The 235,055-nt window shown below is 41.7% G+C and overlaps 4 protein-coding genes across 7 annotated transcripts; 2 read left to right on the top strand and 2 right to left on the bottom strand.

Moving 5' to 3' along the window:
* Positions 1-6,422: 6,422 nt before the first annotated feature.
* On the bottom strand, positions 6,423-26,427 carry ciao2a (cytosolic iron-sulfur assembly component 2A). Of its 3 annotated transcripts, XR_005442903.1 has the most exons (6): positions 26,164-26,422; positions 22,469-22,633; positions 15,340-15,389; positions 12,803-12,848; positions 11,581-11,741; positions 6,423-6,464 (listed from the first exon to the last, which is right to left on the bottom strand). XR_005442903.1 is itself a non-coding variant. In XM_038707030.1 (5 exons), exons 1-5 carry the CDS (start codon positions 26,285-26,287, stop codon positions 11,641-11,643), a joined length of 486 nt encoding a protein of 161 aa, XP_038562958.1. In that variant the 5' UTR covers positions 26,288-26,422; the 3' UTR covers positions 11,149-11,640. The 3 variants fall into 3 exon arrangements, 2 of the variants coding, with proteins under 2 accessions (XP_038562958.1, XP_038562959.1); XM_038707030.1 differs by lacking the exon at positions 6,423-6,464 and having other exon boundaries at positions 11,149-11,741; XM_038707031.1 differs by lacking the exons at positions 6,423-6,464; positions 11,581-11,741; positions 12,803-12,848 and adding an exon at positions 12,874-13,803 and having other exon boundaries at positions 26,164-26,427.
* A 1,673-nt stretch (positions 26,428-28,100) lies between these two features.
* On the top strand, positions 28,101-70,807 carry LOC119893697 (spatacsin-like). Its single transcript, XM_038706018.1, has 40 exons — positions 28,101-28,315; positions 30,735-30,922; positions 32,144-32,371; positions 34,289-34,505; positions 34,936-35,061; positions 37,111-37,502; positions 38,315-38,460; positions 39,154-39,268; positions 39,451-39,606; positions 43,219-43,394; positions 43,502-43,678; positions 44,242-44,313; positions 44,855-44,982; positions 45,592-45,773; positions 45,864-46,059; positions 48,777-48,980; positions 49,080-49,186; positions 49,719-49,864; positions 51,077-51,241; positions 51,438-51,504; positions 52,091-52,253; positions 52,367-52,575; positions 52,866-52,965; positions 53,607-53,766; positions 54,494-54,772; positions 58,011-58,211; positions 58,970-59,077; positions 59,442-59,607; positions 59,814-60,028; positions 60,803-61,547; positions 63,204-63,349; positions 63,469-63,673; positions 64,230-64,367; positions 66,158-66,291; positions 66,452-66,571; positions 67,386-67,554; positions 67,651-67,727; positions 67,804-67,959; positions 69,744-69,895; positions 70,009-70,807. Exons 1-40 carry the CDS (start codon positions 28,101-28,103, stop codon positions 70,181-70,183), a joined length of 7,221 nt encoding a protein of 2,406 aa, XP_038561946.1. The 3' UTR covers positions 70,184-70,807.
* Positions 70,808-79,886: 9,079 nt separating this feature from the next.
* On the top strand, positions 79,887-153,247 carry LOC119894335 (neuronal acetylcholine receptor subunit alpha-7). The gene is made up of 10 exons (XM_038707028.1): positions 79,887-80,104; positions 83,962-84,101; positions 100,454-100,498; positions 117,283-117,392; positions 122,086-122,165; positions 127,124-127,291; positions 137,065-137,259; positions 143,634-143,720; positions 146,171-146,280; positions 152,193-153,247. Exons 1-10 carry the CDS (start codon positions 80,050-80,052, stop codon positions 152,769-152,771), a joined length of 1,569 nt encoding a protein of 522 aa, XP_038562956.1. The 5' UTR covers positions 79,887-80,049; the 3' UTR covers positions 152,772-153,247.
* A 14,473-nt stretch (positions 153,248-167,720) lies between these two features.
* Positions 167,721-185,979, bottom strand: LOC119894133 (zinc finger protein 277-like). Of its 2 annotated transcripts, XM_038706679.1 has the most exons (12): positions 185,907-185,979; positions 177,819-178,032; positions 175,908-175,996; positions 175,631-175,713; positions 175,207-175,298; positions 174,347-174,457; positions 173,439-173,571; positions 173,052-173,119; positions 172,709-172,805; positions 172,317-172,359; positions 171,613-171,787; positions 167,721-168,464 (listed from the first exon to the last, which is right to left on the bottom strand). In XM_038706679.1, the coding sequence occupies exons 1-12, from the start codon at positions 185,941-185,943 to the stop codon at positions 168,275-168,277; spliced, it is 1,332 nt and encodes a 443-aa protein (XP_038562607.1). In that variant the 5' UTR covers positions 185,944-185,979; the 3' UTR covers positions 167,721-168,274. The 2 variants fall into 2 exon arrangements, with proteins under 2 accessions (XP_038562607.1, XP_038562608.1); XM_038706680.1 differs by lacking the exon at positions 177,819-178,032 and having other exon boundaries at positions 185,907-185,925.
* Between the last annotated feature and the right edge of the window lie 49,076 nt (positions 185,980-235,055).

Below are 235,055 nucleotides of genomic sequence, written 5' to 3'. Positions count from 1 at the left end.
TCAGATGTATAATTAACCTACATCACAAAAGGATTAATCGTTCAGCCCTATAGCTGGCTTGCTCCTGCCTTGCATCACTATCAGCTAACAAACAAATCGCTGCACACTTTCTTTGTACTGTTACATAATTTCCTGCAGGCTAAAACCAACACTTTGACATAATACTAGTGACACACAGATGGTAACATGGATAGCGTTAGCTGGTTGAAGTAATGTGGAAAGCCTCACAACTGTAGTATTTTGCAACAGATAATGTTAACAATAGCTATCTAACTTGAGCCGACTAAAGCAAGAAATCACAATATATTCACATGCTTTTGTAATGTTGGTTTACCTGTCCAATAGAATGAACTGCCGGCCTGTGGCTAGGCGACTTAGGCACAAAATGTCAGGGAGCGCCGCAAGAGAAAGCGTCAAATGCACCTCGCGCTGTGAGTCCAGACAGTTGTGACAAGTCGTAAGTTTTGCACTATAAACCATCTAAAAACTGAGGCGCAACCTTGCTCTGAAGTTAACGTGTGGATTTGTGGTGAGATTTGTGCCTGATCACAAGTGTTTTCGGTTTGTTTTGGTTTCACATGTCCCAAAGTGTCGGTCAAACGGTCTAAACTACCAGCAGAGCAATAACGTAAAACACAGCAGAGGACGGGCCGGAAGACTTAAACATCATGAATTCTCATTTAATATGACTTTAGTCTTGTAATGCAGTGACTTCTTTCTCACATGTCAGAGAACACGATATGTGGGAGAGATCTGAATGTGCAGAAAGTTTTCAACATGAGCTGAAAACCTGCTGAAACACGAGCTATTAAAGTGCAGGAGTTTATAACTGAATTAAAAAGGAATTAATTTATCATTGAGGTGAAAACGGAGACTCAAAAGAGGGTGGCAACGTGTACTGACTCATCAGGATTTTATTAATTAGAAAATTTGATTTAAAGGTGAAAACATTTAAATGCAATGGCCAGGATGCCTGAGAGCCTGAATGCATTATATTCTTTACATTGTTTTGAATTGTCACCTGCCACCTGAACATTGTGTTTCCCTTTATATAACTAAAGACATTTGCACCATAAATTGGAGCACAAATTTCACCATGATGCAGAAAATTATGTCTTAATGCTTAAAATTGTCTGGGGGAGAACCCCCTGAGCTGCTCTTCATGTGTCCCCTCCATTGTCGAAACAAACCAATTTCAAATCTCGCCTAGGGCTCCAACACTGTCAGGCCGCCCTGGGATGAAAGACTGACTGGGTCCTTTTGTCGTTCCAAACAAAGCGGAAGTCTCTTCGTGACTTAAGCCTTTCCTTTGTTTTTTAGTCTTGTTGTGTTGGGAGCCGGTCGTTTTTTTGGTTTTATAGCGGACTCCAGTTCATTAGCTGCGGTGCTGTCCGCTGTGTGGACGGTTCAGAATCAGGAGGCCAGAGGCTCGGGAGCGACGATGCAGACAATCCAACCCCATTTTTTCCGCAGAATAGTAGCTGTTCCAAGGGACAGAGAAAGCAGGCGTGTGGTTAATTTTTATGTGAGGTTACAACCGATTCCCAAATAGGCAATAAAAAACATAAAGCCTGTTTAAATATGCAAGTTACTTTTAAAGCATATTCGCATCTCCTTCAGCACTGGACAGCGTGCACTTGCTCTTCAAGACTAATATGCGAAGAACATGTAGAGACAAGTGGAACACTTGAAAAGGGATTTTGGCAGCACATCCCAAACCAAAAGAATGGGCCTCTTTGTAAACACAGCTCACACTGTAATTTTAAGATAATTCCAATTCTCACGGACCAGTGCTCACACTGGATGCGTATCCTTGTCACGGCTCTTGGCTTTCGGTCTGGGACTGTTTGATAAAAAGAGCTGCTCAACAGAACCCCGAAATAAATTCATTTTTCTCACAGGAGACGGGCTGAAAACTTTACCGAACATGCATCACAGCTTTGTTCCTCCCGCTGGCCCAGAGGTGAGTGTCCATCACATCTGTTGGTGTCACTTCAAGCATATCCGTGTGTTGTGTGATGTATTTTGTTGAAAGAGCTTTTTTTCATGTTGTCTGACCAGCATTCAGTATTTGATTCACTCAACCTGACGTTACACACTGTCTTACATTTACATTTATTCATTTAGCCGACGCTTTATCCAAAGCGACTTACAATTGCTCTACATGTCAGAGGTCTCACGCTCTGGAGCACGAGGGGTTAAGTGTCTTGCTAAGGGACACAATGTGGATGGGTCACAGTGGGGGATTGAACCTGGGTCTCCTCACACCAAGGGATGTTTTTATCCACTGCTTTTTCAAACTCTGTGTTGATTATAATGGTGCCTCATAACTGTGCGTCCATCTCCTCGCCTCCATCTTTCATCACTGTTCAAAAGAAATGGAAACTGAAGGTTTGTGCAGAGATGGCTGAACTACAGATGCTGTTTTATTAATATTCAAGACGCGGATGTGTGCGTGTTGTTGTCCAGAGATGACATTTCACTTGACATTTGTTGATCTCAAGGTTAAAAGAACTGAACATCGTCTCATGCTGCTGCCTTCAGATGCTCTTTGCTCACTTCAGATAAACAGCTACATTATTAACGACTGGAGAGACTCAATAAGGCCCCGATTGCAGGCAGCCAAGGCATCACCTGTACTCGGCCTAACCCTGCTTGCTTTAAAGCAGGGGTCGGAACCTTTTTGACTGAGAGAGCCATACAATGTTTAACACTAAACAAGTAAATGTGTGCATTTTATGTAAGACCACACTTTAAAGTACATTAAGTCTCTGAATTCTTTTTAATAACGTTATGCTGTTTCTAACCAATGATGAATAAAGTACCATTAATACGACTTCTGGTGCTGCACGGTTTTGCTGACGGCTTTGTAGTCTGGTTGATACGTGGTGAGGTTAAGCTTCATGCAGGCGTTGAGACTTCCATCCGTTAAATTTTAGATCATAGTTGGTCTTAATGTTCTTTAGATGTGAGAAAGACTGCTCTCATGCATACATAGAGCCAAACATTGTCAGTACAGCATACTCAAACGCTGCAGTCTGTGGTTGTTTTCAAATGCAAACACTGCTTGTTGAAGGGATAAGACTGTATTTCCAACGCCTTGCATTTTCACATTGAGCTGGTTCAGATGTTCAGTCATGTCCACGAGATAGTAGAACTTCAGGAGCCGCTCAGTGTTAGCTAACTCAGGATGCTCGACGTTTTTCATTTCAAGAAAAGTCCGGATTTCGCTCAGACAAGCCGCCAAACAGCTGAGCACCTTCCCTCTTGACAACCACGCACCAGAAGCAGACCAGGATAATTATTCCAACTTCATCTAGCAGTGTTTTAAACTGCCGATCATTTAAAGCTCGGGCAACAAAAAGTTGACCACCCGAATGACTAGCGACATCCCTCACCAAGCTGCTCGCCGCACATCTGAGCACAAAGCGCCTCCTGATGTCGGATGCAGTGAAAACTTAGGATGGGTCTCTTTTCATGTTCACGAAGAAGCGCTAGGAATCCTCTGTTTTTCCCCACCATGCACGGAGCACCATCAGTACACACCGAAATAAGTTTATCCATCTGTAGATTTTTTTCTTTAGCAAACTCAGTGAAAGACTTGAATAAATCCTCCCCTCTTGTCCCTTTCATAGGCAAAACAGCACGACAGCATACCTTGAACTGGGATAAATGGCTTATGTCTGTTGACTCATTCAGGCGAGAGAAAAGAATGGTGCTGCATTTATGTCCTTCACTTGTGTTGCCTCAATTTGATTTGCCATCATGATGGTACAATCGTGAACAGTTCTTGGCGACAGAGGCGTGTCTTTTATTCGTTTGACTATCTGTCTTCATCCGAAAATCGTCAAAAAGTTCATTGCAACATCAAGCATGAATGTTTTGGCATACTCCCCATCTGTGAACGGCTTTCCATTTCTCACAATTGCTAAAGCGCCAGCAAAGCTAGCTGAATTCCAGTCACCTTGTTGTGTCCAAACACGGAGTTGCTGCTGACTAGCTTGCACTCTGCACAGTAGCTCTTGACATGCTTTCTTCCTGCTGTGCCCCGCAGGATATTTCAATGCAAATGTAGTATGGCGTGTGTCGAAGTGCCGCTTTATATTTGACCGTTTCATCAATGTAATTTTATCATTGCATACTAGACACACTACAGAACCCGCTCTCTCCACAAAGGTGAAAAGTACGATACTGCTCATCTTTTTTCTTTAGCCATCTTCTTTGTCAAAAGGGTTTCTGCAATTAGGTAGCTGACAACTTGATTAAAAGGCGGGAAGTTTACTTTCTGACCTCACAACGACCCGTGTACGTTACGCATTATCCAATAAAAATTTGGTGTTGTCCCGGAGTACAGCGGTGATTGGCTCCAGCCACCCGCAACCATGAACATGAGCGGTAGGAAATGAATGGATTGAAATACATGAGAATGTTTAATATTTTTAATGTTATTCTTTTTTTATTAAAGATTTGTCTGCGAGCCAGATGCAGCCATCAAAAGAGCCACAGGTTCCCGAACACTGCTTTAAAATAAAGTTTATATATATATACAAATGACCAAGTGGTGGGGGGCACTTGCTCTGGCTCTGACTGAGGGTGAGAGGCGGGAAAATCCATGCAGGACCCTCAGAAAGAGGAGAAATCACCAACTGGTCCAGGAGCTTTGAGGTCTATTTTCAGGATGAATCAGTGACTTTTAACAAAGTTAAACGTGAGGTAACATTAGCTGAACGCAAACCACAAACTATTAGTACAGTTAATGAACGATACAATTAATGAAAACAATTGAGTGACACTATGTTGCCTCCAGGCCTGCTGTTTCCTGTATAGTTCAAATCAAAGAGCCCATCAACAGCCACTACTAGTTTGTCCTCCATTGTTATTTCCGAGAAACTGTAAAGGTTTTCATCACCAGCACAGAAGGGCCTTTCTTTAACTCCAGGCGTTCAGAGCGCTCCTGCAAAACTGCAAGTTGCCCAGATGCATTAGCAGCGTGCACAATGCTTAATGGTTCTCATGCTGTTTCTGCTTTTTTACTTTCAACTTTTAATAGTTATCTTTGTTAGTTGAGTTTTTTATGCTGGTCTTGTTTTTTTACCTTGTAAAGCGCTATATAAATAAAATGTAATATTATTGCCTATAGAAAACAACTGCTCTCTGCCCTAACTCAGTATGACTCATGTGAATGCAACAGAATTCAAGCAATTCATGCAAAATATTATTTTGTTTTATTTTTTAAATTTTTTTTGGGTGGTTGATACACAATTTGATTCCTTTATCACCAGTGTGTAGCCCATCCCCATTCTGATCCAAACCCACTAGACCTTCTACATGTCCGGCCCGATATAAATCACCTTTCATGTTTTTGCTCTGTGTTCACCTGCCATGTCACTAACTCTCCTGACTGCAAGTCAAGTTTCCCCACTTGGGATAATAATAAATGAACTGAACTGCTTTCACCTCACCTGAGCTTCCCCACCTGCACCTCATTCCCTCATCAGCCACTCAATACTTAAAGTGAGTGGCTGATGAGGGAATATACTGGCCCAGTGTGTTTTGCCTAGCTTTCCAGCGTTTACCTGGCCATCTGAGTCTGCCTGATAACCAGAGCAGCTGCTGTTAAGCTCTCCATTTTGAGCAGCTGCCAGGAAACCAGTGGAAACTCCAGCAATGTTATGGTCCCAGCCAAAAAATAGTCCGACACATAACCCTCTGTAAACCCCTGAATTGTCGTTTTCACACTACTGTTTTTGTATGGATTAAAGAAAATACAAGATGGGCTAAATGCAGACCTTTAGAGGTGCTGGTAGACGCACGTTATTACCTTTTTAACAGAACCAGGCTTGCTGTTTCCCCTCGTTTCCAGTCTTTATGCTAAGATAAGTTATCCGGCTGCTGGCTGTAGCTTCATAGTTAACGTACAGACATGAGAGTGGTTTCAATCTGAAAATCTAACTCGACAAGAAAGCCAATTTCCTTTAAATAAAATCAAAACAGATAGCACGTTTCCCCCCTCAAAACAAAACGTCACTAAAACACCAACATATGGCAATTTGGAATGAAGATGCAATTTGTCAGTAAGAAAGACCCAGGGGTGGACAACACATCATTAATCAGTCATGTTCCTCTGCTGTCTGAAAAATGCATTCAAAAAAAATATGTTGATATTTCCTTTTCCTTGTAACTGAAAAGCCTTCAGGTAATAGAGCAGAATCCATTTACAGCGGCAGAATTACAACACAGCGTAGTCAGGACTGTGTGTGTGTGTGTGTGTGTGTCAGCTGAACATTTTCCAAAACAAAAACATCACGCTGAACAAAAAGCACGAGAAAATATTCGGGTTTTCCTCCCTGAATGCCTGCCAGACACCAACTTGTCATTTGCTGTTCAACCAACACACACCACACACACACACACACACACACACACACACACACACACACACACACACACACACACACACACACCTACCTCTAATTCCCTAATCAATCCCTGTGTGTATATACACCAGTCCATCTCCACCTACCTGTGGTCAGATAATCAATTGTGCATTCAGCAGCTGATCCGTTGCAGCACCAGTTGAGATAGATATGCAGAGCTTTTCAGTGTGAGAGGAGATCCCAGCGGAGCCCCTGCGGGAGGCGATTGAACACACAGTGGGGGTCCGGAGCAGGGTGGCAGAGGGTGGAGCAGCAAGAAGAACTACACTGAGAATGAGGAACATGGCTAATTAATGAAGAAGAAGATACGCATTCTTGACTGCATACATTTTTACTTTCCTTTTAATTATTTCAAATTAGAGGAACGCTGGTGATATTCTGCTTCTCTCATGTTTGTCAGACCAGCAGTGAACGTCACCTAACGAGCCCTGAGTGTCTCACAGCCTGATGATTCTTCTCTGAGCCATGGAGCTCCATTGTTATCTAGAAAATATTAAACCCGTCAGTGAGCCTCACTGCTGCACTGGGTCACATGTTCCTTCATCACCATGAACACACTCTGACTCAGCCCGACTACACCGTCCTGCTCACTAGAGCATGACATGTGGATTCATCCTGCTGAAAATCGTCCATTTCCTCCTGTTTGATTTAAACCACAGTGAGCAGCTTTTTAGGAAATGAAAAGCCATTTTGAACATGACATTATATTTGATTTCCAAATAGTAAAGATGTACTTTGTCTGTTTTTTATAAGATTGTGTTGAAGGTATTTAAAGCAACATTATGTAAGATGTGTGTGTGTGTGTGTGTGTGTGTGGGGGGGGTGCTATTTGTCACCCCTACTGTTTCAGAGTGTAATTCAATGCTCTCATAAATAATAATGCATTTATTATGATCATATTACGATCAAAAACTAGCAAGTCACCAAGCAAGGCTGAAAGAAGGCAGCTCAGCGTCTGTCTTGCCAATGTCCGGCAGCCTCTTGCTTGGTCTCTCTCTTTGCTCTTGATGGCTTCTTCTGTCAATGTCAATATCCCCTTCTGTCTTTTTGCCTCTGCCATTAGATAACAATAAATCAATCGAGGATGCTGCAGGCTCGCCCCCTGCGCCACTCTCTGCCAGCAGCAGCATAATGTTGCTTGAAACTTGGGTGGTGAACTAGCTAACAAAGCTAGACAGCAACCAGCGCAAGAGCACTTCCTGTTACATTACCCCAGTGTTACATAGTGCAGAAGCTGGCACAGCGAGCCTGGAGTGGTAATGACAGACTCAATTAACCCCATTAAATAGCCTTTTATTGTGGCCAGCCTGAGGCCTTTTATTGTGGCCAGCCTGAGGCCTTTTATTGTGGCCAGCCTAAGGCCCACCTGTGCAATCCCCATGCTGTCTGATCAGCATCTTGATATGCCACACCTGTGAGGTGGATGGATTATCTCGGCAAAGGAGAAGTGCTCACTGACACAGATTTTGACAGATTTGTGAATCAGCTCATGACGAATGGGGGAGAAAACAAAAGTGTTGCGTTTTGTAATTTTGCTCAGTGTATGTATGAAAAATGTTATTTGTAAGCACAGCTATCACAGTGGGCGGCAGGGTGGCTTCGAGGTTAAAGACACTGTTGAGAAATGTGGTAAATGACCAGAATTAAATGCAAATTGTAGCCTAAAATAACACATAATTATCACATTTATGTGTTTGAAACGTGGATCCAACAATGTCAAGGATCAAGGATATCTTTAGTATCCCAGAGAGGCAAGTCTTTATGCTGTCAGCACACGACTATCAAGCAGGATATTTATACATAGGCAATAAATAAATATGACTATTAAAATATTAAAAAACATACACTAAAGCTATATATGGCCAGATGGAAGCAACTTGAACTCCTTTGAATAGGGCATTCTTCAAAGTCCTAACCACAAAGAAAAGCAAAAGGTCGTTCATGGCTGTGATTTTCACGCACAACTAGCACACTCTGATGATGCCTTGCAATCGATTTTTGTTTTTAAGGTTAAGTGACCCGTACCAGCTGACAAATGAGAATGTAAGAACAGATTCAATAAGCCATTTCATGAAAGTGGTGTCAACATTAAAACTCCTGCTTCCCACCTAAGGCCCAAAGATCAGCTGTGTAGTATGGACTTGAAGGCGACACAGACAGACACTATTAAAACACACACACACTGCTGACAGAAAATACCAATTTACCTGATATCAGAGCCGACGCAGTAGTCTCTATGCTCTCCCGCCTCTCCTTACACTCCCATTTCATTACTAGAGCCCTGAAAATGTTTCTGACGCTGAATCCAAATCACCTCTTCTCCTCTGTAATCAAAGGCTTTCCCGCGGGGCTCCCAGCCTCCTGTCAGAGAGGCTAATAATTCAGCGCAGCAGAGTCAGAGATACTTGCTCTGTACCCCCCTGAACTGCTGGATGTGCCAGTGTTGAGGCTTTATTGTTGCTCGGCATTTGCACACTGGCTTTGATCACAGACGTGGGCTGTATGGGAGCTGTGAGGCTGTGGCACTGCATTACATTTAGCTTTCACTGCTTTCCAACACAGAGCAAGGCATTAGCAAGGACGTACACTGTGTGCATTCACATCATTTACTTAAAAAGTATCAATACTTTCATGTAAAAACACACAAATTCAGCAACAGACAGCTGGATTTAGAAAGTATCAAATCAAAAAGCTCTTTGAAGGGAGTCAGTTCTTTCAGTTCCCAACCTGCTCTTCATTTGGTGCCACTTCTGCTTAGATTAGATTCAACTTTCTCATTATGCAGAGTGCAGGTACAGAGCTATGGAGAAAAAAAATAGCTGAAGTGTGCTCTAGGTGGTCAGCTGTCTCTTAAAGTCCACTAAGCTTTGTAAGTGCGGTGTCTCGTTGACCCCTTTTTCTTTGCCGATTACTGCAAACTCACATGTTAAATGTCTAAATACATTCTACTCTGGCTGCATGAATTGACATTTTTAGGTAAAGGTATGTGAATGTGTTTGCACAATATTCACTGCAGCAAAAATGTGAGCGCATGAGTTCTTTAATTTGTGATTCACAGAAGAGGATTTGTGCACCAGCAATGAAGAATTTGAGAACTGTTGTGATTTTTGTGGTAGAGGGGGAAAGAAATCTACAAGGTTGCATTTTTTTCTCTGACTTTGAATTTACCAATGTGCATGTGGCTATTTTCTACAACTAGAAATTCCACTGTCACAGTGCTCAAGTTGTTTTGCACCAAAAAAAAGAAGAAGAAAAAAACCCTTTCATACTCTGCAGCTGTTTTCATCTGTTCAGCTGGAGAGCTCAGAGTCTGCAGGAATCCAACAGAACACAGCGTGGTTTCAGCAGACTCCAACTTCTGCCGGTAACTTTAGGTGGAACTTTGTGTTTATTTATGCAGTTTGTATCGGCTGAATTCAACTCTCTAATGAAGGCATGGATCTATTCGGATGTTTATCAGCTCTGTGGTCCTGACACAGCTCTAATTATCGTTTATTCCTCACAGGATCTTTGATGTAAGTCCAACAGCGCCCCCAACATGTGAATCCTGCCATTACAAATACTAAGCAGAGCTGAAACGTGTCCTCAAGTCCATCTCTCCTTAAAAAGCCGTTCAGTGTTGTTGAAATATCTGAGCCAGGTTCAGTTGGGAAGAAGATCCAAAGTGGATATTTCTGAAAAATGAAAAATGAAATCTTGTCTTTGGATAATTAGTTTAACTGAAGATTTGCTAACGAAGGAAGGGAGTCATGGTTTATTTATCACCATTTCAAAATCATCTTATTACATTAATCCCCTTACTTGATAACTTCTCTATACTTTATGTAATTAAGCTAAGCCTTGTACCATTTTCCTGTTCTAAGATCAGCTAAAAGTCTTAAATTAAAAACTTAAAATAAAAACTGTAGTATGCTGTGCTTAGCTGATGTAAAGACAGATCTACATCCATCCATCTATCTATCTATATTTGAGGCATTTCTGTTTTTTAGGCTACTCAGCCTTAATAAACTGAAGGACAAATTTTAGTTTTAGACCCTTTTTAGATTTTTTGCAGAGTGAGGATATTCAGAGTCTGTTCCCTCTTTGCACGGTTGTTTTGGTTAAAGCAGCAAGACTCAATTATCAACTAAATCTGCAGCTGCCCTCAGCTTTACAGAGCTTTTGAGTGACTTCCAGCTCATTATTTTCTGTCCAGTGCTCGCTCAGCGGCATTTTCAGAGATGAAGCCGTTGAACGCGACCTGCTTGGCAGCAAACCGCAGACAGACTCCGTCAGAGAGCAGCTGGTGAACACAGTGGATTGTTCTCCCTGAGGAGCAGGCGGCGACCAAACACAGAATACTAGACTCACCTTCATCAGGTGACACAAACACGACTCCACATGAAGCATCATGTTGCTCTGTAGCTGCTGGATGTGGAAATAAGTTCAACATTTCAACTTTTACAAGTCGTCTCTGCTGTAGGTTTAAAGTTAAGCTAGTGAAGTTTATACTTCAGGGCAAATCCAGTGATTTAGTTATTCTTCCATGGAGTTTGGCGACTTAAAAGAGAAAGACATGAGAGAAAAATCCCAGGTAAAAGTAAACTTATTTATGTAAGTGTGTGTATTTGCTTGAATAGTGGTATTTTAACAGGCACTCTGTAAAGCAGGAACCTTTCTAAATCTGCTAAATGATTCAGACTCATTATTCAGTCACACACAACTCAGCAGCTGCTTCTCTTTGATGTAGCTTTTAATATCAGATTCTTTTTTTACATTTATCTTTTTAAAAATCATTCCCTCTAAGATTCATATTTTCTACTCAGACATAAATCTGAACCAGCGGATGAGTGCATTTTAAAAAAAGGACAGACTTCTAAAAACAGTCAATACAGGAAAAGATGAAAACACTGGCCCACTTCTTCTGCAGCGTGTCCTTAAATAGAACTCTGCAGACGACGACAACAACAAAGACCTGCTGCTGCGCATCATGAGGCGGCCCGACAGGGAATGATGGGAAAGTCAACACACATCTGTGGCTTTATTCCAGCTTCCATTCTGGCTTTAAATCACCTCCTCAGTGTTCCTCAGCTTCTCACTGGAGACTCTCCAGAAAATCCTCCAGACACCTGCAAACTCCCCAGAGCAGAATCTGAGTAATAACACACACACACACACACACACACACACACGGGTTTGCTTCAGGTAGGTGGAGCTTCCTCCGTCAGTCATCCGGTTCGGTGACGCACTGCTCCACGATCTCCCTCAGGTTTGGGTTTTCCATGGCGGCCGCCACTCGCTCCTTGTCGTTGATCTGCTTGTTAACTGGAGACACAAACTTCAGTGAGTAACTCCCAGCGGAACAGCAGCTTCACTGTTTCAGTGCTGCATTATTGCACAAATGGGCCAAAACTAAGGTTTTATTTTTTGCTTTTTAAAGTGGATGTTCTGCCTACAGATGAACTTTAGTTTTATTTTTAGCCATGACTGCCTGTGCTGGAGGTCCATCATTAGTGTTAATGTGTGAAGAACCTGTCACAGGTAATAAAGGCAAATGAGTCACATGAGTGGCCTATAGGAAAGTGCAGTCGACTTTGAGATACTGCGTTTTAGAACAAAGTGATGCAAAATATGGTAAAAATCATATTGTGATGATTTATTGCAGTATGACTCACGATTAGTGGGAATGATCATTTTTGCATCACTGTCATTTTCACAGAAAATAACTACTAAATCATGACGATGTCTACATCAAAGAAACCGATTTCTTTCTCTGGAGAACAGGATGTGTAGGCGGGTGTCTCTGCGGCACCGTTTTCAAAAAAACTTCAGCTTCTGCAATTTGGATGTTGCTCTTGGCCACACTGCGATATCAATATTTCAATTAACTGTGCAGCTGTGCAGATCATGATGTCACCTAAATCATTAGGATTAATCCTCTGTGGACAATCTCACCAGAAACTACCATAATGTCTTGATGAGCAACTTTTAAATCTTGAACGTGTGTTCAGAATGAGGCCGAAGCAGACTTTGGACAGCCGTGTTTCTTTTTCACCGTGTATGCAATTGCCCCGCCTCTAAAACATGCTTTGCATTTAGTCTTAAGACACCTTTAGACTGCTAGCATGAAGAAAAACACAAGAATCAGCCTGTTAGATCATCGGTGGGGAACATGCCGTTACTTCAACCCTTTGTTTGTAAAACTGCATCAGACCGTTGGTTTAACCTCGCTGACCCTTAAACACTAATGTTGACTTTGTTGAATTTCTAGCTGCAGAACACAGCACATCCAACATGTCTGAGAGAATTGCCTCAGTGGGAGGTTGTTTAATCTAAGCAAACACATTTTGTTTTAAATTGAAAAAAAAAAATTTAAAGACACTTACTATCTTCCTCAGTAGAATGGGTTCCTTCTGAAATGTAAATTTCCAACTGAGAAAAGGAAAAAGAACTGATGTTAAAAGGCAGGTCGCACAGCGTTTTTCTTCTTTCTGGTGTTATTTATTCAGATATTTGCTACATGCTTACTTAAAAGAGAAGAAATGTTTAGAGGAAGGCAGTTTGGACTGAAAACTGCAGAGTAAGAGAGAGAAAAGCGACACGTGCAGCTCAGAGAACAAACGCAATTAAGTAAACGGGTGGTGACGGTTCAAACGCTGAGACAAGAAACTGTTCACAGCGACACCAAACAATATAAATGTTTCGTAACAAAGCGTAAAATATTTGTTCTGTGTGTCATCAGATTGTGTTTGTCCCGTTCCTGCTCAGCCGTAAAGAAATGGTTTTCTCAGTCTGATGTGAAAGAAGTCGACGTGCCTGCACAGAGCTCTCACCTCAAACCCATCCAACACCTTTCAAATGAACTTGAACAGCGACTGCGAGCCAGACCGGATCACCCAACATCAGTGGTCAACCTAAACACTGTCCTTCTTTTCTTATTCTGGCACCTTTTAGATCACTTTAATCTCTTGACTTTTCTTGATGTTTCGGTAGAGAAACTTTCTACCCCTCCATGAAGATCAAACTGTCTACATTACTTATAGCCCGCTGATGTGACAGTGTTTAATGTCCTACCCAACAAAAACTCTTTTAAAAGCTTGTATGACATCAAGGAAATAAAGATACCGCTTGATGTGACCTGTGTCTCTCTGCCTTTCTTAGCTCAGACTGCAGTGTGAAGCTGCGTCGTGTTGGCTGCGCTCTCTGCACCGAGCAGATGTTCAGCAGCTCCCCGATAGGAAACACTCCTCCAATCAAGAGGCTACTCATCTTTGTTTGTAGAGCCGCTTCAATGCTGCGGAGATGAAGCACGCAGCTCTCCACCTGCCTCCACACGCTCCGTTTGATGGTCGTCCAGGAAAACTCTTCTCTCTGTGACCCTTGACCTCTAAAAGTGGGACGAGAATTAACAGCTAATTAGCTGTTTTTAACGGGCTGACTGTGTTTCTGCCTCCCTCTGTTTCTCTGAGCTGTACTCTTTGAATTGTTAATGAAACAACAGCCCAGTTGCTCCAGAAGTCCCGTCTCTACCAACTCCCCCACCTTCTTCTGTTGCCCGTGGGAGCGCTCGATTTGTTTGGTCGAGTCTTTAAACTTCTGTTCTGTGGGGTAAAACATGCTTTGTGGAATTATGTAATCGCCACCAGCTAGTGACCATGTTTAACCTTAAACCAGTTCGTAACAACAGCTCAGTTCCAAAACATACATTTAATCATTAAAAGATATAAAACCACTGGATGAAACCAGTTCACAAAAAATACCTAAAGGGATTTTCAGACTGAGCCGCACCCCTCTCAGGAGGTGCAGGAAGGCGCAGAGGAAGAGGCTTCAGGCAAAGACACTGTGTGAGGTGAAAGGGTGAACGCTGCTGATTTATCTGCTCACCAGCACAGTCAGCAGGCGAAGCTGCAGCTGATGGAGGAGGTCCTTTAAATCCCTTAGCACAGGTTACTGGAAAAACACACTCCTCTGACTTATAACTCAGTCAAATCCGGACACACGGACACTACACATCCTTTTAGACTCAGTGTGTCCGTGTTCATTACACATAAATCTGCTTAGAAAACCGGTGCTGCTCGTAGATAAGGCTGGGCCCAGATGCTCTGACTCTGAGGAGGATTTGCAGACAGACAGCTGATACAGAGTTTATTTGAAAGTAGAACGAGTGAAATATACTATATGGACAAAAGTACTGGGACACCTACACATTACTTTTATGACATCCATAGGCATTCATATGGAGTTGGCCCCCCTTTGCAGCTGTAACAGCTTTCACTCTTCTGGCAAAGCTCTTCTACAAGATTTTGGAGTTTGTCTGAGGGAATTCTTGCCCGTTTATTAAGAAGAGAGACATTGTAGTTCGTCCCAAAGGTGTTCAATAGGGTTGAGGTCAAGTTCTTCTACACTAAAATGGGAAAGGCATTTCTTTATGGAGCTGGCTCCAGCCCCCCGCGACCCTGCACGGATAAGCGGGTATAGATAATGGATGGATGGCATTGTCATCTTAAGAGGCCAAACTGTTGTCTAAAAGTGTAAAACCGTACTATTAAGATTTGTCTTAACAAAAGACCACACCATGAAAAACCGGCCCCTAGCAAAAGTTTAAACTTCAGTGTGAAAGTAACCTACATACATGAGTAGAATCCAAACAGGAGCTGCTAACAGCTAATTCAGCTACTTTAACGGTGCTATTAAAATACAGGCTGAACACGTGGTGGGACAGCAGCCGACAGAGCGAGCTGTAGAAACACAGGGCTCAGCTGTTGCCCACAGCTCAGTGGACTCAGTGAATTCACTGCGAGCTTTTCGTCTGATACGGCTGCTGTTCAGCACACCGATGTACAGAAATGAGGACGGCGTCAAGTGAAAAGTAGATGATCTGCACGGCTAGCTGCCGACAGACGGTCACTGCTCTGCTACTCACCTTGTGTTTAAATGGCAAACATCGCTGCAGCTTCACTTGTAAGCACAGGCCTGCAGACACAAACACACACACCACATCACCGTCAGACACTGATCACAGATGATGAAAAGCAACATTTCAGAGCAGGAAAAATATCCAGCAGATGGAGGCGATTGTGTCAGACTGATGTCTGCTGGGGATTAGACAGAAAAAGAGAGAGAGCAGACATGGACGGCCAATATCAAGCATGCAAACTGAGTAATTAACACTCATTTGCAGGAGGACTTGGTGAAGGATAATAGATAATGTTTTTCCAAGAGAATGTGAATAACATTTTTATTAATCTTCTTGTCCTTCTGAATAATTCACAACACCCTGATTGTCATACAGTCAGTAAAGTACGCAGACACTGTGGCATGTTTCCCACGTGTAGACGTTACCTGCAGGTATTTTTGTGACCCATTTTTGCATTTTGCAGAGAAACACAAAGAGAGATGTTATCTGACATGGTGGATATTTTACAAGCACGGACAGGGTGAAGCGACAGTAAACACACCAGCGCAGATGTCATTCGTCAGATGCAACAAAATCCAGTTGTCATTTCACCCTTTGATATCATCAGTAACGGCGTGTTCACACTTAAAGCCAATCCAGCCTTTGCAACAATGCAAATTCATGCGAATTCGCTCCGGGCGTCGCAGAAGATGGGTTTGTTGCGACATTCGCCGGTTCGCTCAAGTTCAAATCTTTCAACTTTTAAGCGAGAAATTCGCTTGACGCTTTGTTGCGAAAGCCCATCAGCGGTGAGATTATCCGGACGTCACCGACCGCTTCACAGCGTTGTGTGGAGAGGACCAGGCGGAGGGGGGAAGTGTAGGACAAAGAGCCGGGAGCAGCGCTGCAGCTTTTGGACAAATAAACCCCCGTAGCTACACCGTTCACCTGCGGGAGCAGCTCCGAGTTAACCGCTTTTATTAAATGAGCTTTTTCCTTTAGTTTTTGGGATTACAACATTGATTTATCTTCACTGGAGCTTCTCAAAACTGGACATTATTTGGAGAAACGAATTTCGGCATCAGTTTGATCCGTTTATTGCAATTAAATCCCAGCAAAACTTTTACTTTGGGTTCATGTAGTAATCGCAGGTTGTGTTTATTCGAGTTATCGCCTTGTGTGCAGTTGTCCAGCGATAAAACCCCCGCGAGGAGAGCGTTGCGAGGATTAAATTTGCTTCATGTGAACACACCTTAAAACTAATTATCTTCCTTAATGGTAAATCTACTGATTCATTTTTCTAGTCTCTAGAGAAGCAGCACGTGCTGCCACCAGAGAGAGGACGTGTTTTCACTAAACAGATTCTCAGAATGATTGCTGATAACAGTCGTTCAGCTCGAACCACTGGACGAATCTTTTGTAAATGTTTAAGCTGCGTCATGCTTTAATTATGTTCCTCACAGGAATACTTTCTTTCATTCACGGTGATACAGAGAGACGGCGGGCTGCACACGTTCTCCTCGGAGTTGCATCCATGTGTGGTTTCTGAATAGAAGACTACTGCTGTGCATTCGCTCATTTATTCATTCAGAGTGAGGGTCGGCGTAAGAGCCTGGAAACACTGCCCCCCCCCCCCTTTCTATTAATTCAATCGATTGTGAATCATGTTGTATAAATCCAAAGATGATGTGCATCGATTTGCCTGTTTCAGATTGTATTTTTTTCAGTTCTTGTATTTGACATTTGAGAAGTTTGACACGTGTTTTTACATTTTAAAAAGGTACAATTATCGGGAGAGATCCAAGATAACAATTCATTTTTTTTAAGTTTGTAAGGCCCTTTGGAACTGCCTCAGTGCAGGTTTGTGCTACATAAATAAACTGAACTGCAGTCACAAACGCACAGGAAGGAAATATGTATGTTTATCTAAACTGACCACATCACCACCTAACCACATTTAAGAGATAATACTAGGCTAGATGCATTTTCTTCTGATCCCCATTAGGATCTATATGTACGCACTTCATGTAAAACAATCTGTAATATCATAAATATAATTTACATACTGTACTGATGGTTTTTGATAAGTTATAAAATCTTTTAAATGACTCTAGTTTCCCCATCTTGGTTGTTTCATATTTTATTGTGTCTTTCGATTTTGTGCCAGACTCCTTCTGAATTATACGTTTTTAAGTTTCCTTCAGTAACATTTCTTTTATTTATTTGGCATAGTCCTACTTGAACATTTTTGAGCTTTACTTTTTCTATCTTTATATATTTATGTTCATGTAAGCACCAAAATACCTCTCATGTGAAAATGTCCCTGGCAATCAACCTGATTCTGAATGTGATTAGATAATTATGATCATTTTCTGCAGAGTGCAGGTGGTTCTGTACAGGTTCCTGCATCGGTTCACTAACTCTTTGAACCTAAACGGGATCCTCATCATACCCTGACAAACACAGTATATCTGCTCTGTTTCCTGCTGCTGTATTTTTCCCTTTCCTCTGATAGATTTCTGTCTGTCTGATGTTTGAACGAGAACGAAGCCCTCCCCTCCACCAAATCCTGTCATTTACCGTTTGATGATTTCAAACCACTGGTTCTGCTTTCAAACTCTTGAGGCTGCTGAAAATGGGCAGCAAAACGTCCTAAAATGGACGCAGGGATGTGGGTCGATCTGCTGGCAGCCGTGTTAAAAAGCTTCTGCTGGCAGCTGCAGGGAGTGAAGAACAGTGCAGCGGAACGCCAGCAGCCCCCTCTGGTCAGGAAATCATCTGCCGCATAAAATTCTTCCCTCCGGCACACGTTCGGAGTTAGAAGAGGCCGAGATATCTTCAGGGGAGCCGTCAATTAATTCTCAAATATTCATCCTATTAAGACAATCCCCCAGAGGGAAGATCTGCCAGTTCATTCACACTCAAACTGAGAGTCTACCGGCTCCCAGCATGCACTGTGTGTGTATGGGCTCTACAATTAGGGCTGGACGTTACTTCTTCTTTTTCTATATTTCCATGTAACTGAACCATGACTGAAGTCCTATATCAACATATGGTAATTCACCTGTTCTCATGTTAATTGAAGTTAAATATTATTCAAACCTGTCGCAGCGTTAGGGCTTAAAATACATCAGAAGATAAAAACTATACGGCCAAAAGTATGTGGACAATCCTGTCCAGATGTTATGCTGCAAGCGTCCACACACACTTCTGTGTACCGTTTTCTTTTCCTGCTTCAGGCCCTTTAATCTTAATGCAGCAGCATACAGTGACAACGTTCTTCCACCTTTGTGTCAACAGTTCCTGTTTCAGCACGACAGACGCAACAGTAGAGGCAGCGTTTTCTCCACTAGACGGGGAACTTAGAGGGCAGTTATTCACAATTAAGACCATCCACCATCCAAGAGGACACTCTTCCTGTCACTAGGGCTGCACAATTAATCGAATAGTGATCGCAATTACGATTTTATCTCCCCACAATTAAATGAACATGATCGACGGCGATATCGCCTTTTAAAATGTGTGCTCCGCTCATGGAAATCTCTGCTGCAGATCAAATCAAGTGCTTCCTAAACTTACAGCCAAGGGCGGCAGTGGCTCAGGAGGTAGAGCGGGTTGGCCGTTAATCGGAAGGTTGGCGGTTCAATCCCTGGCTCCCCCTGGTTGTGGTCGAAGTGTCCTTGGGCAAGATCCTGAACCCCGAATGAATGTTAGTTTCTGTTTGAGCACTTAGGCTCAGTGTATGAATAGATGTAGTGTAAAAGCGCTTTGAGTGGTCGAAAACAACAAGCGACTAGAAAGGCGCTATACAAGAACGGAGCATTTACATTACAAGAATCAGTATAAGAAAAAAAAATATTTTTATCATCATACAAAGCGGCCATACAGGAGTCACAGAACTACAATATAGGACTGAAAAAATAAATAAAGGAGTTGATTATCTTCTTGATTAGTTATTTAATATGTAAAATGTCCCAAGATGATGTTCTCAATTGTCTTGTTTTGTCCACAACCCCACAGATATTCAGTTTACTGTCATAGGAGTAATGAAACCAAAATGTTCACATATAAGTTGGGATCAGAGAATTTGTCTAAAAAAACAAAAAAAAAACAAAGTAAAAACAAAGACTCAACCTTTATAATTATTAAAATAGTTGGTGATTAATTTTATAGGTATTTACTAAATCAGTTATTCGATTAATAATTGCAAAAAAATAAACAATGATTAAATTTAGCAGAAAAGTTAAATCATTCAAAGCTAGATGTCCCAAAAGGTCTCCACTAGACCTGAAAATCACCAAACTAAAAGCTTTTTGGGTCGTTACAAAGCATCAAAAGCAAATGTGCTTTGTGTAAACGATGCATAAAAATCATACAAAACACATCTTGAATCTTGTTTACTGCAACTGAAAACCGTGTTTGGAACAAGCAGGTTCAGACAACAGAAATTATAATGTGGAAAATAAGTTCTATGTGACTCTTAAACTACTTAAGGTGTCTTTGAAAAACTGCTCGCTCATTATAAAACTGTCTGGATGACTAAGATATACATGGCGAGTGAAAACTGCTGAGTGAAAAGACTAATGTGTGTTTTTCACCCTGCTGAGAGCCTGAACACAGGCGCAGAGTGCTGAGAGTAAAACTCGTGAAGTGGTCTGTTCCAGCGCTGGACTTGTGCCCACTTCATATCTTGTAGCTAATGGACTCCCGAATCCAATTAACTGTGTGCATATGTGCATGAATGGAAGCCAAGTTTTATATTTACCCTTCTGCCATCCAGTTAGCAGGGACATTATGTTTAAAAGAGCCAAAAATAACTGCACAGAAACTCAGACACAAGTCACACAGATTTCAATTTATGAAAAGCAAAGATGTGTTTCGTGTGTATAACATTTTCTTCACATGTTTCCATGATCCCACTTCTCGGACGGGATTACAGCTCGAGCGCAACGCTGTGATCCAGGAACGGATTCCTCTTATTCAGATTCACATTCTTGTCATTTCTCTGACTGAAACAGATTAGACTGGTCACCCACAGTAATGAGGTGAAGGGTCAAGCTTTCAGCTGCAGTACTGAACTGTACTCGCTTCTAGTAGCAGTGCAGTAAACAAAAGGCCATAACGGTCGCTCATGTAATAAGAAAATAAAGAGTAGTTATGAAAAACAAAAGAGGTACAATATTCCTTCTGAAGAAAAGTACCGTGATGATTCATATTCAGGTAATCTGACTTTCAACAAAAACACATAAATAAATTTTTTTTTTACAGTGTAAACATGAATAAATCCACTCAAACCTGGACCCTCGACCAAACTTAGCAATACATTTATTTGAACAGAAACAGTGCTGCCTTGAACACCCAGTTGTGTTCGCAAGCGCTCTTCACTTAACTTCCTTTTTAATATGCAGGGTTTACATACATGTTGCTGCTGATCCTGTAACACCTCAACACGCCCCCCAAACCAGAGAAAACCTACCTTAATATTTCTAGAAAACATCTTCAACCTGGAAACTGTAGCTAACGGGTGGAAAACGTTTCGAGATTGAACTAGTTTGGCATTTCTGTACGGCAATTTCTTGTTACTTTTCGAGTTTATCTGTCTAATATCAGCCGATTAATTAACCCTTTCATGCATGAATTGCATGTGTTTTTATTGCTCTTTAGGCATGCAAAATAAAAAAATTTTAAAGACACATTTTTCAAGGAGTTTTTTTACATGTCCACTAAGGTGGACAGCATGCGCGTAAGGTTTTAACTTAAGAAATATTTATTTAACAAACCAATGAATACAATTATATAGTATGTGAAAACTATATTTTTCAGGCTGTTAAACTAATGTGGTCACATATTTTAACATATTCTAATGCAGTTTAATGCAATGCAAAAACGCTGAAGCTCACTTCTGAGCTTATGCTTGCTGGCTATATTTTAAATACAATGAACTAGTATTTAAAATATAGCCAGCAAGCATAATGTCCAATTTAGTGGACAGATGATTAATTGCAACTTCCTCCCAGCATAAAAATCAATACTTGTTAAAAGTTGAACAATTGTATTACTCCTCAGTTTTTACTCAATGTTACCAAATTGTATTTACCTGCAGGGGTCTCCTATAATTGGAGGAATGTCAAGATTTACCTGAACTGCACAGGGTTTCCGATCATCCGTCGGCCATCTTGGTTTTGATGAATTTAAGTTGCAATTACAACGGCTTACCAGAGGGTGGCAGCGTATGGCATGACACACTAGCGTCCGCTGTAGTGGCTGATACACAACTAGACCATCAGGACCTCTGCACATTCAAGTGTCTTTTGAATAGCTGTCCACTGTAGTGAGCACTATGCGTGAAAGGGTTAATTGCACAGGACTTCGGTGGCGTTAATGTAAAGCTCTCTGTCAGGTCACAGCCTAGCGGCTGATGTTAGGTAACGTGCAGGTGATTTGAGCTGAAATGGTTGGACAGATGATTGATCAGCAGCCATTTTGATAATTAATCAAACCTCATGTGAGAAGTTGCTGGTTTTGTAATCTTCTGAGGGCAAACTAAACATCTTTAGGCTTTTCAGCTGGTCCTTTGGGAAACTGTGCATTTTTCACTGTTCTAGGATTTTATAAACCAAGCGATTGAGAAAATTAGTTTTAATTTAAGTTTTAACTGATGATAAAATAATCGTTAGCTGCAGCTCCGCAGGTGATGCTAGCACGTTAGAAAAGGTAATATTGAAGTTAGTTCAGGGCTATAAAAACTCATGTGATGGGTTATAACGTCTGGTTTTTTCAAACCTCTTGTGTTTTGTTTTTATTTCATTTTTAGTATTTTTTTTAACACCAAAGTTAAGTTTTCTTCTAATCCTCAAAGGAAATGTATAAAACTGTTGTTGTATTGTATGTACTACTGATTTTTGGGTGAATTATTCCTTTAAAAAGCATTATTGAGCAGTACTTTAATGTTAATATTGAATAAAGTGACTCCCTGTAATGTAAAAAGGGTGGCTGGTAGTGAAAACATCTCCACTCCAACAGGAGTGCATTTTAATTCTAGTGATCTGACTACACCCTGAATGAAGCCTACAAACCGGTACGACGAGTCTGCCGTCATCTCGGTGTGTGTCAAGACCATCCAGACTCGCGTTCTGTTATCAGCTGAGTGACTCACCGATCAGAGTGGCCAGAGAGCAGTGGGGGACGGTTGGAGAGAACTTGATAATGATGAGGTACTCGTCCTCTCCGAGCTCCCGGACCTCCACGCATTTCTCCGTCACCACGTCCAGCTCCTCCAGGGTGTTGGGCTTCTCCGGGTCCCGGATCGATCGAATCACATCTGACAAAAAGGCAGGAAAAAAGACGCGTCTTGGTTTAGTACAACTACTACAAAGTAGTTTAAAGTGAGTTTAGTTTTATATGAATCCAAAATAAACCCAAAACATCTGCAGGATTTGCATTGTGTGATGAAATTCCTTTTTTGGTTTCACCGAATGACAAGTGAATTTTGAAATACAGCAACTTAAAATGAATTCATTGCATCAAAACAAAACAAAACTACGATTTATGGATTGGATAGACAGTTCTAATGTTACAGTTTTTAGATTTAATAAAAAAATAACAGGATACATCAGTTGTAGTCGCTCTACATGTTACTCACAAACCAAACTCCATTCAGAAAATAATTACTTTATTTGGAGTTCCGTTCAAGTACTAATCCCAAAACCTGACATTCGTCCAAACACACCAAACTTCATGTCACTCCACTCAGAAAGAATAGATCATTTATTTATGTTTACGCCTGCAGTGAGGGCAACCTGCCATAACCCCCCTTATTGAAAAAGTACAAAATATACAAACAAGTTAGGGAATGGGTATACATCCAACAGAAAATGAAGAAATGATATTATAGCACACATGAACATAGCAGCAGACAATGTAAGTAATAAACTGAAAGACCGAGATCAGGATAATATAAGTAAACAGATAATAATAAAGTAGAGATAGTTTTTTGAATAAACTAAGTAAATAAAAACAGTCACAGTGGGGGAATAAGTATTTAACACGTCAACATTTTGTTCAGTAAGATATTTCCAGTGAGCCTGTACACATGTGGATTTCTTGAGTTAATACCAAACATTAAAGACCACAAATAAAGTTATGTGCAATAAAGTGGAATGACGCAGGAAAAGAATACTGGACTGGCAAGGAGAGTCCAGGAAGCAGCTGAGATCCATCAGTAGTTAGTAGAAAGTCATTTTACCTCCTGTCAGGCAAAGTGTTATCAGCTGGGTTAGTAGAGCGATGGTCTACAAAAAGGCTTTTTGTTATCAAGGTGTCACACAAGAAACATCTCATGATGGGTAAAAGCCAAGAGCATTGATGGAATCGGATACAGACGTATTTCAAAACTTCTGAATCTTCCAGTAAGCACCACTGGGGCCATCATCCGCAAGCGGAAGCTCCATCACTCAGTCATCAACCGGCCACGCACGAGAGCTCCTCGCAAGCCAATGAAATACTGGCAGGGTGTGGTCTGGTACCATGAGAGCAAGCCTGAACTTTTGATTCTGCACACCATGTTTGGAGAAGAAATGGCACTGCACTTCACCCTAAAAACACAACACCGACAGGGACGTTTGGAGGTGGAAGCGTCATGGTGTGGTGCTGTTTTTAATCGCATGGTACTGGCAGACTTCAGATAATTAAAGAATGGAGCCCTTTACCACCTGAATATTGCGGCAGAGTAATTTCTTCTTACAGGAGGCGTCTGGAAGCTGATTTCAAACAAAGGCTTCTCCACTAAGTATTAAATAAAATTAAGTTTATTTATCTTTTTTAAACATAACTTTCTTTATGGTCTTCAATGTTTTGATTTATGTATGTGTGGATTGCTTGAGTTAATACTGAAGCCTGGTGACAGTTTCATGTACAACCCCAGTTCCAATGAAGCCGGTACGTTGTGTAAAACGTAAATAAAACCAGAATACAATCATTTACAAATATATTATTATTAATATTCAGTTTAACACACTATAAAGACAAGATATTTAAGGTTCAAACTGATAAACTTTATTGTTTTTTGCAAATATTCACTCACTTTGAATTTGATGCCTGCACCACGTTCCAAATAAAGCTGAGACAGGGACTAGAGACTGAGGAATGCTCAAAAACAGCTGTTTGGAACTTTCCACAGGTGAACAGGTTAATTGGAAACAGGTGAGTCATGATTGGGTATAAAAGGTGCATCCCAGAAACAGTTTCAGAAGAACGTTTCTCAACGTGCAACTGCAAGGAATTTAGGGATTTCATCATCTAAGGTCCGTAACATCATCAAAAGATTCAGAGAATCTGGATAAATCTCTGCACATAAGCAGCAAGACCGAAAACCATCACTTAATGCCCGTGACCTTCGACCCCTCTGGGCACTGCATTAAAAACAGACATCAGTGTGTAAAGGATATTACCACACGGGCTCAGCAACACTTCAGGAAACCAGAGTCAGTTCACACAATCAACACGTGCGAGTTAAAACTCTACCAAAGCCACATATCAACAACACCCTGAAACGCCGCCGGCTTCTCTGAGATGGACTGACGCAAAGTGGAAAAGTGTGCTGTGGTCTGACGAGTCCACATTTTGGACGTTATGGACGTCGTGTCCTCCGGGCCAAAGAGGAAAAGGACCATCCGGCTTGTAATCAGCGCAAAGTTGGAAAGCCAGCATCTGTGATGGTATGGGGGGGTGTTAGTGCCCATGGCAGGGGAACTTGCACATTAATGCTGAAAAGTACATGCAGGTTTTGGAGCAACATATTCTGCCATCCTAACAACGTCTTTTTCAGGGACGTCCCTGTTTATTCCAGCGAGATGATGCCAAGCCACATCCTGCACGGGTCACAGCAGCGTGGCTTCGTAGTAAAAGAGTGCGGCACCCAGACCGGCCTGCCTGCAGTCCAGACCTGTCTCCTATTGAAAATGTGTGGCGCATTATGAACAACGGAGACCCCGGACCGTTGAGCAACTGAAGTTGGACATCAAGCATAAATGAGAAAGAATTCCAGCTACAAAGCTTCAACAGTTAGTGTCCTCAGTTCCCAAACATTTATAGTTAAAGGAAAGGTGATATAACACAGCGGTAAACATGCATCAGTTTGAACATTAAATGTCTTTGTGGTGCATTCAATTGAACATGGGTTGAAAAGGATTTGCAAATCATTGTATTGATGTTTTACACAACGTCCCAACTTCATTGGAAATATGTTCACTAAAGAAAATGTTGATGTGTTATTTACCTATTTCTCCTGCTGTAAGTGCAGAAGATGAGGACAAGAGAGGAAGATGAGACATTAACAAAGCGAGGACTGAACAAGTTTTGCTTTCAGCGACTGGAAGTAGTTGGTAAAAGAACTTATGAACACAGTAAAAGAGGGAGTACTGCCTTTCAACTTGCAAGTATTTGTGGTATTTACCCAAAAGAATTACAATTACAACGTGTGCGTCCAAATTATCCATAAAAAATAATATTGGATACAAAAGAAGGTATCTCTAATTTTTAAGGGCAACCAATCATGGACATCAGACCCAAAAAGAAGCCTTTAACTTTAATGTAACTTCTCTTACGGTCTAAAATAATAATAAAAACACCCCACACATCATTTTGATTACAATCTGGCGCCGTTTGTGAAACAAGTTCGTTATTTTAGCCGAGTGCTGTGTGACAGTCCGACGAGCGGCCAGCACACTTAAAAGCCCCCATTTTTGAATAGAGTCTGGTGTACAGTTTTCTCACTTGCACAAACCCAAATCTCTCTCTCACATAAGCTCGTTAATGACATTAAAGTTCCCTGCAGCTCCAGGGGTCACTCACCGTAAACTTCCAGCGCTTTCTCCTCCATCTTCTGAGTCTTCAGCGCATTCCTGTTGTCGCTAAGTCCCGAAAACTGTAAAACCTTGGTGACAGTTAACGACACAAGGCTGAACACTACTGCCATTCTGCAGAAGACGCCATAGCAGAAAGGACAGGCTGACTTTGGAGACGCTGACAGCAGCTTTAGCGGATCTTTATCTTCATGCGTAAAGAACAAACAGCTCCACACCAGACTTCACTGCAAATACACGGAGTTTACAGATCAGTTCCGCTTCCTCTATCTGCTCACAGGGAAAAGCAATCGATCACCCAGCTGTGATTTTTTTTTTTTAATCTTATTATTATTATTATTAGTAGTTTTGCAGACACCCTTTTCCAGGAAAAACCCAAAATGACTCAGGAATATCTCCTCAACCATTTGGCCTGGATGCATAATTCTGGTCTCCTTTTGAAAGGTCAGAAGCTAAATTAACACATTTATTTTACCATTACAGAGTAAATGGAGATGCAATAAAGAAGAAATGAGATATTTTCATCCTCGCCTCATAAAAAAAAAATAAACAAAAAAGCTGTGATTTAATGCAATAAACCATCATAAGATAGATTATAATGCAACTGATGATATTTTAATACACCTGGAATTCAATTGTAACCATAAATCTGATGAGAATAAACTAAAATACAACAGTTATCATAAAACATTTTCAAAATATACCAGGCAAATGGCCATATTTTGGCAATATTTACTGTTTAAGTGTTGACTTTTATTGGGAGTTATCTTTAAAACACTATTTCTGTCCAGACAACCAAGTTCCAAATACCATAACATTGAAATATTGATAAAAACTGAGTATTCATCAACATTCCTGTCACCAAAGGCACTCACACACTTTCCAGGCCTGTAGCAAAAGTAAGTCAGCGGGTTTGATGATCACATGCTGCCCCAAGTACCGGGGGCGTCTGTGTTCAACAGCATTTATCATTTTCAAGAGATTTTGAGAAAAGTACAGTAAATTAAAATTAGGAGTACAAATCAAGGGACGGTTGAATTTAGACAATTTATTGTTTGTACACTTTTGTAACGGCAAAAAAAGCAAGTTTTCTAATCTGTGAAATGAAATTTTGACCGGTGCAGTGGTTTGCACTGTCGCCTCGCAGCAAGAAGGTCGTGGGTTCAAACCCCGGTTGTCCCGGCCTTTGCATGTTCTCCCCGGGTGCTCCGGCTTCCTCCACCGTCCACAGACGGGGTTAATTGGTGTCTCTCAGATTGTCCTTAGTTGTGGATGTGAGTGGTTGTTTGTCTGTGTGTGGCCCTGCGATGGACTGGCGGCGTGTGTGTGATGCCAGCAGTTGAGGATGGATGGATATCAAATTTGGCCATTATGAAAAGAAGATTAATCAAGTACAAATAAGTGTTTCTCTGTGTGTTATTTTCTGGGAAACCAAACAATACATTTTTCCAAAGAAAAACAAAACTTTCATCAATATTTTCAGAAATAAAGCCACATACATTTTGCCAGAAATTCTTCACAACAGGGGAAATGCTGGGGGGAAAAAAGCAAAAATGACAAGAACAAAAACAACATGAGGAGAATAAAGCTGAAGTACCATTTCACTTTATTCTGGAAAATCTTATTTTCCCCATTTAATTCCTAATACTCTATCGTATCCACCACAGAAACTACAATTCTCGTTGCTAAAATCACTTGTGCACCAAGGTCGTCTTTCGATTAAGTCGACTTCTGTGCCGTTTGCCTATTGGTCAGATTTGGTCAGCTGACAGGGGAAGTGAGGGCATGTGACTCCGGGCCCAGCTGCTGTTTACATGACAAGAAGAAATGTCGGCGTAGTCGCAGTCTGTCGCCGTCAGATTGCTTTTCTTTTCAAACACCTGAACCCGCAGCCTCTTTCACACGTCGCTCGTCCAACGCGTGAAGATGTTGGAGGCGGATCAGCGGCCGGACAGAGACTCGCTGGAGGTGTGTGTGATCCCGGAGAACCAGCACTGTGGAGAAGTAGCAGACGTCCAGAAAGCTGAACTGGCTCCTGGAGGCTCCCTGCTCGGGTGTCTGGGGGCCCGGGGGCGGCTAGTGGTCTGGGACCCGGCGGACAGAGAGGCCCCTCCGGCTGCAGCGGACGGCTGCTACACGGAGTGAGTCCCGCAGCCCGAAGTCACTTCAGACATCTTATCATCCCAAAGAAATCTGCGTTTATAGGAAAAACTCAGAAATAAATCAGCTTTTAAATATATAAAATGCATTTGTCATGAGCAGCAGTGGAAGAAGTAATCAGGTGTTTTACTTTAGTATAAGTTGCTCTGACACAAGTACTGTAAAAGTCCTAGAAGTATTTAGGTCCTTTACTAAAAGTACTAATGGGCCAAATAATGTTTGAGCTTCACTTTTACAGCCAATCACAAATACTGATCTTGAATTGTTGCTACGACACTAGTTGACATGTAAAAATAGTTTTGATTGGTCTGAGACTTGTATAGTGGGCGGGGCAGAGTCTACATGAAGGACATCAGAGAAATCCTGTAGAAAATAAGCTGGACATGAGGCCCTTTTCCTCTGCGGGACCAGCTCCACTCGTTTTCCACTGTGGAAAAGTTGTACCTGCTTCCAGGTCACTATTCACTGCGTCATCATTGCGTGCGCCTGACAGAGGCCAGCAGCAGAAAGTTTTACATTTTACAGTTTTCACACGTTATTTCATCACTAAATCCACTTCTGAGGAGCTTTGAGGTGAGAAATCAGCTGTGTAGATGTTGAATATTGCCAGTTTTATGAAAAGAGTTGAGGAGCGGCGGAGGAAGCCTGCGCCAACCCGTGGGAGGAGCTGGCGAGGCCGGCCAGCCGCCTGCCCTGGTCCCACCGTCACACAGACCGCTGACGCAACAACTGAGAGACAGCATCAAGAGACAGCTGTGTGTGTGTGTGTGTGTGTGTCGCATTAAACATTACGTCGCAGCAGTTGTGTGTGGCGTCGCTATGACGACCAGCTACATTGAGGGATGCCATCTCTGGGTCTGCAATGGAAAACGGATCACGGCCAAACCGAGTGAGGAAATTTCACTCATCAGGGCGATAAAGCAATTATCCGTAACAACAAGTTAAAATGTTTCTGAAAGATGTCTTGCCAGGCGCTTTCAAAGTCAAATAGTTTTAGTAAAAATTGTCATTTGAGGTTCTTTTTTAGCTCGCCAACACGTGTACCAACAGGCTTACTGAAAAATTAGAAAGAAATTGAGGGAGCAAAACAGGTTATAGGTGTATCCGTACATATCCTTGTAAAACCTAAACTGTTTTAATTACACGACACACTGTGCAGAAACACTCACCCATACAACACAGTCAGTTCACTTTTAAATGAATTGTATTTTAGATGCTGTTAGTTTGTCTCAGCAAAGACAATAATCTCAGTTTCCTGCAAAGATTTTAATGATTTCAGCAAAAATGTGTTTTTCAAATAAACAAATGAACATTTAAGAGACCCTTGGCAATTTATAAAAATATCATTGGATCTCATGTATTGCTTATTAGATGGTGTTGTTAGTCATGTACCAAAACAAAGGACTGCGTGTACTTAAAGTATTAAAAGTAAATGTACTCAACATAGAAATAAAACTGTCCCCTGTGACTGTTGTACTATTATGTAGTATGTCATCAGATTATTATTCCTCGTGCATTCATGTAAAAGCAGGATTTAACTGATTTAACTATTTTGTATCAGACAGCAGTTAATTACTTTTTCCAATAGTGGGAAATGTCGTCACAGCTGCCCAGAGCCCAAAGGGACACCTCCAGAAATCTGTCTCTGTAAAGTAACTGATGCTCTCAGATAAATGTAGTGAAGTAAAAAGTACAATATCTCCCTCTGAGATGTGGTGAAAAGAAAACACTCAAGTAAAATACAAGAACCTCGAATTTGTACTTCAGTTCGTGACTTGAGGGAAAGTACTTACTTACGGTCCACCACTGAAAAGTCCTGCATTCAAAATGTTACTTAAGTACAAAAGTTCTACCATTAAAATGGACTTCAAGTACCAAAAGTGAAAGTACACATTGTGCAGAATGGGACATTTGAGAATAAAATATTGCTACATAATAATTTTTGATGCTTTAATGTGTTAATAATCACTTTAATGTTGTAGTAGCTCATAAAGGTGAAGCTAACGTGGATTACATTTTTATGAAGTACTGTTTTATTGTTTTGATCGGTGGACGCTTACGGACTAAAGGAATAGAAATAATCAAGGAATGGACACACATGCCGGTAAATCTGAATGAACCTTTTGGTGCTCATTGTTTTCATAAAATCAACTGAACGATTGAATTGTGGAGAATCTAACCGATGTACAAAGTGTAGCATGTCCATACTGGCTTAAAAATGAACATTCATATTTGTTGTACATCCAGAAAACCTTCGAAATGAAGCTTTACGGTAGTTCTGTGGTCTCAGGATCGATGCTAGTAATTCCCTAGCTAATGGCAAAATATCTTAATGTGCTCAGCTTTGTGTCCGCAGTCAGAGAAACAAATCAAACTCTTCAAATGTTCTTCCGCTTCTAGCTTTTTCTGGGAGGAGGCGTCCGTCCACAGTCGGGGCGTCAGCAGCTTCAGACTGCTGGCTGTTGGATCTCAGTGCGACCTGAAGCTGCTGGAGGTGGAAGCGGAACGATCAGCGTCCGTCTCTCTGCTCTGTGTGTCTGAATGTCCTGCAGATCGCCTGCTGCAGACCGTCAGAGAGCAGGACCCCGGTGAGTACCAGGCGCACCGTCGACCCTCGGACGGGGGTCCACTGACACTGCAGTATCAACCTGACAGAAGACTGAAGACACTGCCGGTGTGTTTTAGAACACCCTCAAGTTTCTAGTTTTTATTTAAATATAAGTAGATCAAGTCCAGGGAAGAACCTTAAATGGTATAAAAATGATCAGCAATGTTTACGTCACCAGAACTGACATTTTCAGAGATAAAATGGCCAATTAAATTATCTTACTGTAGCATCAACCGATGACCGGCTGCTCAGTCTGAGGGTGTTTGCTGTAGCAACTTTCACGGCTTCATTTCCTTCCCCTGCTAAAGACAAAGTTTAGGTCAGCAAAACTGAGAAATATTTGTCAGAGATGTATAGCTTTCAGAGATCAAGTAATAGGTTAACAACTTCAAGTTATTCTGCAGCAGTGGAAGTTTAAATTTCACATTTGACACAGTTTTTATTTTATTTTTTTAAATTATAATTTTTTTTGTCTATCAATATAAACACACACTTTATGGTTTTATCTATTTATTTTATTTTTAATTTTATTATTATAATAACACACACACGCTTACTGTTCCATTTATTTTTTTTACTTTTAATTATTATAATAACACACGTTACTCTTTCATTTATTTAAATTTTTAATATATATATATTTTTTTTTTAACGCACGCGCTTACTGTTTTATTTATTTACTTTTATTTTTACGGAATTTTTATGTTTTATATTTTTTTTATAATTTATTTAACACAACTTTTACAATTTTATTTACTTATTTAATGAAATGTATGAAATCAGTTGTTCTTATGTAATTTATATGTAGCTTTGGCAATACTGTTGTTAGACATTCATTCCAATAAAGCTGATTTGAATTGTGAGTAAATGAAACACATTTCTACAGTAAACACCTTGGAACAGCCTCTTAATACACCCTCAGAAACTGTATTTCCACTATATTGTGACTAAAAAGGCAATTAATAAAGAATAAAGTTGGTCATCGGTTGATCCTTGTGTGAAATAGTGAACAAAACTTCCTTCATTTGTCTCTTTCAGTCAGTTTGCTGCTTACTTTGGTACCATTTAAGGTTTTTCACTGGACTTAAACTACTTAGATTTACATAAGAACTACAAACATGGGGGAGTTCTAAAACTTGTGACCAGTAGTGTATATTGTTAATGAATGTTATAATATTACTGATTGAGCCTTTGTCTTTAGGTGTGTGTGAGCTGCAGTCGGTGCGCGTGTTGTCGTTTGCTGCCGGCCGCTGCTGCATGCTGCTGAACTGTGATTGGCTGCTGCAGCTGCAATGGCAGCAGACGGAGGAGGAGCCGCAGACGACATCCTGCTGCAGCATCCGGCGGACTGAAAGCGACAGACACACTGCTGTCCACCACTGTGTCTGCAGGGAAACCCTGTTCATCCTCAGCTCCACTGGACTCATATGTATCCTCATACTCATACAAATACACCTACTGTTAAATCTGCTGCTACTAATTAGACCAACATTAGTAATATTAATTATAACTGATCATCTAGCTAAGAATCAGAATCGGAACTTCCAGGTACATTTTCACATCCGAGGAATTTGTCTTGGTATAAATTGTCTTTTTCATAAATATATGAAAAGTAAGGAGATCAGAAAATGTACAAGTATACAAAAAATACAATAATACAATGCAGACAAGTATAACCTAAATTATCAACCATAATAAATAAGCTAACTAGGCTAAACACAACTAAGCTGACTAGAATAAGAGAAACTAATCTAAACTGAATGAAACTGAACTAAACCAAATGAAGAATTAAACTATCTGAACTAAATCAAAGTAAGCTAGCCTTGGAGAAGTCATTTAAGTTTTTTGACGTTAGCTTCAGTCATTGACAGAGAAAGTTACGACGTAATTATGTATTTTCAAAGTCTTATACCTGAACAGTTTTACATCAAACTGCGACTTTAAAATGTATTTTTTAAATTGACAAACATCATATGTGTAATTCAGGGCACAATTCAAACGGGATCAAAATATTTGTTGTCCCTCGCCGTTGACTACCGTACAATATTTTTCTGAAATAAGGTCCCATGGTGGTCCACATGAAGGGGAGGGACTTAGGCTCTCTATAGTCGGTCACAGGAGCGTCCAACACAGAAGTGGTTTTCTTGCTGACTTTGGCTCCTGGCTGACCCACGTCCTAAACCCGCCCCGTCTTCGTCGTCCCCAGAGTCAAGCCCCATCCACACTACTGCGTTCTGCTTTTAAAACGGAGACCTTTTTCTACGTTCGCACCTCCCGTCCAACACCTAAAACAGAAGTTTGACAACACTGCCGACGCTGTTTTTTGTTTTAAAACTCCGGAGAGTGTTTCAGTGCGGACGGGCAAAAACGGAGGACTTTAGAAACGAAGACGCAGACGCTCACGTTTGGCTTCCTGATTGGATTTTATAAGTCACGCAAAGCAGAATCACGATGCTGCTGTTTGACTTGGAAATATGAAAATATTTTGTACCGGGCAATCAGAAATACTTTATTGATCCATGAGGGGAAAGTCTTTAAGTAATAAATAACAAATAAAATACATAACACCTGATAACGTGGCCTTCACTTGTACTCTCTCTGTCGCCGCATTTACTTTGCGACGACTCCCCAGTGACTCTCCCAGCTCGTTATTGGTCCGTGCAAAATCAAATCTGGTGTGGTTCTTTGTCTGCATTACTTTAACAGATCCTTTAATAGGAACCGACCGTCTGCTTCATGTTTACACGCGCATGCTCAGTGTACGTGAACGGTGACAAGATGGGTTGTTTTAACACAGACGCAGATCAACTCTGATACACAGCTAAAATGCTGGTGTGGACGGAGATCGTATTCGTTTTTAAACTAAAACGGAGTAGTGTGGCTGGGGCCTCAGTGTCCTGGTCCAAGTCCGCTAGCTGCATGTCGAATTAAGCTAACTAGCTGGCAGCTAGCTGCAGTTAGCAGCAGTTAGCTCCTGTTTATTTGGAGAATGAATTTGACAGGTGGCCAGTTCTTACATATTGCCGCTTTAACCTCCAATAAGCTAAACAAAACAAAGCTATGGTGAAAACTCTGAAGCTAAGCTATGAAACGAAGATAGCCTCGATGAAACTAAAATAAACAAAACTAAGTATAAGCTAACAAACCGGAGATACACTAACATCAAAGTACACACACAACTAAATTGATGTAATTTAATCTCACAACACTAATCTCTGGTCTTTTCCTGAGCTTTTATCTACATCTCATGGTCTTCCTCAGTGGCTGGATGACAGCTGAGCTAATGAGTTAAGATTATCACTCTGTAAACTCCTCCCAGCAGCCTCTTCTTTAACGTGACCTCCAGCTGTTTATAATATCTCCGATGGCAGTCTGCTGGCCTGCGTTGACCTCCCAGCTTACCTGAGCTCTGACCTGGCAGAGGATGACCTCATCTCCCCTCCTTCCTCCTTATCCTCCTCTTCCTCCTTCTGCCTCCTCCAGGTGTCAGCTGATCTCAATACGGTCGTAGCCGTCACTCAGTCTCACGCTGCCGTCGCCGTCGACCTCAACCGCTACTTCAGGTACAGCAGCAGGGAAACGAGCCGAAAGCTCTACAGTTTTTGGACACTTTTCCCATTTTTAGTTCTTGTTTTTATCAAACACGTCATTTCATGTTAATCAAAATCCCCGAAGCAACAATAAAACACATAAATGCCGCACAAATGAGGTTATAAGCAGCACATTATAGAGGAAACATTGCACACGGGAACAATGTTGATTTGTCTGCCCACTGAACAGATCCTGACTGCACTACAGAGACATGGCCCACTGCCTGTATTTTTTTTTTTGCCAAATGTTCTGATGTGAATGTTCCTGAATATTAAAATGATTCACTACAAGAAGCTCATCGGATCAGCCCACCCATCTGCAAGTTAACCAAGCTTTGGTGCATTCAGAGGTAAAACAAAACAAACTTCAGATTGTTATTTCTGTCTTCCAGGATGTATCCAGACCACCTACTGTGTGCTGCTCCCCCTCTCGCCCCCCGCTCCAGCCCCATCACCCAAGAGACCAGGACAGCCTGTCGAGCTCCAGCTGCAGCCTTGCCGCCCTGGGATCAGCCTTCAGCGCTGACCGGTAAACGCCTTTTACTTTAGTTTATTTGACAGGATACAGACACGTGGATCATCAGATATTTGCGTGTGAAGAAATTGTCATGGAAAACACGAATATGTCCCGGACTTCATTCCATCGTGGTTCTTGAAGTTCCATCGGCCATACCGAGGTGATAACAGGCATACAATTACAATACCTACATTACAATGGCTGCTTGAACTGGCAGCCATAGTAACTCTTAATATTGTTCCGATTACACAGTCTGAAATACGTCATGAACTACTAATTAAAGACTTCCTCTTGGAAAGCTTATTGGTAGTTTTAAAGAAATATCTTCATCATTGTTATGCTGATGACATCCAATTTTATATATATATATCTTTTAGCCAAGACAAACTGTCCTTGTTGCACAATTGCTTTGCCTCCATTAACAAATGAATGGCAGACATTTTTTTTGCAACTTCAGATAAAACTGAGGTGCTGATTTTTGGCAGGCCTTTGGTGCTCTATCGTGCTCTGACTACACTGTTATGAGAAATCTGGGTGTGTGTTTTAACAGTCATGTTGAATCTGTGGTTCCTTCCTGTTTTTTCCATCTCAGGAACATTCTTAGATTGGTGTGGTTTCTAACGAAGAGATGGAGATGCTTGTTCATGCTTTTATTTCATAATGATTGGATTATTGCAACGTACTTGTTTAAACGTATCCCCTGTGGACCGACTGCAAGTTGTACAGAATGCAGCTTTAAGACTTTTGTCTAAGACCAGCAGGTGATCGCACATTACTGCTGTGCTTGATGCCCTTCATTGGCTTTTGATTGGCTTTAGAGTGCATTTTAAAATTTTAATCATTACTTACAGTGTCTTGCATGGTCAAGCTCCCTCTTACATGCAGGATCTATTGCACGCACACACTTCTGGTCGCTCTCTGAGGTCTTCAGGCCAAACCTATTATTATGCTTTTTCACATTTCTTGGCATTTCTATAATGTGACCATGTCCGATGTTCCTGTTAAACATGACCAAAGCTTCAAATAATGAGGTAAAAGTATTTAAAAGAGGTCCCTGTGAGACAAAATCTCAGATATCCCCCCTGTTCTGAACGCTCAATTTTAAACTTTAAACGGCTCGGTGTGTGATTTCCATATACATTTACATTTATTCATTTATCTGACGCTTTTATCCAAAGTGTCAGCTGCATTAATGCTCTAAAAGTTTTATTATGAAGTCTACAGCCGTGCTAGCTGCTCTGTGAGGCTGCTAGGCACGGTGATGCTCTGAGCTAACATGCTCACAATAGTATTCATTTATTTATTTTAAACTTTTATTTAACCAGGCAATGCTCATTGAGATTAAAAAGCATCCTAAGCAGTAGCAAGTCGTTATATAAAAACAACAACACAGCTGTCAAAAATAGAAAACAAAAACAACGCAGTTAACAATAACTGACGCAGCAAATTTACAATCAGAATGTCAAAACAATGAAAAGTAATGGAATCAGCCTCCAATTCCTTAATCAATGATTTTAAATGGCCAGTAGAGACAAGTTCTTTCAATTTATAATGATAGTAAAACTATGATAATATTAGCAGGTATTATGTTACGACAACTGAGTTTATCATATGAACATTTACTAATTGATGTGATTAACAGTCTGTTGTAGTACAGTAGTTTTACCATTACCTATTTTAATAAATAATTAATAGTTTCAATCATTTTTCAAGCAAAAATACCAGACATTGACTAGTTCCAGCTGTTTACATGTGAGGATTTGATGCTTTTCTTTGTCTTGTCTGACAGTAAGTGGGATATATTTTGGGTTTTAGACCGTTTAGACTGTGACACTGTGAAGATGTCACTGGAAATTATCAGGAGCTTTTGTCATCATTTAATTTGGCATTTTAAAGACTAAACGATTAATCAAGCAGATAAGAAACTATTTGCAGCCCGAAATTATTTAAATATTTCACACTAACACAATTAAAGGGTTGAATGGTCAACAAAACGTTTGGGTAAGTTTATCTGTTCTTAATTTTTATTAGTCTAGACCTCTAACTTTGACTCCTTTCTAGCTCCTGGAAAGCTCGTCTGGCCTCCATGTACAGCAGAGCTCTGCAGGATGCAGCTCCCACCTCCTCCTCCTCCTCCTCCCCCCAGCCTGCCGGGACCTCCTGGTCTTCCTCCCTCCGCCACCTGAAGTCGCAGCAGGCTTCGCCCTCAGCCCACAGCAGAGTGCCTTGCGGGGGGGCGACCGTTGCTTTCTCCATCCCCGAGTCGTCCACTCCGTCTCTGCTCACCGTGTCCGAGTTCTCCGCCCAGCTTACCTTTGTCTCCCCTGGCAACAGACAGACCGCAGTGGCCTTATGGGATTTAGAGTCAGGGAAGGTTAATTACCACCGTGCGGAGGGCGTGGCGGCTCCAGTTCAGCGCTGTGGAGAGAGACAGCACAGACTCCTGCTGAAGAGTAAGTCAGCCACTGACGCATCTAAAACCTCGGCGGCATCTACAGAGACTCCAACTTTGACATCTGAGCTGTTGTAGCTGCCCCACAAAGTATTTTATTCTGTAAAAAAGAACATTTGCTGCAAAGAAACTTGCAAAAAATATATTTACAAGCTGGCAACGTTTCGGAACTAGATCTTCATCTGGCTCAGCTCCTCCATGACATACTGAGAAACCATCTTTTGTAGGAGGTGACTCGTTTGTCTGCACAAATCACCCACGTCCAAATGAAATTGGGCAACGTTACAGAACATTCATTCACATTTCCAATACTATAGATTGAGCTTAAGCTTAAATACAACACTCTCTGTTGTAACAGTAAGATATCGTCCCAGAGAGATTCCATTATCAACAGATGTAGATTTCTGTATAGTGAATGTAAAGAGAGTAAAATGTCACAGACTGTAGTATCATAATAAACACAACATGTGACCTCACAAGATATATAAGAGACAAAAATGACATAATTTAAACTAGAAAAATAGAAAAAGTCATCACCATAAATATTACTTACAAACCTCCACATTATTATACAACAAACACATCAAGGCCACAAAGTTTTCATGCAGCGTCAGAACATACATATCAGAGAACAATCCACGAAAGGTAAATAATAACTGTTTTTAACGTTTTGTATTTTGTGTAGACGTTCGTGTGTTGGGTTGTAATTATCTGCGTTTGTGAGCGTTCCTCTTGGAAAGATCTCTTAGCTGTTTTTGAAAGGAGACTATTTTTAAGCCAATGCACCAAAAATCTCTGTCTGTCTGTCTGCAGAGGCTGGGCTGTTCCAGGTCTTGTTCTCAGTGTCCCAGCAGGACTTGCTCAGCAGGTTGATGTTATTTGGGAGCGCAGCAACAGTCGACGCAGTCTGTCACCTGAACAGCTGGGGGCGCTGCTCCATCCCCATCCACGCCCTGCAGGTAGGAGGCAACACGCACCCTTACTGACACGGCACAGACTCAGAGGAGATGGTTAGAATGAACTAGGGCTGTCCCCTAGAATCGTCAAGTCCTGCCTGTAGTCGACTGAATCATTTGAATCATAAGTTTTGCGTGCACGCCGCGGTTCCTCGCGGGTCTATTTCAAGTAGCCGGCTGTTTTAAAAATGATAAAATAATATAATAATAATCTTTGTGTGGTTCATCAATGGTGATAAATGATCTGAAAGTCCCGCGAGGTGCGAACAACTCAGCACAACATCTCTTCAGTGTTCCTCTGCTGCCATCACACATGCGCATGACGCCCCAGGGTTCGGGTTACAGTTTATTCATGCACTTTAAAAACATTTATAGAAAGTTTTATTCTTTTTACATGTTTGTTTACAGCATTAAATGTTTAAATGTGTGTTGTAACAGGCTGTATATTAACTTATTGGGAGAAAACTGGTAGTTCTGTGTAAAATCAGACGTTGAGCACCCCCATATCGCCAAAATGGCGTGATTCTTGTTTCGCTGCGAAGCTTCGACTGTGAGATTGACAGTCGAATCAGGCTCCGCCCATCGAAGCATCAAATCTTCGGCTATTCGGGGTCAGACCTTGATGACATCTGGATGACCTGTAGATAAAAGCCGTCTCTCTGCTGTTTCTTTTAAAGCTGTTTTTTTGTTCTGCAGGCTGGACTGAAGAATCGTCAGCTGGACACGGTGGATTTCTACCTGAAGAGTAAAGAGAACATCCTGAACCCTGCTGCCGATCAGCCTGCAGCATCCACACTGAGCCTGACAGACAGTACGGATACACACTTCATAAACTGTTTATAAAGAGACGATTTACTGCCTCGACTTTTCTAATCTTTCACTTTAAATGCCTGAATCCAAATTCTTTGTAACGAAAAGTTGCTTTAATCATCGACGTTTCATACATGCTGTTGTGCATAAAGCTGTGTGTCTGACCTGTGTTTGTGTGTGCAGGTGTCCAGGAGTTGTGTCCTGCGTTGGACCTTCTGTGTTCGGCTGTCAGAGAATCAAACAGCGAAGCTCAGAGCCGACAGTTCTCTGAACAGCTGCTCAACATCACCATGAGCTTTGTCAACACACAGATCCGTTCAGTCCTGTCCAGCGCACAGTGTAAGACAACACACACACCTCTGTCCTGTCCAACACACATCATGAGACAACACGCACACTTTTCTGTCCACGGCTGTAGATGTTTAGTTTTAAACAGGGTTTTCGCAGGGTCTTAAAAAGTCTTAAAAGGTCTTAAATTTAAAAAGCAAAATTTAAGGCCTTAAATTTGCGAGTTTCTGTTGTAGGTCTTAAATATTTTTAAACAGGTCTTAATCATCGATGTAACGCTACACCACATTGAAATGCTTCAAAACACGCTGACTCCGTGTTCAAAAAAGCACAACAGCGCCTCCACCTGCTGAGGAAATTAAGGACTTTTCATGTCTGCAAGGATATTTTAACTCTGGTTTACTCATTACTCATTGAATCCATTCTCACCTTCAACATCTCATCCTGGTACAACGTCCTCACTGTCAAACATAAAACCAAACTCTCACGCATAATAAACCACTGCAGCAAGATAATCGGCTCACCACAAAACCCCTTATTTGAACTGCACAACCGTGACCCCTCTCACCCTCTCCATCACTCCTTCCAGTTACTGCCATCAGGCAGACGATATAAAGTTCCACTTATCTCTCTATGTCTCTATCTATCTCTCTATCTATGTCTCTATCTATCTCTCTCTCTCTCTATCTCTCCATCTATCTTATCTAGCTATGTCTCTATCTATGTCTCTATCTCTCTATCTATCTATTTCTCTATGTCTCTATCTCTCTATCTATGTCTCTATATATCTCTCTATGTCTCTATCTCTCTATCTATGTCTCTATCTCTATCTATCTCTCTGTCTCTATCTATGTCTATCTCTATCTATGTCTCTATCAATCTCTCTGTCTCTATCTCTCTATCTATGTCTCTATCGATGTCTATCTCTATCTATGTCTCTATCTCTCTGTCTCTATCTCTCTATCTATGTCTATCTGTCTCTATCTCTATCTATCTCTCTATGTCTATCTCAATCTATGTCTCTATCTATCTGTGTCTCTATCTATGTCTCTATCTCTCTATCCTATCTATCTATCTCTCTATATATGTCTCTATCTATCTTATCTATCTCTCCATCTATCTTAAATTATCTATCTCTCTCTCTATATATCTCTCTATCTGTCTATCTCTCTGTCTCTATCTATCTATCTCTCTGTCTCTATCTCTCTATCTGTCTATTTCTCTATCTCTATCTGTCTATTTCTCTGTCTATTTCTCTATCTCTCTGTCTATTTCTCTATCTCCCTATCTCTCTACTTCTCTATGTATCTCTATCTGTCTATTTCTCTATCTCTCTATCTATGTCTCTATCTCTCTATCTATGTCTCTATGTCTCTATGTCTCTATCTCTCTATCTGTCTGTTTCTCTATCTCTCTATCTGTCTGTTTCTCTATCTCTCTGTCTATTTCTCTATGTCTCTATCTGTGTCTGTCTCTATCTCTCTATCTATGTCTCTATGTCTTTATCTCTCTATGTCTCTATCTATGTCTCTATCTATCTATCTATCTATCTGTGTCTCTATCTCTCTATCTTTGTCTCTATCTATGTCTCTATCTTTGTCTCTATCTATGTCTCTATCTCTCTATCTTTGTCTCTATCTATGTCTCTATCTTTGTCTCTATCTATGTCTCTATCTCTCTATCTATCTTATCTATCTATCTATCTCTCTATATATGTCTCTATCTATCTTATCTTATCTATCTCTCCATCTATCTTAAATTATCTATCTATATCTCTCTATCTGTCTATCTCTCTATCTGTCTATTTCTGTCTATCTGTCTATTTCTCTGTCTCTCTATCTGTCTATTTCTCTATGTCTCCCTATCTGTCTATTTCTCTATCTCTATCTATGTCTCTGTCTATGTCTCTATCTCTCTATGTCTCTATCTCTCTATCTGTCTATTTCTCTGTCTATTTCTCTATCTCTCTGTCTATTTCTCTGTCTATTTCTCTATCTCTCTATCTGTCTGTTTCTCTATCTCTCTGTCTATTTCTCTGTCTCTATGTCTCTATGTCTCTCTCTATCTCTCTGTCTCTATCTCTCTATCTATGTTTCTATGTCTTTATCTCTCTATCTCTCTGTCTCTATCTATGTCTCTATCTCTCTATCTGTCTATGTCTCTGTCTCTATCTCTCTATCTGTCTATTTCTCTATGTCTCTATCTCTCTATGTATCTATCTATCTCTCTATGTCTCTATCTCTCTATCTCCCCTATGTCTCTATCTATGTCTCTATCTATCTCTCTATCTCTGTCTCTATCTCTCTATCTATGCCTCTCTCTATCTCTATCTATCACTCTGTCTCTCTATCCCTCTCTCTATCTATGTCTCTATGTCTCTATCTCTCTATGTCTCTATGTATCTATCTCTCTCTATATATCTCTCTGTCTCTCTATCTATGTCTATCTATCTATCTATCTATCTATCTATCTCTCTCTGTCTCTCTATCTATGTCAATCTATCTATCTCTCTCACTATCTCTCTATGTCTCTCTCTATCGATCTATCGATCGCAGGCTGGTTGTAGTTCTTTCTTTCGCTAGTCCAAATATAATTCGCTATACGACTACAAAGACCAACATGCATCTGTCGTGTTATTGCAGCCAGTCTCTTTTGGATTGTACCACAGGTAGAAAACAGATATATATTCTTCAGCTGTGCGAAAGTGCAACCTTAGCGACTCTTGACTGAAAGAAACAGAGCTTAGGGCTTGGTTAAAAGCAGTCGCTAGCAACGTATTTGAAGCCTGCTTAATGTCGCTACTGAAATGTCACACGATCATTAATGATTTTCAGTAACCTACGGTAACACTCAACGCACGGCTGGAGGATAAGATCAGCATGAAGTTGTCAGGTTACAGCTCTGTCCTGTACTGCACATCTTGAAAGTTAAATTAAATTATAAAGAAAGGAAAGTGGTGAACTCGGAGGAGCTGAGGTTGGTAACGTTAAAGCAAATCAGGGATGCAAACCAGTCCTTTTAGGAGATTGTTCCTTTGGATTTTGATTTTCAAATGAAATGCTTATAATAATACAGAAGGGAGGTGGTTGTCATGCTGCCTATTTCTTAATTTCTACAAATGAATAAAGCAGTAAATTAAAACACAAAAGGCAAACATGAACAGTCCTGTCTGTAATAATTCTTGAGGTCATATTAACAGTGTTTTCCTGCCATTATCAAGTAGTGAGGCTCAAAACAGCTTGGTGCTGAGCATCAAAACTAACTAAATTACTTTTCCCAGCTCTGATGGTTAGAATTCAAACCCAGTAGACTTATTTAGCAAGTTTAGCTTTTGGGATGCAGCATGCCAGCATGTTAATTACGTAGCTTATCAATGTCATCATCCATCCTGATGTTTCATTGTTGACATCGTCCAATGCCAATTTTGTAGACATCACACAAACCGAAATATTATTGAATACATTTATTTACTCTGCAGGTAGTTTTGTGACTGCATTTCCTTTGTACGTTTCTTTTTTTGATGTCGCGATTTAGATCTTAAATTTCATTCATAGTGGTCTTAAAAAGGTCTTAAACAGTCTTAAATTTGACCAGGTGAAACCTGCAGAAACCCTGTTTAAACCACCTGTTAGTAGAGTTAAAGCTGGTCCGTTGTGTCTGCAGACGAGGACTCAGGCGTGCGGATTTGCGTGGATGTTCTTGATCGGTACGTCACCGAACTGAGGAGCTACATGAAGAGATACCCCTGGCCTGCAGGGGGCGACACCTCCAGCACCAATTCTGCTGATTCTGCTGAGGAGGCGGCTCAGAGAGACGAGTGGGAGCAGCTGCCGACAGAGGTGACATTTCTTTACAAAGTTTGGTTGCACAGTTAGGTAGCGAAAAGAGTTTTCATCTGTGTGTGAGTGCCCCTTCTTGTTTCACTCTGTATGTGCGTGTGTTGCAGGAAGTGGTCCGTCAGTCCGTCCTGACCAATCAGATCCCCAGAGCTCAGGCTGTCCTGAGGAGGCGGAGCCGGCCGGAACAGCGTCTGTCCTCCTTGAGGATGGAGGGTCTGCGTCAGGTTTTCTCCTGCCTGCAGCGGCGAGACCTGCAGACCGCCAACACGCTCCTCATTAACATGGTGAGAAGACCTCGCTCGTTAATTTATATTTGCTTTATGTTACATGTTAACATGCTAACGTTGGTATGCTAACATTTTCAAAGTCACATGCCAAATGTCAGTATCTTAAAAACCAGTAACAGTTAACATGAGCGTGAGATGTTATGTCTGTGTCCAGACCTGGAGTCAGGACGTGGTTAGCCTAGCTTAGCATAAAGACTGGAAGCAGGGGGAAACTGCTAGCCTGGCTTTTTCCAAAGTTCAAAAATACACATAACAACAAAGCTCAGTGATTAACACGTATCTCATTTGTTGATCTATTATAAACAGACATTCTTTGGGGGAGTAAAGTCCAGTAACTACTTTAACATCCAGCTCTGCCTTTAACTTACAGATCTGAGACTTGTATTGATCTCCTCAACACACTTTTAGAAAATAAGGGAAATAAGTATTTTCCCAAACGTCCCTTCAGCAAACAGTAGGCAGGATGTGACGCTAACATTAGCTGTCAGCTAAAAACACAAAGCTGAATTTCTTTTTTAAAGTCAAATTGACAGTTTAGTGCCGTTATTTTGTGTTTTCAGGGTTTCAGTGTGAAGAAGCAGCTGCACAGTATCTGCCTCTACACCGACGACAAAGAGCTCAGGGAGTTTGTGGTGAGTCTGGTGTGAACACTAAATACAACGACAGTCTCCTTTCTACCTGACAGCTAGTGTTGCGGAATTCTTTTTGATGGTCTTGTCTCGGTCTCGGACATTGAGGACTCTGGATTTTATTTCAAGACCAGTCAAGACCGTAACTTTGGGAACATCAATAAATCGCTTTTGTATTGTCTGATTTATTTGTTAACATCCAAACTTTGATTGGATGTAAGACGCATTGCTTCAAATGCAACCAATAACCCTAATTATAAATGTGTTGTTACCGTTAACGACCTTCCCAGCAACGGCGATGCTTACATTGATTTCAGCTCCAAGTATTTGTATGTGGGTGTTTTAATAGGAATGTGGATCTTTCAGATCATTCTGAGAAGCACCTCTGGTCTCGTTCTCGTGGTGAACTGGTCTTGGTCTCGACTTGGTCTCAGCCCCTAAAAGTCTTGGTCTTGTCTTCATCTCGATAACCTCTGGTCTTGACTTTGGGCTCACCGTCAGCAGCCGTATGTTTTTGATGTCTTCTCTATGTGCATCTTTACAGGTGGAGGAGCTGTTGAGGCGGAGTTGTTTTCCAGCGGAGGAGATGCAGAGCGTGGTGTTCATAAAGGAGATGGAGAGGTTGGGATCCCTGCCTGCATCCCGCTGCCCTTCAAACACCACATCACAGGGGTAAAGATACTGCATGTTTGTCTCAGAGTTAAATAAATTCTGTGTTATATCTGTATTTATATTTTCAATATTTATGTCAGGAAACTAGCTCAACATACATTGCGTGACTATTGCTGAATAAATACAGACCGTAAGCAGTGTGAAAAACGAAAAGCTTGAGGATAGTAACTGTATAGCTTGTTTGTAGTAGCAGCTAACTGGTACCGAACTAAAATGCAGCTTACTGGACAAAGAAAATCAAACTGTTGAGTGAAGAGTTTTGAGTCTGAGACTTGCTGGTTGGATTATATTGGGTCTTTTAGGATACAATAAAATTGCAGATCTGGTAAGATCAACAACAAAAGGCGCGCAAGAACAGTGTCAAGACATTGTCCTGTCAAACCATCTTCTCTGAATCTTTTGTGTTCCTCATCTCAATCTTCTTTGCACCTCCTTAGAAAACCACCCCTCTCTCCACAGTCTTACTCCTCTTCGACCCCTCTGAATCCTTTTTCATCTCTTTTCCACCTCCCCTTCCTCTCTTCTGAGCGCCCTCCTTTGAGTGAATTCCAGATTTCTCCTCTTTTTCTGTTCTTACCCGGCTCACCTCTCCTTGCTCCCCCTTGACAGGGTCGTCCAGATGGTCCGCAGGGAGACTGGTGGTGGTGGGGGGGTTCTGGAGGAGCTGGTGGGACAGAAGAGGTCTGAGGAGGATGGGGGGGGGCTCTGGAGGAACCTCCGACTGGACTGGGTGAGGAACTGGGACCAGAGCTGCCAGTCTGCCGTCCTCCTGTCCAGACTCCAGCACACAGGTAGACCCACACACTGGTTCCTGACCGTCTCCTTTAATTCTGCTTGTTTGGAAGATTCCATTCCCTCCTCTGCGTTTTTGTTTTTGTTAGAGTTGAGTTCCTGTGACTCTGCGGTGTTGTGGCGTTACCTGACTGCCCTGCATGACCAGCGCCGGGTGGTCGACTGGATCCGGAACAGGGAGACCTCTGATGCCTCCCAGTGGCCTGAGTTAACCCCAGAGCTGGTGAACAACAACACAGTGTGCAGCACCTCCATGAGGGAGAACATACTGGACCTGCTGGCCAGGTACAGCAGCCATTTTCACCTCTCTGATAGTTACCGACACACATGCCACATAATTTTACATATATTCTATCCACTTATTTTGCTTTTATCCATTTGGTTGGGTAATATATCAGGATGACAGAGCATCATCTCTACATTAACAACATAGTAATCTTCTTGAGTAATGTCACGTTGTGCCGTTTATGTTGTGCATAATCCTTAGTCGTTGTACATTTTTCCATGGCTACTGTATCGATACTCCAGCCCATCATATCGATACATAATATGTTAGCTCAATGCTAACTTATAATGGGAATCTCCATCGTGAAAATACAATCTTAACATAAATTACACATCTTGCTTCACAAGCTGAACATCCTCAGTGACGTGTCAGATACTTAAAGTACATGTTTCCAGAGCTCTGTGTGAAATAAAAAAAGAGCTGCTAACTTCACTGTCTTGATCTGCCACTCCAGCTACAGCAGCCCCAAAGGGTCAAAACTCAAACCCAACATTCCCAGTGGCCTAAAAATACAGCTACCAGTAGGAAGAGAAAGGGCAGCAAGACGCTGCGTCACTGAACAGTTTAATTAATATAATGTGATGGACAGATTAGACTCAGGTGGCACACTGTATTTGCAGTAAAATATTCAGTGAGTTTGCGTTTTATGTGCATTTTATAAACAAATGTTTTGATAATAATTTTTCATAGTTGCTCTGTAGTTTTATTTTACAGACTGAGCAGAATTGTGTTCTTTTCTAACAGTTTGGATTTGCAGCAAATAAATAGTAAATTTTTTCACGGGCGTTTTGTATTAATAGTTAGATATCGGGATGTATCACTTTAGGATTGTCGAGCGACACATCGATTATCGCAGAATTGCTGTATCGTGATATTATCGTTATCGTGAGCCGTGTATTATATTGTGAGCTACCCTGTGATTCCCACTCCTAGATACAATACTGTGCAAAAGTTTTAGGCAGGTGTAGGAATAATGCTGCGAAGTAAGAATTTATCATTTAACAAAATACAAAGTGAATGCACAGATGAAAAATCTAACCAGCCTTTGCCTTCAACAGAGAATCAATTCTTCGAGGTACACATGTATTTTGAAGGGATATTGCTTTAAATATATGCCATGCGGGATATGCTTTCAAAAAGCACAAAGAAACAGGCAGTGCTGAGGATTGTAGTCGCAGTGGTCAGCCTGAGAAACCTACTGCAGCACATGAGAGACACATAATGTTTACGTCTATTCACAATTCAGAAGATGCCCAGTTCCTTCAAAAAATATATGCCTAGAAGATTATACACATATATAATTTTTAATACTCCAGATACACACAAAATATGCAGTCTCAACTGTGCACAGCCACTGGTCTGTATCAATGCCCTGCTAAAAAGAAAGGATGTTATATAAGTTGTCTTAGATTATCCATATTTGTTTAATGTTGAAGTTAGAGTTCATTTGAAGTTTTGAAATCAGGCTGCAGTTCACATATTTTTATTTGAAGTGTTTTAGATTTAGCAATGTGCATATCACTCTCCATGGATCAACTGCTTGTAATTCAATTTTTACTCTCAGATGATGCTAGTTCATTTGTGCTATTTGATGTTTGAACACAGATTAAGCAGAACTGACACAGCTTCAGATGTAGATATTTATATTCACTGCAATGGACAGATTTGCTCTTTCTTCTTTCTGCTACAAAAGCCCCCAGAAGGGCAGAAGAAGCAAATATTTTGTTATACACTAAATACACACCAGACAATTATTGTGGTTGTGTTGGTAGCAAATCCTGTCAACACAGAAATGACAACAAATTAAAGCTGCATGCAGCGTTGGGCGGGCCCTCGCGCCGTATGTTCCTGAAGCTCTGAATTGTCACACACTTCAAACACTGCACGGAGGACTTAAACGTCACCTGCTGTGTCCCCCATGTTGCGCGACAGAACACCCGGTATCTATACGTTAGGTCTCACCACGTCTAGTGTGGAACACGTTGTGAAAATTGATTTACGTCGCACGATGGGTGTCAGACAGAGCTTACTTCCTGTCGCCAGTTGGTGGCGCTACGAGTATAAATGAATATTGGCATGTAGATGTGTTCGGGGGCGGGACTGTTATCAAGCATGTAAAGTTTGGTGCAGATTTGAAGTTACAACAACTTCCTGATTAAAAGTACAACTTTAGATTAGACGGCGAACATCTGAAGTCGATCGGACTGATTCCCTTCGTTAAAGTGTGTAAACGACCAAAAATTACCATTAAATCCAAAATGGACGACTTCCTGTTGGGTTTCAGGCTTTGCTCCAAGAGGCTTTTTTGTACATCTGGACATGATACACGTACAACAGAAATTTCGTACACGTAGGTGAAACTTTGGCTGGGGGCTGCTCTGTAGGGGGCGCTAGCGAGCCATTTTGACACACAAATACGCAAGAACCATAAAATAGGAAATTTTTCACCCCCCCCCCCCCCGCCGTGTGTGCAAAGTTTGGCGAGTTTTCGAGCATATTTAGGCCCCTAAAATTGAGGTAACTTTGCAGAAGGAAGGGAGAATAAATCCTTGAGTTCCAACAGGGACCTCGCGTGTTTCATGCTCGGGCCCTAAATATAAAGCATCACAGATCAGTTTGAATCCTCATGCAGGGTTTTGAAGTTGACTTCTTTGACTTATCCGTTTCCTGGCGTGCACACTTCTTGCTGGCTTCATGTCTGTGTCTTTTCCTGCAGGAGAGGCCTGTTCATCCCGGAGGAGCTGGCAGACCTGGAGCAGCTGCTGTGGAGGCTGGCTCAGGGTGGAGGGGTGATGGCTTCATCGCCTCCTGTCCCTCAGTACCGCTCCCCTCTGGGCCTGGACCTCCACAGCCTCTTCATCACCTTCTGCCTGGACCACAGCCTCCAGTACCTGCTCTACTCCTACCTGGAGCACTACAGGTGTGTGTTGACAAGACGGCATGTGCTTTTTATTGGATTTCAGTTTTACAGCTTACTGGGAGAATAGCTGCCAATGAACTCTGTGTCCCTCCTCCACAGGTTGACTCCAAGAAACTGTCCCCTGTTGACCAATCAGAGCCTGTCTGAGAGCCAGCCCTGGTTTGAGATGCTGGTGAAGATCCAGGAGATCACCAGAGATCTGTCAGGTACCGGGCTGCTACGATGATGGATATGGTGTTTCCTTATAATGAACAACATTTATTAAACAAATTTAATAATTTATGAAGCACAAATGCCAAAAATTCTCTGGTTCTAGCTTTTCAAATATGAGGATTTGCCGCTTTACTCTCTTGTAACCTTCTAAACTGAATATCTTTGGACTGTTTTGGCCAAAACAAAACATTTAAATACGTCACCCTGGACAGTTTTCATTCATTTCCAACATTTGATAATGATGTTTAAGCAAGTAAGCAACAATTTAAAGAAATTAGAATTTGAAAAAAGTATTGACAGATTAATTGCAGCTTCCTTCCTCTTCATTTATTTTATTTTATGGATCATATCAAAGACAAATATAAAATGTAAGATTTTCTTGTGTTATTTTGGAAGCAATCAATAAATCAAATGCTCTGGGGGGGGGGAGAAAATAAATCTGGTATCTGTGGCTGTCGCAGGCTTATAAGAAGCCCAGCCATTTAAACATTATATCATTATATATTGTCTGTCTGCCTGTTCCAGATCCAGCACTGGTCTTCCAGGCCAGTTTGACCAGTGCTCAGGTGCTGTTACCCGGCAGCCAGGCGTCTCTCAGCAGTCTGCTGTTAGAGGGACACAGTCTGCTGGCTCTGGCCGCCATCATGTTCGCCCCCGGAGGAATCGACCAGGTAAACATTCAATCTAATCCCACCTGGGAACCAGGAGCTGTGACTCAACAAGCACAGCAAACATTCATGTCAGATATCCATGCGTGTTTCTACCTCTGCAAAAATAGCTTTTAAATCGGTGACTGTTGGGATACAGAGCCTTAAACACAACTCATTTCAGTTCATTTTTATTCAGTCCAAATGTAATTATACACAGCATGTGAAATTTGTCCTTTGCATTTAATTTAACCCTATTAGGAGCAGTGGGCCGTTGTAGTTAGGGGTTCAGGGCCTTGCTCAGGGCCACCTTCGGCAGTGGTCCACGCTGGAATCGGCAACCCTCTGGCTCCCAAGCCAAGTCCCCCCGGGCTGAGCTCACGCCGCCTGAATGTTGTAGACTGAATGAAAGCCAATAACAATGTAATACAATAATAATACAACAGGCAGAAACCAAGTGCAGGGATTGTTCCACCATTCAGTTTCAGTATTTTCTTAGCTAAGACGGCATCTCAGTAAGAGTCAGCTTGAGACAAAAATGAAGGAAGAAGCTGTTCTTGCAGAGACACCACAAACTCTGCCTCCTGACTGACGCTCTGTCCTGCTTCAGTGGGCAGGAATTGAAATGTGCTCCCAGTAATGTGCTGTTCACGTTCACCGATCAGCTGTCATGGCCACTGACGGGTGACGTGATTAACACGGATTATCTTGTTACCATGTCACCTGTCAGTGGGTGAGATAAATCAGACAGAGTCGGGGCTTTTTTGGCGGCAAAGGGAAGATCTTCATTATGACCAGCAGCTGGTCGTAATGTTATGGCTGATTGGTGTACATTTACAGTGAAGTGCAGATGGGTGAAGAAGACTCACAGCAGAAACCTGAGTAATTAAATGGCTTCTGAGTGGTTCGGGTATGAAAATGTTGTCGATCATATGTGCCTAAGTCACTAGATCCTGACCCAACCCCTTTGGTTTTGCCACAGTTTTTGAATCCTACACACGTGTCAGACTTTCTATTGTGCAAGAACTTTACTGTAATTGTTACCTACTGAGTTTTTGCAAAATAAGTGCTGGATGCACGATCAGCTTCACCATGAAGACTCTCCCACTCTTTACAGACACTGTAATCTCAAGCAGATTTAATCCCTCTTAACATCGGTGTCTTCTGGGATGTGATGTGAAAGCTGATCCACCTGGTTGGGTCTGGAACAGTCCTATATGTGCTTCCTGTGTGCAGGTGGTGGTCCAGGGTGAAAGGTCAGGCAGGTCAGAGAGGACTGTCGACCCCCAGCTCCTGAAGATGGCGCTGGCACCACACCCTAAACTGAGGGCCGCCCTGTTCCCCGCTGGGCCCCGAGGAAACAACTCGTCTTCTGACATCTCGGTCTACCACCTCCTGCAGGTACACTCACACCTGTCAGCCTCTGTTAAAAAGTGTTAAAGCTACAGGAGCCCATTAATCCTGTTCATCCTGCTGCTCCCCTCTCTGTTAACAAACACTCTGGTTTTTGTTAAGTAGAACAGTCTTCTGGTGAAACGAACTCACTGCTTGTTTCTGTAAAGTTGAAAGCACATTATTGAGTTGTTGTGTTTTCCAGTCGCTCCATCCTCTGGACCCCTCCAGGCTGTTTGGCTGGCAGACGGCAAACACCCTCAACTCCACCGGTGAGCTCTGAAAACCAGCTTTAAGGGCGCTGCAATGTCGTGACCCCTGAAACTGCCCAGACATTTTTAGCCATGCCAGCAGTGTCCTTAGAGTGTGATATTTGTGGTTTTGAGTGAAACGGTTGTCATTAAATCTTTTTGGTTCAGGCATTAGAATTTCCCTCAGGATGGATTTATAATAACTTTGGTGACTTTTCATCTAACGCCACCATCAGGCCACTCTGGTTTATGACCAAATACCTGCTGAACTAATGACATTCCCAAAAGTGCCAGCTGTACTTTGCAGCTGTACTGTAGAGTTTATTGCTAATAAGAAAACGGCAGCACGCTAACACACTAAACTAAGATAGTGAACATGTTAAATATTACACCCGGTAACATCATCATGTTAGCATGCTGAAGTGCAGACTCAGTCCTGTTAATGTATTTAACCCTTTATCAGATGTGGATCCAGATTATGATGTGTTGTTTTATTATTTTTGGAGCGGTAGCACGTGAAGCTTAGTCGGCTTTCTTTACAAAGCTGAGGGCCCGTGGTGTTCAGGCTGCGTAAAAGTGCGTTAATCTTTGGGATTGTCCTCCACAGAAGCGTCGGAGTTTCCTCATTTCTCCAGCCCTCACCTGGTCAACAGGTTCGCTCTGGTGGAGAACCTGGACTTCCTGTACTACCTGCGTCACGGCCGACCATCCTTTGCTTACGCCACCCTCCTTGTTCAGCATCTGAGCGGCTGCAGTGACGTCGCGTTGCTGTGAGTATGACGCCCTCAAATGCAGCTCAGGAAAGTCTGGTCAGATCTAGCGAAACGAGTAAGGCAACAGGAAAGAAGGCGAAACATTATTCCAACTTGTGTGCGTGTTTCAGGCTGCAGAACACCTGGCAGCAGGTGTACAGGTTGGCCATGAAGTGCTTTAATGTGCCGTCTGTGGCGTCAGCGTGCGTTTGTTTCTGTGAGCTGCTGGGAGCCTGCAGCCTGAAGCTGAGGGTCGACATCCGAGCCGTGAACACCATCCTGCAGCACTGGAACACACGGGACACACACACCGCCCCGACACAGCATCTACACACACTGGGTAAACACACACACACACACACACACACACACACACACACACAGCATCTACACACACAGCATCTACACACACACACACACACAGCATCTACACACACAGCATCTACACACACACACACACACAGCATCTACACACACAGCATCTACACACACAGCATCTACACACACACACACACAGCATCTACACACACACACACACACACAGCATCTACACACACACACACACAGCATCTACACACACACACACACACACACACAGCTTTTGATTTATCTCTCTTTCGGTGTCTAAAGCTGTGAAGCTGGCGGAGGCGGAGCCTGGAGCAGCGGAGGAGCTGATTGGCTACCTGGAGGCTGCGGTGACAGACGGCCTGGAGCAGAAGGGCGTCAGCAGGTAAATCACAAAGCTGATGTCATTGCATGTTTTTACACTCGTCAGCACCAAAAAAGTGGAGTAAAATGTACGCGCACATAGTGACTGTGAGGGCGGCGTGTTAGCCTCACGTTAGCATGTCGACTGAATCTAAAGGGCTGCTGGGAGAATAAAATAATAGTCGTACATTCATTATATTTGTCCTTGTTTAACCTGTTTTTAGTTACTGTTGATGCTGAAATAGTTTTTGTTCAGATAAATTCAGTAAAATGTTCACCACATCACTGTTTTCATTCACTTAGCTTGGTAGCGTCGCATTTCCTCCTACACATTTCCGGCTTATCCTTCTTCTGCCTCCACCGGCTCAGGAGTTGTACAAACCATCTCCTCCGACAGCTTCTCTTGTTTCGGAAATAAACACGCAGCTGCTGTTCAACATCGATCAGCTCCAACTCGACTCGCTGCAGAAGTACAGAATAAATTGGTCAGCAACCAGTTAGCAGGCAAGCTAGTAGTTTGAATTAAGAAGCGCTGGTTGCAGATCAAAGCATGGGAAAAGTAGCCTCTGCTGACCAAACCCAAAGTGCTCAAACACGATATTAATAAGAATCTGCTCAGAAAAGGTTCTACATATTTCTATGAATGTGTGCATGTGTCGCCAGGTCGTCCTACGAGGCGGCTCAGGAGTGGGCGTTGCCTGTTCAGTTCTGTCAGCTCCACAGTCTGAAGCTCAGCTCTGTTTACCCCGCCCACTGCGCCGACGACGGGCACTTCATCCATTTCCTGTTGTTTGTCCAGCTGCACAACTTCCCGCCACAGCAGGTGAATACACGCCTCCACAACACCTGTACGCGTCTGTACACGGTGCATCGGACAGATGGTTAGAGTTTGTTACTGCGGTCTGTGGCACGTCTGCCGGTGTTAGACTCTACGCTTGTAGATCATTAAGAAAAAAAACAGAATGGTAACAACATAGTTTTTATGATTTTTGAATTGAAATCTTTATTTTGAACATGCAAGAGAAAGTATAAAATAATAAAACAATGTTTCAAAACAGGAGAAACACAGTAACCTTCTTTCCTGTGTTAACACTTCTATCACATGTGCGAAAAGGAGTAGGAAGAAGTAAAACTTGTGTACTCCCTTTAATTCTTACATTCCTTCAATTAACAATTTTTATATAATTATTATGTTTTTTATATATACATATATGTACTTTATGTACACAATATTAAAGTGACCACTAACGAGTATTTATTTATCTAACCTCAATGTACTTCATGTACATTCATGTACATTCAAAAAATACAACTAAAAAGACCAAAAAAACATAAACAAAGGAGCAGTCCTACTTTTACTACAGTGCTTTTTTACAGTGATTTAAGTTTATTATAAACTAAAACACTACTAAACACTAAATGCTTTGTTACACACCTACATCTCTGGTAAAAAAATCAAACATAAGATTTAAAAAGTCATCTTAAAGAGATTTCCTCATATCCTGTCATGCCAAACTTCTTCCTTTGACCGTATTTGGTTCTTTCTCCAGGTGAGGTCATTAGCAGCTCAGTTTGGTCCCGCCCTGAGGGCCCACCTGACTTTGGCGTTTCAGGACCTGCAGGTGTACAGTCAGAGGAGGAGTTGTGGCTCTAAGGAGCAGTCAGCGTCTCTGAACACCGAGGAGGCCCTTGGGAGCCCGGAGCGCCCCCAGGAGTTGTTCCAGGTCCTCCTGCAGAGCCAGGAGGAGGCGGTTCCCTGCAGGTACCTGCTGCAGGAGGCGCTGGTGCAACGCTGCGCAACGCTGGCTGTACTGGCTGCTTGTCAACAGGTAACCCAGCGATCCCTGCTGCGCAACAGTGTCAGAAATGCTAATCATCAATTTGATTACAGATATTTATCCATCCAACGTTGGCATGGCTGGATAAACCTGTTCTGTGGCCCCAAATTACAGAAGGTAACACACCTCAGAGCCATGATGTCGCGCTGCTAGCTACCCCCGAGCTAACTGTGCGGTTTTACATGATGGGAGGAGTTAGCGCATCGTCCCAAATCACATTAGATTGGACAAATTTATGTTTAAGCCCCTGAGAGCTGGAAGAGTCAGCAAAATACTGTTGTTGGTGTTTTTATTTTAAAAGGACAGAAAGGACGGGGATGAGTTTGACCCAAGACGAGACAGGGCCGCGTGTTAAAGGGTCACATCATTTCATGTCTGTCTTAAAACAATAGTCAAGTGCCCATGTGAACAGGAAAACAGGTTTCATACTGGCCATTAAGAGGTCAGTGGAAGTGATCGGGGGGCAAACTGCACAGAAAAGAAATACAAAAGAATAAAGTACTACAGATGAAGAACCGCAATATTTTTCTTGTTTTGCACGGACCAATAACGAGCTGGGAATCGTCGCAAAGTAAATACGGCAACAGACACGGTACAAGTGTAGGCTGTAAGTTTTATTTGCACAGTACAAAATATTTTAATAAAAATACCAAATCACAAACTCTGTCGGTAGCATCGTGTTTCTGATGTGCGTGACTTATGAGACCCAATCAGAGAGCCGAGCGTCTGCGTCATCGTTTCTAAAGTCCTCCGTTTTTGCCCGTCCGCACTAAAACGCTCTCCTGAGTTTTAAAACGAAGAATACGGGGTCTGCGGCGTTTCCAAACTTCTCCGTTTCAGGTCTTCGTTTTTGCCGTTTTAGTCTGGACGGGAGGAGCAAACGCAGGTCTCCCCAGAGTGGACGGGGCCTTAATATATCTAACCCATAAGTTAAACACTAAAACAATTAAAACCAAGACTATCTCCATGTAACATGTTTCACACGCGATCAAAGTGTCTTCTTACAGCAAATAAAACCGGAATGAAGTTATAAAAAAGATGTAATGCTGCCTAGAAAACACATTCCACTCATCTGTAGATGCAGCAGAGCTGTTAACCTCAGTCAGTGGAGCCGTGAAGGTTTCCGGCATCATAGCCGCATCTCGAAGTGTGAAATTGAATTAACTGTTATCGTTTGCAGATCCTAAATCAGATACTCTGATGTGAGAGAAGAGATCTCAAAGTCGATCTCCTATTGGCCATCTAACTGTTATAAAAAAGGATAAAACAATAAACTTTCAAGGCCGCTGCATTTAAAGCTGCCAGTAAAAATCTGCACAGAATAAACAACAAGAACAAACAGTGAGTCGGCGTTCAGTCCAAATTCTGATGAAGCAGAATATTTTATGAATTTACTCTGCAAGTGACCAAAACGGTAAACACGGCCAAACTCTAATGAGAGAAAAGACGGCGGGGCGCCAAAATGCCGCAGGGAAACGTGCTGCTCGCAGATTATATACTTTATATTCTCTGGAAGTACTGTGGAATATTTTACAGCAATGTCTAGACATGTGAGTCTCCACACGCATAAAGGGCAGATACGTGTGATTTGGTACGCACTGTATGAGGCTGTGAAGGGAAGTCATACAAGTGTGTCTACATGTAGAGCATATTAGGGTGTGTCGGAGAGGAAAAGGAAAACAGGTGACAGAACACCACTGATGTTTAAAATCCAATATATGAAATTCATGTTCCCCCTCAGGATGAACTGTAAGAGCTTTGGTGAGCGTCTGACTCATCTAGCGCCATCCTCAGGTCAACGTGTTAATAGGTGCGTTTGACTTCATGTGGCTCTGCGCAGCGCTGACCTGTCGTGATGCATGTTGGACTTAAAATAAGGCATGCTGGTTGGAAATTGTGTCCAACTTTCGTCACCATGTCACGTGACATTTAAACATGCTGTGGAGCGATGTCAGCGCTGCTCTAATCTCACAGCGTTAAATATATATAGTTACTCTGTAGAGAATAATGCAGCCGAACGGCGTCTGACAAACTCCAGACAGGCTTTGAAATCTAGAGCAGAATAAAGCTTCCATCTAAAACAACATGTCACTGGCTGAGATAAGATGGATATTAGATTGGACTTTGTTTTGATTATATATCCTGCTCTCTAATTATCAGCGTCGGCCACTGAACACTACTTCAGTCTTTTTCATCATTTTGATGTGTTATTATTATTATCGTGTATTCAGATTCTGTTCTTGATGTAATTATTATTATTTCCATTGACCTCTTACTTATTTAGAATAGTGCTGTCATTCTTATCTATACATCCGATGTAAAATTATGAGAAACACTGGATTACTTGTGACGTCTGCCAAGTTAGCTACGGTCACCAGCAGCCACCTTTCACTTAACTTCCGTAACTTATAAGTCTCATGGCTGCTCGACTGATAAATGTTTGGGGGGCAGCCACAGTAAAATGTAACTAATAGTGATGCACCGAAAAGAAAAGTCTTGGACGAAACAGAATATAATGAAAAACTTTCCCGAATACCGAACAAGGTTTTTCTAAAAAAACATTCCATTTTTCGTTTCCCACAGGATGTGCAGAGACTATGGTGGGGGGGTCCAGTAGAATTAAAGTAAAATTACATGAGTCCATTTACTTTTAATGGAATATGTTTTATACTTTCTGTGAATATAATCCAATTAATCTTATTTCCACACCTTATTTTGAAAACCGGACATTGTCACATGTGTTTCCTCCTCGCGTTAAATCCATCCGGTCCGACCCGGTTTGATAAATAATGTTGTAACATGAAAACTTCACAGCCTCTCTTCATACTAAAGAGACAAACTGACAGGATAAAGTCTCTAACCTGCCTGTCAGCTCGCTCTGGGCCGCTTCACTTACCGTAAAGGCTGGAATACGTGTGCACTCCGAATGTAGGCGCGGCTAGTTTAATCTCCTTCTCACAGAGGAGAGACAGAAACACTCACAGCTGTTCTTTTCACATGTGCTGGAGACAGTTCAGCAGAACAGCGTCTGCAAACAGCTCGGACACTTTAAAATGCTTCGACATGGAAACGTGATTGTTCGATAAAATCTATTCGGTCTTTTGACGTGTTAGGCCGAACACTGGGTGCATCCCTATTGACCAGAACTAATAATGTTTGAATCTAAAGACTAAAACACAATTAAAGTTCATTCGGTTTATCCAAACTGTCAAACCTGTTTGATTGACAGGAGGCGGAGCTGGTGCCGTGCCTGTGCGCGTGGGTGTTGACCTCCGTCGATGAGGTCACAGCTGGAGAAGCCACCTCCCACCTGGTCGAAGCCCCGCAGCACCACGAGTGGACACTGCACGACCTGTCAATCATCTGGAGGACGCTGCTGGGGCGGGGCCACATCAGGCCCCTCCTACGAGGCTTCGAGCTCTTCCAGAGGGTAAAAGATGAGAAAATGAATTATGTGATCAGAGAGAGAGATTTTAAAACATTAGCTGAGCGCACCGCAGTGTTTCTCCCTCCTGTCTGAAGCTGTGAAGTTTTTATCTTATTTAGGTCAGGAGCTGGATGGAGGAGTCATGAAAAGGATTATACAGACTGGATTAGAGCTCCCTCCTTACTCAACACAGTGTGACATTTCCACAGGCTGCTTTTCTCTCCGAAGATATTACATCTTTTCATTTGGGGAAAAGTCTTTTAATATGCGATATATTAAATTTGAGAGAGAAAAGTTTTTCTTATTTTCTCCTTGACTGGACCTTCAGGGATTTGTCTGGGCTTTTTTCCAGCCACTTCCCAAAAATGTAATATCTGGGTTGTTGCTTGATATTCTACTTTTGGATGGAATGTTTTCTGTCTAATTTGTGGTGATGGAGCAGTGGATACGACACACGCCGGACCCGGGTCTCCCACACCAAAGGCATGAGAGACCCGGGTTCGAATCCACTGTGAGACACCAATGTGTCCCTGAGGGAGAGACTTAACCCCTAGTTGCTCCAGAGGGGACGCTTTGGATGAATGAATAAATGTAATTAGCATGGATGCATGAAGTTGCAGTAAATGATTATTGCATAAAGATAAAGTTGTTGGGCACAATAAACACTAAGTATTCCCATAGTTAATGAAAAGCAGATAACGTTGCTTGACTGACTTAAAACCAATTCAAATCAGTAACTGAGGTTTGTGTCTTTCTCTCAGGACTGCCCCCTGGTGTTGGTGCTGAGGATGTTTGAGTTGTGTTGTGACTACAGGAATTTCTCTGAGGCCAAAGCGAAGCTGTTGGACTTTCAGAGGACACTCATCGCTGTAAGTCCGGCCCACAGACAGACCAGTATTCGATTTGTGCAAAAACATCTTGAAGAGACTAGATAATCCATCACAGTGAGCATTATTTGTGTGATAACTCAGTTCAGGTTTTTATGAGTTGCGTTAGAAGAGCTCTGTACAAGGAGCCTTCTGAATCATCCAGGACAGGAAAGACTCACCTCACTCAGGAACAGGGAGAACGTGGCAGGGTAGATATAAATAAATACCAACAACCAGACAACTGCTTTAGCAGCACAAACATCTCCCGAGTGCTATACAAGTTACACTAAGGTGCAGCTCCCAGAGATTCAGAAGGCAGTGCTCATTCCTCTAATGTGCCTTCTCTTCCTCATTGCTGATATAGCTGAGAAGCGGAGGCCCATCACCCTCCGGTGGACTCCCCCTGCAGTGGGTGGAGAGCCAGGCCTCCGTGCTGCTCCTCACGATGCTGCAGCGCTGCTCCTCCCAGTACGACCTCCACCGGCTGCTGCAGCTCCTGGCCGACGTCGACAAACTCCTGAAATCCAACGGTGAGGTCGGAGAGTAAATCACTGATCACAGAACCTGTCAGAATCTGCCGGATGCAGCTCAGCAGATGACTGAGGATTATTAACTGCTGGCGTCCTCTGAAAAAGAAGTCCGTTCTGACCTCCGATCTGTCCACAGGCTTATTTTTATTGTGTACACAGGTGAATTTAGTGTGAAGTTTTGAAAGTGTGTGGTTTTCTGTGTGTAGGTCCAGACTTCAGGAAGCTGAGTCAGCTGAGTCAGTTGCTGCAGGGGTCAGAGGTCAGCCTGTCTCCCAGGCTGCTGCAGTGCTGCTCTCCCTCCGTCCAGCAGGAGGAGTTCCAGGCTGCAGTGGACGCTCTGCAGGCCAGAGGCCTCTACAGCCAGGCCAGGCAGGCTGCCCAGCTGGCCGGCCTGCCCGTCCACCGCCTGCTTCTCAGCCAGGTCCGACCCACCACACATCAAGATTATATTTACATTTTAGAGTCATGCATATTTTACATTATCAATTATTGACTTAGCTAGAATGATGATGGCCATGTTAGTCAAACAGTCTCTGTACGGTACTAGTAAATAATTTTCTGATCACATTCTTGCTCTCCAGAGGACGAACTATCAACGTTTGAATGATCCATTAACCTTTCCCCTCAGCAGAGCAGAAGGATGCTGAGGTCACGTTCTCTTTGGGAAATTTAGGAGGTTTAGCGACCTGGGATGGAGAAAACATTTAAAATCAAACCCATGGTGGGGTTTTATAAGAGATTTCAACAAAATAGTTAAAAGAATTAACAAAGGAGTCAGTATTTCTCCAAAATTAGATTAAAAATGAGATAAATAGGAATTAGAAACAGCATTTAGACTTTCACGTGAAAGGAAATTCACAGGATCTACGATTTTGCCATTAGCCGAATTAAGGAAATATGACAAATCACAGTAATTCATAAAAAAGTCCAGGCTACTGCCCTCACCTTTTCACTTTTAGGAAACCTCAACTTACACATTGGTGCAGCAGTAAATAACAGATTTCGGTTTATCATAGATAATCGCAGTTATGTGGCTAGTAAATAAGAAATGTCTCCATTACAAAGTTTGTCCACCGGAGAGCACTGACGAGGTTATTTTTCAGCTTCTTCTTTAATATTCAAATGTAAGTCATTTTTATTAAATTGATTGTTTATGTGCTGAGTCTGATGTTTTATGAGACTGTCTTCCATGTAGCTTCTCCAGGAAGTAAACTCCCAGAGGTCCAAGCAGCAGTGGAGAAGATTAGAGACCCGGGTCAGCCTCTGGCGGAAATGTCACGAGCAGCTGAAGGCCGACAGCACAGATCCAGAATCAGCCTCCCAGTTCTTCCTGTCGCAGGCTGAAACTGGGGTCGGGGACTCCCCCGCGGCCACAGAGGCTCAGAGCGAGCTGCTGGATGTCCAGGAACGCTGCCTGCTGCTCTGCCTCGCTGCTCACTGGCTCTCCCTGCTCAGCCCGGCTCCCGTGGACAAACTGGAGAGCCTGGAGAAACAGCTGTGGATCAGCCGGGTCCGACGACGTGTCCTCACCGCCGCCATGGAGAAGGAGAGCGTTTTCAACCTGCCGCCGCCCGCCATCGCGCCTGAAATGAACACATACGAAGTGCTCATGAAGGAGTTCTCCTTCTCCAACATATCAGCCCTGAACACGGACAAGTGTCTCAGTCTGGAGGGACTCCCGGGTCCCTCTGAGGGCCAGGAGGAGCTGGAAACCGAATCAGCGCCGAGTCCAGAGGGGAGGAACATTCTGCCTGTGCTGATTGGTCAGACATTAGATGAAGGCAGTATCCATGAAGCCAGCCGGGTCTGCCGGTATTTCTCCCTGTATCACCCAGACATGTGGGTGGTGCTGCGCTGCCGCGGTCTGGCCTCCGGAGAACTGAACCCTGAAACACAACAAGACGCATCAGAAGCTCTGTCCACGAAGAGCCTGACTACCTGTAAGCTTCTGATCTTCAGTGTGTATATAAATATACTCTATCACAATATATTGTTATTGTTTTTACTCCCGGTGTGTTTCAGATGCATTTTGCAGTTGTCACATAAGCTTTTATTTCAACATATGTAACTGTTGGCAACGCTTTAGCTTTCATATCTTTTAATTTTTTTATTCATCCCTCATTTTTGTACAGAAAGATATGAGTTTATTTTTTACTGGGAACTCTGTCTGACCCCTTTAGTCCACAGTAGTACTGTGGCTGAACAGATCCAGTGTAAACCTTGAAGGTGGTCTGCAGCTGTTCGCCATAGACGGACGGGCACCTCCCAAAAAAAAGCGCCACTTTTCCTCCTACAAATTTCCGCACAAGTCAATGCTCACGGCGGCATGTAGACTTGGCACAGCAGTGGCTTCTCTTCTGATGTTTCTCTCCAGTAGTGGAAGAAGTAATCGGCTCTTTACTTAAGTAAAACTAGCAATACCACAGTGTAGAAATACTTAGAAGAAAAGTCCGGCCGGCATTGAAAGTTTTACTTGTGTCACAAGAAAAACTGAAAAAAGTACAGGACCTAAAATCGAACCCTGAGGAACACCTCCAACAGCTCTGGTTGACCAGAGAAGGTTTTATAATCAAGATATGACCTCTGCCGATGTAGAGCAGGGTCCTTAGTACCAGCTAGGGGAGTGCATCTTCACTGGTCTCACGATTCGATTCCAAATATCAGGTCAACGATTCGATTCAATTTGTTTCCTCGATGCATCTCCTCGAGGGTGGGACGTTCTAGGCACCTCGTTACGATTATGAGGCTACGATGTGAAAACAAACGGATTAAGATGTTTTTTTCTCACCGTGTGACTACTTGGTACTTTTAAAGCAAAGTATTTAAAACAATCCAAACAAGTAGGTAGTAATGAAATGCAGATATTTGTTACTTCATATAAATGTAGCTAACATTGCATAGCATCATTATTATCATTATTGTAATCTTGGATCGAGCACTGTGGGCCTTGAGAAACGGCATTGGGTTCATTGTGTACTCGATATGTGGATGAATGACAACAAACGACATTGAACTAGCAGCCGAAAGCGTCCTGCTCAGCTTCCAGGACGCAGTCTGAAGAAATGTTAGCTAGCGCTAACTGCCTTAACTTATCCAGCAGCTGGAAAACAACAGACAGACTTTAATAAACGGACACGCTGCGACCTGCACTGTACATTTACTGCCAGACTGAAGCCTAGCGCTCATGTTTTCTTCTGCTCCGCTTTCCCCTCTCACTTAGCTTTGAAGAATGAGCAGAGGACGCTAGCTAAGCGCTGCTGTGCGAGGTGAAAATCATTAACGTTAGTTGCGCATTGATTTTATTGATCATGTGTGAAGTTCAGCTAGCTGTTCACACTTCTCCGTTATGTGACCCGCAGACAGTTCGGAGCTGCATTCCCGCATGTCCGAATTCCACTTTTTCATTCCGTCAACATTGCGTAATCGATTAACCTCTAGATAATCGATTGTTGACATTTGTGAACCGATTAATAGTCGTCCAAGTCCGCATCGCGATGCATCTAAAAATCAATTATTTTCAGTGAACACTTTGTTTTAAATGCTGCCGCCTTATTTACAAACAACACGATATCTGTTTCCTTCCTTATCTCCTCTAGCTCCGTCTATCAGCAGCCTGTCGTCTTTCGTGATGCTCCCCCTCCCCGACGACGAGGTCGCGGTCCAGCTCCAGAAACTGGTGGACCAGTGTCGCCATGGCATCAACTACTGCAAACAAGTCCTCAGCCTCTACCAGCTCTCCAAGGTACTGATCAGTCCACCCTACCCTGCGCCGTCGTAGGAAATACTCGTTGATGCTATCGTTTTAAGTTTAAACGCTGAAACAGGTGCTTCTCGGTGACGTTGTCCTTCTGTCTCGCCCAGGAGCTGCAGTGCTCCTTCAGTCAGGTCTGCAGGGAGGAATCCTGCTCGGTGCTGGAGAAGCTGCTGCTGTCGGACCTGCCGGAGCGCTTCAGGAAGGCGAAGGCCTTCATCAAAGCTCAGGGTCTCTCTGCAGACACTGTGGCCGAGCTGGTCTCCTCTGCCGTGGTCCAGGGGCTGCTGGCCTCCACCCAGGAGCTGCAGCCTGGTGAGATCTGGGCCTGCAGTCGTCTTATGTCTCATTATAGAATCAAATTATAATTGAAATACACACTGGTTTCCATGTGCTGAACGGCTTTACTTTGAATCAACTCTAGGAATTATTTAGGTTGAAGGTTAAAGGTGCCTGCTCTCTAATCTGAATGAGTTTTGATTGTTTAGTCTATTAAATGTCAGAAAAAGGTCCAGAGCCCACGAGATCAACTTGAAAAGGCTCTCGTCCAACAAATAGTGTCAAATATATTGAGCTTTCTTCATTTGAATGCAAATTATACTGAATTGAAAATAAAAAGTCTATTTTCAGTATATAAAACAGCAAATCCTCAAACGTTTTGATTAGTTTTATGTAGATCAGAGTTGAGATTGGCAGCTACCATCAGTATTTCCGTTTTAATAATCATCCAAAGAGAGTGTACAAAGAGTTCATGTCAAGAAACACAGCAACAAGTTGTTCTGCTCCGTGCATGCCGAATGAGGGTGTGTTCTTAGGAGATTTTAGTATTGTGTTCCTTAAAATCAAACTTCTCCCTATCTGTGTGGCGCAGCAGAGAGGCAGGTTCTCAGGCCGTCGGAGGGCCGGGACTCGCTGGTCCAGCTCATCAAACTGTGTGATGACCCGAACCTGGTGGGAGTCAAACTGCTGGAAAACCTCAACGCTGTTCCACTGCGAGACCTGAGCTGCAGTATGACACACAAACACTCACACATGCAGCTTTTACTAGCACACATGTAACTGACACGTCCATGTATGGTTTGACGTATTTGCAGAGGACAAAGTGTAGAAAGTGAAGCATTTAAAGATGCATTGGTTGAGATGTTTTGTACAAACTTGACGTTGGCTGCCAGTTTAAATGAAATGTCCCTTTAAGGAGACACTTCCTGGTTATAATAGTGCTCAGTATAGTTCTTGAATAGCACTTCACATGCCGTGTTTCCATCAGCGTTTTTAATGCGCATTTTGAAGCATCGCGTTAGAAAAGGTTGATGGAAACAGCAAAATGCGCTAAACGGGAGATGGAAACACTTTTTACGAGTAAGTTCTGATGTCGCGAACTTGTAACTCACGTCTGATCAGCTGTTCTGCTGAATGATGCGTTCACCTCTTAAAGGTCCTTCTCAGATCCTTTGCTCTGCACGCTGATCAGACAGGTTCTCACCGCATGTTGCTGCTGAATCTCAGTGAACGCTGCTGATGGTGATATTACAGCGTTTAAAAGCATTTTATCTGAAACTCGGCACAACACCGGATATTCCCGTAACGCACGGAGACCTGGCTGGTAGCAACTTGAAACTTGAAACACATTCCTGAGGACCTCTCTCTGTTTCTCTCAGATCAGTGGCCCTCAGGTTCATGCGACTGGTTTTGTTTCTGGTTTGGAAGCCAACGTCTTGTTACTCGCCTTCGCCTGGTTTATTCGCTCCAAACCAGCTGATGGAAACACACAGATTTCACAATTTCTCTCTTTTTTCTTTTTTTCCACATTTCATAAGTACGCTTAAAATTTGCTTGACAATTAGATGGAAACATGGCTACAAAGAAAGAGGATACTAATGGAGTTTCTCCTTCTACGCCCTTCTGTACTCACACTTACTATGTTGAGTACATAAGTACGTTCACACTGAGCAAAAGTCAGTGCACTATGACCAAAATGGCGTGTTCATAATGGTCAAAAAGTAAAGTTTAACACTGGACACTTCTCTCAACGGTGAAAATGGCGGCCAAGCAAGCTGCAGCGGTTGCGATTGTAAAAGTAGAAGTATGTTCATTTTTATTCATTTTTATTCATTTTTATTCATTTTAATTGTGAGTGAGCAAACAAGCCGGCAGAGATTTTGGCGGGTGACAATTAAATGATGGCGATAATGATCCGTCTGGTTATAATGAAAAATGTTGTGATCGTCATTTCCTTTTAGTGCCATACAGCCATGTTGAATCAGAATCGTCTTTATTGCCAGGTGTGTGTACACATACGAGGAATTCGACTCAGGATTGTACATTGATCACAATGTGCTTACTTGTACAAAAATACCATAATACAATAATAAAATAATAATAAAAAAATCAGACACAACCTACAGAATAGACAACGCTAATAGACACACAGTGTATTTATTCGTTTAGCTAAGGCTTTGGAGCAACGAGGGGTTAAGTGTCTCGCTCAGGGACACATTGGTGCCTCAAAGTGGATTTGAACCCGGTTCTCTCACACCAAAGGCATGTTTCTTATCCACTGCTCCACCGCCACCACAAAACGGAAGTATCCGAATTGAGACACTGCTCGTGTGTCTTGTTATCTGCAAAGATCAAAGTTGCACCAATCCTATTTTTTATTAATAATACACTTGATGACTACACCCAGCACAGAATCTGTCACTGTCCACTACCTGACCAGCACCAGTTATATATTAACGTGACGTCATCCGATGGCACGAAATGACATTTTTGAAATCTTTTCTTCTCCTCCTGCTGTAGTTGTAGAGTTGCTGATCGTGGCTCACGACTGTTTCAGTCTCACCTGTAACATGGAGGGGATCGTCAGAGTGCTCCAAGCCGCCCGCCACCTCAGCCACACCTACCTCGCCCCGGGAGAGCACTACAGCCTGCTGGTAAGCCCCGCCCACTGACCCACACGCCATAAAGGTTGTTTTGTTTTGCCACAGACACTGAATCCACTTGACGTTTAGTAATTAGACAGATGAATGATGCTAAAAGGCCGCCCCATTCGCCATCTGAGTGACATCATCTGCGCTGCGTGTGTGTGCGCAGGTGCGTCTGCTGACGGGTATCGGCAGGTATAATGAGATGACGTACGTCTTCGACCTGCTGCATCAGAACCATCGCTTTGAGATGCTGCTGAGGAAGAAAATGGACACGGACAGAGGACAGGTGGACACACACAAACACACACAGACAGAAATCTTATGTTAATGTCCAACATTAGACGAAACAGTGGAGAGCGTCTGCACGCTGGACGCCAAAACTTCCCTGGATCGTCCGACTGTTCTCCTGCACCCAGCCAAAGCTGCAGCACCTGTCTCCAGCGCCAGATTATCCTCATATTTATGCAGTTTTGAGACAATAATCTCATGAGGTAATCCAGTTGTGACACCGTTTTAACTCAGCTGTTTGTTAAACTAGCGTCACACTAATGTCTTCACCTCATCATGACCGAGGGCGTCACTTTGTGTCAAACGATACATGATACTGGGGTCACGAGAACGAGAACAGAAGCTGAAATATATGATTGGGGCTTCTGGGTGTCCTCCCCCAGAAGATTTTGAGCATTAAACATTTAATTTCCTGCAATGTGGAGACATTTTCTGCTCCAATTTATGGTGAAAATGTCTTAATTTATGTAAAGCGAAACAGACTTCAGGAGACAGTTCAGGATGTAATAAAATATAATGCAGTAATCAGAAACTTGTGTTTTTAGCTTAAGTTACTTATTTGGGGACTTTTTGCACATTTGTGTCTTTTATATTTTAATTGCATGTTTTCTTAGTGTGCATAGGAATCTTTCTCAGAGCATTTTCATTTGTTAGTTAACATTTGTTGCTATTCTTCAGATTTGAAAACAAAACAAATTGAAGCTTTTAAAAACTGATGGGGACAAACTCAGCCACAGAAAGCGTCACCAGTGCTAATAGCACCTGTGGTCATGCTGACTTCACATTAACCCCATCGTCCCCTGCTGTTGCAGAGCTCCAGCCTGAAGACGGCTCTGCTGGATTACATAAAGCGCTGCCTCCCTGCAGACAGCGAGAAATACAACATGGTGGCGCTGTGTTTCAGCATGAGGAGAGAGATCGGAGAAAACCACGAGATGGCTGCCAGGACGCAGCTGAAGATCATCGAGTCTCAGCCCTGGGGTGAGCCAACACAAGAATAAACCCAAAACTGTGCTTCTTGGTCTGGTTCGATCCCAGTGTGAGCCGTGCTGTCGTGTCTGACTTGTCTCTACACAGTCGTCTCTCCTGATCTGAAGAGCTCGTTGGTCAAAGTCTTGGGTCTGCTGAAGGACGCTGCAGAGAGCTTCTCCAAGGTACCCGGCCTTCTCTACATGCTGGTTCGTTTGAACCTTTTAATAAGAAAGATATTAACCGTGTGCGTGTTTCCAGGACTCGTGTGTGCGTCAGGCGAGTCGCTGTGTTCGGACAGCCAAGCTGGTTGCTCTCCAGCTGCACTTCCTGAACCAGGGATCGGACCTGCGCGTCATCAACCTGCGACCTGCAGAGCTGCTGAGCACTGTAACAGCGCTGCCACGATGCTACCAGGTGTGTTTAGGTTACTACATACCTTACATTCCCCCATTCCTCATATTTACAGGATCTCTGCCTCTACAGAGAAATCGAGTACACGCTGAGGTCATAAACATCTGCTTTAAAAGAGTTCTTTACGGCTGCGCAAAGAGAGCTTCTCAAAAGGACGATAAGCTCTTTGTGTCCTGTAAATTCTGCACAGTACATCTAGAATTTTAGTTTCTAGTTTCCAAGTCATCAGTTCATTTATTTGCACGGGACATTTCCTTGTTTTGCAGTATGTTTGTGTGATGCTGTGTCAGGCATTAGCTTTATGCTACAAATGTCGTTGTACAGTAGAAACTCATTTCATTTATTATACAGGAAAGTTTAAGAGCAACAATTTAGTTACAGTTACAGCCTGACTCAGTTTAAAAACTGGTTTACAGCTGGTTCCTGTTCTGCAGCAACATGGAACAATAAACACAATTTCAACACATTTCTACATTATTATTGACTAGACAGATACAAACAAGTGAACATTAAATACAGGGAAACAAGACTAAAAACAATACATGAACAATCAGTGTGTGCAAGTATGACTGTTCAGAAGAAGCAGTTTATTTGACTTTTTGAAATATGTGATGGACGATAATGTTCGAATGTGATACAGCCCAAAGAAAACAATCGTCAGATTAATCAATGTTGAAAATACAGTTTGTTTGCAGCCCCGTTAGCATGCAAAGTGCTAACACACATAGTGACATATCATGTGTTACTGAAGCTAAGAAGCCAAAGCAAACTACTGCTGCATGCATCCGATCTGTGGGGATGCTACCATGCTAACATCAGCATATTAATATACAGTAGTTAACAGAACTGTAGGTATGCTCATTTCTTACTGTCGTGGCTATAGACATTTTAGCTGTGTCTCAATTCAGATACTTACGTTAGTACACCATCATGTAGTTAATAATGATGATAATAATAATACATTTTATTTCTATGGCGCATTTCAAGACCCTCAAAGACACTTTACATGAAAACCAGAAGTTATGTACATTTAAAGATAAAATACATAAATAGCAAAATATATGAATGATGTAAAAACATGGCGCAGAAGAGCGTCGAGGCGAGAATATAAATAACAAACAGCAGCAGGTGCATTATTAAAAGCTAGTCTAAAAAGGTGGGTTTTGAAAAGTGATTTGAAAGAGTTCATGTCGCTGCGTTCTCAGATGTGTATGGGAGGGAAGGAGTTCCGGCGGGTGTACACAGTGTACACAAGAAGTACACTGTGTACACAGTGTACTTCTTCTGTGGCGATTTTAACCGAGTCGATCTTTATCGGCAACATTTAACTGCGATTGTCACGCGCCAAATTATCTGCTGGCTTGTTTGCTCCCTTGACTTAAATTCAGTGTTGTTAAAAATGGACAAAATTTTTTTTTACAATCGCAGCGGCTGCAGCTTCCTCTGCCGCCAAATTCACAAGTTGGGTTTAACGGGTCGGTTGTCCCTCACCTACCGCTACGCAGCCAAGATGCCGACCGTTGTGGGGGAGAAGTGTCCAGCGTTCCACACTCAACTCTCTGATTGTTATTGTTGCGTTTTGCCGTACTTGTGAACGCACTCAAAATATCAAGCGTTTGGATAGAAGGGTGCGAATTGAGCCTCAAAATCTGAAATGAAACTTTGTAAAGTGAGTGTGAGTTTATTAAACAGCCAGGAAATAATGATCTAAACCTGCAGTCCTGATCCAGAACCTCAGACCTCTGCAGACAGACAGCACATCATGACCAGCTGTTCCTGTCTCTCAGGTGTTTGTGGTGTCGGAGGCGTACAGCTACAGTCCAGACTGGGCGGAGATTTTGTACCAGAAGGTGATCCTGAACGGAGACTTTGTTTACCTGGAGGAGCTCAAACGCCACCGTCCGCTGACCTCCAGCCTGTTTGAGGACATTTTCAAAAAGTAAGACGTCGGGGGCTGTGACACACATCGCTCTGTAAACCACCTGAAAGTGGATCTCCTCTCACAGGTGTGTGTGTGTGTGTGTGTGTGTGTGTGTGTGTGTGTGATTTCAGGCTGGACGGCGCTCCCAGCAACGTCACTCCGAACGTGAAGCGCCTGCTGACGCACTGTGATGATGTGTACAGTCGCTATAGGCTGGCCTACCAGCAGAATCTGTATGACGTCACCAAAACGCTGCTGCAGGACGCCAAGACCGCGAGCTACCTGAACGACAGGCTGGCCAGCTGATTGGTTTACTTAGTAAATGACGGACTAGCTGACCGGCCGGCGGGACCAATAACTGAAATATTGTTGCTGTAAAATATTCATTTATAGAAAAAGGACAGAAAGATGAACTTTGTCTTTTCTAACCTGTCTTCTGTGGAGATGACATCATCAGGTTGACTCATTTTCTTCTCACAAGATAACTGAATAGAATCAGTTTCTATCAGTCAAAGACAGATGAAAAATCTAGACTCACCAAATCCTCCCACCAGATATAATGACACTATAAAAAGTCCCATTAAAGATACTTTCTAAACTGTTTCAGTCTTTAAGATTTTAGCTTCTGCTTTCTGCTGCAGATCAACAGACTTCTGCTCTGTAAATTACTTTTGTTTTCCTGGATCGCTTTCACTGCTATCCTCATTTTGATTAAATTTCTTCCAGCTTTGAGCAGTTTCCTTTCGTGCATGGCATCGTGGCGTCAAAATCTGAGGGTTTTAAGATCCATACTGACTGTTGTAACCCGTGTGAACACACTATAGTTTAGGGCAGGGCGATGGGGCCCAAAAATGTAATCACGCTAAAAAAATAATTCATATCACTGGATATAAATAATTATCACAATAAATGTTAAATCGTTATTTCTTTCGAGGTTTAAAGGCTGATTGATTTTAGCTTCTGAGTAAAAGTTGATTATGGTTTTAAAAACTTTTCTTGATGGTCAGAACAAACACTTGATGCAAAACACTGGATCACTTCCCAAATCTGAGGCAGAACAAATATGCACCAATAAAATTAAGCCAGAATCTTTTTTCTGTCCCTTTTCCTCAACAAAATAAATATCTTAATTGAAAAATTAACTGCCAATTCGTTCGTGATTCAAATGAATGAAATCAAACATGTATTGAACATTTTGTTATATTGTAACTGAGGAAAATCCTACCTTCTACCTCACTGAACATTTCCCACAATGCAACTGAAATGTGTCAGAAGTTAGATTTTTCCCTCCCTGCCTGCCTGCTGAACACAAACACCTTCCTTTCTTCATTTACCTGCAGAAAGTACATTTAAATTAATTAAAACACACATCACCTCTGATGATAAATTCTCTGCTGTTGGACTGAAACTGATGGAAGATGCAGCTCCGTGTCCTCCCACTAGGTGGCAGTCCAGTATTCTCTCATCTCCCTCTGAACATCAGACTCCTGCTGTTCTCTAAGATTTGACTCTTAACTGTCTGAGATGTGACTTACTGCTTAGTGTTGAGGCGTTAATAACAGCTGCCTTTAAATGTTTCACTTGTGATTCCAGACGTTTTGACTTGTGATATTCCACCAGCTGTAGAATCTTGTTTTTACTTCATCAGCTTTTGTTGAATCTCCTTCAGCCATTAACGGGATTTTAACAGGCTGAAACTTGCAGACGCTCTGCTTTTATGTTTGGTTTGTGCTCATTACCGCCGCAGGCAGTGCTGGTAATAAGCTGCAGAGTGCTGAGCTGCTGAGACGAGGATGCAGGAGGAAGCATCCTGGAATTAAACCCATCTGTCTCTGGACGGCGTGCGCATGACAATATTACTGCTATCAGGTAAGCGCACAACGGCAAAGTGCTATTCTCTGTGACGACCATGCATTAGTACTTGGAACAGGTTTCAGATGATGAAACTCTGAAAAAGAAACTTTACCTGAGACAAACAAGCTCATTACAGTTTGCAGCAGCCATACATGTTTGACAGCACATTTCTCTCTCTCTCCTCTCTCTGTGGAGACGCCTGATTATTGGGGGTAACAGCTCTAATGGAGAGAGTCATTAAGAAAACCATCTAATTATTCAGCTCCAATTAGCAAATGAATCAGGAGTTTATATCATGCTCAGTGGAGCAGAGGACGCCTTCACACTGGGGACTCCGCTGTTTTTACCCAGTGATGATTGTCAGCTACATCCTGACCTTCTGACCTTTAAAATGATGTCTGAAAGTTTAATATTGAGGTTTGCCAACAGACCTGAATGTGAGAGAAACTTCATTTAATCAGCAATAAAGTAACGTGTTCGTGTATATTTAGTGGAGAATAACGGTCTTTTAAGTCGGAACCAGCAGCAGCTGGAAATATCGGGTTTGTTTTCCTCCTGCAGAAGTGAGAGAATTCATCACATGGAGGGTGAGGTAGGTTTTATCCTCATTTCTTTCCTCCATAGTCAAGAGAGTTTTCATGTGGCAGCTGCAGATTTATGAAAAACAAGTGAATGTCAACACATCTAAGTGCATACTGTGCAAACACCACACTCCCCTGTATTTTTAAGTCCAAGAACACACAGGGCCAGATCTGCTAAAGGCCTGCCTGAGTAAAAACGTGTGCAAACGTGATTTCACCAGCAAATTAACATGTAAGCTGATCTACTAACGGTGTGCAGCAGAATGACTCTTTCAAAGGTGCAAGATAGCACCTGTTGGTCATTTACTACTTTTGCCTTAATGAATCTGCAGTTTGGGACGTTTCAGTTTTATTGTGCAAAGTAACTGGAGGGTAACATGCAAATACATTTATTTACCACATGCAGCGTGATCTAACGTTAACGAGCCTAAAGGCAATTTCATGTGAGCGCAACAGCGTCTGGATTTAATACGTTTGAAAGGAACTATATGAATTGAATATTATTTGTATTTTCCTAGAAGCTTTGGCGACACTATTGTTTTAACATTCGTGCCAATAAAGCAAGTTTGGTTTGGACCTGACTTCTTTTCTCCGTGAGAGGGAAGAATTTAGAAAGTTGCGTGGCGCTGCGGAGCCTCCAGCTGCAGCAGTGTGTAAAATTCCTCCAGCCAGAGGGAACCATCGCCAACTGTTCACAGCGCGCCGGTCGTAGCAGTCACGCAACCCGTTGTAGGTCTCAGAGAGGGAACGGGGCGTCGGGGCGTCGGGGCCAGGAGATCTCGGAGGACCGGGCACGCTGCGGACGGTCGGTGGTCGTTCCCTCTGGCTGGATGAAGCGCGATCTGCCGGCATTCCAGCGATTTCTGCTGGGGTTTCAGGTGTCCCAAGTACTCAGTGCAGTCTCGGGCAGGACGGGCAGGTACAGACGATTTCCACTTACTGACGCACCAAACAAACCAAGGTTTTTACGCAGCGGCTGCTTTCCCTCCAGACTCTCCGTGGAGGAAACCATTAAAACCCTCATTTAAATACTGCCGCCTCCGTTGGGTTTGCTCCTGTTGTCATCTACATAATAACTCTTAGTAAATCACCCACAGCAGCTACTAAAATTACATGTGCAATATTTTAGAATGCGCACGCAGTTTAGTGCTCTTTATTCAGGATGTTAGTAAATCGGGTCCTAAGACACATACTGGTCCACCTTAAAGGCCACACACCCAAACAATAATATTGTATGTTGCTACAGGATGTGATTTTATTAGCAAAAGTCTGTGTAATTTCTGTGTAATGTGTATATTGTTGTAGCAGATCCTAATTTAGTTAATTTGATGTACATTTATGTTGGGAGTAATACTTGGATAATAATTTTTGCCACAAGGCTCCCGAGCGACACAGCTTGGTTTTGGATTTGTTAGCTTTATGTTATACATGTATTATTTCCTATCAGCCAGGTTAGCTGGAAGCCTCTATGCAACTACTAATTCAGTTATTATAGCTGTGAGCAGCAGACCAAAGATATTTGGTGAACAATGTATTTTATTTTATTTCTACATGAAGATTAGTGAAGTGAATTGTGGGAAATATTATCCTTCTAATAGAAAATGTCATTTTGTTAAATTGGCTTGTCATTATTTGACCTTGCAATTGAAGAAAAAGAGAAATGTGAAGTGGAGAATGTAGTTAAAACATACATGTGTATTAAAGTCTCATCATTTCTCTGTTATCTACAAAAACTATAATCCGAATACAGACCTCCCATCCGGGTCTGTTACACTGCCCGATGCAGTGAGGAACGCACAGACCTTTTTACTGGAGAAAGATTAAACGAACGCAAGGCTCAACACCGAATGGCCTCCTCGGGCCAAGACTCAGCAGTTTACTTACATCGGAAGGCTAAAGAGGATTTTTGAGGACAACAATTTACACATTTAAGACGGAGTCGTGAAGGCCACTTACACCAGAACGGAGAGACCGTCTCTTAACACGGGGAGGAGGTTTGCTACACCACCTATCCCCTACTTACAATGCTGTCCTTTCAATATTCCCAGGAAACTAAACAAACTCATATTTTGGCCTCACGTGACTCCGAACGACCATAACGACTGTCGTCACTAACGAACACAGAGGTTAAATAGCTGGGACTCCCTGCCAGTCAGCCAGAACATGAAGAAGCCTCGAAATGTCTTCAGGTATCTTCAAACAGTCCAGTTGGCCTTGATTTTAATCTCCACCTGGATGACTCAGAGCCTTCATAGACATATTGTACAGTGCTGCAGCAGTTTCCAAGGGTTAAGTGGGACACATTAAGAATCTTAAAGGGATCAAAGACAGTGCTGTGCCACTAACAGTCACTGACTGTATACTGTAGAAGGCCACTGAAAACGTGAGACGGGTTTCAAAAAGACAACTGCCGCTGCTCTGAGACGATCAAATCACTGTTTTATAATCACGTATGTAGTCATGTGACAAAAGCTAGACTGACTGACAAGACTTGACTGAAAGCCTTGTGTTAAAGCGGTAGCTTCCCACATGTGCATTGCTTGATGTAATACACCACTACACTACAGAAAAGTGGATATCTGCCAAAGTTGCAGTGTTTTTAGTAGAATATTCCCTCTTTGTGTTACTTTCTCTCCACTGAAACAATGTCCTGGGAAAGAAAAGGAAAGATTTACTTTGGAGGTTACCAAGCCGCATATTAACTTCAGATATAAATCATCTTTAGACAGCTATAAGAACAAACCTTATTTTCATGTAAGTATGAGGTAGTTTCTCGGGATGCACCTTTTTTTTGTGGACACTTTGAAACAAAAAACTTTCACTTAAACGTCCAGAAAACTATTTTGTCACAATCAGAGATGTGCTCCGACATCACCGCAAAGTTGGAGCAATGAAAGTTATTTCACATTCAAGATTTTTGATGTTTCTTTTTTTTGTCATTGCTTTTCCCAGTGCTTAGAAGTGGGCGAGTTAGTAATAACTATTTTATGTTAAAGAGAAATAGAGGGGCGTTAACAGAAAAAATGTTCTTACTCAATCTGATATGTTAATAAGTGTCTGTTAGTTACACCTTTTAGACCTGAAGCTCCATTAAAAAAGAAACAAATCAGCAAAACTACAATAAGTTATCAGTTTAAAGCATCTTTGTTAAGACGTGTTCATCAGAATTGAAAAGTCTGATCAAGTCGGCAACTTTAAAGGTCCAGTGCGTAATATTTAGGAGGATCTATTGCCAGAAATGCAATGTAATATCCATAACTATATTTTCAGTGGTGTATAAAGACCTTACATAATGACCCGTTATGTTTTTATTACGTTTCGACCGCAGGTCCTCTTACATGGGCGTCACCATGTTGCGCCGCCATGTTTACACAGTAGGCCAATCGGACAAACTACTCAACAGACTGCGTTTGATCACTACGATGAATACTTACAAAGAAGAAGAAGAAGTAACGGGTAGTTTGCTGCCCATGTAGAGTGAACTGGATGTCTGCGTGTTGTTTATGTGCTCTGATAATGTTAATCCAACTCATCTTTGCACACACAGAAATCAAGGTACAGCAATGGACCTAAAAGGGTAGAAAGGTTTTGTCGCTCCAGCTGTACCCTAGCAGGGTACGAGGCGTTGTGCATCATCTGCCTGTACCTTAAGCTTGTTAAAAATACAGTTATGTACCCTTTGCGGTCAGCAATGACTCTGTACCTTAAAAGTCAACAAAAGGCCACGGTTAACACATTAAGGATCATTTCTGTACCTTACAAATGTACCTTCAGGGAACAGACATGATACCCCTACTTCTCTGTGGGTGTAGTAGCGTCTATGTAGATTTCACATTCCGACTTAACAGCACATGAACACACACTGAAGTCAGAAGAACGACTTCCCAACTCAGGAAATGGGACCATCTGAGGAGCGCGTGAATGCAGCGTGAGCCACTGGTTGCAGTTCGCAACCCTCACCACTAGATGGCACTAAAACTTACACACTGAACCTTTATTCATTTCGGTTCTGACCAGCCTCTGCTCGGGAGCGTCCCTGTGATTGTCAGGAGGGCGAATTGGAGCCAGAATTGGCCCAGTTATCCTGTAGTGTGCGGCCTGCATTAGATGATAGAAACAGTTAATAACAAGCTTTAGAAGGTTTCTCTATTTAAATATGAAACAGTTTATGAAAATGTTGCTTTAACCTCTTTCTGTCTGAAGCAAGCAGCTTCCCTGCAGCAGAAAACATCGGGAGCTTCAGGTGTGACACTGTGACTGAGAATGTGTTTGGGTTATACTGTATGTGTGTGTGTGTGTGTGTGTACTGTGTCATCACCATGACAACGTGAACAAGTTGTGGTACCAGCGTGTCTCTTTGAGCTCCAGCATGCCTTGATGTCTTTTCCTCGTCCGACAGCGATGCGGTCAGCGGTGTAAATGGGGTCTGAAGGTGTTTTCACACTTGGATCCACTGGAGAGATTTTTCTTGACCCGAGGCTGTTTGTCCCTGAGAGTTTTGTCTGTTGAAGTGTGAAGTTGAATCTGGATGTGCAGCAACACAAGATAAAGTGATGACGTGTCCTGTTGCAAATCATAATGCAGAAAGGTAAGAACAAACCCGCAGCGAGATTTTTCCTCAATTACAGGAATAAAACTCGAAGGGGTCAAAAGAGTGTTTCTGTTTTTTTGCAGCTGTTTAAAAATGTTCACCTGCCAGTCAGTTTATTTCAGTTTTATCTCAGACATCTTTGGACTTGAAAATCATTTAAAAACGCCTTTTATCCAGACTAAGCTGGTGTTTTTGACACACCCTGTTTTATAGATCTGTACAGCCGATCACGCAGCACAGCTGTTGTCACTAACCTGTATTTAAAAATGTACAAGTCATTCGATTGACGTCTTAGTGCAGCAGTGCAGGTAACATTTCTTTTAGCTGTCTGACAGCAGAAACTGAACCAAATTGTGAGCCTTTGTCACTAAAGATGTGCGCAGAAATGTTCTTTCTTTGTGCACAAAATTAGTGTGAACGCAACATCACCATTGGATTCTTGACACGTGTGCACTGGCCAATTTTAGTTTTTACCACCGCACACATTAGTGAATCAGAATTATTCCGCAGTTTGCTGATAAATAAACACTCGGCAAAAAGAGAAACATCCTCTCACTTATGTGTTTCTATTTGTATGAACATGAAGTGTCAGAAATGTAAAAATGTGTCCCCAAACAAAGGGGGGTGGTCAAAATCAACAGTAACAATCAGTATCTGGTGTGTTTTTATACCTACCATCTGCACCCATTAATTGTTTAGGGTTGAACACGCATGAAAAACGTTCTTTACACCCTTTACAGTAAAGATCTGTAAAGTGATTTGGATTTTTAACAGAATTATCTTTAAAATGCAGTTTCCTGAAAAAGGGACGTGTCTGTTTATCAGCCCCCATTTCTCAAATTAAAGCTGCATGTCTTCAAAAATTTAACATCTAAAGTAAAACCTTCTGCATCTCTCTCTGCTGCTCATATCACTCCGCTAAGCCACTCCCACCAAACCCAGAAGTTCGTATCCCGGCAGAAGGAGCCGGCTGCCCTGGGTTCTGCCCTCAGGCTTTAGGGGCAGCTGTCTAAATGCCCATTTATAGTCCTGCGTAGGGTCTACGTGCGTACCTACGCCTTTATACTTGTGCGTAGGTGTGTCCGTCATTCTGCAATTACACCCTCAAACGCTAGTCGGCAGTAGCGCTACAGCGTCCGCTGTGTTGACTTTTTCCGGGCTGAGCAGGCTAACTTGCGGTTTAGCCCTCCGCTAATGTAAATGGGGGTAAAATTGTAAACGTGCGGCTGGTGTAGCCTTTTCGAATGTCACCGAGCGAGTGGATCACATTCTGATAGCAAAACAAGTCATTTCGCTCGGTTTGCGACGGTCAAATATATTGATCCACTATGTTACAGACGGCGTTTTGGCGGCTAGTAAATGTTATTTTAAAGCGCAGGTTACTTCCCGTCGGCTCGGAGGCAATCCGAGGCTACCCAGCCGCTTACTGTCCGCGTCGACTCGACATTTAGTTACATTTTTGAGGAGGTGCACATCAGGCAACGGCGTAGGCTACGCAGAGGCTACGCCATCGATTTAACGCAGAAGTATAAATTGCACTTAAGGCCCCGTCCACACTGCTCCATTTTAGTTTACAAACGGAGAATTAAAACCACCACGATCTCCGTCCACAGCAGGCACATCTAGTGGCAGTTCAGGTACTCTGGGCATGTGCGTGCTGGTGTAAACATGAAGCAGACGGTCTGTTCCATAGTTACAGAAGATTTGGCGAAAGAATAAAGAAATGCAGACGCCAATAACGAGCTATGAACGGGACTGTGGCGGCAGAAAACAGTCGTCACAAAGTAAACGGTGACGTGCACGGTACAAGTGTAGGCTGTAAGTGTTATTTGCACGGTACAGAATATTTTAATAAAAATACCAACTCAAAAACTGTCAGTAGCTTCGTGTTTCGCGTTTCTAAAGTCCTCCGTTTTGGCCCGTCTTCATTAAAACGCCCTCCGGAGTTTTGAAACGGAAAAACGGGGTCGGCAGCGTTTCCAAACTTCTCCGTTTCAGGTCTTCGTTTTTGGCCGTTTTAGTCTGGACGGGAGGAGCAGACGTAGCAAAAGTGTGGGCGGGGCCTAAAGCAGCCCAAAGCTCTGTGTGGAGCCGGGACGTGATTTGTTCTATATGCTGTTGGCAAAGGAGAGAAGAGCAGTTCTTTCATTGCTGCTGGTTGTTTCTCAGACATTGTGTTTGCAAAACCTCTGAAGCTGCACTGAAGATACTGAGCTTGACTTATTTGCAGATGATCTTTTCATATATTTAACTATAACTTGTTTTTAATTGTAGTGCAGCAGTGATTGACTCGGCGTTAGAGACTGCTCCTGGCTCTGATTGCCTGCTCCCAATGCCATTTTCAAGAATCCCAGAACATCATTTTCAACAGATTATCCATCTCCCGTACTGCTGTCAGGATATAGTTTCATTTTTAGAAAATATGGAAAGATGAATTTGCTGCTGCAGCTTTAAGGAAATCTGTTTCCCTGAAGATACATCATAGAGAAAGTGGCAAAGAATTTCACGATTAAAGAAAATGAAACAATTGTGTCTGAGGTGGAAACCAGAACAGGAACATTATAAATCACAGTGAGCCAATGAAAATGAGAACCAAAACATCAAGATTTACAATGTGATGTTGGACGATGCTGCTCAGTTTTAATAGTTTATATATATTTTGATTATAATCTAAATTGATGAGGGTTAAAAGGTGATTTAAACATTGGACCAACAGTATTGGTTGAATTCTGTTTCATGGGAAGCATCTGTTTTGTGAAAATATTCTAGTATGAAAATGTCCAGAGTAGAGCACCATGCAGCCTTGGCAGAGATGCAGTGAGTCATTTCTAGTTTGGTATAAACAAATGAGACACGTTGGCAGTGTCAGTACAAAGATGCTGGTAGCAGCTCATCCACACACAGCATCCCTCTCTCTCTTCTTGCCTCCTCTCAGTGTCTCCAGCTGCCGAATCTTCTCCTTTGCATGCTTTTAGGGGGAGGAGCGTCCCCCTCTCCCCCCTCCGAGCGAATCCTCTATTGATCCTTCCTCTCTCTCCCCCCCTCTCTCTGCGTGTCCACCTCTCAGTCTCTCTCTCCGGTGCTTTCTGTCGGTGCACGAGGAACTCCGGTCAGTTTCTCGTCTCTGTGACTCACGGCTGCCGAGGATGGACGCCCGGATCTTCACCCTGCATGTCCTGACGCTCTGCTGCCTCATTCACGGTAGGCTTAACAAACACACACACACCTCAGCGTGTTCGGTGGTCATGGATCAGTCTAGCTGTTCAGTTAGTTTGGTTTCACACATGTTTAAATAACTGGCTTGCAGATCAAACACAAAGGAAAACTAAAATAACAAGAAGTTCTCTTGTTATAAAAACAGCAACTCCAAAGTCAGTTCATGCAAAACTAAAGCCGACCATCAAAAGGTGGAAAATTGCTTAGGAAATGTTATTTTTCACAAGGTTTAAATGTCAAAGCTGAATTTCTGAAGATGTGTCTCTAATATATGCAGGAGGTGGACAAATATCACGGGACAAAATATTAACATAATGCAATCTAACAGAACAATAATTCAAACTGTGGCCTCAAAAATAAGAAACAGTCAAGTTCTGCAAGGTTAACAGTGTTTTAAAAACAGCTTATATCGTAAAAGAATCAAATCACTTCTTCTTGTAAAGCTTTATTTAAAAAGATAAAGCTTTTCTGATTGACTGAATCCACTGCAACAGACAAAACAACACCTCGAACATTAAAGCGATCGCAAACACTGAGTTTCTATCCCGCAGTAGAGCAAATGTTAACCCGCTGCTGCTGTGTGATCATGAGCTCATTGGCGTCGGACAACTTCGCGGAAAACACGATAGACATTTCTGTTAGTTTCATGTGTTGGAATGTGAGGAAGGTTACAGCCTCCTCATCGCTCCACACACATCGGATGCGTTCAGTCCCTGCTTCATGTTGGTCAGCATTTATTCACTCACAGTTTCTTGCTTTTTGTTTTTAGCGATACACCAACTGTTACACCTCAGCCAGGTGTTCGAACCTTTTTTAAATGTATATCCAGTGTTTCATGCCCAAATACTCATACAAACATAGAACATGAAACCAGGTGGATGGAAACATGCTAAACAGCAGACGCCATTTAAGAAGCTGAAGACATGTTTGAATATCTGTGAAGATTGTCAGTCATCCAGGTCACAGTTATCTGTTTAACCTCTGTGGGGTCGTTATCAAGGTGATGGAGTGCGCTTGGTTCGTTAGTGCTCCTGGCTGTTGTGACGGCTGGTGGGCATGTGAGGCCAAAATGTGAGCGTTTGTTTAGTTTTCTGAGAAGCAACGAAAGGACAGGACTCCCCTGTTAAGAGATGGTCCCTCCGGCCGGTTGTTAATTGCCTCCTTGACTTAAACCGCTAAGTCCTGACCTGAGGCGTTGGCCACATGTTTGAATGTTTCCCCTCAGTTCCTTGGCTCTTTTTTGGGAAATTCTGAACAGTTAGGGAGAGAAAAACTTGTGCATTACAAAATATACAAATAACTACATTGTTTGGGTCATAAAAGGAATGGAAAAAAATAAAACACAGGATCATTAATTCAGCACCTCTGCTGCAGTCTGGTCTTAAGGGCCTTTGACCCATTTAACCCACAGACTAACAAATATACTCTTCTTAAGACGAACGGAAAAGGTAATTGCTTCCTTTACATATATCTCATTTACAATATCTATCCATTCTGAGCCATTGGGGGGGTCGGGACGCGGCACTGGAAATGCTTTTTTGCAGGCAGATGTAAGAATGGCAATGGCTCTTCACTTGAACACGTGACTGGGGCCTGTGGAGTCTGAGTATAACTGCAGGAAGTTAAACGCAGCTCAACACAAAATAAAACAAGAATTAACACGTTCTTGGATGGCGAGCTGCTCTCCGGTGTGCAGCGTCCACACGGCAAGGCTTAAAGTTGACATACTCTGTATTATTATCTATCACGTGTCACAGCCCCTGATGTTACATCTGTCTGAGGTTGAACACCTTCCTGCCAGTTTCAGGCGTCCGATTATTCACTTCTTCAGCATGACACAATTTTGAACCCGAGACGTTTTTTTACAAATGCAATGTTTCAAAGTGATACTTTTTTTTTAGATCAAAAAGAAAACCTCTGAATTTTTAAAGCTTTAAGTCAGCTGTGTGATTATCTCTTCTGCTAAGACTCTAAAAAACAGTCTGAACTTCAGAGTCCAGCAACATTCAGAACATTATTTAGGATTAATTACACTCCCTTTGAATAAATAACATTTACAGACAACACAGATACAACACAATGTATTTAAAAAATGATTTCTCTTTTTTGGAATACTAGTCAATGCATTAGATGTTGAATTAGTAAATATTTTTGTTTAAATAAAATCTAAACATGTGGTGTTCCTGGGGCCCGAAGGTGCATACCATGTTCCTGGTTCATTTCCAGCTTGGGACCGTTGTATGTCATGTCCCTTGCTTTATCCGCTGGTTTCCCATTGCGTCTTTACTGCCAAAATATCAAATAAAAGCTAAAATGTCAACAGAAAAATAATCTTGGGCAATGGGAAGCCCCTCGGCGTCATAGTTCAACGGACTGTAGCCCTGTAGGACGGGATGTGGACGGGACTTTCATTCAGGAAACCCGTGTTTTATTTTAACCCAAATGATCTTTTCCTAAACCTGATGAAGCAGTTTTGGTGCCTAAACCAAACCAAATTGCGACGTTAAAGGGCACCCGGGGCGTTACAACGTGACGCCAAGGGCTCTTGACCAAGCGTCCATATGTGACGAGCTGGGAGTGAGAATGTGTTGTTATTGCACTTCCATGAAGTGAGGGGATTGTGAGTCAAACTCCAACACACTGGTTCCTACATTTCCCATGATGCAACTTCATAGTTTGTTTCCGTTAAGCCCTCCGTGCCCGATAAACAGCCACAGCTTTCAAACTTTCTCACCTCCAGTTTGTAACGCAGGCTCTCTGTTATAAATCCCTAGTCTCCGAAATCCAAGTTAGGATAACCCTGATGACATCACTATGACATCAGCTGAGTAGGATTAACCGTGGCCAATAAAATCATCAAGTTCCCCTTTAAACCTTTTTTCTTCTTAAAGCAAAGGATGCAGCTATAAAATGAGCGTTAGGAACTGAGTAAAACATACATGGCCAGGAAACAGACACTAAAAGGAAAAATGTCTCTGTTGGCCGGAGCTCCTGTCCTCTGGATTTCAAACGCCTTGACAGTGACCCTGAGCACGGGGACCTGACTGACAAGTGTGCCGTTAGTCTCCGCCACCTCCCCCCACAGCTAGTCAGGCTCTCACCCAGCACCTGTCAGTCATCTTGACGAGCTTTCATCTTTACTGAGGCTGATGTAACCAGCGGCCATAAAGCCTTTAAGGCCCTTTTACAGCGTACTGAGATTTTGGGCTGTCTGAGATGAAAGGTCACAATCGTGGAAGAAATGCGGTACAATCTTTGATCGTCAAACCAAAATCTGGAGCGTTGGAGACCAAAGACAGTCTGATGCGTCAGAGTCAGAAATGTGGGACTAAATAAGGACCCACTTTGAACACAGACCACGACCATCCATCAGCACAGCGTGACATTCAACGCACAGTCGCTGTTGTTGTCGCACAGTCTAAAATCAACCTCAGCCAGGAAACTGCGTATGTTCCATCCTTTAACACGGAGCCTTAGACCTCTGCTTTATGGCTTCACAAGTGCTGTAGTGAACTGTATGTTTCTCTGTTGCTTGATATAATCTGTGAACTGACAGCAGAATGTAAGAGAGTGTGAGAGAGAGTAACGGGATTAAACTGCTCTCCCTCAGCACCGAGACTCTCCTGGATCACTGACATTACAAACTGTGTTTTCACACTGTGAGGTGGATGAGAAGGTTCGGGAGAGAGCCGTGTCCATTGGAAACCAAGCAATCATTTTTATATTTGATGTAATTTCCAACAAATCTACAGCCAGTAACGCCTGAAATGTCACACTTGTAGTTCTTATAATCTGATTTGAATCCCTGGTGTTTGTTTTACGTGCTTTGTGTTTGTCTTCAGGCTCCCTGCAGGGTGTGTATCAGCGGCGTCTCTACAAGGAGCTGATGAGGAATTACAACCCGTTAGAGCGACCGGTCAGCAACGACTCCCACAGCCTGACCGTCCACTTCAGCTTCAGCCTGCTGCAGATCATGGACGTGGTAAGAACACACACACACAAATTATCCATGCAGGGGTCATAATCAACATTTAATCTGATTTGGCAAATCTGAAGTGCCTCCCTGCTGCGGGGTTGCCTCATCATGCATTCTGCCCAAAATAGTTTTGGTGACGTTGTTATAGTTTCCTAACTATTACGTATGGTCAGTGACGCAACACAACAGCCCTGTTTTCAAACCCAAACCCGACAGCAACCCATCCAAATTTTGGCATAAAAAGTATAAATCCACACAGCTACAATACAGACATTTGAAACACATAGCAAACACGCACGACATGTGACACGGTGACAGTTTAAGATCCGAGAGCGGCGGCAGAGCGTTATAGGCGGTATGGGACATTCGCAGTAGGCCAGTGCATGTTACATTACGAAAAGAGCACTGCAGCGACAGTATAATAAATAAATGTGTCTGACCAACATGTAGTTAACAAGCTGCGAAGGAGTCCAGGTGCATTTTATATCCTATTGCTCATGCTCAATTACTGGTATTATTAATAAATTTTGAAAAATTTCAAAGACAATATTAGTGTGAAAACTATATCATCAAGCTTTCGGGGGAGCTCATGTTTTTTTCCCCTGGGACGGGATGATTCTCACTGCTGAATCAGTAAGCAAGCATGTAGGCCTGAATGTGAAAGTATCAGCCATCGTTTGTCTTTAGGGCTGCAACGATTAGTCAGCGTAATCGATGACGTCGACTATAATAGTTGGTCGACGGGAAATTTCCTCTTCGACGCATCGTTACATAGATGCAGTTTAAGGAAGAGATAGAAATTATTTATATTAAGAGCATTTCTGGTTGTTTATTTCTAACTGCAGTGCACTACAGGAAGTGCCATGACTGCTCGACTGTGACACTACTCACGAGGAAGAAGCTTTCATGCGTGAAGCGGAAAGTAACGGAGAAAGAGGCGAACAGCAGAACGGCTTTTGTTTTTACAGGTTTATTTAATCACTAAATACACTTGTGAGCGGTTTTGAGTCTTAAAATCAACTGTGTAGAATTTGAATATTGGCAGTTTTACCAAAGTTGATGGCGAATCAAAAATGTGCTCAAACGTTTTTCGGGGGTTGAGAAGCTCCACGAGCTCCCGCGAGGTTAGTGGCCCCGCCCACAGAGCGCCCTGGTCCCAGTTACTCAGACCACTGCAGCAGCAACAACAGGGGAAAGGCAGCGTTTCCTAGTCGTTCATTTATTTGTGGCGGCCCTCCACATAGTGATTTTTGTTTGTTATTTTATTTTACTAGACCTATTTAAAATCGTATTTGATTGCAGATCAGGGCCATTGCTCGTCGCGCTCTCTCTCTCCGAAGCGCAAATCTGTCCAACACGACGCTGTCGGAGACCCAGCTTTAAAAAAGAAAATAATCGTGACTAGTCGACTAATCGAATAAATAATGAACAGATTAGTCGACTATGAAAATAGTCATTAGTTGCAGCCCTTTGTCTTCTTATTGTAACATATTTAGCCATTTTGCTACACAGCTGCAGCTGCGTTTCAACCTGACCTTTCTATTTTCTGTAAGAGGGAAGAATTTAGAAAGTTGCATGGCGCTGCGGGGAGCCCCCAGCTGCAGTAGTGCATGGTAAAATTCATCCAGGCAGCACGAACTGTTCAGAGCGCATGACTCGTACTAGCGACACAACCCATCGTAGGTACCGGAGAGGGAGCGAGGCGCCGGAGCGTACAGGGACAGCAGATCGCGATTTGCCCGAATTCCAGATGGCCTGTCCGTCACTGCATATGGCTGTAATATCTGTGTGTCCACATACTTTTGGCCAGGTGGTGTAGTTTTCATCAAGAAAAACGTCAGACTGCTCGGGTTCAGAGCAGGTTGTTATTTTAATCAGCCGCTGCAGGATCGACACTCGTTACTGACTTCAGTGATGAACTATACCCACTGTGCACACACACACACACACACACACACAGTGATGAACTACATGAACACAAGTCATTCATTTTGAACTCACATTTTACACCCACTTTAACAAACACTCACTCCGCCTCCTGCCAGGTGCTGACAGCCGAAGACGACTTTCATCTCTGCTATCACAGCATGACACACACTAAAACACACACACAGTACAAAAACACACACACAGTACAAAAACACACACACAGTACAAAAACACACACACAGTACAAAGCCATCTGCAGAGATTGCAATATCAGAGACCTGGCTGCAGCACTTTTCGCTCTGTGAGTTTCTTGTTTGTTTGTTGAAACTGGTGCTGCAGATAAGAAACCACACTCAAACCTCAGTGTGGGGCTGACTCACCGCAGGAGAGCAGGGCAGCCTGACTCCTCATCTCCACACACTCAGCGGTCGACCCAGCTGGTGGCTGTAACGACTCCACATGTAGAAGAATTCAGTGTGAAACTCTAAAACAAGAAGCACTGCAGCTGGATTTCACACCTTTAACACTTCGGACAGCACGTCCGCAGCTTCAAATGTAAACGGTGAAATGCTGAAAGGTCACAGCGAATGCAGGGTCAGGTTTTTTTTATCTCTAGTCGTGTCTTAAGAAATCCGTCCCTGAGATTTCTGTGTCCACCCTGATGCAATGGCAGTGTGTGGCATTGCTCACAGTCAGTGCTTGAAGTGGGCCGGAGCGCCCCGTCACGCAGTACCGACACCTCAACATTTTACTCTTTGGCGTCCCGGGACATTTTCTTGCGTACCGGGACTTCTCCCAAGCTGCCGGTCCTCTGCCCTCTCCATATCAGCTTCTCTGGGCGCCACGCGACGCTCACCTGTTCCTGTTCTGTGTGAATGTAGCCTGTCAGTGTCACTTGTTGTGAACCGACCAAGAGAAATATAGGGGCGGGACATTTAAAAGTGTTGACAGACGCTGGGGACAGGTCAGAATCCATCACTTTTTGAAAGCTTTTGTAAAAAATTCTGTAAAACAGCAACAACAAATGTTAAATCAGAATCAGAAGGAGCTTTATTGCCAAGTAGTGTTTTACACATACAAGGAATTTGCTTTGGTGTTAAGATGCTACACGCAGACAAACATACAGCTGACATAAATAGATGTAGAAATAAATAAATATGTAATAAACAAATGCAAGTTATATAAGAATAACAGAATAGAGAAAAATAATAAAACTGACAATATATAAAAATAAACAATGGAACAACAACAATTTACAATTAACAACAAATATGTTCAATGTGCCAGGTTCGTGCATGATATGACTTGAAGTGATATTTATTTATGTGCAAAGTCGATTGTATTATTTGAAGGGGGGGTCAGTGGGGGACCCGGGCCTTGTTGATGAGGCTGCAGACGGGTAGAAACTGTTTTTGTGGTGAGAGGTTTTGGTCCTGATGGACCTGAAACCGTTTGTGGTTTGAGTCATTCCTTGAGAACTGGCGTTGTAGTCTCTCTGCGTACAGCTGTTTAGCATCTCGCACCGCCTTGCTAAAGCTGTACTTTGACTCCTTAAACCCGGCCCGGTCTCCCCTCCTAAACGCCTCCTCCTTTTCCAACCTCAGCTGTCTGAGTTTAGCAGTGAACCAGGGTTCGTCATAGTTATAACTCACCCTGGTGCGTGTTGGAATGCAGCTGTCCGTACAGAAGCTGATGTAGGACGTTTCCTCCATAACTTGGTGCAGAAAATGTGTTCAGAATGCAGGAAATTAAGTGGTTAATGCGCAAAGTTGTTAATGTTATAACATTTACTAGTTTCATCTTGTGGTTGGGGGGGGGGGGGGTACTGGCACCTATTTTTCCCCACTTCAAGCACTGCTCACAGTGTTGAAAAATAAATATGACAGCAGCCTCTTTCCTGACACAATGCCAGTAACTCTGGATAATCCACCAAACTCACACTCGGTCCCAATTAAACCAGCTGGCTGACGGCGAGGCCTGTCAGTGTGTGAGTGAGACAGTTTTTACTTCTAGTCCAGAAAAATCCTCAAATCAGACTGAACCACCATTGTGTGTTTGACTTATTCAGTGTGGCGTGTTAATGTTAGCCAATTATTATTTGCAGATTTTTATTCTCATATAAGATGCACTGATGTGTTATTTTCATGTGTTTATTGTCTTGTGTCATTATTGTATCTCCTCAAATTTATGGTCTTATTCCATCATGTTTCTCACCTTAATCTTTCTCCTTATATCTCCTATCACCATCTATATTGTCTTATTTAATTTCATCTTACTGTGTCTTATTGTTTCTCAAAGGAAATACAGACTACATGAACATATGCTGACGTACATGAAGCAGTGACTTAAAGTGAAGCTAAAAACCTCAGATATGTGTGAAGCGATAAGTAACGTTCCTCACATTAAAGCAACATTATTTAGTCATTTTATCTAAAAATGTGTCTTAAAAATATCTTTACCTGTAAAACTGTGTAGCACTGGAAACCTTTCACGAGAACGCTTTACAGTACCATGTCACACAGCAGCAAAACTCTTCAGCAAGCAAAAATATCCAGGGCTCTCAAGTCTCACGCATTCACCATGAGACGCATTCATTTTAGCCAGCTCACACGCCACACCTTGTATTAGTTAAGTAAGTTAAGAGATAACGTCCTCGAAGTTGCCCCGCTTTATTCAATAAATGGACGATAATTGTTGTGCTGAATTCATAGCGTTCCCTGTTGCCTACTAAATGCCAGATAAGTATATATATAAACTATTATATATATATTATAACTATTATATATTATATCATAAGATTATTATTCCTCATGCTTTAATGTAGTTGGTTGAGGTACACTATTTTATATTAATGTATCAAACTGCAGTTAATGATTCATTTTATTATGTATTAATCAGCTGATTATTTTCTCCATTAATCGATTGTAATAAATTCTGAAAATAGTGAGAAATGTTGTCACAGTTCCCCGAGTGACACCTTCACAAGGCTTGTTTTGTTACTCCAAACTTCAAAATGATTAAAAATACATTAAATTCATCAAAAGTAAAAGCAGCAAATCTTCACGTTTGTGAACCATGAAATGCTTTTACATGAAAATGTTTTTTCCACAAACAGTTGACAATTTTATTTCTGTCAATTAGACTAACTGATGTAGTTCTACTGGTTGGACTCATATAAACTGTTAAGTAATTTAATTTATATCAAAACATCCTATTTTTTTATAGATTTTGTGTGTAAGAAGCTTATTTTTTAAAGTAGCCTAACTAGTAGCTGAAGCTGTCAGTTAAAGTGAAAAGTACAATATTTCCCTTTGAGATCTGATGGAGTAGTAGAAAGTGGCATGAAAAGAAAATACTCAAGTTTGTCCACCACTGGGCTTGGCTTTGGCTATCTGAAACTAAGGAAAGGACTATAGATATTTTTCTATAGACTGAAGAAGACGTCAGAGGAAGCAAGGGAGAGAAAAAGAGAGTGAAGAGCAAGAGACAGGGTTGCAAACTAGCCAACATTGTTAGACAGCAACTGACGCAAGAGCAGTAACGATACCGCTGTCGGAGTGTGTTATCTAGTAGGTTTGCTAACAACAACTCCAGATATATAGCTAGCAGCGAGTGACCGAGCAACATTATGTAACTTTTGTGTTAAGGTTAAAATCAAGAGCAACTGAAGTATCTTCAACAAAGTCCAGTTGTCTTTGTCCGTGTCAAGCCGGGCGAGCTGACAACATAACATGGCCAAGAGACCGAAGAGGAAGCAGACTCGACGAAAAATGGACTTTAGTGAAATTTACCCTTCGCTAAGCCCCGCCCCCCTTAGATACTAGTCCCGTGCAGACCGGGTAGCTAGTTCGTGATAAAGGTGTTGACAGCCCCCTGAAGCCCATACCCTTACCATAACCATCAGAAATGTTAGTACCTAAACCTCACGGCCGATGTGCTAACAGGTAGAGTTAGCCTACCGTGTGTTGCTGCAACGTAGCAACGGTACCTTTAGCGCTGAAGGGTACCTTTAGCGTAAAATCCTTACGCTTTGTCACACTGTCTGAAAGCGTCAGTTATGATGCATGGAGATGAGACAATCCACAGTCGACATTTTTCTGGATTTATTTTAGGTTTTGGAAAGAGAATAAATCTTACTTCTCCTTTCAGCCTCTCTGGGTAACTATTATGAGATTCCACCATGAACAGCATTTTAGAAAAATACAGCCAAAAAAAGCTAGAAAACAACTCTTTTTACATTAGAGTCAATGGAGCGCAGCCACGGGGAAGGAGATATAAGGAAAAGAGAAGTGGTCCAAGAATTGAGCCCTGTGGAACACCACAAAGAAGGGGGGCAGTAGATGAACCCAAGCTTTACTGAAAAACATCTCCCAGACAAATAGGACTTAAACCACTGCAAAGCAGTATCCCTGATACCAACACAGTGACGAGAGATGAGAGATAAGATCAGGGGATCCACAACTGCTTCTTTGAAATATGATGGAACGACACCTGCTGCCAAACTACTATTTATGATTTTTTGGTTTAATGGCAGTGACTGGAGAATCATCTCTGCTTCAAACTCGTTCATGAACTTCTTCATCTCGTTCTTCTCTCATCCCATCATGTATCATTTAAACTTCTAATTTCCCATGTCTCCTCGCTCAGTCTCTTATCTCATATTGTCTTTTCTACCTCTACGTTTGGGTCATGTAGTCCCCCTCCTCATCTCATTTCACCTTACTGCATCTCGTCTTATCTCTTCCAGCCTTTATCCTCCCGCTCTCTGCCCGGTGTTTTTGACTTTCTCTGCTGGAGGAAAAGTCCATCCATGTTTTCCCCCTGATATCAAGCGGACTCTATCTGTGCAGCCTGTATAGTTCAGGGCTTAGTCAGTAGATTTCATCATGCTTTTAGACTTCAAATTCCTTGAGCAGCTCTTACATTGTGTGCTTAGAAAATAAATCAGTCAGTCAACATGAGAAGTGCTCTGTCGAATATAAGATGCAGAACAAAAGGAAAACACACAGAGCAGCGTCCATCTAACAATAAACATACGCTAATTAGTTAAAGGGGTAATTAAAGACTCAGCGTTCCATAGCACAAAATAAACATACTATATTTTGCGGGGGCTTAATAGAGTTCTTGATCAATACCAGTGACTCAGCCTGAACTTGGCTGAGGGTTCAGCTTTTACAAACTTTACTTATTCAGGTTTCATTACCTCATTTCGTCATTATTTAAGCTCATTCTTGTTCTACTTTAAAGAAGACGTTAGTGTGTTGTAGCTTCTGAGATATCTGCTTTCTAAACTGTTACTGTTGCTACTCGTTTTTGTTATTTCTAAGTCCAGGAGGAGTGGTGGGGGGGCAGTTAATCTCCGGGCCGACACATGGTTCAGACTGCAGGCCAAATGACCCAAACCTGATTTTTCTTTGTTCATATGTGACTCAGATCTGAATTTTTTATGACAGTTTGAACAGTCACATGGAATCTGATCCTTTCCAGTTCAGATTTGGGCAACTCTCATATGTGGTGCAACTCAGATACAGGTCTGATTTTTTGAAATGTGACCTCAGTCTGGACGCTCAGATCGGAGTTCATGCGACTCTGATGTCAATCTAGAGCGACCATCATCACAGTTTCACAGTTCTGCTGTAGACAGAGCCGCGGTGAACACGTGGCTCTCTTTCTCCTCATCCTCATTATCATCTGCTCACAAATTCCCTTTCTTCCACCTGAAATCCACATGGTCTCGAGCTGTCTCACGTGCGGAAACAGCAGAGAGAGAGAGTTGTAGGGCTTATGTGCGCTGTACAGAGCCAGAACTGTTATGAATGTTATGAAAAGGACACGAAGATGTGAAAATTTGTCGTAAACCGGAGGAAATAAGGACAGGTCAATGAAAGATCGGAGGTTTGGCAACACTATTTAGCCGCGTTTCCACTCAAGGAACCCGGATCTCTTTTAAAGGAACTAAAAGGTTCCTTCAGCTCTTTGTTGTGTGTTTCCACCGTGGTCTAAAGACCTGCAAAGGTTAGGCAAATTAACCAGCTGACGAATAGACCGTACAAAGCGATGCACAGGCATCATTATTTGGAACCACTATCCAAGAGCAAAATTTATAGATGAACATCGGATTTGACTGGAATATAATGAAGAACTACAGGCTGTGCTTGACCATTAAAGCAGCTTTTTTTGTGTGGGAGAACAATGAAGAGACACACGATAAAGTCTGTTACAAATTTAATAACAAACTGGATAAAGCCATCAAGTTTTTAAAATAACTCCAGCACAGAGAAAGCAACACAAAAATAAAAACTGCGACAGTTTGGAAGGTTATTTAAACATTTCCAACGACAAGAGCTGCAGATCAGCTGCAGAGTCCACCTGAGCGTCGGAGGAACAGGATGTTTAACGAGCTTTATTACCTGCTGTAATCAGCTGTTCTGCTTGTTTTGGAGAGGAGGAGACTTCAGCTCTGTGGAAAAACCTCCTGACTGATGAAAACAACAACTCCAGACTCAGTATTTAGCGTAACTCCATCAGCTGTTCGCTGTAAACACACCGCTGCACGCTGGCTGCTGTTTCCCAGCAACACATTTAATGTTGACGTCGGCGAGACTCGTGTGGCTCTCTGACTGTTGGTTGTGATTTATTGATTTGCAAACAGTGGAAAAGAGAGGAGCAGTCTAGAAAAACAGGTGACAAGCTTGATGTAAAGCCTGTAGCCTCTACTCGCTCATTTGAATTTCGCTTTGCAAGGCAAGCCCCCCCCCCCAAAGTACCGGTACTTTCAGAAAGTACTACCCCGAGCAGGGACTTTTTGGGGGGTTAAAATAAAGACCCTGGAACTAAATTTGGACCCTGGTCCCTTCGGTGGAAACACAGTGAGTTCCTCCAAAGGTTCCTAGTTGGGGGATTTAGTTCCTTTGGTGGAAACGCTGCTGTTAATTCTGTACCACAGTGTGCTGCGAGCAATGTTGTATTATTCTTTCACACATGCAGGTCTCTTTCAGTCCGTGGCCAGTTCACACTGAAGTCGCTCACAATCACTCCTACTGGCAATTTAGACTCACCAATTAACCTAAACTGCAAGTGCTTGGGCTGCTGGGAGGAAGCTGAAAGAAAAACTCATGCAGGCACGCAGAGAACATCCAAGTAGATATGTTGTATTAATTAATGATCAAATAATGATCAGCAGATTCTGGCTCTGCTGTATCGCCAGCAGCCACGATTGCAGCCTTTGATGCAGTTCGACTTGTTTCGCACATGACAGGTCGATGCAGTGAAGGTGTTGTTTACCTTGATGACCTGCTGGATGTTTCCTGGTTCGCTGTCACCTGCAGCTTTTTATCTGAGGCGCTCACTGTGGCTTGTAACGTTCCTCTCTTGCAATATTATCTCTTGCAAATCCAGTATTACATTTCTAAGACTTACATATGTGTTACTCATTACCCACGCTCCCCACGTTGCTTTGTCCCTCCACGGATTTCCTTATTTCATCATCAAATCTTATTAGGACTTAATCTCACCACTTTTTTTTGTTTGATCACCCACTACGTCATCTGTTCATTGGGTAGACCTACATTTAATTTCATTGTTTCCTTCCTGTCTGCTCCAGTCAGTATTTATCCTCATCCATTTATAGTATCATTTGTTTTAGTCCCATCATGTGACGTATCCTCATCTTTTCCCAGCGTCATTTTATCTGGTCTCCACATTTTTATTGCTTATTTATCACATAGACATGATCTGATAAATGTGGATACATTTAGAAAGGACTTACTTGACTTCATCTTTCTAGGCTTCATCCATTTTTATTTTCATCATTCATCACAGATTTAGAATCCTTATTCATTACTCAGCCTTGTAATTCATTACTTATTAATATCTGATAATGACACAGATTCAGATTCAGTGCAGGAGCAGCCCTTTTTCTCTCCTGCAGATTTTCTCTGTCGTCTCTCAACTAACTGAGAATCTGGATCAGATTGCTGTCAGTGTTTTATCTTGTGATCTCAGGTGAATCTTCAGATACATACATCACACAGAATTCCCCCCTCCGAAGGTTTATTTAAAAGCAGCCTGACTTACATAAGTTTGTAAAGCAGCTGCATGGTTTTAAAGGGGCAGAATCTTTATGAGAGCTGTGGAAAGCTTTTACTCAGGGGAGTTCCCTCCAAACTCAATTTAATTCTCAACTGAAATAAGTTACTGCAATGAAGCATAGAATTGAGCAGGGACCAGGCACAGCAGGTTACATACACAATGACATGTAACATTAAGGGTATTTTATCTTGTCTTCCGAAAATATACTGAACAAAATTATAAAGGCAACACTTTTGTTTTTGCCCCCATTCATCATGAGCTGAACTCAAAGATCTAAAACTTTCTCTATGTACACAAAAGGCCTATTTCTCTCAAATATTGTTCGCAAATCTGTCAAAATCTGTTAGTGAGCACTTCTCCTTTGCCGAGATAATCCATCCACCTCACAGGTGTGGCATATCAAGATGCTGATCAGACAGCATGGGGATTGCACAGGTGTGCCTTAGGCTGGCCACAATAAAAGGCCTTAGGCTGGCCACAATAAAAGGCCTTAGGCTGGCCACAATAAAAGGCCTCTCCAAAATGTGCAGTTTCACTGTATTGGGGGGGTCCGCAAACCAGTCAGTATCTGGTGTGACCACCATTTGCCTCAAGCAGTGCAACACATCTCCTTCACATAGTAGATCAGGTTGCTGATTGTGGCCTGTGGAGTGTTGGTCCACTCCTCTTCAATGGCTGTGCAAAGTTGCGGTCAGGTCGAGACCCCGATGAGGACGACGAGCATGCAGATGAGCTTCCCTGAGACGGTTCCTGACAGTTTGTGCAGAAATTCTTTGGTAATGCAAACCGATTGTTGCAGCAGCTGTCCGGGTGGCTGGTCTCAGATGATCTTGGAGGTAAAAATGCTGGATGTGGAGGTCCTGGGCTGGTGTGGTTACACGTGGTCTGCGGTTATGAGGCCGGTTGGATGTACCGCCAGTTTCTCTGAAACGCCTTTGGAGACAGCTTATGGTGGAGAAATGAACATTCAATTCACGGGCAACAGCTCTGGTGGACATTCCTGCAGTCAGCATGCCGACTGCACGCTCCCTCAAAACTTGCGACATCTGTGGCATCGTGCTGTGTGGTGGAACTGCACATTTTGGAGTGGCCTTTTATTGTGGCCAGCCTAAGGCACACCTGTGCAAGATTATCTCGCAAAGGAGAAGTGCTCACAAACACAGATTTTGATAGTTTTGAGAGTCCTTTTGTGTACACAGAGAAAGTCTTAGATCTTTGAGTTCAGCTAAGGATGAATGGGGGCAAAAACAAAAGTGTTGCCTTTATATAGGCAAAAGTGTGATTTGCTGTTATGGTATAAAACTTGACTTGATACAATTCCATTTGTTGCCTTGAAATAGTAGTTTTCATGAAGGACATCAACTACATTTGTTTTGGATTTAAAACATTAATAGAAACTTCTCAATGCAGCATAATCTCTGTGCTAACTGACCCATTTTACACCTGGAATTAAAATGTGTTTTGGGTGATCAGATTGCAATCGGCTAAGGCTTGACCTGAAAGTACAGGTGTAAGTATGCCTATGATACAAACCACCTCCGGAGGTGGTCAGGGACACATTGTCATCGCATCGTCAGTCTGTAAACAACAAACAACTACTGTGTTTTTGGTGTACGGTGAACTGAACTCGTCCATCTGTAAACGTGAAGTTTGGCAGTTTTGAACAGTCATAAATACTTTTGCTTCCAAACGTGGTTGAACGTGGTGGGATAATCTGAGAAAATCATTAGTTGGGTTGAGTGCGGGTGGATGATTTATGCGTACATGATTATTCAGATATTGTCAGAGCCAATCCGCATCACACCAGTGTAGCTCCTATAATCGCGACAAAACAGCGCGAACAGCTGCTGACGTCAAATTAGTAGGCTGCAATATCGACCAGAGCATTCAGGACTTACCTGTTGTATTTTATGTTGTCGTTTAGTAACAACAGTGCCCATTGAAAAGTTTCAGTCTGGTTTTAGGAAGTACCACAGCACTGAGACTGCCCTGCTTAAAGTCACCAATGACCTTTTAATGTCTGCTGATGAAGGCATGTGCTCAGTCCTGGTACTCCTGGACCTTAGCGCTGCTTTTGACACCACTGATCACAACATCATGTTAGACAGACTGGGTGGGGATCTCTGGTACTGCCCTAGAATGGTTTTCATCCTACCTGTCAAATAGGAAGTTTTGCGTGTCTGTAAACAACTATGTCTCCTCATTCTGTCCAGTTAAATATGGTGTGCCTCAGGGGTCTGTCTTAGGACCCATTTTGTTTTCCTTGTATCTGCTTCCCCTTGGACATATTATCCATAAACATGGCATTTCTTTTCATATTTATGCTGATGACACACAAATATACTTGCCCGTCAGATCCACAGACCCTGGAATGCTGAGTTCACTTAACAACTGCCTTTGTGAAGTTAAAAAATGGATGTCAAATAATTTCCTCCAGCTGAACTCAGACAAAACAGAAATCCTGGTCATCGGGTCTCAGCAGATGGCAAATCAAATACTGCCATCTGCTGGTTCCCTAGTAAATCACATTAAGCCTGTGGCAAAGAACCTTGGTGTTTGGTTTGATAGTAATTTAAATTTCGAGCAGCACACCACAAAGCTTGTTCAATCGTGTTTTTATCAACTTAGAAATATTCGATGTATGTTAACTTTTAAGAACACCGAGACCATTTTACATGCCTTCATCTCATCACGCCTGGATTATTGCAACAGCCTTTTCACCTGCTTAACCCAAAAATCTATTGATGGACTCCAGACTGTCCAGAACTCAGCTGCCAGGCTTTTAACCAGAACAAAGAAATATGACCACATTACTCCTATTTTAGCTTCATTACACTGGCTCCCAGTATGTTTTAGAATTGACTTTAAAATTCTATTGATCACTTTTAAAGCTCTTCATGGCCTCTCGCCTCGTTATATTTCTGACCTTTTAGTCCCATACGCACCAGCACGTACCTTGAGATCCTCGGGCAGAGGTCTGTTGTCTGTTCCAGAGTCTCGACTGAAAACTAAAGGGGACAGAGCGTTTGCTGTCAGGGCCCCGAGGCTCTGGAACAGCCTGCCCGAGGAAATCAGGTCGGCTGAGTCAGTGAACTCTTTTAAGTCCCTTCTTAAAACATACTTTTATAGGAGAGCCTTTCCCGATCTTATTTGACTTTATTTTATCCCTTTTATTTAATTGTATTTTACTAATTTTATATTTATCTGTATTTTAGTCTTTTCAATGTTTTCATGCTTTTATCTTGTATTGTTTTTTGTATTATTGTCTCTTGGGTATTATTGTCTTTACACTTGTTAAAGCACTTTGTAACTTGTTTTTGAAAAGTGCTCTACAAATAAAGATTATTATTATGCTGTAGCCTACATGTCATGTGTCGTGTTCCTCCCTGTCAATAAGGGGCGCTGCAGCACCCTCCGCACGCCCCTTCCCGCTTGTAATTGAGTAATAGGCTATGTTTCCACCTTGCGATGGCCTGAATTAGAACAACACTGTAAGACTGCACAGGTCAAAGAAGCGCTTTTTGTAGTCCATCTTCGTAACATTAGATATGCAACTTCAAACTCCTGACTTCGGGGTTTGTGCCATAGGCCCACAACCGCTTACTTGGCTGCTTACCATAGCTTCCGGGTCACGGGGAAAAAAACAAAAAACGGTACTAATGGTAATTGGGAAACGAGCCGTTTTTCGTTTTTGTTTTTTTTGTTTCAAAACGAAAATCCTTTGGCTGCAAAGTACACCATGGGAGGTTTCATACTGTCTCTATTGGATTTTATTGTATCTGCTTCAACTGTTCTCCATGAAGGAACAAGTTTCAGGAGGAACAAGCACATCTCAAGCCCATGCAATCATTTGAAACTGAAAACATAGACTTCCAGTGGAGGGCTACTTTAAACAAGAGAAAGACAGGTGCAAACTTGTCATGTAGTTTTTATGTCCACCTACCTGCTGATAGAGGAGGAGGTCAACAGGGAAGATAAAGTCACAGGGTTTTATTAACAGAACCTGCAAGGTGTTTGGCATTTGCTATGAAGCAGCAGCTGCGCGTTAGGACATGGCACATTAGCTAGCAGCTCATAAAAAGTGGCGTCTCTTTTTATTGTGACCCAGATCATCCCGCTCAGTGTCAGTCAGGAGCCCCTCTGCTAACAGGGGCCTGTCAGGGGCCTTTGAGCTGTGAGCCGTGGCAGCTATCAGCTTGGATCATCTCGGCTGCTCAGCACTCTTCCACAGCTGCTGCTGATTTGCCTCGTTGCTTCTGAGTTTTATATCCAGACGAGTAAGTTTCCTTTCCGGCCGGCCGGTCTGGCGTGTGTCTCCCAGGTGAGGTTGAGGTCTGGTTTCCTCCCTCCGCTGATGCCGCTGCAGCTGTGGAGGACAATAAGCTTTAAAAACACCTTCAGGCTCCTGCTGCCTTTGTGACGTTGATAAAACATTCCTGCCTGCTGTCAATACCTCAGCTGGAAAATAATTTATGCATCCTTTCTGTACAGCGTGAGGGAATCTTATATCAGCGCTGGTTTCCACCAGGTAACTAAGCAACATCATGGCCCAATGACAGTGCTGCTCCTACAAAAACAAACATCATCAATCCAGTATGAGAAGGACACAAAGGAACAACAGTTTATACAAAATGAAATACTGTGTTTGTCCTCTTCTCAGCTCTGTCAGGATCTCAGTTTTTATTCTTCCTTGTTGCCATAAAGTCTCAGAGAAACAAGAAATTGTTCTTTTTCATGCCATCATAGTCACAGTACATACTTAAAGAATCAGTCTGGTTTAATACAACTTAGTATAGTTGAATTATTTGATCTTTTATTATTTTACATCTAATATAAGTAGATTTCTTTATTTTGATTTGGACACTGACCAAGAGAAAAGAGACCCTTTAATGTCAAAATCAATCCCTGTTAACAGAGGGACACCTCTTTTGGTCTTGCCCCAAGCTAAAAACATTCTGATCAGATATTTTAAGTGCGTCTCTGCATTATATCATTGTGAAATCCAGACCCATTGTTATCCTACTTTCTCACACTTACAAAAAAAGACAAAACAATATGGCAGCCCGTTCTCATTCTCAGGGCATCACTTATGGATGCTTTGTTACGTCTTTCGGCGTCTGGTACCAACGCACATGGCACCCTTTAGCGTCATAGCTCAGTACACTGGAAGAAGCCCTTTCGTGCCATTGGTCAACGCTAAAATTACAGAAACAAAAAAAACAGAAAAGTCAGAGTATGGCGGTGGTTCAGAAACCAGACTTTCACCCAAGAGACAAAAAGTCGACATTTATTATTTTTAGTAATGTTATTTAACTTATGTGAGTAGCGCAAGTTAACTTCCACCATTTAAGTCCCAAGTAATTATTTTAACAGAAACGTCACCAAGTAGTAACTGGACGTTGCATATTTATTCTTGCTAACTTGACCGTGGAGCCCTACACATCCAACTAATGTGATTAATTAATAACAGATATGAAATACAAATTCATGACTGCATGAAAACTCCTTTAACAGGACACACCCAAATAATCACTGGTGCAGCCAGTAGGCTTCAGAAGTTGTATAATTTGTTGAAAGGATATCGCCCATAGTGAAATTATTTCAATTAATTATACACATCTACAGTAAGCAGAATGTCAGTGTCGTGGTAAAACCTTCTATGACAACTCATGTGGAGTTACAAGCCTCAGAGGCAGAGATTGGAGAGACTGCAGATGTTCATGGTCCAATATTTCCTCTGACTTCATCTTCAAACAGCTGCTCACAGTAGTTTAAATCAAACAGGATACTCAATGCTGTATTGAGTATTTGGGGCAGCAGGACAGTGTGTGTGGGGCTGAGTCAGGATAAACTACAGTGTGTGTTCATGGTGACGAAGGAACATGTCACCCAGTGCAGCAGTGAGGCTCACTGATGCCTTTTAATAGTTTCTGGACAACGATGGAGCTCCATGGCTCAGAGGAAGAAGAGACAGCACTTGTTAGGAGATATATTCAGTGTTGAAGTAACTGAAGGTCAGTTTTCCATTAAAACGTTTACCTTTAATGTCCCTACCTTGGCTGAATCTCCCTCCTCCAGAGCGCCCACTTGCTTACAAACCCCCATTATTTAATTCTCCCGGTGTGCTCGGCCACCTGAAAATGTATTAACAGGCCGAACATTCATCAAACTGACGTTATTCATATTCATCCTCCCCTCTGCTGGCACGCTGCCATGTTTAAGATTAATTAAAAGGGATGAAAGAAACAGTGGAGAGTGGACAGACTTTTAACCATGACTGCAGTGTCTCAGAGTTGAACTTCAAGCAGACACTGATGTTTCTGTTTTTCTGTTTTAAGGATGAGAAGAACCAGGTGCTGACCACCAACATCTGGCTACAGCTGGTGAGTTTTCTTCTTGAGTCTGCTGTTTGAGATAAAACATGTAAAAACAAAAGGTGTATAAAAAAAAATGAGCAGCATGACTCTCCTTCCTTCCTTACCCCCCAAAACAGTTCTTCCATTCCCTCCCACAGTCAAAATAATAGAGAAGTTAACATTTTTGATTAAAAAAAAACAATATCAATGTCAACCAAAATAATTTATTAATAGTTTTTTATTTCATTTCAATTTACTTTGCTCGTTCTCTTAGGACCTACTCCTTTCTGTGTGGATCCCTTTTTATTTTCTCTATACCTCAGTGTCCTCTCTCTCCCTGCCATTTCTCTCCCTCATTTCTTCCTGGCTAAAAAAAGAAAAAAATTAAGTATCACATTTCATACTCATTTTCATGACACTTTATAACAGTACAGATTCTCTACAAAAAGAGCTGAAAATGTGTTTATTACTTTTGCATACAAAAAATCAAATACTTGACAAAAGAGAATACTAAGGAGTAAAACAAATGTTAATCAATAATTTAATATGCGTTTTAAAGAGACTTTGTCCTCTTGTGTAACATCTTTGTCCTCTGTGTGACAGTCAGGTGTCGCACCAGAGGACATTTCTGTCACACCAAAGGATGTTTCAGCCTTTTAGTGCCACTTAATGACCATGCTAAACATGTAATATCATATCAACATAATCATTAACCTGTCATTAGCAGTTAGCAGCACACATTAGCTACATTTTCTATAATTATGTACTTTAACATACAGTTTTTAATAAAAAAATATAATTTAGGGCTGTCACACCAAAGCACAAAAATATTTGAACAATTCTGAGACAAAAACTTACCATGTGCACATCATGGGCTTCAGAGGGGGCTTCAGTATCATTATCTTTAATGGGGTCTTTCAACTAAATAAGGTTGTTGGTTGAATTGCCCAATTAAAATTAAGATGTGATGTCACAGCAGAGGACATGGTTTTCAGTGACAAAATGTATAAAGCTCCTACGCTTTTAGAAATATATGGATGAAATAAATGATTCCCATTTACTAAAAGACACTTGTAACATCATGCCTGAGGTGTTTATCAACATTTTTAATGCATGTCATTTTATTTTATAAAAGTTGTAATTTATTGAACCATGCTTGAGGACAATTTTGAGCTCAAAACTCAACAACAGCTCCTTGTAAAACAAATAAAGGTTCAACCAATACTCAAAACAGAGGCGGACACATTTTTCTGGTTTGCTAGTCCTGTAGCGTTATCCCACCACTCGATGCCGGGCAGTTTCCCGCGGCGGCGCAGCCTACGTTGAGGGCCTCAATACAGCTCAATCAGCTCAATACAGCACCTCCGTATCAGTTTAATAGAAAGAGGAGTTTCTGTTTTGTTGATGGTATTGAAAGTCATACTGTGGAGATTTCTAAATACCCTGGAATACCATAATATCATGATACCGTCCACGCCTACTGAGACTAACTGACCAATCAAAACTTGGTCAAAAAGGTTTAGTCGACTTTTAGGACGCAGCTCTACAAAGAACTTAGGCTACACCCACACTTGCTACCATGGAGGCGGAGAGCAGGCTGGGAGTCTACGGCGACGTGCATAGTGCAAGTATTATTTATAAAATATTATAATAAAAATACCAAAAGTAAAACATTGTCAGTAGATTTGTGGTTTTGCTTTGCATGACTGATTGACTGATGAGACCCAATCAGGAAGCCAATGTCAGTGTCTGCGTCATTGTTTTTAAAGTTCTCCTCCCGGAGTTTTAAAATGATCAGCGTTTTCAAACTTCTTCGTTTTAGGTGTTTGGATTTGCTGTTTTAGTCTGGACGGCAGGCGCAAACATCTGGGTTTTAAAACGAAAATGTAGTGCTGATGTATCCTTAGCGAAACATCCTGAACTACCGGAAGGCAGCGAGGACACTCAAGAATGTCCTGAAGTGTATTTCCCATTTCCTGATAATATTGGCCGATATGAGCTAATTGCATTTAATCGGCATCGGCCGTTTATAACGGCAGATATATAACAATGAAAAAAGAAACAGAGCTGTGTGAGCACTGAGTCGGTCTGTCGGTGGAAACCTCCTATACTAGTAGTACGTACTGATTTGGCCCAAATGTAGTATGTAGTATGCATCTTGGTCGATCAAGATGGCGGTATGTGTGTCAGGTACTGGCAGGACAGGTGCGGCAGTAGCGCTTTTGTTTTATGGATTGATTTGAAATGTACTAAAGCCCACTGATATTAACATATCAGTGAAACCGGTTGAAAATGTTCTCCGAACAGCGCGGACATTAAACAAACAACCCAAGCCGCGACAAACTTCGGCTACGGGAAACATGCGCTGGCAGTAACGTTCATGTATCCACAGCTGTACCATCCTACAAAGAAACACAAGCCTTCAGCCAAGATACAACGAAGCAATGCTTTGCTAATCACAATCTGTTTACTACTATCTGGAGATATTCATCCGTGTCCTGGCCCACGAGGGGAAGCAAATAACGCCGCCATAAAACGCAACACTGCTGTTTCACAGGTACGCACTCTTTTTGTAACAAATCATCGATTGAACAGATCCAGCAAACTAACCTTGGTCGCCATCTCTGCTCCGTGGGCGTCTGTGTTCCTTTGGCCTGTCTCATGGGGGCGCCGATTGAGCCGCCTTTGCACCGGTGGACCGGCGGCGAGGCCAGCGATGGGCAGATTTCAGCGGAGACCGTGTCCAGCGGTTGCATTGCTGAGTCACCAAATGCGACATGTAACTATTCTCTGTTCTCAACAAACAAAGATGGCAAACACACCAGTTTAAGAGGGAGTTAATCATATAGAAACTCCCTCTATAAACTATCAACAAATCCATCCAAGTCATCACCGGATCAAAGGGCGTGCACTTTAAAAAAGAAGGCCGTAAAACTTGCAATAACTACCAAATCAAACAACATGCACTTCTAAATGTTGCAATCGCTAAAAACAAGAAACTGAACATATTCCAGACTGTCAATCACTCAAGAATAATCTGGGACCCCAAATTAAAGCCTAGGGGTATTTTAGGAGGAAGTTTTTTTTCTTTTAAGAAGTTTTAAATCTAAAAGTGATCAAATCCATCAGCTTTTATTAGGCTTAACGAAAATTCACCATCATCAGCTTTACCGATCGTTGGTCATGTAATGAACTGGAGTGTATTGGACTTTATCTCCATCTATGTCCTTCTCACTTATTACACTATCGCGCTCCATCTTCTAAGAACATCTTTTATTAACATTTTGAAAATATGCTAAAGCAATGTAATTTTAATAAGGTGGTGATTATTATGGAAGGCTTCAACATCAAGTGGGAAGACAAATCGTCAAGGAAAACATTAAAACAGATCACTGACGATTGTGATCTTACACAGTTGATAAATGGTCTTAGCAGAGAAACAAATCCTACAAGAACACAAATAGAACTTATATTTAGCAATGTGCCAAAGCGAATTGTTAAATGCTTTAATATGCTGGCTGGACTTATTGGAAAATCTTTGGAAGAAGACAGTCAAAGATTTACACAACAACTGCAGAGATCAATTGGTGCATTTACATGTGTAACCGCGCTCAACTACGCTGCGCTGTAGCTGTCTGGTTAAATCAACCCATCGACTCTGCGTTGTGTATTTGAAATGATGAGTACGAGGCGTTTATCTCTCAACGCAGCCGTTTATTATGTGGACAGGAACAGAATATGTACTGGTCAGTCATACAGTTGGCTCGCTTTAGGCAGCTCACACACAGCACACCACAAAAGAACGCTAGTTGTTTTAGCACTGATGCTAGCTAGTTTAGAAGATGCATTTTGTCGTTACTTAAACACTTTAGCGCTTCAAAAGTACAACAACCCGCTCATAACTCGTCTTATCAACCTTTCCATAAGTTACAGTGCACATGTGTTCGTGTAGTTCATATTAACAGGCATAATACACTCGGGCACGTCTCTCATGAACTAACAACGTTACAGGCGCGTTAGTAGAATTTACCTACTACGTCTGAGAGAGGGCGCCCTCGAGCCAAATGAATGCCGTTGCTATTAAACAATGTTTGTTATGTGGACAGTTTGGCTTGTGTGTGCAAGTGTGTGTTGGCGTTGTGGTTGATATCGAACAATTGTTCTTGTTTAGATGTTGGTTTAGTAATTTTTTTTTTTATACAGTCATGGTAATTGTATTCTTGTGTTAACCTGTATGTACTATTTTAATCTTTTTATGTTTTTTAGGTGTGACATATTAAGATCTGTCCAGGGACAGCAGATGTAAAACAGCCTTTTGGCTAATTCTGGCACACTATACATTTATTTATGTATTATTAGTGTGCATTGTCCCTGTTAAATAAACCTGAAATAAATAAAATAAATAAGTATGCAAACAAAAGCAAAATCTGCGGTATGCCAAAAATGCCCGGATGGCGTACCGATTCTGGAAAAATCTGCAGTATGCATCGGACCAGTCTACCTCGCGTGCTGCGGCCCATAATGCAAAGCGCTGGAACTGTAACAACAACCCGTCTTTTCTTTAGAGGAAAAAAACAATGTGTTTTACAATTTTCACTAAATCAGAGCGCTGCAGCCAACGCAGCAGACGAGTCGAGCAGCAGCGTTTTAATGTTCGTACTGCTGTTATTCGCTGTTATTCTGTCTTTACATTCTGAGTAATGTTGTAATGTTTTAACTTAAATCAAGAGACATCTGGCTCGTGATGGACGGCTTGTGTAACTTAAAAAATAAAAAACAACAATAGTGGTATGAAAGGGGACTGTTGTTGGGACTTTATTATTATGTATGTAAAATTACAGTTGTGGTTTTAGTACTTGCTTTTATTTGCTTATTTTTGCTTATATTTTATATAATTCTTATTTATGCCCTAATATAGCGAAGCAAACATCTGCTACAGCTCGGCTGCAGCCAAGTTGTCATAAGATTTAAAAGAAGAATATGTTTTAAGCTTACATTTATATTCCTCTTATTGTTTTTGAAAACCACAAAGTCTGGCGTAGCATGCTGCAAAATAAATGTATTTAACAGTTTCATACTACATACTATACCTCAAACAGTATGCAGTATACAGTACCTACTGCACACTGCGGTTGCCAGTAGTATGTAGTAGGCAGTTCCGAATACAGCCTCAGTCTTTTGTCAAGTTAATTACATGACTTTAATAATTATAATAAAAACAGACCCCGTCACTTCTCCTCTCCAGAAAACATGACGTTACAGCAGCTCAAGCTGCCCGTTGCTAAATTAGCCACAAAGCTAATGCTGTGTTTATCAGTGGAAGAGCGCTAACGTTGTAATGAGCCGTTAAACTATAGTTTCTGACGTATTCTAAATATATCTGCGAGCCGCCTGTCTGCAGTTAGTCTGCGTGTCTGAAGTGATTAAACCAGTGCGGACATGTAAATTAAGTTGAGCTGAACATGAATCTAACACGCCTTCCTGTAGCTCAGGCTCTTTTTGTGACATTGTAGATGTGAAACGCTGTCAGAGTTGTAACGGCTCTGGTTGTAGTTATAACGTTCGTTAAATGAAATCTCAAAGTTGCAGGTCCTCATTGTAAAGAGTCGTGTTGTATTAGATGCATTCAGCAGCAGCTCACTGTGTCCTAGACGGCATGATTTAAACAGATGGTGGTTAAATGGTTTCTCGTAGCTTTGGTTAGAATTAAAGAGTGCTGGTAAAGGGATGAGCTGGATGTGAATGTGCTACATTGAAATTATGGCAGATTATGTGTAAAGTGAAACACACATGCTTTTTCTCTCTCTGTTTACAGACGGCTGAAAAGTTTCACATTCCAGCAACAAATATTTATCGATGTGCAATTGTTCACTTTTTTAACACAGTAATCTATTTAATTAACATAATCCATTTTAGAAAAGGTTTTTTAGCCCACATACATACCAGCTTTCAGTATCGGCCTGTTCTAAGTGTAGTTTATACAGTAAAGGGGTCTGCTATCCAAATCATTCTTAAAATCAAAATATCGGCTCATTACAGTTTTTCTCAAATGCTAAAACACATTTCACAAACGTTTCGTCCATGTTCTCCAATGTCTAAACACAACACCCTTTTCTAAAGCTACATAAACACAACCACACCTTCTCCCTTCAAAACTCAAACTTTCACACCAAAAGAGCAGCTCGAAGCTTTCAAAAATGTAAACACTATACACATCATTACACACTACAGCAAAACAATTGAAAACACAATGCTCAATTTGTGAGAAGGTTCTTTGTTTCATAACTGCCAATGCATATTTTTAGAAACTTTACAATAATGGATCTTCTTAGATCTCTGCAGAGGATTGGGCATTTAGATTTGTGAGTTTCATATGAAGAGTATAAATCTATAGTAAATTCTGTACACTACTGTAACAACTCAATGCAAAAACAGAATCTATTGCACACAACAGTACTCTTGAAAACATGATCAGGGTGTGAAGTTGTTTTTATTTATTTTATTTACACCACAATCACTGTGCGGCATCATGTCGCTGAGCTGCATCGGGCCACATCACCTCATCCACATCGCAGGCTATATTGTCTCTTGCCAGGCACCGCGGGAAAAACGCCCTGGAATGGCGGATCCATCCTTGGAAGTTCTCCACTGGGATGTCAACACACGCCAGCTCCATTGCCCTTAGGAGGTTCTCTCTAGTGTATGGTTGTCTGTCATAAACCTTCCATCTCCACGATGAGAAGAACTCCTCTATAGGGTTCAAGAAAGGAGAGTAGGGTGGCAGACAGACGTTTAAAAAGTGGTTACTGTTGGTGGTGAACCACTCTCTGATTTGGTTTGTTCTGTGGAAGCGTACATTGTCCCAAATGATCACATAAATGGGATGTTCGGGCCCAGGATGGTGTTGTTGGCGGTCCAGGAGGATATCTTTTAGCTCCTCTAGGAAGGTTAGGAGACGTTGGGTGTTGTAAGACCCAAGGACAGCCTGCTGGTGGACAAGCCCCTCCAAACCCATGGCCGCACAAAGAGTAATATTACCCCCCCCCCCGTTGGCCAGGAACCTCAGTGATGGCTCTTTGGCCAATGATGTTACGGCCTCTTTGCCTTCGTTTCTGCAGGTTGAAGCCAGCCTCATCCAGGAAGAGGTACTCATGAGGTCTGGCCATCGCGTCCAACTGTAATATCCTCTGTGAAAATGTGAAAGTGCACAGGTGTTCAGAACAACAGTCAATCAGGTAGCATAGTATTGTCCAGAAGTAATGTAGGCCACTGAGCAACACAGTATGTTCACTAACTGTACTGTGAACATGGATGTATATTTACTTGCACATACTCGTAACGTAGGTCTTTGTGTCGTGCACAGTTTCGCTCAAAGGGAACCCTATAGACTTGTTTCATCCGCATCTTTTGGCGCCGGAGAACTCGGTCTATTGTGGCCAAGCTGACATCATCAATGCCCTCAAAGTTCACATTATCGGCAATGACTTTGTCTCTGATCTCCCGGAGTCTGATGAGGTTGTTCTCACGAACCATATCCACAATGAGGGTTTCTTGTGCCGCTGTAAATATGGCAACCCTCCCACCTCTATGTGGCATTCTTTCAACTCTAAAGAAAGAAACGTGTTGTCAATTGACATGTTTTACAATACAGTAACAACTGATTTGAAACTAATAGACTACTTTCACAGGCTTGTAAAATTGTATTGTGACAAAGAAAGCAATAGAGTACAATACCTGTTGTGTTGTCTGAATGCCCTGATAATGGTGGCCACGGTGAACCTACTCAGGTTTGGACGGACTCTTAGTCCTGCTTCAGCCATTGTCATGCCATGGACAATGACATGGTCAATGACTGTTGCTCGCATCTCGTCCGTAATGATGGTGCGAGGTTGTCTTGCTCTCCCTCCTGGACCTTCTCCTCTCCCTTGTTGGCCTCCTCCTCTTCTTCCTTGGCCTCCTCCTCTTCTTCCTTGGCCTGCTCCTCTTCCTCGTTGGCCTCCTCCTCTTCTTCCTTGGCCTGCTCCTCTCCCTTGTTGGCCTCCTCCTCTTCTTCCTTGGCCTCCTCCTCTTCTTCCTTGGCCTGCTCCTCTTCCTCCCTGGCCTGCTCCTCTCCCTCCTCTGACTCGATTACCTCTTCCCCTGACTCTGCCTTCATCCATTGTGTTTGTTTGGAATCTTCAGCAAACTGTGCACTCTGAACTTGCTTTTATACATGTGGTCACAGCATTAGCAACAGGTGTTTTCAATTTTGAATCGTTGTGTGTAATGAATGACGTTCATTTTGTTCAAATATTGCTGACTGTGGCAAGCATTTTGCATCACATGAGCTTTCATTTGAGAATATGAGCAGAGTTCTTTTGCAACTTGTGTTTTAGCAAGGAAAAATGTGTTAAGATTTATGTGAACGGAGGATTGTTTTTTGTGAATTGTGTCTTCATGTGAAATGTGTTTATGATATTGGAAAATGATGGCTAGATTTAGTAAATGTGTTTAGACAACTGGTCATTTGGTTTAGAGGATTGGCTTTTGTGTTTTAGCATTTGAGAAAAACTGTAATTGGCTCTTTTTCACTTTAATATCTGCATCGGCCCCCAAAAACCCATATCGGTCGGGCTCTATTCATTTCATATAGTTCATTAAATGCAGTAAATAAAACTTGTGTGTTGTGTGTTAAAAAAATTATTATAATATAATAATAAATATTTCATAAATAAATAAAAATAACGTAAATAAAACTGTAAAAGCGTGTGTTACAACAATAATAATAATAATAAATATTTAAAAATAAATAAAGTAAATAAAACTGTAAAAGTGTGTGTTACAACTATATAATAATAATAATAAAAAAATATAAAAAAAAAATAAATAAAGTAAATAAAACTAAAAGTGTGTGTTACAACAATATAATAATAATAAAAATATTGAAAACAAAAATAAATAAATAAAACAGTAAGCCAGTAACAGTAAAAGTGTGTGTGTGTGTGTGTGTGTTTGTGTTAAAAACTAAAATATTCAGTCTTTTTAAACTTCTCGCTCTGCTGTCACACTGCCCTCCTGGTGCGGGACTGCAGGTAAATTACAGTAAATTAACCCTGAGTCACTTCCAACCGTTACAGATGGGTCTGTTTGCGCCGGTCAGGCCTCGTGGGGGGGGGGGTGAACTGACTCCGGAGGAAAGAAACCAAGTAAACATTGATAATAAATGGAAGCCTGCAGCCACATCATGCCATCCTTCCTTCAGTTTGGCTTCCAGAGAGACTCTGGAGGAATCGCAGAACTCCAGCTCTGGTGCTTGACCCAGATAAGTTTGCTGTGATGGAGAAAAACTTGATCCAGCAGACAGCGAGCAGAGTGCCAGCTTCTTTTCTGTTTCCACAAATACATCATCTTCTGTTCTGCCGCGCGCTCTGTCAGAGCCGACAGTGAACACTTCCTGCACTTTGGCGCTTTACACCTTTCTGATATCAACTCTTCTTTGTTCACTTTACCTTCGTCTCACACTATGAAAAGCTGCTTTTCTTTGCCTTTTGTCAGGCAGGACTGACTCTGGTGTGAATGTCAGAGCTAATGGAGAGCGTAGGAATTCATTAAGAAGACTTCCTAAACCCATTTCATGCAGCTGTCCAAATTTAATTAGGTTTCATATCAGGTCCTGTGGAATGTGTGTTTGTAAAGTGGTGATGCACTAATCCGGCCTAATCTGCTCCTCTCGGATGGAAAGGTTGGTTCCCCCCTGGAGGCTTGGCATTTCCTCTCTGCAGCACCCTCCCAGGACCAACTAGTCTTTTAGCTTAATTTAATTTGGCGTTCGCCTCTCCTCCTCCTCCTCCTCCTCCTCCTCCTCGCTGCTGCTGCTGCTGGAGTCATTGTGTTTTTTTGGGAAGGGGATAAGTGTCTGTAAGCAAGAGGCAACATTTCTGCACCGGGAGCTGCGTGGGTTTTTTTAATGTCAGAGTGTTACAGCAGCCTTTGGAAGTTTTTTCTCCTCGCAATCTAAAAACTTTGACCCACTCGGAGACTAAAAATAAAATCAATATCAACATTTTGGAGCAGATTTTTGTCTTTAGGGGCTCATGAAGAATTTGCATTTTAGATTTCAAGTTTCAATTATTTAGTTGAGTAATGTTTTTATTTACAAGCTGTTGTATTAACTAGGGCCAGGCATGTTAACGTGTTACTAGCACGTTAACGCTTTCATTTACATGACAGTTATTTTATCAGTTTATTTATGTCGCGTGACAGTCTGTTGCTCGCTGGCTCTGAATACACATCCAGTCAAACCATGGGACTCAGGAGGGGCGGGATGTTGATCAGCCTGCAAATCAGCCACCCAAACAAGTGGCGGCAGCTTCGGCAGACCACGCTGGATGCAGCGTGTGGGAGAAGCAGATAGTAGCGAGGCGGATAGCTGCACACTGCATGCTGGGTAGTGTTGGGGAGGATGTCGGTCTGAGGAACGTTTTTAAAATCACAACGTAGTCGTTTGGCCCTGGGGGGTCGCTCTGCGCTCCTCAGGTGATCAGGAGACAAGCGCTCCGCAAGTAAACAGCAGGCGCTCTACGGAGAGTAACCATGGTAACGGCTTCTGTGCGCTACACAGCTGTAGCCTATTTAACTTCAGTTAAAATTACAGGCTACATAACTTCACCTGAGAGGCCTTCAACTCCCAAACAGCGAGGATCAGTCTCTCTGCCAATGATCTGTGCTGCGCTCGTGTACTTCACACTTGCTGCTGAACATGGACTGTTTCTGCTGATACCTGTTCCTAAAAAACACAAGAAAAGAGATTTATAAATGTTAACCTGCTGCTCAGAAGGAGCCTGTTATGATGTTCTGATCAAGCTAGATAAAGGTAATTCCCTGGCAGCGGCAAACTTTGGTTTAATATTTGATTTGATTACATTAATGTTTAAGTTCAGATTTAAAAGAAATATTTTATTGCTGCTGTGTAAAGGGAACACTGCTGGGAAAAAGCTCCTTATCTGTTTAAAGTGTTTAAAACCACATGTTTTTGCACTTTCATGTATATAGCAGTACATTTAAATTAGAAGTGGCAATAAACTACTTTAGAATTCATTATTCAATTTTGCTAAACTATACGATTAATCGTGACTAAAATTTTAAATCATTGCCCAGCGCTAGTATTAACAAATACTAAAATGCACAATGAGACCAAAGGAAAAATTAAAAGGATGGAAACAGTATGTTAATAGTTCAGTTTCTCACAGTAACGATGCTAAAAATGCTGATGGTGTAGCCGAACATCTTAGCTTAGCATGCTAACATTAGCGAATTAGCTGTAAACAGAGAGTACAGCTGAGCCTGAAGGAGACTGTCTTTGGTTCTGCTGGTTTTGTGTTGGACTCATTAACATGTTGACCTGATGTTGGCGCTAAATGAAAAGTCAACAAAGTTATTACAGTTCATCAAGAGATTATGAAGAAGAATTAGTAATAAAAGTACTGGTACACACTAATTATCTTCAGAATTATTCATGTTATTGTTTTATGAATCAAATGTCTGCACCTGTTTTGGAAGTTAAATAAAGTTAAACCTCTCCCGTACAGTAATGTGTTTTGTAGAAAACATCAACATATTTAATATGAATTCCCTACAATATCTGATCCTGGCAACTAAAGCATGATTCATGTTTTAATGGTTAATGGTAAAACTCAAGTCAACGCAGCACAAGACGGGACGCTTTGACACCATCTTTCCCTAAACCTAACCAAATGTTTTAGGAGCCTGATCCTAACCACCAAGTCTTTGGTGTCCATGTCACCCACCTCCATCTTCCCGGTTCCTGTATTTTAATAAAACAAAACATTTATCCAGTTTATTGTTGTGGCATCACAGCAACAACATTTCCATTTATTCATTCATCGCACGCCTCTGGAGCAACGAGGGGTTAAGTGTCTTGCTCAGGGACACATTGGTGGACGTGTCAGAGTTGGGAGTTGAACCCGGGTCTCTCACTGCGCCATCACCACCCCAACAACAACAGATGAATGTATCTTACATTATCAGCAGGTTTTATTCTTTCTCATCATAATGACAAAAGACACATTCGTCTAGCATTTCTAGCAAGTCCTGCTCCAGTTCACTCCATCCCCCAGAGGATGGAGTGAACTTTCTTGTAGCACCTGATTTGAATGATCCAACCACATTTGTCCGAGCACCAACATAAAGGCAAACTATGAAGTTTTAGCTCCTAGTAAGTCTCTGAAAAAACTGAATCCCGATGCTGTTGGCTCCTCTGACTGTCTTGTATTGTGTCTCTCGGGGGCCGACAGCAAGTCTTTACATGTTTAATCTTGTTGAAAAGGAAGAATCAAAAATGTCCTCAGAGATCCAAAAATAGCCAGTTTCTCTGTCAGTGAGGATAATCCTATTAGAAAATACAGCATCAAACCAAAACCACAGGACAAGCCCAAAATACGTCTAATGATGATGTTTTATCTCAAAGCGCTTCAACACCAACGCTGCTCACGACGGAGCGGTGTGTGAATGGCTGGGATGTCCTGACTTTTTGTGCATTTTTCTTCCCTTTTGAATCTTTTTGAAGCGTATCTTATTGCGTCAGTCAGACGCTTTCCTTTACAGCGTGCAGGTTTCTTTGCTCTCTTCCTTTTTCGGACTCTTTGAGCCTTTGAAGCTTTTTCGACACGAGACAAGAGAGCGCAGTAAAGCCTCACCTGCTCGTTAAAAATACATGTAAACAGTTTCTCATCTTCAGAAAGCTGAGTTTCTTCACTTCGGAGTCCTGGTTGCTGTTGTTGCTGTTTGAACTGGAAGCTTGTGATGTCGTTTAATGACTAAAGCTTTCTGTTAGTTGTCATCTTAACTTTATTATCAGCTGGAAGGATATGTGGGTTTGCAGACAGAAGTTAACCACATTGGTGACAATGAACAACAACAATCAATAGTCAAAGACATAAACAAATAAATACATTATGATGATCTAAGAGAATCTTTGTTTCTGGAAGTTACACGACAAATCTCTGAAATATTTTGGTGTGCTGATGATCAAAAATTAGTATGCTTGTTTAACTAGGATGTATTTAAGTTTGCAAACTTTGTATCAAAGGCCTGGAAAAGAAGGCAAGCTAGTTTGTTTAATTAGATTTAATTTTGTCCAGTGTAGGATTATGGGCTTAGATGGGTGGTTATTTGAGTAAATGCGAATACATCTGTGAATGAATATATACATGCATGTATTGAATATATATTACTATTATTATTATTCCGTTTCTAATTCTTGTCTCTATTTGGTTAGCAATGTATATGATGTACTCTGGCTATCTTTATATTAATTTGATTTTATTTCTATATTTTAATGTTGGTGTCTTGTCATGCGGGCTGGGCGTAATCATACGCATGACACAATAATAAAGCTTCATTCATTCATTCATATACACATATATACACATAAGATATAGAAAAGGTTGATGGAAACTCGAATTTCGAAAAAATAAAGTTTTTACGCTCGCTTGAGGTGGTTTTTGTGGAAAAAGAGTAAATGCTCTAAACGGGAGATGGAAACACTTTTTCCGAGTAAGTTCTGACGTAGCGAACTCATAACTCTCGTCTGATCAGCTGTTTCTGCTGTCCCGCAGCTCGCGGCCGGTGACGCTCGTTGGTACTGAGGAAAGAGGTGGATGCAGATCTGGGCAGGAAGCCTTCATCAGCTGTTCTGCTGAATGATGCGTTCACCTCTTAAAGGTCCTTCTCAGATCCTTTGCTCTGCACGCTGATCAGACAGGTTCTCACCGCATGTTGCTGCTGAATCTCAGTGAACGCTGCTTCTGCTCAGTGTAAAATATTCTAAACGTTCATAAAATAAATACTTAGAATCATTTATCACCATTGATGGTATAAGGTATAAGGTGCAGAGACATGGCTGGTAGCAGTTTGGACCTCTCTCTGTTTTTTCTCAGATCAGTGGCCCTCAGGTTCATGCAACTGGTTTTGTTTCTGGTTTGGAACTCAGACGTCTTGTTTATTACAGCCGTGAGTAACGTCAACTACTGACGTAACGACGCTCGCCGTAGCCTGGTTTATTCGCTCCAAACCAGCTGATGGAAACGCACAGATTTCACAATTTCTCTCTTTTTTTTCTTTTTTGCCACATTTCAAAAATACGCTTAAAATTGGATGGAAACATGGCTACTGTTGCAAAAAAGTACAAAGCTGTTCAATTAAGAGCAAACAAGAATTTAGTCGATGTTTTACAACAGCTGAATTCAAACTGAACCTTTTCCATAAAAGTCCACAAAAGTCTAAATGTTGAATTAAGATGGTTCAGTGGAAATATTTTCGTGCAAACAAATAGTCTGATTACAGGTCATTATCACCACGTTCAGCAACGATTTAAAGGTAAATGGTGAAACGTTTCTAACCAGTTTTGCACGTCATAATTGTCTGGTGCATCCTCACTTGTCCGGGTCACTGCGGCGGCTCGTGAACTCTGACTGAGATGTTTTCATGTGACGCTTTAAAAAGTGATGGTATTGCTTTAATTGGGTGGAAGCTGAATTTTTAGCCTGCGTGTAAACACACTGCCAGAGATGAAAGCGACACGACTACATTAAAAACTAATTTTATGGTTCTTTATGTCACTTAATTTAATAAAAACTTAAACTCAAAAGATCAAATGCATTTTAGAGAACATTTCTTAGAAGTTTGTACCCCAGAAGTCATCTGATGTGTGGTTTGGATGTTCGGACGTGAACTTTAGAGCCTTGTCTTTGCAGCCGCTGCGACAGTTCTGCTTTCAACAAATTCCTCTGGGGAAAACATTTCAGCTCAGCAACAGGAAGTAAACAAGACTGAGAGACACAATCGACCTTCAGCCTTCAACAGCCCGAACCATCAACACAGACCAAAGAGCTCAGAGAGCCTCTGAAATGTAATGAGGACCGAGCCGGCCACAAGAGCTGCGTGTGCAAATTAGACAGCACAACACAGTCCTGATGTTTCTTGGCGGCACACTCATCTCCCTCACAGCTTCAGAACAACACACGGCACTAACAATGGCCGTTACATAAGATCCGTCAGCGTAATCTAGATTTCACCCGCTGAAATATGGAGGTCAAGCACAGACGAGCTGCTGCTTATCAGCTGGCTTCAGACGAGAAACACCCAAGTCATCGCTTCTCACACTGTTTATGGAGACCTAATTTCTATCTTTCTGTTTCCCAACATACTTAATTAGCCACAAGTCTGAAGAGAACTCACCCTAAAACAGAACGGAAGATAAACAAAAGTTTTTTAATTGTTTATAAGCAAGCAGTGAAATTGTTAGTGAGGAGAGAAGTCATTTCTACTACAACATTAGGCAGGTGCAACACAGAAACACACAATACACACCAATGAAATGGGGAATATTAATGTTAATGCTGCATATTATAAGGCGCTGATAGCCTACAGAAGTCAGACATATAAAGATGCCCATGCAATCAAAAAAGTCACTAAACTGGCATTTTAATAGCAAGTTCACATTAACAGACATGTTGGACTTCACACCGAGAAGGCAGATGTTTTGTCACTGTGGAAAATATAGTTAAGTTATAGTTTATAATAAGTTTGTGTTGCTTTCCTCTTCATGCCATTTTACTGCGATTATACATACGGATGTAGCCCAGAGCAAAGAGCGCTGTGACCAGTAGTAAAGCGTTCACCTCTTCTCAGTGCCGCGTTTGGTTTTTTAATCGGTTAATCGATGATCAGTAAGTTAAGGATTTCCCATGATGCACTGAGCTCCTCTCTCCTCTACTTTCTCTCCCTCTGTATGCAACCTCATCCCATTATTGCATGTTACTAACACAACTTCTCCCCTTTCTGGTAGTCTTGTGCTTTCTCGTCCCTCTCCTCTCTCCTATCACTTCCTGCAGGTTTTCTGGCTCTGGAGCTGTGGAGTCTGGATCTGTGGTTGCGGGTCACCTGCTGCCCCCGTGTTCCTGCTCGACACCCTCTGCTGCAACGACTATTGTTGCTAGTCTTATTGTTATTATAATCATTAACATTACGACTGTTACCATTAACACTACTATAAAAATCTGTACTATTTTTCATTTAGTCTATAGCAACATCACCTTCACTGTGTGTATATTGTGTAGGCTGCCTCTCTCTCTCTCTCTCTCTCTCTCTCTCTCTCTCTCTCTCCTTACATCCCGCTCTCTCTCTCTCTCTCTCTCTCTCTCTCTCTCTCTCTCTCTCTCTCTCTCTCTTCTCTCTCTCTCTCTCTCTCTCACCCCAACCGGTCGAGGCAGATGGTCGCCCACCCTGAGTCATGGTTCTGCTCGAGGTTTCTGCCTCTTAAAGGAAGTTTTCCTTGCCTCTGTCTCCTAGTGCTGCTCTTGGTGGGAACTGTTGGGCTTCTGTAAATAGCATCATAGAGTTCGGTCTAGACCTGCTCTTTTATGAAAAGCGCTGTGAGATAACTGTTGTTGTGATTTGGCGCTATATAAATAAAATTGAATTGAATTGATCGATGGATTGATTTAATTTAGGATTAATTCACTAAGTTATTTTATTATATATAGTTTTTGTATTTGTTGGGTGTTTTCAGCAGCTGTGATCAGAGGGCCTCCAGCTGTGGTCCGTGATTGCATTTTCATGCTCTTTTGCATAAAGTCACGCTTGTTCAGTTTATCCTGTTACATCAGCAGGCTGATCCCAAATCGTTCTCCACTACTCTAAACAGGAGACCAGATCGCTTTAAAATGAACCCCAACAACCTTTCTATGTGGATATGAGACTAAAACTAGTATAATTTTTGCATTAATATCTGTGTGTTTGTGCGTTTGCAGTACTGGACAGATTTCTACCTGCAGTGGAACGTGTCCGACTATCCAGGAGTGGCCAACGTTAGATTCCCCGACAGCCAGATCTGGAGGCCCGACATCCTGCTGTACAACAGGTACGCGACCTCACCGCAGCCGCGACTCCGAGCTGGGATCTGAATTTGTAGGAGCAGGACTTAAACTGAACAGTGTGATTTCCATCTGAATATTGGAACATTTAACATTTAATCTGAGTAAAATTTTAACATTTCTGAAAAACAACCGTAAAAAACAAAAGACGAAGCAACAAAATCTTACAAAAACGTATCCCAGTAGAATAATAGATTAGAACAAGGTCCAAGGTCTGGCGGTCGTTATGTGTGAACTACTCACGGACACATTTCTGACACATCGCCGACGTCTGCCAGATATCTGGAGGAGTCGGCCGACTCAACATCATTGAGTGTTAACTGACCGCTTTGTTGCACATGTTCTTATCTGCCTGAACGAATAACACACTCTGAAAATCAACCGATCATGATAACCTAAACATAGCAAACGTTTTTTGAAGTCACTTATTGAGTTCAATATGAGCACATTGCCTCCCCCCCTTGGCGAGGGGCCCGCAAAGTAGAGGGAAAGAACAGGATCTATTTGTCTGTGGTGGATTGAGGATGTTTTAGTTCACGGCGAGACGCCCTGAACGAGGCCAGCTCACTCAGTTCACGGTTTGTCTTCATCCCTCTGCTCTGATTCAGTAAACAAGCTAATTCAGCTAATTCCCTCCTGCTATCGGCGCTAAAGATAGGTTCCCTCCCTGTCAGGATTACTGTTAACACGCACATCAGGGCTGCCGGCTGTGGGAGGCTGCCCGCTGACGAGCGCTGCAGCTCATTAACCGAGCAGCACTCAGGAGCAAAGTTTGATCCTGGTGGGGTGGGCGGGTTGGGGCAGAAGGAATATTGAGCTGGCTGGCTTTAATGAAGGGGGCCAATGAACAGGACCAGAGCCTGAGTTCCAGTTATTATCTGGCAGGGGGTCAGCTTTTTATAGCAAACTTCTACAGACTCCTCCAGCCTTTAAGTCCAGGTCGTACATGTCCTGAAGAAAGCACGCGTTTTAGGACGATACAAAGGAAAAGCGATGCTCGTGTCATTAACATGTTGGAGGAAGGCCAAGCCAAGTAACCCTGAGCTCCTTTATTTCCAGGCATGTCCTCCTGCTTTTCTGTGAAGCGTTCCTTTACATTACATTTATTCATTTAGCCGACGCTTTTATCCAAAGCGACTTACAGCTGCTATACATGTCAGAGGTCGCACGCCTCTGGAGCAACGAAGGGTTAAGTGTCTTGCTCAGGGACACAATGGTGGATGTCTCACGGTGGAATTGAACCCAGGTCTCCCTTCCTTGCAGAACCCAACAACAGATCGTTATGCTTATCAATATTTGTTAGTTGAAAACATTTGCAAACGATAACGTGGCAGATTAACAGTCTTGACACAGATCTCTCGGTTTTGTTTTGTCTGTGTTTTTTGTTTTTTTTGTGACCGAGATAAATGCTGAGCGGGACATTTTTAAAAAATCAACTTGTCAGAGCTTTGTGGTGCACAAACTGTTTCTGATGGTGTTTCCACACCTGCCTCATTTAGTTTGGCTGACTCACGCCAGAGTTCGTTTTCCCCTTTGGTGCGGTTTGTTTGGCCACTCGGGTGTGAAACACACTGGAGTGTGCACCAGAAGTGGTCACTGGTGCGGTTCGCTAGTGATGTGAAAGCAAACGAACCAACCAAAGGATTTACTGATAGCAGAGACGTGATCTGGGCATTATTTCAAAAACTAAACCACTAATAAATCCATCTGCTGATCGGGAAATGTGTTCAGCGATCTCATAATTGATCTGTATCAGCCAGGCTATATTTACGCAAATCATATTGTGACCACGTATACGTGTCAGCTAAATATCTGATTAACACGTCAAACGCTGTTAGAAACGTGCCAGTGCTCTGTGACATAAGCCGGAATCATTACTGTACAAGACGCCTCCGTTTTGTCCTGTTTCTACATCATTATTCATAACTTGTGGTCTAATTTTACCGATGATGCCTATAATGAGTTATTTCTTCGTGAGCTCTTTGCGATACACATCAGAAGCATTAAAGTGCTGCAGTGTCAGTCACTGGAATATGATTTCCAATCGGTCTAAATAACCTAATGGTTACTTTTCTTGGTTCGTTTGTAAAACCTCAGTGTGAACAACAACTGGACCAGAACTTAAATCCAACAATGCAGCCTGGACTGGGACAAAAACTCGGCCCTGGCATTTTTAGCCCAGGCGGTGTGACGAAACACGTAACATTGCACAAGATTGAAGTCATGACAACAAGACAAGAATATATTTTAATAGGCCGACTATTTAGGAGAAAAAAGGTCCTCCCGAGAAGATTTTGAGCATTAAACACTTAATTTCCTGCATTCTGGAGATATTTTCTGAACCAGGGAAGAATAAATATAAAAATATAATAGAATATTGTGCAGTTCTCAGTAGCTTATTATTGTTTTTAACTTAAGTTACTTTTTATGGACAACACAGAGTTTTCTTCTATATTTACGTTGCATTGCAGGCTTTTTGTGCAAATAAACCTTTTTCACAGCCTTTTTATTTGTTACTTAACATTTCTTGGTGCTATTTTTCAGAACATCTTTAACAAATGCTTTCAAAAAGTGGTGGCTGCACGTCCCCAGCGTCCCCGGTGTAAATGACCCTCCCTCCCTGCAGGTGGAGCCACTCCATGCTCGCCTCCTGCTCTCTCTCCCTCGACCCTGTCTCTTTGTCTAACTCACGCCTCCTCCTCTGCCTGGCAGGGGCCACGGCTCTCCTGTACTCCTTCTGGTCCCTCTGTCTGCTCTGCTGCAGCTGATGTTGAAGCTCCTGCAGCCCTGGTAGCAAACGTATCGCTTATTTCTAAGAGATGTGATTGGACCGGCCCAGTGTCAGTATAGAAAATTACCCATTGGGCCGCTGTCCATGCGTTATGGGCCCATCGTTGGCCCATTTAAAAAAAAAAAATTTACAGTTATGTAAATATAATTTACGTTACACCGGCCCCGGCCCTATATTTTCTTTCCCCTTGGTCCAAACTGAATGAACTAACAGCACCTTAAAATACTTCTAAACTAGTTTGGCTTTCTGGAATGCAGTTTGTTGTTGCTTACTGGCAGACATTTATAGTCAGGACAATCTGAGAGACTCTGATATCTGCCGATCTATCTTCCTGGCTGATTGGTCCAGCTCTAGCTCCTAGACCGGGAGGGATATGTTCTCGTGCCAGTCTGATCTACCTAGAAAACCTCCAGAAGAAGGCAGCTAAGTGTTATTTTGTCAGATGTCTGAACCATCTCTAGTGGCTTCTTTTACCACGAAGGAAAAGTCTTTCTATTCCGAGCTTCATCCCAAAGCTCAGGACAATAGCTGAGAGTCCAAATGTAGATGGACCTGTAAATTAAACCCGAGCCTTAAGGGATAATTCTGGTATTTTTAAACTTGGGCACTAGCTTTAGGATCCCCCACAGAGATGAACCTTTTTGTTAAAGCGTACGACGACTTACTGACTTGTCTTCCTGCAAAAACTCACCTCTTGTGAGAATTCAGAGCAAGATTTCTGTTTCTGGTTAAACAAAACGGTCTGTCTGAGCAGGGTCCTTTGATCCTCGGAGTAAGACTCTGAGCCTGTCAGTGGCAGAACAAGCACTTTTATTGGACGTTCTTTTAAAGGGCTCAGTTGCACCCAAGGATTACGTTATTTTAAGACGTTGAGAAGTTAAGATGAAGGCATGTTGGTTTGACTTACATTACCGACAGAAAACATCCAGGTTGTATTTACGCAGTCTGCTTCAATATCAGACCAAAAACATGACATTTTGTTGTACTAAGGTAAAGCTGCAACAGAAAACATCCAAACGTGATGTGCTTTTTGGAGAAAGATGAAAAGGATTTATTCCCTCTCTTGAAATATTAAAAAAGTATTTGTTTACGTGACCGGGTGTGATGAGGTGGACGGGCTGCCCTCACTACGATGGTGAACATCACATTCATGGTTTAGTAATGCAGTAAACAGCAGGCCAGCTGTTCTCCACACACACAGCATTAAAGGCAGAGAACACTGCAGGGATCAGTCCATTTGCTGGAATCTGAAATCTGGTGGGAGGAGATCAGACATTTATATTGAACAAAACCGTCTGACTGATGATTGTATCTCTGTGTGGCAGGAAGCCTCTGCGTTCTGATTGGCTGGCCTACCTACCTGCCTGCCTTTTTTCTGTTCCCCGCTGGTTTCAACAACGAACAAGAAAAGATATTAAGACTGGTGGAAGTGTTTGAGATTTCAAATGTTCAGATAATGATACTGTTTTTCTTGGTTTCACCCTTTTTGTATCTGCGAGGTTTTCACTAGGTCGTGATGTTTTGTGTATGGTGTATCCTGTCTGTGCACTTGTGCTGTGGTCTTTGCACGGACATATTTGAGTTTTAGAAAGTAAAGGAATTATTAAAAAGTGAGGACATTTGGTAAAAGCGCCGACATTTTAGGAACCTGAGCGTTTTGTCTGGTCCTCTGCACTTCAGAGTTCTGTTTGAGGGTTAAAACTGGGTTTTCTAGGGTTAGAAATGGGTTTAGATGAGGTTGGAGGCTATAGATCATGGGTTATGTCTACGAGGGCCCTCACAAGTGTAAAAGGACAACTGTGTGTGTGAGGAGCTGTAGCCTTGATGTAACCATGATTTACTCTAACCCCTGTGTGACCTCGTGTTCCACTGACTTCCTCTCTCCACAGTGCTGATGAAAGGTTCGACGCCTCCTTTCACACCAACATCCTGGTCAACTCCACCGGCTACTGCCAGTACCTGCCACCAGGTAACCACCCACTGCCAGACGACTAACGAGCCGCGTCCTAACCTGCCTGATAGGCACTTCAACCATCAGATGAAATCATTAACTGTAGATAAGAATGAGGAAACACGTTCTGCTGATCAACACATTCTGTGTGACGATTGATTATGTTTAGAAATGCAATGAAATCTTACAGACATTGACGTTCCCCACAGGATGAATCCTACTGACTTCGGTTGTCTATTACTCATGGTTTAAGGCCAGTTTACAAATGTTAGCATGCTAACACGGTGGTAAAGATTAAAGATGCTAAACATCAGCATGTCATCAGTGTCATTGAGAGCATGATGATGATGATTAAATAGGATAAACCCCTTGAGATGAAGCATCTTGATTTCGAGGGGGTCCTAACAAACAAAAATAAAAACAAGTAACGAATTAAAAACATTGCAATTACAGGAAAGACCAAAACAAAGACGAAGACCAACACACAAAGATGATCAAAAAGATGGGTACATTGGTGAATACGACCACTTGAACAAATACTTGTAAAGCAAAAACATAATAGAGAACAAAGAAATTTGAATATATAGTGAATTGTTTACATATATATCACATATAGACATCATCATCATCTGAAACATGAACTCAAAATAAGAAGACAAACCATTTTTAAATATGTGAAATGATGTTGAGGATCGTGAAGGTAAATTATTCCAGTCTGGAGGAGCCTTAAACAGAAATGCTCTCTTTCCTGTTGCTTTTCTGACTGTAGGAGTGGAGAAGAAGTTTTGTGTAGAATGCCAGCATGTTGGCGTGTTAAGGCTCCTGCAGACTACACGGCTCTCAGCGTGCCGTGCCGTTCACACTACACAACTTGCCGTCTTGTGACGCAACCCTTTAGCACAACACTCTGTTTAACCCCTTAACGCCTGAACATTTTTTTACAATAACATTTTTTTTTTATTATTTGTGTTTTCATTTGCTTTCAAGCTGACGTTAAATTAAGTGAAGATTGTTAATTTGTCTATAGAACATGGAAAAGATAAATTCAGGTATGTGTAGGTATGATGCAAATTAGCGACAACAGGCATAAACGAGAAACCAGGGCTTGCAAAAGGTTCCTAGGTTCGTATCGAGTATGCACCATCAGGCATCGGGGGAATCCATGTGCTATCTTGGCTTGCAGTATGTAAGGAAGAGTTATGATGCGAATTTGCGACAATCGGCGTCAAGGGGTTAAGTATAAACTTACGTATTTGCTAGCATGATTGCAGACTTTAGTAAATTTGTATGTAAAACCTGCAGAATAAAGGAGACTCCCATAGATAACAAACATTTCTTATATTTGTATAAAAAAAATCCAATCCGTTCATTTGTTAAAAAAAAAAAAAAAGGCTAGTAAGAAGATTTTCTCATAGTAGTTTGCTCAATAAGTTAATTTTACTTCCTGGAAAGAGGTGGTTTCTACTTTCTAAAACATTTCCAACCAACTCAAAGTTATGAAATTCTGCGAATTTACAGCTTCATTAAATGGACTGGGATCAGAATCTGGATTTTATTTATATATCACCTTCAACAACAAGGAAAGTCAAAGTGTCTTTGTCTTAAAATGTTAAATAATGACTTTGTATTCTCTTTGTAAAAGTATAGACAGATGGAGATTAATTGTTCGTCCTTTGAAACAGCCAATACAGAGCCCACGCTTCCTTAGCTGGGTTTTAGTGGATGAATGTAGCCTGTAGGCTGCAGTTTTATGGAGGTTGTAGCAACAACAGGAGGAGGTCAGGAGGAGTTATGGTCCTGATTGATGACCTGAGACTCATCCTGACGTTCAACCAGGCAGCTGGCAGAAACAAGACAGTGAGAGTTAAGGACTGTTTTTTATTATTCTGTAATTTTCCCACCATTTAATTTGATATTTTCTTTTATTTGGACAACTAGCCCAACACACAGTGAAGAGGTCATATGAACACGTGAGATAATTGCTTTACAGAAGGAAATGAAACAACAAAAATATGCAAACTTGAACAGAAACTTAGAGCTGAAACATTAGAGGGAAATCAGAAATCAATAACCAGTAAAAGTGATGACAATAGAGACGAGCTCAGGCTTGACGTTACGCCCCTGAAAATGGGCAGGAATAATCACGAGAGTGAAAAGAGATGTTTCCTCAGCGAGAACTTTTACTCTAATGAAATTCTTGTACAAAAATAAACAGTTTATATAATTTTACAGCCAAATGCTTCGGTGTAGAGAATGCACACACTTATTCCACTGACACAGTGTTTACCAGAGATTACTCAGAGATAAATCTATAGTAACGATGAAAACTGAAGTCCTATGAGACTTATATATTGCAACAAAATATGTACATTAGTAGACATCAATTAAGCATATAGAAAATAAGCAAATAAAGTTATTATAATCAGCCAGTAAATAGCTTGGTGTATAAACAGGCTCCTCACACGTTAGCAAAACTACTTTATACTTCTGTTAACACGCTTTATAATGTTACCACAAACATACTTGAAATCTCTTTGACATGTTAGTGGATTATTACAATCCTGCTAACTCTGTTTAACAACGACAACATGCCTGAAAACGGGGAGGAATGATCACGAGAGTGAAAAGATTTAGGCCATTCTTATGAACTTCTGCAGATTAATGTATTACAGTACACATTTCAACATCACGACCATGGATTTACCATATTTAGTTATCTTACGTTCAGGTTATTAATATGTTCTGTTGTAACTCGTCACATTCACGTTTCAGCAGTGAGAAATAAAATATGATTTAATAGAACTACAATAGAAGGAAAACTAAATGTTGTGCCAATAAAAGTGATAAAGGAGAACGGAGCCACGTTTCAAGCATCCTGTCATTATTAGTTGCCACCAGTTTAAGAAGCTTTGTTCTGCAGTCAGACACAAACTGAAATGAAGGCTGAATTACCGTAAAACTTTAATAGCCCGGGCTTTTATTTGTTTCAATCACTGGACTCACCTGGCATATATTTGGCCTTTAATTCCCTTCACACAAAACTCTTGTTCAGCGAAGATGGGAAATAGGATACTATCAAACTGTTTATTTCAACCCAGGTGAATATTACTTTAAAATTTTGGCTAACATATCAATTATGAATCATTTATTTGCTCTAGCTCTGAGAGACAACGCATCGAGAGAGAGAGAGAGAGAGATAGAGAGAGAGAGAGACTACGGTAGAAAGGATAAAAGGCGAAGGTTACTGTAGTTAATCCAAAGTGTTTAGATTCTTTTGATGACGGAACCTTACGGACTAAAGCTCTATAAATAATCCACGAATGGACACACGTTCGGCCAGACGCTGGACATTCGAACAGGAGACCGCTGTTGGTTTTCTGTGTGAAACAAAAAGTCAACGTGAAATGTTTTTAGTGAAGTGACTTAAGTATACGCAAGTTAACATTATTCACTTTAAAATATAAAGAACTTTATTTATCCTCCAGGAACTTCCTTTGTGCTGAGCATCAGTGCGTATACCTTTCAATTTCAGAAACGCATCACAAAATACCACAGACACACACACAACACACACACACACACACACGTCACATATCAGTAATCAACAGTTGTATGTAAATAGGTAAAGCTTGAAAAGCAAAATAAATACATGATAAACAGGCGACAAACATTAATAATATTGTTTTAAAAGAACTAAAAATAAACCACCAATCCACACACACCCGCACACGTAGATGAATGAGTTAATCAGCCATTCATGCTTCTGACGGACGTGGGCACACAACTGTGACTGATCTGTTCTCTGGCCTGAGGGTAGAAGACTGAAGTGGCTGTGCAGTGTGTTCCTTAACTTCTGTAAGTAAAGTCACGTAATGTTGTTATTTAACTCAAACTATGATATTTTCAACTCAATCAGTACTTTTGGTGCCTAAACTCAACCAAATTGTGACGTTTGACAATTTTAACCACTAGTTTTATTTAGAATATTTGGTTCAATTCATTTGAATCACAAACAAATTAGCACTTAATCTTTCTTTTAAAATATTTATTTTGTTGAGGAAGAGGGACTGAAAAAATATTTACTATTCCTATTTTTTTTTTTATCATAATAGTTTTGAATGTTCTCCTTCAGATTTGTGAAGTGATCCTCTGTTTGGCATCAAGTGTTCTGACCATAAAGAAAGTTTAACCACAATTAACCATCAGGCTTCTTCATTTCATCATTTAAAAATATGATATAAGAAATAATGATTTGACATTTATCGTGATAATTATCGATATCAAATGATATGAAATGTTTTTATCTTGATAACATTTTTGGCCCTAGTTGAAAAGTATCCTGCACCCACTACTTTTTCTTCCCACTTAATTCGCTTGACCACATCCTCCTTAGTTCAGTCTAAACTGCGTCGTGTGTTGGAACCGCTTTATTCTTAATATTTATAGTTAATTTCCTCTCTGCTGTGTCCTGTTGCTTTGTGGTGCAGCAACAAGCTCATTTCTCCTCTCATTAAACTTTTACTTTAACGTTTTATTGGTTGAGGCAGCAGGTGCAGACTAGTTTCAGATCAGTTTGTCGTCCTGAGCAGACTGATGGACCGACGTTTTCTTGTATGCCTGTGGGGAAAAAACTTTAAAACACTTTATCCTTCAGTAAAATCTGTCGGTGAACAGTTTGTCGTCGCAGCTCGTCCTCTGTTTGGGCAGATTCAAGATATTTTATTTCTAACAGAGTCATGTGGTTTCTGTCGCCAACATCATCTTTTTCTCTGATGCTTGGAATTCATCTTCTTTCATGAATTCCTCCTGGGTGTTTTTCTTTATTTCTTTTAGTTTTTGTTTTGATTTGATATTGATCTCCTGCTGACACACAAACACTTCACTTCTCATCTCATTCAGAGGTTATTGACCCTGTTTTTGTCCTGTACATCTCCGCTCCAGTAGTTTACTTTAAGTTCCTTTTTGCTTAATTTCAGGTATTTTTAAGAGCACCTGCTACATCGACGTTCGCTGGTTTCCGTTCGACGTGCAGCGCTGCGACCTGAAATTCGGCTCGTGGACGTACGGCGGCTGGTCTCTGGACCTGCAGATGATCGAGGCTGATGTCACCGGGTACATCGCCAACGGAGAGTGGGACCTCGTTGGTAAGAGCACACGTCTTAAAGAAGAAATATCAAGCTGAAATTTAATTTGTTCATTGTTTTGTCATCCTGGACATTTTTTAAAACAAGTTGGGTTTCGTTGATTCCACTTCTCCACATGAACACAAGTTTTATTAAACACTTTGGTTAAAAACAGGAGCTTGAAATGGAGTCACAGCAATGAATAATCAAGTAGTTGTCAACTATTAAACTAATCGCCAAATATCTTGATAATCGATTAATTGGTTTGAGTAATTTTAAGTAAAAATGTGAATATTTCCGGGTTTCTTTCCTCCTCTCTGACAGTAAACTGAATATCTTTGGGTTGTGGACTAAACACGACATTTGAGGACGTCATCTTGGGCTTTGGGAAACATTGATCACCATTTTTCACCATTTACTGACATTGATTAATCGAGAAAATTATCGACCGATGAATCGACAATGGAAATAATGATCAGACCAAACGCAAATTTCATCCTACGCTTCCCTCGCGGGGGTTTTATCGCTGGACGACTGCCAAGTACACACAATGCAAATCAACACAACTCACAATTACTACAGCTGAATGAACCCAAAGTAAACATTTTGCTGTGATTTCATTTTAATAAACGGATCTAACTGATGCTGAAATAACTACAATATGACGCAGATTTGTTAAATATTTGCTTTGGCAGGTCTGTCAGCAGGACAACAACTTTTAAAATGTTTTCTGAATGGAGTTTGGATCAATGAGGGCTACGCTAACCTGTTCACAGTAAAGTACAACAACAGCTGGAATAAAGTTACAGACACACATCACCAGGTAGTTCACCTTCCTTGCTTTCTTTTCTCCAAGAAATGTCCAGTTTTGTCCGTTTTTTATATAAATAGCGGTGTTTCCCCTGCGATGGAGCTGTAGCAGCGGAGGTGAAGCAAAAGTTTTGTCTGAATATAAAACCCCAACACAACATTGCTCTTGTGTCCATGAGCATGCGATGCACCTTAGAACAGCTTCAAACTGCAGTGTTTTCCCAGTTTAATGTGAGCTTTAGATGAATGTTTTGGCGTTGTAATTTCACATCACATCGGGCCGTTATTTTCACCATATCTCTGAACAAATAGTTGGAAAAGCTGGAGCAGATAATAAATAACCAACAGCCAAAGATCAGTCTGCTGGAGGAACGACAAGCTTTAGATCTGGAGAAAGTAATTTGGTTGGTTCTGATGCTCCACAGTGATTTTACAGTGAGGGCACAGCATGTTTTGGGCATCAGCCCCTGAAACCCTGTTAGTATCATTCTACATACGACTGTTCATGTTTGCCTTCTGTGTCTTCATTTTACAGCTTCTGACATTTATCTGTAGACATTAATATAAAAAATAGGCAGCATGAGAAACCTCCTCCCTTCTGAGGTGCATTTTATTTGCACATTAAAATCCAAACAGAAACGTCTCCTCATCAGCTTAAAAGGACGAGTTTGCATCACTAATTAGTTTTACTAAGCTCAGCTCCTCCAGTCACCTCCGTCCTTTCTTTTCCAAAACCACTTTTTCAGACTGAAAACTGAAAACTAATTGAATCAGTCTGTGCAGGACGGAGCTGCAGGCTGCGTCAGTTTACTCTCAGTTTGGACCTGAAAGTTCTCAACATGAACAAGTAGGCAGTAATAAAATCCAGCTTCCAGTTACTCTCTATAAACTGAGCTAATGTTCAGGTACAGAGCAGCTCTGTAGCTGCTGTAGAAGCCGGTACGACTATTAAATGAAAAGCCTAAATAATAACTTACTATAATAATGTCACTTAATATCGGTCACAACTGACATATTTAGGCAGAAAATGACGTTTTGTGAGTTTCGTGCCGTTCAAACTGAGTTAGTTCAAACCACGGTGGCACCAACAAGGTGTTTGTTAGTTTAACGATGCATCGTACCAACATAGTTCAACGCTACCTTCCGTGGTTGTTCGGGAAACGCACCCCAGGTTAGCCTGGCTTCCCCGGGGATAAGGACAAGAATAAGAAGGACAAGAGAGGGGGACAAAGAAGCAAAACCAGAATAATCTTCTCAGTCTTAATAATTTACAATGTTTAAGATGTCCAATTTAATCTATCTGGCACAAGGTAGAGAAGGAGAAAGTTAAGGTAGAAACTTTTCCTGGTGAGTTCGCAACCGAGACGACTGCGCGTGCTGCAGGTTTCCGGCAAAACAAACAAGTTGTTTTAATTAGTTCCTGATGAACGTACATTTAGGAGTTTTTTCCCCCAACATATGTAAATGTTAGAGCCGAACACAGCGGCCGATAAAACCTCGGAGCAGCGAGCAGCTCAGAGTCTGTCTGTCTGCTGTGGGGGGTTTCATATCAGCGCTCCCATCCAGCATTAATCTGCTGGTAATTAAATCCTCCCGCTGCTGCGGGGCGAGCATCTGTGAGCAGCTCTGCAAGCCTGAAGGCTGATGGGAGCGCTGCCGCCACCGCCGCCGCCTGCAGGCCGTGTTTATACCCTCGGTTCCTCACAAATGCCAGATCACGCAACAAAGCGTGGCCAATGAGTGACATTCATATCGTCAAACTTCAGCTCTAATTTCTTTCACCGCTTTGATTTTATCTTGCGATGCTGCAAGGCAGAGACCTGTGGCCTCCCGAACAGATGACACACAGTCTCATAAAGCTTTCTGATCACACACACTCAACTACTACATGTTCCACTGTTTATTCAGATGTGTTTTCACAGGTTAATATGGGAAGCTCTGGAGATTTACAGCTCGTTGTTTTTGCCATAATTCAAAATAATAATAAAACTTTAAACAGATACAAGAACACAAAAAACAACAGCCACCTGTATTTTCATAGTGATAAAAATGACTTCATCTTATTACTGCTCGCCTTCCCTCGAGCAGCAGATGCTCTGGATTCTGCCTTATTGCCCAGCTGTTAGTGCCACAGCCTTGCCTATGTGCGTCCGTGACTTTGGGGGGCGGGGCACTGTAGGAGCGCTGAAGGGAGGGGTGTATTTGTTTGGCTGTTGAGTTCAAATATCTACAGTCTTTCTCCAGAATCACAGACCCCACCTTCAAGGTGCGATAATAAACTTGATATTCATCGCGAGATCCACTTCTGTATTTTGCATTTTAGCTCCTCTTTGTGTAATTTTGAACTTTTGGACAGAGTCAGGCCAGCTGTTTCCCACTGCTTCCAGTCTTTATGCTAAGCTAAGCTAACCACAGCTCTGTACTTAGAGGTTCAGTGTGTAAGTTTTAGTGGCATCTAGTGGTGAGGTTTGTGAATTGCAACCAGTGATTCACGGTGCGTTCACATGCTCCTCGGACGGTCCCATTTCGACAACGACTAACGATTACTACTGTTACTACAACCGATGTTACTTGTTCTTGTTCATATGTATTCAACGTAATGACAAAACGTGCTCTGTATAACATGTATGGGTGGTGATGGCGCGATGGATAAGGCACATCCCTTTGGTGTGAGAGAGAACGTTTTGCATCAATGCTTAATGTCGAGTTTCGACATTCAGAAGAGACTCTGGCTTGCTTGACACACCTCTGAAAAAGCCGCCAGTAAACGTGTGACCCTGCATATCCTCAGAGAAATGAAAGTAATAGATATATGAATGTGGATCGAACGCCGGTACGCGCACACACACTGCAGCACGTGCTTTATTGTGAGCATGTGCAAAAGTGTCATTTGTTTAACAAGGAAGAAAAAAAAATATCCGCAGTATGCCAGGATCGAACATACCACCCCTCCATCGGGAGTCCTGACTGAGCTAAACGTGCACACGAGTAACAAAGAATTTTAAATAATTTGACTTTGTTCTGGCCCGCCATGTAACGGCTTGAAAGACTTTGGCCCGATGCCAGACTTATTTGCCGATCCCTGCTTTAAACAATTGCGTGTCTGCAGCACATGACTGGCATTAATGGATCTTGATGTCAGTATGTAGCATTGTCACATAGTTCAGATTTGATTAGTTTTAGGAAACAAACCCACTTGATTAGGTTTGGGTTAAAATAAGTAAGTTTATATAAGTCACGTGATGTAAGTCATCTGCAAAACAGTATTTAACTTAACACTTTTAATAAGTTAAATTTGAATTTCTTCCATGTGGGATTCAAACTTAATGAAACCCACCACCTCCTTTTTACTTTGTAGCTCTTTGTACTACTTCACCTGACTTCTTCTGCCACTAGAGGTTAAAAAACCTAAATATGGTTTGTAATAAGCTGCTGCACAATTAACCTTTTCAGACGTTTTGCAGGTGAGGACAGGCTGGATTAAAACTCCTCTGCAGGTCGTCCTGTAGCTCAGAGGTCCAACAGAGGAAGGACTCAGAGCTGCAGGATTGTCCTCGGTCTCGGGAGAGCTGAAGCTCCTCTGGCTGATGAAATGGAAATAGAAGATAGCAGAGAATGAAAAAGAAGCCTCCTCCAGAGACACTGTTCAGCCAATGGGCCGTTCAGAGGGAATTTAATTGAAAATCCCAGCAGCATGTTTTTCATTTGCATCTCTGCCCCTCCAGTTCATCACCTATAACAGAGATTAAAACCAATGTAGTGAGCAATGTAGCGATGTACAGGCAAATGAACGGCAGCCAGGCGTGCTGCAGTCGAATGCAGAACGATCACATAGAACCAGGGATTTTTTATCTGCCTCCTCTTCCAGTAATTCATCAGTAGAATAACCAGAAAAAGGGAAAGTGGAAGTTAAGGAGGTGGCTCACTGGGGCCGAGAAACATTGAATAGCAGTGGTTTAAACCAGTGGCTGTTAAAATGGGGTCCGGGGCCCACCAGGGGTCCTTAAGGGAGTTCCAAGGGGTCCCCATCAAAAAGGTGAATCATTTCTTTTCACTATATTCCCATCCATGAGTAACACAATGACAGAATGTGTGAGTATTTGGGTCATGGGTTTCAAATACTGTTTGTAAAAAACATGTAATAGCCAAAACCCCATCAGACGGGGGTCCGTGGTCTAGATTGTGTCAGTTTAGGGGTCCTTGATGTGAAAAAGCACGCGTGTGTGTGTGTTAAAAAAATATAAATATATTAAAAATTAAATAAAATAAATAAATAAAACAGTAAGCGTGTGTGTGTGTGTGTGAAAAAGATATTAAAAATTAAAATAAAATAAATAGATAATACCGTAAACGTGTGTGTGTGTATATATTAATAGACAAAAAATACAAAAATTTATTAATTGATTAAAAAATAAAAAGAAATCTGTATCAAATGTAAAAACAAAACAATTACTAAAATATCAAACAATCAAAATAATAATTTGAAAATTTCTACAGTTATTTATCAGTCTGCGGTTCCACTGGTTGTCCTGACTTCATGGCATGAGGAGACATATTTTGCTGCAAATATTTCACATTTGGGCATTTCTGAAAACTGAATTTGAATTCGTGGTATACTTGGGAAAGTGTTTTTGTCTAAGTGTTTTATATTTGGGGAATGAGGTTAGAAAGTGCAGCTCTGTCTCTAACTGTCCCCTGAGTCTCTCCTCTTGCGGTAGCCAGCTCTGTCTGTGGCAACCCTTTTCTATGGCCAGGCTGTGTTCACACAGTCTGTATGTTGTCAACATTTTTCTTAGTTTTCGACATTTTATTGTGCTCAGGTAATTTGCCAGTGTGAATTCTCTTTTTAGGGTCAGATAACATGGGAATTTACTTTGTGTTTTAATTGTTTCTTTCCAGTATTCAATATATTTTTCTTTCTGCTTGCTGATAATTTGGTTTGGTCTGCTTGAGTTGGTGTTGCTGTCCTGAGGCTGTTGGGGACTTGTTAGTGCAGAGAGCCTCAGGACCAGCTGGCTGAGGGGACTCTTCTCTGGTTTCAGCTCCTGGTATGTTATATCTATCTATCTATCTATCTATCTCTGTCTATTCAATTCAATTCAATTTTATTTATATAGCACCAAATCACAACAACAGTTATCTCTCAGCGCTTAAAGAGCAGGTCTAGTTGTGTTAATGATTATAATAACAATAATAACAATAGGACTAGTAGCAATAGTCGTTGCAGCAGAGGGTATCGAGCAGGAACACGGGGGCAGCAGGTGACCCGCAACCACAGATCCAGACTCCATAGCTCCAGAGCCAGAAAACCTGCAGGAAGTGATAGGAGGAGAGAGGAGAGGGACGAGAAAGCACAAGACTACCAGAAAGGGGAGAAGTTGTGTTAGTAACATGCAATAATGGGATGAGGTTGCATACAGAGGGAGAGAAAGTAGAGGAGAGAGGAGCTCAGTGCATCATGGGAAATCCCCCGGCAGTCTAGGCCTAAAGCAGCATAACTAAGGGATGGTTCAGGACTCACCTGAGCCAGCCCTAACTATAAGCTTTATCAAAAAGGAAAGTCTTAAGCCTACTCTTAAATGTGGAGATGGTGTCTGCCTCCTGAACCCAAACTGGAACCTGGTTCCACAGGAGAGGAGCTTGATAGCTGAACGCTCTGGCTCCTAGTCTACTTTTGGAGACTCTAGGAACCACAAGTAACCCTGCATTCTGGGAGCGCAGTGCTCTGGTGGGGTAGTAAGGTACTATGAGCTCTTTAAGATAAGATGGTGCCTGACCATTAAGAGCTTTGTAGGTAAGAAGAATGATTTTAAATTCTATTCTGGATTTTACTGGAAGCCAATGCAAAGAAGCTAAAACAGGAGAAATGTGATCTCTTTTCCTGGTTCCTGTCAGAACACGTACTGCAGCATTCTGGATCAGCTGAAGAGTCTTAATGGACTTTTTCGAGCAGCCTGATAATAAGGAATTGCAGTAATCCAGCCTAGAAGTAACAAATGCATGGACTAGTTTTTCTGCATATCTGTCTCTATCTCTATCTATATCTATCTCTGTCTATCTATCTCTATCTGTCTCTATGTATATCTTTCTATCTGTCTCTATCTATCTCTCTCTATCTGTCTCTATCTATCTGTCTCTATCTTTCTCTATCTATCTCTCTTTATCTATCTCTCTATCTGTCTCTGTCTCTATCTAGCTAGCTGTATCTATCTCTATTTGTCTCTATCTATCTCTATCTGTCTCTATGTATATCTCTATCTCTCTATCTGTCTCTATCGCTATCTGTCTCTATGTATATCTCTCTATCTGTCTCTATCTATCTTTCTCTATGTATCTCTCTTTATCTATCTCTATCTGTCTCTGTCTCTATCTAGCTAGCTGTATCTATCTCTATCTGTCTCTATCGCTATCTGTCTCTATGTATATCTCTCTATCTGTCTCTATCTATCTTTCTCTATGTATCTCTCTTTATCTATCTCTATCTGTCTGTCTCTATCTAGCTAGCTGTATCTATCTCTATCTGTCTCTATCTATCTATCTGTCTCTGTCTCTATGTATATCTCTATCTCTCTATCTATCTCTATCTCTCTTTATCTCTGTCTGTCTCTATCTATCTATCTCTATCTGTCTCTATGTATATCTCTCTATCTGTCTCTATCTATCTCTCTCTATCTGTCTCTATTTATCTCTCTCTATCTTTCCCTATGTATCTCTCTATCTATCTCTCTATCTGTCTCTGTCTCTATCTAGCTAGCTGTATCTATCTCTATCTGTCTCTATCGCTATCTGTCTCTATGTATATCTCTCTATCTGTCTCTATCTATCTTTCTCTATGTATCTCTCTTTATCTATCTCTATCTGTCTCTGTCTCTATCTAGCTAGCTGTATCTATCTCTATCTGTCTCTATCTATCTATCTGTCTCTGTCTCTATGTATATCTCTATCTCTCTATCTCTCTTTATCTCTGTCTGTCTCTATCTATCTATCTCTATCTGTCTCTATGTATATCTCTCTATCTGTCTCTATCTATCTCTCTCTATCTGTCTCTATTTATCTCTCTCTATCTTTCTCTATGTATCTCTCTTTATCTATCTCTATCTGTCTCTGTCTCTATCTAGCTAGCTGTATCTATCTCTATCTGTCTCTATCTATCTATCTCTATCTGTCTCTATGTATCTCTATCTCTCTATCGGTCTCTATCTCTATCTGTCTCTATGTATATCTCTCTGTCTCTATCTCTCTCTCTCTATCTGTCTCTATGTATCTCTCTTTATCTATCTCTATCTGTCTCTCTCTATCTATCTAGCTGTATCTATCTCTATCTCTGTCTTTATCTGTCTCTGTCTGTCTCTATCTGTCTCTATCTATCTCTATATCTATCTCTATATCTGTCTCTATCGCTATCTGTCTCTATGTATCTCTCTCTCTCGCTCTCTCTCTCTGTCTATCTCTCTCTCTCTCTCTCTCTCTCTGTCTCTCTCTGTCTCTCTCTGTCTCTCTCTCTCTCTCTGTCTCTCTCTCTGTCTCTCTGTCTCTCTGTCTATCTGTCTCTCTGTCTCTCTGTCTCTGTCTTTCTGTCTCTCTCTCTGTCTATCTCTCTCTGTCTCTCTGTCTCTGTCTTTCTCTCTCTCTCTGTCTATCTGTCTCTCTGTCTCTCTGTCTTTCTGTCTCTCTCTCTGTCTCTGTCTATCTGTCTCTCTCTCTCTATCTCTCTCTGTCTCTATCTATCTATCTAGCACAAGCCTCAAGCCCAGAATTGACATATTCAGCCTGACTGCTGGTCAGCCTGTGTGAACAGTGTTGTAGGATGTGCAGTAATGAACTTGACCATCGTTGTGGCTGAGAGTTGATGTCTTTTTAATACGATTTATTCTAGAGTTTTATTCTAGACACCAGACGTACGGATGTGTTATCCAGTGATCCAGAGATTAGGCGTGAAGGTCATAGCATCCAGAGGAGAGAAGGAGTAACAATGACAGGTGATATAAAAGGGAGTAGTTGTGCTTATTATCCAGTCACCATGTGTGCTTATTTGAATTCATCATGTTTTTTTTATTAATCTGTTCCTGCACGTACATTATGGCAACAGATTATTATTCCAGTAATATAACCTGAGAAGGTTTCATTACTGTCAGTCGTCCTCAGCGGGCGGCGCCACGCCTCCCTGCAGCAGCTGCAGGGGAGAATTTGACTCTGTGTGAAATGTTTAAATACCTCTCCTGTGGAGGAATAAATTACCTTTCTGAGCCATTTGAGATGAAATGGCCTCGTTCCTGCAGGTCGAACGACTCACGTGACTGGAGCAAATAACTTTTACACTTTCACTGTTATCTATCAGTTTTCTACAAACAAGTGTCAGTTTTCTGACTCTGCTGCAGTGGCCTTTTTTTTTCTAACCTATTTATTTTAAGCCTTGTCACACAATAGGTTTAAAAAGTCGGAGACAACAACAACAACAACAAATTGGTGCCTTAATCTCAGGCTTTTCTTGATCTCTTTAACAGCTGCAGCTCAAGTCTTAGAAAGCTGAACGTCAGTCAGGTTCTCTGATCTCTGCAGCGCTCTAAATCTGTTACAGAACTGATTTTAAAACTGCTACTGGGTTACGAATCACTAAATATTTAAAGCTACATCTCTGATCTTCTGAGACAGAATCAAACAGACCTCTGAAGTGAGCCGGCACTGTGGCGTCACAGTACTCAGAATTCAAAATAATGGGAATGAATGGGATAGGTATGTCATAAAACAAAAAAATATTGATGCAACGTGGACCTCTTCAAAATCTGACCTAATGTTGTGGTGGCAGCAAAATCAATACAAGTCTCCTGTGTTCATTAATTCGTCACTAATAGAAAAAGTACTTTTTAACTTTGAATAAGACTACGAGCCAAAGAAGGCTGCACAGTCTGTGATTACACCACCTTCGCACACCTCTGAGGTTTACATGTCACTCTGCAGCCACAGTGTTGCTCTTGTGTTTGCAGAGGTTCCTGGACGGAGGAACGAGCGTTTCTACGACTGCTGTAAGGAGCCGTACCCTGACGTGACCTTCACCGTGGTGATGAGGAGGAGGACGCTCTACTACGGGCTCAACCTCCTCATTCCCTGCGTCCTCATCTCCACCCTCGCACTCCTCGTCTTCCTGCTGCCCGCCGACTCTGGAGAGAAGATCTCCCTGGGTGAGGACTTCAGCTTAGTGTTCGTTTTGTCAGCCTTTTTAAAATTTAGTCTCAATCCTGTGTCAAATGTCCTTGTTAGTTTTTGTCGTATTTAGGCCACTGTATACTATTTTTTTAATTCAGGTTTTAGTTGACTAAAGGTCTGGGTATTTTAGTCTAAAGCAAATCAAATGTATCTAATGTGTCTAGTTTTAGTCATTAACCATCATTTTAGTCTTTTCTAACTCATTAGTATAATTTTGATTAGCATTTTGGTCGATCTGCTTAAACCAAAATAGAGATATTTATCATTTTAGTCTTTAGTTCACTCATCTCACATATAGATAAAATGTTTAGTAAAATCTGAGCGTTAGCTTTGTTGTCATTTTTATTGCAAAGGAGACATTAACTGATCTCAGTTCCCCCGTGGTCAGTTCATAGTGTTTTTCCAGAAATCTTATTACCACATTGCTTTCTGTCCGATATAATTAGGCACTCTGTTTTTATCCCTCACTGTATTTGAAATGGGGCCAAATATCTAAGCGCCTCTTTCTCCCGAGCATGTTGTGTTCATCACCAGAGTTCACTTAACGTTTTCCTCGCGCACCAGGCGTTGGCCCGGGCACCCAGTGTTCAAAGCACAGGAAGAAAAAAACGCCGCTGAACGAACAAACTGAGAAAATCTGGCCTGTAACATTTTGTCTCCTCATTATACTGACAAAAAGAAAGATAGACTTTATTAACTTTTTTATTTTATGGATCATATTTTAGTCTCGTCATTTTTCGTCAACAAATATTGCACGTTAATATAATCACAGTCAGCGTTTAAGGACATTGTCGCCATGCTAGCTGTATTGCATTAAGAGGGGGTGCGGGGTGATTTGAGCCTGTGGGGAAGCTGAGCCACCCCTTGTTTCTCGACACAATCGACAAAATTAGTTATATGAAGACATATTTCTGAGTTATTCAGTTTACTCTCTTAAAGGCGATGAGCACATTTAAGATCAAAAAACATTTTTTGCCATTCAAAGTGATTTTTTTATGTTCAAGGAGTCGTGATTCTTTTGTCTGAACAATTACAGACAGGTTTGAAATAATCTTACATGTGTTTGAGCTTTAGGAAGTGACAATATGAGGCTATACTGTTAGTTCTTCAACTGCTGGATGACACAAGTTTGTTAAAATAGCAGGGACAGGATGATTTGAGCCTGAAGGCCTGGGGGAAGATGAGCCAGATATGCATCAGCGAAATGATGTGACATTATGCATTTCAGACCAGAAACCATCATGTCATGCATCTATGAATGGAAGACAGACGGGATTCAACTCCTATTTTTGGGTTTGGACAGAGCAGTAAGAAAAGTACAAAAATGGGAAGTCCATACATCAGGTGGCACGAGACATTAAAGAGATACTTTGATATGACACAAATAGTTTCACAACTAAATGCTATTAAATGTTGGGACCTGGCATATGAGTTTGCCTGATGAAATAACAATGATGTCCCCGACCCCCATGTTACCCCTCGTATGGGCCAAGCTGAGAGTCCACTTTTGTTGGAAAGCCAACAGTTTATTTTAGATCTAAATTGATTTTCCCCGGGACGCACCACATCCTAAAATACATGTACGTATTTTAGTTGGAGACATTACTGTCATGTCCTCACTTTAAACACACCTCAAGTAAAAACCAGCTCAACTCACCCGCTCTCCCCTATCAAAATTCCCTGACACGTCAGTTCCCTCTCAGGCTTCGTTCACACTGAAGCTGATGCTTAAAAGTTTCCTTTCCAGAATAGATCGATATTTTGTTTCTTCGTCCTTCTTCAAACCAGTTAAAATAATTCACTTGGATATATTTTATACCAACAACTGCTGCAGAGTGTGGCTCCAAACTGTGCCAGAGATGCTGAGGTGGCGCCTTTTCCCAAGCTTTGGCTGACAGGAGGCCCACAGACTCTGTGAAACCCCTGTATTAGATGCTTTCAATCAGTGGCCCCCCTTTTCCTGGCTTGTGATCCTTTAAAACAAAGCAAAGTCAACTTTTTATAAACGGTTGCATGCTGTGCAGTAGAAGCTGTGAGCAGTTCAAAGATGGAGTGGAAAGATTTTTCTAGTCTCAAACAATCCAGTATTTCTCAAAAAAGCAAATGTTATTGAAATATATAGAAAAGCTTAATTGTAGGTGACATGTTTATTTTCTTCTTTCCAAACTCTTTCACAGCTTTGCCTATCATTGCACAGCAACTTAGCCTTATCTTGGAAGCCCTTAAGTGGGATCTGGTCTCTGGGTCGGGAGCCGCTGCTTTAAACCATCATAAGGATTTACTCTGCTTACTCAGACAGTCTGACAGCGGTGCAGGCTTTGTTTTGGAGGGTGTATTGACAGTTATTTGTTATTTATTACTCTAAAAGTGTACTGTGGAGATGAATTGGGCTTTAGAAACAGTAGGTGGGTTTCCATGCACACGGTTTTTGTATTAAAATCTGGTGGAGTGGAGTTGCGACAATATAAAAATAGGAGTTGAAGAAAGTGATTTAAACATCCACTGAAGGGATAAGAAATTGCGCCAGAGGAAAATATCCAATGTGTGTGGAGCGATGAGGAGACTGTAACCTTCTTCACATCCTCCATCTTGTTTTCTACATTGTTTTTCCCCCTTTGAGCTTCGAATGGCGCTCATTTCATTACAACGTCCCGTTGCTCCCTCTTCTTCTCATACATTAACTCTCTCAGACGTGGGTTAAAATGTGCGCTACATTAGATTGAAACCTAGATGATGACCGCATTTCTTTCTACAGAAGAAATAGTCCGTATCAAAGCTTTCCTCCAGTGTGTTTTAAGGATTATCCAGAATAACAGGGACACTGATTCTAGAAAGACAGGTTCATTTTGTCAGTTTTCAGTGATGTGAACAGACTGATTTCTCTGAAGCCGAGCAAACCAAACTGAAACCACAACCAGTAGAGGTAAATAACAAAGAAAGCTCTCGTCCGAACTGTGTTTGGTCTGTCGGGCGGCTGCAGGAGGTATTTCAGACGGCTGTTTCCTCTGCTGAGCCTTCAGGTTATTAATGCCTCTGAGTCAATACCCATCAGCCATGAAACATCCCGAAACAGGAAGTTACAGCTGAGATCAGATCCAACGTCTCTCAATGGAAATTTAATTTAAACACTAAACCTCAAACCTGAATGTCAACAGAGCCTTTAGTCTTCACCTGTCCACGTTCAGCTGAGTGACAGAGGCACAGGACGCTTTACAAGCTGTAACAGTATGACTTTAGAAAGTAAAGCATGTGATAAAATATACTGTACAAGGAGTTTATTTGAAGTGTGTTGAAAGAAAATGATGAGACTAAACAGGAAAAGTGAACAATAGCAATATAAAGAGATTCAAAGACACAATTTAAAAGATGATACTTAATGCACGTTTGTGTGTTTATGTGCTTTTGTTGTTTTTATTGATCCAGTGCTTTTTATTAGGAAGCTTCAGGAGAAACAGTAGTGGTGTGAAAAATCTTTACCCCCCTGACAGACAATGTTGGTAATTACAGCGTTAAAGCTTATTGTGACCTAACAGGAGGTTTACCCAGAATTCATTGTAAAAATGTTAACTGCAGAATCTCTCCAGAAATAACCGGTATTCTTACGCTGTAATGACAGACCCCAAGATTTGATTATTTACATCATGTGAGCATAATGATTCCACCTGAAATTAGATTTGAACACATGGTGCCGGTACAAGGCAGCACCTCAAGATGAGCAAGGAGGCATCTGAAGAGCTTTTAGATGTCACACTGTATAGTGTTTGTGCAACACAGTCCAAAAATATACTATCAGTACATTTCAGTTCATGCGGAGAATATTTAGCCTGGGACAACAAAGAAACAAAGACAATATTTACTGTTGCAGTGGGTTTTTTTATCGCCCTCCATCGGAAACAATAACAATAAATTGGTATTTGTATTACTTTGTTAAACAGAGCAGACCTAGGTTGTATCTCATGATAATTAGTAACATGCCCACAGTGTTGGTGTTAGGGAAACAGCTACTCTAAACACAGCCCGCAGTGTGACAAAGATTCGACGCTTCGATGGGCGGAGCCTGATTTGACTGTCAATCTCACAGTCGAAGCTTCGCAGTGAAACAAGGCTTGTGCCATTTTGGTGATATGGGGGTCTGATTTTACATAGAACTACCAGTTTTCTCCCAATAAATTAATATACAGCCTGTTACAATATACATTTCAACGTTTAATGCTGTAAAAAAACATGTAAAATTGGAACCCTAACCCCGGTTCGTCAGTCCGCATGTGTAGGTGTAGCGTGGATGTGGTGGCAGAAGAGGAACGCTTGCTGAAGAGACGGAGCTCCAGCTTCACTGTTGTTGTGCCGAGTTGTCCGCAGCTCGCGGGACTTTTGGATAATTTATCACCGTTGATGAACCACAAAGAATATTATATCGTTTTTAAATAGCCGGCTACTTAAAATAAACGCGTGAGGAACCGTGACGTGCAGGCAGCTGTCAGCAGCACGGCATGCACGCAAAACTCACACAAGACCGGTGAATGACAGGGGCGAGAGAGAGAAGGGTCTTCAAAAAGCCTCAGTTTAGCTGGAAATGTACAGTGTAAGTTGAATGAACAGAGACTGCAGCTCTGCAGCTTCTCAAGATTAAAGCAGAGCTACCATGTGTCACCCCCCCCCCCCCCGGCTCGCAATCACCGCGCACAAAAACACACATGATTTCACTATCAGTCGACCTGTAGATGTAAATCCTTAGTCGGGGACAGCCCTAATCTTTTCCTTAACCTACGTAAGTAGTTTTGACCAAATTGCAAAGTTTACAAAGTTAACCACGTTTCAATTTAAAAGTCTAACTAAACATTGTATTCTTTACTACAGATTCAGATTAATCAACAAATAAATTATCATGTAATATTATAGATTAGGATCAATTTAAAATTCACAAGCTACCCAAAAGATTATACAGCATAGTAGTTGAAGTGAGCTCTAACTTTACCAGCTGCAACATTTAAATGGACCACTCTGTTTAAGGAGTTTCTTTAATTTTGCCACTTTAACTATATTTTCATGCTAATTCTTTTGTATGGTAACTTTGGTACTTTTCAACTTGGACCTTATTTTCCCATGTTTGTGTCTATGTGAAACAAAAAGTCCACATTGATTATTTTTAGTTATGTTACGTAAGTTACGTGAGTATCGTTACTCAACTGACTTAACTTTTTCGTTACGTTTTCCTAAATTTAACCAAGTGCTTTTGGTGCCCGAACGTAACCAAATTGCAACATTTCACCAGGTTACGCATGTGCTTTATAACAAGAATAACAAGAAAGTCAGCCCTACACATGCAAAACAACGCTAAATGATACCCAGGGCATTAAAAAACGACGCCGGTGGGTCTTGTCCAAGAGTTAATTTGTGATGAATTGGGCGTGAGAGCGTGTTGTAAGTTACTTCCTCTTTGACAGAATTTGAACATTTTTAGACCTTTAGTTTTATGTACCAGTACAGCCGCTTGTGTTTAGACACATTTAACATTTAAGACCTTTGCCTTCTTTTGTTGAAAAAAAAAAAGATGTTTCCGTATTTGGGTACTGAACCTCAGGCATCACAATGGCACTAGCATCAAAAACTTTCAATCAGTACCCAGCTGTATTAGCCAAGTCCAGTCCAAGTCAAGTTCTCAGCGTTGTGACCGGCTTGAGTCCACATCTAAAGAGTTGTTTTCATGTTGTTTTGGTTTTCCAGGTTTCAATGCGTCTGACCCTGAGAGTTCTGCCTCCACCCACAAACCAAAAAGCGTCATCACTTTCTCAGTACAATCCACACACCCTGCCGTCTGTGAAGTAAAGTTTAGTTTGGTTATCTCACGTTTTTAAAGGAGGGATGTAGAGACGCTTCAGAAGTCACTGGTGCCCATGAAATCTCCTCCTCTCTAACTTCCAGAGGGTTTGGCAACACACACACCACTCAGAATCATATTGTGTTCAGTCCAGGGGATTCATCCTTCCTTTATAGAACACACATCCAGTTTTAGCTTTCTTTTCACCGTTCCTGCCTCCAATTTTCTCCAAACCTGAACTCAGCAGCTGTTAACAGTGGCCGCTGCCAACACCCAGCTCATACATGTAGAGCTAAGGGAGTAAGTGCTGCTGAAACTTTTTATTGCAGATGTAATTTACTGAGGAAATTATTTTCATGTTGAAAACTTCATAGAAATAAACACGTGTGGTGTGATTGCGGTGGTTTTGTGATATTCTTGCATAATTATGATGCACATTCCTTTGATTGATCGCTGGAAATGAACCACAATATGCTAAGGAACATCCATTTTTTTGTTTCCCTAAGGTATAAATATTAATTTTCTCTGCAGGTATCACGGTGTTGCTTTCTCTGACAGTCTTCATGCTGCTGGTAGCTGAGATCATGCCGGCAACATCTGACTCTGTTCCTCTCATAGGTGAGACCCTCACTCTTGTTGGTCATCCCTCCACCACCTGAGATATCTCTCGGTCTCTGCCTTGAATCACTGAAAGAATAATCACATAGGTATCTTCTTCAAGATAGATGAGCTACATCTCTCCTCACTTATATTCTGTTGCTCAGCTCCATCAAAGATGCCTTCTAATAGCTCCAAATCCAAACATATGGATGGAAAGTAACTTAAGTTATGTACTAAAGTACAATTTTGAGGTACTTGTTTTTTCAGTATTTCAATTTTATGTTACTTACTACTTACTAATACTTCTACTTTTGCTAAATCTGTCAAAATCTGCAAGCACATTTTGGAGTGGCTTTTATTGTGGCCAGTCTAAGGCCTTTTATTGTGGGCAGCCTAAGGCCCACCTGTACAGTACCCATGCTGTCTGATCAGCATCTTGATATGCGTGGGGTGGATTGATTATCTCGGCAAAGAAGAAGTGCTCACTAACACATATTCTGACAGATTTGTGAAACAATATATGAGAGAAATAGGCCTTTTGTGTACATAGAGAAAGTCTTAGATCTTTGAGTTCAGCAAAAGTGTTGCATTTATAATTTTGTTCAGTGTATAATCGAACATGAAGGATGACGTAATATAACAGATCAGCTTTTTTGATCAGTTCACAAGCTACCCAGCAGATAAAGTACGTATATAAAGTAGTTGAAGTGAGCTCCACTTTTACCAGCTGCAACATTTAAGTGGGAAAATTCTGAAATGGGCCAATCTGTATAATGCATACTTTGATTTTGGCACTTTAACTATATTTTGATGCCAGTTCTTTTGAAGGGTAACTTTGGTATTTTTCAACCCGGACCTTATTTTCCCATGTGTCTCATTGGGATGTCATTTTTTGAAATTGGTCCAAATTGAGTGAGCGCACTGCAGTCAGCAGCAGTGAAACAGGGCTGCAACGTAGTCCTTGCAGCCAGTTACGCTCAGATAGTTATAACAAAAGTCTGACAACATTGTGGAAAGGATCCCTACAGAGAGAGACCTTTGTTAAAAACAGTCAGATCTTTTTTATTTTTAAGTTTTAGTGCCATCTAGTGGTGAGGGTTGTGAATTGCAACAAATGGTTCACTGTGCATTCAAGTGCTCCTCAGACGAAATAAGTACTTGTATAATAAATTCTAATGGCAACTGTAAATCCGGCAGTAAAAAACCTAACTTTATACTTTTTCCTCCATGAGGTTGTTCATTATGTAAATTTAATTTCTAAATCCAACCACAAAACACTGTCAACATATGGTCCTCTTTTAATATCTTTATATAATATAGACTACCCCGGCAATGTTTTTATTTACTACTACTTCTTCTTCTTTTTTGTTTTCTTTGTCCATTTGGGCTACTGTAGAAACCGCACGCCGCAACATGGCAACTTCCATGTAAGAGGACCCGCGGTGTATGTAGGTTATGTAAGGTCTTATACACGACTGAAAATTGCATTTCTGTCAATAGGTCCTCCTAAATATTACACACTGGACCTTTAAACAGAAACCGTCACTGTATCACTCTCATCAAAGCCACTAGACTCCCTTGACAAAAACAGATATTTTACTTGCCAACAAATTTACACAATAAAATGAACAAACTAACTGATGGAGGCTGCGGTAGACTAGCAACTACCATGTTCTGCAAGGTAAAATTACTGTTTTTATTAATGGAGTCTGGTGGCTTTGACAAGAGCAATATAGTAAATGTTTTTGCTTAAACAAAAAGGATCTTTCGCTTTAAAAAAAAAGGTCTCTCTCTCTCTGTAGGGATGCTTTCCATAATGTCAAACACTTGTCTTGCCTGTCTGCAGCAATAGGAAACACTTTAGTGGACGTACTTTGATGGGGTGCAATTGCCTGCAAGGATTACGTTTCAGCCGAGTTTCGCTGCTGCCAACTGCTGCGCACTGACTCAGTACTGGACCAGTTCCAAAAATGTCCCAATTAGTCACACTGACACAAAAAGATGGGAATATAGGGTCGAAAAACACCAAGGTTACCTTTTCAGGAATTATTTGAATGCAGACTTTACTTGTAACAGAGTATTTCTATACTGCAGTTTTGCTACTTTGACTAAAGTACAAGATCTGGGTACTTTTTCTGCCACTGACCACATGTGACATCCTCTGTATTTAACACATGTAGAAAAATGCACACGAGATATTGTGGCACCCAGTCTTCCCACAGTTTGGACGTATTTACTGACATTAAAAGACACAGTATGTAAATAAGACAACTTTAAATTTATAAGTTTTCTTCCTCTTTTGTCGGGGGCCTCTGGGTGGAGTCTCCAGGTCAAGCTCGCACGTCCCTGTCCACTGAACACTCTGAGACAAAACTCCTGTCAGGACTGCTAATAAGTAGACCCTCTGATGCTCCTCTTGATAAAAATGTCTAAACAACAGTAAATATAAACTGACCTTTGTGTTTCAGCTCAGTACTTTGCAACCACCATGGTGATCGTGGGTCTGTCGGTCATCGCTACAGTTCTGGTTCTGCAGTATCATCACCACGACCCTGACGGAGGACACATGCCACAATGGGTCAGTCATTCCTCCTCCTGTCCTCTTCACTTCCTTTGAGCCTGTTGCCACAGTGTGTGTGCTCACTGCTCCATGTGGAGTCTAATATGGTTTTGTTCTTTCTGCCCAGTCAGCTTTAATGAGCCTCAGGTCCTTAACGAGCTGCCGGCCTCAACAAGCTCTGAACGAGCCTCCATGTGAGAGCTGATTGGACGTTAATGTGTTCATCCAATTTATTTATTCTGCAGCAACCTGCAGCTTAAAGAAAAGTGCTGAAACACATCTAGTTATTGTGAGACACACGCAGCCTTGCTGCACCGTCTTCGCGGGGACCCGTCATTGATATAATGCATTCCCCTAGCCCCTTACACTAACTTTAACCATCACAACTACACGCCTAACCTTAACCATAACCCTAATTCTAACCTGAGCCTGAAGACTTGACCCTCAAAAAGCCCTTTAAAGTCGTGGGGTCCAGCATTTTGTTTCCAACAAAGCTGTCGGACCCCACAAGTATAGTGGAATCCATGTTATTAGACCCCATGAATGTAGTAAAACAAACACATGCACACACACTCTGCCCACTGTGCGAATCTGAACAAGTGAAATTCCATTATGCTGGGATTTATTTTGAAGGACAGAGCTCTTACCTTAGCTGTGTGTGTGTGTCAGGGTTAGGTGGGGAGGTGACCGCCCCGCTCTGACGTGTGTCATGAATGTGAAAGTTCCCGCTGAGGAAGAGGAGCCGTGACCGTCGAGCCGTGAAGGTGAAGCTGTGAGGCTAAGAAGGACAAGTGTGTCTCATTTAGCTTCGCAGCAGCCGCCACAGAGAGCAGACAACCTTTCAACAATGTGAAACATAATAAAAAATAATTATAATAATATTCAAAATAACATATACAGAAAACTTAGTTTTATATTATATATATATATATATATATTTATTATTTCATGTCTCATAATCAACTCCTTTTACATCCAGCTGCTGTTGGGGAATATCCACTATCATTTTTTAATACTTCTATTTCCAGGGATGAAAGAAGTACAAGTACAAAGAAGTAAAAGTAGTAAAATCCAGAGGTGTGATGTGATGACTTTAGACTCGACTTGGCAAAATCAAAACAGACTTCCAACAACAACTTTGACTTTGACACCAATGACTCCTGACTTCACTTGGACTTGAGCCTTTTGACTCGAACTGACTTGATACCTTCCCCAAGCCCAAATATAAGTTATGATATAAATAAAAAACTGTGCGCAGCACATCAACACTTTTTCAACATTTAATTCATGAAATTACACGACCTTTGTGGTGTAAATGCACGTGTACATGTAAAAGTACTGCATTCAAAATATTATTACCTTCATGAATTCTGTAGAATAATATTATTAGATTAGATTATTTTGTTAGTTGCTGATGAATCAATGTGTTTACTTTAATATTGCAGCTGGTAAATTACTTTAAATACTGCTGGCCTGTCAATCTCCCCCCAGGATCAATAAAGTCTTAATTGAACCTGTTTATATTTTTTATTAATAATCTGACTGCAAAGGATCCATCCAGTAACTAAAGTGATCAAATACAGTAAATGTAGTGAGAATGAGTTAAACATATATTTGTCTCTGAATTGTAGTGGAGAATAAAGTAGCATAAAATGGAAATGGTCCAATAAAGTACAATTACTTCAACATTGTACTTAGTACAGTACTTGAGTAAATGTGCTTCCCCTCTGCACTGCAGTCCCTGTCACTGTGGTGCTTGGATTTGTTTTGACACTTCAGATATTGGACTGCTGACCTCTCAGTCACACGTCGCTTCTCTGACCTTTTAGCCAATGTGTTCGCCAGCACAGGATTAAAATGAAATTTTACAAAGTGTAAGGAAAGAAAGTGGTGCAGAATAATTCACTTCCACTCTGTGCTAACTCAATTATCTTATTACAGCAAAATAGGTGAGAAGGGTGGCAATCTGGTGTAGAGTGGTGTACAGCGGACGCATTTCAACGACCCAATCAAGTCTTATTTTAAAGGCTCACGCACAATGAGCCTCATGCAAGAACCACTCATATCCAAGTGGCATGTAAGAGCGATTTAAGATAGTTTGTAACCAATTTTCTCTTCAGTAGGCACAGAATTCAGGAGTGGTCCAGTTATGTCGTACAGAAACATATAGTATGTCTGTCGCCACTCGTTTGACGTGACAATCATAATAATGAATGAATATGAAGTGAAATTAAAAACTTGCTTTATAGCATCTAACTTTATGTCAAAATGTTTGTAATATTAAAGAGGTGGTATTCTGCTCATTTTCAGGTTCATCATCTTATTTAGAGGTTGCACCAGAGCAGGTTTACATGGTTATATTTTTGTCCTACTGCACATTGTTGCAGCTCATCTTTTTTCAGCCTGTGTTGAAGGCTTCGTTTTAGCTATGGAGTGATACATCTTGTCTCTAAATGATCTTTGTTGGGAGTTGCACATGCTCAGTTCCTAGTTAAGGACTACTATCAGAAGCAGAGAAGGGCGGGTCAGCGAGAAGCCGGTAAACAGCTCGGGTTCAGCTGTACGTGTTGCCGACCGGCTCGGCAACATGGACTGGAGCGAGAGTTTCAGAGCGGTGAGTTATTAATCTGTATCCATAAAGTTTTAACTGAGCTCTGTCTCTACATCACAGGAACAACTTTATGTCCACTGACTGCCTGGAGGGCAGCTAGTGTTTGGAAGGGAGAGGAGAGCTGTGTGCTGCAGCTCGCTGTTTCTGAGGGCGTGTCGGACTAAAAAGCATAATACCACTTCTTTAATATTTTGAGTCTCTAATACAACTACTGACTCTGCTAAACTTGTTGTGTTATTTTGGTCTGCTGATTTCTGCTTTGTTTTACTCGCTGGTCACATTGTTGTGAAGGAAACTTGCCCTCTGATGGAACAGAGGCAGCCTTTAATGGCAAATCTCAGGAACGTTCACCTCCTCATGAGCTGGTGGCTTTCATCAGGCTGAAATGAGGGATTTAGTTCGATCAAAACCTCACAGGAAAAGAAAGAGAAGATTATTTTATACAAAAGTTTCTTGTTTTTGGTTTTTAGTAGAACTGAGGATCAAACCTCAGTACTTTTCTGTACCAACCAAAATGTCTCAAACACCGTTTGCCACTGAATGTGTTTTTAGATAATCTTATTTACTTATTCTTTGATCAGATAGTTCCTGATTATAATCAGAATTTAGTTCAGTTTTTTTTCAATATCTAACATTTCAGTTTTTTCAGGAGTGAAAAAATGTTATGATTAATCAGTGTTTCCCACAGGATCTTAAGAGACTATGGTGGGTGGGCCTCGGACCCTGTTGGGGGGTTGGGGGGTATGCCCCCTCGGAAGAAAGATTTACTAAATTTTAAAGTTAAATGCATTAATTTGGCGCAAAATTAAATGTACACTTGCTCTAATAAACTATTTAACCATAAACCCATTGTATAGCTATAAATAGTGATGAAACAGCAACAAAAGTCAACAAATTTATTTTTTCCAAAAACCCTAAATCAAAGAATAGAAAATATAATAAGTAATTTCCTAACATTTTATTGTTGGACGCATGTAGTATGTTTTATACTTTCTGTGAATATAATCCAGTTATTCTTATTTCCATCCGTTGTCACATGTGTTCCTCCTCGCGCTAAATCCATCCGGTCCGACCCGGTTTGATAAATAATGTTGTAACATGAAGACTTCACAGCCTCTCTTCATACTAAAGAGACAAACTGACAGGATAAAGTCTCTAACCTGCCTGTCAGCTCGCTCTGGGCCGCTCCACTTACCGTAAAGGCTGGAATACCTGTGCACTCCACATTTAGGTGCGGCTAGTTTAATCTCCTTCTCACAGACGAGTGACAGAAACAGGCCGTTAAGGTTACCGTAGTTAACGTTACCTCAAAAGAAAAGTGGTCTAGTCGGATGCCAGAGCGTGCGAGCTTACAGCAGCGCCCACAAAACACAATGTTCGAGGTCGAAACGTTATTATTAGATGTGTCAAACTATTTCCGGTTCATTTTGAGACTATGGCGGGCCGCCATGGTCTCGTTAATTAATGGGAAACACTGTTAATGTTCAGGCAATACGTCTGTGAACGTTCTCAGTCATCCACATCCAGGTTGTAGTTATCCAAAGAGGGTTAAAGTCAACAGCAACTGGTTGAAGATACTTTTTGTCTGTCAGATAATGGACGAAACGTCTTAAAGTATCATCTACCTCTAATCTTCTAGTCCAGTTATTATCCAGATATTCAGGCAAAGACAGCAGAGTTGATGTTCAGTGTGTCTCGTTCTTTACACACTAACTCGTGAGCAGAATGTCTGATGTTCAACGTTTGAGTAACCAGAATAAGTTATTTTCTTACCGTGGCAGTTTTGAGTTACTGTACGTTTGAGTGAGGAGAGCGTAGCGTTACAAATAAAGTTAAATTCAACAATTATTCAGTGTAGGACAGCCTGGGAGAATCCAATGTGTCTGAAAAGAAACTGAGAGGACAAGAAAGAGAAGGATGGAAGGAAATGGAAGAAGGGATGCAAATGCAAGTACACTAAAAAGAAACGAGAAGGGGAAAGGATAGAAGCTAACACTGAAAAGTAAAGACAGGAAGAGGACAGAAATGGATCATACAGGAAGAAGACAGAAGTGTCGGTGAACTTGTCCTTGACGTCATTGTCCCTCCAGATGAGCCACAGGTGACCAGACTGAGGCAGAAGCCTGTTGGTGGTCTGACGGATGTTCAGACTCTCAGACGGTCAACAGTCAAGAGTCTGACAGCTAAATATTTAACGAACTGAGAGTGAAGTGAAATATCGGACTGTAGGAGAAGATTTCCTCTGAGAGCTGAGCAGGATCCAATTTACCCATGCTCTATTTTTATCTGCTGCACACACACACACACAAGCTCATATCTTCCTCGTGTAAATGCAGATTTTTTCCGCATAAACACGTTTTTGCATAAATGAATTTTAATTAATTTGTTTTTATGTAAATATTTTGTAAAGTCAACTTTCAGATAATTACTCTTCTTCTTCTTCAGCAGCAGCAGCAACTAGGTCCAAAGCTCAATGCTGTTAATTGTTTTACACACTTTTCTTTCCTCCTGTCTTCTTACAACTGTGTAATGAAATAAAAGTGCACAACCTGTTTCTTCTCAGACCTGTTTGATCCATAATCACAGATACCAGAGCTGCAGATTCCATAAGTCTTGTTTCAAACTTAAAGTGTTGGTATTCTGCTTTTTGTCTTTTCCCCTCTCCTTTATTGAGTTATAAACATTTTTGTGCTGTAACAGGTTTGCAAAGTGAAAAAGCCCAAAGTCCAGAACAAAGTGAGTTCCCATCTCCCACAGAAAACTCTGCTCTGAACTAAAACAGCTCGTTTGGAGTCCAGACGCTTCCCTTTTTGTAAACATGTCTTGACAACAATTAAAGGGATTGTCATGAGATTTTGTAAAGACATCATAGTTCCCAGAGGACGAACCCTCATGAATTTGGTGTTCCTCTGATTTTTATTTGATCACTTTAGAGCCACAGAGAAAACGCCGAAATGTGATTTAGCATCAACCTGTGTAATTATTACTCATGCTGTCTGCAAGTCAAACTGCTCCTCGTGGACATTAAAGCTTTATTAAACTCTACTCCAAAACTAATTATGTGATTTGGTTTCTAAATGGATCATTTGTAAATTACTTAGTGTCAGTTCCTTGATATCCAGTGTGACGTCTTTGTGAAGTTAGATTTAACAGCAATAAGACATTTTGGTAAATGAATCCATTTATCCTAACAAATGTGAAATTTTGGCAAACATTTGTATCGTTACTCACTGAACATCAACACAATTGCAGAGAAATTGATTGTAAACAAGAAAACACTCTAACTACAACCTTACTTCTTCTTCTTCTTTTACTTCAGACCCGTGTGATTCTGTTGAACTGGTGCGCCTGGTTCCTGCGGATGCGGCGTCCTGGTGAGGCAAAGGTCCGTCTGGCGTGCCACAATGCCGCCAAGCGCCGTCGCGGCAGCCTGTCCAGCCTGGAGCTCAGCGTCAGCCAGGGGTCTCTGCGACACCCCCCGCAGGTGACCAACGGGAACCTCCTGTACGTCGGCTTCCGGGGCATGGAGGGACTGCACTACGCCTCACCCGCCGAACCCGAGCTCCTCTGTTCACGGCTGGTGGGAAGCGGCTTGGCCGGGGAGGAGGACGTGGTGAGAGCAGGGGGCGGAGCCAGAGGACGAGGCGGAGGAGCGGCAGGGGGCTCCACTCTAGAGGCAGAACTGAACCAGATCCTGGAGGAGGTGAGGTACATTGCCAGCCGTTTCCGTGGCCTGGATGAGGAGGAGACGGTCTGCAGCGAGTGGAAGTTTGCCGCAGCGGTGATCGACCGGTTGTGTCTGGTTGCGTTCTCACTCTTCACCATCCTGTGCACCATCGGTATCCTCATGTCGGCTCCCAACTTTGTTGAGGCCATTTCCAAAGATTTCTTCAACTGAGGAGGTGGAGACCCTGAGATCAGCTGTCTTTTTATATTACTGTCAACAAATCCCATGTACAGACCCAAAGCAACAACATCTGTCCCTCAGCAGTGTGACTTCCTGTCTGTGGCTCTCAGCCCCGAGCCCATTGGTTCCTACTGAATATATAGTTTCATTTTTAATGTTTTATCTTTGTCGTACACGACTACTAGCCTGGTTCCAGACCTTTTAATCGTTCCCCACTTCCTTTTTGTCAGTGATTCAGTTATGTTTGGTATTGTTCTCAGTGATGGTCGTTTCCCTGCGCTGGAAAAGCAGTTGAGGCAGACAGAGTTGTAAAGGGAAATATACTTTATGGACCCTCCCAACAAACGCAGGGGTGTTGTAGATCAATGGCAAGTTGGAATAGATAATCGGCCCAAATGATCCTGTAGTGTGAGGGGTTTATGGATGTAATCTTAAAGGAGACCAATTAAACTGCTTTTCCAGTCCTATATTGTGGTTCTGTGACTCCTGTATGGCAGCTTTGCATGATTCAAACTTTTTCTTATACTGATTCTTCATGCAGGCCTTCATTTCAGCCTCTGTCTGAAACAAGCTGTAGATGCTCCTGTCTCTTTAAGGCCCCCCCTCCCAAAGCCCACTGTCTTCTGATTGGCCAAGACCTGAAGCATGTTACCAGGCTGTTGTTGCTGGGCAGAACAGGAGGAAATCTGAGGTTTTTGCTCACAGAGATTTCTTTTAAATGCTTTAACCTCATTATTTGCATCTTTGGCCATGTTTAACATGAACATCCAACATTGTAACATAGATAAGGCATAAAATGTGGAAAAGCATAATCGGTCTCCTCTAAGGTCACTGACTGTAAGGCCAGGAATCCGCTGACTTTGGCCACGGCACGTTACGGCTGCGCCACGGTTTTGATGCGTCCATGGCTCGGCGTCAACGTCCACTGGAAGCGTCTCAGCAGCGGAGCGTGCGGCCTTCACCACGTCATTGACTTGAGATAAATTTGTCCTTTTCGTGCTTCTACCTTCTTCACAGCTCCCTGCGACCTCGTTTCGTTCTGTCAACTTCAGGCTGCATTTCCCACAGAGAGCATTTCAGAATCAGAGCGTTCATTTTACTGACGTATGTTTAGATTTTGTTGATTTGGTAATCAGTTTTCTGCATTTTGTGCTTCCACTACCGTGTTAATTGCTGTTTTACAATCGGGAGTCTCTGCAGGGTGTTTTTATTTTGAAAATTGACCGGATTCTCTCTGCCGTTCTGTGTCCGACTTCCTGCCTGGTTCGATCTGCTCTGTGCAGTTTGACACGGCTAACGGCAAAAATAGACCTGCTACCTGGGACGCGCTGCGGCAATTAGCTCCTGCAACCGCGCCGCAGCCGGAGTCGGTGGATTTTAGGGGTGACTCCTTACCTCAAACCTGCAACAGCCAATATGAGAGAGAGCTGACTGGAAAGGGTCATCAGCGTTATAGCGCTATAAAATCTCTAAACCTGCTGATTCCCTCTTCTCAGCCTCGAGTTTATCCACGGTTTCAATCCCTTCTTTTGTTTTTCTGTGCAAAACACAGCACACACAAGGTCAACCAGCTGTCACGTTTGATCACGTGAGATTCTGTGAGATCCCAAGTCCCCGGAACCGCCGCAATCGCTTAGTGTAACCGTCAAGTGTGTGGTCGTGCGTCTGGACTGGTGTGTGCGTTCTTCAGATTAAAATATTAAAAATCTGTCAAAGACATCCTCATTTAGCTGTGCTTTTTATCCAAGAAGCGACTTACAATTGCTAAACATGTCAGAGGTCGCACGCCTCTGGGGCAACTAGGTTAAGTGTCTTGCTCAGGGACACATTAGTGGGAATCGGACCCGAGGATCTCACACCAAAGGTGTCCTATACACTGTTCCATCGTCACCCAGAAATAAAATGGCAGTTCAGTCAAATGATCAGGCTCATAGTGGTTAAAAAGAGCGAGTGTAGCCAGTCAGCGTATTCAGGATTGTTTTGGCCTTTGTTCAGCCTTAGTGTGTGTACATTGTGCACGTACATTTTTAGTGGATTGTCCCTTTAATGAGAATATCTTCATATGTAAAAAATAAAATAAAATAAGGTACACACACTGTTGTTTGGAGCTTTCACCAGCATGTCATGGTCTTCATACAGTGAGTGGAACTGGCTCAGGTGTCATCAGGTAAACTTTGGACATGTGATAACAGCTGGTTGAAGCTGCACCTGCACCAGGAACAAGTTTAACATACACAGGATGTCTCTTTTTTGTTATCTGGCTTCACTAACCCAAACAATCAGGATGGCCATAAGCGGTCACACGAAGCTTGTTAATAACTCGGTAAGTCAACCCAGGGTTTCCCAGTCCAGCCATGAGCACGTTCACAGAAAAGAGGCGGTGTTAGCAGCAGATGATCAGTCACGGACATGAACAAGTCTATTGGCAACAGAGCGGCATATTTTACAAACATATAGTTTGTACTATAGTACCCTGTTAAACAAATAACGACATAGTCCAGGTAACACAGCTGCAGCAGACACATGCAGGAAGACAGACCTTATGGCGCGTTCACACTGAAAGCAAATCCAGCGTTTCGCGCAGGTTGATCACAAACAAAGTCAATGCGGAGCGCTGCAGAAGATCAGTTGCGTCATTCGCCGGTTCGCTCGAGTTCACATTTTTCAACTAGAGCGAGAAATTCGCATGACGCTTTGTTGCTAATAACTATGAGCGGTGAGACTGTCCGGACGTCACCGACGGCTTCAGAGCGTTGTTTTGTAGAGGACCGGGCAGAGCGGGGGAGTAAAAACGCTGCATGCCAACTGGGAGAAAGAGCCGGGAGCAGCGCTGCAGCTTTTGGACAAATAAAAATGTTTACATGTGTGTATGTGAACACACCATTAAGTGGCGTAGCCCGTAGGCTAATATGAATGTGTTGAGCTCACCTTCCTCCCCCAAAGGAAGCCATCATGCTTTTTATTTTCAGCATGAAAGACTTTGGCCTGTTGACACCAGTAACCTCATTTAGCTGCTGCAGGTCAGTAAATAATTGTGCATATGTATAATAAAGTTTGTGTCATGCAAACCTTTTGATTTCAGGGCAGCTGCATCATCTAAAACTGAGACGTAAGTGATTGTTTTTTTCTGTCTCTTGGGAACTCTTCCAATCACAATCCCCAGACCGAAACGCTGAAGATCTGACGAGGGAAGAGTGAGTCAGACTAAGCTGATAGATGGGTTTCCCGTTTACAAACAATCAAACATGCACAGGGGCAGAAACCCCATTTCCAGAGTGTCATGAAAGCTTATATATGGACTCTCAGTATAATGAAGTAAAGCAGCATGAACAAAAATCCTGCTGATTCCTCAAAATATAGCAGAGACCTGAACCCTTTACTCACCAGAAACTCATTTAATATTAATATTATATAATATATTGATATTATTAATCAGCCACACAGGATCACGAAAAGAGACTATATGTACTTTTTTCTCAGAAACATTACAAGCGTAACAAGGTGTTGTCTTTTCCGTCCATTTACACGTGTCAAGCTGATCACCAAAGCACTGATCACAGAGCCTGACCAACACGTCATTCAAACAGCTGTTTTACCTCACATCCTCACCAGGGTCTCTTTTGAACGATCCAACTTTCAACACATAGTCTTTGATCTTTGACCTGGCCTGGAGGTTTCCTTCTTGGCAACCAAGGAAGGTTAAAATCAAGGGAAGTTGGACTTGGTTAAAGATATTTGAAGACGTTTCGCCTCTCTACCGAGGGGCTTCTTGTGTTCAAGTCCAGTTACCCTTGATTTTACATTTATCCAAAGTGACTTATAATTGCTACACTTGTCAGAGGTCGCACACCTCTGAGCAACGAGGGATAAGCAAGACACAGTGGGGGATGTGAACCCAGGTCTCACACCAAAGGCATAGTCTTATCCATTGCACCATCGCCACCCCCCATTTTAACCTTCTTTGAATAACTCAGAGCTGGATGACTGAGAAGCTTCTCAGCCTTCTTGGGAAAATGAACATTTTCTGACCATTATTTGTGTGATTTGTACAGTTTAAGGCACCAAAACAACTTGTTTATCTCCTGGTCAGCTTTTTATTTGTTTCTGGCCCCCCTAACCAGCATGTGCATCTCCCTGATGACGTTATCCAGAAACCCATCTGTAACTCGTGTTAATACTGTGCTGTGCAATAGGTTCAGATTCAGTCTGTCAACAAAACAAATGAGAAAACATTCAGCAAACGTTTGGAACAATATGCAGCAGCTGTAGAAAGTACACAGAAATATATACTGTACATGCCAGAGAGACTTTTTCCACCTGTTTGAACATGTGACATTTTCATTCTTCCAACCATCTACCTGCATATTACAGCTCTGTACAGTTCCAGATCTACTTCACAGTTAAAATGGGGCTCAAGTTCCACAACTAAGAAAATAAAGCTGCTTTTGTTTAAATGTTTATCAATTCAAAACTATTACAAAAGCCTCCGTTACAAAGATGAAATGAAACATTTCTATATTTATTCTTGCTGAGCGTGTGAGCTCGGGCCAGGTTGTGATTTCGGGGATGGATGGTTCAGTTCACGATGTGTTTGTTCAGGTGGAGCATTCAGTCAGGCCGGTAACATGTTCAGCCTGCTGTCTGCTCACTCTGCTGTGTGTAAATAAATGTATTTTCTCACACATGGGGCTCTGATGTGGATACTTCCGTGTTGCAACAAACAGAGAAACAACTCTTCTCCATACGATTGGCTGTACCTGCGACACCACTGATCAGATCTTGGCTAAATATAGTGTCAGGAGTTATTTTTCTGTACTTGAAATACAGTGAAATTCAGGGACGTGCAGGGGATGTTGTAGGGACAGGGGCCCAAATTCATAAAAGATGATTTTTGCAAATGACTGGAATAACTACTTTTGTGAAAGGGTTATAAAATGTATGCATTTCAAACAAACCTTGGCTGAGGTTGGCTGAAAGCATTACAGTACATTGTTACATGACAGTTAATTATGATACATGCAAACACATGTGTTTTAGTAAATTCTCCTCACACGTTAACCAGCCCAACTCTCTGACTCAGACTTAAGCTCAGTTTAATACTGCTGACAAGGACGCAGCTCCTCTGGCTCATAGGTGCCGTTTGTCCCCGTGTCCCCAGCACTTTTTGAAAGCATTTGGTAAAACCGTTCTGAAAATAACAAATGAAAATGTTTTGTTTGCACAATAAGAAAACATAGAATGAAATTTAAATATAAAAGAAAGAAATGTTCGTGTCCACAAAAATGATCTTAAGCTAAAGAAAATCAGCTGGTTACTGCATGATCTTCTGCCAGCTGAATTATTTGTTTCCCTTTATGTAAATAAAGACATTTTCACCATAAATTGGAGCAGAAAATGTCTCCAGAATGCAGGAAATCAAGAGGAAATCAAGAATGCTCCAATTTTTTGGGAGAGGACCACCAGATCCCCGCTCATATATTTTAGCATTTCCTGTTTCTTCAAAAATCGTCATGTCTCGTGATCCAAGTGTATCATCACACCCCTAATCTGAGCCCTTATGTCCTCACTACTTTTCAACTCAAAGTGACGCCCTTGCTCTGGCTGCATGGCTGCCTCTCGCCTCCACATTCAACATTAAAACCGCTGTGTTCAGACAGGGCCGTGCTTTTACGTTTAGTGGATGGAAAACGGGAACTCGACCATATTTCCCTGATTCTCACATTACTAGCTAAAGGTATCAATGCTAACGACGGCAAGTTGGCACATTTTGAGCTGCTAAATAGTCGAAGCATAGATTGACCCTACTTGCCAAATAGTGCGAAACATCAATATATAAATATGAACAGCATATTTACAGTTTGTTTGGCCACATTCCCGTCTCAAAGCAACTCATCACACTGACTGTCAAGTGCCTATGTGTGCAATTTCGGGTGTATGTGTTCTTTTGCCGACCATCAGACCGGCATCACGTCCTCAAGCTCCAAGGCCACGCCTCCTTTTGGGGGAAAGAATCGTGCTTTCCCATAACGAGAGAAACATGAAAATGCCGAAAAGCTGTTGTGTAGCAGGTTGTAAAACAAATAAACATACCTGAATATTAACTGATGTTAGGTCAATAGCTAAATGATGCCGTGATGCCGTGATGCCAGTTACTGCTGAGGCAGCGCATCGGAAAACGTCCTTATCGGTCGAGAGTGGATGAACCCGGACGCTCTAAGAAGTAAGCTAGGAACGAGACAGGGATCACTTCATTACTTGACACTACAACTTGTCTGTGAAGGTTCTCAGTCATCCAGGTCATAGTTATCCAAAGAAGGTGGAGGTCGTTGAGGTCGTTGAGGTTCGTCCCTCATCCAAAGGACTTCTTCAGTTCTGACTGGCTGGCAGGGAAACTCAGCTATTTAACCTCAGTGGGGTCGTTGGCCCGGGTCATCGATACCGCTGGTTCGTTAGTGTTCCTGGTTGCTGTGACGACAGTCGTTACGGTCGTTAAGACTACCTGTGGCCAAGACTGAACGACCATCGTTGGTATCTTCACCTGTGGCCAAGAGGTTACGTTTGTTGAGTTTCCTGGGAAGTGATGAAAGGACAGCATTGTAAGTGGGGGATAAGTGGTGGCGTAGACCCCCTCCCCTGTTCAATGACGGCTTCTCACCCTGGTGTAGATGCTTCCTTGACACCTCTTTCAAACCATCCATCTTCTCTGTCTAAAATGTGCACCTGGTGGTCCTCAAACGAGTGTCCTCTGTCCTTCAGATGTAAGTAGACTGCAGAGTCTTGACCTGAGGAGTTGGCCCTTCTGTGTTGAGCCATGCGTTTGTGTCGTGGTTGTTTAGTCTCCCCAATATACAGGTCTGTGCATTCCTCACTGCATTGGACCGCATACACTAGATTGCTTTTCTTGTGTTTGGGTGTGCGGTCTTTGGGGTGGACCAGCATCTGTCTTAGTGTGTTCTTGGGTTTAAAAAACACAGGGATGTTGTGTTTGTTGAAAATCCTCCTGAGTTTCTCTGATACCTCAACCTTCGTTGGATAACACTACAGCTTCTTTCTTCTTGTTCGTTGGGGTATTTTGGCCTGAGCCTGAGCGCGAGGAGAAGGTCCGAAGCTGGAGGCAGGAAATCTGTGCAAGCAGCAACATATCTGAGCGCGAGCATGCAGTTTGAGCAGAGGCACAGAAAGTCTAGTCTAACAGGGGCTGTTGTTGAGTGTGAGGGCAGCGTTTTGAGGGGAAGCATTCCAAAATCTGAACATGAAATCAACGAATCATGCTCTCAAATTGACAGAGCACGCTCTTTAATAAAGGTAAGAATATAATCCCATACATTACCATCCCCAGATCAATGCAGGTAGCGTGGTTAAAAGTGTTGACAATCTCGTTTAACATGGTATTGTTAATTATTGCACATGAATAAATAATTTGAGAGCAAGTTGCGCAAAAATTTTTGTTCCCCCGAGACCTACCGGGCTCCAGAAGGCCATTTCTGCCGGGAAAAGGAAAAAGCTTTTGTCCTGTAACGACTGACGCAGAAACGGTGAAACTGTGTTACTGTATGATCAGGATCTAAACAACAGGTCTGGGTTTAAACACGTGAGCTGCAGCTTCAGATTCACCGTCGTCCCTGCAGAAGTGTCTCAGCTCCACACAAACACACAGAGGCACTATTGTTTGTGTTTGAGGAGTCGAGGACGCCAAACCTGATTTAATCCAAGACCTGGCAGTGAGACACTGAAACAGACAATCGGCAGTGGAGCAGCAGATGTTCTGAGACTCTTCTGATAAAATGCAGCAAAGCGCTGATTGGCTGTGAGAGAGTGTGTCAATATTCTCCCTGTCTGTGTGAATAGAGAATGATTTTCCAGATTGTTCTCTGGGGAAACTCGTTTCCTTTCCTCTTTTGTGGCTGTCATTTCTAATTTGGCCGGCTGTGGAGGCTGAGCCGAGGCAGAATGAGCCCCGCTGTGTAACCTCCCGACCGCCGCTCGCCTGCCAGAACAGCCAGCAGCTCCTCCAGGAAAAGATAAATATGTCCACCCATTTTAAAAGGGGCAATCAGCGAGGATTTCACTGCTCCATGGCACAAACACACTGGGATGCAATATATCCGCTGGTTTCACCAGCTGCTCAGACCTCTGGCATGGAACTAAATTTCATGTTAAACCCGAAACATTTGGATACCAAAAGTTTAAAAGCATCAGCTGCCAGACACCGAGAGTTTAAAGGTCTCTTGATGACACAAAGACCCAGCAAGCATCCCCAACAGACTGCAGTACACACTGTGGCGGTTTTGAGGGTGAGCCAACAGGGTCCACTTCCCCCGTAACACAGACCTCGGACCCCCTATGGCCCCCCTCTGAACGGAAAGTCTACAATAATCATAGTAAATATCTTCCTTGCGATGATATGGCGCTGATGCGAAAGGCAGAACTAACGTGTCTCGACTAGTCGGATCCTTTAGGACGTTACACCGCCACTGTCCGGTGTCGTGCCAAGGTGGTCATGGCCCAATCCCAACGCCCCCCCTCACAGACCCACAGACTCTGAGGCGCGTTGTCCCTCTGTCAAATTGTCAAGTGTGCGAGGGATCTCGCACGGACATTTTGAGCCCTTTTTAGACCCTTTTCGTAAGTCCGCATTTCTGCAGACTTTGCCTGAGGGAATTGTCCACAGTTCATAGCGGTATGACATGAAACACGGGGGGTTACTGGGGGCCCTGAAGCGTGAGAAAAATCACGGCAAATACACGTTATAAGAGAAGAAGAAGAAAACGGTAAACAAACGAGCATCGACACCAACGCTGATGTTAACATTGTTTCTTAACTTAAGATGCTGCACAGAACACATGAAGTCAGAGGAAAGCAGTCACCTCGTTACACACTTAGTTTATTCAACTATTTATTTTAGTTTTTGCTTAATGATTAATTTATATCGACATTTACCTCTCCTCCACTCTGCAGGGCTAAAAAATCAGACAAAAACATCAAATAAAAAGCGTTCAACATTTTGAGCCCTTGCAGCCGGACTTCCGACTTCACAAAAGTAAATGAAAACGTGGATTATTTCATCTGTCATTTTAGTATTGTTTTATCTACGAGGTTTTTGCAGAGCAAGCTAGCTGATGGATTATAAGAAGGATTTGATAGGCTAACGTTAACCTTACGTGTTATTGAACTTTGTATTATTCACTGCACTGATCTGAGAATGTCTGAACAAAACAAGCAGTTTCAGTTTCCTTCGTAAAACAAACTATTTCGCGATAGTGTGACGATGTTCTGACCACGGAGTCGATCACTTAGTCGTCCATGTTGCTGTTTGGAAGCTGGATCCAGACAGACGGTCATCTTTTTCAAGTAAACTGCTCCTACAAATATCTACGCCATCGATACTCTAAAATCTCTGATTGGCTCTTATCAGTCCTGCAAAGCAGAAACACGGTGCTGCTGACAGAGTTTTGGTTTTGGTGTTTTTATTAAAATATTCTGTACTCTGTAACGAACACTTGGACTGTGCATGTCGCTGTATTTGCTTTGCGACGACTCCCAGTCTGTCTTTGTTCATCTCTAGTAGTACTTTCTTCTTTAGCCGGATCTTTTGCAACTGCAGTGGACAATCTGCTTCATGTTTACACCAGCACCATGCCCAGTGAACAGCTGACTTTTCAATTGTTTTAAGATAGACGGAGATCAATTCTGATACGCAGCTAAAACGTTTTCGATTTAAACTGTGGATGTGGCCTAAAGGTAATGTTAGTGTGGACATCAGATTTTGATGTTAATTTTTGTAAACCACACACTTTGCAGAGAAACGTTTGCATTGGAACAACTTTCTACCTAAGAAATTAATCAAAAGACTTTGAGTCCAGTTGCCGTTTTTTGAATATCGCTTTCTATGTTGTAACACCTCCATCAAGTTGAAGTTGCAGAATGAGCGTCTCTCAGGACGGGTTCACATCTAAAGGTCCGGATCTTGAATCAAATCAACGCAAAGACGATGCCCTCTTTAAATTCTCCAGCTGGTTTGTGCTCATGAAAGCAAAAACTCAAAAGTCTGGAAACAAAATCCATGCGTTTGATTAATGGTCATACAGTCAGTGGGTAAAAAACAAACCCTCCTAATACTCAAATACTGCAGTGGCCTACTTTTAACTTTCAAACACCACTGCTCAACAGATCACTAGAATCCATTCTCCATTTCATCGCTGAATATTCTGAACACGTCAGTTTTCATATGCGCCTTCTCTATTATGTGAAGCCCCTCCCACTGTCGTAAAGGTTGTCCCAGCCAACCTCACCTGGCAACTGGCTGACTTGGGAGGGTCATCAGCTGATTGAGCTCACCTGGCCCAAAACTTCAGTCCTACCTTCCTTTGCACCACAGCACCTGTCCAGAACACACGCCACACAGCCACGCTTACATTGTTGATACTGCTGATTTCCACACCTCATTGTTCATTTGTGTTTAGTTCAATAAATCATGCTTGTATCTTGCGTGGATTCTCTCCTTGTGACTGAGAAACGCTCTCTTCAGCTCAGATATTCAGGAGACAGGTTTGTCATTTTGGTAGCAAACACGCTGCTAGCTCACCAGTCACCAAACCAGGAAGAGAAAACATTTTTAAAACCAGTCCGCTTCCTGTGTGATTGGTTTGAGACCAACCCTTCGAGGTGGACCAGAGAGCAGTTGTTTGGTCTACACCAGAGTTTGAGTCTGGCATTCACATCAAGCCAAACAAACCGCACCGAGGGGGTAAAAGCTTCAGGGTCCAGTTAAACCGGACTAAACAAGGCTGGTGTGAGCCCGGCCTAAGGCATTGTTCACACTGCAAGCCTTCAAAATGTACTGCTGAGATCCATTTGCATGTAGAACCACATATGGCCCATATCAGAATCAGTTTTATAGGCCAGGTACGTGCACACATACAGGGAACTTGTTTCCAGTTTTACATTGCTGTCAATACACAAAAATAGGACAAGCTCGCCAAGGTAAACATTAAACTACTGTGCACAGACACATAAATGTGTGTATAATACATAGATAAATATAAACAGCAACAACAGCGTTTGTGCAGAATTAAAAAGATCAGCATCCAGCTGATTTGTGCATTTCACACTGAAAAAAATCAGATGATTAACATGAGTTATGAGAATAACAGGAACCATGAAGCCTTTGAGTGTTTGTCTGAACCGCTCCGGTGTTTCCACCTCTATGAGTGAACATGCTGCACAACATTGATGCTCTGCTCTGAATTCCTTTGATAGACTCGTGCTGCGCTCTGGTGCGGCGATGAAGCGGTGCAGGCAGGCTGCTCTGATCACAGTCAGGGAGAAACTCAATATCTTATCATCATCACAGATTGAGCCTTTAAGAAAATGGTCACAATGTTGAAAGGTCAATATCTGCAAGAGCTGCCCTCAGGTGCGGTGGGACAAATGATAAATGTTGACCGCTCACCTTAAATGACTGGCGTTCAGCAGATGATAAAGTCTGGAAAGTCTTGTAAATCAGCAAGAAACTCTTGGACCCTGTTGTTTTGATCCAACAAAGATCTACTTTTGGTCTTTTTTCATGCATTAATTTGCAGAAAAGATTTGCTGTTCCAGCTGGGCCTACTTTCCCAAAATAAGTTATGTTCTGCTGCTGCTGGATGTTTGTTTAATCGTTTGACGTCTGGATTACATTTTTCAACAAAATAGACCTGTTTAATCAATCAGGTCAGAAAAACTAACTGCAGAAAAATACATCTTAATGTCCACAAGTTTAAATTGTTATTTCATGTGTGAAACGACAGTCGTCATGGTTGTTAGAAACACCTGAGGCCAAGACTGAACGACCATCGCTGGCATCTGAGGCCAATAAGTTACGTTTGTTACTCCAGACACGTATGGAATCACAATGTTGTTGCGTTTGACCTTCTTTTCCTCCCCTGTAGTTTTGTTCTTCTTGGATCTTGTGGCTGTTTTCACAAAGGTCCATTTAGGGTCTCCACAGGCTGTAAGTGCCCCCTTCAGGTGCTTCTGTTCCTTCTCTCTGGCTTGGGCGCTTGTTGGTATGTTTTCCGCTCTGTGGTGCAGTGTTCTCATGACCCCTAGCTTGTGCTCCAGTGGGTGGTGGGAATCGAACAGTAGGTATTGGTCTGTGTGTGTGGGTTTTCTGTGTCCTCTTCAATGTGTACAGCGCAGTCCAGGAAGGCCAAACTGTTGTTGTGAACATCTTCTCGTGTGAACCTGATGTTACTGTCCGCAGAGTTGATGTGTTTTAATTTTGACCCAGGTGTCGTCCACATATCTGTACCAGTGGCTCGGTGCTGTTCCTCTGAAGGATTTGAGTGCTTTATTCTCCACTTCTTCCATGTAGATATTTGCGTGTTTGTTAAAAAATGTAATCCCGAAGACAAAATGAATAAACATTCAGAAACCGCAAAACAAGCAAACTTAAGTATTCACCGATAATCAGAGTTGACATTTTGTTTCACCTCGTTGTTCAGTCTGACATCATGTACATGTATTGCTCTCCACACGGAACCTGTGGGAGCAGCAGTTAACTTAATGATTGTTATGTTGATCAAAGAAATATGTGAATTTACAGGTTGCTAATTATTTAGGTCAATTTGACCGGTACAGCTGGGTCAGTCTCATCCCGCCTACAAAGGCCACACCTTTGAATTTAATAAGGAAGGGTACTGTTAATCCTGCACTCTTTCCCCTTACTTGGTCCAGGTTAGCCCTCAATAATTGTCACCCATCATAAGAAGTCTACCTTAAGGCAGCATCTTCACTTGCTCCACTAAACTCCAAACTTCTCCTGGAGCAGGAAAGGATCGTCGAGGATCTGAGGCTCCAAAGAGGAGGAGGTGGACCATCTCTTCCAGAGGAACAGCTGCCTGGTGAGGGACGTACGTAACTGTTGTCCTGCATTTGTCTTATTAATTTCAACCATATCGCCCAGTCATAATTTTATTTCTTTCCCTTTGAGAGCTTGTTTAGATGTGTGTGCCCTAGCTTAGCACAAAGACTGAAAACAGAGGGCGTACAGTTTGACAAGTTTTACTATCTGGCATTCATATCAGTGAACAAGGTTTCTGCAGTTAAATAACACCAAAGCTTCCAGTTTAATCTCTCCTGCATCCTGTTAAATACCACAACAATGTTGTTAATTTTGCCTGTAGGGAAGGCAAGCAGTTGTCCTTAACGAGCTGCAGATCCTAACGAGCGCTGGGCCCTCGTAGAGCACCGTTAAAATCCATCCATCTATAATAAAACTTGGTTTTTTATTTCTATTTAACAGCATTTAATGCCTCATAGTGTTTTATTTAAACATTATCTAAAGAGACAAGTGCTGCTGGAATGCAGAACCGCTTTCAAAGGAAAACAGTCAGGCCAAAGCTAGAAGAAGTTAGAGCAACATTTAAAATGAAATCTGACATCGGATTTTGGAAGACACATCAAGAAGCAACTTCTCCTTTTTAATGATTTCCACATCATCTTCCTCTCCGCAGCAGGTGGTGTCTGCAGAAACGCAGTCAGTGATAACTTCCTGTGTGGACGGATGTAACGTTGGTGTTCTGGCCGACGGACAAACCGGCTCCGGGAAGACGTACACGATGCGCAGCAAGAAGTCATCATCAGGTCAGAACCGTTCAGTTTTAAGATGCGAGAGTGAACTGGGAGAAAGTGTGAGTCAAAGAAAACCCCCAATGTTTTTAAAGGTGTGAAGTGATGCTTTATTTTGAGCTGCGTATCCTCACATTGTAGGCAGTCTGATGTATTTGGTCTTTAAATGTGAACACAGATGAAGGTGGAGGCGGTGTAGTTTACTCATAGTCAGTTTCAAAGTGGCAACATCCCCACTGATCACGTCTTTAATGACTTGATGAAAAATGCTGCATATTTGTTGCTCATAATTATTGCAATATAATTTTCCTCATTAACAATATAATTAATGTTCAATGTATCGTCAATAAATGTGTAATTGACGATCAAATTAGCACTTAATTTTCTATTAAGATATTTATTTTGTTGATTTAATAATCATATTTGTCGAAAAAGATTTTATCTTAATAGTTTTGAATGTTCTACCTCAGATTTGTTTGTCCCGTTCTGACAATAAAGAAAAGTTTAACCACAATTAACCATCTGATTTCTTCAATTTTAACTCAGGAGCAAAAATCAGCCTTTAAACTTATATCGTGATAATTATCGATTTCAAATGATATGAAATGTTTTTATCTGGATAACATTTTTGGCCACATCGCCCAGCCTTAATATTTAGTAGAAGAAAATGATTCAGCTCAAGGTTTCCAAACATATTTTATATTATTCCCCTCAAGTAAAGACCACGTCTGCTAGTGAAAGATAAAGAGAAGAAGCGCTTTTTCACACAGAATCTAAATTGTGGTGGTGAGATGTGTTAGCACGTTTGCCAAACAGTTTCACAGAGAAATCCTTCACTGATCCAAACACTGAACACAAATGTCAGGTTCTGGGTTGCTCACCAGTTCAGTTCTGACCAACCAATCCCTGCTGGTTGGTGTAAAACACATCATTACTCCACCACATACACCAGACTTAAACTCTGGTTTGCTGCAATTACAGAGAGATTTACCTGCTGGTGAGAGGTTTAATCAGCATTCTGTGAACTTTAATTTATGTTCCAAATCCCGTGCTCCAGCATTAAATACTGATTAGAAAAAATCTTAATTCTGTTTAGTGATTTTGGATTAGATCCATCACCAGTTTTGGATTACTAAACCTGTTTCATGGGATTGTGTGCAAAAGTGTTGACAGCAAACTCCACACGGTGGCAGCTTGTTTTCTCACCAACAGCTGTGTCCTCTGGTTTCTCTGCAGTGCCGTGTGTTTGTGAGTCCAGACGTGAAGGACGAGGTGGAAACACTGAGCACGCCGCAGTTCTCTTCCACGACAAACTGAAGATGGACCGTTGATTGATGAACATTTATTTACCAAAAAGAGATGGAAGACACTTTTTGTTCTCAAATCCTGTTTTACTTTAAACACGATTGAAATCGAGTGTTCAATCAGCACTGCAGTTTTCATGACTTATATTAAGTACTGGCAAAAGTTTCTGAATTTACAAAAGAAAACTTTAGGTTTACTTTAAGTGATAAACTTCATATTCAAGAAAAACATGTTTCATATTATCGCTTGAATAGAGAGAATTAGTAAGTAAGACATGCTGACAGTCGTCTGAGCTGCAGACGAGTCTGCACTTCTGAAAAGGCTTCTTTTAAAGTGCATGTTCAGGGCGCATAATTGGTGTAATTAGCTTTTCGCAGAGCATGGTTTTAAGTGCCTACAAGTGTGGAGAAAAATACTGTTCTGTACTGACAGATCCAGCAAAAACACTTCAGTTTATTAGCACTTTTTCACAGCCCTGCTGCACACAGGGACGACAAGTCTGGTGAGAGGAAGAATTCAGTCCAAAGGAAAGAAACGAAGAAGTCCAAACACCCCACTTCCCAAAACTGTCTGCCGTCCTATCTGCAGGAGTCTCTGGTCTTCAGCAGCTGGTGGAGGACGCTGCTCTGTTTCAGCGCTCTGAGGTTGGAAATGTCCTCGGCGATAACCGGGACGTCTTCGCTGTGATTTGTCTCGTCACTTTCATCTTCATCGCTGTCAGATAGTGTGCACAGGAGGGCGTCGTTCTCATACGTGGGGAAGTAATACCTGAGGAGAGATTGAGGGCAGGCGTTTTTAAAACCCTTTTGGTTTTAGCTCAGCTTTTTGCTGAATATGTACAGTTGGGAGGCGACTAATGTTTTGACCCTGTTTGAATTGTTCTCAGAGTTACACGCATGATGTTTGTCAATTTAAATTTAATTTTGAAACTCAAAGTCTGTTTAAGTATAAGAAAAAATATGTAATTACAATGACGTCAAACCCAAAAGTTGCATATGTCACATAATTTTTTTCTCTAAGCTAATGTCAATGAGACCAACGTTATTGAAGCTAATGTCACTGACACGAACGTTACAAAAGCTAACGTTACTGAAGAAAGACATTTCTGAAGTAAACGTTACTGAGGGCAACGTTACTGAAGCTACTGTCACTGACGCTAACATCACTGAAGGCAACGTCTCTGGCGCTAACGTCACTGAAGTTAACGTTACTGAAGCTAACGTTGCTGAAGGCGACATTTCTGAAGTTAATGTTACTGAGGGCAACGTTACTGAAGCTACTGTCACTGACGCTAACATCACTGAAGGCAACGTCTCTGGCGCTAACGTCACTGAAGCTAACGTTACTGAGGGCAACGTTACTGAAGCTAATGTCACTGACGCTAACATCACTAAAGGCAACGTCCCTGGCGTCAACGTCACTGAAGCTAAAGTTACTGAAGCAAACGTCACTGAAGTCACTGGCGCTAACATCACTGAAGTTAACGTTAATTCAATTCAATTTTATTTAGAAGTTACTGAAGGCAACGTCTCTGGCGCTAACGTCACTGAAGTTAACGTTACTGAAGCTAACGTTACTGAAGCTAACATCACTGACGCTAACATCCGTAAATGCAATGTCCCTGGCGCTAACATCACTGAAGTTAACGTTAATTCAATTCAATTTTATTTAGAAGTTACTGCAGGCAACGTCCCTGGCGCTAACATCACTGAAGTTAACATTACTGAAGCTAATGTCACTGACGCTAACATCACTAAAGGCAACGTCCCTGGCGTTAACGTCACTGAAGCTAAAGTTACTAAAGCAAACGTCACTGAAGTTAACGTTAATTCAATTAAATTTTATTTAGAAGTTACTGAAGGCAACGTCCCTGGCGCTAACATCACTGAAGTTAACATTACTGAAGCTAATGTCACTGACGCTAACATCACTAAAGGCAACGTCGGGGAGGATTCAGCAGCTCTTATCAAATGAAACAGTCCCTTCACTCATGGTTTCAATGGTAAACCAGGACAAGAATGATAATCACCAACATAAACACTAGATTCTAAGGAGACACGTTTTAATAAACATAAATCATAAAGAAACATTTGTATTTCAAACAAATGGAAAACTTATTTGCACATTTTAACAAAACACGCTCATGCATCATGGGAATTCTGAGGGACGGACGTAGGCTGCGTGTGCGAGGCGGGTTATTTACGGCGTCCACTGGAAGCGTCTCAGAAGCATTTCAGCACGTTAATGACTTGTTTTTAATTGTCTTATTTGTGCTTCTACTACATTCTTCAAAGCTCTCTGTGGATCGCTTTAGTTCCTCGTCTTGACGAGTGCATCTAGCACCTACCACAGGGAGCATTTCAGAATAAGAGCGTTTTGCCTGCCGAATTTTGCCGTCATGTTTAGATTTTGTTGATTTGGTGATTAGTGCTTGCTTTTCGTGCTTCTACTGTGATTAAGTAGCTACGTAGTAAAAATGTTTTTTGTCTGATTTAACTCTGTTTATTGTTGACATACGATCGGAAGTCTATACCGGGTATTTTATTTTGAAAATTGACCAAATTCTCTACCGTTTCTGTGTCTGACTTCCTGCCCGGATCATCTGCTCTGTGCGGCTTGAGGCTGGGACGCTTCCTGGACTCACGGCAGCGCTTCTGGTGTGAACACAAACATTTAGTAGAATTACTGCGATCAGCTCCGGCAGCAGCGACGCAGAAAGACTCTGTGGACTTTCAGAGTGAGTCCGGGGTAGGGCTGGGCGATACGGCCAAAATCATTCGATATCGATAATTATCACGATATATGTCAAATCATTATTTCTTAAGTTTAAAGGCTGATTTTTGCTCCTGAGTGAAAATTGAAGAAACCAGATGGTTAATTATGGTTTAAACGTTTTTTTATTGTCAAACACTCGATTACAAAACAGTGGATCACTTCACAAGTCTGAGATAAAACATTCAAAACTATTAAGATAAAATCTTTTTCAACAAATATGATTATTAAATCTTTTTTCAGTCCCTTTTCCTCAACAAAATAAATATTTTTATATAAAAATTAAAGGCCAATTTGTCCGTGATTCAAATGAATTAAACCAAATATTTATTCACGATATATTGAACATTATAAAATTATATTGCGATAATTATCATAATTGTTTTATTGCCCAGCCCTAGTCCGGGGTCATGCAAACTTCTTGGTTGCAGGTGGGCCCTGTGATGAAGCTCCGCCCCCACTGTGCTGAGAGTCTAGCTCCGCCCCCGATTACAGCGTTAACTTATCGGAGACGTATGTTGTGCAGGACAAGAGATATAATTGAAGCTCTCACACAAAACTAAATGTTACTTTAGAGTTTTACGACAAACTTTGACTTTCTTGACTTAAAAGATCTATTATTAACATCATGTATGTAATTCAAACAGGATAAAAAAAATTGTTGTCTCTCGCCACTACTGCTAACATTTTTTCCCATAATAAGCACATAAGTTGTGCAATACAGTTTTTTTTTAAATTAAAATGGAGTAACGTTCACGTTACCACAGATATCAGTATATGAGTGAAAAGAGAATGTCAGCATCCCAGGAGTGTAAGAACCATGTTGAAAGATGGGGTTTGTTACTCCTATTATTCTAAATCCCAGAACAGTTTAATTTATGCTGAATATAAAACAGTTCAGGTTCGACTGACTTATGACTTTAAGTGGAAGGATTGTGATTACAGACACAACTTGGGCCCTGAGGGTTTAACTTCGGTGTTTTATTTTGGATTTCCCCTCTCAAACTATTCAGAACCAAGAATTTAAAGATGCGTTCTGGAATTTCAAACATTAGCGCCCCCTAGTGGTAGTATCAATGGAAAGTACGACCCAGCTGCAGGTCCAGGGAATCAAACATGAAATTAAAACAGCTGCTGAACTTACTGTGGTTGATTCCAGGTCGACATGTCCGGCAGCTTCATCACGTGACCTTCAGCCTCGATGTGACGGAGGACGTCGTCTCTGGAGGCGAACTTCTCCTGGCAGCCGTAGCAGCGGCTCTGGTGGATCTGCCGCCGGATGAAGTTCACCAGCTTCACCTGCTGGTAGAACCTGAGATCTGAGGGAGGACGCGGCAGAGCGTAAGTATATCACACATTAAAATATATAATTATCAAGTCAGTGCTGCATTATCAGTTTATTAATCAATCAAGTCTCCTGCCGAACTAGAGGCTGTAATGTTCTGATGCACCATATATTTGGAACAAACTCAGAAAACCTGCTCCGCTGTTCTGCTCCAACTCTTCTTTCAAATCAAGGTTCAAAACGTTTCTATTCGCCACTGCTTGTAAATAAATAACATTTAGGACTATTCCACTCATATGTTGCTGCACAGCACTCTAACTACGCTTTCAGTGTTCATTTCTTATCTTCTATTTTGTCTTGCTTTTTTTATAAATACATTTGCATCTTTTTATATCACATTTCATATTTTATATCTGAACTTCTGGCTGTTTCCAGTCATCTTATGGAGCAAAGTCAAACTTGTACACTGCTTCCTTTAATCATGGGGATGCTGTTGATTTTTAAAGATGGTGCAGTTCAGCACTTTGTTGTTAGTGTTTGTTTTCTAATGTGGTTTTACTTACTGAGTTCTGTCCTCACTTTGTGGAGATCAAAACCATGAGCTTCCTGAAAAAGAAAGAACAGTCCATCCGGAGAACTAGCTGTTATAAAAGCAGCGTAGATCGTAATACACCGATCAGCTATAACATTATGAGCCCCGACAGGTGAAGTGAACAACTCCGGTTAATCTCATTACCATGTCACATGTCAGTGGGTGCGACTTTGACAAGAACCATCTGATTAAAAAAGACCGTTACAACCTTTTTATATACAGTCTATGGTTACAACCAGCTTACTGTTGAGCTAACTTCTCCGTATGATGATAATAAGTTAATAATATTTGCCCTCTTCACACACAATCACTAAAGCAGATGATTTTGACTTCTGGACTGGTCTTTCTTGTTTGTTGCTGTACCTTCATGTGTGTGTAGATCTGATCCATCGTCTCTGACTGATGATCACAGAACAGACACACAGCAGACACCGGATGAGCCCGCCAGTCCGACCAGTCGCTGCGGACCAAACAGAGATGTCAGACAGCCGGGAGATAAAGAGGAGAAGCAGGTTTCACACATGAGATACGACACAAATAAGGTCTGTGGTCAGAGGATTCGATCTACTTGAGATGTGTCAAGAACAATGAAACTCTGAACTCTGAGGAGACAAATGAAAGTGAAGTAGAACGTCAGTAAAACCTGCATGCTTTGGCCCCAGACTGATTTATTCTGACCCTTCTGGTTCCTGCTGCAGATACTTACTCGTCTTCATCGTCTACCAGCTCTCGGTCATCCTCGCTCTGCACTTCCTCCCAGGTCTTCCCCAGCTCCTGACAGCAGAGGGGATGGAGACGTTTGAAGATCACAGACTGTAATAAAACTCAACATCTACTGGATAGATCTTGTCCATCTGTGTGTTCAAAACACTAACGATTTTACCAAAATAAGGACCAATGCTCCGTCACACGTCTGTGGACGGGAAAACTTCTCACTATTAAAATGTAACTGCAGTGACTCCACGAAGGAACAAGACCTTTCTTACAGCGAGAAGAATATTTTACTCTGTAAACATGTGACTTGGCGACGCAACTCTCAACAGACATACTTTGGCTTTTGAGTTCTGTCTAAGTCAGGATGTTAAAGTCTTACCAGGTAGTTGATGACGTAGAAGCGGTCGTATTCGCAGTTGTTGGCGTTGATGCGGCGGTGAGCTTTCTTCCTCATGTGATCCTTCAGAGTGGTTTTATCTCGGAAGGTTTTCTCACAGTACAAACACTGCAGGCTGACAGAAAAACACCGTTAACTTGGACTGAAGGCTGTCGGGCTTCTGAACTTATCATCCCACTGAAGCCATACATGCCATCAGCTCTCGTGCTGCATTATTGCTTGTACGTTGTTCCCCAATGTAAGTCGCTTTGGATAAAAGCGTCTGCCTAACGTGTAAATGTAAATGCCTTTATTTTGTATGTGTATGTCGTGGAAATGAAGAAATGAAAAGGCAGAAAGAAAACGGTGTGCAGAGCTCGTGGTTTTATGTTTGGGTTCAGGAGGCAGACACCATCTCCACATTTAAGAGTAGGCTTAAGACTCCTGAACCATCCCTTAGTTATGCTGCTATAGGCCTAGACTGCCGGGGGATTTCCCATGATGCACTGAGCTCCTCTCTCCTCCCATCACTTCCTGCAGGTGTTTCTGGATCTGCGAGTCACCTGCTGCCCTCCTGTTACTGTTACGAGCCCTATTATTATTAGTGTAATTAATATAACGATAATTATCAGTACCATTATTCATTTTCTGTACCAATGCTAACTCTACTGTTTGTATTTTCTGTGTGGAGATCGTGTTAATCCCAACCGCTCCAGTGGAGCTGCTCAGTGGCCAACAGGTCAGACTGGTTGTACTGGGCAGCTTCCAGGTGTGAATGTGATCAGAGGCTTCCTCTCATACAAACTGAATGACCTAAGAACGTTTTTTAAACAACTTCACTAACATTAAAATCTCTAATTAAACATAGAGTTTGCAGGTTATTACATTTCCTCAGCTGAGGCAGGTCTTACTTGTCCAGTTTGCTCTGCAGAGTGTCCAGGAACTGGTCGCAGTAGACGATGTTGTCTGGCAGTCCGATGCTGAAGGAATGTTCTCTGGCCATGTGGTTCAGCAGAGACGACCTGGAAACACGATGGCGGCAGGTTTTTAAAAATTATTATTATGAAACTACATGTTTGTGAGTTGTTTGTAAAGATTTACGTCTTCAGCAGGAGCCTTTTAGGATTTTTATGGAATCTGTTAATAACTTCAATATTGAAATAAACAACAAAAAGTTCTAAATGTATTTTTCAAATCAAGAATGATCTGCTGACATTCTTCAATTAAATGTACGTCCTCATCATCATGTGCTGCATCTTGTTGTTGTAAAGTGTGATCAGTGGTTGGTCAGATACATTTTTTTAAAACTTGAAATATGACCCAACACATGTCGCTGAAGCGAGGGGGCTGGGCGATATGGCCCAAACTGTTATCACCATAAAAACATTTCATTCGATATCGATAATTATCACGATAAATATCAAATTCTTATGTCTTTCAAGTTTAAAGGCTAATTTTTGCCCCTGAATATAAATTGAAGGGCCAGATGGTTACAGGAAATATGATTAGTAACTCTTCTTTCAGTTTCCTCAACAAAATAAACATCTTAACAGAAAAATTAAGTGCTAATTCGGCTAATTAATTATTAACGATATATTGAACATTTGTTATATTGTTATTGAAAAACATTATATTGCAATAATTATCCTTATTGTTTTATTGCCCAGCCCCAGTCCAGTGTTGGGTTCTGATTTTACATTTACTGATGTACTCTGTAACAATCAGGAAGTTTCAAAGCAGCTGACGGAAATGCATCATCACACGGCCGTACCTGTTTCCAGCAAACTCTTCGCTGCAGAACATGCAGAGACGCTGGAAGCTGCTGTCGTCTCTCTCCTTCTGCTGCTGCTCCAGCACCTCCTCCTGTGGAAGACCAGCAACACCGTCAGACAAACACTGCAGAAGAAAAACAGCATCGCCAACGTCCTATTGCGAGAAGGAGTCTCCTCTCTGATTTTTACTGGAGGGGAGAGTTAAAACCATTAAAAGAAACGTCAGGGGATCCTGTTGATATTTTCCAGAAACTCTGATCACATCTTTTAAACAACTCAACTTTGGCTTGGATTGGGTCGTCGGAAAACTGTCAACAGCATGTTGAAAAAAGAAATTAGCTTCAGTTTTTGATTGACGCCAGACGATCAGAAGGTGACTGTAGTGTTTCTTCTGCTGTGGCACTGAGATCGTGACCGACTCACCAGTCGTTTCTGTTGGAGTCTTTCTCGGAGGACTCGGTCTTCTGGAAGGACGTCACACAGCAGGAAGTAGTCCTCCTGCTTCTCTGTGGGAGCAACAACTGGTTATTTATATATATAAAAGTATGTTTAATTCTGCATTCACATCATATGTAAGTTTATCTATAAGATGCAGGTTTTTATTCCAGAAAATATGGATCAGCTCAAAACTATTTTAAAAAGGTGCAATTCCCTCTCCACTGCAGTCCCTGTAAAACAAACTTCCTGTTACTCTACTCACCAACAGGACCGGTGGAGTTTGTCTTGATCACGCTGCAGAAGTCTGTGACCGGCTGCTCCATGAATCTGCCCTTCCAGTACAACATGTACCTGACGGAGGACAGGAAAGACGTCAGAAAAGCTTCAGCAATGCTCACCTTTGACACCATAGAGGTAGTTTATTTAACAGACTCTTGGATAATATCTTATTAATACCTCGTTAGCAGAGCTGAGAGTTGACACTGTCGATATTTCTCCCTCAATACACAGTTTATATATATTATGATGTGGAAACGGTTCTCAAAATCACATACAAATCAAAATGATAATAATCGGTCAGCCGATTAACCGGGCCTGCACTCACAAGGCCGATAAACAAAAAGTGTCTGTGGACACGTCTGCAGCAGCCTCGGTAGTTAGCTGGTGGTGAACGATGTTAGCGCTCCCTCTTCTCGTTTTGGGAAGGAGGTCAAAAAGGTAGTTTGGAGCCCTAAATGTCCTCAGTCACCATCGTCTTTTCTAAATGACAGCAGCTTATATATTTATACTGTAGAGAATAATGCAGCTGAATGACGTCTGACAGAGTGAACCCCTCTAAACAGCAGGACCCAAAGTTTGTCCCGGTTTCATTCATTAATAAAACATCTGAAACGACGGCTTACTGCTGAGATAACATGCAGATTAGACTGCAACTAATGATTATTTTCTCGATTAATCGATTAGTTGTTTGGTGTCAAAAGTCAAAAACATCCATCCCTGTTTCCCAAAGTCAAGAAGACGTCATATTCAGTTTACTGTCACAGAGGAGGAATCAAACCAGAAAATATTCACATTTAAGAAGCCGGAAAATTAAGAAAATGAATCAAACCAATTCATCGATTATCAAAATAGTTATAGACTAATTTAATAGCAGACAACTGATCGATTATTTGATTAATCGTTGAAGCTCATTCACCACAACTTTCCCTCAAATTTGAAAATCGCCATCTCGCATCATCTTGTCACTTTCTTGTATGGAAGACGCAGCAGACGTGTGTGATACCAACGTCTCACATTTGCCAACAAAAAAAAGAAGAAAAAAAGGCCCAGAAGACCAGGATCCAGATCGTCTTCACCAAAGCGGGAAACTGTTCTGCAGAACGTGCAGTATTGTGGTCGAACATAAAGGAAATCGTCTACTGACAAACGCTTTGAGAGAGAACGTCAGACACACGTGGAGGACGTCAGGCAATATGCAGGGTTAGGCTCGCCAAGTCCAGGGGGGACTGTTTCATGATTCAACTATAGAAATCAAATCTCGCTTTAAAGTTTTCTCTTATTTCTACAATTTAATTGCCAAAAAACGCTCCAAAACATCACAACTTTCATCGCTATTTCTTAGAAAAGCTGCCGCAAAATAAAGTATTTTAGGTCGCAACAATCACAAAAAAGGCTGCGAGATCCTGGAGGGACTGACTAATGGAAAGATACGTGACATTTCTTTGTTTTGATAGCAGCATTATGTAACGCCATCGGCTGCCCTGCTCTCTAAATATTGTCATCGGTCCTGTAAATCCCATATCGGTCCAATAAAATTAACTATGTTCAGCGTTTCATGAGTAAAACAAACTAAATTTGTACTTACAGATATGGTGATAACATGATTTGATCACCCCGCGACCCTGTATGCAGGATAAGCGGTTGACAGTGGATGGATGATTTGATGAAACCATCACATCGTGATTCCAGGAAGAGTCAATCAACAATAACTGCTCAGCCCAACTAATTAGTAGCAACACGTTTCCTTCTGCATCCATGACAAAGTGATATATCGGTCTAAAACCAACCCTTTGTTCATCATTTTACACCCTTTTCAAACACTTTCCCAGCCTTCTGAATCAGATTGAGTTTTATTTCTGGACGACCAGCCGTAGACGCAGCGCAGGGTTCATACTTTGGGACGTCTGCGATGAGTTTGACGTCGGCGATGACCAGCTTGTGCTCCAGCAGCAGGTGTTTGAGGAGGACGTCTTTCTGCTGCAGAGGGACGGACTCGGGACAGAAGAGACACACCAGCGGCTCTGCGCTGGGACACTGCAGACTGGGAGCACTGGGGCCATCAGCTGACTCCTCTGGAAAACACAGCGGCTCCAGTATACTGTCCTGACCTGAGAGACGGATACAAGTAAACAAACACGCGTTACTCCGACCCAGCGTGCCCTGAGGAAGGACTGAAACAAATGAATCCGGGCGGTTTGCTTTTGTTTCCGACTTTAGTGTCTCCTTAGATTTGTTCTTCGTCGGGCTGTATTTTATTCAAAGACAGAAATACAGACATTGGAAAAGGAAGACGGGGTTTTTGGATTAAAGAGCAGCAGACCACGATCCACCAGCCGGATCAACTGAACCAGGCGCCACGGCGAGGTGCGGTGATCGCTCAGAGGAGAAGAAAGAGCGCCGCGATAGGAGCCATGTTGGCTCAACTTTGACTTCAGGCTTCTCCTAAAGGTTCGGTCTGGACCAAACTGGGACTCATGCAGAACAGAAATCAGAGACTGTTGTGCCGGCATCTTCAAAGAGACCCGCCTCATCAACATACCGGATCAAGCGCTCGGCAGGTGGTCCATGTTCAGAGCTGTCAGGGCAAAGACTCCAGCGAGACGAGACGAAGTGTTTTACATCGATGATGCTCGGTGCTCAGAGTCAAGACGGACTTAAATGTGAAGATGAAACTAAATTATCATCTTGTTGCTGCTGTTTACATTCACCCCAGATGCAAATTCAAAAAGTGCACTGCAGAATGTTCTGGTTAACATTATTATTATTACGTGTTAAATAACTCTATTTTATATGTTACCATATTTTAACTAATTATCTGTGAAGTTCTGTGTGTGCAGCATGTAGGGCTGGACGATGCGGCCAAAAATGTTTTCCCGCTAAAAAGTTTAATATCTTTCGATATTGATAATTAATTTATAATAATTAGCATCAAATCGTCATTTCTTTCGAGTTTAAAGGCTGATTTATGTTCCAGTGTGAAAGTTGAAGAAACCTGATGGTTCATTGTGGTTTAGACTCTTCACTTGAGGCCAAACAGTGGATCACTTGTGATAGTCTTTGTCAACAAATATGCACGAGTAAAATTAAGTAAAAGCTTTTTTTCAGTCCTTTTTTTCCTCAACAAAATAAACATCTTAATTTAAATTTGAAGTCCTAATTCGTTTATCATTCAAGTGAATAAAATCAAACTTTAACTGAATTTTTATTGAACATTCATCCCGGCTGTTGTACTGTGGTTTGTTTACTTGTTGTTGTCTGATACATGTATTTGTTACTGCTGGCTGTAATCCAAACTGATAATTATTGTTGTTGTTTTATAGTAGCATGATTCAACCTTGTGATTGCTGCTTGTGTTTCGACAACATTTACAATCTGGAAACTTTGGCATCTTTTGTTCAGTGGGAAAAATGATTAATATTTTACAAAGCAAAAACTAAAATACCAGTTTATACCTAAAAATGCTACACAGTCCCAAAAAGGTTTGACTGGGAGTGACTTTTGTTTAATTTTTTGAGTTGTTAACTTCTTTAAAAATGGTCAGTCACTTTATAGATTGATCATTTATGGGAACATTTACAGGCAGCAGTGCAACATTGATGATGCCAGCTGCTGCAAAACCTCGAAGAAGAAGAGATTAAAAACTGTTAGCTTCCAGTGAAGAACCAGTTTTAGCCTGTTTATTTAAAACAAAAACAGGCTGTAAGCGGAATGTGAGATGCTCAAACTGGACAGGTAACTGGTAGCTGGTAGCTGGTAGCTGGTAGCTGGTAACTGGTAACTGGTAGCTGGTAACTGGTAGCTGGTAACTGGTAGCTGGTAACAGGTAGCTGGTAACAGGTAGCTGGTAACAGGTAGCTGGTAACAGGTAGCTGGTAACTGATAACTGGTAACAGGTAGCTGGTAACAGGTAGCTGGTAACAGGTAGCTGGTAACTGGTAGCTGGTAACTGATAACTGGTAACAGGTAGCTGGTAGCTGGTAACTGATAACTGGTAACAGGTAGCTGGTAGCAGGTAGCTGGTAACTGGTAGCTGGTAACTGGTAGCTGGTAACTGGTAGCTGGTAACTGGTAGCTGGTAACTGATAACTGGTAACAGGTAGCTGGTAACAGGTAGCTGGTAACTGGTAACTGGTAGCTGGTAACTGGTAACAGGTAGCTGGTAACAGGTAGCTGGTAACTGATAGCTGGTAACAGGTAGCTGGTAACAGGTAGCTGGTAACTGGTAGCTGGTAACAGGTAGCTGGTAACAGGTAGCTGGTAACAGGTAGCTGGTAACAGGTAGCTGGTAACAGGTAGCTGGTAACTGGTAACAGGTAACAGGTAGCTGGTAACAGGTAGCTGGTAACAGGTAGCTGGTAACAGGTAGCTGGTAGCTGGTAACTGGTAACTGGTAACTGATAACAGGTAGCTGGTAACAGGTAACTGGTAACTGGTAACTGGTAGCTGGTAACAGGTAGCTGGTAACTGGTAGCTGGTAGCTGGTAACAGGTAGCTGGTAACTGGTAGCTGATAACAGGTAGCTGGTAACAGGTAGTTGGTAGCTGGTAACTGGTAGCTGGTAACTGGTAACAGGTAGCTGGTCCTTTATAGATTGATCGTTTATGGGAACATTTACAGGCAGCAGTGCAACATTGATGATGCCAGCTGCTGCAAACCCTCGAAGAAGAAGAAGAAGAGATTAAAAACTGTTAGCTTCCAGTGAAGAACCAGTGTTAGCCTGTTTGTTAACAAAAACAGGCTGTAAGTGGAATGTGAGATGCTCAAACTGGACAGGTAACTGGTAACAGGTAACAGGTAACAGGTAACAGGTAACAGGTAACAGGTTACAGGTAGCTGGTAACAGGTAGCTGGTAACTGGTAACAGGTAGCTGGTAACTGGTAACTGATAACTGGTAACTGATAACTGGTAACTGATAACAGGTAGCTGGTAACTGGTAACTGGTAACTGGTAACTGGTAGCTGGTAACAGGTAGCTGGTAGCTGGTAACAGGTAGCTGGTAACTGGTAACAGGTAGCTGGTAACTGGTAACAGGTAGCTGGTAACAGGTAGCTGGTAGCTGATAACAGGTAGCTGGTAGCTGATAACAGGTAGCTGGCAACAGGTAGTTGGTAGCTGGTAACTGGTAGCTGGTAACTGGTAACAGGTAGCTGGTCCTTTATAGATTGATCGTTTATGGGAACATTTACAGGCAGCAGTGCAACATTGATGATGCCAGCTGCTGCAAACCCTCGAAGAAGAAGAAGAGATTAAAAACTGTTAGCTTCCAGTGAAGAACCAGTGTTAGCCTGTTTGTTAACAAAAACAGGCTGTAAGTGGAATGTGAGATGCTCAAACTGGACAGGTAACTGGTAACAGGTAACAGGTAACAGGTTACAGGTAACAGGTAACTGGTAGCTGGTAACTGATAACTGATAACTGATAACTGGTAAATGGTAGCTGATAACTGATAACTTAAACAGGTAGCTGGTAACAGGTAGCTGGTAACAGGTAGCTGGTAACAGGTAGCTGGTAACTGGTAGCTGGTAACTGGTAACTGGTAACTGGTAGCTGGTAACAGGTAGCTGGTAACAGGTAGCTGGTAACAGGTAGCTGGTAACTGGTAACTGATAACTGGTAACTAAACTGACGTAAAAACACGCAACCTGCTGGTTAGCCTGTTTATTTAAAACAAAAACAGGCTGTAAGCGGAATGTGAGTTGCTCAAACTGGACAGGTAACTGGTAGCTGGTAACTGGTAACTGGTAACTGGTAACTGATAACTGATAACTGATAACTGGTAGCTGGTAACTGATAACTGATAACTGATAACTGATAACTGATAACTGGTAACTGGTAACTGGTAACTGATAACTGGTAGCTGGTAACAGGTAGCTGGTAACAGGTAGCTGGTAACTGATAACTGGTAACTAAACTGACGTAAAAACACACAACCTGCTGGTTAGCCTGTTTATTTAAAACAAAAACAGGCTGTAAGTGGAATGTGAGTTGCTCAAACTGGACAGGTAACAGGTAGCTGTAACAGGTAGCTGGTAACTGGTAACTGATAACTGATAACTGATAACTGAAACAGGTAACTGATAACTGGTAACTGGTAACTGATAACTGGTAACTGATAACTGGTAGCTGGTAACAGGTAGCTGGTAACTGGTAGCTGGTAACTGGTAGCTGGTAACAGGTAGCTGGTAACAGGTAGCTGGTAACTGGTAACTGGTAACAGGTAACAGGTAACTGGTAGCAGGTAACTGGTAGCTGGTAACTGGTAGCTGGTAACTGGTAACAGGTAGCTGGTAACTGGTAGCTGGTAACTGGTAGCTGGTAACTGGTAGCTGGTAACTGGTAGCTGGTAACTGGTAACTGGTAGCTGGTAACAGGTAGCTGGTAACAGGTAGCTGGTAACAGGTAGCTGGTAACAGGTAGCTGGTAACTGGTAACTGATAACTGGTAACTAAACTGATGTAAAAACACGCAACCTGCTGGTTAGCCTGTTTATTTAAAACAAAAACAGGCTGTAAGCGGAATGTGAGTTGCTCAAACTGGACAGGTAACTGGTAGCTGGTAACTGGTAACTGGTAACTGGTAACTGGTAACAGGTAACTGATAACTGATAACTGATAACTGATAACTGGTAACTGATAACTGATAACTGATAACTGATAACTGATAACTGGTAGCTGGTAGCTGATAACTGATAACTTAAACAGGTAACTGGTAACTGGTAACTGATAACTGATAACTGGTAGCTGGTAACTGATAACTGATAACTTAAACAGGTAACTGGTAACTGGTAGCTGGTAACAGGTAGCTGGTAACAGGTAGCTGGTAACAGGTAGCTGGTAACAGGTAGCTGGTAACTGATAACTGGTAGCTGGTAACTGGTAGCTGGTAACTGGTAGCTGGTAACTGGTAACAGGTAACAGGTAGCTGGTAACTGGTAGCTGGTAACTGGTAGCTGGTAACTGGTAACTGGTAGCTGCCGGTAACAGGTAGCTGGTAACAGGTAGCTGGTAGCTGGTAACTGGTAGCTGGTAACTGGTAGCTGGTAACTGGTAGCTGGTAACTGGTAGCTGGTAACTGATAACTGATAACTGGTAACTGGTAACTGGTAACTGATAACTGATAACTGATAACTGGTAGCTGGTAGCTGGTAGCTGGTAACTGATAACTGATAACTGATAACTTAAACAGGTAACTGGTAACTGATAACTGGTAGCTGGTAACAGGTAGCTGGTAACAGGTAGCTGGTAACAGGTAGCTGGTAACTGATAACTGGTAACTAAACTGACGTAAAAACACACAACCTGCTGGTTAGCCTGTTTATTTAAAACAAAAACAGGCTGTAAGTGGAATGTGAGTTGCTCAAACTGGACAGGTAACAGGTAGCTGTAACAGGTAGCTGGTAACTGGTAACTGATAACTGATAACTGATAACTGATAACTTAAACAGGTAACTGATAACTGGTAACTGGTAACTGATAACTGATAACTGATAACTGGTAACTGATAACTGGTAGCTGGTAACAGGTAGCTGGTAACTGGTAGCTGGTAACTGGTAGCTGGTAACTGGTAGCTGGTAACAGGTAGCTGGTAACAGGTAGCTGGTAACTGGTAACTGGTAACAGGTAGCTGGTAACTGGTAACTGGTAACTGATAACTGATAACTGATAACTGGTAACTAAACTGACGTAAAAACACGCAACCTGCTGGTTAGCCTGTTTATTTAAAACAAAAACAGGCTGTAAGCGGAATGTGAGTTGCTCAAACTGGACAGGTAACAGGTAGCTGGTAACTGATAGCTGGTAACTTGTAACTAAACTGACGTAAAAACATGCAAACTGCTGGTTAGCCTGTTTATTTAAAACAAAAACAGGCTGTAAGCGGAATGTGAGTTGCTCAAACTGGACAGGTAGCTGGTAGCTGGTAACTGATAACTGATAACTTAAACAGGTAACTGGTAACTGGTAACTGATAACTGGTAGCTGGTAACAGGTAGCTGGTAACTGGTAACAGGTAGCTGGTAACTGGTAAAAGGTAGCTGGTAACTGGTAACTAAACTGACGTAAAAACACGCAACCTGCTGGTTAGCCTGTTTATTTAAAACAAAAACAGGCTGTAAGCGGAATGTGAGTTGCTCAAACTGGACAGGTAACTGGTAGCTGGTAGCTGGTAGCTGGTAACTGATAACTGGTAACTGATAACTTAAACAGGTAACTGATAACTGGTAGCTGGTAACAGGTAGCTGGTAACTGGTAGCTGGTAACAGGTAGCTGGTAACTGGTAGCTGGTAACAGGTAGCTGGTAACTGGTAACTAAACTGACGTAAAAACACGCAACCTGCTGGTTAGCCTGTTTATTTAAAACAAAAACAGGCTGTAAGCGGAATGTGAGTTGCTCAAACTGGACAGGTAACTGGTAGCTGGTAGCTGGTAACTGGTAACTGATAACTTAAACAGGTAACTGATAACTGGTAACTGATAACTGGTAACTTAAACAGGTAACTGATAACTGGTAACTGATAACTGGTAACTGGTAACTTAAACAGGTAACTGGTAACTGGTAACTGATAACTGGTAACTGATAACTGATAACTGATAACTTAAACAGGTAACTGATAACTGGTAACTGATAACTGGTAACAGGTAGCTGGTAACAGGTAGCTGGTAACAGGTAGCTGGTAACAGGTAGCTGGTAACTGGTAGCTGGTAACTGGTAACTGGTAACTGATAACTTAAACAGGTAACTGATAACTGGTAACAGGTAGCTGGTAACAGGTAACTGGTAACTGATAACTTAAACAGGTAACTGATAACTGGTAACTTAAACAGGTAACTTAAACAGGTAACTGATAACTGGTAACTGGTAACTGATAACTGGTAACTGGTAACTGGTAACAGGTAACTGATAACTGATAACTGATAACTGGTAACAGGTAGCTGGTAACAGGTAGCTGGTAACAGGTAGCTGGTAACTGATAACTGATAACTGGTAACTGATAACTGGTAACTGGTAACTGGTAACTGATAACTGGTAACTGATAACTGGTAACTGATAACTGGTAACTGATAACTGGTAACAGGTAGCTGGTAACTGGTAGCTGGTAACTGGTAGCTGGTAACTGGTAGCTGGTAACTGATAACTGGTAACTGGTAACTGATAACTGGTAACTGATAACTGATAACTGATAACTGGTAACTGATAACTGGTAACTGGTAACTGATAACTGATAACTGATAACTGGTAACTGGTAACTGATAACTGGTAACAGGTAGCTGGTAACTGGTAGCTGGTAGCTGGTAACTGGTAACTGATAACAGGTAGCTGGTAGCTGGTAACTGGTAACTGATAACTGGTAACAGGTAGCTGGTAACTGATAACTGATAACTGATAACTGGTAACTGGTAGCTGGTAACTGGTAGCTGGTAGCTGGTAACTGGTAGCTGGTAGCTGGTAACTGGTAGCTGGTAACTGGTAACTGGTAACTGGTAGCTGGTAACTGGTAGCTGGTAACTGGTAACAGGTAGCTGGTAACTGATAGCTGGTAACAGGTAGCTGGTAACTGGTAACAGGTAGCTGGTAACTGATAACTGGTAACTGATAACTGATAACTGGTAACTGATAACTGGTAACTGATAACTGATAACTGATAACTGGTAACTGGTAGCTGGTAACAGGTAGCTGGTAACTGGTAACAGGTAGCTGGTAACAGGTAGCTGGTAACTGGTAACAGGTAGCTGGTAACTGGTAACAGGTAGCTGGTAACTGGTAACTAAACTGACGTAAAAACACGCAACCTGCTGGTTAGCCTGTTAGCACAGCCGGCTAGCTGCTGGCTCTTCAGCGTCATTACAAACTAAACACTTGCTCCTTTTTTCAGCTGCTTGCTGTCTGACGGACTCTGAGTTTCATTTACAGGTGAGGAATCCGCTGCGAGTGCATAACTGCCTCATTAAAGACACCGACACCCTTAAAAAACATCCAACTTACCGTCTTTACCACCGGTGCTGGCCGCCATCTTTAGCATCACGTGGTCAAAACAGCGGCTAACGGACCAATCAGAGGTTGGAGAAGGTTGCCATGCTGCCTTCAAGGTCTCCAGGTAATCGCAAAACTCACACGCTCTACGTTTTTCCCCTCTTGTGCCTTTTATTAGTAAGAAAATAATATCAAAACAACCTAAAACAAGAATCACGACATTGTAAAAGTTACATACAACACATAAGTGATAAATAACAAAACAAGACAGCACAAAAGAGGAAAATAAATAAATGAAAATAAGACCTTCAAAGCAGTACAGACATTAAGTATCTTCGGAGCCTTTTGTTAAATAAATAAAGTTAAATTTCTTTCTCAGGGATTATAAAAATGTTTTTTTGTTATTATATATGCATTTGTTTAGACAACAACATAAAATGGATTTATCTATTTTAGAAAATTATTTTAAATAAATGTTCAAATGTAGTGAAAGCAAATGTTTGTCCAATACGTGTTATATGTGCAGAATGTAGGCTACAATATATTTTATTGTAATTAAATAACATTGCTTTCATGAAGTCCACTGACGATATAAATCCAGGTTAAACTTATTGAGTGTCCACTTTTTAAATCAATACTGTTTATAGAGGAAGAGATAACATGAGTTGATGAGTTATAGAAGAGCTTTTGCACTTTGAGGACAATGATTAAGATGTAATTTGTCTTAAAGGGGCTGTGTGCTTTATTTTAATGTAATGTGCAATAAAGTCACTCAGAACATCTGAAAAGTGTTGTTTATAGTTTACTAGATCTACATTTATGAAAAGGGCTGTATCATTTTCTAATCTTCAAGTGGTAATAGAAATAAAAATGTTAGGGGGCAATTTCATTACAGCACAACATTATTTGGAAACAGCCAGCAGGTGAACAGAATATCAACTGAAATAAAGTCTTAAAACTAGATTTGGACTCACGATCGCATGATCTCGTAGGACGCCCTTGGTTGATATTGTATTTAGATGTTATAAATTCCTAAACAACAGATTGTACACCGCTCTGTACTGCACACTTGTGGTCAAATAAAAGCAAGTCTACAGAAACCTAATAACAATGCAGTGGGAATATTACTCAGGAGACCGAGATGGTGCAGTGCAGGAAAGACGTTTGTGGCTGCAGGAGAAAAGACCTGTCACGCAGTCTGAAGAAACCTCATGTATAAATTCATGTGCCGGCTTAATGATTCAGAAAATCAAATAATTTTGGGCTTTGCAAACATACAGATAAGTGCTAGATGACACCAACACTGTGTGTGGAAACACTGGTTTAACTGTCTCCTGGTAGGACACTGATAACATTTGTCTCTTTTCTTTTAGTGGTGTAAATCATGATTTATTATGCTGTTGTTTTTATGTATGAATGTGGGCGTGCATGTGTGAATGTTGGTATGTATTTGTGTATTTCTGTGGGAAAGATCTGGACCTGAGTCTGTAAACAGTTTTAAATATTATGTCAGCTTTTTGAAACACAGTGAATCTAAGGACGTTTGGCCTCCTTGGGCTCTGGGGCCCCGGACATATGCCCATTTTGCACAGTTGATCATCTACGTATAGCCTTGATCAATGTATCTATGTAATATTTCCATCTATGTGCTGCAGAAAAAGAGCACTAGGTGGCACAAACATCCCAGACTTCATCCTGCTGCAGTCAGTCTGACTTCTTTTTCCTCACTTGTTGCTATTTCTTCTGTATTTTACTGAAATGTCATTATTGTAAAACATAATCATTAAAGTTACATAATTCTAATGATATTACAAGCAACTAATAGCGTCTTCAACAATACTAATAATACTGTCAACAGCTGTTAGTTGTTTTCTTTCACACTTATACAAACGGGATAAAAACAGATAAGAGAAATGAAACAGACGTGGCAGGAGAGTTCATGAAGTCCTCTTACAGTAGAATTCAGTTTTCAAGGGTTCTTATAAAAGCAGGAGTGGAAGGTAACTAATTAGATTTACTCAGGTATTATAGTTATATACATTTTTTAAGCAAATTGTACTTTACTTGAGGATCCCATGATGATTTAATTCCACTACCTTTCAGGGACAAATATAACAATGCAATCCTCGAAAAAGCTGCTTTCTGCTTAAAAAGAACCTTTTACTTTTCTCTACCACAAGCATATTTTCCTTTTTCCTACCGCAGGAATTACAGAATTTTAATGGAGTATTTGTAAATGTAAGTGCGTCCCCAAGTAAAGGATGTGAGTACAAAAACATGAATTTGTTAAATAAATAAAAACAAGAGACAAAAACAGAGCGATGCAACAAGTAGCCTTCTGTTAACAACAGCAATACTGATACTAATAAATAACCAAAAATACAAATAAAATAGTTTTATATGTTTATCCAGTTCCCCCTAAATAATAAGAGAGGAAATACAATTAGTAGTTTGTTCCATTAGTGCACTGATTAAAATGACATGAACACCTTTTAAATCCACTGAAGTCATTTCGTCTCTCTCTCTCTCTCTCTCTGGAGGCGGTGCTCTCTCGGCCTCCCTGCAGTTCTTCAGCTCGAGCAGCCGGCTCAGGTGAGTTCAGGTGCTGCATTATTCACACAGAGCTCAGCGGCTCTAATTAAACCCTGGAGAGAGGCAGGGGAAGGGAGGGCAGCTGCAGACAGATGCCGCCAGGATATGATGTGGATTTCTGATATAGACCACAAGTCCCAGATGAGCCGCATCAATTTTCAGCTCCAAACAGGCGGAGAGACGTTTTTGTCTTTTGCAGAATTGCACACTGTGCCTTCGACAACATCCCACGTAAAAACAGAGTTGTGTGTTACAGAAACTGCACGGCCTTTAAATGAAACAGGAGCATGTTTCTGTCTCGAGTCACAACGTCCACATAGTTAAAGTACCTGAAACTGACGCCGCAAGTGTCTTTTGGTGTTAGAGCTTTGTCTTCATGTCTTTCCTGCTTACGTCTGTTGTTGGTTCTGTGTTTCTCTGTGTAGCCTTGTTTATTATTTTATTCATTCACATGTTCCACTTTACTTAGTATCTGGTTTCGTGGGTTTGGTTTTGGGTTGTGTGTTTTTCTGAGCTTTATTTGATTTTGTCACGTTTTGGGTTTTGTAGCTAAGTTTAGTTTTTAGTTCATTTGCATGTTTAAAGTTTTCTTAGTATCTGTCTTGTCTTTTATCTCAGCCCTTAGTCCTGTGTCTCCTGTTTGCTCCTGTTTTTGCAGTCTTTCCATGTTTGTGTTTTTCTTTGGTGGATCTGTCCTTGTGCGTTCTTGTGTACTTTACTGCCTTTTATTTTGTAATCTTTCGTGCCTGGTGTTCTTGTCTAGCTTTGCTCCTGTATTTTTGTCTTGATTATTAGTTTGTCACCACTGCCTTTGTTTCTGTACTTTTGTTTCTGGACGTGTGTCCGCTTGTGTTTGTAGTCATTTCGGTTTTATTCTTTATTCGTTTCCTGCCTGGTTACCTTGCTGTTTCACTCTGTCTCGTTTCCCTGTGTGTCTGCTGTGCCTAATTAGCTGCTCATGTTTGTTTTTCCCACCCTGCTCGTTAGCCTGAGTATTTCAGTCCCTGCGTTCTGGTCAGTCTTTGTTGGTTCATTGTTGCGTGTATCCCGTGTTGATCTGTTGCCTGAGTTCGTTCCTGCCTCGTATTCTGCATCACCTTGCTTTTGTTTTTTGGACATACTTTGGATTCTATTTGGACGTAGCCACAGTTTGTAAGTGTGCTCTCCTTTTGTTAATAAATCATTGGACTATACCTGCTCCGCTCTGGTGTCCTGCGTTTGGGTTCTTAACCTGCTCGATCAGCACTGCACACGACATTTGGTGGTTTCATACATACAGTTCATCTCACAACAGCAACATCCAAACGAGCTGGGGCCTTTTCTGAGTATCATCAGCCTACTGTAATCTGGAGTTTTAAATTCTCGTGTGAGGATCATTCACATTCTGCCAGGAACTACTACAACATAAAACAAATAATAATGGTGCATTCACTTGCTCCTGGGATGGTCCCATTTCCAGAGTTGTGAAGTCGGACTTCGGTGTGTTGATGTGCTTTTAGGTTGGCATGTGGAATCAACATGGACGCTACTATAAAGACGTACTGAGTTGTTGTAGTCTGCTGAAACGTTTAAACCTTTCTACTACAAATGATTTTTGTCACTGCACCTGAAACAAATATATAACTTTCCTAATTAATCCAGGTCACTCTACATGGACAGCAAACCAACCGTGATAACTTAATACCATATTACAAATGGCCACCTTAGGAAAAAAACGTATATGCAATACATGATTTTGCACCATTAATCAAACGTTTCTAAGCATCCGCCGTGACGGAGTGTTGTCGTTATGACGACAACACTCCGTCACACCACATGAATGCACAATATGATAAGACAAGATAAAAGCAGAAGGAAACACCATAAACATTAAAGCTACTTTAAAGGGGAACGAACTGCTAAATGTATTTCCTCTCTTATTTTAGGGGGATTGAATATGTAAAACTGTATTTGATGATCTTATGTTCCTTTTAGTTAATAAAAAAATATAAAAATGTTTTGTACTGTTTAATCATCCATTGATATTTGTATTATTGGTTATTTATTAGTATTAGTATTGCTGTTTTATTAACAGTAAGGCTTCTTGTTGCATCGCTCTGTTTTTGTCTCATTTTTATTCATTTGGCAAATTCATGTTTTTGTACACACATCCTTTAATTGGGGAAAAGAAGAAGCACCTACATTTAAAAATAAAGTTTGGAGAATCACAATAGGCAACTCAAGATACTGATAAACGCCCTCTTTGTTCTGCCTTTACACCCTCAGTTTAAGAGTTTGGCAGTACTCCGCTGAGCATCACACTCCTATAACATCATCAGACTCATGGGGGGCAACAGGAGCTCAGTCTGAAAGGACTAGACCTCCGTCCGACCGTCCATACCCCCAAGACCTGTACGCTCCAGGACTCTGAGGCGAGCAGGAAAGATTGTAACACCCAGGCCCCTGCAATTTGCTGCAGCTTTGACATGTTTGCAAATGTACATTATCTCACAAAAGTGAGTACACCCCTCACCTTTTTGTGTGACGTGATGTTGTCATGGAGGAGTGGAAGAGGACTCCAGTGGCAACCTGTGAAGCTCTCCATGCACAAGAGGGTTAAGGCAGCGCTGGAAAATAATGGTGGCAACACAAAATATTGATACTTTGGGCCCAATTTGCATTTGTTCTCTTAGACATTAACGGCTGTGTGATGTTTTATTTTGAGGGGACAGCAGATTTACACTGTACACTCACTACTTTACACTGTGTCATTTCTTCAGTGTCGTCACATGAAAAGATTTAATCAAATATTTACAACAATGTGAGGGGCGAACTCACTTTTGTGAGGTACTGTATATGTATGTGTGTGTGTGTGTGTGTGTGTGTGTGTGTGTGTGTGTAATAATAACAGAGTGGAAAAAACATTGAATTTCCCCCTTGTGGGATTAATTTCTTCTTCTTTTATGATGGACAGTTCAAAATCAAAATAATCTAAATCCATGCAGGAGAAGCAGAGATACGGTCTCTTTTATCATCTCCGCCACATGTAAGGCTGGAGGGGATCTGCGTTTGGTCGTGTGTCTGCAGCTTATCTCATTTTCCACTGGACCAATCACACAAATCTGTTTTTGTGCACAGTAATGACGGCATCCTCAAGGACCTCTCGTGGTTGCAGTGATTCACAACTGTTGACTGCTCTGTTTTACCCTGCCATCGACTGCTGAGTCCTCAACCTGGGGATAGCAAAGTATGTTACCACTGGTGTTTCTCACAGGATTGAACAGGTCTCCTGGATGACAGTCCTGAGTGTGTCTGACCCGTCCCTTCGCAGGTCTTGTCCTTTGTCTTAATACGACGTCACTACGACGTGTTTTTCTCTAAGACATTCAAGTTTAAAATGGCACGCTGTGTCTGCACGATATAAGTCAGCAGAGACTAAATGAGTTCGGGGCAGCAGAAGCCGACTCGCTCTGTAACATGAAGGGATAGGCTCTGACTTTTTCTGTTCTGTCTTGCATGTGCACGTCCAGAAATGTTTGCCGGATGGTCAAATATCTCCGGAAACGCAGGATTTGCGTTTGAACTCTTTCTGTTACTTCCGACACAGACTGACATTCTTTGGGGTAAGTATCTGTAGGTTTATCTCCAGCGTTGTGTCTTGGTATTTATATATATTTATTTTTCATGGAGCTCGATTTTATTTATTTATTTATTTTTTTCTCTGTTAGCCATGCTCGGATTTTGATCATGCTTGACATTCTGTGGTTTGGTAAAAGGACAAACTAATGTGTGATCGCAGTGATGTTTTCCTTCTCCAAACTTCATCATATTGGCTTTATTTTTCTGCAGCTGTGGATTTTATCCTCCGTCTCTTACAGAGCAGTTGCTCCACAAAGGATCCCTTATTATTAATGCAGTATTAACAGGAGGACTGATTACAGCGACCAATAACACGTTCAGTGTACATGTGGCACTAAACTGCACATTTCCTTTGTTCACAGATGTCACTTTGTGTTTTTCCTCTCTTCTGACGCCACTGTTGCTGTCTTACATCAAGCCGGTTCAGTTACACTTCAAATTACTGTCAGTTTGCTTCCTTTATCAAACCCAATTTCATCTGTTTTAACTGAATTTACATCAGTTTTTTCTTAGATATATCTGTACTGTTCTTCACTTTGCTGCTCAGCGCACCAATTACCCCCGTTAAGCTTTCAAACGATCGCATGTAGTGACAGCTCGCCTACCAGGAAGCTGCACAAACGCTGCTGAACCTCCAGCTTTTTTAAAACACATATTTTTAAAACCACCTCCTCCGCCTGCTCTCCACTCAGGTCCAACCTGGATGCTGGCGGCAACGAATTGTCGCATAGCAACTGCCTGCTCAGCACCTACAGTCCTCGTCCTGTTCAGAACCAGGGAACCTCAAAGGATGCGGGCAGAGTCGCCCACATGGGTCAGTGTCAGCCAAGAGGGCTCTGTCCATCTGTCAGTCTCCTGCGCAGTGGACGCACACTAATGAATACAAATAAATATTCTGTTCACACATCATCATCATCATCATCGCCAATTTACTGAGAGGTTTTATTGGCTTGTTTTGGCAACTTCTACATTTCAGTCTCTCACTCCGACAGCTGCCTCGGGGTCTTTATGAAGATCAGCAGGATCATCTTCGGCTGCAGCTGACGGATGATCTAAAACATCTCCGGGATGATCACATGACCTCTTCTCTTATTAGTCTTATACCGCTTTGCTTTACAGAGAGTTTTTTTTATAAACTAACATCATGTTAAGCTGCGTTAACAATATTTTCTCGTCTAATAACTAAGTACTCCTCTAAACTGTTTGTCTGCTGATATTAGTAATGTTTTTGGAATGAAACTCAGATAAAGTGGAACTTACGAACGAACCTGAGGGGAAAACATCAGAGAAAGAGAGGTTTAGGAAATGAGAATCACTTGTTGGTTCGGCGCCAGCGAAGATAAAACTGACTGTATGCGTGCTGGCTATGGAGTATGTACAGTCTGCTGTTTACACCACGGGGCGTCTAATTGGTTCCTCCAGCTGCTGAGGCTAAAATATGCTCAGCAGTCAAAGTTTTTGTACGTTCAGTCTGTGTCCTCTGAGGTGGCTGATTAGCTTCAACAGCTGAAACCATTAAAGATGAGCTCTGTGGGATTAGAGTAATTAAAGACAGATTGGACACATCAGTCAGGTGATTACAGTCAGCTTAAAAAACCTTTTAGAAACTGGGCCAACACGGTGGCATGTTTTTTGTTGTGTTTTATTTCTTATTTAGCTTTATTTATTTAATGTTATATTTTATATGTTGTATTTTTCTCACCTTTCATTATCTGTCATACTTCATTGATTGCTGTGTTTTTCCCTTGTTTGTGTGTGATGTGTGTGTTTTAAAGCAATATTTTGTATTATTTTTATCTTAAAATAGTTTAAAATCACACTGACTTGTCATGGGGAGGTAACTATAGGAGCTTTCACGCTGCCTTCTTTTATTGCGCCAAGATGCCGGCTCGCTGCGATGTCTGAGAGCTACGGAGCCGGAAAGGAAGGTCCGATTCGATCTGCCTCTGAGCCGGGAAAGTTGGTAGAGCCAGAACAAACTTGTCTGCCAGACGTGTTGACTGCCCAATAATTCCAATTGCTGCGTTTTGATGGTTTATTGCAGGTAGAACAGGGGTTTTCAAAGTGTGAGTGAATGGAAGTGAAACAATATCACATTACTTACTGTATTAGTTATCAAAAGGACAACACATAGAAGAGCCTACATGTGTGAGAGTTCAGAGATCCAGTAGTTTTGGGAACTTTTTTCAACCATCAGAGTCAGAAACTAATAAATGCCTCAGGACAGACTTTTTTAAAAACCATTTGGTGTCAGGGTTTGTGTGTGGTGAGCAAGTTGGAAGCAGGGTGGTGGACCCAAAGGCAGGACACAGAGCGGAGCAGGTATAGTTCAAAGGTTTAACGAAACAAACTGAGGGCAAGCACACTTACAAACAGAGCGGCTGAGCAGAGGGAATCCAAAATAAAGCAGTCCAAGAAAACAAAGCTGATCCAACGGAAAAATCCAGAAACGGGTGCGTGGTCCAAAATCCAAAGAACTGATGGGGAACTGATGGGGAACAGGCAGGAAACAGGCGAGGCGAGACGAGACGAGACGAGGCGAGGCGAGACGAGGCGAGGCGAGACGGAGCAGGCAACCATACAACGAGGGACAGAGCGTATACACGAGGAATGAAATAATAAAGGCTACACAGAGACTAAAGCAGAATGAACAAAATCAGATTAATTAATGAAACTGGTAGAGAACATAAATGACATCTAACCAACAGACGGAACCCAAGCATGGTGGTGGGAAACTAACACGAGGGACAGGAACAGAACTAAAGTACTAAGGCAGACACCGAGATAACAGGACAGATCAGAAGACTTGATACAAGACCACAGACAGACAGGACTTGAAACCCAGACACAGAGAAGGCAGGAACAAAATAATATAACCCAGACCAGCTCAGCACAGGATCGTGACATTTGGTGTAGTAAGAAGTTATGTCAAACAGCAATATTAGGCTATTTTGGCTCAAATAATATAATCATGATTCCATAGGCATCCAGGAATAGAAACTAAACTAAAGATGGGGGGGGACTAACTGTGAACAGGTGAAATCCCAAATCACTACCTGTCATTAATGTGGAAGCACACACGGTTGCCGGGTTATGCTGCAAACGTTGGTTTAGCTTGAGTGAGCGAACATTTTGGCATCTGATATTCTTATCGTGCTTATTGCTGTATCTCTGATTAAATTAGCACTTAATTTTTCCACTTAGATAATTTATTTTGTTGAGGAAAAGATTTACTAATTATATTTTTTGGTCGCCTTGCTGTTTCACTGTGTCTGCTGTGTCTAATTAGCTCCTCGTGTCGTTCACCTGTGCACTCCCTCCCTGCTCGTTTCCCCGTGTATATGTTGCCCTCAGTTGTTCTTAGTCTTTGTCTCGTCCTTCCTCTTGGTTGAGTGTTCTCCCGTGTTCTGTGCTCCGTGTTTTTGGATCTTACCCTTTGGATAGTACAGGAGAGGGTTGGCCGTTAATCGGCTCCTCCAGGCTGCATGTCGAAGTGTCCTTGGGCGAGATACTGAACCCCGAATTGTTCCGCCAGTGTATGAATGTCTGTGAATGCTAGTTTCTGTTTGAGCACTTAGACTCAGTGAATGAATGTGTTTGACTGGTGAATGCAGATTTAGTGTAAAAGCGCTTTGAGTGGTCGAAAAGACTAGAAAGGCGCTATACAAATACGGAGCGTTTACTTTGTTCCTTGCTTTTGGATTTTTACTGTGGATTATGTTTCTGTTGGAGTTACCTTTGTTTGGACTCTAGCCTCGAGCTCCCGTGGAAGCCTGTTTCAGTTTAGTTTGTGCTCTAAAGCCCAATATAATATCTGATGTGAGTTCTTTGAGAGAGGCTAGCTCGGTATTCTCACTATGGATTTCATGATAGAGGCTGTAAAGAGACTGAAGATGACGTTGGAGGAATCAGTAATACCTCATTAGCTGCGTCCTGCTTGATGTTCAGCTGTTGAAATCAGAGGTTTCACAGTTCAGACAGAAGTTTAGCCGCCAGCTATAAATCTGGAGTTGACGTTAGCTAACTTATAGCTAACACACTCGGACTTTGGTTACTGTAAGTGCTCTTGCGTTGGTTGCTGTCTAGCTTTGTTAGCGGCGCCGGTGTCGAGGCAGAGCCGGGGCGACATAACCGGGCTCAGAGACCGAAGATGACGTTGACGGAGGAAGATAAGAACGGAGAGACCAACCAAGAGGCTGCTGGACGTTGGCGAGAGCTTCGTGAGATAAAAGGCGACAGGCTGCTGTTGGACTAGTCTGTTACATTGCTGCGTCTTGTGTTGTCGCATTGCTTGATGTTTAGCTGCGTTAGCGTTAGCTGACAGCGTGCTACTTTTTGATCGTAACGTAATCATAACAAACGCACGTGCACAGCTGACCTTATTTACGACAGCGGTGAATTACACTGTGAAACAGTAGAGGCACCAAATCACACACACACACACACAAAACCTTACATCATGTTGCTTTCACTATTATGTGGCACCTCCACTTCTGCTTTATTTTATTTCTATACACATTTCTGTCGAAACTGTATTTTGCTCTACACGTAAAACTCTGTAAGCCCACTTTGAAAGGTGCTAGACAAATACATTTTATTAATATTACATATTGTACATTCAGCATTCAACCAAAATGTGCCCAGTAACTGGTTCACATCAGTCATATTATAACGTCTCATTTATGGTTCCTCAGCGAGTATTGTGGTGGAAACGATGGCGTGAGGACCGCGGGCTGCCGGTCTGATAATGGCTCCTACATTCCACTTTTAATTAAGCCCTGAAGGAGAGGCTCCTTATCATAAAAGAGCTACGCCTCCTTTAAAAGAAGGATTGGTACGAGTTCCCGCTTCAAACTGTACTTTTTCTTCATCTCTAGCTCCACCACCGCTCTTCTTTTTCTCCAGCAGCTACCCTATTTGATCTGAACCGGCTCAGGTTTGTCAGGTCCTCTTCTCCTGTTTTTCTAAAATATAATCATTGCTCTTCCAGAGACACGTTGTGTTATTCTTCCGAATGTAAAACTCAGTTTAATAAAAGAAAGAAAGAAGCTTCACAGAGACCTTGGAGCAGAACGCACAGGAACTGAGTCAGTCTACACCAAAAGATGGATTTCAGAATTAGGGGAGAGCGGGGTGATCTGAGCTGAGCCACCCCGTGTTTCTCAGCAACCATCGAACAAATTTGGTCATATGAACACATATTTTTGAAGAGTTATTCACTTTACTCTCTTAAAGGCGATGAGCACATTTAAGATCAAAAAACATTTTTTACCATTCAAAGTGATTTTTTTAATGTTCAAGGAGTCGTGATTCTTTTGTCTGAACATTTACAGACAGGTTTGAAATAATCTTACATGTGTTTGAGCTTTAGGAAGTGACAATATGAGGCTATACTGTTAGTTCTTCAACTGCTGGATGACACAAGTTTGTTAAAAAGGCAGGACGGGGTGATTTGAGCCTGAAGACCTGGCGGAAGATGAGCCAGATGTTTAACTGTAATTTGACATTGTATTTTTATGCATCAGCGAAATGATGTGACATTATGCATTTTAGAGCAGAAACCATCATGTCAAGCTTCTATGAATGGAAGACAGACGGGATTCAACTCTCGCAAACAGGAAGTGCATTCATCAGGTGAGACATGACGATCAGCAGGACGGCTTTAAAGCGATACATCGATATGAAACAAATGGCTGCCATGTTTCACTGCTAAATGCAATTAAATGTTGGGACCTGTCGTTTGAGTTCGCCTGATGAAATGACCTTGATGTCACCGACCCCCGTGTGGCTCGACTTACCCCTCGTATGGGAAAATGTCGACGGCCTTTCCTTCAAAATGAAACAAGGCGCTCGATTTTCGTCTTGTGTTTTCTTGACTTTGGTTTTACCTCCTCATTGTCCCAAAATACAGACTTTAATAAAATGTATAAAAACATTGAAGGGGTAAGCCCCGACCTGGCCACAAACTATTCTTGTAAAGTATTGTTATTACACAAAATAAGGAAATGTCATATTTTATATGGGCTACTATTGTTCCACAACACCAAAAATGTACCTTATCCTACATTGTGATGTTACTTGTTTTGGAGTTAGTTAGACCTTAAAGAGGTTTAACTCAAATTGTTTTAAAACTTAGAAGTAATAGATCCACAGAAACTTATTTGGAGGGTATTGCTGCAGAATTGTAGTATATTTAACCATGTGTTGACACAAAAACTAAAGTATGCATCAGGGCTGATGTGCTTAACACAGATGTTTGGCTATCATGCCTTCATCTGAAGTTTGTGTCTGATATGTGTATATAGTAGTTCACCAGTTATTGTTTATAGAACTTATAAATTGATTCCCATTTTCATGTAATTAGTAAAGACATGCATCTGTTTTATTTATGTATTTTTATATATTTTTTTCAAGTCTAAGGTGAATTACTTAAGTTAGGTCATACTATAGGCTAATAATGTAAATAAAGTAATATGTGGGTTACATATAACAGATGGCTCATAGCTTATGTCACTGTATGTTTTTTTAAAATGAAAGAAATACACGTGAATAAATCTAGGCATTCATTAATACTGTAATCTTCTGCAGTAAATGTTCACTCACAGCTTGCACGCCCATCAGACAGCAGGGAGGTAAATGTAATGTAAATGTAAAGGCTGTAGCATGAAGTCAAAAGATATCGCAGCAGTCTGGAGCGTCCTTAAGCTTCTGAAACACGTCCTCATACCTAAACGACAAAGTGTTTCCAAAATGACATGACATTATTTGACTGTTCCCCAAAACATCATCTACAAGTGTTGGGAAGTACCACTCCAGTGTACTTTGGGTTAAAATAAGTACATGGTGTAAGTCATGTACAAAACATTATTTAACTTAAAACATGTTCCTTTGAGGACTGGCGGCCTGTCCAGGGTGGACCCCGCCTTTCGCCCGATGTCAGCTGGGATTGGCTCCGGCGCCCCGCGACCCTGTACGCAGGATAAGCGGCTGACGATGGATGGATGGATGGATGTTACCTTTGACTTTCTTTCTTACACTTTGTCGCTCTTTACACCACGTCGCCTGACGTCTTCTGCCACTAGAGGTCACGGGCTAACAAAAAACTTACTGGAAATATGGGTCAGAATAAGCTAAATAATTACTTATTATTTCTGGTGAGGACGAGCTGTTCTAAACATGAGTCTTAAAGGATGCCACTATTCTGAAGTTCATTCAAGAAAAGACACGACTTGACACTGAGGTCGTGGCCTGTATGTGTTTTTTCTGGAAATTTGGGGTTTTAGGGAAGTTTACGTTCTCTAATTTAAAACTTACTCATTGTGAGTATTTAACAAGCTGATTGCAGTGAATTTAAACCCACTGCATTCAAATGTGACTATGAGAAAGAGACAGTTGTGGTGTGTCCTCTAACTGTTTTGAGGGTTTGCGTTAATTGATAGAAATTTCTTTATTTATATAAAGAGAAAGCTTAAGTTGCTTTTTCTGGATAATACACATTTGTTTCTTCTGTATTTACTTTGCATTGCATGTTTTCTTGTTGTGCAAATAAACTTTTCTCAAAGCAGTTTCATTTCTTATTGAACATTTCTTGTTGCAAGTTGTTTTTCAAAACCTTTTTTAAATGCTTTCAAGAAGTGCTGAGGACATGTCAGTGTACAGTAAATGACACCTATGGATGTGGTATCAGAAGTGATGTTGGGAAATGTTGAATTTTTACATCCCTAAGAATTATCTATTTTAATATTAATATTTATTGACTTTTTAATATATAAAATCACAACATTTTGATAAGTTTGCCTCAAATTTGATTAATTGTTATTATTATTATTATACTATCAGTGGTTGAATGTAACTAAGTACATTTACTCAAGTACAAATTTGAGGTACTTTACTCTTTCCATTTTATGTTACTTTATTCTTCGACTCCACCACATCTCAGAGGCTAATATTGTATTTTTTACTGCACTACATTTGTCTGACAGCTTTAATTACTAGTTACTTTTTATATTACAATCTTTCATACCTTTCCTGTCTAGTGAAAACCATGTATCTCCATATGAGGTGATTTTAAATTTGAATGGAGTGTTCCTACTTTTTAATCTAAATAATCTATTTGGCTGCTTCTTTGGCCAGGTCTCTCTTGTAATTGAGATTTTTAATCTCAATGAGGCTTCCTGGTAAAATAAAAGTAAAATAAAACAATTTAAACCGATCTTAGAACAGGAAACAGGGCTCGACTTTTTAGAGATACAGTAGGTGGTTCTTACAGGACGGCAATACAAACATATATGATGACTGTAAATAATATGATGCATTGCTGTAGATTAAACCACCCAACAGTATATAAAGTAGTTCAAATTAGCAAAACCCTAGAGTAAAATGTCATGTTGCGTGGATGAAAATTACGGCTAAGACTTCACATGCTCTGCACAAACTACTGGTCAGACAACAAAGTCTCTTCAGTCCTGCAGCTCTGCAGTAATAAGGACAGCTACAGGAAGTCGTTCCTCTTAACCTCCCTCATGTTTGTTTGCCACATACGTCATGTGTGTTTTCTGTAAATTGAGTATGTTTCATAATTAATTGTCTATTTAGCTAATCCCAAAACACTGACAGGGAACATTTACTGCACTGTGAGTACTTTTAAGTACATTTTGTTGATAATACTTGAACCCAGGACTTTTACCTGTAGGGGGGTATTTTCTCAGAATCAGAATCCGCTTTATTCTCCAGGTATGTGTTCACATACGAGGAATTTGACTTTGGATTGTACATTGCTCACAATGTGCTTACTCATACAATAATAAACGGCTGCAGTATAGAGAACACAAATAAACACACTATAAACAGAATCTCTTAGTGTAACAGGAAGCCTTAGATTCCTGTCCTAACTTTCAAAATAAAAGCATAGCTAACATGATGAAACATGGATTTCAGTGCGAGTGTTATTCCTTGTTCAGAGAGATTGTTTATCTAAGCAACAGTTAATCATTTATTATATTTATATATTTAGTTCAGCATCCCTAAACCTACAGGGAGGGATGTTTATTGTATGTCACATTTAATTGTTGCTCCTCACCTTCAGATATTTTATAAACTTCATCTCTGTCTTCTTCTTCACATGAAACCTACAACACTTCACTTTATGATCTACAATATGCAAAGATTTGCTGAGCTTATTAAACACATTCTACATGTATTTTGACCATGAATATTTAGCTTGTTGCATCAGTGACTTCCTGTTACAATGAAACAGGCACTGAAATGACTTCACAGGCACAAGTAGCCTGTATCCTACTCTGTGTGAAGTTTGTGTGCTGTGAATATTTTCAGTGTGTTTGTGTACTTTGTCAGTGTGGATGTACACATATTTCAGTGTGCGTGCGTGCACAGTCGGTGGTGTGTGCGCACATTTTCAGTGTGTCTGTGGCTGGTTTCAGTGCGTGTGCTTGGTGTGTTGTTGGTGCATGTGTGATCATTGTCACTGTGAATGTGCCAGTATTTTATTTTCAGTGTATGTGCGCACATTGTCAGTGCGTGTGCGTCTGTTTTTCAATGTTTTCACCCTAATCGGCCTCTCATAGTTATGAACTCAGTGTCATATTACTAGTTTTATTCAAGTACACGAGCTGAACGCTTCTTCCAACACTGGTTATAATTTTGTTTCATTTAGAAAAAAGGTGTTCCGGCTGAAGCAGCAACCAGGCGGGGTTTAGGACCCGGAGGGCGACACGTGACGTACGACAACAACAGGAAGACGGAGCTCACGTTGCCGGTAGGTGAGTTAGCACGTGCAGCGGTGGCTTCAGTCTCACAGGTAACTTTGAGATATTTCGCGGCAGCAGAGACGCGTCCAGCTTCTGACCCGCGTGTTTCACCTCGCTGCTGTGAGGAGGGAGCGCGCGGGTGTAGCCGCGGTGGCTAGCTGCGTCAGCGCGCGCAGGACACGCTGCAGGAGACGGCGGCGCGCTGAACTGGGTTAAAGGTGGAAAACGGAGATTGTTTGGGGATAAACGTCGTTAAGGTGGAAGTGAGGAGGTGACTGACGCTGAGCTGTGAGTCAGTGACTGACAGTAACAGACAGGACAGTAAGGTTCTTGTACTTTACTTACTTTGTACTGAAGCGCACCTGTGAGGGCAAAATAACACTTCTTACTTCACTAGATTCATCTGACAGACGACAGGAAATGATCATTTTGATAATGGGTTCGGCAGTTAAGGCGAAATTTAACTTGCATTGCTGAGCGACTGATTCTCCCTGTTTTGTGAAAGCTGTTAGGCATTTTAGGCAAAGCCTTAAGGCTGTCTAAAACACATTTTTACATTTGAAAAACCTTTATTTTATTTGTGAAAGTGAAAAGGGCGATTCTACTGCTCTTTTTTTTTTGCATGTGGACCACATTAAACCAGGTGCAGATCAAAAACCATTATAGCAGCTGCAGCTGTAACATATTTTCACAAATAGAACAAAGTTTCACGAATTTGAAAGTATGTTTTAATAGAAACTTTAGCCGCTCCAGATCTGACCGCTCTGGGTGCAGTGGTTTTTGATCTGGACCTGTTCTAATGCGGTCTACATGCAAAATATACACAGAAATCACGCTTTTATAGTACTTTCACAATAAGGATAATGGTTTCTTAAATCTCAAAATATGTCTTAAAGAAACTCTAGCCTCTGTGCAATAACTTAGTCCAGATCTGACCGCTCTGGGTGGAGTGGTTTTTGACCACAAATAAAAGTAAGTAACTTTCCCCTTAACGGTCGAAGCTAACTTCAGCTTTGTTGTGTGGGAAAAGACCTTTTAAGACATTTAGGTCAATGTGATTGACATTGTTTTTTTGGTTATTTTATAGACCAAATGAGTAACCGATTAATCAAAGAAAGTCCTGGCAGATTATTTTTGTGTATATACAGTTGAAAATGAAACGGGTGGTCTTGTAAAGCGGTGTCTGCTGGAGCCTCTTTGTCATGTCTGAGTTGTTCTCCATATTAAGCAGTTAAAACTAGCAGTCTATATATAAAGCTGTTGAAATGTTTCCTGCTCTCTCAGTGTACTCAGATACTTTAGTTAGCGCTGAATAGAATAAATAAAACAGATGCTGAATGTTTTTGTCTTAATAGTCACTTATTTGCCATTTTAGTAGGTACACCTCATTAAAACTAATACAGTCTAATTCAACTGTTCAGCAATAAATCCTACTTTCTCTTTATACTGGGGGTTGTTTCTAATTTGTAGTCTAATTTAATCCGTAGTTTTGTTGAATTTATGATAAGATGCGCTATTATTATCCAGCTGCCTCTCTCTGTCTGTAGGTAACCACCACTCTGGAGTCTTGCTCAATGTCCCTCCCACTGCTCTGTCTGATTGGTTACAAGTCGCGAATAATAGCCCATCAACAGTCACAAGACATTTGCTGCGGTGAACAGCGGAGCTGAGAGTTGAAGGGAAGGCAGCCGATATTACTGAAGCTGCAATAAATATCACAATCTCATGATCTGTTTCTGTGATGACGAGCAACCCAGCGTCCCTGTTACACCAGTCAACATAAATGTAAATGCTCCGTATTTGTATAGCGCCTTTCTAGTGTTTTCGACCACTCAAAGCGCTTTTACACTCTATATAATATATATCTATTCATACACTGAGCCTAAGTGCTCAAACAGAAACTAACATTCACACTTATTCATACACTGGCGGAACAGCCGCCAGGGGCAAATCGGGGTTCAGAGTGTGACACTCTGCCCTTACCCAATCACTGCACCTTAGAGTTGAACACAGTCTTTTCTCAGTACACCTCGCAGTATAACACTATATGGTCAACAGCACCACAAACTGCAGCCTTCAGAATTTTAAAACAATTACTACATGTTGTAGAGATCATCAGACCTGCAGCTTCGTGTCTTATTTTAGTTGCTATATTAAAATACCTGCCAATCAGCTTGGAGGGATAGGAGCAGTGCTGAAATGATTAATCAATTAGTAAACTGACAAAAACATAAAAATTGATTGGATGTTTAAAGGTCCAGTGTGTCATATTTAGGAGGATATATTGACAGAAATGCAATATAAGATCCATAACTCTGTTTTCAGTGGTGTGTAAAGACCTTACATAATGAACCGTTATGATTTTATTACCTTAGAATGAGACAGACAACTCGGGAAATAGGACCATCTGAGGAGCACCTGAATGCACCGTGAGCCGCTGGCTGCAATTCCCAACCCTCACCACTAGAAGGCACTAAAACTTACACACTGAACCTTTAAGTTATTTATCTGCTTAAATGATTTTATCTTATATAACTGCAAACTGAATATCTTTGGGTTCATGACTGTTGCTCAGACAAAACAAGACATTTTAAGACGTCTCCTTGGAACTTTGAGGGGCATTTATCATTTTCTGACATTTTGAAGATGAAACAATCGATTAACCACTAAAGTAATTGATAAACTTTATTGTAGCTTTGTAATAACTGCCTCTTCAGATTGTACGTTTGTCGCTGGGTTTGTTATGTTGCAGTAATAAGATTATTTCTTCTCATAAAGCACATGGAGCTGCAACATTATTCCCACCATAGTGGATAATGTTATGCCGTCAGGTTGCTGAGAGGCAGTTTCAGCAGCAGACTTGATTAAATGTCAGATATTACAGATGTAATCAGTAGGGCTGCTGTCCTCCCTCCTCAGGAGCATCAGATTATTTCTTTGTTGTCGACTCATGAAGCTGAATTACATCATTACTTTATCATACAAACATGAAAAACAAATAAGGATATGTGATGAAAAGCACAAAAGAGTAAAGTAAAGTAATCAAACCCATGAGGGTAAAACTCAGGATTTAAGTATATTTGAAATTCCTGGCTCTCATCCCGGTTTTGAAAATCTGAAATATGTTAACCTAAGCCCCTTTGACACACTTAGTCTTTATGTAAATGAAGAAAGAAGAGAGGCTTGTAGAACCCCAGTAATAATCACACCAGCTGTGCCCGTACTTATTTATTTTCAACTTTGATTCATGCATGAATAAATATCCAGCAAAAGTTTTTAGATACAGCATGTGAGCAAATAAGAATCAGCTGGTCCCAACACCTCGTCATTCTATAGTTTATAAAGTAGGCAGCAGAATTCTCAATGACTTTTTTTCTATAAATTCCATATAAGATCTGTAAATTATGAAGCTGATGTAAAAATCGACGGTACGAGGAGATAGATAAGGAACGAGCGTAATTAATGTTCACAATCAAAATTTTAAGTTTTCAAACCATCACTACAGCTAATCCAACCTTTTTCAATCCAGACACTGATACTGCTTTGGGTATCGGCCGATGACGCGTACCGTTTAGTTTATCATTGTAAAATGAACAAGCTATATTCCTCATTGTGAGGAATCTTTCTTTTATGTGTAAGGCAACATCAGGTGTTACTTTGCTTCATAACTGCTGCAGAAGCTGCTTGATTGAGTTGGTTGTGGTTGCACGTAGCTGTAGAACTTGTTGGCGTAGCAAGCGGGAAATACCTGCAAACTGTTAACCCTTTGTTTTTAGCTCTCCTAGCAAAATGTTTGGGTCTGCTGGTGCACTACAATGTGTTAGTACTGAATATATGGGGGACCATATATTCAGTTTGTCACCGAAACCCGATCTAGCTATTTGAGTCCGTTCTGTGTTACGTTACATTTATTCACTGACGCTTTTATCTAAAGTGACATACAATATATATGTCAGAGGTCGCACGCCTCTGGAGCAACTAGGGGTTAAGTGTCTTGCTCATGGACACATTTGTGGATGTGTCACAGTGGGGAATTTAACCCGGGTGTCCCACCCCCAAAAGTGTCTTATCCACTGCTCTATCACACATAAGGATGTTCTCCTAACAACAACATGTGGATCTATTTTTACCCACAAAACTGTTTTTGTGGATCATTTCCTGTCAATTTGCATGTCACGTTACATTTGTGACTTTTTATTTTTTACAAATTTGCAGAATTTTGTCCAGTCTGTACCACAGAGATCTGTAAACATAGATCTGTAAACATAGATCTGTAAATGTGAGAGCAGTTTATTAGCTACACCAGCAGGTGGCGGTAGCGACATTGCCTCCCATGAGTTGTTAGAATATCCATTGCAGTACCCAGGGTCATCTGTAGGAGGAGCTTCTGCTGGACCACTTGACTCTACTCCGTTTAAACTTTTCTGTACAAGTGTATATTGTTTACTATTGAATACTTTATCACTGTTTTTGTTTCAGAGGTGTGCGACCTCTGGATAAAAGCGTCAGCTAAATGAATAAATGAATGAAAATGATTAATGAAATTAATGAAAGCGATGGGGAGGTGTTGTCCAGAGCTATTTGACCACCCCACAAACACTTGTGATCAGGGGTGATCCGTGAGAGTGGTCTAAAGTGTGGTCAGAGGTGTTAGTTTGAAGGGTTTGATTCGTATTTTTTTTTAAATGTGCGCTGTTTTTCGTAGCCTTTTGGAGCTACAATCTCTCTTTGAGGACAGAACAAAGTATGTACACTCTTGTATATTGCATATATTGCCGCTGCGTTGTGTTGTGATTGGTACGTCTATTTATCTTTTAAATAACACTTTTGAACACAGGAATGAAGAAGTGAGAAATGGTATAGTAATAGTAATATAGTATATTGGCCCGTTTAGGTAACTGGAGAACTTTAAATTCCTTGTAGATGTTGTTATGAATGTGAGTGGTTGTCTTGAACCTGTCCAGGTGTACCCCATCTTTCTCCCATTATCCATCTCCACCAGTTAAAAAAGGATAGGGATGCATGTAAATAATGTATTAAAGGTTTCTGTTCTGTCTGCCCTGTGTGTGGCCCTCAACTCCAGTTATATGGAGTCACAGTGCCAAGCATTCATTTCTCTAAAAGATACCCAACAAGGGAAAAACCCACAAGGTCATTTACTGCTGTTCTGAAGGTGTTTTCAGAATCCATCAGGATGAAATAAGATTCTGTCAGCTGCATGAATAAAAAACCCATAAACCCATTTTCCAAGTTGCGACTGTTTCCTGATCAAGGTAGCCGTATGAAAGATAACACCTGGGCACGAGCGCGCTGTTACGTAATGTGTTAGACTCGGTTGTGTTATCTGGTGTTAAACTGCAGTGTGTTGTGGTGGTGAAGAGCCGTGCTGCTGATGTTTGGCTGCTAAATAACCTCAGCAGGCAGGAAGCTGCAGCGCTCTGGAAGAAAAACTCTAGGTTTTTATCAAAAATATCCAACTCAGAGTACCGTGTCATTCAGCTCTTCCTTTAGATTTATCTTTTAGTGCAGGCGTTTGTGGTTTTGCTGTCCTGTCTGTTGACAAATGCGTCTTGACATCTGGTATTTGCTCTGTAACAACACTCTGAGCCAGTCGCACGGGGAAAAAGATGTTCAGAGGTGGCTCGGCCTTGTTATTTCTGTTTGATTTGCTTTCAAGTGGCTTTCAGTCTGTATTTGTGTCCCAGAATGGCTGCCTGAGCTAATGACTGCATCGCCGGCGGCCCAAACTGCCCATTAGGCCTCCAAGGTGAGCAGAAGCAGGGATTTTTATAATGCTTTCCCTGCTGCCGTGGCCTAAAAAGCCACGCCTGATGTTCTGCATGAGAGACAAATCCCATTTGTGTCCCCAGCAGTGGGCCAGGATCCTCCCAGCTTACAGTCAACACCGACACCCGTCCAATAATCACCTTAGTTTTGGCTGAGCGAGCACGGTCATGGCCGGCATCGCGCGGCGGGGCTCGGCGGTGTGGAGATGAATAAATATTCGGTGATAAGGTTAAAGAGATTATCCAGCGAATGACTTATTTCATATAAGTACCTCATGCAAAGTCAGACCAAATGTCCCACTCGCCGAGATGAGTTTTTGTTGCTCCATTAGTGGCGATGTCAGGTGGTCAGTCCAGCTCTGTGGTCCAGAGCGCATAACGTCACCACGGAATCTGTTGTGGATTAATCCTAAAGCCTTTGCGGACCTTTCCTCCTACACCGCCATCAGGACAAGTTTCCTCTCGTACTAAACGGGAAGATTAAAGCAGACATCTGTAGCTGTCTGTAGGTCGTGGTCGTCTTTAGCAGTGAGAGATGGTAGAACATGTCCGTGTTCTTATCTTAAAGCTCTCTGACCTGCTTCTTTAAGCTTTCTTCGTACAAGGATCCCAAGTTGTATGATGAACTTGTTGAACGCCGCTCGTTTTGCTCTATTTTAAACACAGAAATGTTGCCAAAGACTAAAAGCAACAATTTCAGACTGTGGAGCTTCAAGTTTTGTTGTCCAGAATCAGCAGATGCTAACGTAACAGATTTATCAGAGTTGGTACAGCAGTGTACAGAAATGAAGAGGGAATTAAACCTTGATGCACAGAACAGACAGCATAGTCATTGTACCAGAAAATGTCTCATGTCCAAAGGAAAGTACACTTAATGCACACCAAAATAATAAATCAGTAACCACAAGATATCAGTAACATTGCAGGCAAGGAAGCGTTCCCGTGGTCTCTCATCATTTTCACTGTCATTATGGATTGTGGCCAACATGTGTTCGTGAGTCACGACTTGTGACATAAATTCTAACATTGCTTTCCACAATCTGAGGATCAGTCGAGTGGCCGTTATCGCCCCTACCTTTATCACAGTAAAGTCATATTTTGAATTTTGTGGCACATCTGATTTATCCCCTAGTGAGCAAAGCCTCTGTGACGTGGGTATTGTCATACGTAATGTGCTCTGACTTACTAACTTACATTCCCATAGTGCATGGAAATACGTTCCTTTCTCTGTCTGGCATTTCCAGCATAAGTATCTGGACAGGATGTCCATCCTATATAGTTTAGAAGGATTAAATTAAAACCCTGAATGTTTACTTGGATTGAGTGACCTTCCCTCCAGCCTCCCTTATATACTTCCCGGAGTTTGACAGAATATTTCACCAAACGTCTTCAGTTATTTTGCAGCGTAGGTCTTTGTGACAGACAGATAATTTATTATAAGACTTGAAACTAGCGACTGAGACCATAAACTCATCAGGAAAGTGTTTACTGAGGGAATAAATCAGCTGACAAGTAGAAACATTTTCTTTCTAATGGAGCCGGAAACAAACAGAAGAGTCTCCCCCTGCTGGCCGGTCGATGAAATGCAGGTTTAAGGAACTTCGCGTTCGCCTCAGTTCTCTAGCCGGAAGCCCCCCCCCCCCACACCTATTTGTCGTACGAGTGATTCTCGCGTGAGGTCTGTTGTTTGATATCGTCGTGATGTGGTCACATGGTTAATACAAAGTCCAGTAGAAAGGGTCAAAGAACAGTTGAATCATCAGTTAGTTGTTTGTTCCGTCCTAAAGCTTCAGATCGTGTGGTGCGATCAGCTGTCAGGGCCTCCTGCTCTACCATCACCTCCCAGCGCTGCGACCGCAGAGCTTCTCGTCGTTAATGAAGCGCTCATCAGGAAAAATCGATCTGCCGCCACCTCCGGGCCTTCTCATGGGAAAAACAAATGTCTTCATATTGATAATGGCATTCTGTATGTAGAGTTGTCTGGAGGTCAGTTTTGTTCTCTGTGATTGTGTCGAGCTTTTCCACCTGAGAGCCAGATAAGAGCCGCCACCTTTGTGTGTGGATGGGAGGCAGCGGCTCAACTGGACGCAGTGGACTGTCCTGCTGGTAATTATGGGTAGTCTGCGGGAAAGTCCGCCTCAGTGGGCGCCTCGAACTTATGGAAGCAGGTGGAAGTGAACTTCGGGTCCCGGTCAGACGGTGACATTTACTGAACATCCTGGAGCTCTGGCCTTTTACATTCTCCTGAACGTGACGGCAGCTTCTCGTCTGTCCCCGACTTTAAAGGACACTTCCACTGTGAGATGACCATCTGCTCATTTCCTTCACTGTTTTTCAGCTTTTTCCATGTCTGGAGATATTTGGCATTTGTCTTTCGTCTGGGTTTTTTGCCCTGGAAGCCTATTTCCACCAGCTTCCACCTAAATTTAGCCTCATGAGACACTAAGTCACATTTTTGAGAGATGTCAAAATTATGACATAGTCTGAAACATTTTGACTCAAAGTTAGTTTTGACTTAAAAAATAATCATTTTATTTATTGTGATTTTAAATGTAACAGGTTTTTTTTTTTGATCTCTACAATCTTGCCTTGAATTATATTTGTTCTTTTCCTGGCGACACTGTCTCATATATTTATTTATATACAGAAGCAGCTTCCTGTCTTGTGTGTGGGGCATAATGCAGCCATGGAGAAATTTAAAGCTCAGTATTTGTTTGAGAGGAAAAGATGTCCTATGTTTATGTATTTTCTGGAGTCATTTTCATTTTATTCTGCGTTTCATGTCAATGGCGTAGTTTCTCCTATCAACTGTTAGAACTTCCAGTGTATACGTGGCTAAAAGTAACGTGAATTAAACTTTAATACATTACCTCGGCTGGACAATATGGCAAAAAATGTTAAACGCTAAAAAGTTTCATATCTTTCGATATCAATAATTATCACGAGAAGTATTGAATGATTTTTTCTTTCGAGTTTAAAGGCAGATTTTTGCTCCTGAGTGAAAGTGGAAGAAATCTGATTTCTGACTTCTTTATGGTCACAACAAACACTTGAGGCCAAACAGTGGATCGCTTCACAGATCTGAGGTCGAACATTCAAAACAATTATGATAAAAAAAATGAAGTTCTAATTTGTGTTTGATTCAAGTAAATAACATGAACATTTGTCATTGAAAAAAATTACATTGCAATAATTATTGCTATTATTTTGTTGTCCAGCCCGTTCTGCCCGTCAGATAGACTTTCATCTGCAATGGTGGTTGTTTGATAATGAAGACAACATCTCCCATGATCCCACGCTACTTCACTACATCATCAAACGACGTCTTTTGTTATTTTTTTGGATGTGAGAAACTTTTAGCCACAGGAACTACACACTGTGCATTTAACCCAAATTAAATAAATAGATAAATAATCTTTTACTGTCACTGCACAGTTTTTTAATCCTCACACTCTGCAACACTCGTACCACAGTACCTGAACGCAGCACAGGGCCTCTGGAGCGCCAGGGGAACCCTAATGTAGATCAGGGTTTATTGTCCTCCCTCCTCAGGAACATGTGATTACTTGTTTGTAGCTGACTGGCATTATCACAGTTCCAGGAGTGCATGAACTCTGTGCCACTGACCTCCGCCGTGCGTTCGTCCTACTCCGCTGCAGGTTAATGCTTTCGCTGCTGAACGAGCTATTGATTCTTTTTGTTAAGAAATGGCGATGTGTTGTTTGATATGTTAATCACATGTGGGACGCTGTTTTTCACGTGGTAAATGAAGCAGATGTAATTTTCAGATGTTTCAAACATCAGTGTAAATGTGATGATTGATCGGCCAGTTTTCAGCTTGATCAGCTGTGACCGACGACTGGATCAATGTTACAAATCTGATTCTTTGCCTGTCAAATGTTCTTTTTGAAAACAAATGGTGCGCACACCAAATATTGATTTGATTTGTTCACTCCACACACTGGTTTGTAGTTTGTTAATTGATAAATATAATCTATTGACATAAAGCATTCTTACAGCGTTTTATCCACACCTGCCTTTTGCAGCTCACTGTGTGTACTTTCATTTAAAAAAGGCTCAGTCATTTCCTAAAGCAGCTAGTTTTTAGTGAATAATCCAGGAGGAAATAGTGCATTTGTTTTGTACGGTTTAAACAAACAGATTTCATGTAATGCTCAATTTCAACTTAATTCAGCTTTATTGACATGAATGTCAAACAACATTGCCAAAACTTAAAATACAATACAAAAGAACAATTGATTTCATAAAGTCCTTTAAATAAAGTAAATAAAACCAATAAATTAATTACAAATATAGTAAACATAAAAATAAATAAATAAAACAGTAAGTGTGTGTGTGTGTGTGTGTGTTAAAAAATAAAAATATATTAAAAATCAAATAATATGTGTGTATTAATAGACAAAAACAACTAAAAATCTGTATCAAATAAAATAAAGGAACGATTACTTAAAATAATAAACAATGAAAATAATAATTTGAAAGTTTTATAGAATAATTATTTAATATGTTTATCAGTCTAGTTTCCACTGGTCGTCCTCAGTTCGTGGCACGAGTAAATATATTTAGCTGATTGAACTGATTTGGCATTCTGGCATTTCTCCCAGTAAATAGGGGAGTTTCTGTGTGTCTGACATAAATTTCAATTCGGGGTATATTTCTCGTAGTGTTTTATGTTTATGAGGTTAGAAAGTGCAGCTCTGACTGTGGCAAACACACAAACAGCAACGATATGTTTCTAATAGTTGTAGTGTACGGGCAGAGTTTTAGATTTCAGCATGTGGCAGGGGAATTGAAACTCCAGGAGAACAGCAGTGAGAGGGTCAGAGAAATCAAAAGGATTGGCAAGCTTGGGACGCATATTTCATCATTTATCAGAATCAGATCATTTATATAATATATACTATTTTGATAATTGATGAATTGGTTTGGGTAACTTTTAAAGAAATAGGTTTTCTAAATGCTCTGGTTCCAGCTCTTTAAATGTGAATATTTTCTGCTTTCTGCTCCTCTCTGACTGTAAACTTAAGATCTTTGGGTTGTGGACAAAAAAAGAAATTTGATGACGTCATCTTGGGCTTTGGGAAACACCGACGGACATTTGTTTTACAATTGTCTGACATTTTATTGACGAAACTACTAAGAAAATCCTTGGCAGATTAATGGACAATGAAAATAGTAGTTAGTTGCAGCCCTTTATAATCATTCATATAGTTTTTAGTAGATTATCAGTGTGTTTTCTTGCCAGATTTGTTCGTGCCTGTAGACTCTCTGCACCAAAATGGAAGTGGGCAGCGCTTTGTGTCATTTCCGCCAGTTTCCACCAAAAGTTTTTCTTTTCACTAAAAGGTTCCTTGAGCTCGTTGTTGTGTGCATTTCCAGCGTGGTCTAAAGACCTGCGAACATGCGGCAAATTCTCACCACCTGACGTAAACCTATACGCCGTACAAAGCGAAGCACAGGCATCATTATTTGTAACCACGTTCCATGAGCTAAACGTACAAATGAACATCAGATTTGACTGGAATATAATGAAAAACTACAGGCTGTGTTTGAGCATTAAAGCAGCTTTCTGTGTGGGAGTTTAATGAAGAGAGACATGATAAATTCTGTTACAAATTTAATAACAAACTGGATAAAACCATCAAGTTCTTAAAATAACTCCAGCGCAGAGAAAGAAACACAAACATAATATGGTGACAGTTTGGAAAGGTATTAAAACATGAGCTGCAGATCAGCTGCAGCATCACGTCTGTGTCGCCTGTATTACTGTAATCAGCTGTTCCGCTTGTTTTGGAGAGGAGACCGAGCTCTGGACTAGGGCTGGACAATAAAACAATAATTATTATTTTTTCAATAACAATATAACAAATTTTCAATAAATATTCAATAAATGTTTGATTTTTTTCACTTGAATCACCAATTAGGACTTCAGTTTTCTTATTAAGATGTTTATTCTGTTGAGGAAAAAGGACTGAAAAAGATTTTACTTAATTTTACTTAAAGATATTATCATAAATATTTTGAATGTTCTACCTCAGATTTGTGTTCTGACCATAAAGAAAAGTTTAAACCTCAGTTAACCATCAGGTTTCTTCAGCTTTCATTCAGGAGCAAAAATCAGCCTTTAAACTTGAAAGAAATAAAGATTTGATAACTTATCGTGATGATTATCGATATCTAAAGATATGAAACTTTTTTTATCGTGATAACATTTTTGGCCACATCGTCCAGCCCTACTCTGGACCCAGTATTTAGCGCTCCGAGCAATAAATTTAATGCAGACGTACGGTCTCAGGCTACATCGGTGAGACTCTTTGACACAACCTCAGAACGCTTAAGCGTGATTTATACTCCTGTGTCGGGTCAACGTGCGTAGCCTACGTCAGCGTCAGCTACGCACGTAGCCGTGCATTTATACTTGTGCGTTGGTGAGTCCGTCGTTCTGCAGTTACACCCCCAAACGCCGGTTGGCGGTAGAGCTACAATGTCCACTTTTGCCGGGCCGAGCAGGCTAACTTCCGGTTTAGCCCACCGCTAACTTGAACGTGGCGGTAAAATTGTAAACGTGCGGCTGGCGCAGCCTTTTCAAACAGAATGGATCACAGTCTGATAGCGAAACGAGTCATTTCGCTCGGGTTGTCGATGCTCAAATATATCGATCCGCCGTGTTACAGCCGCCGGTTTGGCCGCTTGTAAAAGTTACTTCAGAGCACGGGGCACTTCCTGTCGGCTCGGAGGCATTGCGAGGCTACCCAGCCGACCAATCGCAGTGCTTACGGTCCGCACCGCCTCGACGTGGAGATAATTTTTGTGGAGGTGCACGTGGATTAAAACTTGTCGTGCGAATGATCGATTCGAGTCAGAAGTATAAATCGCACTTCAGTTCTTCACATTCTGTTGATAATTTTAGTTTGAATATTTTATCCTTTCGAGGTTTCAGTAATACGCTGCTGGAACCTCTCTGACTTGCATCAGTAGTTAATTGCACCTTATTTAAAACTAAAAATGCAGCTGCCTGTCAAGCAGAAACTTGACCACAGCAGTGTTGTTCTTCAGCCTCCTCTTCCTCTGCACTCCAGCTCTCTCGCTCTCTTAAGTCTCCGTCCAACTTATTTGTGGGTCAGGGCTTTTAAACGGCCCCCCGTCTGCTTCCGCTGCAAAGCCCAGAACTGCTGCGAAAGCAGAAGTGGAGCTGGTTTGGGGGAAATCTCACAGTGGCCGTCTGTAATCAGCGTCCCCGCTGCCTCGCCGCATCCCCCCTGTGGATTTATCGGTCTGGAAAAGCTTTGGAACGCCAACATTAGTCACCGGCTGAGATGGAGTCCAGCCCAGAGACCCAGAAATTCAATTCCAGCGATCGGAGCAAAAGCACACCACAATGTCTCCGCTTGATATTAGCTGATCCGCTGACCTGAGGTCTGCCGCGGGGCTCTCCGCTCTCTGAATTTGATATTTATACCCTCTGTATCTGGCTCATCTGAATAAATTGGAAATGGTTAGTGGAATTGGGTTTGTTGAACTCCTGACAGATCTCCGAGGAGCGGGTTTTAGACATAAAGAGGCCTCCTCATCCCCGACACGGAGCGCTGCTCTTTAACTTCCCTCTGCTCTTTGATGGTGCTGATATAAAAAGCAGGAGCTCTTATTTCTGCAGCAGTCTAATATCTCCCAATAAGTGTTTGTTTATGATAACCTGTCTAGTCTATTGCCACGGCTCGTTACAGGGCTGCTGCTGCCTATTGGGCGCCGGCATGAATAACAATGCAGAGAGAGAGAGAGAGATGTGCCGCATTAACTCGTTTGTCACTATGTCCACAATATTAATGTCTTCTCTGCAGACTTGATAAAGACTGTTCCCCCAGCGGGGCTCACTTTAATGTGCTGGAGTGCACTTGTCACCGCGTCGTAAACAAAGCCACAGAGGGGCTGATCCAGAAACTGCAAAACCACAACATGCATGAAGACGCGTCGGTCGGACCGCTAGACACAGGAAGGCCCTCCGTTGTGTCTCATTCTTATTCTCTTCATGCTGCTTTGCCGTCTAGACGTTTTGTTTTTTCTGCATTAATGAGCTTTGGTACAATAGGAGCTGGGAGATGCTCTTCCTCCTCACGCGCCGCTTTCGCCCAAACGAAGTGATAAACGAAGTCACGTTTAGGTTTTTGTTTTGTCGAGACAGCGACCGAGAACAAATGGTGCATTGATGGCGTTTCTGACCTCTGAATTGCGTCCCACACCTTTCGTCTGGTGTCGTGCTCATTGACGGCTGTATCGTTGGTTGGGAAAATAACAGCCGAGCCAAGCAGGGCGTCATTGTTCTGTGCCAGAGCCAGAAAAACATCAAGATGTGTGAAAAACAGCAACAGAGGAATTCAGATAGGTGTGGGCAGCAAACCAGGGTATTTAGAAATCCCTCAATACCTTTACGATTAGAATATTATACTGATACACTCAGTGATACTAGGTCCTCCTCCAGGATGGGGGACAGATGTTGCTGTTGCTGCGAACAGTTATTGCTCAGTAATCTTGTTGACAGTGTGTGTGGGTGGTGCTGGTGTGTAGCTATAGGGCCGGGCGATGCAGGCCAAAAATCTCGATAAAAACATTTCATATCATTCGATATCGATAATTATCATGATAAATATGTCAAATCATTATTTCTTTCAAGTTTAAAGGCTGATTCTTGCTCCTGAGTGAAAATTGAAGAAACCAAATGGTTAAATATGTGGTTAAACTTTTCTTTATGGTCAGAACGGGACAAACACTTGATGCCAAACAGAGGATCAGTAAACAAGTCTACAACAAAACTAGTCAATCTTTTCCTCAAGAAAATAAATATATATAAATAAATATTGCTAATTTGTTTGTGATTCAAATGAATTGAACCAAATATCTATTGACGATTTATTGAAAATGTATTATATTGTTATTGTTGATAATTATCATTATTGTTCTATTGCCCAGCCCTGCCTGCGGTCATCTCCGGTTCAGTTTTCACTGTGATCGGAGTTTAAAGAAATCTGTTTTAAAACTGATGCCTGTGCAGATACCAGGTTCTTCATTTCCATAATTGCCGGGGCAACCGGGGTTTGAACCCACGACCTTCTTGCTGTGAGGCCACGGTAAAAGTTAATCGGTCTTTTGACGTATTGGGCCGAACACCGAAAGTGCTGCTTTTCATTTTTTTTGTGCCATTTTCAGCAGATTCCTTTCGGTTGACGAAAATTCGGTGCGTCCCTGATCAAGTTATAGCTGTGAATCATTTTCCTTCCATCAGCTAATTTATTGATCGACCAATCGTTGCAGCTCTGATTGAAAACAACATCGGCAGGATGATTTGGAACTTGTCAGTCAGCAACGCAGGAAGTGATCTCAGTCAGGGACGTGCCGCCAGTGGAAACACTCACTCTGAGGCTCCAGGCCTTCCAGCTGTTTCCACAGATATGCAGAAGATGAGACTTCAACGCCAACAACAAAGCTTTTATGTTCCTTCTTTTTCAAAAGGTGTATTGAAAATGCAACACGCCTGTAGACACTTTAACAAAAGGGATAAAAGCTGATAAAACTTGCTCATAACTCTGTCGGCTGATTAATTAATCAGTTACTGTTTTGTCAACTGATTAATAGTTTGCGTTATTTATCAAATAAAAATGTCAAGCGTCTGCTGGTCCCTGCAAGTTTTTTTTGGCTTTAGTTCAGATGAAATCAGCAGTTTGTAGATGTAGGTTTAAAAATCCATAGATTTTATAGCACCGATCACTTAAATTAATGATAATGAATATAATTGTCCTGAAGCTGCTGTGGGAACTGTGGTTCCTAAAAACTGTGGCGATGGAAGTTTTCATCTGACAGCGGTAAAACTCTGTGATGGCTCTGTATTATTGATAAGATGGATTTTTAATTAAAATGTAGTTTGGCGGGGGGGGGGGGGGGGTGTCTCCCTGTTGAGAGCAGTATGTCATGATGTGGACATTTAACTAACAAGGTGAGGACGTCCTGTTTCATTTCCCCGTCACTTTGATGTGGGACCTGCTGCGTCAGCCACATCATTTAAAATGCGCCGGCAGGAAACAAAAGTCGTTTGAGTGCGAGCGCTGCGGGGGCCCCGAGGTGTCGGCACAGAAACGACTCGACTGTAAAACTGAGCAGAAACCTTGAAGCTCCACATTGACTTTCCTCTGATGATACACTTGTTCTCTGTGAGGGGAATTATGCGGCGAGCTGTATGGAGGTGTAATGGCAATATGTTCGTGTCAGCACGGATTGTTATGCTAGAATAGATTTTCTGCTCCGGCGCTGGAGTTTCCTCCCTCCAGCACACGGTGGGTAACTGATGTCTTACAAAGCCCGACGGAGGCAGATCACCGTGTTTAATAGGACGTAACGTATACGGAGGCCGGATGTGTGTGTGTTCACAGGGCTCTGTGTGTTTGTTGCTCACTGATATCTGCTGAGTACATGTACATAGCAGTCTACTGGTTTCTATTGAACAGCTGCAGCTCCAGTGCCTTGCTCAAGGGCCGCATGTTGTCTCAGGAGCTTATCTGACCTATCTGCAATGATGCTTTTTCTGCAGGTCGACTAATCGATTAATCTATTGATTATTGAAACGAATAATCGACTATTTGGATTATGAATTAGCTATCCGCCTTTAAATTAAACTTGAGGTTGGTTTAGATGCAAAGTAACAGACGGCAACAGAAAGTCCATGACGGGACCAAACGGTTAGAAATAAGTGTGACGGAGCAGTTCTGTACTGCGACACGCCGGGACAAACTGACACTGTATCTATACAAAGAAAGGAATGACTTCACGTGTCACATCTGCCGAGTTTACAAGAGGAGACCAATAATAGCGATTTAGCAGAAGACAGCGTTTCACAAGTTTCTATAACATCCCCAACTCACAGAACTCTGTGTTTTTATTAAGGGAGTCTGGAGGAGCCTCACGCAGAGACAGCAGAAATGTTGTCTTTTCTTAATTTCTTAAAGTATGAAATGGTCCGGTGTTGTCTTATCTTGCGCCCTCAGCAGCAACACATCGTCCACCCGGGGGCGATGCATCGTTAAAGTCAGGTCACATATAATTATTATTTGTATACGCTAACCGCCATTAACAATTCACTGACCGTGGGAAAATGTTACAGCTAACGGGACACCCACGATACCTAACGCCTGCTATCCAATCATGATGAAAAAAAGTAGTCAATATAGACCCCTAGTTTCCCAGGATAAATCTCTGTCTTGTTTAATCTTTAGATGGAGTTATGTGCTGGAACTATTTCTTGGCAAACAACGGTGTATCCATCCGCTCAGCATTCCTGTGCATCATTCTTGGCTATAGCTCGGGGCGCCACAAACGCCGCCCAGTCTCAACACAAACAGCTGTTTACTTTGTGAGATTGATGGCAATCATCTCATCTCCCTTACAGAATGAAAGCAAATAAGTGTATCTCCCCAAATATTCAACTTTTCCTTCAAAGTCTGTACAGATTCATTCAGGGGCTTCAGCTTCTTGCTAACGTGTCAGTAGAATGAATCATATTCTGACATCAACATACGGAGTGAAAGAATGAAGCTGCAGCGTGATAATAAATCAGAGAAAAAAGACGTGTTTATTTTTCACTGTTTCTAGATTTACTTTCCCAATGTGGCATTTTACTGCAATCAGGTGGTATTTGTTTTACATATTTAGGGCCTAACATCAAACGTGCGAGGACCTGATTTTTTTCAAATGCAGCCTTTAGTTTACTTAAATTCAGAATTTAATAAATCATTATTTATTCTCCCTCCAGTTTGATGTGAAAACTGACTGGAAGATTTGATTTGACAGTCAGCATCAGTCAGTTGTTGGTGGTGTTACGGCGATTGGGGCGGCACGGTGGTCCAGTGGACAGCACTGTGGCCTCACAGCAAGAAGGTTGTGGGTTCAAATCCCGGGTACCTTTCTGTGTGGTGTTTGCATGTTCTCCCCGTGTCTGCGTGGGTTTCTGCTCCGGTTTCCCCCACAATCAAAAACATGTCGGGTTCTTCAGTCAGTGCTTTGACCAGAGCTCAGATCTGGAGCTGGTCCTGCACAGCGGCGCCCCTCCTTTGAGGGATGGAGAGGATGAATATCGCGACGTGCATGTGACAAATAAAGTACATTTGATTCGATTTGGTGCTGAATGATAATGTTCCGGACGTTTGCTTCGGGAAATTTTCTCTAACTTAATTGAATACCCCTGCCCTACACAATTAGAAAGAGACGCACAAAAATACCTGAGGGCTCCATACCCTAAACTCAACAGGAAGTCATCCAACTTAAATTGAAAGTGCAATTTTAGGCCATTTTAAAGGGTGCGTACTTTAATGAACTCCTCGTCGGATCGACTTCAGATTTTTGCTGTGCTATCTAAAGGTTGAAAATCGAAGATTCCCCAACGGAACAGGAAGTTGTTATAACTTTACATAACTTTACAATCTACGCCAGCGCTGCTTACAGCTTTAACTATATAATATCCTTTACATGTTCTGTCATTTTTATGTATTGCATGTTCAAATCTGTGTGTGTTCTGTATTGCGCCCCAGATGCAAGACAGATTTCCAAGTTAAAGTTCAAAGCTGAATTTGTTTGATTTGTCGGATCATTACTGCGGTGGGAGGTTTGAGCAGAACATATTTAGACTGACAGCGAAAGCAAAGATGTTTTGGGTAGTTTGCAGCTGGCAGTCATCCTCTCTGATAGATGAAGGTCGTCTGTGTGAATGTGGAAGTTATTCAGCCTTAAAACACTCGAGCTGAATTAAATTATTTTGAATACCAGAATGCTCCGAATGTCATGTTGAGTAAATTTGATTTATCTAACCCAATATCACAAATCACAGATGTGGCCTTCACAGTCTGTGCAGCCTCCGGTCCGTCTGTTATAGACATGCTCAAAATGCAAGCGAAACATGAGGATTTAATGGAGATAAATAAAAGTGACATTAAGTCAGAGGCTTTTTCCAGTGCCTCAGTTTTGCTGTTTGAGCAGCTGACGACGGCACAGAGCAGAAAAGACGTCCAGCCGACTGTTAAAACTAAATTTCCTGAATAAGATTTATTTTCAACTGGTTGCACAGGATTTTCTGGACACATGTCTATAGTATCATGGGTGCTGTGAAAACTTTTATTCATGGGGGTCAGTCAAGATAAAAAAAACAGTAGCATGTACAGTAAAGTGTTGTTAACAGGTTTATGTTTTAGAAATTAAAATATAGAGTAAATTGATTAGTTATTAATTGAGAGCTTCCCTAAAAGCATGATTTGTGATATTTCGTGGGTCTCTAAAATATTAACAGCGTGCTTTGTTGCTATTCATTTCTCTATTTCTCTTTCATGGATCCATGCGTAAAATCAGGAGCGTCAGACTTCATCCAGCGACCTCTCCGGTGCGGGTTGTGTCGCTAGTACGACCAACGCACTGTGAACGCTTCGTGATCGTTCCCTCTGGCTGAGTGAATATTACGCATCATCCCTGTAGGCTTACTACTGCAGCTGGAGGCTCTCCGCAGCGCCAAATGTAAATGAAAATGTAGCGAAATTGTCCCAAAGAAAATACTGGACTAAAGAGTAAAAGTACAGTTTTAAAAAAGGAAGGTGAAAAGGGTGCCAATGACTTCTTTTATCTTATTTATATTGCAAATTTGCAAGTCACTACCCGCCCTGCTGCAGGAGTCCTCACGACCTTTGCCTTGTGTGGCATGTTTTCTATAGGCCTACATGATGTTTGTCCACGTTTCAACCGTTTAATTCTGTCTGATGTAGGGCCGGCGCAATAAAACAATATAACAAATGTTCAGTAAATTGATTGAATTCATTTGAATCACGAGCAAATTAGCACTTCATTTTTCTATTAAGATATTTATTTTGTTGAGGAAAAGGGACTGAAATCAGTTTTGAATGTTCTACCTCAGACTTGTGAAGTGATCCTCTGTTTGGCATCGAGTGTTTGTCCCGTTCTGACCACAAAGAAAAGTTTAACCACACAATTAACCATCTGTCTTTAAAGAAATCTAGATAATGTTTTTAATAACTCATGCGTGAGAGGGTTAAAACAAGGTGAGACCTCGGTGGCTTGTTTACTTCTGCACAGATTTGTCTAAACCTGACAAAGAATCTGTTTTCTCTCTCTGTGTATTTCTGTACCTGATGTTTCTCATTGTGTACTCGCTGCATCGGCCCCCAAAGAAATGTACCTCAGCATAATAAAGTTAAATATGTCTTTTTATTCACATATTGTGTAGCAGTTCATTATGTCTGTTTAAATGCTTGGCAGTCATGTGTACAGACATCACATCATAGTGAAGGGACATACAGATTAGCTTCCATTGTTCCCCCCCGTAACAGTTGCTTTCCCGACTACAGATTCGGAGAGCGTTGAGGGAGGACAGTGTGCTTTTGATGATGTTTCATTTGAAGTCTTGTGATGTGGAGGTAATAACTGTAGCACATCTCCATAGTGAGGACAGTGGACGTCCAGACGAGGCTGTTAGCTGTTTGCTGAAGGCATCGGTGCATGGCCGCTGCTGCCGCCGCTGCCGCCGGCTGGTCGGTCATTTCACGCCTGTCTGGGCTTCCTGGAGCGCGCTGTGAAAAGCAAAGTGGATGAAAAATTCTGTCGGGGGAGAGCAGGCTCAGTGTGGGATGTGTTTTCAGTGAATCACTAAACCTGCGGTGAAATTTGACAGGAGGACGACTCCTTTTTCAGTCGAGTTCCTGCATGATGTAGTCAGTCAGACTCATGTTGTGATTAAGCTCCAACACGTGTTGACTGATGGGACAATTCCTTTTGATTCAGAGTGATCGGTCAAACAGGCTCTATGATTCTTATGCTAGAGAGGCTAAAGGACTGGCTGAAGATACTTGAAGAAACCAAAGGCCAAATGTAACTGTTTGTTCCCAGGAGAGTGAACAAACGCTCACATTTGGCCTCGTGACAATGTCTACGATGGTCGTTATAACAGCCAGGAGTAGATACATCAGCCGGCTGATATTATCGGCCAATATCGGCTAATTGCGATCTATTTTATTAACATAATCCATTTAGGACAAGGTTTTATAGCCCACATACATCCCAGCTTTCAATATCGGCCTGCATTCTGAAAATCAAAATATCGGCTTACAAATCGGCTCTTTTTCACTTTACCCGTAAAACCCACATCAGTCGGCCTCTGACCTGCAGCACGTACGAACCAAACCGTATCCATCAGCTTGATAACGACCCCACAGAGGTTAAATAGCTGGGACTCTATCAGCCAGCCAGAAATAAAGAAGCGCCTCGAATGAGAGGCAAAACGTCTTGTAACCTTCCTCGAATAACTATGATCCGGATGATTGAGAGCCTTCACGGACATATGATTCCTGTTAATCTCATACTTGCTGCGCTGGTCTTCGGTCGAGGGTCTTGGTCAGCTGATATGCAGACAAGATCCCAAGAAATGTGTCTACAGCCGATGATCTGACCACAAGGTCCATTTAATAGCTGTTGTGGAGCTTCTGATCGTATCACAAGATCTTCCTGGATGGAGTTGGTAATGTTCAAATTAAATCTTTTCTCCAGAGCACTTTAAGGAATCTTGTCTGTCTTGGCTGAAAAATTCAGACGGAAAATTATTCTTGACCTTGAAAAACAGCCGCCTGAGTGCTCCGAAAAATGTAAATGTGAACATCTACAATTCACTGACAACTGTGAAACGATAAAAAGCTCCAGAACAGCAGCTATATAGCGTTTGTGGTGAGGATGTTTTATGAACTTTCAGGCCTCGACTCCAGCAGGTTTTCATCAAGATGCATTATCTGGATAATGACATCTGATGCACGGTGCCTGTTTACACTCAGTATTAGTATTAACAAGTGTTCACATTATTTTCATGTGGCAGGACTGTGATCGGATCTCAGTTGTTAAATTAGTTAACAAACACTCACAGGAAAACACTACAGTGATACACAAATAAGTAATTTATGTCATAAAGACTTACTACCTCCCAAACATTTAGTCTTATGAGAGACTTTAGACATTAAAAAGGTGATCATAAGTCAGGAAAGGTTGAAAAACGTTGGTCAAAATTCTACCTTAGACTTTATTTTTGCAGGAAACACAAAAAATAATTTTGAAGTCCAAAAAGATGTGTAATACTGTGACCAAGTCGGGCGCTTTTTTAACTCCATTTATATATTACCTATTGTGTTATGCTGCTATATGGTGTACTCAGGGCTGGAAATTAACACCCGCCAAGCGCCAAATGCAGGTAGATTTTCCATTTGGCGGCTAAATGTTGGAAGGCTACCCGCCACATTGGCGGGTAAACATATTCGGTACAATATCGCCATATAATATCTTTTTGACGGTAGCTAACAGCGGATAGCATACAGCGTTGTTTTTTATTGTGTGTCGCACTTAAATTGGTCCCCTCTGTACCCAGGGATCTAAAATCGTGTAACACACGGATTAGGGGCGTTCAGTGGTTGTTGTTTATGTTCTTTTCAGGTTTCTTCCCGTTTATTTATACCCGCTGTTTGCTACGTTCTCCTCCGTTAAAGCCGGTGGCAGCGTGTAGAACAGAGAACACAAATGAAGCTGAAGCAGAAAAAAATGATTTAATGAGGAGGTTTAAGTTGAATGATTAATAAGCACGTTGTAAGTTTATAAAACAATTTACTATAATGTCCGAAGTTAATTTAATAGCAATAAATTACTTTTGCTTCAAATTTCAATCTGGTTTTCTTTAGGTTTGTATTTGAGAGAATACCTTATTATCTCAACTAAAAGGACGGAAACAGATGTATACGTGACAATTTATAATTTTGGCCGGTAAAAAATATGTTTGGCCGGTGGATTTTTTTATCAACCAGTCCCATCGGCAGGTGAGCCAAAAAGGTAATTGTCACCACTGGGTGTAACCTTGTATGGAAGCCCTAAGCAGCCAAACATTTACACATTTTGTTTACTACCTTTTCCTGTGATAACGAGTAAATTTTATTTGCTTTCTCGTGGGGCTGAAAGATTTGGGGAAAGAAATCTAATTGCGATTTTTTTTTTCAATTTTATTTCAGCTAAAGTTCAATATTCCCTGCCAGTCTAGTTTTTGACGGAAGCCGCGTCAAGCAGCGCAGAGCAGATGAACCAGGCAGGAAGTCAGACACAGAACGGCAGAGAGAATCTGGTCGATTATTCAAAATAAAACACCCTGTGCAGACTCCCGATTGTAAATCCACAATAAACACAGTTAAACAGAACAGCTGAACAAATTAACCAAATTCACAAAATCAGGCAGGTAAAACGCTCTTATCCTGAAATGCTCCATGTGGGAAATGTAGCCTGAAACGAAACAGGCTCCCAGAGAGCTGTTATCCGTAGTTGAAGCACACAGATTGTCAAATTAACAACATGTTAACAGCGTGCCGATATATATTTTATACCGGTATCGGGATATGACTTTTTGGTCCACATCGCCCAGCCCTAGATTGAACACACAAACATTAGATGAGGAATCCCGAGTCAACCGACAGAGCTAAGGAAGCACACTCACAACCACTCTTGAATTACTTGCCTAATTTATTATGTTGTTCTCTCAGGAAAACTAAGTTTTGTTTACAGAAGTTGAAAACAGAGTAGATAAAATGTATGAACGTACGGCCGCTTAGGGCTTCCGTACCCTTGATCATTTGTGTAAGCGTATTTCACTTGTTTCACACATGCTCGTGCTGTAATTGTCCTCTTGTCCCGTGTTTCCTCTGATCTGTTTCCTCTCTGGTTTTCTATTGCGCTGCTGCTGCATCAGCCTGCTCTCCCCGCCGAGATCAATAAAGTCTAATCTAATGTAGTCTAATCTAACTTCAGGGCTGTTTAGTTTCCTCTGTCGTCACGGTTCTGATGTTGGTTTCCTGTTCTATGTTGGTTCCTGTCTAGGTGATGGCTCAGCAGGCGAAGGCGGGGCGGCGTTGCCTGCGGGCGTTTGTCAGCGGCTTCTTCGTCGCTGTCCCCGTCACGGTTACCGTCCTCGATCGATTCGCCTACGTGGCGCGAGTGGAGGGAGCGTCGATGCAGGTGAGATGTTTCAACAAATCCTCCAGTCAGAGAGAGAGAGAGAGAGAGAGAACCTCACGCTGCCTGTCTTCAGAGACGTCCCTGAGGGTCAACAGGAGAACAGGCTGCAATTTCTAGATCTCTAGCTTTACAAACTACTGATAACAAGGCGGTCAGAGGTCACAGCACCCTGACAGCATGTTGAGTTGTGGGAAATAAGAAACAGAGAGGCTGAAAAGCCATTTTTGAGTCCACGTGTCGTCTTTTTTTATCATAGTGAAAAACATACTTCTAGCTTGTCTAGCTGTGCACCTCTGCTGGTGGACCGGTAAATTCACTATGAAGCAAATTCTACAATCTTATTCTGCAAGGTTGTTTGTTATTATACATCACAAGGTCGTATAAGAAAACATGCAACACACACAGAACCAAACAGATGGCTTAATTAAACGTGTATTAAAATATGGTAACACATAAAAAAATAAAACAATAGTTATTATTTCTATACAAAGTCTGTGTACATACACGTGAACACCCAGAACATTCTGCAGTGCATTTTTTGAATTTGCATCTGGAGAGAATGTAAACAGCAGCAACCAGATGATAATGTGGTTTCATCTTCACATTAAAAAGTCTGACATTTGGGAATCAGGAGTCCATCTCGGCTGAGTTTGAGCACCGAGCGTCATCGATGTGAAACACAGAGTCCGCGTCCTCTCATCTCGCATGGGTCTAGCGCTGACAGCTCGGATCACGGACCACCCGCCGAGCGCTTGATCTGGGATGTTGATAAGCAGGTCTGTGTACTTACAGGACAGTGGTGAATGAAGGACTGAGATACTGAAGTCAAAGTAGTAATACCACACAGTAACAATAAGGAAAATGTTCTTCAGGTATTAAAAGTAAAGGTACTTAAAGCAGAAAAATGTCCCCTGTTGTACTTTTATATATTCTATCATTAGATATTTATTATTATTATTGTTATTTTCTCACACTACATTCACCAAGTCTGACGCAATTTGATAGTATATATTGTGTGTTGCGTTTGTATTGCGTACAAACGTGCTCCTTTTAACTGCATTTACCATAAAGGCTGTAAGACCTGTGCACTCCAAATTTAGCGGCTAGCTTGATCGTGTTCTCACAAACAAGTGACCGTGGAAACAGTCAACGCTGTTCAAATCCTTAGTTAACGTTACCGTAATTACCTCAGAAGTGAAGTGGTGGTCTCAAGTGTGTGCGTGCGAGTTTATAGCAGCGCAATTCCCACAAAACACAACGTTAGAAGTCTTGTTAATATATTTATAGTTTATACTTTGTAGTTTGATACTATGGTGGAACAGAAAAGACCGTAGCGGGCCGCCATAGTCTCGTTAATTAATGGGAAACACTGATTATTCTTATTAGACTTTATTATCCACCTTAGTAGAAATTTATCTTTGACTTCTCCGAAACAGAAATACATGATTAGCACACGTTAAAAATACAAGACAGTTAAGAGTACACACAGTACCACCATTAAATATACAACAACAACTGAGCCATGAGTAGAAAATGGAAAGCAGCGCAGCAGCTGAACATAAGCTGCGTTACAGCGCACCATATGTTCACCTTATGCAACTCATGCATTAATGTAAAGCAGGATTTTACTGCTGTTGAACTATTTTGTAACGGACTGCAGCTAATAATTATTTGCATTATTTATTCATCAGCTGATTTTTTTTCTCCATTAATCAACTTAATGTGAAAATTCTGAAAATAGTGAGAAATGGCGCCCGAGGAGACACGTTCACAGTGCTTTATTTTGTCCGACCAGCAGTCCACAGCTCAACGTTATTAACAAACATTTAAATAATTAAAATAATCAAAATGAAAAGCAGCAAATCTTCACATGTCTGAAGCTGGAACCATGAAATGTTTTAACAATCCAAATAGTTGCTAATTAATTTTCTGTCAGCCGACTAATCGTTTCAGCTGTATTTGTAAAAGTGCCGGTACCTCAAATATTATACTTGAGTAAATGTAGTTCTTAGTTACTGTCCACCACTGGGACTGGATGAGGTCAGACAAAGTCAGCGTTTTCTTGCGGTAACGGTAGTTTCAGGTGGCCATGTTGGAGAAGACTCGGCTCCAGAAACACTCCACACACGGCCTCTTTGATCCAAACCTAAACAACCTTCACTTTTCTCATCTGAGAAGCAGAGACGTAAGAAGAAAAACAAAAAAACAAGTGCCTGTTGGGTTTTGACCGAGTCGGTTTCCCGCTGTGCAGCTTATTATCCCTGACGTGTGTTGCATTATGCATAAAACAATCTGCTCTCTATTTTTAATGAGTGTGAAAAATCAAACTGCATGTTGCTCTTTGGTTCATGTTGTGTATATTCGTGTAGTTGCGTACGTCGGGTCATGAAGCCGGCCTTGGCGACAGCTTCTGTAGAGCTCTTCTGATCAAATCTTCCAAAGTCATTAATAATGAAATGACTAAACAATGGTTGTCTTTCAAAGGAGGAATACAAAATGGGATGTTTAGAGTCTGGATCCTTCACATGTTTCTCAGAGTAACAGAGCTCCTGGGTTCACTCAGGTTCAGGTTTTTATCCTGTTAAATCTGTTTGTGTGAAGCTTTGATCCTCTGTGATTTAGTCTGTCTGCATAAACAAACGAGTTAACACAATATTCACGTCCACAGCAAGGAAGTCTGCAAGAAAGAATGTAAAAGTGAAATCTGCGCTTGTTATTCTCTGTCTGACTGAATAATATGCTGCTGTTATCAAAAGGTAAAGACACAGTGACCCAAACAGCCGCAGAGAGTCGTCTGCTGCCGGCTGCTATCTTGTTTGCCGGACATCAAACTGTTCCAGTACATAGGCTGAAAGATCTTGTGATGCTGATTTGCTGATGCTCACCATGTGCTCCTCCTTTGTGTTGTAAAGTCCCAGATGCTGTAAAGGTAATAACGAGATGACGGTCAAAGAAACGGCTCTGTGTGTTGCTGCTGGGTGTCTGTGGATGGCCATGTCAGTCGCTCAGATGGTCGGTCGGTCCACCACTTTGGTTGGAAAAAATCTGGACAAGTATCGGATGAATTGTTGTGGAAGTCGAGCCAATACCAGTGAAATTCCACGAGTCCAAATTCAATACCACAGTAAAAAAACAAAACAATAAATTCCATGTACTCTAACATACAATGTGCTACAGCTGTGAAAGCTGTGAGAGGATGTCCAGGACAGCTGAGAGGTGCTTTTTAAAGCTGTTGAAATTACAACCTGGCAATGTGCATAATTCTTTCTTTACAAACTCACAGGTGTGAAATGTTGAAGAGTGGTCACTATCTACATTGGCAGTCGTTTGAGATAACAAACATAAAAGTTATTGATGATTGAAAATGGATCATACTGCACTTTTAAGATGAACCCGCCTGCAGCCGGCACTTTAGACAGACATTCAGTTCTGCAAACTGCCTCGTCATCTTTTGGTGTGTTTTTGAGCTGATCCAAACTGTGGAACGTCTGCCTGAATTAGAGTTATTGAGGTTAACGGCCGCGAACACCGACACAAATGTTAAACATTAACCTCACTTCACCATCGTTTCCATACACGGCGAGTCGAAGCGGAGCCGTTTCTGCAGCTGCGCTTGTCGTCATCTCTTTCACGCGTTGAAGAAAAATAAGTACCATCGTGTTATCAGAATTTATTCATCCTTTAGGTTCCCTAAAGGATGAATAAATTCAGTGATCCTCTGACGTTTCCTCTCACAGCAGCAGCAGATGAAAGTGTCACAAGTCGGTACAGACGGATGGTACCCAGAACATCTATTGTAATCACTTTGATCCAAGTTAAAGTAAAGGTTTATTGTCACATGTATAGTGAAACGCTTGTGTCCCCGGCTCTCTCATCCTCTGTGTACATTGATGAACACAGTCCACATAGTATTGTAGTAAACACTTTCAACCCACAATCATTCTTGTAACATTACATGCTGTTTACAAAAAGTGATCAGAGCATGTGGGAGCGTCGGCTGTTCAGCAGCCTGACTGCCTGAGGGAACAAACTGTTACTGTGACGGGTGGCGTGAGATCCGATGCTCCGTGCAGCGAGTGGCAAGTCGCCGTCTTGGATCTACTGATCCCTGGCTTTTCCCCTAGTCTGGTTTATGACCAAATACCTGCAAAACAAATAACATTCCCATCAGCCTCAGCTACTTGGAATTAATGCTAATAATTATTATTATTATTGAGAGCATGTTAGCGTGCTGATGTAAGCTTTTAGCTCAAGTACACCCTCACAGAGCTGCCAGCATGGCTGTGGACTCTTGAGCTTCAGAGGACGACAGCGTGTGACCAGGAGGGCCAGTAAAGCTCTTCACTGCTGACGGCAGGGGAGATACTGGGCTTCGGTGCTGATGACAGACGTGAATGTGCAAAGATGTGTTGGATTAGCATTATCAGAGCGTATAAACAACACACAGACATGTAGTTCACTCTATATGGACAAACTGTTATCACGATAAAAACATCATTCGATATCGATAATTATCACAATAAAAGTCAAGTTATTATTTCTTTGGAGTTTAAAGGCTGATTTTTGTGAAAGCTGAACAAACCAGGTGATTAATTGTGGTTTTAATCAGAACAAACACGTGGCTCACTTAACAAATCTAAGGCAGAACATTCAGAACAATTCTGAGTAAAATTAAGTAAAATATTTTTCCAGTCCATTTTCCTCAACTAGATAAATATCTTAATAGAAAAATTAAGGGCTAAAGCATTTGTGAATCAAATGAATAAAATAAAACATTTACTGAATTCTTTTCAGGCTATATTGTTATCGTGGATAATTATTGTTACCGTTTAATTGTCCCTTTCTGAAATAAAGATTTGAACAGGAAAAATAATTCAGATTATTCACCCCTCCCTTTGCAAGCAAGCTTTTGTGCTAAATAACACGTGTGGTCATAAATTTCACTTCTTTTCTTACTTCTAAAAAAGCTTCTTCCGTCTTCTTTGTACATATTCAATGTATTGACGAAACGTGCTCGTAAACACCATTTTTTCCGTTCGGGCTACTGTAGAAACATGGCGGCGCAACATGGCGACCATGTAAGAGTCTCATTGTAAGGTAACAATAAGGCTGTGTTCGAAACGGGCTAAACTGCTGTCTCAGAAGGTGTCTAACAGAAGCGAGGCATCAATTGCTGGGGTGGGAATCGCAGATACGATACACGATACACGGCTCACGATAACGATAATATCACGATACAGCAAATCTGCGATAACCGATATGTCATTTGACAATCCTAAAGTGATGCATCATGATATTTGTCTAACTATTAATAAAAAAAAAAAGTTTACTATTTATTTGCTGCAAATCCAAACTGAAAACAGCAAAATTCTGCTCAGTCTGTAAATAAAACTTCAGAGCAACTATGAAAAATTATTATCAAAAAATTTGTTTATAAAAAGGCACATAAAACGCAAATTCACAGATTTTTTTTTTCTGCAAATACAAATGGCTGTGCACCACCTGAGTCCATCACATTATATTAATAACTGTTCAGTGACGCAGCGTCGTGCTGCCCTTTCTCTTCCTACTGGTAGCTCTTCTTTTAGGCCACTGGGAATGTTGGGTTTGAGATTTGTTTCTTTTTTTAAACCTGTCCTGCCCAGCAGCCTGGTATAGAGTTTGGTGAGCTGGATACCATGTTGTGCCAGATTTTACTTTAACAAGAGAGTATTAATATACTCCTTTGTCATTGATTTGTCAGCGGGCCGGACAGGGGGGCAGACACGGGGATGGGGGGGCACAAACAGAACAGCACAGAGAAAGGACAAGACCTGCAAGAGAAGGGGGATGGAAGGTGGGGACAGAAAGCAACCAAACCTGCAATAGAACAGAGAGGGGGGCTTGGGGAGGAGAAAAACAACAACAAACAAACACAAACAATAAAAAAAATAATAATAGTAAAAGACAACCAGCCGAACAGCAGCAATAAACAGCTGACATAGTAAGACAACTAAGAGAAAAATGAAAACAAGAAACAGTCACACACTCTAAATAAGCAACACAGCACAGCCACGAGAGCTGGAATAATAATTAATTTAAATAAGTAACTGAAAGAAAAGCATCAGGAATAATTCTACCAGGGACAACCTACATTTGTTTGTGTCTGTGTGTGAGACTGTGTGTGTCTGTGTGTGTGCGCATAAGCCTGTTAAAGAATGTAGTTGTTAGTGAGAGTAGGACGCCACAACTGTGCCACACCGACCCCAGCAACAGGCAGGCAAGAACCCCAGTAGCCAATAGGGGTGGGAGAAAGAAAAAAATAAGAATCTGACTCCCAGATGCACCGCGATGCAAACGTGGAAGACCAACAAACAGACGGCCCAAAAATAACCAAACAAAAATACGCGCACACACAACTTAGTGCAACTGGCCGACAGAGAAATGGGGAAGCATGGGTCTGAGGCTAACGAAGCAAAACAGGGACGCAAACTGGTCCCTCCAAGCTAACGAGGAAATGCTTCCCCCGGACTCCAATGAACAAAAACTAAACGCCCAGCAGCCATCCAGAGACCCTGCAGAGGGAAAACGCACAATGCATCAGGATGCGTCGACAATCGCTACCGCAACCCTCCAAACCGCAACCGGATCAACCCGCGCAGCGCCCAGAAACCCCCACCCCTAGTAGCCAGGGCACCCCCGCGACCCCCCAAAGCGCAAAGGTTTAAGTTTTGACCCTTTGGGGCTGCTGTAGCTGGTCTGTGTGGAGTGCAGAAGCAGCAGATCAAGACGGTGAAGTTAGCTGCTCTTTTTTATTCCACACAGAGATCAGGAAACATGTACTTTAAGTATTTACACAGTACGTCATTCAGGATGTTCAGCATGTGAAGCAAAATGTGTAGTTCAGGTTAAGATTGTATTTTCGCTAATGTCCGTTAGCATGTTAATGGAGATTACCATTATATGTTAGCATTGAGCTAACCTATTTTTTATTAATATCATATATCGATATAATGGGCTGGAATATCGATACAGTATCATGGATAAATGATATATTGCTGTATCGATTTGTTGTCACACCCCTACTGTTTCGTAACGCCCACGTTTTGAAGGCAGCATCGATGGTGACTTGCTGCTGCCTATTACCAATGAACCAGCGCGGCTGCGGCCGCCGTAGCTTCCGAAAACTGGTCAAGATGGCGGACAAACAAGCCGCATTTGTACACAAATATACGTTTTTTTATAAAAAGTTTTTAGTAGTTTTCTCGCTTTAATTTTTGAAATGCTAGCGAGAACTAAACACTGAACTATCATATCAGCCCGGGACTGAAACCAACCTAGTTTGTTCAGTCTGACTTCAGAGGCGTCTGTTAGCCGTTTGGCTTTTCAGTAGCTAGTTAGCTGATGCTAAGGCTAGCATCTCTTCCGACTGCCAGAAGAGGCGCCAGACGGCGTGCTGACGTCACATGTTGCCGTATGTGCTGCCCTAGAAGGCAGTTCGATACCAATGTTAACAGAGATGACTTCACTTTAAAGTGATGCCCTCTGAGGCAGCTGTCTGTCATAGAGGCCGCGGGGGGGGGGGAAACAGCCAACGGTTCGTTATGTAAGGTCTCACCACTGAGAACAGTTATGGATATTATATTGCATTTCTGTTAATAGATCCTCAGAAATATTACACACCGGAGCTTTTATGTAGCAGTAATAAGTCGTAAGCCTGTCAAAATGCAATAGACAGATGACAAATGACAGATTTTGCGATCTTAATTCAGCATCACGGTCACAGCGATATTATTCTGCAGCTGTTGTCAACATTTTCCTGGAGCCAGACCAGTGGTTTGTTTAGAGAGGCGTTTCAGCAGCAGGTTGATCACAGAGCAGCAAGAGACCAAAAACAGAAACACACACAGCAGGACTGAGGCGTGTGTGTGTGTGTGTGTGTGCGTGTGTGTGTTTTTCCCTTTTTTGCAGTGCTTGGGTTGTTGTCATGGAAACAGTCATTTCTGGTGGTTATAATTATGTACTTTTTGAGTCCTTAATTTAAAGTCCGAATAAAAAAGACAAGCTTGTGAGGACCTCAGCTGAGTTTCATAACTGTAGATTCACCTGTTTCCCATAAAGAGTGTATTTATTTTAATACAATACAGTTTTTTATGTGTTTTAATTCAGTCTGTTCACAAACTAGCAAGTCAACAACTTTGCTAACAGCCAAACATCCAGCACGAGACTCGGCGATATTACTGACTAGTCTTAACAGAAAGAAGGCAGCTCGCCGTCTGTCCTGCAGACTTTTATCTCACGAAGCTCTCGCCAACGTCCTGCAGCCTCTTGCTCTTTTTCTCTACTTGACTTCCTTTGTCAGCCTCCTCTTCGCCTCTGCCATAGGTAACGTTACGTCCATAGAGGCCGCTAAGCCAGGTTATGTTGGCCGCTCGCCCGGCCCCGCTCTCCTGCAGCAGCAGCAGCATCATCATCATGTTGCTGGAGGCCTGAGTGGCAAGTAGGGCTGAACGATTAATCGTTTTCAAATCGAAATTGCGATTTAAAAGAACGTGATTAGTTAGTCGTGAGCAGTAGCAGAGAGAGCGCAGTATCTGGTGTTGGGAGCCCGGAGTGGCATTGACATAGAGGCCCCTCAACCTGGTCCGTACGCTGGAAGTGATTCTTACTGTCATTGTAACTTTACTGTGAAAACATTTCTTTTTTATAATTTAGTATTTTCAAACTCCTGCACCAACCAAAAGACTGACGAGACAGTGCTGCTGCTGCTGCTGCTGCTGCTGCTGCCGCCGAACCGTCACACTTAGATTTTTCTCTACATTCAGACTCGCCACTGCAGCAGTTTCAGAAACAGCGCCGCATGTAAAATGGAGAACTATGAGTGCGAGGGAAGCTGATTAAGTAACCAACTCTAATGGATAAACTTGCAGGCTGACAGCACTCGCAGGGATATTTATTTCGTGGGCCGACAGATACGAGATATCCTGTCAATCACTACGGCAAGCGTGAAATGACCTGCACACATCCCGTTTAATGAAACAGTCATAGCCGGTGTCGTCCGCCGGTGTGAGTGGGCTTCGTCACGCGTGGATCCTTCGACAAAGTGAGACAAACCAAGTTGTAAGAATAATGAATAAAAATAATTTTTATCGGTGGTGTTGTTGTTGAGGAGGGAAGGAAGCGGGGGCATCATAGACAAGCGTGTGATAGAGCTGTCACGGAGGACATGGTTGTTTGGAGTTTAGTTTAACAGCGAGAGTGAAATTTTATATCAAGTATTTTATCAGGAGGTGAGGTTTGGTTTAAAGAGGGAGGACCAACCAGCTCAT

The sequence above is a fragment of the Micropterus salmoides genome, unplaced genomic scaffold, assembly GCF_014851395.1.
Source record: "Micropterus salmoides isolate LMB-PRFRI ecotype aquatic unplaced genomic scaffold, ASM1485139v1 Ms_hic_scaffold_8, whole genome shotgun sequence".
Taxonomy (NCBI): domain Eukaryota; kingdom Metazoa; phylum Chordata; class Actinopteri; order Centrarchiformes; family Centrarchidae; genus Micropterus; species Micropterus salmoides.
The sequence above is the reverse complement of the archived record's forward strand: the minus strand, read 5'-3'. Positions and strand labels throughout refer to the sequence as shown.

Excerpts from the sequence above, each read along its gene's own strand:
- ciao2a (XM_038707030.1), bottom strand. The coding sequence starts at position 26,287 with ATGGCAGTAGTGTTCAGCCTTGTGTCGTTAACTGTCACCAAGGTTTTA. Across the intron at positions 22,634-26,163 it reads GAAAGCGCTGGAAGTTTACG|ATGTGATTCGATCGATCCGG; the intron begins GTGAGTGACCCC and ends CCTTTTTGTCAG. Across the intron at positions 11,742-12,802 it reads CCATTCTACTGAGGAAGATA|TTAACAAGCAGATCAACGAC; the intron begins GTAAGTGTCTTT and ends TTGTGTCTCCAG.
- LOC119893697 (XM_038706018.1), top strand. The coding sequence starts at position 28,101 with ATGTTGGAGGCGGATCAGCGGCCGGACAGAGACTCGCTGGAGGTGTGT. Across the intron at positions 63,674-64,229 it reads CACCCAGGAGCTGCAGCCTG|CAGAGAGGCAGGTTCTCAGG; the intron begins GTGAGATCTGGG and ends TGTGTGGCGCAG. Across the intron at positions 67,960-69,743 it reads CGCTGCCACGATGCTACCAG|GTGTTTGTGGTGTCGGAGGC; the intron begins GTGTGTTTAGGT and ends CCTGTCTCTCAG.
- LOC119894335 (XM_038707028.1), top strand. The coding sequence starts at position 80,050 with ATGGACGCCCGGATCTTCACCCTGCATGTCCTGACGCTCTGCTGCCTC. Across the intron at positions 122,166-127,123 it reads CTGCCAGTACCTGCCACCAG|GTATTTTTAAGAGCACCTGC; the intron begins GTAACCACCCAC and ends GCTTAATTTCAG. Across the intron at positions 146,281-152,192 it reads GAGGACACATGCCACAATGG|ACCCGTGTGATTCTGTTGAA; the intron begins GTCAGTCATTCC and ends CTTTTACTTCAG.
- LOC119894133 (XM_038706679.1), bottom strand. The coding sequence starts at position 185,943 with ATGCTAAAGATGGCGGCCAGCACCGGTGGTAAAGACG. Across the intron at positions 175,299-175,630 it reads GACTCCAACAGAAACGACTG|GAGGAGGTGCTGGAGCAGCA; the intron begins GTGAGTCGGTCA and ends GGTCTTCCACAG. Across the intron at positions 173,120-173,438 it reads TCTACGTCATCAACTACCTG|GAGCTGGGGAAGACCTGGGA; the intron begins GTAAGACTTTAA and ends CTCTGCTGTCAG.